We start from the raw sequence: 264,313 nt of genomic DNA on the forward strand, positions 1-264,313 counted from the left end.
GACAAGCGAACGCTTAACCACTTGGCTACCCTATGCCTTATACATATGAAGTGCTAAAACGGACATCTGACATAAGTATTTGTAAGAAAATCCTCTTTTCGTCGCCGTACTATGTACTGACATTAACTTCAATTTTGATTTAATTGTGAACATGTGTGTTTGTTCAGTGGCTTCGTGAAGCTAAAAATATTTTCTAAGGGAGACAACTCTTGCACACATACTGTACAGTAATATGTTTGAACCCGGAAGTTCTTGAGAAGCAACCCCGTGGGTCACGAGACTATTATTTTGGTGGTGTTGTCAATATTTTAACGCTGTTCGTGCGATTCGTTTCTGTTAAATCGTTTCCTTATCCTTCACCAAACCAGAGTTACCGATCGTAACAAACAAGACCGATCTTTTGCAGGTTAGTGTGAATATATGCGGTGTAAACAAAATGACAAAGTCATGCTCCATCATTCATTGAAACAGAGATGTGAGCACTAGGCTTAGTTCTGTCATGTACTGTGGTCTGTTTTTTTAACTATTGCCTGTCGTAATTAATCCAAATGAAATATATACTCCAGAAATACCACGTATCTAACAAAAAGTAGCTCAAGACGTGTATTAAATTTCATAAATACTCTCATAATATGCCGGCCGAGTCATCGTTGAACAGGATGAACGATAGAAACATGCCTGTGGTTGTTCCTCCAGGTGTTTCTTATGACTTATTCTGTAATTATAATGTAACTCAGTCGTTGGTAATTTGGTAACAACGATTAGCATCTTTGTATCCCTGTATTTTGGGTTTTCGAACGCTTAAGAAACATTTGTAATTTTCACTTTAATCACTAAAACAACTGTAAAACATCTCATCCGCTTATAAAAGACGACTTTATCTTAAAAACAGGTTATCATCTGACTATTAATAATGTATGTGTGATCCCGCACCCCTTGTTGTGGTGCTAGTAATCGTGATAACCATGGCCGTCCAAAAACCTATGATACGACGACATATGACTGCTGAGTCATACTGTGTTTATGTTTACCCCAAAACAATTTGTGTGTAGGCCTGAACGCCAAGGGGTACCTGTATATTTGTAGGGCCGGCCTACAGGCTGATTTGACTGAATGACTGACTGAGTATGGTTTTACGCCGCTTTTAGCAATATTCCAGCAATATCACGGCGGGGGACACCAGAAATGGGTTTCACACATTGTACCCATGTCGGGAATCGAACCCGGGTCTTCGGCGTGACGAGCGAACGCTTTAACCACTAGGCTACCCGACCGCCCCAGGCTGATTTGAATAAACTACTGAATTCTATCCCCAATATGTTTCCTTTAGATAATAAATTAGATCTAAAAGATGTTTTATAATATCAAAAATAAAAAACAAGTGGGAAACTGAAACTGTGTATGAACGATAATAACCTTATGTGGTTTCAGATTTGTTTAGACTGTGTGTGTCTTTGAAGTTCTATCAAACCGTTTCAGTGTTGTAAAATGTGTCATTTTATAAAAATGTTCTCGAGCAAGCTGCATTCTTTTGTCACATTAACATAGCATAACAAGATGTAAATATATTTGAAACACTTTGCAACATATGGTGGCTAGTATTTATAGAAATGTTGAATATAGCATTTGCTGGAACACTAGACAAGGTTAGTTTTTATGCAAAAATGCATCATCCGGTTCCAGTATCCTGATCAATGAATATACTATAAAGATACAGTCTACACCAGGTAAGCTACAGGGACCTAGCTCTGTTTCATTAACGTCATCTCTGACTGCCTCTGTGGGCTAGGACTGGGCATGGATTGGTCATCGCAGAGCAGTATATTGTGTCTGAGTTGGGTGTCCATGTTAACAATAACATGTTAAACTGCAGCATGGTATCTCAGTGGGCAGGCACTAAAAAAACAGGTATTAGGTGCGTTGTCATCACAAGCAGTTATCATCCATACACATTTTCATTTCTGCTTCTTTTATGTTGATGAATTAAGCTAAATGTGTATGTAATCTTTGGTTGGTACGGGGTCACCAGTATCTATACTTTTCCCAAGTATCAGTTAATATCAATATCATGAATATGAGGATCCCATTGTTATCAGGGTTACCTACAACATGTGCATTGTGTGATATCGCTTATTCTGTGTCACCATGCCCCGAGGAATGTTTGCTCATGCTATCAATCGCTGGTTTGTCTGTCATGTTTTGACAGTGATGTAACATTTACATATACTCATTGAAGTTGCTCGTCTGGCTCCTTGTGTCCTGTATATGGCACACATAACACATTCGGGGCAGTGGGGTAGCCTAATGGTTAAAGTGTTCGCTCGCCACGCTGAAGGCCCGGGTTTGATTCACCACATGGGTACATTGTGCGAAGCCATTTCTGGTGTCCTCCGCCGTGATATTGCTGGAATATTGCTTAAAGGGGTGTAAAACCATACATACTCACTCACTCACTCTCCTAACACATTGGGCAGCACAAGTGGCCCAGTAGTCTAAGGAATTGGATTCGCTGTGCAGAGCTGCATCCCTTGGGCACGCCAGAAACCTAGGATTATGGGTTTGAATCCCGGTTCTCCCCGATTATGTTTCTAGGTTTGTCAGCACCATACCCATCCTTTTGGGTTTCACCGAAGTGGTAAACGTCTGAGACCTGCTTCACTTCGGGCTTTCCTCCCACATTAACCCGTGATTAAGCTGACACGCTGCGATATGACTGGAATACTGTTAAAAGCAGCGTTTAACCCAACTAACTCACTCATAACACATTGGTTCAAAGGATTGCGGATTATTGAAGTTTTCTCAAATTTCAGCAAATTACACAACAGAAATAATGTTCACATAACACACACACACACATAACACACACACGTACATGCACGTCGTTATGTAAGTGCAATAATCTTGGACGCAATGTTGAACCCCATTTCACCTCACCTGAAAGAATCATCTAGTCCTGGCATGACAGATTAGCTATAGTAATATGAAAGAATCAGTGGTCCTTAACTTGTTTTGAGTAGTATATTACACGACAAAACAACTGTCAATTGTATTTATATGAATGAGCCTTTTGTGTATAAATATTGACAATTAGATGATTATTATTGTATATAACATATATTATTTTGGTGTGTTGCATTGTCTTGGAGCCATTCCCAAGTTATAAGGTATGTAACACAAGGCTATGTGTTGTGGTACTGCTGCCCTACTGACTAGTCTCAATACATGTCCCCTCACACCCCCACCCACCTGTTATCACTCAGTGTTCAGCAACCAGCGCATGAGTTCCTGCAACTCTTTGCACATTTGTGGTAGATGTGTTGTACTCTTCTAGAAGATTGTTGTATTCTTGTATCAGACGTTGTATTCCTGCATAAGATTTGTTGTATTCTTGTGTAGTGTATTTAAGTTCACTCCAAATCAGTTGTCCTTGTCTGTTTATCATGGCCCTCTTTGTGATTAACTGTTGTCTGTGTTCATGTTTGTAGTGATTACTCAATCATGAATAACATATTTAACTAGAATTACTAGAATTAACTAGAAAAACAAACCCCCAAAACATATATTTGTTGAAAATTGTAATTAATTTAGTAGCATTAAAAAATTGTAACGATCAGTAATTTTCTTAATTTTCAATGAATATCCCTGTTGATGTATTTTTGAAACTTTCAACACAAGAATTAATATCTCATTGAACTTTTCCCCTCTGTTTTCTTGGTATATCATGCACCATTCCTTTGAGGGGGAATTAAGGGAGACAACTCTGTCTTACTTGATCAGCATTCGTCATCACTCGCCCCTTTCCGTAACCTGTAAGAAGACTCGTCTCCCTATAGATGAATGTTATGTGCAAAAATGTGACAAACCAATCAGAATGTGCATATGACTTCAATTACTTTGGTCAAAGAATCCCTCAGGAATAATGTTTGATTTTCCATATGTCTTGTTTTTTTAATATATACCCAAGATAAATGTGTTCATCCATATTGTATAAAAATGTCCTGATGTGTTTTCAATAGCATCTGGAATATAAATGATATATAGGGGAAATGTACGTGAATCATTACGCAATGAGTTGACAATTCTGTTAGCTATGCAGGTTCGCTCATAGACGGAACCCGGTCACAAAAATGGCCATGAGAGGGACACAAGTCCCTATTCGGCTTGTCCCAGAATAACACGAGTGGGTGACAAATGACTTGATCAGCACATTTGATGATCTTTCTGTATTCTGTACAGGGTTACAGGGTTACAGTTACATTGTTCTCTAGGGATGGCGGGGTAGCCTAGTGGTTAAAGTTTGGCACCCCGAAACCCGGGTTCGATTCCCCACATGGGTACAATGTGTGAAGCCAAATTGTCGTGTCCAACATCGTGATATTGCTGAAATATTGGTAAAAGTGATGTAAAACCACTTACACACTTACTCTTGACTATAATAAAATATGGGAAAACTATAGATGATAAGTTCCCTTAGCATGCTTAGTTGAAGCATGTTGAGGATACATGTACCATCAAATACATCACACAAGTTTAATGCACCTTTAATCTCCCAAACTATTCCACTAAACTGATAAATGTACAAATTGATGAAGAAAAGAAAAACTAATTATTCACAAATTAAGAATTTTGATTTTGATATCGACCTAACAATGTCAAGTATGACTTTGAAGGAAACCATGATCTGACAGATGTGACAATACTTGATTCAGTTGATGTCTAATTCATGATGTTATTGGTTAAAATCGATGAGTTGGTACTTTCACTGAATAACAGATTCACCAATGCCAACCTCATAAGAAAGAAAATTGAAAAAGAAACACTTTTATTCCACTTCCAAAACATATATGTACAAAACATTCAGTAGATTGAACTGCAATACCATCAAGGACATCGTCATGGAAACTGCATGTATGGCAATAATTTCAGACAGCCTTTTCAATATCAAATAAGTAATTGAAATACTGTTTTATTTTATTGCTTTTCTGAACAAAAATGTTTGTCCTGAATGGGTTGATTGATGTTAGATAGACTCTTCTGGATCACGAGGACAGACAATCACCAGGGCAGTCAGCCATTAGCTGTCATAGCTGCACATGCTGAATGTCAGGTCTCAGCTATGCATTAACTGCTGTTGCGCATTTCCATCATTGCATAACAATGACAGTTTAATATATATATTATCATAGGACATAGATAGTGGCAAACTAATCACAACATGAGGTAACTGATAGTGACATCACGAAGCCACAGGTCGAATGTTGGGTGGGAGAAAATTTCATCATTCTCATTCCATTGTAATAAGATCATATCTACCATGTAGAAAGGACAGACACACTGTGTTTTGTCGAAAATATTGACCATTGTAAGCATGATACTGTATTCAACGTAATAACATGCTCTCAAAATTAGAAATAGGGGGCTCTTATTAGAATATTATTTTTTGTGGAAAAAAACAGAGTTGAAAGATAAATTTCGTTGTTTATGCTGACAGCCTGAAATGTTTATTTACGACATATATTTTTCCATAATTTAATTGCCCATAATTAATATGATTACGGGTGCATACACGAGTGCGTATTTTATGCGAATAAATAAGTCTTGTGTACATTGATCAATCGGAAGGGGTGCTAATTGGGATTGTTCTCTAGCCAATATATTAGCAATTATCGCCGTGGGCGTTTATTAGAGCGGCGCGCTTATTACGTTGAATACAGTAAGAGTAAAGACAAACAGTGTTATTTTTAAAAGATGACCATAAAAGAATAGACACTCAGTGTTTTCTAAAAAATATTGAGCATACTAAGTATTTTTATTAAGTGTTTGTAATTAGGAAAAGCATCAAAAGGTTCAAGAATGTCGACGAATGATTTCTTCCCTGATCACAAACACATGCCCTAGCCTGTCTCAGTTTACTTTCATATCTCAGTGTATTTGTAATATTTAATTTAAACGTTACCTGAGCAACTACTTTCATATTCCCCTGAACCAGGAATATGGAACTTGTTCTCAGACTAAGAGGATATTGCCTTTATTGAAGCTGATATGCTTATAGTTTTGTGTTGCTAAGCAACACTTTTTAGGTTTATGATTTGGATTAGATTGAGTATCATGTTGTGTACCTATAGGTCAAAATATAAGTAAGAAATTTTAATAATAATAAGTAAATCTAAATCATTTGTCCTGTATTTCTAATATCCAGATTTTCAGATGGCTGTCGGAAGACAAATAGAATTTCAATTTGACAGATGGTTTGTTTAAAAAAAATTACACAAGGCCTCACACGTATCATTATTTCATAAATTTCGAGTAAACAGTAGGGTATAGTCCTACTTACAGTATCGATTTAATAAGACAAAGCACAGCCATAAAAAATCATAATTAAAATTCTAAGCAGCACGTGTCCTTGCATCATACTTTCTGTATCATAAGGACACACTGTCAGGAGCTATAGTGACTTAGTCAAGCCCTTTTTTGTCGTGAAGTTCAATGGCCAGATTGTATATATTCACCCAATAACTAACGGTATTGCATTGATTTGATGTTATGGTTTGTCTTTTTGAAACTTTCCGACTTATTGACTTTTGCCATTGACTTATTACATTTCTCAGGGTCCAAGTGAATGGCCTATACAGATTTTTGTGTCAAGATCACTTATATCTGGCTGTGATATTTTTATTGGCAGTTGGCCATTGGACCTCTGAGTTAATCAGATATTCACATCAGTCATATATCAGTTGACAATCTATGACTGTGGGTGTGAATTCCTGATGTTTCTGGGTTTGTCAGCACCATACCGTGCTTGTGGGTTTCACTAGAGAGGATGGACATGCTAATTGGTCAACGACATCTCTAAGATCAGGTGACAACCACAGAAGTGAGAACGTGTTGTTGTGGGAAACAAGAACACCTTGTCCGTCCGGACCTGGTTATTCCAGAAATCTTGTTGAGAACACTCCTTCAAGGTGTGAGATTAACACGAGTCCACTTGTCCCAGACTTTTCAAATTCAAGAAGGACTGGCAACATTTTCTTTTAGACTACCATTGTTACCATTATGTAGATGGCAACTCTGTAGTTGACCTGCGAAGATCCGGGGTAGAATAGGTCCTTGGCAACCCATGCTTGCCGAAGAGGCAACTATGCTTGTCGTAAAAGGCGACTAACGGGATCGGGTGGTCAGGCTCGCTGACTCGGTTGATGCATGTCATCGTATCCCAATTATGTGGATTGATGCTCATGATGTCAATCACTGGATTGTCTGATCCAGGTTTGATTATTTACAGATCACCGTCATATAGCTGGAATATTGATGTGTGCAGCATTATACAAAAAAAATAATCTGTAGTTGTATTTGTTGACTAGTGAAAACATTTATTTTTAATCCAGCCATATGGATTGAAAGGAATATTATTCTGAACCTATGACTGGTTAATCCAGAAACATAATGCAGTCATCCGAATTATCAAACTTTCATGGTTACGAAGGTACGTGTGTCTTGCCTTGGAAATGTGAGGACTCTAATTAAATGAATTTCAAAGTGAGTATGGGGCGGTCGGGTAGCCTTGTGGTAACGCGTTCGCTCGTCACGCCGGGTTCGATTCCCAACATGGGTACAATATGTGAAGCCCATTTTCCGGTATCCCCCGCAGTGATATAGCTGGAATATTCTAAAAGCGGCATAAAACCACACTCACTCACTCACTCAAAGTGAGTGTTACTTTGCAGGAACTTGTTTCTCTTCGATGTATCTTTAAAATAATTTCCAGCTGCAAAACAGATTGAGAAGTCAGACCAGTATACAAAAATAGACTCTTAGTTGCTTTTTATCCCCAATCTGGAACGTTGATTGATGATGGCTGCATAGATTTCTTTGCTCAGCTTCTTCCCGAAAGGGACTTCTCTGTATCTCCAGTTTCTGTGTTGTATCCATCGCACATGTGTTAATATTGTTGGGGCATGTATCAAACCTTCGACCATGCCCTAGTTGTGCATCTCGGCATGTATGTTCTTTACACACACACACTTGAACATGTTGAAACTTCCAAAAATGACAGACTAAATACATAGCTACCAGTAAAAGAAAACATATATAGGTATTTCTGTAAAACAAGGAAATAATATGTTCTAGGCTGATATCACGATTCCTGTCCTACTTTTAACAATACGACAGAATTATTTTGTGGAGTGCATTGAGTATAGCCAAAGGTGATGACGATGAGGTACAGTGACAGGGTTATGTCCCTGGATAGGCCAGACATTTGGGGGGGTAGGGAGTAATACTGGATAACTGGTCCAAAAATTCATTTTGAGGGGTCGGGAACAAAATTCAAATATTAGTTCCAATTTCAAATACAATTTTCCTGTTTCATGATGATTCCAAGGAGAAAACAATCCGAAAGCAGGGGTTGATTTAACTGCTGGCCTGTTGGCCTGTGGCCAGTTAAAATTACAAAGGGCTTGCTGAAACATAAAGTAGATGGCCCATCTGGCTAGTCAAAATTTCACCCCTTCTCCATGTTTGATATCTGTCTGCCATGTTGTTATATTGTGTATAACAGCTTCTTTATTTGCTCATAAATCAACATGAAATGAGGCAAATGGAAGCCAAGATTAGAGTTCAGGAATAAACGTTTTAGGGTTGAGGAGTTAAAAAAAATTCAGACCCCTGCTGGGTGGCTACACGACCAAAGGTACAGCCACTTTGTATGCTCTTTACACACACACACTTGAAACCAGTGGAAGCTGGAAAAATAAATACAATTGGTTCTCACGCCGCTGTTGAATTAGCCATCTCAATCTCTTAGTGTTAAGAGTGTTTAATAATGCTGGTTGTCAAAATTGTCATGATTTGTCTTGAAGCAGAAATAATATTCTGATGAATGGAAATAAGGATATTGAGGAAAGCATTATTTTGGCACACTGCTTTATACGCTACTCAACTTTTGATTTGGATAATCAGATATGTTGAATTTATATATACACATGACATGTTAAGAGAATCGGTTTTGTGAATCATGAAAAGAAGAAATATCCCCATCAAAAGTGGTGTAGTATATGTAATATGTAGCAGTATCCATAGAAACCAGAGAATATTCGGAACACACCTGATACCAGCGTCGCAGTCATTAAGTTAGGGTACATAATGTGCTGACGCAAGAACAGTTCAGAATAATAAGGAGCCTAGGGCTTTATACTCTTGACAAAAAACCTCCATTACCGAGTAATATGAGTCCCCTAGCCTGTCTCACGGTCCCCGAACCATATTATTTTCCCTTTTGCTAGCCCTTAGTGTAATGCTACAACCCTAAATAAAGCAAGTCTAGATTTCCCTCAGGTTCTTAATCTCCCATCACACTGAGGCTCCTTTTGAATTCAAATAGAGTTGCTAGTTTCTATCAAAATTTAAAATATTTAAGAGACTTAATGATAGTCTGTGAGTAATCTAGCCTTTTGTCCAAATACCTGGCACATTTTCATAGGTTATAAGGAATTTGACCCTTTTGTATTCACATCAAGTTCTGCACATGATTGAGCATTAAGGGACCAGTTCAAAACTTTGATGTCAGATCTTAATTAAGGTGTGTGTGTCAGTGGTGTGTGTGTGGTGTGTGTGTGTGTGTGGTGTGTGTGTGTGGTGTGTGTGTGTGTGTGTGTGTGTGTGTGTGTGTGTGTGTGTGTGTGTGTGTGTGTGTGTGTGTGTGTGTGTGTGAGTGAGTGAGTGAGTGAGTGAGTGAGTGAGTGATAGAGAGAGAGAGTTTTCTATCCGAAGGGCTCTATTTTGCTGGCACTAGTGGTAAGTGTCCCTCTAGTGCAGTGCGTAATAAAGAATGATAGGTTTGAGGTATAAAAACACAACAAATGATTTTCAACACCTTGTTCAAAATTCAGTCAGTAAACTTCCTGAAAAAGCAGAGGAGCAAAGCACGAGAATGCAAAAGTGACTAATGAGGCCACGTTTTCAGAATTGTGTTTTGGGAGAACTGGTAGTTGGAGTATGTCTCAAAACTTAAGGAATTTCTTTTTTTATCCGACATTTAACTTTAGAACTGGTTCCTTAGTTTCTACATTTTTGTGTTCCCTGATTTCTATCTGTGAGTATATGTCGTCATGCTGGTGCACAGGTTGTCCGAGAGTCAAGATAATTTCTTGGGCGAATGTTTCAAGCATGCTGTCACTAGGGTATGTCCCCACTGCCTGCATGAAGTGACACCCCCTAATCATCCCCATCTAACTGTTTTGTGAATGATCTATTGTGTTACTGTTGTCATATTACATGCGACCCGTGAAAATCCAGGGTAAAATAGGTCTTCAGCAACCCATGCTTGTTGTAAAAGGCGACTATGCTTGTCATAAGAGGCGACTAACGGGATCGGGTGGTCAGGCTCGCTGACTTTGTTGATGCATGTCATCGTATCCAAATTGCGTTGATTGATGCTCATGATGCAATCACTGGATTGTTTGGTCCGGACTTGATTATTTACAGACTGCCGTCATATAGCTGAAATATTGCTGAGTGTGGCATTAAACTACAAACAAACAAACAAACAAACAAACAATCTATCATATGTTACATGTGAACTGCTGAAAGGGGACTAATGAGGTCCACCCCCAAGGGCTGTGTCGGGACTTTCTTCATTAATGTCCTAAAACCAGGAAGAAAATATCCACAGTAACAGACATCTTTTAGAGCAGATTTGGAGTTAATTTCCAAAAATGATACACTACTGGTAAAAGGAAACATATTGTACTGGCATTTCTGTAAAACAAGGAAATAATACGTTCTAGGCTGATATTATGATTCCTGTTCTACTTTTAACAATATGACAGAATTATTTTTTGGAGTACATTGAGTATAGCCAAAGGTAATGACGGTGAGGTACAGTGACAGGGTTATGTCCCTGGATAGGCCAGACATTTGGGGGGGGGGGGGATACTGGATAACTGGTCCAAAAATTCATTTTGAGGGGTCGGGAAAAGAAATTCAAATATTAGTTCCAATTTCAAATACAATTTTCCTGTTTCATGATAATTCAAAGCAGAAAATGATCAGAAAGCAGGGGTTGATTTAACTGCTGGCCTGTGGCCAGTTAAAATTACAAAGGGCTTGCTGAAACATGAGGTAGATGGCCCATCTGGCTAGTAAAAATTTTACCCCTTCTCCATGTATGTTTGATGTATGTAATTGGATCTTCTCAATAGAATGATATCTGTTTGCAATGTTGTTATATTGTGTATAACAGCTTCTTTGGAAGCCAAGATTAGAGTTCAAGGAGGAAATGTTTTAGGGTTGAGGAGTTAAAAAAAATTCAGACCCCTGCTAGGTGGCCACACGACCAAAGGTACGGCCACTTTGCGGCTCCGCCATTTTGTTTTTGGCCAGTTTGGAGAAGGGCCTGTAACTATTAAAAGGAGCAAGCCCTGTTGGCTACACACAAATTTGTTGTTAAATCTACCCCTGAGAAATTTCTCCACACTAATTACTAATGCTACATAATTTGAAAAAAACCATTAGCTTTTTAATATGACAATAACATTGTAGAATCATGGTTATATTAGTATTTATTTTTATTTAATTTTGTTTGTTTTAATTTTAATTCTGTTTGATCTTATTTGCAGTGCTATCCCCGATGCCCTGTTGGTTGATGTCAGTGTGTGCTGTATAGTATGGAGACTGCCCCTTTGCTTGTAGAGTATATGGATCCTAATGCTGTGACATACAGCGGTGTTAGTACAGTGAGCGGCGGCAACTCCAACGGTGCTGTTGGTCGTCGTCGCCACTCACCGCACCCCAGCAGCGAAGACGAGGAAATGCTTGACATCGCCATGGATGGCAGAGACGACCAAGGCATTGCCACCGATGGAGTTGACCGGTCACAAGGTAAGCTATCACGTTTGTTTCAATTCTGACAAACTGGTACTGTTAGTAAAGTTTATTAGGCTATGTTTTGTTTAGTAACAGATTATTTTCAGCCTTAGTCAGGAGTTGGAGGTGACACATACCTCACTAAAGTTACCCATGATGTTTGAACTCAGTAAGCAGTTTAATTGGATGAAATTTCATATTTTCTTGAAAGAGAAAACGTGTTAATTTTGGCCAAATCTGTATTTCAAGGATTTGTTTTGTTTGATTGTTGTTTAACGCCGCACTCAGCAATATTCCAGCTATATGACGATGGTCTGTAAATAATCGAGACTGGACCAGGCAATCCAGTGATGGATATCATGAGCATCGATCCATGCCATTGGGATACGATGACATGCACAACCAGGTAGCGAAGCTGACCACCCGATCCCGTTAGTCGCCTCGTACGACAAGCATGGTCGCTTTTATGGCAAGCATGGCGTGCTGAAGACCTATTCTGCCCCGGATCTTCATGGGTAAAGGACAAGGGACATAACTCAGCTATGACTTTAAATGGTGCAAACTATGAATGATAAATAGAGCATTGTGTTGAGGATTTTTTTAAAACACTAAGTAATCACAAGGTAATTGTGTGTTTCCGATGCTTTGGCAGAACAAGATAAGTGTACATTTGTGGAGATTGAGGAGCAAGAGAGTTTTGTACTTGTAATATGTCATTTTTCAATACTGAATATATTTCCCAGTGACGTTAGTATGGATATATTGTAAATGTTCCCATTATTACAAATATTATTGGGGGCGGTCGGGCAGCCTAGTGTTTTGCCAAGGTTCGATTCCCAAATGGCCACAGTGTGTGAAGCCAACAAAATTTGGTGACCGGCATCATTGTTATTGCTGGAATATTTCTAAAAGAGGAGTACAACTATAATCACTCACTCATTCAAATCAGAGCCGAAGATTCAAGGGAGACAACTCCTGTTAGCATACAGAAAGACCAAGGATAAACCTAACAGTAAAATATAAACATTTGGATGATCCCGCCCCATCATATGGAATCATGTGGAAATGACACAGTATAGAGCACTAGAGAAACATGAGGAGTATATGGAGTACAGAATGGAGTAAGCAATACATTTCAAGCCATCAAATTAGTCTTGTGATGTCACAAATGATAAGGGTCAGCTGACTAAAAGATATTTATAGTGTGATGACAGCCCAAATACAGGATTATGGCAAAAATATAATAGAGATATGGTATTTGCAGGAATTTTACTGGTTATGATGAAAAATGTCTAAATTTGTGTAATTTCTACAAGAATGATAAAATTCCTAGTTTTGAAGAATTTCCCGAAACATGATGTTTCACAAACTAACACTTTGACCCAATTGGTTGTAAATTTGTCGTTATTTTACCTGATTGAGTGAGCACCTGGTTGTGAGATAGAACATGATAATTGAAATGCCTGAATTAAAATTGTCAGTGGTTATAGATGTATAGTTGTATAGGTGTATAGTTGGCTTATCATCAAATCTCATTGAAGTCAAATCTTTTATTCCGGTTTGATACCACTCATCATTAGCATCTGACTAACCCTAAGTAGAAGTCATGTCACATGAACTTCCTAGCATGTCCTGTCTGCCAATCAAAATTTTCGGAGTAGCATACCTGATTTCTGTATCTATAAAGTGAATGTAATCAGGCAGTTCTGAATGGAAAACGGGGACACGGGTGTCGTTTAAGGTGCTGTGCTTCGCTTTGCAGAGTTGCGTCCCTTTGGCACGCCGGAAACCTTTGATCGTGGGTTCGAATCCCGGTTCACCCTGATTATGTTTCTAGGTTTGTCAGCACCAACCCATGCTCATGGGTTTCACCGAAATGGTAAACGTCTGAGACCTGCATCACTTCGGGCTTTCCTTCCACATTAAGCTGACATGCCACGATATAACTGTAATACTGTTAAAAGCAGCGTTAAACCCAACTCACTCACTCACTGAATGGAAAACAGTAAAGGCTGTGCTTGATATGTTGTCATTTGTGGCTGCCATGACATCTTTTCCAAAAAGGGTATGCTGTATACATGGTATAGGGAGTCTTTGTATTACTTTTCTTCAGATCAAAATTTATGAATCAATCTGGGAAGATATGGGGCCAAATGGAATCATTTTAGAAAGCTGACAACTGATTGGCTCAAGAAAAGATGCATCCTTCAATTAAGACATGTTAGATTGGGCTGTCAAGGTTCCCTCTGGACTCACCTGATGTGACAGATGGTTTACCAAATCTTAATTGAGAGAGGAATCAAATCAGTGTAAAATAGATCTGATTTTAATGAAACTGCTAATTTTGAGTCATCTTGCTTCATAGTTGTGATTAGCTCTAAAATGTATCACTATTCATTATTTAAAATGTTCTTTTGTGTTGAACCATATATATCTGCTGTAACTATTTGTAAATTTAGATCGTCAATCGCTCGTTTTCGTTGCAGTTCGCATTCCTTACATATTGAAACGGGAAGATATAACAATGTACCTAGAAACTCAAGGATTTGTAAATTATGCAATATTGGTTATGTGGAAAATGAATACCACTTTTTGTTAATTTGCAAAGCCGATGATAGTTTAAGACAACAATATATCCATGAAATGTTTTATGTCCATCCTACCCTGGATACATTTAATATGTTAATGTCTGACTGTAACCAAACTACAATTCCAAATACCGCAATGTATTTGTATTATGCCGTTATCTACCCGAGTCAATAATTAATACTGTGGACCAGTATATGTACCATGGGCGTTGGCCTAAACATGTACGAAATAAAGAAACTTGATTAGCTTTTCTATCATGCCCATGGTCCCTGTATACATTTATTGCATAAACATTATTTTGATTGTACATTCAGAAGTAGTCACTCACTGTATCATGTGATTTCATATCAAATTGTATATTGACATCCCCTGTCCTGTGGGGGCACGGTTGGCCCAGTGGTCTAAGGCGCCGCGATTTGCTGTGCAGAGTTGCGTCCCTTGGGCAGCCAGAAACCTATGATTGTGGGTTCGAATCCGGGTTCGCCCCAATTATGTTTCTAGGTTTGTCAGCACCATACCCGTGCTTGTCGGTTTCACCAAAGTGGTAAACGTCTTAGACCTGCATCACTTCGGGTTTTCCTCCCACATTAAGCTGACACGCCGTGAATATAACTGGAATAATGTTAAAAGAGGCGTTAAACCCAACTCACTCACTCACTCCCCTGTCCTGTGTCTGTATCAGCAGAGAATAAGTAGTGGAGAATCTGTACCAGCATGTAGCCATGCTTCAGGTTGTACCTGTAATTATCTCACCTGCATATTACCTGTTTGTTGATTACACAGGTGAATATATGGACATGGATCATCTGTCTTCAGGTAACGGTTGGTTTAAGTTGACAAAGCTTGGTTGAAATTGCTGTGTAAATAACATGTTTGGAGTGATGATGATTGTTATCAGTGACTTGGTAATGTATTTTGTGGTTGTGCTCATGTTTAATGCTTGTTTGCAGTGTGTTTAACAATTGTTCATAGAAAGTTCATAATTGTTTATTGTGAACTAACCAATTTAAGAATATTTTATGATTTTCCTTCATGTTAATTTTGACTGACCGTCTAGTGTAAGAGCATCCGCCCAGAGAGAGGAAGGTCCGGGGTTCGATCCCTGGCTGTGTCATACCAAAAGATAATAAATGATGGTACTTGTTATTACCCTGTCCGGGGCTTGGCATCAACGGGCTAAAACAAGGAACAGAGTCAGTATGCTGTGTCTGATTGGGGTATTCATGTTAAACTGCGGCATGGTATCTCAGTGGGCTAGCATTATAAATCGGCATCAGTCTGGACTAGTACAAACAGATTCACACAGTCACGCATGCATGCATGTTGCTATATAAGTGCAATAATATTGGATGCAATGTTAAAACCCATTTCGACTCACCTGATTCACTATGAGTGTATTTAAATACCGTATTCGACGTAATAAGCTCCCAGGGCACTTTCAAAATTAGAAATAGGGGGCTTTTATTCTGATTAGAATATTATTTTGTCGAAAAAAACAGAGTTGAAAGATAAATTTTGTGGATTATGCTGACAGCCTGAAATGTTTATATACGAGAGATATATTTTTCCAGAATTTAATTGCCCATAATTAAGGGTGCATATAACACACGAGTGCGTATTATACGCGAATAAGTAAGTATTGTGTACATTGATCAATCGGAAAGGGAGCTAATTGGGATTGTTCACGAGCCAATATATTAGCAAATATGGCCGTGGGTGCTTATTAGAGCAGGGCGCTTATTACGTCAAATACGGTATGAGAAATATAAGCCGAGTTTTAGTTAGTTGGTATTTTATGAGGCAAATACCATGAATACTGATCGACAATATTTCCCATATTAAGAACACAAGTGGTGAATTCTATCTAGGATTCCACCTTAAAGTTTCTCCCGTGTTGTTGAGAATTTTCTTCAATATGTTTTTGTGTTTGTGTAAAAAACTGGTGAGCACCCCAATTTTCATATGCAAAACATATTGTAGCCGTGGTCCTGTGCACAGCGCACAGATCACTAATCAGGTGAAGTTAAGCAACGTCGGTCTCGGAGAGTAGATGGATGGGTGACCACGTTCGGCAGCTTGACTCCTGAGAGTTTCTAGGGCTTCGGTGCTGCCCCACACTGAAGCACATGTACCACATGTGGTGTCTCCTTAGGCAAGTGACTTTGTTCGAAATGTGCCTCTGTTCACCCAGCAGTGAGTGGGTACCCGGTAGGATGAGATGGTAATGTGGCTGTTAACCTTCTAGCGCCTCACAGTCAATTCTTATAAATATATACGTCCACAATAATAACTTCAAAGGCTGCTAGCTTAATCATTAACACTAAAAAAATCTGTAGACAATACAAAATCAGTGGCATCGTTCAGCGCACTAATGCCACGCAAGCCTGCCCATTCTATTGTCAGACCCGTGAAGATGCCAGGTAGAATAGGTCTTCAGCATGTTCAGCAACCCATGCTTCCATAAAAGGCGACTACGCTTGTCGTAAGAGGCGACTAACGGGTTCGGCTCGCTCGGAGTGGTCCGGCTCGCTGACTTGGTTGATGTATGTCACTGTATCCCAATTGCGTGGATTGATGCTCATGATGTCAATCACTGGATTGTCTGGGCCAGACTCGAGTGTTTACAGACCGCCGTCATATAGCTGGAATATTGCTGAGTGTGGCGTTAAACAACAAACAAACAAACAAACAAACAAACAAACAAACAAACTTTCTATTATCAGCCAATCAGGAAACACCATCCAATATGGAAGGCATGTCTGATTTTGGTAGGGGCTTCATGGACACATCAACACAAATACATTGCTTAGAAATGAATGCATGAACTGCTTATATGCAACACAGGAGTGTCAGAATAAATCAAAATGTACTGGCACTATGTTCAATGTGTTTGATGGAATTCTTCCTGAAATTATTTTGGATATTTTTTTTCTGTCTAATCAGCAGATCAGTATTTCTGGGACAGTGATGATTCACAGAATGGTTGATTCTGTCCCAGCGTGATCTGTGTTGGGACGGAATATACTCCAAGTATTGTTTATGTGAAGATACTACATTGTGAATACATGTGGTTTTGGAGCTGTGTTGGGTCGTTCCTTCCTGATAAATACACAGTATACATATAGCCGTGACCTTTCAATGTAATGGAGTTGTGTCACTGATGTGTGATACTGATGCCTTCCAACACTGGTGGCATGGACCCGTGAAGATTTCGGGGTAGAATAGGTCTTCAGCAGCCCATGCTTGCCGTAAAAGGCGACTATGCTTGTCGTAAAAGGCGACTTATGGGATCGGGTGGTCAGGCTCGCTGACTTGGTTGATACATGCCATCGATCCCAATTGTGTGGATTGATGCTCATTATATTAATCACTGGATTGTCTGGTCCAGACTCGATTATTTATAGACCGCCGTCATATAGCTGGAATATTGCTGAGTGCGGCGTTAAACAAGAAACCAACCAACCAATCCAACACTGTTGGCATGAATCGGGGACAGACACTTTCAGTTAGTCCTAGAATACCAATATCGGCACACTGTGCCACGGAAACATGTGATTTGATTTTATTGCTTGGTGTATAGATCTTCCTACCAACATGTTCACAAATGTGACATTAAATTGCTTTCAGTCCGATAATTTAACAAACTTCTGTAGAATCTTATAAATCGAAGATCAGTATAAGAAGTGAGGCAACTCTTTGACTTGTAATTGAAGATTAATGAATGCGTCACCCCAATTAGCATTACATTTTCTTTGTTTTGTCCCTTTAATTATTGGCCATATTCTTAGCTTATGTATGAGATCACTAGAAAAATGGTTTTGCAATATCAGACTCTTGTTAGCAAAGTATTAAGAAAAGACCTCATGGTTATTTGATTTGGTAGTTTATTTGTTGTTTAATGTTGCACTTAGCAATATTCCAGCTATAATGACTGTGGGTCAGACAATCCAGTGATCAATATTGTGAGCCTGACCACCCTATCCATTTGGTTGCTTCTAACGACCAGCATCAGTTGACTGACATTTAGTCCCCAAAGTAAAGTTATCTTACTTCAAAATACATATCTTTTAAAAAAAAAAAAAATCCAATTGGAGCACAGAACAATGCTTAATTTCTAGACTTGCCATGTCATTCTAGACTTGAGATAGATGACTTTTTTTTACTTTATTCTCAATTGTCTTGGAGACAGACTAGGGGAACTATCTGACCAGGAATCCCTGGTAAAAAATAAAAAATAGTTATTTGAAGAAGAAGAAGGATGTTGAGAAGTGTGATTGAGTTCATCCTCAGTTACTCAGTGTATTATATCTCGATTCTGTTATGATAAATAGTCTGGACCTATTCTTCACCAGAGCTTCGTTCCGTGTCTGAATTGTTTGGCATGAGGCTAAATATCACTGTTTTGTCAAAATATTCACATGAGTGCGAGGAATTCTGGGCTAAGATATGTATAGGAGTGATTAATCTCATAAAAATCAGATTTTAGTTTTCGCTATCGCTAAACAAATATCTGAGGACATCCCATTACGGGTCACGTCAGAACGACCTTTCATCCAACCAATCAGAGCGTCGCTTACCAGATCATGAAAGTGACAGTCGGAATGTGTTTTCTGATCATGCAACCACGATATATTTAACACGGGGTATTCCGAACGACAGTTACGGGTTTTATGATTATATCCATACAATCTAGGCCATCTATGAGTCATTCCAGAATGTTCTTCTTATCAGTTTTAAAATATTTAATCGAGAATACGTCAAAATATGTTTCGAAGCGTAGTCGCCATTTGGAAACTAGTGTCGTAAAGCTTGAGAAAGCTGCCTTCTGATTGGCCAATGTCGATTTCTTGTCAGTCATTTCATTGGTCAGTCAAATTTCGCGCAAGGTCGTTCTCACGTGACCCGTAATGGGATACCCGTAGCGGTAGCGAGAACTAAGATCAGATTTTAATGAGATTGCAGTGATTGAAATGGTGATGCCACTTTGGAAACAAAGCTGTGATGGGTGAATGAATCCAGTACTGATAATAGAATTTATTACTCTGGATAATTGAGGATGGATGGAATTTTGATAAATTTTCTTTGTTCTGTAGGAAGTATGAAGTCATAAGTGCTGAGGTTATTTTCAATGGTAGCAATGTCTTATGCAGAAAATATGCATTCTTACAAGAATTTTTTTGATGATTTAAAGACACTTTTTTCTCCGGTGTTATGCCTGGTAAGCTCTCATAATTTCTCTTTATCTATGTATCATAAGTTGTCTCCCTTTATCCCATGATCTGTTCAAATGACACTTTGATGACCAGAGAGGTTCTTGCTGTAATTGAAACAGACCTGCCTACCATTGATAAGCAAGACGTCTAAATCCTTCTGAAGGCTAATGCTGTGTGAGGTCTTAAATACAAAGCAGGCTATGGGGCATCAGCGCTTGTGAAAAATCATTTTAGTGACGGCAAAACGCAACCGTATGATTATTCAAGGCTACAGAGTAAACATGGTGCCATCTAAGTTGTTTTGTGAGAAAGAATAGTATGTTTTCTTTAGACAACAGAATGATAATTTATTTATTGTTTGGTTAGAATGAAGATTTTTTTTACATATTATTAACCATTTCAGGGTTAGAAATTGGCACTAGTCCTGTAGTCCTTGCCAAACTACCCAATAGTTAAGCTATCATAAGGACTAGTGGAAATTTGCCATTTTTAAGGGTTTTGCTATATGTTATCATTATAAGGACTAGTGGTTTAAAACTGTTAGTTTCTAATGCTGCATTTCTTACAAACAGCAGTGATAAAATGTTTTTTTCTCCATTTCAACTAATTGTAAAACAGATTTGGCCAAATTCCTTTTGTCAAAAGTCTCTTTTACCCCATCGTTTTAGATTTTTATTGTCAGTCGGTCTCTTAACCAGCTTTACAACAATTACAAGAAAATGTTTGATGTGTTGCTCAACATAGCGGCAATCTCTGTTCATCAGATTAAATTTACAATGAACTAATTTCCCCAAAATATTTTGGGGCAGTCGGGTAGCCTAGTGGTTAAAGCGTTTGCTCGTCACGCCGAAGACCAGGGTTTGATTCGACCGTTACCATGTGTGAAGCCCATTTCTGGTGTCCCCCGCCGTGATATTGCTGGAATATTGCTAAAAGCGGCGTTAAACCATACTTACTCATTACTCCCAAAAATATTTGGGGGGTGCTTATTGGAGCAGGGCACTTAGTACAGCACTACTTTGGAATGCTGTGGATCAAGTCATTCTGCTACCCCTCTGCCCCAACTGTGAACTGAATTTTATATATAAGTCAATCAAAAGACCCATGAAGATTCGGGTTAGAATTGGTCTTCAGTGACCCCTGATCGTTGTAAGAGGCTACTAACGGGTGTGGGTGGTCAGACTCGCTGACTTAATGCATGTCATCGTACCCAAATTGCTTAGATCCATGCTCATAATGTCAATCAATGGATTGTCTTGTCCATATTTGATTACATGTATTTACAGATGGCCATCATATCAGTGCAATACTGCTAAGTGAGGCATTAAACAACAAAGAAAGTTTATAAAAAACTTGGACATAAAATTTGAATGATGTCTGCAAAAATATTTCATTTTGATATTAACTCCGACCACGATTTCATTTTGATATTAATTCAGAGCACAATTTCATTTTGTAATGAATTCACAGCACAAATGATCAATAAATATTGTAAACTGCCCTTTAAAATGTTATTGGAAAACAGGAATAGCTGTCATAATCTCTTCTTGTAACACATGATGAAGAATAACGATGAAACTTTAGTTCAAATCAGTGGAATTAATTGCCCATGGATTGTATTTCGCAAGTCCTGCCTTTAGTTCTGTATTAAGGTTAATGCTAGTCACCCCATAGACTGGCTCAGTATCGTCTGTATTCCTGACAGACAGGGCTAATTTCCTTGGACATAAAGCACATTATGTATTTATTGATTGTCAAAATATCGGGGATTCCTCCGTTCCTGCACTTGTTGATGGTGTAGCCAGCAAGCCCGTCTATTTTCCTTCACCTGCGGCTCACGATTGGGGAAACAGATTGAATGATAACTAAAACTGACCAATTATACAACATGTTCTGATTGGTTGAGACGGTTGCCTGGTATTGTGGGAAGAATGACTTGAGCGCGGCTGTCATTTCGACAGATTATGCAATGACATTAGTGGCATACGGGAACGGGGAATTGCTCGTATCTGCTTCGTTGACGCACTTGTTCCGATTCGTCTGATGAAGATATTCATAGTTTTTTACTTTCCTTAGTCTCGGGGTTAAATAGAGAATGAATTGCCCCAAGGTATCTGTTGAGAAATGCATCTCTTCCTCCAGGAATTACTGTGTTCCTGTGCTGGAATAATACAACTTTCATTGGTTTCTGTGGCTGTGCGAGGAGTCGCATTTTGCCTAGTAGAAGTTACAATGATTGACCAGAAAACTTTGACTAGATTTAGTGTGATGTGGTGATGTGAGACGTGTGATGTGATAATAGTCATTGTGTATAGTGTGATTATTTTATATGGAAAAATATAAGCTACTTGAGATTTGAGCATGTTTGATTTTGAACTTTCTTTGAGTTTGGCTGATAATTTCTCGAAATGCTTTTGTATTTGATAACAATAATGAATTCAGGATCTCAACACTGACATGGAATAGGCCAGAAGATTTAGTTTCCTCAGTATCCACTTCGCATCTATAGCAGCCATGTTTCCCACCTCATCCACTTTTAGAGTTCTCAACAAAATATGCTGGGGATTCCAACCCGACCTACCTGACCCCACCTTTCTCTCTCACCCTGCCATCCCACCCTACCTGACTCCACCTTTCTATGTCACCCTGCCATCCCACCCTACCTGACTCCACCTTTCTATGTCACCCTGCCATCCTACCCTACCTGACTCCACCTTTCTATGTCACCCTACCATCCTACCCTACCTGACCCCACCTTTCTCTCTCACCCTGCCATCCTACCCTACCTGACTCCACCTTTCTATGTCACCCTGCCATCCTACCCTACCTGACTCCACCTTTCTATGTCACCCTGCCATCCTACCCTACCTGACTCCACCTTTCTATGTCACCCTGCCATCCTACCCTACCTGACTCCACCTTTCTATGTCACCCTACCATCCTACCCTACCTGACCCCACCTTTCTCTCTCACCCTGCCATCCTACCCTACCTGACTCCACCTTTCTATGTCACCCTGCCATCCTACCCTACCTGACTCCACCTTTCTATGTCACCCTGCCATCCCACCCTACCTGACTCCACCTTTCTCTCGCACCCTGCCATCCTACCCTACCTGACCCTACCTTTCTGTCTCACCCTACCTGACCCAACCTTTCTATCTCACCCTACCATCCAACCCTACCTGACCCCACCTTTCTCTCTCACCCTGCCATCCCACCCTACCTGACTCCACCTTTCTATGTCACCCTGCCATCCTACCCTACCTGACCCCACCTTTTTGTCTCACCCTACCTGACCCAACCTTTCTATCTCACCCTACCATCCAACCCTACCTGACCTCACCTTTCTGTCTCACCCTACCTGACCCAACCTTTCTATCTCACACTACCATCTCACCCTACCTGACCCCACCTTTTTGTCTCACCCTACCATCTCACCCTACCTGACCCAACCTTTCTATCTCACCCTACCATCCCACCCTACCTGACCCAACCTTTCTATCTCACCCTACATCCCACCCTACCTGACCCCATCTATCTATCTCACCTACCTTCTCACCCTACCTGACCCAACCTTTCTGTCTCACCCTACCTTCTCAACCTAACTGACCCCACCTTTCTATCTCACCCTACCATCCCACCCTATCTGACCATAACTGTCTATCTCACCCTACCTGACCCCACCTTTCTTCTATCTCACCCTACCACCTCTCCCTATCTGACCCCACCTTCCTATCCCACCATACCTGACCCACCTTTCTGTCTCACCCTACCTGACCCCACCTTTCTATCTCACCCTACCATCCCACTATACCTAACCCCACCTTTCTGTCTCACCCTACCTAACCCCACCTTTCTATCTCACCCTACCATCCCACCCTATCTGACCCCACCTTTCTATCTCACCCTACCATCCCACCCTATCTGACCCCAACTGTCTATCTCACCCTACCTGACCCCACCTTTCTATCTCACCCTACCACCTCTCCCTATCTGACCCCACCTTCCTATCCCACCATACCTGACCCAACTTTCTGTCTCACCCTACCTTCCCACCCTACCTAACCCCACCTTTCTATCTCACCCTACCTTCTCAACCTAACTGAGCCCACTATTCTATCTCACCCTACCTTCCCACCCTACCTGACCCAACCTTTCTATCTCACCCTACCTTCTCAACCTAACTGACCCCACCTTTCTATCTCACCCTACCTTCCCACCCCACCTGACCCAACCTTTCTATCTCACCCTTCCTTCCCACCCTACCTTACCCCACCTTTCTATCTCACCCTACCTTCTCAACCTAACTGACCCCATCTTTCTATCTCACCCTACCATCCCACCCTACCTGACCCAACCTTTCTATCTCACCCTACCTTCTCAACCTACCTGACCCAACCTTTCTATCTCACCCTACCTTCTCAACCTAATTGACCCCACCTTTCTATCACACCCTACCATCCCACCCTACCTGACCCCAACTGTCTATCTCACCCTGCCATACCACCCTGCCTGACCCCACCTTTCTATCACACCCTACCATCTTATCCTACCTGACCCCACCTTTCTGTCTCACCCTGCCATCCCACCTTTCCTGACCCCACCTTTCTATCTCACCCTACCATCCCACCCCACCTGGCCCCTCCCTACCTGGCCCCACCATCTCACCCTACCATTCCACCCTTCCTGGCCCCACCTTTCTATCTCACCCTACCATCCCACCCTACCTGGCCCTTCCCTACCTGGCCCCACCATCTCACCCTACCATCCCACCCTACCTGGCCCCACCTTTCTACCATCTTACCTCATCCTGCCCTCTGTACTCCACCATACCCCACCAGACCATATCTGACCCCACCATGTTCACTCTCGCCATTGTACAACATACGTTTAACCTGTTCTGTTCTACCAAGCAGTGATGTCATGATGTAAAATGGTGTCACATTAAGTGAGGATCTGTGATATTTGTGGTAGGTAAAGTGCAGTACCATGACCTATTGGGTAAGTGCTTTCTGTGTCTGAAGACTGAATGTGTAGATTGGTTCTTAGTGGGCAGTGCAGTCAGGGGGCGACATGACAAGATGCTGTTGTCAGGGAATCTAAAACAATGTCCTCTATTGATCTGAAGGGGTGAAGGGGCCAGCCTCATGAAATTCATATTTGATGTCAGATATGCCGTTGAATAATACAATGGAGGTGATTAGTAGTCAGTGTTGTCCCTGATATTGTGCATTTGTTAGTGAAGTCAGAAGAAATGAAAAAGAAGACATTTTGAAATGAATCCTAGTCACAACTGTATAATGATACTCATAGTGCATGTATAGATTAAACAGGACAAACAAAAATTATAGAGGGTGGGAGGGGAGGGTAGCCAAATTCTAGTCTAGAAGGAGAAGATAGTAAATTATGGTATGCAGGATAGGGTTAGGGTAGGGAGAGATGGCGTGAGGTTGGTTGTAGGGTGGTAGTAGAGAGGTGGGGTCAAGTATGGTTAGTTGTAGGTTGAAAGTAGAGAGGTGGGGTCAAGTTTGGTTAGTTGTGGGGTGGAAGTAGAGAGGTGGGATCAAGTATGGTTGGTTGTTGGATGGAAGTAGAGAGGTGGGGTCAAGTATGGTTGGTTGTAGGGTGAAAGTAGAGAGGTGGGGTTAAGTATGGTTGGTTGTAGGGTGAAAGTAGAGAGGTGGGGTCAAGTATGGTTGGTTGTTGGATGGAAGTAGAGAGGTGGGGTCAAGTATGGTTGGTTGTAGGGTGAAAGTAGAGAGGTGGGGTCAAGTATGGTTGGTTGTTGGATGGAAGTAGAGAGGTGGGGTCAAGTATGGTTGGTTGTTGGATGGAAGTAGAGAGGTGGGGTCAAGTATGGTTGGTTGAAGGGTGAAAGTAGAGAGGTGGGGTCAAGTATGGTTGGTTGTTGGATGGAAGTAGAGAGGTGGGGTCAAGTATGGTTGGTTGTAGGGTGAAAGTAGAGAGGTGGGGTCAAGTATGGTTGGTTGTTGGATGGAAGTAGAGAGGTGGGGTCAAGTATGGTTGGTTGTAGGGTGAAAGTAGAGAGGTGGGATCAAGTATAGTTGGTTGTAGGGTGGAAGTAGAGAGGTGGGGTCAAGTATGGTTGGTTGTTGGATGGAAGTAGAGAGGTAGGGTCAAGTATGGTTGGTTGTTGGATGGAAGTAGAGAGAAGGGGTCAAGTATGGTTGGTTGTAGGGTGAAAGTAGAGAGGTGGGGTCAAGTATGGTTGGCTGTTGGATGGAAGTAGAGAGGTGGGGTCAAGTATGGTTGGTTGTTGGATGGAAGTAGAGAGGTAGGGTCAAGTATGGTTGGTTGTTGGATGGAAGTAGAGAGGTGGGGTCAAGTATGGTTGGTTGTAGGGTGAAAGTAGAGAGGTGGGGTCAAGTATGGTTGGTTGAAGGGTGAAAGTAGAGAGGTGGGGTCAAGTATGGTTGGTTGTAGGGTGAAAGTAGAGAGGTGGGGTCAAGTATGGTTGGTTGTTGGATGGAAGTAGAGAGGTGGGGTCAAGTATGGTTGGTTGTAGGGTGAAAGTAGAGAGGTGGGGTCAAGTATGGTTGGTTGTTGGATGGAAGTAGAGAGGTTGGGTCAAGTATGGTTGGTTGTTGGATGGAAGTAGAGAGGTGGGGTCAAGTATGGTTGGTTGAAGGGTGAAAGTAGAGAGGTGGGGTCAAGTATGGTTGGTTGTTGGATGGAAGTAGAGAGGTGGGGTCAAGTATGGTTGGTTGTAGGGTGAAAGTAGAGAGGTGGGGTCAAGTATGGTTGGTTGTAGGGTGAAAGTAGAGAGGTGGGGTCAAGTATGGTTGGTTGTTGGATGGAAGTAGAGAGGTGGGGTCAAGTATGGTTGGTTGGAGGGTGGAAGTAGAGAGGTGGGGTCAAGTATGGTTGGCTGTTGGATGGAAGTAGAGAGGTGGGGTCAAGTATGGTTGGTTGTTGGATGGAAGTAGAGAGGTGGGGTCAAGTATGGTTGGTTGTTGGATGGAAGTAGAGAGGTGGGGTCAAGTATGGTTGGTTGTTGGATGGAAGCAGAGAGGTGGGGTCAAGTATGGTTGGTTGTAGGGTGAAAGTAGAGAGGTGGGGTCAAGTATGGTTGGTTGAAGGGTGAAAGTAGAGAGGTGGGGTCAAGTATGGTTGGTTGTAGGGTGAAAGTAGAGAGGTGGGGTCAAGTATGGTTGGTTGTAGGGTGAAAGTAGAGAGGTCGGGTCAAGTAAGGTTGGTTGTTGGATGGAAAAAGAGAGGTGGGGTCAAGTATGGTTGGTTGTAGGGTGAAAGTAGAGAGGTGGGGTCAAGTATGGTTGGTTGTAGAGGAAAGTAGAGAGGTGGGGTCAAGTATGGTTGGTTGTTGGATGGAAGTAGAGAGGTGGGGTCAAGTATGGTTGGTTGGAGGGTGAAAGTAGAGAGGTGGGGTCAAGTATGGTTGGTTGGAGGGTGGAAGTAGAGAGGTAGGGTCAAGTATGCTTGGTTGTTGGATGGAAGTAGATAGGTGGGGTCAAGTATGGTTGGATGGAAGTAGAGAGGTAGGGTCAAGTATGGTTGGTTGTTGGATGGAACTAGAGAGGTGGGGTCAAGTATGGTTGGTTGTAGGGTGAAAGTAGAGAGGTGGGGTCAAGTATGGTTGGTTGTTGGATGGAAGTAGAGAGGTGGGGTCAAGTATGGTTGGTTGTAGGGTGAAACTAGAGAGGTGGGGTCAAGTATGGTTTGTTGGAGGGTGGAAGTAGAGAGGTGGGGTCAAGTATGGTTGGTGGGGGGTGGCATAGGAGGAGATCAGGTATGTTAGTCAGGTAGTTCTGAACTGGTAAGTCAGGTAGTTGGTGTGAGATGGCAAGTCAAGCAGGTAGGTGGGTGAGATATGTTAAGGCGGGTAAGTGGTTGGGATGAGATATGGTAAGTCAGGTGGGTGGGTTAAGGTATGGTAAGTCAGGTGGGTGAGATATGGTAAGTCAGGTGGGTGAAATTTGTAAGACAGGTGGGTTAGGGTATGGTAAGTCAGGTAGGTGGGTGAGATATGGTAAGTCAGGGAGGTGGGTGAGATATGGTAAGTCAGGTAGGTGGGTGAGATATGTAAGGCAGGTAGGTGGGTTGGGGTATGGTAAGTCAGGTAGGTGGGTGAGATGTTAAGTCAGGGAGGTGGGTGAGATATGGTAAGACAGGTAGGTGGATGAGATATGGTAAATCAGGTAGGTGAGGTGAGATATGGTAAGTCAGGTGGGTTGGTGAGATATGGTAAGTCACGTAGGTGGGTGAGATATGGCAAATCAGGAAGATAAGTGAGATATGTAAGACAGGTAGGTGGGTGAGATATGGTAAGTCAGGGAGGTGGGTGAGATATGGTAAGTCAGGTAGGTGGGTGAGATATGATACATCAGGTGGGTGGGTGAGATATGGTAAATCAGGTAGGTGAGGTGAGATATGGCAAGTCAGGTAGGTGGATGAAATATGGTAAGTCAGGTAGGTAAGGTGAGATATGGCAAGTCAGGTAGGTGGGTGAGATATGGCAAGTCAGTTGGGTGGGTGAGATATGGCAAGTCAGGTAGGTGGGTGAGATATGGCAAGTCAGGTAGGTGGATGAGATATGGCAAGTCAGGTAGGTGGGAGATGTATGGTAAGTCAGGTAGGTGGGTGAGATATGATAAGTCAGGTATGTGGGTGAGATATGATAAGTCAGGTAGGTGGGTGAGATATGGCAAGTCAGGTAGGTGGGTGAGATATGTAAGACAGGTAGGTGGGTGAGATATGGCAAGTCAGGTAGGTATGGTGAGATATGGCAAGTCAGGTAGGTGGGTGAGATATGATAAGACAGGTAGATGGATGAAATATGGTAAGTCAGGTAGGTAAGGTGAGATATGGCAAGTCAGGTAGGTGGGTGAGATATGGCTTGTCAGTTGGATGGGTGAGATATGGCAAGTCTGGTAGGTGGGTGATATATGGCAAATCAGGTGGGTGGGTGAGATATTGTTAGTCAGGTAGGTTGTGAGATGTGGTAAGTCAGGTAAGTAAGGTGAGATATAGTAAGTCAGGTAGGTTGGTGAGATATGGTAAGTCAGGTAAGTAGGTGAGATATGGTAAGTCAGGTAGGTGGGTGAGATATGGTAAATCAGGTAGGTGAGGTGAGATATGGCAAATCAGGTGGGTGGGTGAGATATGGTAAGTCAGGTGGGTGGGTGAGATATTGTTAGTCAGGTAGGTTGTGAGATGTGGTACGTCAGGTAGGTTGGTGAGATATGGTAAATCAGGTAGGTGAGGTGAGATATGATAAGTCAGGTAGGTAAGGCGAGATATGGCAAGTCAGGTAGGTGGGTGAGATATGTAAGACAGGTAGGTGGGTGAGATATGGCAAGTCAGGTAGGTGGGTGAGATATGGCAAGTCAGGTAGGTGGGGGAGATACGGAAAGTCAGGTAGGTGGGGGAGATATGTAAGACAGGTAGGTGGGTGAGATATGGCAAGTCAGGTAGGTGGATGAGATATGGCAAGTCAGGTAGGTGGGTGAGATATGTAAGACAGGTAGATGGATGAAATATGGTAAGTCAGGTAGGTAAGGTGAGATATGGCAAGCCAGGTTGGTGGGTGAGATATGGCAAGTCAGGTAGGTGGGTGAGATATGGCAAATCAGGTGGGTGGGTGAGATATTGTTAGTCAGGTAGGTTGTGAGATGTGGTAAGTCAGGTAAGTAAGGTGAGATATGGTAAGTCAGGTAGGTTGGTGAGATATGGTAAGTCAGGTAAGTAGGTGAGATATGGTAAGTCAGGTAGGTGGGGGAGATATGGTAGGTCTGGTAGGTGGGTGAGATAAGTGAGGTAGGTGGTTGAGATATGTAAGACAAGTAGGTGGGTGTGATATGGTAAGTCAGGTAGGTGGGTGAGATATGGTAAGTCAGGTAAGTAGGTGAGATATGGTAGTTGAGATATGGTAGGTCTGGTAGGTGGGTGAGATAAGTCAGGTAGGTGGGTTGAGGAATGGTAAGACAGGTAGGTGGGTGAGATATGATAAGTCAGGTAGGTAAGGTGAGATATGGTAAGTCAGGTAGGTGGGTTGAGGAATGGTAAGACAGGTAGGTGGGTTGAGGAATTGTAAGACAGGTATGTGGGAGATGTATGATAAGTCAGGTAGGTGGGTGAGATATGATAAGTCAGGTAGGTGGGTGAGATATGATAAGTCAGGTAGGTGGGAGATGTATGGTAAGTCAGGTAGGTGGGTGAGATATGATAAGTCAGGTATGTGGGTGAGATATGATAAGTCAGGTAGGTGGATGAGATATGGTAAGTCAGGTAGGTGGGAGAGGTATGGTAAGTCAGGTAGGTGGGTGAGATATGGCAAGTCAGGTAGGTAAGGCGAGATGTGGCAAGTCAGGTAGGTGGGTGAGATATGTAAGACAGGTGAGTAGGTGAGATATGGTAAGTCAGGTAGGTGGGTTGAGGAATGGTAAGTCAGGTAGGTGGGTGAGTGATGGTCAGTGAAAAGAGTATTTTATGCTTCAACCAATTTCTTCAGATGAGGTTTTTTTAATATTCAACGTGAAAAGAATTCATTAGATAATACCAGCTGAAAGTTTCTTTGGTTTAAGTTTTAAATACATGTTTTAAAATATCCTTATTGTCAACTTATTAATACAGTTGATAATTTGCATCATAAGATCATCAAAGGCAAAAACATATTTTGAAATGTGAAAATATAAAGATGCATAAAGCCATTGAAGACATTTTACGAAAAAGAAAGATCAAAGGCTCCCCACAATACATGGCCACAAGATGCTGGCAGAGAAGCTCATTAGTGGACTATGTAGGCTATTCCAAGACATTCTGCTGCACACTAGCAGAACGTCGTTCCTCCTTTCTGATTTGCTGAGATTTGATCAATATTACTGCAACATGGAATCTCACGCCATAGTGTCAAATGTTGGTGACAGAGTGAAGGTAGCAGTGTGGTCTGTCCTACCTTTACAGAAGGTGGTTTTGTAGTGTGGCATCTCCTGAAAATGTTACCATTTTGTTACTTTATATATGGCTGAAACAGGATGGATATTGTTTTTTATGTTATTTTGATATCCTTGGAATAATTTGTTTGTGTGGTAATTCGTTTGGGGTAATTTTGTTTGTATTCAATTATTTTAGACAAATTGATATGGAAGTGTCACTTTGAAGAGGATTTGCAGTTTTTGTGTCTCCATAGTAACGGTTTTCTGTACTTTTATAGATTTATTGATTTCAACAAGTGTTTTGTAAGAAATCTGTTTTCAGGCTATTTTTAAGTGTCATTATGTGATGTAAAGATTTTTCATATAGAAAAATAATAAAATTGATTATCAAATCTTTGTCAATTGTCGTAGGAAGCTTCAGGGAAAATAGTCTAATTTGCTAAATAATTTGGAATAGATGATTTTAGGTGAACTTGCTGATGCATAATTCTTTTCTGGCAAGAACACATTTATTGAATCGGATTAGAGTCCTTTGTAAAGCAGAGTACTGGTCGACGGGAATACTCCAGCTTTTTACATAACCTTGATGGTTGATGTGAGCTACATTCATTGGTTCAGACTTAGGTTCTTTGATAGGGTGCATGCATCACTTCGCACAGGAAGTGGCTTCTGCTCGTGTCAAATCCTGACACAGGTTACTATGGCGATCCCAGGAAGCTGTCTAAGTGGACGAAGAAATAATGCAAAGTGATTAGGGAAAGTTCTCGAGTGGAAATATTCAAGTGGGCAAGAATACCTTCTCAGACAGGAATCTGAGACTGGTGCATGTAATCACGGGCTTCCTGGTTCATAATTTCAAAACAGATACGAACACTGGATGACTTTATATGGATGTCAGGTTTTTTAATTCCTGTCTTGGGAGATCTTGAGTTATGAAAAGTTGTGATATCTTTAAAAAAGTTGGATCTTGATGTAAGATAGTATTCCATGTCAAGTGTAAATATCGGCCTTTGAACAATGGAGTTGAGTTATGTCCTATTACATCAAGGTCACAAAGGAATCTCTCAGTCCTGCTGCCTCCCTGCGGCACTGTGTCGGGTACGTTTACAAAGGACGAGTACACTTAGGGTTGAGTCCAAAAGTGTCACCTTGATAAAACTGGAAGAAGAATAGGAAATATGTTCTTTCAAGAAATGAAGAATTGTTAAATTGTTGCAAGAACCAACAGAGGACTACTGTTTCTGAAGTGAATTTTGAAACTCAGGTGACATCCATGCCATTAGGCTCTGTTGTTTATGGTGGAGAGTTGTGGATGTTTGAAGAAGATTATTGGTCACCAGACACTGTTTGAGCAGCCCCCATCAGCTACTAGCTGGCTGCCGCTCTGAGTTTGACGACAGTTAGAACCAGGCTCAAGGGATCTGAGGGCTGTCATTTACGCGACACTCTCAATCCCACCACAATGGATAAGATTACAGAAATATACCACAATATGGTGGAGAAGTATGAGGACTTGGAAAAGGACTACGATTCCGACGGTAGGTAATTAGCTGTTGATGAAGAAATCCTTGCTGAGATTAATTCACTTTTATGCTGAGGGTGTTGTTGGGGAAATGTGACCATATTTGATGGGATTTATGCTGGCTCAGTGTGCATGATATACAGACTCTGAAATACTATACAATGCTCAGTCACAGTTGATAAAGCGTTGCAAGTAAATTGGAATCATATTTGATTTGATTTACATCTTGTATAAAGGTTAATGTTTCCAAAATTATGACCCAAAAGCCATGACAGTATTCAAGGCTTCTAACAGTGAAAAAGCTGTTGTCAGTTAATAAGACCATATTTGATCGGATATTTTTAATTGATATGTTATCAGATTCTGAAATGCCATTCAATGTCTGTCATAGTTGTTAAAGCATTGCCAGTAATGTTAAGGCCATGTGCGATCTGATTTATAACCTTGTGAATATGTTCAGTTCTCAAAAAAACCCTGATTCCACAGAGTGGAACAGTGTCGCAAGTAAAATAGTACCAAATTTGATCTGATATTTTAAAGTTTACTTCCATATCATTTATATAATGTACAGATTCTGAAAAGGAATTCAGTGATTAATCACAGATTTACCAGCAACACAAGACCATATTTCTGAAATACTATTGATAATGTATTGCCAGTAACAATGGTAACATTAAACAATATTTGATGTAGATAATGTTGTTTATAGGTTCATTCCACCTTATATGGAAACTCTAGAAATAATCTCATTCGTATGACACTTGACAAGAGTGGATTCATAGAAAAGGCACACTATTTGACAGAATACATGGATTTATCTGGAAGTCCTCGGAGGCTGATATTCGACCCCACGTCGCCAGCAAATGGGAATTAAAAATCATAATTCATATAAATATAGTTATGACTAATGTGATGGCTGTATGGAGATGACTTGTATTTCGATGATAACAGGAATAAGAAAGAGGAATATGCTTCAATTCTTAATTCTATTTTTTGTGTTGAATGCATTGTTAAAATGCAATGTTAAAATAACCCTGAACATAACAAAATAAGAACTTAAAAAAAATCCCAATTTTTAACAAATTAACATTTTTTCCCAATTTGCTTGCTGAGGGCACTTGGAATCCTAGAAAAATCCTTTGATCTTTTGATGTATAGACATTCTTTTGGCATGGTGGTGTTCTTGGGTCATATAACAAGGACTACAATTATAAACTTTGTTGTGATACAACACACAAAGAGATACATTGCCATAAGCTCTTGAGTGTCATGCAGACACGTTCCATCATCGTCACAGAGAATAAATTATAGCAAAACCAAAGCATGTTTTGTAGATATAAGGAGATTAATAAAATAGAGATTTGGTACTTCTTGTACATACTGGGAGAAACCTTTTACGTGTCTCCTTGGTAACATGTATGATTATGTGTATCTTTTTGTAACAACAACAACTGACCAACAAGATGCAAGTATCAATAGCCAGAATATCACGATGCACAAGTTGAATTGTTACATCGCTAAGTATTGACAGAATCACGATGGACAGTATGAACTAGGCCTAAAGAAGTCTTGTGTACACGATACCTTGAAAAAGCTTAGTCCACATAATATCTAAGACAGGGTCTCAATTGCTTCAACTTTGGGTGGCCTCTAGATAAGGTCAAGGTCACTAGAGGTCAAACTTTCAAGTTTGAAATATTTTATGTAAAGTATTTTCAATTAGTTAAGATGAATTCAACATTAAGTTACTATTAAGCAACTAATTCAACACCTATTGTATGTCCTGATCGTGTTTCATGTCAAAGTCACTTTGAAGGTCATTCTCTCAGGTAATGACTTGTAAATAGTTGTATTTAGAAAGAATTGTTACTATGGGATGGGGGGGCACGGGCGGGCCCAGTCGTCTAAAGCGCCGTGATTCGCTGTGCAGAGTTGCGTCCCTTGGGGACGCCAGAAACCTATGATTGTGGGTTCGAATCCCGGTTCGCCCCAATTATGTTTCTAGGTTTGTCAGCACCATACCTGTGCTCGTGGGTTTCACCGAAGTGGTAAACGTCTGAGTCCTGCATCACTTTGGGCTTTCCTCCAACATTAAGCTGACACGCCGTGATATAACTGGAATACTGTTAAAAGCGGCGTTAAACCCAACTCACTCACTCACTACTATGGGATGGCAATTTTATGTTTGTAACGCTGCAATAGGTGATGTTCTTGCATGTGATTGGATGAAGCTGAAGGTCACAACCACTCAGTGTCAAGTAGACATCCCCAAAATCATGTGTACACATATCTTGAGCATTAATAATTGAAGCATTGATTGAACTGTATATACATGATCTTGGGAGATCATGGCTGAGAAACCCCTGAAGATCCAGGCTAGAATAGGTCTTCAGCAACACATACTTATCGTTTGAGGCGACCAACGGGATCGGGTGGTCAGGCTCACTGACTTAGTTGATGCATGTCATCGTATCCCAAATGAGTATATCGATGCTCATGATGTCAATCACTGGATTTTCTGTTCCAGACTTGATTATATACAGATCGCTGTCGTACAGCTGGAATATTTCTAAGTGTGGCGTTAAATAACAAACAAACAGACATGGCGGAGATTGAAGGTCAAGGTCATTAAACAGAAGTACTTTAAGCTTTGTTATTAAGGTTACACAGGCATTGGACTTTCTGTTTCAATGTTGTATTGCACTGGACATGTGTTTTCCAGATGCTTATGGTTTTGTTATTAAGGTAGCTACAGGTGTAGGACTTTCTGTTTCATAGGGTAGAATAGGTCTTCAGCAACCCATGCTTGCCGTAAATGGCGACTATGCTTGTCGTAAAAGGCGACTAACGGGATCGGGTGGTCAGGCTCGCTTACTTGGTTGATGCATGTCATCGATCCCGATTGCTTGGATCGATGCTCATAATGTCAATCACTGGATTGTCTGGTCCAGGCTCGATTATTTACAGACCGCCGTCATATAGCTGGAATATTGCTGAGTGTGGCGTTAAACAACTAACCAACCAACCAATTCATAGTTGTAGGGGAGCATATGGGAGGAAAACTGTCACCTAATATGTTAAAGTTAAGTGTTCATGACATAAGTTTTTTTATTAGAAAGTTTGGGGCGTTCAGGAGTGAGTGAGTGAGTGAGTGAGTGAGTGAGTGAGTGAGTGAGTGAGTGAGTTGGTTTTAACGCCGCTTTTAACAGTATTCCAGTTATATCGCGGTGTGTCAGCTTAATGTGGGAGGAAAGCCCGAAGTGATGCAGGTCTCAGACGTTTACCACTTCGCTGAAACCCACGAGCACAGGTATGGTGCTGACAAACCTAGAAACATAATCGGGGCGAACCGGGATTCGAACCCACAATCATAGGTTTCTGGCGTGCCCAAGGGATGCAACTCTGCACAGAGAATCGCGGCGCCTTAGACGATGGGGCCACCTGTGCCCCCGAATAAACCATGAGAGCAATATAAAATTTAAAAGAATTAATAAAAAAGTTTTTATTTTTGTTACTTCCTTTAAAAATAAATGAGCAAATAATAATTAAAATATGGATGACATTGAAATCATTAGTTAAAGAAGCTGAATGTGTGCTTGCACTGATACATGTTAAGCGTGTGAGTGATTTGCTACATCGTAACCAAACTGGCGTGAAATTGACCCAATCTGGGGCAATTTTCCCAAGGGGCCAATCGTAAGTGGCATTCACTCTCATGTTTAATGGCTCTTAAGATCACAGAAGTGACTATGACAAGGTTGGAAAAGAGTGTCCCCATATGCCTCACCACAGCAGATGTCATTGATCTTCAGCATGCTGCAGTCTGCCCCAAATGCCTTTAATGGAATAATCGTGTTTGAAACACAGAACTGTTGCAATGAGACCCTAACTGTTTTTCGATGACATTCCTTAACTTTTGAGCAGGCTTCGGCAGCTATTAGTCCCAGTTTGTCACATGATTTGTTAAAAAGGCTCTGAGTTATTGCTAGGTGATGCAGCCATTGGAAACATCAATGGAGGCTAAGTGGGCATAATGACAGAAAGCATTTGGTCGCACTTTTGTTTGGAACTTGTTTTTGAAATCTGCCATATTTGTGTTTAAGAGTTCAGTATTGCTGAAACAAATAAAATAGATTTTTGTTGTCGTTTTTTTGTGTTTCCATTTGTATTCCGAGTTCACTTTGAAGAGACATTGGTTACAGTTTGTTTCATGAGTAGTTTCATGTTCATAGTTTCATGGGCTTTGCTTGTGAAAAGTGAACATGGCAGACACAAGTGACAGACGTATTGGTCTATGGAGAGTAATTTACTGATGGGGCTCTGGCAGATCCTGTGTGTGTGTGTGTGTGTATCTGCCTGTGTGTGTGTGTGTCTCTGTGTGTGTATCTGTGTCTGTCTGTGTCTCTTTGTGTGTGGATGTCAGATGTCCTTTTTTAAGTGTTAACTGTCAGTGTCCTGCCATGTGTTTTTGTTTCCTTCATAAGAACGCCCTGTGGTGTAGTTCATAGCTGTTAAAAATGTCACTTGTTGTTACCCTGCCTGGTGTGCAGCATTAAGGGGATAAAACAAGGACTGGCCAGCAATATCGTATCACTACATTGATAACAATTTACTTAAAATATCAATGGTCAGCACTGATGCAACACTACACTCTCTGGACGTCTAATGAAATTATTATCCCCCTGGTTTGAACAATGAGGGGATATAGAGATTCTGTCTGTCTGTCCGTCCATCCGTCCGTCCATCTGTCTGCCTGCCTGTCTGTCCGTACGTTTGTCCTCCATCTGTTTCTGGAGCAGAACTCCAAAAGCATTGAAAATATCTTGTCGAAACTTGCTATTCAGATCAGTCTAATGGTGAACTGGTGATTTGGCCTTTTGATGGTTTGGGATTTGTGGGTTTTTTTATTCTTTATGTTGTCATGACAGCATTCTAGAAACTGTCTCATCCTGAAGCTTCTCGAATGATCACGTCTGTCATGTGTTTGTCAACAACTATGGGAGGTAACTCTAAATCACACTCCTATTACAATGTAGCCCTACATCACTCAACATTTTATGAACGTTTTAGTTATTAGCTGCAACTGCCAATCACTACAAATAAACTTCCAACAATCTCTACTGCCATATAACATTATGAAGAAAATGCTGTTAAAGTTTGTTTATTTCATTATTTCAGGTCATAGTGGTGTGTTAAAGTCAAACAAGTTACATAGTGTGTCACCATCATGTTTCTGGTCTGTCTGTCTCATAAGGTCGATGGTTTGATCCCCTGTCTGTGTCATACAAAAGAAATTACTCTATCGGCATTAAAGGGATAAAACAAAGACTGGCTGACTTGGAGTCATTACCCTGTATCGGAGTGGGGTATCCATGTTAATACTGTACCGTGGTATCTCCAAAGTGATAATTGAAAAAACAACATATATATATTCTGTTGATTATATATGAGAAGATTTTTGTCATTCCAAACTGTGGGCACGGGTGGCCCAGTTGCCGTGATATAACTGGAATAATGTTAAAAGCCGTGTTAAACCCAACTCACTCACTCATTCCAAACTGTTTTGAATGTTGACACTGTCAGCGAGATGTCTGCATTAACTTACAGCCACATCCTTATATCTAGGTGACACTCAATGTCAGCCTCCATCTGGAGTTCAATGATAAGCCTCAGGGGACATGTCAAAAGTTTCAAGGTAAAAAATTGCAACACCATCCCAACTCTGATACCACATATAAGATTCCAGGCAAACCCTGTACATGTATCAGCACAAACCACGAACGCCTCAGTTCATGTAATATGCAACCCAAAAGGTATAGTACTGTAATGTGATGCAAGAGTTTTTATACGGCCCCTGATGAAAGTGTCATGGTGTGGAGAGAGTTTAGAGGGGGGCGTGTGGTGCATGAAGCTCTGATTGTACATCCAGATTGTCAACTGGCCATGTGTGTGTAGTGTGGGCAGCAATACTGTGACCTGTTGTCTATAGTATTATCATAGGGACATGTTTCTCCCTTACAGAAGTCTTACTAACAAGGATAACAGTTGTACTATCTGGACTAATCGTGATATATATGTGATCAGCTGTGTTTTCGCGTCGGATATCGCAAGAAGAAGTGTTTCACAAATGGATATACGTCTCCATGGCTAGAATGAATTGATATATATATTTATAAATTTACTTAATGCATTCCAAAGTATATTTGTAACAAGATACATTACACGGATAAATACATGTAACCTGTGTTTTGAATTATTTATATTTCACAAAATAAATCTTTTAAACCTTATTGTAGAGATAGCATAATACAATGTTAGATTGAAGTAGTTGTTGAATATGGTTAAATAGTCCCATGATGGTTGTGAGATGTGTCAATATACTCCCAGAGGTTACAGGTCAAGCCTCCAAGTACCTCTTAGGTCAGTATTCATATAACACCCTCTCCTCTATTTTTATGAGTATTTGAAGTAGTGTTTCTGGCAATGTTGGGTTTGTGGAATAGATTTCATTAATAACAAGACTAAGGTTTTTCAAGGATATGCGCAAAGAAATGCTTGTTCATAAAAAGTGAAATATGTATTTATAGTTTGGTGAAAGGCAGAATTACAGACAAGTGTTCATACACTGGTGAATTTTTTATCAAAATGTTTTGTTAAACTTCCAATAACCATAATATCTTTTCTGGATTTGGATGAAGTGTGAAATGTTTTCATTCAGTAAGTGATTGAGCTTGAGCTAAACTTCAGTTTGAATAGTGCACTAATAATAGCCATCTGGTTAATGAAAACAACTGTCTTGTCAATGGAGCTAACGATTCATGTTCTACAAAGGTGTCGAAGAAGCTGTCCGTGGCTGTGATTGTTTTGACCTGACAGTCGTCTAGCCGGTGCAATGTTGTGGACATGTCACTCAGGATGTTAAGCTGATGATTGTTGGTGTGCAGTCAGGCTTGTATCAGTAAATTCATCAACAAGCAGTCTGTGCCAAATACTTTGAGTCTACTGTCCCTAAACTTGGTCCTCAGAATAATCTTTCATAGATTTTAGTGTTCTCATATGGTCTGTTAATACCTGAGCTTACAAGACTGATATGAATTTTACTAGACACGGGCTTCAGACATGGCTAAAGTCGCAGGCTGAAAAAGAAATAACACATCTTGCTGTTGGGGATATTTTGTGTTTGAATATGAATGAACGTGTTCTGTGGACAGAATATAGCTTGTGTTAGTTAATTCCAATGGACCCTACAGATTTGGAGGTCATGAATATTGGTGAAAACAAAACATTTTACCCGTGTTTGTGAGTGATCTATGAAACGTGTGTCAACATCCAGTATGCCTGGTCCGGACGTAGACCAGGACTATCTCAGTGTGGTACCTAACTTCCACGACAAGGAGAATCCTGATGGTGAGTACTCTCCCCAGGGAGTTGAGAGTGAGTGAGTTGGGTTTAACACCGCTTTTAACACTATTCCAGTTATATCGCGGCGTGTCAGCTAAATGTGGGAGGAAAGGAAATATAGTGCTGACAAACCTAGAAACATAGGGAGTTGAGAAGGAGATGAGTATTTCAGGATTTTGTTTTGAAATAAATGTTATTAAAATCAGATCATAGTTCTCGATAACACTGAACAAATATCTGAGGACATCCTATCACGGGCCACGTCAGAACGACCTTTCGTATGACAAATCAGAGTGTCGCTTACAAGATCAGGAAAGTGAGAGTCAGAATATGTTTTCTAATCATTCAACCATGAAAAGGTTAACACAGGGTATTCTGAATGACAGTTACGAACTGTACGACTGATTCCGTCATCGTCTATTTCTCGTTTCCATGGTATAAACATTTGAACGGAAAGGACATTGCAGAGCCTGTGGGAAATACTGCCATGCCATCACGACCATATATATATAGACATTCCAGAATGTTCTTTTTTCAGTTTTTTAAATTTAGAATAGAAAACTTTGTCAACATGTTTTCAAGCGCACCCCGGTAGTCTGGAATGGAAGTCACCAGTTTGAAACTAGACCTGTATATCTTGTGAAAGCTGTTTTCTGATTGGCTAATGTTGACTTCTTGTAAGTCATTTTATTGGTTGGCCAAAGTTTGCGAAAAGGTCATTCTGACATGACCTGTAATGGGATGTCCTCAGATCCTTGTTTTGTGATAGTGAGAATTAAGATCTGATTTTAATCAGATTGTTTGGAAATATATATACAGAAATGAATGGAATGATATTAATCCTCGTAAACTGATAAGGTATTTGTTTGTTAAATGCTTTTTAATGCCGCACTCAGAAATAGTTCAGTTATATGATGTCAGTCTGTAAATAATCGAGTCTGGACCGGACAACCCAGTGATTGACATCATTAGCATTGATTTACGCAATTTGGATATGATAACATAGTCAGCAAATCTGACCACCTGATCCAGTTTGAGTCACCTCTCACCACTAGCTCGCTGAAGACCAATTCCAACCAAGGTTTTCACATTGTTCTTGTTACAGAGAACACAAGTATGTTCTACAGGGAAAAATGCTTATCTCAACATTAGCCAGAATAGACTTACTGAATATATAGTAATTCTAATTGCCTGGATTGTAACTTTAAGGTGTAGCTGATTGCTGTGTATGAGAGCTTGACATGTTCAATATTTCATCATGTTTATCACCTTTTTCCTGCCTCATCCATCATGCCCATCCAACCTGAATTATGTTTTTTTCAGAAATCAAATTACATTCTTATATTCATTAAATTCCTCCTCTTAATCCCCAACAGGTAGGAAGATGCAAATTTGCATGAACAAACACGACAATGGTCTAATACATCTCACATAATTCTGATCTTGATTAAAACATGCCTGTCCATTATAATCATGACATTCCTAAAATATGTGAATTTGGTTCCCGCTCGCATCCTTTGAAGTGCCCACATTTTGTGAAACACCATGCCTAATTGGTAGTGACGAGAGCACCTTTAATGGCCACTCTGCCATTGTGTACCTTAATGTGAACACGAACCTGCTGTTAGTACATCTCGGCTTTTGTCGTGTCTGATGACACAACTTATTTCTGAGTCCATTAACATGAGAGCCAGCCCAGGTCAAGTAGCCTGCCTGCCTGCCATAGTGGCAGACACACACACATTGACATACTTTACAAATGTCAGGCAAGTCACTCAGGTTGATTGTGACTAAATATTTTGTGTGGCATATGACATATTCATTTGAAAACTGTTTATGTGTTGGGCTTAACAATTATTATTGATGATGATGGGAGTGGTATATTGTCCTGGTGAGAGTATGCAGGAGGGTCATGCTGTGATTGTGAAGTTGTAGTGCGAGTGGTGAGGATCTTACGGCAGAATACAACCCTTGTACCCCATGCTTGTCTACCTGTCTGTATTCCGGGTAGAATAGGCCCCTGTACCCTGTGCTTGTCTACCTGTCTGTAATCCCGTCAGAATAGGCCCCTTTACCCCATGCTTGTCTACCTGTGTATTCCGGGCAGAATAGGCCCCTTTGCCCTGTTCTTGTCTACCTGTCTGTATTCCCGGCAGAATAGGCCCCTGTGTCCAGTGCTTGTCTACCTGTCTGTATTCCGGGCAGAATAGGCCCCTGTACCCCATGCTTGTCTACCTGTCTGTATTCCGGGTAGAATAGGCCCCTGTACCCCATGTTTGTCTACCTGTCTGTATTCCGGGTAGAATAGGCCCCTGTACCCCATGCTTGTCTACCTGTCTGTATTCCGGGTAGAATAGGCCCCTGTACCCTGTGCTTGTTTACCTGTCTGTATTCCGGGCAGAATAGGCCCCTGTGTCCTGTGCTTGTTTACCTGTCTGTATTCCGGGCAGAATAGGCCCCTGTACCCCATGCTTGTCTACCTGTCTGTATTCCGGGTAGAATAGGCCCCTGTACCCCATGCTTGTCTACCTGTCTGTATTCCGGGTAGAATAGGCCCCTGTGTCCTGTGCTTGTTTACCTGTCTGTATTCCGGGTAGAATAGGCCCCTGTGTCCTGTGCTTGTTTACCTGTCTGTATTCCCGTCAGAATAGGCCCCTGTACCCTGTGCTTGTCTACCTGTCTGTATTCCGGGTAGAATAGGCCCCTGTACCCTGTGCTTGTCTACCTGTCTGTATTCCGGGTAGAATAGGCCCCTGTGTCCTGTGCTTGTTTACCTGTCTGTATTCCCGTCAGAATAGGCCCCTGTACCCTGTGCTTGTCTACCTGTCTGTATTCCCGTCAGAATAGGCCCCTGTACCCTGTGCTTGTCTACCTGTCTGCATTCCGGGTAGAATAGGCCCCTGTACCCTGTGCTTGTCTACCTGTCTGTATTCCCGGCAGAATAGGCCCCTGTACCCCATGCTTGTCTACCTGTGGGTATTCCAGATCAGAAAAGGCCCCTGTACCCCATGCTTGTCTACCTGTCTGTATTCCGGGTAGAATAGGCCCCTGTACCCTGTGCTTGCCTACCTGTCTGTATTCCGGGCAGAATAGGCCCCTGTACCCCATGCTTGTCTACCTGTGTATTCCGGGTAGAATAGGCCCCTGTACCCTGTGCTTGCCTACCTGTCTGTATTCCGGGCAGAATAGGCCCCTGTACCCCATGCTTGTCTACCTGTCTGTATTCCGGGTAGAATAGGCCCCTGTACCCCATGCTTGTCTACCTGTCTGTATTCCGGGTAGAAAAGGTCCCTGTACCCTGTGCTTGTCTACCTGTCTGTATTCCGGGCAGAATAGGCCCCTGTACCACATGCTTGTTGTATCGCTAGACCAATGGTTATCATATCCAGTCTTCATGTTGTCAACCAATGGTTTGGCTGACCCAGTCTCAGTTATTTACAGAGCGCCCCAGACTACAGTTTTCTGATGGGCTGTTAATAAGATGGGTGGGGTTTGTGAAGCATTCTTGTGCTGACCAATGATTTTGTATCATTGACAGTTTTTTTTATGTTAATGACTAAAAAGCAGCCTGTGAAATTATTATTGTTGACTGATGGTGTGTGCACCAGGTTTTTAAGCTTATTCCTCCATAAACGATGAAACACTGAAGTCAAACTTAATTATATGATGATATGACATGATATCATATTACAACCTCTTTTGTACAGACCCTGTTATTCCAGAAACCCAGCAATCTGGACAAAAAGTGTTCGGAATGTCTTTATAAAGGGACATTACTCCATACTTCTGCTTCATTCAACAGGAAATTGGTTTATCCAGACGATTTTACTCAGACTGGATGTACAGGGTTTCACTGTCGTGTGATATGGCATGATGTTAAAATGATATCATTTGACATTGCCTAACAATGTGATATTACTTGATATTGCATGGGGTGTTAATGTGTCACAGTGACTCAAGTTTGGAAGTGAAAAGCTGCTTCCAACACATTTCCTGCATACACAGACATAACATAGACTTATTCTGAAGTTTGTGGTTCATATTTTGAGGATTCTCGCCTTACTAGTTGACAGGTTTTGTCATTTTGCCCCAAAGCATTTTCTGAGTGTTTGTATGTGGCAGTACATCCCCTGAAAGTAACTGTATACAGTGATGTATCTGGACCTGCTTGGAGCTGATATTTGGCCCCAAGCCTCCAGCAAATGTCTGTAAAAATCTCATTAAAAAGTTCCAATTTTATGTCTATACATATACAGTATAGGAACTAATGTGATGGCTTTGTGCAAGTGACTTTTATTTCACTGATAACAGGGTCAATATGGAAGCAGAAGCTTAGATGTTTTAGTGCTGAGTTCTACATTGTTGCATTCAAAATAATGTTAATATACAATGTCAAAAAAAATTATTTAAGAAATTTAGAACTTAAAAAATCCCATTTGTAAACAAATAACAGTAGTTTCCCAATTACATGTACTTTCCAAGGGCACTTAGTTTGGAATCTTAGATAAAGCTATGTTAAACAAGAAACAAACAAACAATATGTTTGTGGTAGTTTACCTGTTGAAATATATGAAGTCAATTACAGAGAATAATCAATGTTGATTATTAGCTGATGCTGAAACAGTGTCATTTGGCGTAAAAGGTGAAATATTGCTGAATGTTCTTTGAATTTGACAGCTGAAAATCGGTGATGATACCGGTTGTTCGTGAAAAGGGTAAGCATGTCCTGCCTTACGGGAAGCACCCGCCATTCACACAATTTGCATCAAAGTATTTGTGTCTGTTTTGTAGGATCAGCGAACCTCATGGACACGTTGGATGACCTTCCTGTGGGGATTGGTCAGTATGACGACTTCCACACCATTGACTGGTTGCGGGACATTGCCCGCGACCGCATGCGCCATAGACATATTATCAAGAAGAAGCAGGAAGGATGCTGGGAGAAAGTGAAGGGTGCTCACGACGCATGGTCGGGATGGGTCTGTGTACTTCTCGTCGGGGTCTCAGCAGGTATGTGCATCTTTTTGAAAAGTTTCTAATAAATAAAAAAAACAATTAGCTTGTTCTCTGTTCTTGTAAATGTACAAATGCATTGTTCTGAAGACATGTTTGTTCATTAAAAATGTGCTCCAAAACGCACCTGGTGCCTATAGATCGCGCTTCACGTGCAGTCATGTTAGTTTTAAATAAAGAATCTGTTCTCCAAAACGCACCCGATGCATAACGATCGCATCGCCTGAACACACCAACGTATGGCTGTGACTGCACATGAAATGTGAGGGTTGTGAACAAATATAAGGCGGTAGCGCGCATCAATTTGATTAGTTGATGAGAGTTCATTAGAGAGTTCGTTAGTTAGATGGTTAGAGAGATGGTGTTAGACAGCTGGTGTTAGACAGCTGGCGTTAGACAGCGTTAGACAGTGTTAAGACTCCCGTAGGAGTAACCAACACATTTCAATACAGTAACTGTTAGAATTAGCATTAGTTCTAGATATTTAGTTTCTTTCATTTGAGGTTTATTCATCTTTCCTTCACATAATAACAGGTAATCACGTTTAGTTCCTTATAGATATTCATGTTTTTTTAATAGGTCATCACGTTTAGTTCCTTGTTTCATACAAATTTAAGATTAGTTTTCATTTAAGTTAAACCACGCTCAAATATTCAGTTCCACTGCGCAACATGCATGTATTGTAGTTTTTAATATGTTTGTTGATCAATATTGGTTATTAGAATTGTAAATTGCATTTGTAAGTTTTTACCCTCTAAAACTAAACCCGAACCAGTATCCAGGTTAAACTCATGAAGGTAATCAAGTTATCATTTGTGTAAAATATAGTAACATGAAAGAATCGGGTGGTCCGTTCCTTTTTTAGACTGGTACCTTATTCGACTTGATAAGTACCCGGGGCGCTCTCGAAATAAGAAATAGGGGGCTCTTATTTGAATATAATTTTGGTGAGAAAATTTCGTAGTTTATGCTGACAGCCTAAAATGATACAAAAGTAAAGTATGTGCGTATCATACACGACAGATATATTTTCCAGAATTTAATTGCCCATAATTAAGGGTGCATATTATACACGAATAAATAAGTCTTGTCAACATTGATCAATCAGAAGGGTTGCTAATTGGAATTGTTCACTAGCCAATATATTAGCAAATATTGCCATGGGTGCTTATTAGAGTGGGGCACACAGTTTATTACATTGACTACGGTATATCTAAACAGTTCTCTGCTTGAATTTGGACGAAAGTCTGAAATCATGCAGGGTTTAGACATGGACCACTTTGATGGGACCCAAGAGCATGGGTATGGTGCTGACAAACCTAGAAACATAATGAGCTGGATTTGAACACAGAACCATAGGTTTCTGGCACACCTCAGGAATGCTACACTGTACACCACAGTCTTGTATGGGTTAATACATGTTTATCTGCCATGTCATGACAGATTTACTGTGGTAATATGACAGAGTTGGGTGGTCCTTAATTTTGTTTTTAGTAGTACAACTGGATTGCTGTTCAACATCTTCCCGAGGCAAGAGAGTTAACTGACTATAAAAGTCCAGTTTCCACCCTTGCCAAACTAGGCTGGTATTATGGAGTTACATTTTGGCTGGACTAACAAGTCTATGCATAGTCCAATCAAAATCCTGCAACGAAATCGAAAGCCAGTTCGTAAACTGTTGTGCAGATTGCGGTTGATTGCAGGATTTGCAAAGCATGTGCACCGCCAACTTGTTGTCAACAGATATTTTCCAGATCTTTTCATATTTTTGATGAAGGTGCTCGCGTGATTTGATGTACTGTAAGATCCGTTTTATCGCAATATAAATCTTGATTATCGATCAGATTGTCTTGACTGGGCGCCGTCATTTTGTTTGAACCAAATGCAAGTGATACGAGATAGAATCTGATTGGTCCATAGGAGAGGCTCAAAAGGGACATAACTTGTAATAACCACTGGTGGCGCTCTGATGGAGCCCAGGAATTCCAGCCTAGTTCGGCAAGAGGGAAACTGGACTTTTAAAGCCAGTTAACTCTCTTGCCTCAGGAATCTGTTCAAATTCACTCACTAACTCTGTTTATTGACTGTCTGTTGAGAATCAGTCAAATCTTGCATTGTGCATAAAACATGAACATAACAATGAAGCATTATTGAAATCATCATTGAAATGTTACTTGATTAATTACATGCCACTGTGATATTTCTGGAATAGACTGCCTCCATGGTCTAGTGGTAGAGCTTCTGCCCAGAGAGCGGAAGGTCCAGGGTTGATCCCTGGCTGCGTCATACCAAAAGTCGTTAAAAGATGGTACTTGTTGTTACCCTGTCTGAAGTTTCTGTGCAGGACAATTTAAAATAAAAAACAGCAATGTCTTGCAGTATATATGTTTTGGGATCTGTGCACAGTTGCCTCCCTTAGGTGTGTCAGGATTAAGCTGCCACGCCGTGATAAAACTGGTATACTGTTCGGCATTAAACCCAGCTCACTCACTCACTTTAAGCTTTCCTCCCACATTACATGTTGTGCGCTAAGCAATAGTGGAAAAAGCAGCAGTAAATCCCAGTTCACTTACTTGCTGACATAGAACTGAGAAGAACCAGCAGGGACACATCCTACTGAAAAAATAGTTGGCTTAAAATTAGATTATTCTAAGCTTGATAAATGTGCCCGAACTTTGTCTCATGCAGAGCTTGTACAATTTAAGGGTTTCCAGCATGAAACCTTTACATCCATCAGTCGTCGCTATATGGCTGAAATAATGCTGATGCGACATAAAATTTAAACTCGCTAACATCCGTCAGAATATCTAGTTGATATGTCAGAGGTTTAGAATGAGATGTTCAAAATAAGGTCTGATTTGACACACAGTCTTTTGTCCATCGTGTTGTGTTGTATTGTCATAATGGTTTCTGTGTATTCTGAAAGAAATGCACCCGTTAAGCAACCCATGCTTGCCGTAAAAGGCGACTTTGCTTGTCGTAAGATGCAACTTATGGGATCGGGTGTGGTCAGGCTTGCTGACTTGGTTGATGCATGTCGTCGTATCATGTTCATGTTGTCAATCACTGGATTGTCTTGTCCAGACTTGATTATTTACAGATGGCCATCATTATACTTATATATTATTGCTGAGGGTGGCATTAAACAACAAACAAACAAACTGAAAGAAATGATATTTATTTTTAAGTTATTTTTTTAATTTGTGCAATGTCACATGGGGTTAAGAAGTGTATTTTTGAATACTGACAACTATTTATGAAACATTCAAGATCTTGAATATCCTCCCAAAATGTCAAGAATGAATTTTATGGATTTTTTATAACTGACATTAACTGATTTAACAGAGGAATCCATGATCTTCAGTTGTAGTTAAAACATAACAAAAATTCTGTGTTTTTTCCACGTTTAAATAACAGTGAACTATGTGCCCTTCATCCTGGAGACGTTACCTCCACAAATGCCTGATGACGCGAGAGATAGGTCATATGCAGCAAGTCATGATCAGAGGCGAGCCATGCTTCCGTCAGTGATGCTTGTGCCAAGTTAAGCCAGGAGTAATTATGTCATAAATATTTTATATCATATGATTTGTGTAACCCGTTATCATGGCCATGCCGATTGTATCAGGGACCTCTGGGAAGAAAGTACTTGTTTTGATGTATTTGGTTCAATTGGAGATGCAGTTTTTTTGACAACATTTGGCAGTGGGCATGGATTTATCTGGGTGAAATTAGCATATAAACTGGATGAGGTTTGGAATGGGCTGGGGCTGCTGCTGTGGTGATTCTCAACAGTGTGACGCCACAGTGTGAATTAGTTTGGGGGCGACAATCACATGCTGTTTCTTGTTGCTGAGGTTCAAAGATGTAACCCCTCAGTTTGACCCCCCTGCCAGCTGTCTGTGTAGTGTGACCCTCCCAGCTGTCTGTGTAGTGTGACCCCCCTCCCAGCTGTTTGTGTAGTTTGACCCTCCCAAGTGTCTGTGTAGTGTGACCCTCCCATCTGTCTGTGTAGTGTGACCCTCCCATCTGTCTGTGTAGTGTGACCCCCCTCCCAGCTGTTTGTGTAGTTTGACCCTCCCAAGTGTCTGTGTAGTTTGACCCTCCCATCTGTCTGTGTAGTGTGACCCTCCCATCTGTCTGTGTAGTGTGACCCTCCCAGCTGTCTGTGTGGTGTAGTGTGACCCTCCCAGCTGTCTGTGTGGTGTAGTGTGACCCTCCCAGCTGTCTGTGTAGTGTGACCCTCCCAGCTGTCTGTGTGGTGTAGTGTGACCCTCCCAGCTGTCTGTGTTGTGTGACCCTCCCAGCTGTCTGTGTGGTGTAGTGTGACCCTCCCAGCTGTCTGTGTAGTGTGACCCTCCCAGCTGTCTGTGTAGTGTGACCCTCCCAGCTGTCTGTGTTGTGTGACCCTCCCAGCTGTCTGTGTTGTGTGACCCTCCCAGCTGTCTGTGTTGTGTGACCCTCCCAGCTGTCTGTGTAGTGTGACCCTCCCAGCTGTCTGTGTAGTGTGACCCTCCCAGCTGTCTGTGTTGTGTGACCCTCCCAGCTGTCTGTGTTGTGTGACCCTCCCAGCTGTCTGTGTAGTGTGACCCTCCCAGCTGTCTGTGTAGTGTGACCCTCCCAGCTGTCTGTGTTGTGTGACCCTCCCAGCTGTCTGTGTGGTGTAGTGTGACCCTCCCAGCTGTCTGTGTAGTGTGACCCTCCCAGCTGTCTGTGTTGTGTGACCCTCCCAGCTGTCTGTGTTGTGTGACCCTCCCAGCTGTCTGTGTGGTATAGTGTGACCCTCCCAGCTGTCTGTAGTGTGACCCTCCCAGCTGTCTGTGTGGTGTAGTGTGACCCTCCCAGCTGTCTGTGTTGTGTGACCCTCCCAGCTGTCTGTGTGGTGTAGTGTGACCCTCCCAGCTGTCTGTGTGGTGTAGTGTGACCCTCCCAGCTGTCTGTGTAGTGTGACCCTCCCAGCTGTCTGTGTTGTGTGACCCTCCCAGCTGTCTGTGTGGTGTAGTGTGACCCTCCCAGCTGTCTGTGTTGTGTGACCCTCCCAGCTGTCTGTGTGGTGTAGTGTGACCCTCCCAGCTGTCTGTGTATTGTGACCCTCCCAGCTGTCTGTGTGGTGTAGTGTGACCCTCCCAGCTGTCTGTGTGGTGTAGTGTGACCCTCCCAGCTGTCTGTGTGGTGTAGTGTGACCCTCCCAGCTGTCTGTGTAGTGTGACCCTCCCAGCTGTCTGTGTGGTGTAGTGTGACCCTCCCAGCTGTCTGTGTAGTGTGACCCTCCCAGCTGTCTGTGTGGTGTAGTGTGACCCTCCCAGCTGTCTGTGTGGTGTGACCCTCCCAGCTGTCTGTGTGGTGTAGTGTGACCCTCCCAGCTGTATGTGTGGTGTAGTGTGACCCTCCCTTACTGTCTGTGTGGTGTAGTGTGACCCTCCCAGCTGTCTGTGTGGTGTAGTGTGACCCTCCCAGCTGTATGTGTGGTGTAGTGTGACCCTCCCAGCTGTATGTGTGGTGAAGTGTGACCCTCCCAGCTGTCTGTGTGGTCTAGTGTGACCCTCCCAGCTGTCTGTGTGGTGTAGTGTGACCCTCCCAGCTGTCTGTGTGGTGTGACCCTCCCAGCTGTCTGTGTGGTGTAGTGTGACCCTCCCAGCTGTCTGTGTAGTGTGACCCTCCCAGCTGTCTGTGTAGTGTGACCCTCCCAGCTGTCTGTGTGGTGTAGTGTGACCCTCCCAGCTGTCTGTGTGGTGTAGTGTGACCCTCCCAGCTGTCTGTGTGGTGTAGTGTGACCCTCCCAGCTGCCTGCGTGGTGTGACCCTCCAAGCTGTCTTTGTGGTGAAGTGACCCTCCCAGCTGTTTGTGTAGTGTGACCCTCCCAGCTGTCTGTGTGGTTTGTCCCTTCCAGCTGTCTGTGTGATGAGTGTGAACCTCCCTTACTGTCTGTGTATGTCACCCTCTCTCTCCCTCATTTCATATCCAGTGACTTAATTAGAACCAAGTCAGACAGCAGAGCCATCAAAGGTTGGGTAACTGAGCCACAATCAATTCTAACAAAGCATCGAATTGCAGAAATCGCAGTCTGGGAATTTGAATTTGACAGTTTGGCAAATATCAAAGGTCTTGATGTAAGAAAAAGGGAATTTGGTTGAAGACTTTGAAATGGTACACATGTAGATCCTCACCAAAGTGAAAGGTCATAAATGCCAGTGTTTCATTGTTCGTAGCTCACCTGGTCCTTTTGCCAAATTGTGTTGTAACAAAGTAATGCATATGGTTTTAGCTCACCTTCTGTCATTAACCTTTTACATTTTTGGGGGAACACAAGGCCTATGAAGCTGAAACTTTGTATGAATGATTCCAGCTGGGTTGTCTCTAATACACGCTCACAGAATTTTTATCTGATTTTAAACATGGCCGCTATGGTGGCCATATTGAAAATGTCACTTTTAGCCATAATTAAGACATTATTTCACGTATCATTATGAAACTGATGTGTGTTAAGTATTTGGTGTTTGGAATAATGCATACCTTTTGGGGCATTTTATTATTTTTGTAATTAGTTATGATGTTTCACTGTCACATACTTCCGTTTTACTGCATTTTTAACATCTCTTCTGAAACTACAAGGCCAATGGAACTTAAAGTTTTTTATAAATGATCCCAGGAATTTGTGTTGCTAAAATATGCTCACAGAATTCTGATGTGATTTTAGACATGCCAGCTATATTTGGAAACTCTATCAATTGCTATTAATCGGCCACCTTGTTTCCAAATGTATAGAGACCGCCTCCGTGGTCTTGTGGTAGAGCTTCCGACCGGAGAGTGGAAGGTCCGGGCTTTTATTCCCGGCCACGTCATACCAAAAGATGGTACTGGTTGTTACCCTGTCTGGCGATCGGCATTAAGGAGTTAAAACAAGGACTTGTCGGCTCTGAGTCAGTATACTGTGTCTGAGTGGGATATTCATGTTAAACTGCGGCATGGTATCTCAGTGAGCTAGCACTATAAATCGGCATCAGTCCGGACAAGTAGCTACACACACACACACGTGCATGCACGTCGCTATATAAGTGCAATAATCTTGGACGCGACGTTAAACCCAATTTCACCTCACCTCTTAAGTGTATAGAAATTTGGTATTGGTGTAGTTATTAGTGGGACCTAAGATGTATGTTTAATTTTTTGCGATATTATGAATTTTGACCTTATTCAACCTTTACAGCATCCTGGCTGGTTTCTTTGAAATGCAAATGGTGTCATGGGCAATGGGCAATAAAAATTCATACCGGTGCATCATTTCAAAACTATACTCACACGCAAAAGAAATGCAAGTGGTTTTAAGCAAATAGGTGACAAACACGGAACCATAAATTGATACGAGTTTTTGCATATAGTGAAGCCTGATGGTGTTATCAATATTTTTGGTTGCATTTTGGAAGCCCCGAGTAAAAATGCAACATAAAAAACGAATCGCCAAAACGCACCATTTCAATGAATATGTGCGTACCATGCACCCATTTCTCGCGAAATCGAAAATTCACGAACTGTCACGAACTGTAGTGGGTATAAAACTGTGGCCAATTCTTGGACCTACCACTCCTTGGTCAACAATGCCACGCCTAACTCAAATTCAGAGAAACCAGGCTATCTGACGTTTGGAAGCTGGAGAGTCTGTCCAAGATGTCTGACCACAGATGACCTTCCTCGGAGCGGTCGTCCTAGGGTCACCACTCCTCAACAAGATCGGCAGATTACCCGTCAACACCACTGACATTCGTTCTTAACTGCAAGTGAAAGTGCTCAACAGACCATAGGAACACATAATCGACACATTAGCCGGGACACTGTGATCCGACGTCTCCGTTCCAACCTCAGATGTCGCCGACGAGCACGTCGTCCTGTTCTCCAACCACGGCATCGACAAGCACGACTTCAGTGGGCACAGGGTCATTGCAATTGGCGTCATCGTGAGTGGAGGCGTGTCATCTTCTCTGATGAAAGTCACTTTTGTGTCTCCCATGCAGACGGAAGAGTCAGAACCCATGTGCTTTCTGAATGTTGGTCAAGGTCGGGGACACGGCGTCACTGCTCAGCGGTATATCGACCAAGTGATCAGACCCCACGTTGTTCCATTTTTTGCACAAGATCAACAACACATTTTCCAGCAGGACAACGCTCGTCCCCATGTTGCAAGAGCTACCATGGCCTTTCTGCAACAACATAACATCCGTGTTCTACTGTGGCCAGCCCTCAGCCCTGATCTGAACCCCATGAAAATTGGAATGATTGACTGAGTATGGTTGTAGGCCACTTTTAGCAACATTCCGGCAATAACACGGCAAGTGGTCCTGTGCACAGCGCACAGATCACAAATCAGGTGAAGTTAAGCAACGTCGGTCTCGGAAAGTAGTTGGATGGGTGACCACATTTAGCAGCTTGACTCCTTCGAGTTTCTAGGGCTTCGGTCCTGTCCCACACTGATGCACATGTACCACATGTGGTGTCTCCTTAGGCAAGTGACTTTGTTTGAAATGTGCCTCAGTTCACCAGCAGTGAGTGGGTACCCGGTAGGATGAGGTGGTAATGTGGCTGTTAACCTTCTAGCGCCTCACAGGCAGCTTGGGTTGTATACTCCCCAGGGAGTTGAGAATGAAAATCGAGTGCTCACTGATCCAATGACCGGAGTAATAATAGTGTAGCGCTATGAGCATCCACTTGGTGAATGGAATCTGGCACATTATAAATGCACTTCTTCTTCTTCTTATTATTATTATTATCATTATTAAGGGACACCAGAAATGGACTTCACACATTGAAAATCGAACCCAGATTAAAGGCGTGACGATGAACAATTAAATCGTTAGACTACTGCACCACCCTTATTAACAATGGAAAAAATAGGCTTTTGCATATGGTTGCCATGGAAACCAAACTTTTAAAGAAAGAAATTGTTCATGGGAGAGGCTGTCAGCAGGTTGGTCCAGGCAAAGTTTCACACCATCCTACACCTTTTGATACAGGAGAAGTTCAAGCAGGCCCACACTGTCCACAGATGACAGGCCAACAGATTTGCCAATTAGACTACTGTCAGTTACACCATGCCTGGTCAGAGCTAAAATAGCCATTGCTTCATCAGGGATCTACATTCAGTCAGGGGTCACTTTCGTCTGACAGACTACTTAAAAGGGTACATGACCCTGTTACCCCTGGCAACCCTGACCTTTGCAGTCCAACAGGGATCCAGAAACCGGCCTGTATGCAGGACTTGTGAATGCAAAATGTCTGATTTGAAAACGTGCAAACCTGACATTTTAAAGTTTGCCAACCGGATATTTTTGAGAAATTTTGGCAGGACATTACAACCTGAGACTGGATATTATAACAAAGGATATAAAACAAAGAGGTGCAGCCAGACTGATGCATGTTTTTGTTGTTGATGAGTGTACACGCAACTTGTAGAAGTGACCAAGCGCTATTGGTCAACATCCTATTATGCGCAGTAAGAAACTACATTGTATTCCCTCAGGGAATTAAGACAACCTTTAATTGGTCAATAATATGTGAGATTTGAGATAAAACATCAGTAGACATGATGATTTAGTAGTTTTCCAGTTCTGCTAAGCATTGTTTTATATGCAGAAATTAAGATTACTGTGTATCTTTTCTCAAACAGGGATGACAATCTTCCGCGGATCTGCAAATTTGAGTGAAAGCAAATTTGATAAGTTCTGATGAACCCCCTATAAACACCCCCAAATTATGGACCACTCTCCATTTAAAAGACATTTCAGCTGAAAGGGAAAATATCCATTCTCATCCCTGCATAAACTAAGCCGGAAATAGCAATCATGTGTACACACTTCCTACCAATCTGCCGGTAATTCAGTTAAAAAATACACAATAATATGACTTCCCCAAAATTTGATGCCACATTGTATTTAAAAATATTGTTTTATTAGAAAATATATTCCAATATCATGTTATTTTAGTTGCAGCGTTTACCATATGTATTTAAAATAAAAATATCCATAAGAGTAGCACTTTGGAACAGCTGATTTCTATTGCCGTATATTGTTACGTTGGGAACAATTTGATCCGTCACTGCCGAGACTTTTTGTGGACTTGAAAACATTTTGTTGACATATAGCCAAACAGTCGAACTACAATGAATATGACTTTTATTGAGTCAAAGTGTGGCATCTATGACATATGTATCCATTCTCTGTCAACTAAAGTTAATTTCAAGGCGTCAATATTGGTAATCTGACCATGGCTGCTGTAAATAACAGTGAGTCACTTCACACACTATTTCGCCGAAATTAATGCAAACAATATTGAATGGAATTTTCAATCAATTTAATAAAATAGATTACAAACATAAGTCCCTACATAAAATTAACACTTTTTACAACCAGAAAGTGAAATTACAGGATTAATTTGTGTAATTCAGTACAGATTTGAGGACATGCTATTTCCAGTATTTACTCACAATAATGTCTTTAGTCTGTGTTGGGGATATAACATCAAGACTCATTGTGGTGTGTTTTATAGAAAAAAAGTGTGAACTATACTCAAGAAAATATGGTAAATGTTATGAAAGTGACCCTGGATTTTATTCATACATGAACATTCACCAGTAACTGTCAAATATAAGGTGGGCTTGACCAAAATAAAAACATCCGATTGGCTAAGAAAGATTTCCGGATCCTTGCAGTTGAAAAAGCTTTGCCCTTAAAGCATGCTTTTAAATATCTTCTCTAATACTGGTTGATTGATGAAACTGAAATTTGGTATGTGAGTACCTTCTGAAGAGGACATCTTATCTTGTTCAAATCAATGAAATTTTTGTTTATTCTTTTTTAAATAGTTTTAAATAGTTAAAAAATCAATTTTTAAAAAAAACTCTGGGCACATGGCTTATCTGAATGTTATGACCCTACGAAGACCCAAGTGTGTTCTAGGCATCAGACTGCTAAATCTTGCAAAATATTTTCCTGTCTTTTTCACAAAAACTTGCACCAATTTTTCTCCAACTCACTTTTGATATTTGTACCAAAATAAGTTTGAAGTGTCATCAAACTATTGCTTCATAAGTCAGGTGAGCTACAGAGCCTTGTGGCGCTAATGTACACATTTTAGTAACAGTTAACAATTCTCCTGCATGGTGACTCGCATCTTCCTGAGGAAAGGGTGATAACTGACTATGAAAGTCCATATTATTCTTGATTATCGATGAGATTGTCTTCACTGGGTGCCGCCATTTGTTTGAAGTAAATGCATGTGATATCAGAGGTGGAATCTGATTGGTCAGTAGGAGGGACGTAGAAGGGACATAACTTGTAATAACCACTGGCGGAGCTATGATCAAACCAAGAAATTCCAGCCTAGTTCGGCAAGAGTGGAAACTGGACTCAGTTAACTCCCTTGCCTCTAGAAGATAGGTGACTCATTGTACCAGATTGGTGCTCATAATATCAGCCACTGGGTGTAGCTGGAATAAATCTGTCAAGCAATAGCCAAACAGTAAAATGAGAGGTGAACGCTTTAGATGATAATGAGTGAGTGAGTTAATATCCCCTCATATGGCATCATCAACCATTTGCAGAGATTCATACTTTAGGAAGGGTAACCATGGTAACATACTGCCTTGACAAATTCAAGATAATTCCAGAAAGAACTACTTTTTAGTCTTGAAAACTTCAATATTTTTTTAAGAAGTTGCATTTGTCAAATGCAGAGAAAAGAGCTGAATATTTACCGAGATCCTAGTTGAGCTAATGAAGTTGAAAGGAATGCAGTAATTGTCTCTCCCCAGACAAGACGGCAGGTGTGCTTTTGTGTGGGCAGGGAGTGAATGGAATGATTCGGATATTAAGACAAAATCAATAGACCCAGCTTGCCATCTGATGGCACTTGATGTGTTTTGTCTTAAACCAAATACAAGCAATTTGATGTTGTTAGGAATTATTCCAATTTTCAGAATATTCAGCCCTTACTTTGAGCATCTTTAATGATAAATTATGTATTTGGCTTGTGGTCCATTAGACAGAATATTGCTTGAGTGAGTGAGTGAGTTGAGTTTAATGCTACTTTGAATTATATCATGTGAGACATGGCAGCTTAATGTTGGAGGAAAGCCCTGAGTGATGAGTTATTTGACGTGTACCACTTTGGTGAAACCCATGAGCAAGGTATTGTGCTGACAGCTGTGCTGGCTCGTATAGGAATATGATCTCAAAACAATCAAATTGTGATGGTAATGGTCAGATGCCATAATTAACATAATGTGTATATGAAGCTAGATTCTCATTCGGACTTGTCCCCCTTTAGCTGCCAGGATCCACAACTTGGTAGTTTGAATCCGAGATTTACCCTGGTTATGATTGCTTCGTATGTTAGCACTTTACCCATAACAATGCAAGTTTTATGATTTGTTTCTTTGTTTCTTGTTTAACACCGCACTCAGCAAAATTCCAGCTATATGACAGTTGTCTGTAAATAATCCAGTGATTGATATCATGAGCATCAATCCACACAATCAGTATACGGTGACATATATCAACCAAGGCAGTGAGCCTGACCACCCTATCCCATTAGTTGCCTCTAATGACAAGCAAAGTCGTCTCTCTTGGCAAGCATGGGTTGCTGAAGACCTATTCTACCCGCAAGTTTTATGAAAGTGATAAACATACAGGACCTGAATCACTTGGGGTTTCTTCCCACAATATGTTGATACACTGTTGTATGACTGATACTGTTCATCGAACTAGCTAACTCGCTCACTTTTCAGTCCCCCATGGAGGTGACCAAATTGACCGGGTGGTCAGGCTCGGTGACTTGGCTTGTTGCGTTTCATTTTACCCCGATGGCGTGGATCATTGCTCACAATATCATCATTTGACTTGATTATTTACAGACCCCATCATATAGCTGGAATATTGCTGAGTGCATTTAACAAACAACAACATTGTCATATCTCTAATGCATGCATAAGTAAGGCACCTCAAGCTCAGTCGTCTGATGAGTGGCAGTGTGCTGTTCAAAGTTGTGTCCCTTTGGTGCGCAATAATCTTATATTTGATATCACCCGCTCATGTGCTTGAGGTTTGAAGTTGACTTGTCTGTGATGAATTCGTGCGGTTTAATTACAGGTGTGTGTGCAGGTGTCATTGACATTGGCGCCTCATGGATGTCAGATTTGAAAGAAGGAATCTGTTTCGAGGCTTTCTGGTTCAACAAAGAACAGTGTTGCTGGTCGGACAAGAATGCCAGCTATATCGAGGATGGGGACTGTGGACAGGTGAGAATATCATATTAACAGGTGAGAATATCATATTAACAGGTGAGAATATCATATTCACACCGGTAGTACAAATATTGAGTGAGAACAAGGGAAGGTGATGGGGAGGTGAAATGGGGTTCAACGTCGCTCGATCCACAAAATCACGGAGTGAGTGAGTGAGTATTGTTTTACGCAGCTTTTACCAATATTCCAGAAATATCACGACTGGGGACACCACAAATGGGCTTTACACATTGTACTCATGTGGGAAATCGAACTTCGGTGTGAAGAGCGAACACTTTAACCATTAGGTTACCCCTTTCACTAAATCACAGAAGGGGTTGTAGTAAGAACAAGCCTTTGGGATGGCAATGGATAGGCATTTAATGCCATCATATAGAAATTAGGCTTCAGTAAATAAGAATGCTCTGAAGAAAGTGTTACTCTTATAATACCAACATTCAGCTTGTGTCCAGCTGTGGATAACTCAATATATCAGTGTTCCAGATAGCGGTTTTACCCATTAAGTATTGGCTCTTGTGTATTCATTCATATGGGTATTTATAGTTTTCTTTGGGTATTCAATATTGTTTTATCTCCCTTGTGTCCAGTCTTTACACCATGGAGTATACAATTTAGAAAAGAAAATTCTGACTGTAATGCTGTTTCATGACTTCTAATATGTATCTTTTTGTGTGCTGCCCCAAGTGTCTAACATGTCTCATGGACTCACAACAGTGATAAGGGGTGGTCGGGTAGCCTAGTGGTTAAAGTGTTCGCTCGTCACACCAAAGACCCGGGTTCGATTCCCGACATGGGTACAATGTGTGAAGCCCATTTGTGGTGTTCCCTGCCTTGATATTGCTGGAATATATATATATTTTCTTTTTCTTTTTTTTCTTTTTTTTTATTTCACCTTTTCCCTGTTACATGAGGAGGATGGCCATCCAGGGCAATGGTCACCCTCACATTCTGAAGACAATGTATGTCTACATTTGGGGAAAATTAAATACAAGTATTGGAAATGGTGCCAAGGTGATTTTTAAGAAATATAACAAAACATACACACAGTCAAGCATTCAAAATATTATTCAAACACTGATCATATTGCTGGAATATTGCTAAAAGCGGCATAAAACCATACTCACTCACTCAGTCAGTGATATACATGTCAACAGTAAGAAAAATGTAGCACCTTTTTAATGCATTATTCACTGTAGAAGAGTTCATGTTTGTGTGATACATCCATTCAACCAGTAAATAAAGATATTTTAAGAAATACATGTACTCTAGTGTTCTTATAGCATTGGGTTTTTTATGTATGCAAGCATCTCAAAATTAATTGGGTAATGGTGATCTATTGTGCGTACACAGACACAAGTTATCAGGAGCTGTGATATGTCCCCAAGGTTTTACCAGTAAGAATAATACACGTGGAGCAGTTATATAATTGTGTTGAGTCAGTGAGAATGATGAGAGAATTGCTTGGTTAAATACAAATATAGCTTTAATGGTGTAATATAATTACCACAATGTTGTAGAGAGAGTTGCCAAGTGCCCTGTATGAGATGCTGGAGGTGATTGTGACTGGTGTGATGAATGACACATGGTATTGATTGATGCTAAGTATGACAGGCCAGTCTGGAACTAGTGGCAAATCATTCCTGTTACCCCACACCCACGTTGTCTACACTATCTGCAACAGTGTTTGACATTTGAACCACGGTTATGGTGATATGGGATATGGTTATGGGATATATGACATGTGACCTACTTTCCCACCCACCCACTCATTCTCCCTCCCACCCATCCACCCATTCACTCTCCCTCCAATCCACCCACCAACCCACTCACTCTCCCTCCCACCACCTTCTTACTCTCACCCACCCACCCACTTACTCTAAACCCACTTATTCTCACTCCCATCCACCCACTCACTCTAAGACCACCCTGCCAGACCACCCACCCAAAAATCTACTCACTCACTCACTCACTCTCTCACTCACTCACTCACTCACTCACTCACTCAGAATTGGGGTTCAGAGTAAGTCTCCATCCACCTATGCTGGTCATAAGAGGTGCCTTAATGGTTCTGGTGCTCTGTCTTGGTGACTTGCTTGAAGCGTGTCATTGTACCTCAACAGTGTGAATCGTTGCTCATAATATCAATCACTGGATTGACTTGTCCAAACTCAGGTATTTACAGGCCATCGTCAAATTGCTGGAATATTGATCCATGCTGCGTTAAACAAGCAACACACACGTACAATGGACCTTGTACGGCCTCCCTCCTATTTCCGATACACTGTAGGTCAGATTGACATCATGGCAGATCACCATTGTTTTAAGACGTTGGAAGACATGATTGATTATTGACAATCTGTCAAGACTTGGATGTGATATTTTCTTCTGCAAATAGACCCTAATAAGTTGACTATTGCAGGATGTGGTTGTGTTTTCTCATCAAAGGCGATCCATCTTGATGTGCAAATAGTTTGAAGCATCTTGTATTGACAAAGCAAGATGACCCTGCGCAATCATCCCTTTCTTTATGATTAAACCATGGTTGTTTTTGTGTCAGCATGTCAAAATAATAAGAATCCCTATTTATCTGCTTTCTTGAATTTCATTTTAACATGCCAAGAAACAAATGCTAAATATGTTTGAAAAGGGGATGTACTTTATCAACATTCCCTTCTGCCACATTAGAGATTTATCTTATGTTATGAGTACAGTTTTCAATTTAATCCGTTACCTCATTGTGAAATGTGTTACTGACTGGTTACATGCTCGCTCACTCACTCACTCACTCACTCACTCACTCACTCACTCACTCACTCACTCACTTACTCACTCACTCACTAATCTATGTATTAAAGGGACCTTATTAGGGGTCATATTTCAGATTTTTAAAATAATGAACACTCTTATTTTACTCATTTTTATTTCAAAGACTCAAAATACTCCTTCAACAAATTAATCATTTGTACTATGTAAGAATGAAAGAAAACTAATTTAAATGCATGAATCAGTGAAAAACCTCAAAAAGTGTCTCTTTAATGAATTATTTCTAAATGTCTGATCTCTGTTTACAACAATGGATTATAAGCATGATAAGGGTACACACAGAATGATTAAAAATATCTATGAATGCTTTCTTTTAGGCATAATCGTTTATTTGGAGAAGCAGGGTTTAGTCGATACTTTGATATCAATAAGGAAAGCCACATTTCAGGAAGCTATGTTTCTTTCTCCATATTAACTTCTCTGTTCTTAAGTTGCCTCCCCTAGCATGACCAGGATCCACTGGTCATGTGTACAAATCCCATAGTTGATGTCTCTTGGTCTATGATGTGCACCACTTAGAACTTACCCTAACATTAAACAATGAGATGTGATACAACAAAAATATTAACTTTTAATAAGGGCATTGAGGTTATCCCACCCACTCACTCAGACAGACAGACATCATCTGCAGTTTGAAATGTGTCATGGCTAAATTATCCAACGGCTTGACAGTCATCTTGTATTTTGTCATTACAGTGCACCATTTTTCTAAATGCTCAGGGTTGGACAGTACTTGTCAGTCATAATGGTTTAATGTGTTTTGAATCTGTCTAAATCAGATCTGATTAATTGGGATGTCTGTTTTTGAAGTCTTCCGACATACCTGTGTGCAGGTGTTTACTTGCATTATTCATTTGTGTCCAGGGTGTCCAGGGTTAGGCCTTTAATTGTAGGGTCCCAGGGTATACAATTGGGGCCGTAAATTTAAAATGGGGGCTCTGACAAATGTCAAAATGTAAATACTGTACTCCACCACTAGTGATGTAAGATTGCACATGCTTGGAAGCCATTATTTGAAAAATAGATATGGAGTTCCCCAACTGAGACAAGTACTAGCACTAGAAAAATGGGAAATAGCAGCATTTATCTTGATAATACAATAATGTAAAAATGGGACAGTAAATTTTGTCTGGTAATAGTGGTATTGACAGATATGATTAGTCACGACTCCTGTTTTAGCAGATTCCAATGTAGCCTATTGTCATGCTGCTTACATATCACACTTCATCGAATCAACCAACTGAAGTCATGCATTATAATTCACCAGTGTCAACATGCAAGTTTTTTTTGCTTTTTGCGATCTCAAGTTTTTTGCTTCTTCTCCAGTGGTACTCGTGGAGTCGTCTGTTCGGCATCAGTGACGGCAATGCAGGGTCCTACATCATCAAGTACCTGCTGTACATACTGTGGGCGTTGGCCTTTGCTGGCATGGCAGCCATGTTGGTCCGGGTATTTGCCCCTTATGCTTGCGGATCGGGTATTCCTGAGGTAAGACTTCATCAGAGAAACACTGTGGTTAGAATTAGACCCTATGCTGGTCATAACAGGTGACCAAATAGGTTTGATCAGGTTGTTGACGTTGTAAGCAAGGATTATATCCTACCTAAATATTATCCCGGGGGAAGTTTCACTCTAGAGTATAGTATCCTAACTTAGTGCCACACTGGTATGGGTTCAAATTCACTTGGGAGAATCATCCTGACATTAGAGAATTTCATCTCTGGGATAAAAAATAGGGTAGGGTAATATTCACTCTTACAACTTGGTTGATTGCATGTAATTGCGCCTCAGCAGCATTGAGCATTGCTCACAATATCACTGGATTGTCTAGTCCAGACTTGATTATTTACAAGCCGCTGTCTCACGCCGAAGACCCGGGTTCGATTCCCGACGTGTGAGGCCCATTTCTGGTGTCCCCCGCCGGGATATTGCTGGAATATTGCTAAAAGAGGCGTAAAACCAAACTCACTCACTCACGCACTACAAGCCGCTGTCATATAGGTGGAATATTTCTGAGTACGGCATTAAACAAAAAACAAACAAGATCATTATGAAACTCTTATTAGACCATTAAACTTTTATACCAGAGGATCACAGAACAAGTTGAACTTAAAAGGTCACTTTGTCAAGAGTGCAAATGCACTGTTCGTACAAAAAATACCATAAATTGGTTCTGCAGGGATGCTTCCCTTAGTTAGATACCAGGACCGGGTGATGTTGGGTTCGAATCCCAGATTATGATCAGATGATCCATGGCCTGGCCTGTCTGCACTGTACGTGGGCTAGTTGGTTCCACCAATGGTAAACGGCTACCACTTACATCACAATTAGCCCTAATTTACAAACCCAGTACTAATGTAATACTGCTACTGTCAGTTCACTGACTCACTCACCCTGCCCCCAGATCAAGACTATCCTGAGCGGGTTCATCATCCGAGGCTACCTGGGAAAGTGGACGCTGTTGATCAAGTCAGTAGGGATGATGTTGGCCGTGTCTGCTGGACTGTCGCTTGGGAAGGAAGGCCCCTTCGTCCACGTTGCCAGTTGCTGTGGCAACATATTTTCTTACCTTTTCCCCAAATATGGTAGAAATGAGGCCAAGAAAAGGGAGGTAAGTGTGGCACAAATGAAATTCATAAAACTGAAAGGATTGTTTGAATTACTATATTGCAAGCTGGTTGCCATGGAAACCTTAGTAGTTAAGCGTAATGAGCAAGAATTACAAAAGAACTTCAATAATTTCAGCCCCTGTATTGATGAAGATCTATATTCCCTACGGTAAACTTTTAAGACCAATTTTCATGATTGCAAACTGCACTGAACACAATCAATAACATTTAGTGGTGCTGCAGACTTGCTTCCCTTAGTTAGATAGGACCTGCTGATTTCTTTCCCCAAGGGGCTCAATATTGTACTATTAATAGCCTTTACTGATTTTCAAATTTAAGTTGCTCAAAGAAGAATAAATAAATATTATTCTAAGGTCAATGATGCTGAACTATACAAAAGATGAGCATTGTCAGGCACAATATGCTTAGGGAACAATTTTGGTCCATTAGCTTTCATTGAAATAGTGGCTTATAAATCATGGACCCCAGTTTGATTCAGAGTAATGTCATGACTAAATTGTCTTGCGTCTATTGTTGATGTTAATGTCACCCCGCTGTGATTGTCTGCAGGTGCTGTCAGCGGCATCGGCAGCAGGTGTGAGTGTCGCCTTTGGCGCCCCGATCGGAGGGGTACTCTTCAGTTTGGAGGAGGTAATATCTGCTTGGACAATATAGGACATTCTGCATACTACATGATTACTGCATAAATATATTCATAAATATACACGCAGAAATGGATGAATAAGTAATAAATCATAATTGGTATTTTAAATTAGATGGGACCTGCAATCACTTTTGTGACATTTTGCATGGAAATTTTCTACCTCATTGGTTGCCAAGGTGATTTTGGAAATGTGTAAGTTTATCGTAAGTAATTGCCCATTACACATGCTGATGATATGTTTACGTTTCTAAATGTTGATTAACCTGGACAGACATGTCTCCTCAACCAGACCTCCAGACACATTAAGTATCTCAACAGCTGCAGTGTATGGGAGCTACATTTGACAGGACACATGAGGTTTACATGTCGGTATATTGTTTCCATTATGAATGCAGTGAAACTAGCAAACATGTCAGAACTATTTGTATTTAATAACTTAAACTATATATATATGTGGTTATTGAACAATGGAACACTTGCTTATACATTGTCAGTTGAGAAATCAAAAAATACTTATTGTGCAATTATCCTGTTCATGAGGCCAGACTTTTTTTTCTTTTTTGTTTACCGAATTTGATTGTGAAAAATGTGGTCGTTAGGTCGAGAGAAAAATTCTTGGTACAGGACTTTTGTAATCATCTTTAACATGTTAAGGTTTGATTTGGATCAATAGGATTTAACTGTAATATAAATGTTGGCTTGGTTTGGATGCTTATAATATATATATCTCAGATCTGTCAGTGGAATTTAATTGTTATGTTTAATGTCAAAAGCAATCTTTACCTTCGACGGTATGAAAAAAAGACTTAATCTGATTTTATTCTTTTTGAATTTTTTCGTTTTTAAGATCGGTGGAACCATGATCCAAAACATGTAAAGCCTAATGAACATCTATGTACCTTCATTATAATCACAAGCTGTGAGATCATGATGTCTCCAAAATATCATTACTTTTCTTGGTTTGTCAGCACCATACCAATAACTGAAATACTGTTCAAAATGGCAGTAGCCATATTCACTTACTCACTCTAAGGTGGCGGTCGGGTAGCCTGGTGGTTAAAGCGTTCGCTCGTCACGCCAAAGACCCGGGTTCGATTCCCGACATGGGTACAATGTGTGAAGCCCATTTGTGGTGTCCCCCGCCATGATATTGCTAGAATATTGCTAAAAGCGGCGTAAAACGATATTCACTCACTCTCTACTCACTCTAAGAAGGTATTATCTAAGGATAATGCATATGTTCTTTGTATTTTGGAAGCAAGGGTGGCCAGTACTTTGAGGTACCACAATTTGTGTGCAGAGTTGCAGCCCTTGTTACGCCAGGATCTGGCTTCAGATCACAGATTCACACTTATTATTATTTTGTCTTTGTGGATTTCACCAAAGTGATAAACATCTATGACCGGGGCCCTGCTCCATAAGGTGATCTTAACATTACGATTGTCTTAAGTCTAAGTTAAAGTATGGGGATTATGATCGCCTTGGCACTAATAGCACCTTGTGGAACAGCACCCTGTATCACTTTAGGCTTAATCCTACATCAATTTGATTATAGACAATTACCTTGAGAACATCTTTCCTCAATGCGACCCTGTACTTCCAGGTCAGCTATTACTTCCCTCTCAAGACCCTGTGGAGGTCCTTCTTCTGTGCCCTAATGGCAGCCTTCGTGCTGCGGTCTATCAACCCCTTCGGCAACGACCATCTGGTCATGTTTTATGTGGAGTATCATGAACCCTGGTACATCCAGGAGCTGGTGGCGTTCATCATCATTGGGGCACTCGGGGTAAGCCATCATCTGCAGTGAATAGCAGGGATTGTTCTGATTGGTCAAAACAAGATCCTCAGTGTTCAGATTTGTTCTGATTGGTCAAAATAAGATCCTCAGTGTTCAGATTTGTTCTGATTGGCCAAAATAAGATTATCAGAGTTTTTTCAGATTTGTTCTGATTGGTCAAAATAAAATTTGTTCTGGTTGAAGGTATTATTGTTGACATATTTATCTATTAAAGAATTGGCTTCAATAGACATAAAAATGGTATGCACTTTTCACATTTGTCAGGTCAGTAGAACAAATTTGGAAGAATATCTGAAAATTGTAGTAAATTGGTAAGGATTTTTTTATGATTGTCCTTAAATGACACTCAAATTTCATCTGATTTTAAATAAATTCATTCAAAGCCTCTCTGTCTGAACAGGGCCTCTATGGAAGCTTTTTCATCAAGTTCAACATTATGTGGTGCCGGTATAGAAAAACTTCATCCCTGGGAACCTACCCTATTATTGAGGTGAGTTACACAGTACCCATGCCTGTGATGGATATATATGGAGGTACTGTCAATTAGCATACATGGCCTAGAGTAGACATTTGATTCACTAGGGGTTTAGGGGAACAATATGTCCCCTGCTTGACAGACCGCCTCCAGGGTCTAGTGGATAGAGTGCTCCCCTGGAGAGAGCAGATCAGTAGTTCAATCCCTGTATGCATACCAAAAGACGTTAAAGATGGTACTTGTTGTTACCCTGTCTGGCGGAAGGACTGTTGGCTCGTAGTCAGTATACTGAGTGGGGTATTCATGTAGCATGGTAGGGGCTAGCTCTATAAAATTGACATTAGTTTGGACTAATTCAAGCGTGTACACGCACGGACACACACACACACATGCATAGCTCTATAAAACTGACATTAGTTCAGACTAGTTCAAGCATGTACACACACACACGCAAGCATGCACGCTCGCGCACGCACGCACGCACACACACACACACACACGCATAGCTCTATAAAACTGACATTAGTTCAGACTAGTTCAAGCATGTACACACACATGCATGCATGCACGCAAACGCACGCGCGCACGCACGCACGCACGCACGCACGCACGCACGCACGCACACACACACACACACACACACACACACACACACACACATGCATAGCTCTAAATAATTGACATGAGTTCAGACTAGTTCAAGTGTGTGCAGGCATGCACACATGTGTCACCATATGAGTGCAATAATCTAGAGCCCCATTTCACCTCAACCCATAAGGGTTACTGAACTGTTGATCAGATGGTCACAATGACTTCAAGCTGTGACAGCCTACAGTGGTATACTATTGATCACTGTTTTTGTGTGATAACAAAATAGCCTGCTTTGTTTCACTTGACAACTGCAGCTGTGGTAACTAAATAATCATTGTTCATAGTAACATGGAAGTCACATGATTATCATTATTGTTATTCACAGGTTCTCATAGTGACATTCATCACTGCCTTGCTCAGCTACCCCAACTCCTATACCAGGTAAGTGACTCTTTGTATCCATCTCATAAGAATCAGGACCTGCCATGGTTTCGTAGATAGTGCGTCTGCCTTGCTCAGCTACCCCAACTCCTATACCAGGTGAGTGACTCTTTGTATCCATCTCATAAGAATCAGGACCTGCCATGGTTTCGTAGATAGTGCGTGTGCCCGGAGAGCCGAAGGTCAGTGGTTTGATCCCCAGCCACGTCATATCCAAATATATGGTGGAACTTGTTACCCTGCCTGGTGCTCAGACTTTTGAAAACGACATGAAACCCCATTTCTCCTCACCTCACCTTTGTACGCTTTTCCTCTGATACCTCACTGCATCAAGATCTGTGGATAGATCCTTGTTTGTGCCATGACCCACTGGTTTGTATGGCCCGAACTCTGTTATGCTCTCTGCAGTGTAAAGAGACATTCAGTCACAACTTCAATACTTGGTTGAGAAATATTAGGGGGCGGTCGGGTAGCCTAGCTGTTAAGGCGATCGCTCGTCACGCCGAAGACCCGGGTTCGATTGCCGACATCGGTACAATGTGTGAAGCCCATTTCTGGTGTCCCCTGCCGTGATATTGCTGGAATATTGCTAAAACCATACTCACTCACTCACTCACTGACTGAGAAATATTGAACATGATTATATACATAGTGTATACAGCCTTCGTAATTCACGCTAGTCCGCTAACCCGAGACTACTAAATTGTGCTGAGGACAAGTAAACATCCAATGATGGTAGTCCTCATTGACTAGTAGTACTTGAGGGCTATAATTCTCAACCAGTTTGCTACAAATTGAAATTTATGAAACCGACAGAATATGTAAGCATAGTAAACATGTTTGGTCTTGTTCATGCAGGACTAGCTACGAACTCTGAGCTCTACTGAAATAAAGGTCACACTAGTCCTCTGGATCAGTTTTGAAAAAATACTTTCAAAGGTGTGTGTATGAGTCTTTTTCTGTTGCAGAATGAACACAAGTGAGCTGATCAAGTTGTTAGTCAGCAGCTGTGGGCCAGAGGACAGTCTGGAGTTATGGTGAGTGTCTGCTTAAGAATACTTTGTGACTCATGGTGTTTCTCAGCAAATATTGTGTCTTAGAATTTGTGAAGATGCGGGTTAGAATTGGTCTTCAGCAACCCATGCTTGCTTGAGAATAATCAAAACCCAAGCCTTATTACTACCAGCACTGAGAGAATGTTGTACAGTTTGAACGTTATAGTCATAATACTAATGGAAGCCTGTTCCCCATGAAGATCTGGGTTAGAGATTTTGCTTGAGAACAATAAAACTCTGAACAATAATATGACTAGTCGTAATATTCCAATTAAGTCATGGCAGCCTGTACCCTGTTGGGATTGGTCTTCACCAAACTCATGCTTGTCATCAGGGGCGACTAATGGGATCAGGTGGTCCGGCTTGCAGACTTGGTTGATGCATGTCATCATATCCCAATTGTGTAGATCGATGCTTATGATGACAATCACTGGATTGTTTGGTCCAGACTTGATTATCCATAGACTGCAATCATATAGCTGTAATATAGCTGAGTGTGGTGTTAAACAACAGACAAACAAACAAATCTTAGAATTTGTAACCATGCCTGTCAAAGGGAGATAACTTTGGAGAACTCCATTATAACCATCCTACCTCTTCAGGTTTAACTGTGGAGGTCAAAATGTCCTTTATTGTAATGTTCATGTAGGATTCAAACCTGTTCAGAGAAATATTTCTGTAATCAAGAAATAATGCTATTTTAAATAAATTAAACAGATTGTACTATATATAAGTCACTAATCCAACTAACTTGTACAATGTTTTGTTCGTTATTGAAGAACTAGTTTGCATCCGTCATACATCTTGTACAATACTTTCTTGTGTATAAAGATCCAGGTTAGAATTGGTTTTCTTTAGCTTGTCTTGAGAGACGATTAACAGGATCAGGTGGTTCAACTCCCTGACTTGGCTGATGCATGTCATCGTTTCCCAAATGCGTAGATTGATACTCAATGTGTCAATCACTGGATTGTTTGGTCCAGACTAGATTATTTACAGACCACCGTTACATAGCTGGAACATTTCCTAGTACAACGTTAAAGAACATACAAACAAACAAAACATCGTGTGTATAATGTAACATGCGGTCATTATGCTCTAACTTACATGTTCCCTGAATCCTAATTTCAGTGACTACCACCGTAACTTCACCCAGTCGAAGCCGTTCATCGGCAGCGCTGTAGCTGGAGAGGGTGTCATGACAGCATTATGGAAGTTGTCACTAGCACTCATTTTTAAATCCCTCATCACAATATGGACTTTTGGTCTCAAGGTGAGTTGTAGTGTTCTCCAGGGGGCCATTATTATTAACAGCAGGTATCCAGGTACTAGTATCTGCTCAAATGTGCTTATATATGTTGCCCGACCAGTGGATCCGTTTGCATTCCAGTTATTCTCAACTCCCTGGGGACTATACGCAAGCTGCCTCGGGGCACTAGAAGGTTTAACATTCACCTCGGATATCGGGTACGCTCTTGTGTGAGTGCACAGGGTGTATGTACTGTACACTGGGGGTAGTGACAACACTGTAAAGACCTGTAAACATCGTTGATCCCAAGGCTGAATAACAACCCGGTCACTAGCGGGATGTGATCTCAACAACCCAGTCACTAGCGGGATGTGATCTCAACAACCCGGTCACTAGCGGGATGCGATCTCAACAACCCGGTCACTAGCGGGATGCGATCTCAACAACCCGGTCACTAGCCGAATGCGATCGCAACAACCAGGTCACTAGCGGGATGCGATATCAACAACCCAGTCACTAGCGGAATGCGATCTCAACAACCCAGTCACTAGCGGAATGCGATCTCAACAACCCGGTCACTAGCGGGATGCGATCTCAACAACCCGGTCACTAGCGGGATGCGATCTCAACAACCCGGTCACTAGCGGGATGCGATCTCAACAACCCGGTCACTTGCGGGATGTGATCTCAACAACCCAGTCACTAGCGGGATGCGATCTCAACAACCCAGTCACTAGCGGAATTTGATCTCAACAACCCGGTCACTAGCGGGATGCGATCTTAACAACCCAGTCACTAGCGGGATGTGATCTCAACAACCCGATCACTAGCGGGATGTGATCTCAACAACCCAGTCACTAGCGGGATGCGATCTCAACAACCCGGTAACTAGCAGGATGCAATCTCAACAACCCAGTCACTAGCGGGATGCGATCTCAACAACCCGATCACTAGCGGGATGTGATCTCAACAACCCAGTCACTAGCGGGATGCGATCTCAACAACCCGGTCACTAGCGGGATGCGATCTCAACAACCCGGTCACTAGCGGGATGCAATCTCAACAACCCAGTCACTAGGGGGATGTGATCGCAGCACCTGGCACTTGCTAGCCTGGCAATTTTGACTGCTTGCCCACTCCACTCCACAATGCCGAATACAATAATATTATAATCAGACCTGTGTGCCTGTTACTGCTACCCACAGGTCTGAGGACATCCCACGACAGTGTTACCTTGGATTTTACAGTAGCTTCTTTAGGGTGTAATGATAAATAGTTCTACATTGTTGACACATTCTACTTCCAGGTTCCGTGTGGTCTCTTCATCCCCAGCATGGCGGTTGGTGCAATCATGGGGCGTCTTATCGGCATTGGTGTCGAACAGCTGGTCCTGTAAGTCAGCTAGATTTGCTTACACTTATAGGAAACAGCCTACCTTCAGAATATTTGTAAAATAAGCGTCAATTACATTGTAAACTTAAGAAAATGACATGGGCCCCTTTCCACAAAGCGAGGGTGGTGGGGTAGCTTAGTAGTTAAGGCTACCAAAAAAAAATAATCTTGGTTCTCAGACACTGCCCGCTTCATCACAAAGTCCGCCGAACGTTTCGTTTTTATTTCCATTTAAAAAAACCCTAAAAATCCTTAAATATTCCAAATCCAACGGTAGTCAAATACTGTATTCCACTAATTTACTCATCAAAGAATACATATATGTAGGGAGCCCGCCCGCGCTATATTTTCAAAAACCATTGCCTGAGAACCAATGTGTGGAGCCCATTTTCTGGTGTTCCCCGCCATGATGTTGCTGGAATATTGCTGAAAACGGTGTAAAACCATACTCACTTACTCACAAAGTGATTTGGAACAGGCCCCTTGTCAATGAAAATTTCCATACTATTTGGTGTATGTGTTTCTTATCACCAAAATATTTTGCCATTAGTGATGCTTCTCTTAGCCAGATCTTTAGTCAGATCATGCTGTCGTAGTTGATGTTGAATATGAAAGGTTCTTGCATGGTTTAGGCTCAGAATAGTACAACTCTCTGCTATGACTTGGCTTATCCTATTGCCACCTGTCGGGATATCAAGGTCTGTGGCATCCCATGTTTGTCTCCCCATGGGGATCTTCGGGAAGAGACAGCCTCTGTGGTCTAGTGGTAGAGCGTCTGCTCTGAGAGCAGAAGGTCCCGGCTGCGTCATACCAAAAGACGTTAAAAGATGGTACTTGTTGTTACCCTGTCTGGCGCTTGTCATTAAAGCTCTCAACACTCAGTTAAAATTAAGATATCGGAGATCTGATTATTGAAATCAATTTGCACAAATTTAACGATTTAAAAAGGTTCCTAACATGAAACGTAAACCACTTTCAACAACGTAATTCAGGCAAGATCACGAAAATTTACAAATTTTGTGTTCGTTTTGGTCTTAACCTTGGTATGATTGAAAAATTAGGATTTTTTTACACAGTAATGTGTATATATCTATCAGGAATAAATGTGCAAAATATTTCTTCAATTGGCCCTTGTATAATGAAGCACCGACTGTTTGAAATCACCCTACCTCTTTAGAGCAACTTATGCTAAAATTAATCCAGCAGGCAGGGCTAAGAAGTGTGAAACCAATTCAGCAGGCTAAAGGTTAAGGGGCTAAAACAAGGACTGGTCGGCTTGGGGTCAGTATACTGTGTCTGAGTGGGGTATCCATGTTAAACTGGGGGATGGTATCTCAGTGGGCTAGCACTATAAATTGGCATCAGTCCGGAATAGTACAAGCAGCCACACACACACACACACAAACTCGGGCATGCATGTTGCGACATAATTGCAATAAGCCCGGGCATGACAATAAACCCCATTTCACCTCACCTTTGGGAAGATCAGGCCCCATGCTTATCTCACAGTGTGGTGCAGAGTAGGTCCATTGTAGCCCTTATCAGCCAACTAAGGATTGTGTGGTTACAATCTTTCTCCAGTGCATGAATCTGGGCTCATGTCTTCAGTCACTGCTTTTCCTGGTCCAGACTTGATTATTTACAGGCTGCCAGCATATAGCTTGAACATGGCTGACATTGGAGTAACACCATTTCTGGTGTCCCCTGCCGTGATGTTGCTGGAATATTGCTAAAAGCGGCGTAAAACCATACCCACTCACTCACTCTTTCACTAATAACCAGTATCTGTAATATGTGTAACAGTATATGCTCAGAGCTAACCAAGACTTGCAGAGAATTGCAGTGATTTTCAGAGTTGTGTCCCTTATGTATGCTGGGGCGGTCAGGTAGCCTAGTGGTTAAAGCGTTCGCTCGTTACGTCGAAGACCCGTTTTCGATTTCTAACAGGGTACAATGTGTGAAGCCCATTTCCGGTGTCCCCCGTTGTGATATTGTTGGAATATTGCTAAGAGCGGCGTTAAACCATACTCACTCACTCACTCACCTTATGTATGCTAGAAACGACCATGAGTTTGAATCTTGATTTCTAGGTTTGTCAGCACCAATCCAATTCTTGTCTGTTTCCCCTAAGTGGTAGATGTCTAAGACCTGCATCACGTCAGGCTTTCCTTCCACATCAAGCTGAAACGCTGTGATGTAACTGAAATAGTTTTAAAAGTGGCGTGAAACCAAACACACTCATCGACTTGGTCACTGAACCCTTGTGTGAATTCTGGGTCAGAAAAGACATCAAGTACCTCAGACTTGGACTCTATGGGCTGGCTGATTGTGTAGCATCATACCCCAATGCCATGGATTGTTGCCCATGTTTTCAGTGACCAGTTTGACTGACAAAGACTGAGACGATCAATGATTTGAATTAATCACCACTCATATTTGTAACTCTTGTCTCATCAGAACTAACCAGGACAGCCCGATTTTTGCCAATATGTGTGACTCGGAGCAGACGTGCACTGTGACGCCCGGACTGTACGCCATGGTGGGTGCTGCCGCAGCCCTGGGGGGAGTCACCAGGATGACAGGTCAGTTGTCTCCCCTTTGTGAGGATGCCTTCAACTGGGTGCAAAATCACCATTAACTGGAACAGCTTGTAGACTGTAGAAGGGGTTTTGCCTTTATTGATTTGTATTGAATGGCCTCAAGTTACAGAAGTATTTGAGTTACTTTTAAATTTGTCTAAATGTTGCATGTTGACTGGATTGAAATGATCTGATGTATACAGGAAATGGAAAAAATACATTAAGCTGCCAAGATTCATGATGAAACAATTCAGCCAAAACAATGTTTTAGACTGTTTTAAGGAATCCTTAAACTATGATGAACACTCAGCAGCATACATGTTGCCCAGATAATGTGTTGTTAAGTTTGTGTGACACCTGACTGTTGACATGCACCTGAATTCATGCAAAGCGATCACTAAGACTGTATTACATTTCTAAAATTCATTGGACCGCCTCCGTGGTCTAGTGGTAGAGCGTCCGCCCGGAGTTCGATCCCCAGCCGCGTCATACCAAAAGACGTTAAAAGATGGCACTTGTTGTTACCCTGTCTGGCGCTCGGCATTAAGGGGCTAAAACAAGGACTGGGCGGCTCAGAGTCAGTATACTGTGTCTGAGTGGGATACTCATGTTAAACTGCGGCATGGTATCTCAGTGAGCTAACATATGTTATATTTGGGATAACACTTTCTTAGTAAAGTACAGATTCTCGTATACACAACAAATGGCCGGGACTAAAAAATAAGTTCATTATATCAGTCAGTTTGTTATAAGCATGTTCGTTATAAACGTAGTTTACTGTGTTAATTTAAGCATCATTAAACCCAACGCCCTCCTCATAGATCCTGTTTATGTTCCAGTGTCCCTGGTGGTCATCATGTTTGAGTTGACCGGTGGTCTGCAGTACATTGTGCCCATCATGGCCGCTGCCATCACCAGCAAGTGGGTCGGAGATGCTCTCGGCAAAGAGGGGATGTATCCTTGCCTCACAATAGAAAAGTGCAAGTGATTCCACGGCATTTGATTGGCTAACCAAGCTATTATGTTTGGTGTTTGTTTCATTACACCGAAAAACATCTCGGCCACACCCACTAAAACAACTACTGTTTCCTGATTGGCTTATTTCTAGAATGGGTGGGACTGCAGTGTTTCTGTGTTAATGATTAAATGAGCAGCCTGGGAAGCCACTGTTGTTTACATATTTATGTATAAGAATTGACTTCAATATGTTTTTGCATTTATGGAGTACACAATAAGCATTTACATAGTGTGCACACAGTTTTTTTTACATTAATAACTCATAAACGCAAAAACTGTTGAAGTCAATTGTTAATTAACCCACAAATCCAGCGTCGATAGTATGTTGTCTGATTTGTTTGAAAAAAGAATAATATAAAATGAAGGTTATTCCATTCCCAGTGTAAAAATAATGGTTTACCAGTTTCCGGAATCACAATTCTTTGTTAGGGAATAATGGCCTTTTATTTCTATGAACCTTAACTTGCAAGTTATGATGCTCATATTCGGCTGAACGGCTACCCGTACTTGGACAGTAAAGAGGAATTCACACATACAACAATAGCAGCTGATGTCATGAGACCCAGGTAGGTACAACTGTGCATTGTGGGTAGCGTGTCACAGACGTGGCCGGAATCAGCTGCCTTGTACAGGGGCTAGCCGGGGCCACATGGCCATGTCAGAAATTAAAATAACCACTAGAATTCTAGTTCTTTTATACCATGTGTATACATGTGATCGTTTTTCCAAATTTGTTTTCATCAGTGGAGACGTACATTTATCTGTAATCAATTTTCATGGTGCTTTTACCTGGAATCACTGTTGATGATGTACTTTGTATTTACCTGTAATTAATTTTGATAGTTTTATATTGTTGATGACGTATTTACCTGGAGTTAATGTTCATGGAATTTTACCTGGAAACGCTGTTGATATATATACCTGTAATCAACTTTGATAGTATTTTACCTTGGATAATTGTTGATGATTTATTTTCCTGTAATAACAAATGATGGTATTTTTCACTTTAATAAATGTAGATGGCATTTGTTTCAGTTTAAATTAATCATCATATTTTTGCCTCTATTCAGTGTAGATGGTTTATTTTACTTTAAGCAATGTAGATATTAACTTTACCTCCAGTAAATGTAGACGGTAAATCTACCTGTAGTGAAAGGAGATAGTAAATTCACCTGTAATCAATGTAGATGTCAAATTTAGAAGTCTAACATTCAAGTGATTGTTTTCGAGACAGGAATGTGTAGTGTGAGTATTATAAGGAAATGCAACTAACACCTGCTACTTTTCTCCATGCCGCAGATACTGGCGCTATGGGTTGGGAGTGTGAGTGACACACACTTTGTTTGAATAGTGGAGTGTTGTGTTATACATCTGTTTGTTTGTTGTGTGTCACCCTTGATTTCCTAGCATATTACCAGTCTGTGAAGTGTTGTGTGTGACGATACTTTGTGCCACGACTCCCTGACCAGTAGAACTGTTATAATCTGTGAAGTGTTGTGTATGATGATACTTTGTGCCACGACTCCCTGACCAGTAGAACTGTTACAATCTCTGAAGTGTTGTGTATGATGATACTTTGTGCCACGACTCCCTGACCAGTAGAACTGTTACAATCTCTGAAGTGTCGGTGTATGACGATACTTTGTGCCATGGCTCCCTGACCAGTAGAACTGTACGTTACAGTCTGTGAAGTTTTGTGTATGACGATACTTTATGCCATGACTATCTGACCAGTAGAACTGATACAATCTGTGAAGTGTTGGTGTATGACAATACTTTGTGCCATGACTATCTGACCAGTAGAACTGTTACAATCTGTCAAGTATTGGTGTATGACGATACTTTGTACCTGACTCCCTGACCAGTAGAACTGTTACAGTCTGTGAAGTATTGGTGTATGACGATACTTTGAGCCACAGCTACCTGACCAATAGAGATGTTATGATCCGTAAAGTATTGGTACTGTATGCCGTGACAATACTAGCATCAAATTGTGTGGTCTCGGAATGACATGGTGTGGCTTGGCAGAGTGAGTACCATGGTACCCAGACAGAGGGACGTGGGCTGTGACATTGTTGACTGAAACATTAATAACCTTCCACTCTGGCCTGAAGAGTTTGATCCGAGTACGAATCATTTCTTGATGACATGGATTGATACTGTCACCCTTTACCACCACTCCTGTAGGAGTCCTGTCTGACAATAGTCGGCCATCTTGATGCAACAGTAAAACCGCTGAATCATCATCTCCCAAGTGATAACATGTATTAGCAGACATCTTTACTATCCAGTTTGCAGTGTCAGCTAAAACCATTAAACCTAAAATGTATTGGCATGTTATGGTGAGAAATTGATAACATCATCCTTTTGGTGATTTCTCTAAGACTACAGAGTCATTACACGGCATGTGCTGTCTTTATGAGTATGGGTTGGTTGGGTAGCCTAGTGGTTAAAGCGTTTGCTCGTCACGCCGAAGACCCGGGTTCGATTCCCGACATGGGTACAATATGTGAAGCCCATTTTTGGTGTCCCCCGCAGTGATATTGTTGGAACATTGCGAAAAGCGGCATAAAATCAAACTCACTCACTTTATGAGTATCATTATTCTGTAGTCGATGTGTGGATAATTATTTCAGGGTTAGGAATAGCCAATTGTCTGATGGCTTGTCCAAGAGTGGAAGGAGTACTTGAGTTTTCCTACAAAATCTTATCATATATGCAACTAATCAGAAACAAGCTATAGTTGGATATAATTCATGGTGTCTGCCCTCACATGTCACATGACTACCTCACTGAAATAATTTAAGTCCCAGTCTCCAGATTTGTGGTGAAAGTTGCAGGCTGATGTCTCAATAGTGATCACAAACTTGACCAGTTTGCAAATCTATGTTTTTATTCAAATGCTTTTGGTTTGTTTGTTGTTTCACACCACACTCAACAATATTCCAGCTACAGTAACGTACGTTTATAATGAACACGCTTATAACGAACTGACGGATATAACGAACTGATTTTTTGGTCCCGACTGTTTGCTATTGTTATGCTGTTTATATGCTTATAACGAACTACGGTTATAACGAGCTAAGGTTAGTGGTCCCTTCGAGTTCGTGATAACCGTAGTTTACTGTATATAACAGTGGTCTGTCAATAAAGTTTGGACCAGACATTTTTGTGATCATGAGCATCATTTTATGCATTTGGGATACGATGACATGCATTAACCAAGTCAAGGATTCAGCCACCCGATCCCGTTAGTCGCCTCTTATGACAAGTGTGGGTTGCTGAAGCCTAGTACTAACACAGATCTTCACAGGTATGGGACAATGCTGACAGATGCGTGAAGCTATATTAACCCACTTGGACTTTTCTCAGTGGAGGTCATACAGTTTGTGTGTGTGCACCATGGACCTCCTTATTCAAAACAATCTTAGCTCTACCACTGTGTAAGTCTATTTTGTTAGAGAATGGGAGTTATTATGATCTTAGCTCAAAGGTCACTTTAGTAGGCCCTGGACCTCATTTCACAAGGCAATCTTTGCACTAAGACAATAACGCCCATACTTTAGACTTATGAAAGTTGTAGAATTAAGATGAGCGTAACTCCCATACTTTCACATAGACTTACGACAGTCGTATTGCTAAGATGATTGTGACTCCCATACTGTAACACAGACTTACGACGACAGTCGTAGCTCTAAGATGATCGTAACTCCCATACTTTCACATAGACTTACGACAGTTGTAGCGCTAAGATGATCGTAACTCCCATACTTTCACATAGACTTACGACAGTTGTAGCGCTAAGATGATCGTAACTCCCATACTTTAACATAGACTTACGACAGATGAGCGCTACATTCGCTTAGTGAAAAGGGGACCTAGACCTATTTGCCAGATGTGCAAAGGCTTGGTGTCCCTTGCCTTGATATGGCAGGAATAGGGCTAAACCCATACACCTCACTCACTCACTCAATCCACATCAGTCCCTGTCACTCGTACATTTCGGTGTTGTCTCCCTTGATGCTTGTGTCTGCACATTAGTGTCAAGTAGTCAGTACTTATCATTTCAGGATTGTTGCTCGTAGTATTTTCAATCTTTTATCAGCATTTGCTATTTTGATTCTTTAGACTGTGTGGATGTTGTGGCGTTTGATACAAGGTTGTATTATATGTATGTTCAACACAAATGACCGTTTTGACCTAGAATTGCTCAACTTACAGTAAAACCTGATGTGATGTGCAGGTCTTTTCCTAAAGATGTCCGTCCTTAATTACTAGTCAGCAGTGTCATGTATAAAATATGTGTATAAGGGCTCTGATCCATAGTGGGTTCTCAGATCTATGGCAGACTCCACAAATAGGGCAGATATTGGAGTATACTCGGATCTATGGCAGCTTATCATATAATAGCAATAATTGGCAAATTCTATAGCTATGCTATGGTGTCCTGCTCCATCGTTTTCGACTGATCGCTGTGTCTATCGGTAATACACATTAAACTTGCATGGCATCATCTCAAGCATGACGTCATAACTATTGAACTAAATTGTCCATTCACGGATAGAGATCATTGCAAGATCAAAGAGAGATCAAATGGCGTCATATAACAATGAGAATCTGCGACGGATCTGAGAATCTGCGACGGATCTGAGAATCCGCCACGGTGTCCCCCCATTGATTCGAGTCCTACATATATGACGGAGGTCACTCAGGTCAGGTATGCTAATGTAGCAAAACCTTGTGTGGAAGATGTGATTGGCTTAACATTGTTTCTTACTAAAGACAAATAATATTGCAGCATGCTTGAGTGCGTGCTCTAAGTTTGAGACATATTACCTTGTCCGTGTGCAGACAAATTACATTCTCAGCTTCTTTGGAAGTATACAACTTAATATTAGTGTTCAAAATTAAGAGTATCCTACAGTCTCTGTTGTTATAGTCTTTGAATTTAGCGTCCCCTAATGTGACATTTATCATAAGGTTTAATATTGATATATATACTTAAAAGTATCACTATATATCAATTAATAACAATAAAGTTATTCTACATGTGTATAGATAAGATATACCTATGAAGACCTGCAATTAATCAATTTAATGCTATTGTAAACATGGCTGATCCATTATGTTAATAATAGAATTTTCATGGTCCGTCCTATGCATGGTAATCTTATAAATGTTATGTGGCAGTGAATTATTTATAAAGTATCGATATTCATAAATTAGTATCGATACAGCATCAACATTTACAGATTGCATAGATATCGCAATATGTGATGACATCCGCTGTATGTTACCATGATTACCCATTGTCAGATTGTGAAAGAGAAAATACTTTTGTACTATTGGCCTATGGCTTTGCAGTATTGAACTAATCATCATCAAGAAAGAAAACGTAGTAAATGTCGATTCTCGAAAGACACTTTACTTTTGTTTGTGTTGTTGTGATGACGTAATAAGGAACATTATCTGTTTGTGATGTCATGAACAATGGAAGACATATTGATTTGTTCTAAACAATTCTGTATTATGATGCCATTGTTCTGTGACCAATCAGCTTTAGGAATCTGTAAAATGAACCTGTTCCAATATCAGAATATCATTTCCCTTTGATCATAAAAACCTTTTATGATTTATAACCCTCATGATCCTTTTAGATAAAATATTCTAATTTGGAAATATGTCGTTTCTGATTAGTCAATAAGAGGTATCAAATCACAATAACCACCTCTGATTGAAACCTCTTGTTAAAACATTTGAAATCGCTCACTGAATCACTTGGTTCCAAATTAAAATAAGATGTATCTAATCTACAGTGAGACTATCTCAAATTTCAAAACACAGTAGGTATATCTCCTACTTGTTTCTGTGGAAAGATGGTTTTACAATATTAGAATGTGAAATTGTATGTTCTCCAACCACATCTTCAATTCGTCTGACATGTGAAAGTTTTCCTCCAAAGAAGAATGTATCACTGCCATGTGTATTATAGTATGGTGGGATGAAAGCATGTGTATTTATGTTTTGCCATTCTTGCAGAAGGAATGATCCCCCGTTGTGCGCCATTACACAAGACACCATGACGGTGGATGAAGTTGGTGAGTTGTGTTCTTCTTTGTTTTTCCATCTTGTGGAGATCCCGGGGCTGGTCCATCCAACCCCCAAAATATGATATGATGATGATGGTGGTGGTGGTGGTAACGACGATATGATCCAACCCCCAAAGATGATGATGATGATGATGATGATGATGAGGGTGGTGGTCGAAGAAGGCGAAGGCGATGAATAAAGTCGACGATTATGATGATGTCATTGACGACGATGATGATGGTGTTGATGATGTCGACGATGAATATGATGAATATGATGAATATGATGATGATGATTGGTGATGATTGATGACGGGAACAGTGTATTGTTATATATACTGTCTTATCTTTCAGAGCATGTTTTGCGGAATACAGAACACAACGGTTTCCCTGTGGTGGTGTCCAGGGAATCACAGTACCTGGTAGGCTTCGTCCTCCGTCGAGATCTCAACCTGGCCATCAGTAAGTCCAACATACAACTGCCAGATGTGTTTGATGCACTATAGGGACACAGCTTAGAAACCACTCAGGCTCTACCTCGCCCCTTTTTGGTCTAGTGGATAAAGTGTTGCTCAGAGAACTGAAGGTCGATGGGTCGAACCTCGTCCACATCATACAAGCTGTTGAAAGATATTTCTTGTTGTTTCCCTGCCTGGTGCTCAGCATTAAGGGAAAAAAACAGGGAATGGTAGGCTCAGAGTCTTTATGCTGTGTCTGAATGGGGTATTCATGTTAAAACTGCAGCATGGTATCTCAGTGTGCAAGCACTATAGAATCCTGACAACTACGAGCAGACAGACAGACAGACAGATGGATGGACAGATGCACACAAACATGCGCACCTCGCTATATATGTTCATTAATCTTGAACTTGACATTAAACACCATTTCACCTCACCTCACAAACATTATGAATTTTGTGTGATCTCCTTTTCATGTGTGTTCTCTTATATCTAGAAAGCAGTAACCTTACTGTATTGTCACATTTGGGACGACTGTTTTGTTGCCATGTCGAACTCATTACAGTAGGTCATGTTCACCTGTGATGTTTCAGCGAACGCCAGGAAAAACACGGAGGGGGTCGTGAGTAACTCCATGGTGTACTTCACCGGCCATGTCCCTGCCAACCCCCACGGCCCTGCGCCGCTCAAACTGAGGAAAATACTGGATATGGTAAAAATTGTTCACACCCTTGACATTAGGGACCGGCCATCTGTTACAGGGAGGGATGGAAGAGGTTTTTGGTGCAGTAACATACTGAAAACAATGACCCTCCCCTAGTGCTTGTTATATTTTTGGATGACCCTCCCTATGTCCTTGTACATTTTTTTCATGACCTCCCTGAAAACACAAAATGCAAAAGTTCTAAGTATTTGATTGTGAAATGTCCATTTTTCATGACCCTCCCCAAATATGTGTGTATTTTTTTATGACCCTCCCCATATTATTTGATGACCCTCCCCTGAATCCTTCTGACAAACCCACCTTATAATAAATGACCGGTCCCTTAGTTTCCCCTTGCTGTGCATTCTGGGCTGTAAAATAAATATTCTTTTTTGTCATGTCTGTTTTCAAAACTGACTTGATAGGGAGGGGGAATGTTATTTTTATAATTTCTTTTATATCTTTTGAAGCTTAATTCTTATATAAAAAAATATGACAGGTAAAAATCTAGGTCCCCAGCAACCTATTCATGTTGTAAGAATCGACTCAATGGATCGGATGGTAGGATTCTGCAACCTGTGTGATGACATGTCTTCACATCTTAATTGTGTGGATCATGATGTCAACGGATTGTCTGGTCCGGACTTGATGTTTACAGTCTGCCCTTATAGAGCTTGAATATTGCCGAGATCGTTGTTCGGCAGCGAGAAACAAATCAAGGAAACTTAATGTATCGTGTAACTTTTGGTGGGTGATTTCCCATTTGGTTCAAAGTATGAAGAGATAAACCCAAAGCCATGGTGACCACGTTCGGGTCCATTCCCTGAAAATGTGACACAATGACATGGTGTTTGCAAAAAGTTAAAATCTGGTACAGAAGTGAAATGTGAATGAAAATGTCATTACTTAACTTATTATTTGCTTAAAATGAAAAAGAGGCATTGGGACAATTTTTATGGGCAGGTAGATCATGAGAACAAGAAATTGATTTTCATGGAAGAGGCCTGTGAAGCGAGATACTATTACTTGCACAACTTATTATGGTTAGTTGACAATGAAGAGGATTTTTGTTGAAAATCTGGAGATTTTTACAGTATAATGACAACCAAAATACAGGATTTATGGGAATGATGTAAAATAGGTAGTATGCTTAGAATTATTAACAATGAAAAGTATTATTTGATTTTGCATTTTCTTTTTCAAATGAAGGCTTTTGATGTAATTTGCTCCTTCAGGCTCCAGTGACTATTACAGACCAGACTCCGATGGAGACAGTTGTTGAGATGTTCCGGAAGCTGGGTCTCCGACAAACACTCGTTACACATAATGGGTAGGATTATCTAACTTAATTTAACTTTGAAATATTGAATTGCTCTTATTCATGTTGTGTTTACCTTTTTAGACTACTGTGATATAGCTTGAATATTGCTGGAATTTAGTTGGAATATAGCTGGAATATGGCTAAAGTATAGCTGGAATATGGCTGAAATATTGCTGGAATACTGTTGGAATTCAGCTGGAATATTGTTGGAATATTGCTGGAATATAGCTGGAATATGGCTGGAGTATTACTGGAATATTGCTAGAGTATAGCTGGAATATTGCTGGAATTGCAAGTAGCATTTGTTTCCTGCCAATTTCTACAGCTGATGCATATTTCTGCATGAAACCATTATCTTTCCAGACTATAATTGCTGTTGTTGTTTTGGGGATTTGCAAACACATTTACAGCAACAACTTGAGCTAATGAATCAAACAAAAGGAGTGGGGAGACCTATGTATGTGAGGTAAACATATTCTAGTTAACATGCCATTCACTGAGTCACCTTGGCACGCATGTAAACATTTGTTGTTATGTATAATGATAATATTGTCTGTTTTTCTTTGCAGTCGTTTATTGGGAATAATAACTAAGAAGGATGTGCTTCGTCATATCGCTCAGCTGGAGAACCAAGACCCAGAATCTATTCTCTTCAACTAAGTTTGACAGAGTCTCCCCTTCATATCAAACTGTGAATGCATTATATGACAACCACAAGTGGCTGTTTTGGTTTTTGTGTTGCTTGTTAAGATGATGTGACCATAACCTCTCTGAAACGGTTCACTGTGACCTTTATGATGAAATGAGGAGGAATTTATTAATGGAAGTCAGATCTGATTCACTTGTCAACATCACAAGGAGTGTCATATTGCTGAAACAAAAATGTTCATCCCTTGAGAAAGTGCTAACAAGATGTGGGTGAGATCTTCATCATTTTTGTTTGCAAAGCCAAGTCATAATTTACATTGAAATCTTCCTGAGTTTTGTCAAGGTCTGCTCTTGTGGCAAACGTTGCATATTAAGACGTGCTTGCAGGAATTTGCGTGTGTTGCAAGTCTTTTACACAAGTATATTCTGTTGTTCGATGCTCAGATGCATGGGTGGAGTTCCTATTGCTTTTCACAGGATATCAGATGTTCATTTTCTTCACAGATTTCCGAGTGTACATGTGATATGTATGTATGGTGTTTTCTAGAGTGTGTTTGGTGTTATAGTCAACAGTCAACAGGAACATAGGGATATGATTTCCTATTTCTGGTAAGGACAGTAACAACCTGGCTTCAGTTTGAAGAAATACTTTTCCTAACTGCAAAGAATTCACATCAAGATTAACATACCTAAGAAGGCTCTTCAAAAGTACAGAACAGGAAGTTGTCTGCTCAACAGGAAGTCGTCTGCTCAACAGGAAGCTGCCTGCTTCACAGCAAACCTGATTGATCAGGGATCTCAAACTAACCCATTCAGTTGGACGTTTGTCAGCAATCATCAGTGACAGCACTTACTGCAGTTTATGGTTCATTTGATGACCTTGGATGTCAGATCCTGACCTTGTCATGGAAAACTTATAATCTCTAACTGTTGATCCTTGACAGTAGTTGTTCAAATTAACCTGATTTTGTTTGTATATGACGGAAGACCTATATCAAACCCTCAAATTGATGAATATGTTGAATGAATTCTGAACATTTCCTTAACCATGTTAATATATACATCAGTACTGATGGATGATATGACTGATGTTGTAGTGTTTGTTGTTTAACAATTAGCCAATCATGTTTGTTCTTACACCATTAACAATGAGTCTTAGGTATCATATTCACCAGTTATGTATTTATTATTGACAGAACCAACCTTGAGACAACTAAGAGATAACTCCATGAGCACAGCCACCTACAGACAATGTGATTTCTTCAGGAGTTTGTTTTTTGTTGCATGTCTCATGAAAAGATTTGAAATATTTATTTTGCTGGAAAGGATAGGATGCATCTGTATAGTCATTAGCATCATCAAATGATCAAACTTGTCTGTCATCAAAGAATATCAAAGTTAGTACAGGTTTGATGAGACAGTTCTTCAGATTTGGACAATTGTTTAAGCGTTTCTCGTCATGCCAAGGCCCGAGTGGGATTCCTCATTTCATTTCTGGGATCTCCCCGTTGCTGGAATATTGCTAGGAGTTTTGTAAAGCCATACTCACTCACTCTTTAGATGTCTTTTGGTATCATCAGGTTGGTTTTGGGCAGTCATGTTAAACGATGACAACAGCAATTCTATTGTTTCAGTAGGGTTAGGGTAGCTAAGTGGTCAGGGTTGCCACAACTTCATCCTGGGTTTGCTTCCAAAAGAGGTACATTGTGATGCCCTTTTAGAAATATACTGTTGGCAGCTGTGAACATGCACAGCAGAAAACAAACAAAAAGCCTTAATCAAATCAAAGGATAATATGTTTTTAGGCATAAGAGGGCATTAATCATTTATAACCATTGACATGCTTCAATATGATGACTTGTAAGGTCATCTGAACCACAGGCGATGGCTTAGGCTACGTGAAAAAGGGAAATGTTTCACAGGCATCGGTGTGTCGGATTTTTCATTTCTATTTTTTAAAGTTAATGTTTCGTTCCAGGATCATACATTCAATATGTTCAGTAAGACTTCACTTTCCTTGTTCTATTTCTATTCTAAATAATATTTTGACTTTGTTCTAATCAACTTAGGAATAGGATACATTCCCCAGTTGACAAAAACTACATGCCCAAGAAACACATGAAACTATTTCCATGCAGTCTAACCTACTACTAATCATAAATATATATCAAAATATACAGACTCAGATCTTATAATACTCAGACTTTTTCAACTACAGACACCAAGGCAAGAAAGATGAAATATGGTATTGAGTTTTTCAGGGTTTGGTTTTTATGGAGATTCCTAGTATAGTTATTTTGCCATTTTAAGTGTACATTTTCTTTCTGTGAACATCCAAAACTCTCCTGAGTCAGTTTGTAACAGTGTTAATCACTCAGTATCTATAGATGTAAGCCTGGCTAGGTGAATACGACATGTATTCACTGTGAAGAATGTACCATGATGTTAATATTCAGTATTACATGTTGTGTTTTGAACATATATATATATATTTACAACTAGGATTGCACTGGTCCCTGCGTCATCCTGGTATGTTTTTCCCTGGATACCATGCTTGAATGGCTGAAAGTGTTAATATATTAACTAGATTAGATTATGTTGAGATTGTTTGTATATGGCGTGGAGACTTATTTTATGTTTTCATGTGGTAGACAGTTTTGTTTTGTTGGTGATATTATCCGAATCCTTAACAGATTCACATCAGAATGAACCCAAAATGGTAAAAGCTAAACTGAGACAATATTTGTTAAATAACCAGAAAACTGAATTATTATCTGTATATAATGCGTATATGTATGAAATGAAATTGTATAATTTGAAACAAATACAGGCTGCTCAATCGACTGAGCACCTCAGCTAAGCAACAGTCACAGATTATATTGACATATGATATGGAGAAATATTCTGGATAATAAAACTAACAAGCAATCTGCTGTGCTCAAATTTGAAACAGTGCAAAAATACTTCTGAGTTATTCTCAAAGGGGAGATAACGGTGGTAATGTGTGTTAATTTTCCCTGAAAGAATATGGCAACACAGTTATTCACAACACTGTTGATAAGATTTATTATAGCTCGATCTTCAGCACAAAACCATCAGGGATTTATCTTGACCAGCTCAGAGGCCAATATTTCAGGCCAATTTAACTGCAGATTTCCAAATTTCACTATTTCACTGATAACCAATAAAGATGGCGTTAATGTTAAAATACCTCTGAATTTTAGAAAATAAAACTGAAAAATGTCTGTTTTGAACAAAATAACGACATTTCTTCCGAATTGCCATGGCACTTAGTTTGGAAGTCTTGATAAATCCCTGGCCAAAGCTCTCATACCTCAAACACATGCACACACAAAAATACACACACACACACACACATTCACACTCGACTATCAAATTATTAGTCTCTAATGATAATCAAATATATAGTAATATATAATCTCATATAGACCTGCCTACCTATCTCAGTGTACAGGGTTATTGTGTCAAGTTCAAGCTGATGAATTGCACTTGTTCCAAAGAGCTTTTACCGTATGTAATTTCCATGGTTGCCATGGATACAGGTAGCGGTTTCCATGTGTAATTAACATTGTACAGATGGCACCTTGTTTGTGTATATGGTATTGTATTTATTGGTCATGAGTTCTGAAGATATGTATCTCTGGCATTATCTTCAAAAAGCTTTTTTCGCTACTTCCCACCACAACTAGTTTGGCACCGTTCTACAAAAACAGATTAAGCCAAGCATCTAGATTTTCCCTCAGCAGAAGTTTGTCTGCCTTTGACTTCTGTAAACTATATGCCTGAATGCTCATGGGTTTCATCACAGTTGTAAACGTCTGAGAATTGCATCACTTCGGGCTTTCCTCCCACATTAAACGGACATGCCGTGATATAACTGGAATACTGTTCAAGCGGCGTTTAAACCCAACTCTCTCACTGTATATACCTCGCGTGCTCTTGTGTTGCATACAGTCAGTGACCACACAGGGATTTATCTAGACCTGCTCAAAGACTTGCCACTTGATGTTAATAGAGTTATGACTAATGTGATGGGTTGGTCGAGGTGACTGACATTTCAATGATAACATCCCATCAAGAGGAAGACGATTGAATTAATTTAACATTATCACATTGAATTTTACAATGTTAAACTACAATTTTAAACTATAATGTTAAAATACCTCTGAAATTAAGAAAATAAGAACTTACGGAAAATACTAATTTTGAACAATAAAACATTTTGGCCCCAAAACTCCCTGAGATAAATCCCTGGCCAAGTAGATATTTATTTGAATGTTTACACTTTATTGAATGTCTGCTGTGCTGTTTTATCATCTGTGTGTTTGTGAGATATTTATTCATTCTCATACATCAGTTTGGGCTCTGCTTGTTTATTTGTAAATGGTACTGAATCAGATGGCATGTTTCCTGTTGAGGAGGTAATGATTGGTCTTCAATGTTTTGAAACCATTGTATTGAATTTCTTAATTTCTAATGAACACTGAGTACCACTAGTCATTCTATTGCCAATCTAATCCCAGATAATACTCCTTTTGTAGCATTTATGAACACTGAAAGTTAAAAGACTTATATTCCCTGCTTGATGTAGTTAAGTTGCTGTGATTGGTTGATTCTACAAGATCATGAGGTCCTAAATAGATTATTCCACATTGCTGTATCCAAGAGTTACAAAGATGAACTGGATCTATCTGTATAATTTAGAAAAACAAACTTTTAATAGATTTTAAGACTGGAAGTGTGTTTTTGTGATTGCAGGAGCCCCTTTAAGATGCTTGTTCAGTAGCATTGGAGTAGGGAATCCGGGGATATTTTTACTTAGCCTAGGAGAACTGGGAGTTCGTCATGAGTTCGGCTTAGAGGGTGATGCATGAACTGAAGAAGTCCAAGATATCGATAACAATATAGTATCAGGCACATTTTGTTGACTGAAACGTGTTAACAACTGCTGTTTCAGTCCCATAGATGTATTAATATGTAGGAACTGGAACAGACTGATAAATGTTCTGCGTCAATATGACTCACCATTTTTTTTAGGAGCATTTTGGATATTGCACCAGTTAATCCTGCATCATGAAAAGCCCCGAGTCAGCATAAAGGATTCCCACCAAACAATCTTGTTTGACGACCAATACAGGAAGTCCACATCCCTTGAGGGTTCTAACATATACACAGCTGACATGTTATGTTCACAGTTTGTTCTCCTAGAATGCTGTTCATACTTGGTATGTGTGTGTCTGCCATACTGCATGGACTGTCAGCATGACAATTTTACTGTGATATCTCATTATTTATGTTCGAGAGTGTGTCTTGCTGTCATTTTCTTTTTACTTTGAGTCTAGAACTATTTTTTTGTTAGTTGCATGTCATGGTACTCCAACGGTGTGGATCACAATCTTGCTTACAATATCAATCACTGGATTGTCTGGTCCGGATTTACAGGCCCCTGTCATAACAGGACTATTGCTGAGTGTGGTGTTAAACAACAAACAAAAGATAACGTGAGCATCAATGCCTTTTATGGGTAGCTATGGTCATAAGACTATTCAGTATTGGTTTGATTCTTTCATGGATGGGGGCATGGGTGGTCCATTTGTCTAATAATGTCATATAAACCACAATTTGCTGTGAAGAGTTATGTCCGTTTAGATGTGCCAGAATCCTGTTATTATGGGTTTGAAGCCCAGATTTGCCCTGACAATGTATAGTCAATATTTATATGTCCACCTTGCACGCAGTATCCTTATCACTCCTGCGGCAGATTGTTTCACGATAGAAATAATATACTGTTAGCCTGACAACATATTGTTTCTAGAAACCGTTTTAATTGTTTCTAATCAAAGATATGTATTTCCAAACCCCGCATTTAATTTTGTAGTGCTTGCAATGAGCTTATATGTTTCAGTTTGATTCTGCAATTGTGAAAAGATGCTGTATACATGTTGAAATACAACTACAACTGATACAAGAGCGTTAGAGCCCAGTTGGTAGTGCACTTGCCCCACCTATATATGTCCCAGATCTCATTCCCACAAAATACAACAAACATAATGGTTGCTCCCTGCCAGATAGGTAAATGCAGCATGAAATCCTTTCTCCTCTAACATGTCTAACAAGAGCTAATTTGAAAGGAAATGTAAAAGAGAAATTGATACGGTTTTATGCATGTTGGTCCACTGAGGGAGCTACAAACCTCATCTACAACCAAGCTAAGGCGAGATTTTACTCTTTCATGATGGGACAGATGTCCACATTATATGATACTTTGTGCCAGAGTGTGTATAGCAAGTTTATATATGTAGATCCACAAAATCACGGTTGCTTGGGTCTTTAAATAAGAAAAGGCCAAGCCAATTTGTTTTCTAGTTTGATTTTGTTTCAAATTTGACACGATCAGGCCTGCTGATGAAAAAAGTAATTGAATTCACTCATGAAGTACTACTTGTGTCTGTTAGGGGATGACGAAGCAGTATAAAAACAACTCGCATGTTATTTGAGTGTTTGGCCATCTCCTGACGGACATGGATAAATGTATGATGTGCGAACTGGCTGCTTATTTCAACTAATTATTGTATAGATGTGCAGATTCGACAGATTTGCTTCTATCTTTTGGGACACAGCTTAGACGTTTGTCTTTGCCAGAGGTGGTGAGGCAGCAAGTATTAAAAATGTTATGGTTGATTTGAAATTAAAGAAACATAATACCTTCTTTTAAAATGGGAACCGTAGGCTTCCCATAGTCACTGTAGTAAGCACCATGGACAGTCTATAATTACTTGTGTATATAGTGCAGGTGTCTTATAACTGCCTTGCAACTATCATTGAAAAGGGTTTCGTCTTGACTTTTGATCAGTTTTTTCACAACCATTCGATCTGTGAAAACGGACTTAACATGTTGTATATGGTTTTAAGCACCCCTTTGTCATTTCCCGAGTGCCCAAGGTGCTTATTAGGGTGAATATGGTATTTGAAAACAAGAACACCAGTTGGTCTGGATTAATGGGAGGCAGGGTTAACCTTGCTGCTTGATTCCCCAAAGAAGATGTGAACTGTGTTTGTCATACGTACTATCATCATTCCTGTGTATATTTGTGTTGTGGTTATACGTGTACAGGTTAACGAATGACAATAGCATTGTTACTTTGTTCGTACAATACATACTTCAATGAAGTACACAGTTGATGTCGAAGAGATAAAACATTATTTAAAGTCACCTGTTGTTGTTTTTTGTTGCACAAGCAGGAATTCATTTTAAATGTGACTTGGTCCAGTTTGAATTGTGGCACCAGGAAGAGGGGGAGGTGAAATTGGATTAATGTCACATTCAACATTATTGCACTTATATTGCAATGTGCATTTACAAGTTGAAAAGTAACACTAGCCCTTTAACTGCAGTTTGACATGGATACCAAAAAGGATGCAGTATGTCAGCAAGCCAAGAAGATTAGGATTTCATCTGTGGGTTGACTCAACGCCCTGTTACATTAAAGCCAAGCGCCAGGCAGACTTCAGGAAGAACAGGAATATAGTATTGTCTCTGGATTAAACAACCATCATGATCAAAAGCGCTGATTTTAAGATGTACATGCCGAACCCTGAGAATGTATCTTGAGAGCCTGCAGCCTTTATTATCCATACTATTATGAAGATCCTGAAAAAGCTTCATTTTGAGCCACATTCAAATCAAAAGATGCTCAAAATTGCCATCCTACCAGATTACATTCATGATAGAGACATTCTAAACTAAGTTAGTGATCAGACAGCTTGAGAAGAAACCAAGACGTTTATATATTGTATATACGTCTTTGAAAGAGACTGCCTCTGTGGGCTAGTGGTAGAGCGTCCCCCTGGAGAGCAGAAGGTCCAGGGTTCGATCCCCGGCCGTGTCATACCAAAAGATGTTAAATGATGGTACTTGTTGTTACCCTGTCTGGCGCTCAGCATTAAGGGGCTAAAACAAGGACTGGTCGGCTCGGAGTCAGTATGCTGTGTCTGAGTGGGATATTCATGTTAAACTGCGGCATGGTATCAGTGAGCTAGCACTATAAATCGGCATCAGTCGGGACTAGTACAAGCAGCCACACAATCACACACAAGTACATGCACGTCGCTATATAAGTGCAATAATCTTGGACGCGACGTTAAACCCCATTTCACCTCACCACCTCATCTTTGGAAGAAACAAAACTCAAGGGACGCAACTCTGCACAGCAAATCGCCTTGAAGCACAGTTCAGGAATGAAAACAGGACACATAAAGAAAACAATGACTGTCATTTAATGATCTCTATTTACAATCTTATTGTACAAGAGGTGTGGATTATCAGTGCAGCAGACAGCAGTAGGTGCAGGAGCAATAATAAACCAGTTGGTAATCACCAGTAAGAGAAGCCCAGTTCCATGAAAATAAGTACATGCATTTCTACATCAACAAAATAGGCCAGGTAATTTCTGGAGTTTGGAAGTACCATAATTCCTGGACATGTAACAAAATTATTTTGTAATGATATGAGTAATCAACTGTAACACTATGTGGACTTCTGAAGATCAAACACTATGTGCTGAATAGGTCTCTGACAGGTAGAAATGAATGAACTCGTGTGCCCAGTTTGCAACAGACAGACCTGGACACGAGTATCCCATTAATATGACATTTTATCTCTTTCTCGGCATAATTCATGTCAAAATGCGAACTTTTCTCTTCCATGTCTGTCACACCCATGTTTGAGAAGCGAAGATGTGAGTTATCTCCCCTGGTCAGTACTGGAATCCATACGTAGGATTGGAGACCATCTTAGCCCGACCTGCGTGTGAGTATCCGCCAGGGCCGTTATAGAGTGTTTGATTGTAAAAGGGCATAAATTTCATTATTTTCATCCAAATATTCAGATTTCTGTAGCTGTCCCAGCTCATTCATTCAAATGAAAAACATCTTGTTTCACAAATTTGTTAATTTGTATCTCTAAAATTTTAATTTGACAACCAATGATATGCCATTCATTTTCCACACAACAAATAATGCAAATTCTCCTGTGATAGGTGAACATTTCAATATGGTATTCTTTTGATAGTCCTCCATGAACACATTTACCCACACAGTTCAAATTAGATGCTCATTTCATGAGAACTGTTTAAGATATATTTTAAGGTTTTGTAAATAGTGGTTGACATTCCTGAGTCTGGCCAAGCCAGATTTCTAAACAATTTTCTTGATTCATGGCATTTATTGAAGACAATGTCATGATTCACAAACAGTTGATATGAAAGAACTAAATAAAACAGTCTAATCAGTTTGATACCTTTGCATCAATACCCAGCAGTGCATATAACATGATTTTTTTACCAAGAGATGATTTCTGAGTCCTTTCCCCTCTAAACAATGCTAAATAAAATTAAAGATGGAGCCTATATAATTGCTTCTGACATTAATGCAATAATTTGCCTTTAAGAGCTGATGAGGAAATACAGCAATTCAATATTAGTTCACAAAACTATTGCTGGAAACATTTGGCGCCAAATTGTGAATGGCTCGCATCTCTAAAATTATATACTACTTTCTACACCACTAATCATCTCTGATTGATGTCATAGCTTTTGGCACTTCTGAAAAAAGTACTCTCCACACGACCAATAACAAGAAACTAAAGTGGAAGCTTCATAAAAGCAAGCACTGCACAGAAGTGCCCCCACGTGACCCTGCATTGTAATGAATACCCTTCAAGTATTCTACTCAAAACATGTTAAAGAGCAGCCAATTCTTTCACGTTACTATAGTTAATCTATCATGGCATGACAAATCAAATATAGTATCATGAAAGAATAGAGTGGACCTTAACTTCTTTTGAGCAGTATATGATGAAATAATGCTTGAAAACAACAGATCTCAAATGGATATAAACTAAAAGCGAGAAAACATACATCCAAGGAGATCTGTGAGACAAATGGGAGATGAGACACATCATTGGGAGATCTATGAGATAAATGGGAGATCACACCTATTTATAACCAAGATGATGCTAGCAGTGTGTTGGGGCAAAAAAAAAAAAATTCATCAACCAGTATTTTACAAATATTAAAAATTTCAAGTGAGCTACAGTGAATAAGAGAATAACCAATGAGCTTTGAGAAATTACTGAATATCTATCCTGAATGAAGGAACGGCGTTATCCCCGAGCCCTTGGCAAGGGAGTTACAGCACTTGTTCACAGCACTAATTCAGGAACAGATATTCTGTAAGTCTGAATTGTTATTTTAAGAGAATATAAAGAAAAACACGACCCTACAAAGAAATGTCTCTTCAGACAACCTAAATGTTCAAATGACGTAATGTTATCAGTTTTTGACATCATGAACGATGGATGACATCATATGATGTTATACAACTGTAGACACATGCAAGTATTGGAAAGTTATTACCTTCTATCTCTCTACTCTGATAGGTAACAAAGAAGTACATATTTCTGAGGAATTAACAATGCTACAACTTGAGAGAGAGTGAGTGAGTGAGTTAGACTGTACACTGCTTTTAGCATATTCCAACAATATCATGACACGAGGAATAAGCATTACACATCATAACCATCTGCAGAATTGAACCCTGGTTTGCAATGTGACAAGCAAACACCGTAACCACAGGGCTACCCCACCCAATGATGCCACTACGAGATGACACATCTGAAATTCCAACAGAAAATGGGAGAGTGTATTTATTCCCTGATGAGTGAGCGAGTGAGTGAGTTGGGTTTAACGCTTTGAACAATATTCCAGTTATATCACGGCGTGTCAGCTTAATGTGGGAGGAATGTCTGAAGTGATGCAGGTCTCAGACGTTTACCACTTCGGTGAAACCCACGAGCACGGGTATGGTGCTGACAAACCTAGAAACATAATCGGGGCGAACCGGGATTCGAACCCACAATCATAGGTTTCTGGCGTGCCCAAGGGATGCAACTCTGCACATTGAAACGCGGCGCCTTGGACGACTGGGCCACCCGTGGAGTGAGTGAGTGGGTTTTATAATGCTTCTAGCAATATTCCAGCCATATTATGGTGGGGTACACCAAGTATGGTCTTCACAGACTGTACCAATGATGGGAATTGAAATGATCTTCAGCAGGTTCGTTTTAGAAACATCAATCACTTGTATGGCACCAGCATTATGAATACACAAAGACATACACCCAAGAGTAACTTGACAACATCGAGATGTTCCACTGCAACCAGGAAATGTAAGAAATAGAAAATTCAGTATTCATAAAATATCTTGTGAACTTTTATGATGAAATGTGTGCAGAGTTTCTGGGAATGTGAATCAAGGCGACGTAGAGGTAACGATACGAACATGTATAAAAAGCCTTGTCAGCCATCCTGTATCCGGAATAAACACTATGTATTAAGCTTGCCAAGGCTCGCTAAATACAACGGTTATTCCTAATACAGGATATTTACCATCCCCAAACACACTCGCGTGACAACCTCTATGACCATGCATTCTTAGTACAAACTTTTGTTTTGTTCCTTATTTAGTTTTCCAGCATTATGGTAGGGGAGAGTGCATATGGTTTCAGCAATATCATGGCAGGGACACCAGAAATGTGCCTCAAACATTGTACCCATGTCGGGTATTGAACCTGTGCCTCCAGTAGGATGATGAGACTATCCCACGGCCACGGAGTTAGGTTACAATGGCCATCAGGGAGCTAAGCAAGGCTGATGAGCCAACATTTACAATTCCTTATCAGGAAACAAGAATCTTTTTAATAAGCTATACGGTTCATTTGATACATATTCAGTTGTAAGGCAAGCGTCATGGAAAAAGTGTGAGTGATTGAAGGAAGGCCGGATGCTGATATTTTGGGATGTAAATTTTCACATATGTTTCTGAAATGTATGGAGAACATATGACAGAGAAAAATAACTCTTGAGTACAGAGGCTGCCTGGGACATATAACTTAGTAGAGAGAGACATCAACCAGGACAAAATACGATATCTGATAGCTAGTATATATAACTGAAGCAACACAGGGATTAAATTGTATATCGATTATCCCACACCTGGAAGTTAAATATGAACATCAGAATTCACAAGGTGAGACAACATTTCTGATTGGTTGTAAGTTTGTGTCAAGCAATTTGATTGGATAAGGAAACTATACTACATGCTACTCTTGTGGATGGTTTGAAGTGACATCAACTATGTTATGTATTTGTAACAATGTTGTTTGATTTAGGTATTCTACACAGGTTGAGGTAGAGGTCATGGGAGGAAGGAGGCCGGTATCCAAAATACTGCTAGAAAGAATATATTACAAATTGCTTCAACATTAATATTCCCTCAGGAAAGGACGTAGGCATCAGGAGGACCTTGGAAGTTCTGTAAACATGGTCATGAAAATATGGTTGCTTTGATATGGAAACGAAAGCAAGAAGGCATTATTGTCTTTTATGTTTGAGTGAGTGAGTATGGTTTTACGCCGCTTTTAGCAATATTCCAGCAATATCACGGCGGGGGACACCAGAAATGGGCTTCACACATCTTTTATTTGAAATAACTAATGTTAGCGACAAGAAAGGTCAACAGTGTAGATTTAAGTGAGTTGGTGTTGCGCTATTTGAACATATTCCAGCAATATCTAGTGGGGACACCAGAAATGGGCTTCACACATCGTATCCATGTGAGGAATCGAACTTGGGCCTTTGGCATGACAAGCGAATGACTTAATAACCATGCTACACCACCGCCCCACTGTCTAGAAGGAATTATAGTGACTGGCAAAAACATTTGCTCTACCACAGCTTTACTACCGTAACAATCCTGGCATTGCCATTTTCTTCCCTGTCCTTGACGTACAACCAGTACCGGTCGTCCAAATACACATATCAGGCCAACAGTTTAACAAGAAGCTTCACAGGTCCTAATAACTACTCATAGATGCTAAGTGTACAAAATTCTTCTGAAATAGTTCATCAAGAATGTGGATGCCATCTTAATAGTGACTAGTGCCCGAGTACCCAGTGTTGAATCAACCATCTTTGATAATACATGTACCCACAAAGCTATATCCCAGTGATATCAGCTGTGTTATTGACATTACTATGAAAACCAGGAATTTTATGCTTCAATACCCATAAAGCGGTCCTAATCTAAAAAATATCACATAAAATATGTTGCTAAGCAACTAACCCATATTTTGTAGAAGTAACGACAAAACCTTATTACCCCGGGTAGGCCCTATAATGTCTAAAGCAACATCAGTTCTGAAACAACAGGGAATAGATATTCAACAACAATACTAACATCAAAATTTAAAAAAAAACAAATATGAAAACTTGAGTGTCTGGTTACCATGGTTACATGTAAGAAGAGAAGATGAACCTACCCAGAATAATGCACGATGAACAAGGGGACAGTCTAAAGGTACTAGGGTCTGTTTGTCACATAATATTAAAGAGAGTTTATGTCTGGACCACATTGCATATTCACTGTACTTAGCAGCCTGCTCCAATAACCGACCTCTGACCTACTTCTAGACCAATCAGTAAGTAGTCTTTATAGCGCCTCCTACTAAGACCAAACATTTACATGGCAGTCCCTATTTACCTGTGTATATATTTACAGAAAACAACAGTGTAGAAGAGGAAAATGATTGCCTGGTAACTGTTATTGCAACCATTTAGATTCATTGACATTTTAACTAAGTTTGTGAACTAACGCTCACAGTGACAACTAATTAAACTCTTTGGGAACGGTATTAATAAGAATCCCCTTTTATCAAAGCATCCAAAGAACTGATTACGCAGAATGAATCAGAGTAGAATATACACTGTGTCCTGTCACTCGGGAAACACGAAAGCTGAAATATTATGCATAATAAGACAAAGTAACGTTACATGTCAACAGTGTAAACATATAAATTGCACATAAATACCGAAGCTTGCAACAACTATACATACCCACATAGACCAAGGAAGGCACTAAACCAAGTAAATTCTCTACATGCCCATGCAGCTAGTCCAGGACCCACTTGAACGTAGAGATCTTAGCGTTAAGACTATGTAAACTCTCATACTTTAACATAAGCTTACATCAGTCTTAGCACTAAGATTGCTTTGAGGAAATGGGCCCAGGACTCCTACTGTTGTGATTCAGGAAGTTAACAGACCACATGATGAGTTTTCGTTTTAATCACCTGGTTTACGGATTTGTCTCAAATCAGGGGTCGAAAATAAAATAAATATTTATTTTGAAAACAATATTTATCCCAAAGTGGGCACTGACTGGTAAAGCCTTCAGAGTAAACAAACAATATATGACCAGTTTTAAAATTTTAAAGCAAACATATTCAGGAGCCAATTAACAGTGCTAACGATTTATTTACAGGCATATGCTCTGTCATAACATTTACGTTACGGACCCCATATTTTTAAAATTATTTTTGTGTAATGAGTGAGTGAGTATGGTTTAAGCATATTCCAGCAATATCATGGCGGGGGTACTAGAAATGGCTTCACACATTGTGGGAAATCGAACCCGGGCCTTCGGTATGACAGGTGTATGCTTTAACCACTTGGCCACCCCACTGACCCTTATATTTAGTGAACTATAACTGTCCTCATAATTGTATTCCACATTTGTGAAATTGAGGGTCACGGATCCAACTAATAAAAAAACCAAATATCTAATACAATCCCAACAAAACTAAGGGTACAGTGTTCACTCAACAGATGATAACAGATGACTTTCAAAAATATAATTGAATATATATATGTACTATTGAGACATAGGATTTGTGTATACTGATCATGTAAAACATTGAAAAAACTGATAACTTGAGAAGGTGGAATATATCAAGCATATTTTAAAACACTCTTTCTCAGACAGTCTCAAAGTGTCCTGTGATAACTCAAAAGTGTATGTGATCAAGGTGTCAGTAGCTGTACAGGACTCACACTGTACACACCACTACAGCTGGTCATTGAATCCTGTACACTGTAACAGGTGCCCTTCCTGAAGAGCATGTTGAACTGCCATTAACGTTTCATTGATCAATTGCACGTAATGGCCCACAGTGGAGCCTTCACTCAACAAAACAAAAATGGAAATTGAGTTGGCACCAATGAGAGTATGTGAAGGTTAGTCTGCATACACACCTGTAAGGGGCCAACAAATTAATATTCTGAGGGCTCCTGTGATTTAAAAAAAAATTGGTTCCAGAACAAACAAAAAATGTTTTTAAGATTTTTCACCAGCATTAATTGTTTCTCGATCATGCTGGATGTAAAAAATTATGCCCAAAATAATTATGTTGTTTGGCTCCTTCTTTCACAGAAAAGAAGGTGCGAGTTTTGAAGCAGTGACCGAAAAAACATCTTGTCTCAAACAAAATTACCAGGCCATCCTCAAGAATATTGAATGGTAGGTCACTGCTACATAGCAGACATTCAGTGCATGGGTACACAAGGGATAATCTCAACTTACTGGGGAACAACATACCACCCAGTGGTTTCAGGGGCCTGACATTAACTCTACATAACAATGGTGTAAACAGCAGATCACATCATTCTCATGAAGGTCATCATCAAGCACTACCTTCAGCTGACAAGTCACTTCAAAGATGAGGCTCTCATTATCTGTTCTCTTTTTAGCCCTAGGTTAGTAATTCATTTATTTCATGGCATCACCACTTTAAATGACGTTATCTTACCTCCATGTCAGAATACTGACATCTGACTTTGGTTCATCTGATTTCGTGATCTTAATAAATTTTTGAGTGGGACAAATAATCCCTTGCATGTTCACGAGTCAATGAAAGTCATGTGACAGTGTAAAAGTCAACCCCAGCTCAATATAACAATTTGTTTTTATTCTTTTATAAGATTGAAACATGTTGGCAAGATAAATGTGTTAGGACACATGGCATTCTATTTATGCAAAAATAATTGGATGTCAAGCTGCTTTTGAAATTTACTAGAAGATCTCTGTGCACTTACAAAATTATAAAAAAAGCTTGTATAATAATTTAGTTTAGTTTGCCAATTTCTTCAACAAAAATGTCACTTAGAAGTTATTACACTTGGGTACCCTGAGCAAGCAGAGAATTTCATAGAGAGGCATTCATGTCACATGATAATTTAGTCTGGTAGCCTTTCAGTGGTGCTCAATGATGACCTTTAAATGTTTTAAGGTCACAGCCAAATGTAATACACAACAGGGCATCACTGATGTTAGTAATGAACTAAAAAGGAAAAATAAATACACACATATCTACAATACATTCCTTGTAGGTGCTGAGAAAAAAAATTGTTCTCTGACAAAGTATGAAAGCAACCCAATCCCATAACCTTCCAATGCTGTACAAGCTACTACCCCTATATTTTCTACATGGTTTCTTCTTCCTTTTAGGAGGTAGAGTCCAAGATCAACATTAGGGTTACAGTATTATCACAGGTACAATCAAAATACAGAAGTTTATCAAAGCAACAATAAATATTATATAGGTAGATCCTTTAAAAAGAAAATGCTATTCTTGTTAAAGGAAACACTATTTACAAAGGGGGAATCTGTTTTCAATCTACAAACTTACTATATCAGCTTCCAATTAATGCCAACAGATTGTGTAGCCAGATTAAGAAGCACAATCAGGTTTTAAAGGCATTATTTTAGTATAATTTGAGTCTTGCTTGACAACGGATAAGGAAAACATTGCTATTACAGTATGATAAAGAAGTTGTTATCCATAAGACTTTGTCCACATTACCTTAACCTGTAGTGAGAGAGAAATATCAATCGCAATAATTTCAACAAAAGAAAAATATCTCCACAAACAACCACTTTCTGAAAGTCATATACTCTAAATTACTCCCTTGGGAAATACAGAAATATTCACCAACGAAGAATCTCATTGAATACTCAAAGTATTCAACTTGCTTACTTGTCGGATTTCAGCACTCCCCATTGTGTTGATACCTGGTTTTAGTATTGAAGACGACCCTTAAGCTTGGCATTCAGGACATTCGTTGTGATGACTGAGCAGTTAATGGCAAGATCTACTGCAGTCTCTGCACAGTTTGTATCAAGTCTCGACAGCAATAAGGTGGCTTCATATTCCTCACTGGCAGTTCAACTGTCCCTGATGTCCACAGATGAGTTGGTTTATCGACAAGAATTCAGCGTCTTGTCCAGATGCAATAATGACTGCTTTTCTGTGTCCTGGGTTTTACTTCAACCTTGAAATCCCAAAACTTGATGTAAATGTAAATAACTCCAGTAACGAACTGTGACTGTTAGGAATAACTATATGATGTTAGAGTCTCCAGTATGACAACTTGAGGGAAATCATGTGCTACAAGCTTTGGTGGTGTGAAGCTGTTAGCCAAGGCATGGATGGTGTCTGATGCTAGAAAGTTAGCTGTTCGACATGGTGTTGAGGGTGTCTGACTCTAGAAACCTGAATCTGTTTGCCAAGACATGGATAGTGTCTGATGCTAGAAAGTTAGCTGTTCGACATGGTGTTGATGGTGTCTGACTCTAGAAACTTGAATCTGTTTGCCAAGACATGGATGGTGTCTGATGCTAGAAAGTTAGCTGTACGACATGGTGTTGATGGTGTCTGACTCTAGAAACTTGAATCTGTTTGCGAAGACATGGATGATGGCTGATGTTGAAGTTGTTTGCCACAGCAAAAGTAATGTCTGATACTAGAAACTTGAAGTTTTAATAAACAACATTGGCGATGTCTCTTGCTTCAAACTTGAAGCTATTGACACTGCATGCCTAGACACTTAATTCAGACGAACACGACCTTAAACTACCTCAGTGTCAACCTCAGTCAGTCATGGATTCTGACAATCTAACCACACGCATAGGCGAGAGTAACAAAAATATATATTTCCAAAATGCCCTTATGAAAACAATATAGTTACAATGTCCTGTGGGTAATGGTTGCTATAACTAAACAAACACTTCTCATGATGAAACCTATTGGCCATTAAACCACCACCTTTCCACTCTCCCGGCAGACGCTCTTAGCTCCTAATCGGTCATCTTCCATAGTTTAGATGACTCTTTGTGTCAGTTTTGTAAACAACATTGATATTTTATCATCAAATAAATCATCTTATGTTCAGATACAAAAATACACACAAAAATCAATTCAGCCGTAGACAGGTCTTCGACAAGGTTGCTGACAGAGTTCCCATGGCAATCACAACAGCCTTGTCATGAATACACAGAAATGTTTACACTAATACTGTGCTATATATAACCCCAGCATAAAATGGCTCCACTATATCCTGTGTATATATGTAAAGACATAATAACCAATACATAAAATAAATAAAAAAACAAAATGGTCCCTTTGAATATGATTATCTATGCATGAATCTAAAGTATTAATATGTAATTAGTTTTACACAAATACTGTAAAAATAAAACGTAAGTGTTCAACAAGGTAAACAACACATGCCAGAATCATGGTAATGATTTTGAATACTGACAAAATATTTATAATTTTCACCAGATATCCTATAACTTCATCTTGACTAGATGCTATGATTGATAAGCGATGTTCCTTTGAAAATACATTCCCATGCTATAAAATATGCCAGCACTAAAATATGTTGTTTACCTAGGAACTAACAGCCTCTAATATATCATGCATATCTTGGAACTACAAAGTCCTACAACATAACGCTTACCTAGACACAATAACCTTCTTATATATGACCCTTTCCTAGTAACTTATAACCTCCACTATATCATGCATACCTTGGACCTACAAGTCCCATTATATGACGCTAACCTTGACAATATAACCTTCTTATATATGACACTCATCTAGTAACGTATAACATATCATGCATACCTTAGACCTATACAGTTCTACTATATAATGCTAACCTAGGCACTATAACCATGTTATGCGGGAAACTTACCTAGGAGCTTATAACCTTTAATATATCATGCATACCTTGGACCTATACAGTTCTAATATATAACGCTTACCAAGGCACTATAAACTTTTAATATATAACACTTACCTAGTAACTTATAACCTCTAATATATCATGCATACCTTGGATCTATACAGCTCTACTCTATAAAGCTAATCGAGGCTTAATAAACTTCTAATATACCGGTAACAAAACTTACTTGGGAACTTATCATATATGTGATGCTCATTTAGGATGTAAAAAGACATCAATTTATAATGCTTGCCTAAGAACCATAAACCTCTCATATATCTAGCTTACTGAGGTGTATAAATGACTAGTACAAGATGCTTACTTAGAGCATTCAACCTCATATATATGATGCCAACTGAGAATCTTTAAAGCTCTAATGTATTCATGATCACCTAGGACTCAAAATGCCCTCCTATGTGATGTCTTCCTAGAACACAGAAAGACCTTAACTATGATGCAATCCCAGGACATTAAAACCACTATTGGGTATTCAGCAATAGCATTTGATGGTCAACATTGCATCAAGCATTCTCAGCATACTTGTGTACCACCAAGATGTCAGTACATATATTCTATATCACATTACTAATAAAGTTTATCCTAAAGAACCTTTCTGCATGGTTTTGAAAAAGAATGTACTAATTATTAAGTGTACTAATTATATATCTCAATAATGTTCTTCCAAACAGGTTTATGCATAATATTTTAAACCAGCTACTTCTAATACCAACAGTAGCAGTTTTCACATCCATAATGCATTAAGAATGCCTTAACCCTAAGTGCCAATATATGTTTTAAATACCCCTTAGAAGTCATCCCCAGAAGATTAAATGGTTGGATCCTTGATGGATTTCTTCACTCCAGTACATAAGGTTACTGAAGGACTGCCAGAACTCATAAATCATACACTAAACTACGTATATAAAGAATAGTTATAACAAACTGTTTTTTGGTCCTGGCCATTTGCTGTATATATGCTGTATATATGCTTATAACGAACTACGGTTACAACAAACTAAAATTAGTGGTCCCTTTGAGTTCGTTATAACCATTGTTTTCTGTACTTGTAAATTGCTATTTGCATCTGGGCCAATGGCCTTCATACTGAATAAAGTATTGATTGATTAAACTCGATACTGCCAAGATTGAATCACATTCGTGAACAATACTGTCTCCATTATTAGTGTAGATGTAAGATGAGAATGAAAAAACATGAACAACAAATGGTAATGTATTGTTTTTGGGATAGTTAAATACATGTATAGACTGCAGTGGTTTTCAGGAAAATAAATAGACCAATACAATACAAAATTGGATTTCACATGACTAGACACTGGTTTTAGTTTAAAGCAAACTTAAAAGGTTATATGTTGTTAGTACAACATGATGGATATTTTATAGATACACACATTAAATATGTTAAAAAAAACATAAATTAGTCTTCCATTTGTCACATGTATATGGCAAGTTACCAAAAAGGTGCAAGTATAAATCCACAGAGAAAAGAATATTGGTATTAATCCAATCTCAGTAAAAACAGATCTTTTCTTACACCTCTGTGTGTGAAGATCTGAGGACACCTCCATAGCCAATCAGGGTCAAGGCTTCTAATTTCTTGGTGAGCGAGCATAGCTTTCAGACCAGTATATCTGACTTCTGTATCTCGAAAATGATTAATTCAGGGAGTTCCAAATGCAAGCAAATAAAGCTGCACTATGACCTATAGTGTTGTAGACAGTTTCTGAGTGCCACGACATCTACATGCAAACGGTGTACTACTGACGGTATGTTTGTGTTCTGGTGGTTTTCTTTTGCTAATATTGAAATTATGTAATCAACATTGAAAAAAAATGAAGCCAAACCATTTTAAAAAGCCAACATCTGATTGACTAAAGAAAACACACACACACACACATCCTTCAACTACATTGGGCGGTCAGAGTTCACTCAGTGTTCATTTGATGTGACTTTCCATGGAAGTGTCGTCATATCTTGATGCAGGGAGGTATAGTATTGGAGTGAAAGGTTAGATTTTTTTAAGATTGGGCATTTATCAGAGATGAAATACTTAGTGTCATGGTCAAACAGATATAAATAATAATGTGTGTTAGTATGTACAAGATATATGTTCAGGAAATATATTCTAATCACAAAAATGTTTCCATATTACGTAACAATAACCAGTCTAAATATGTACCAAAATAGGTTGGAAATGGAAACATTGCTTTTCTGAGTCTGAAATTGATATGTGTAGAAGGCATAACTACCGACAGAAAAGTCTATAATAAGAGAGTATTGATGGCAATGAACATGATCACAATCAACCATTCCAACACTCTGTTGAGGACCAGGAACCATTCTTCAGCCATAAATACTCCTGGGCCCACTTGCACAAAGCAATCTTAGCGCTAAGATGATCGTAACTCCCATACTTTAACATAGGCTTACAATAGTCTTAGCGCTAAGATCGCTTTGTGCAAGTGGGCCCTGTACAAGCCGCAATGTTTCTCATTTTTAAGACAAAGTTATATTTCTTTGCAAATCAGCCTTTGGGAGATTTCTTAAAATCAGGGCAATATATGAATACCATTTCTGTTGTCATAGCAACAAGATTAATATGGAAGGAAGGTGACACTTTGGTTAAACCGACAACAGTGGGTATAGTGATGACAACTGATGATCAAGTGATGATCAAGGAACGTAGTGTAGGGAACAAAATGTGGATTTGAACCCAGGAAAGAGGTGTACCAGGATAGCTAACAGGTGCAAACTCTGCACAGCCAATTGCTGAACCCTAGACAACTGGGACATTTGTGCACTACATATTTTTCTAGAAGGTTAAACCACCTACTTCAGTGAAGCATTCAGGCCAAACTTAACACTGGGTTCTTTTTGCGGTGAGGATTTACGGCATGCAAATTACACATAGCAACACATAGTAACAGCAGTAATTATCTCTGTCAAACCCAACATCCCACACAACCATGACGTCCCAAGTCAGTGACCAATAAAGGTAGTATAAACAATGGAATCCATCATAACAACAACACAACAAGGTTCACCTGAACTTTAAACCCAGAGTCCCAAAAGGTAAATCGGGAAGAAAGTAGTATTTTGTCCACAACTGAGATGTTTTGTTTAGGTTCTTATTTTCTTAAAGTCAGTATTATTTGAACCATGTTAACATAATAATTGTGTTAAACTAGAAGTTAAAGATTTTTCTCTTTCTTGTTCCTGTCATTGGTAAAATACAACTTGCTATTGCAAACCTAAAACAGAGTAATAATTATAACAATCTGAAACTTTTAATATTACTTTGGAATTATTACCAGTATTTTCTTTAGACCTGGACCGAGTATCAGCCTCTGGGAACAACCAGATAAATCCCTGTACCATCAATGCTAACAAAATATCTTCAAGAATGAAAATAAGAGAACTATTTATAACACTGAAGGCAGACTTTACTTACGGATTTCAACTTCTTTATTATTTCAATGCAACATTTTGGTACAGATGCTAGTACCTTAATAAGGAAACCTCGCATTGACAGAATATAGAAGTTGGAATCTACAAGAAAACTACATCTTCACCAATCTCATTAAAATCAGATCTTAGTTCTCGCTACCGCCAAACAAAGATCTGAGGACATCCCATTAAGGGTCACGTCAGGACGACCTTTCATCCAACCAATCAGAGCGTCGCTTACCAGATCATGAAAGTGACAGTCGGAATGTGTTTTCTAATCATGCAACCACGAAATATTTAACACGGTGTATCCCGAATGACAGTTACAGGTTTTATGATTATATCCATACAATCTAGGCCATCTATAAGCCATTCCAGAATATTCTTCTTATCAGTTTTAATTTTTTTAATCAAGAATATGTCAAAATATGTTTCGAAGCGTAGACGCCAGTTTGAAACTGGTGTCGTAAAGCTCAAGAAAGCTGCCTTCTGATCGGCTAAGGTTGATTTCTTGTCAGTCATTTCATTGGTTGGTCAAAATTTGCGAAAGGTTGTTCTGAAGTGACCCGTAATGAGATGTCCTCAAATCTTTGTTTAGCGGTAGCGAAAACTAAGATCTGAATTTAATGAGATTGCATCTTCACTGATACTACAGCTTCTTAAATGCCACTTAAAGATATTATTCATAACACTATACACTGTCAACCCATGCACACAATAGACACCTCCAGTTTGTATTCATTCCAAGGAAACAATTGTGATCTGAAATGTTAATGCAAAACGCATCAAAAGTTGAGTCATAATAGACACCAACTCACATACATGTAAACAAATGTTGATTTTTAAAGCTGCATAAAAGGCAGCAAAATACACAATATGAAACGTCCTTACACGTATAACCTCACATACAAAAATATGTATACCTTCAGTCAGGGGCTTTCTACAACAGAATAATTCCTGGGACTCAAGTAGGCTCAAATAGGCCTAAATAGGCTCTAACAGATAAATATTAATTGGTATACATTTACAAGAGGCAGGTGTAAAGTCTTGATAAATACTATCTGTCTAGGACAGTTGAAAGAAACGCTGTACTGAGACAGTTGAAAGAAACAATGGACTGAGACAGTAGATAGGTTAATACAACATACATAGTCTAAAGTAATCTGCTAAGAACATTAATATATAGTTGTTTTGTATGGCGAAAGAAATTCTCTTTCTCTATGACTTAGTGAGTGAATTGGGTTTAAATTCTCTTCAAACATACAGCATGTCATCGTAATTCGCGAGGAAGCCTAAAGTGGTGCAGGTCATTGACGTTTACCACTTCGGTGTAACCCACACGCCTAAGTATACTGCTGACATTTATCTGTAAATAACAATGAAAAGGCAAGTACACTATCATGACAAAGCCTTTTTTGTGCTGACACAGCACTTATTTTCTGATGACATGGCATTTTTTAGATGATAAACAGCTATAATAAACTTTGTCCAACCCAATATGACCTGGGCCTTGTCCATAAAGTGATCTTAGCACTACGACCGAAGCTACTCCCAAAGTTAAACTTACGCTGATCGTAGCGTTAAGATCACGTCACGAGGCGTATCCCTGGTGGATACATGTACATTGTAGAGAAGACAGAGAATACTCCTAACAAGCAACTGGGAGGTTATAACAAAACTCTTTCACCAAAGCTGGCATTGAATTCAAAACAGAAGTCCATTTATAACCCATTTCATGACCTTCTGTCATGCACGTAAACAACTATTTTTGTTTACATCAATATATGTAATATTACATTTTCCATAGATTCACATCTAAATGAAAACATGATTTAATACTTGTGGATGAGGAAAATATTTTCTCTAGTGGTCTCAAAGGGACCAACCATTTCATATTCTGGAGGAGCCTCTGAATTCTTATCAAATAATAATTTGTTCCAGACAATAATTTGTCCCCAGGCTTTACCACCCAAAATAGATCCATGCTGATGTCCTGAAAAAAAAGAATTAACTTTTTCAGCTCCCCTTTTCAAAGAAAATAATTGAGTCTTCCGAAGCAGTGACCACACAAATAGCTTGTTGCTAACAAAGGCAGCGCTCCCAAAATATTAAATGGTGTGTCCCTATTAAAAATCCCTATGAAAATTTGACAAATAAAATTTGAATTTTCACTTAATTTAAGTGCATGGTATATAATCTATTATACATTTGAATTAAAAAAAAATGATTCTCAGGCAATGACTAAAGAATGATTAGTGTTTACAGTAAGGTGACCTAATTAGCAAATGTGTGTTAATTAGAGTAAAAAGGTTTATTTATGTGGGTGCTTTTGCCACTGCCTGAGAACCAAAATAATGTTTAGTAGCTAGATGTTCAGCATCTTCTTGTAGCTTTCCTTGAGAAAACCAACCTTTTGGATAATATTAAAGAAACCCAAGGATTATCAATTTCTGAACTATGGTATGTCATGTGATAACTCTTTAAAACATATTCTACAACCCAAACCTTTCCCCCTTATTGCTATGAAAGTAGGAGAACTATAGAGAGAGAAGAAAACAGACAGCATGTTGAACCTACCCTGGTCTACACAGACAATGACAGGTGCCAATAATGATGACAGGTGCCATTGTCACTCAGGATCTTCACATACAATGACAGATGCCAATAATGATGACAGGTACCATTGTCACTCAGGATCTTCATGGACAATGACAGGTGCCATTGTCACCTAGGATCTTCATGGACAATGACAGGTGCCAATAATGATGACAGGTGCCATTGTCACTTAGGATCTTCACAGACAATGACAGGTGCCAGTATTGATGACAGGTACCATTGTCACTCAGGATCTTCATGGACAATGACAGGTGCCAATAATGATGACAGGTGCCATTGTCACTCAGGATCTTCATGGACAATGACAGGTGCCAATAATGACGACAGGTGCCATTGTCACTTAGGATCTTCATGGACAATGACAGGTGCCAATAATGATGACAGGTGCCATTGTCACTCAGGATCTCCATGGACAATGACAGGTGCCAGTATTGATGACAGGTGCCATTGTCACTCAGGATCTTCATGGACAATGACAGGTGCCAATAATGATGACAGGTGCCATTGTCACTCAGGATCTTCATGGACAATGACAGGTGCCAATAATGATGACAGGTGCCATTGTCACTTAGGATCTTCACAGACAATGACAGGTGCCAATAATGATGACAGGTGTCATTGTCACTTAGGATCTTCAGACAACAGCATATGCCAACAAAAGCAGATCAGATCAGATCTTGATCAGTAAAATGTAAAACATCACTATTGAAATCAAGACCCGCCAAGAAGTGAGTATTCAACCTTTAACATGCCCTAAATATTAGGTTCTGCTAAAATTTGCTTCATATTTTCTCTTCTTGGAATTGGTCATTGATCTTATATGTCATCAGCAGATGCCTGTTGTCTGTGGTTTAGACCAGGCCAGTGTCTGTAAACAGTAAACAAGGCAACTGTCCATATTTTATAGACAACGCATACCAGTTTACAAGATGTTGGTGATATTGTCCCTCAGATTTACCCTTGGTCCCAGTCATTGATATAATACAACACTCTGACTACAACTAAAGCTAAAAATCTTCCATTCGTATATCTTCCTCGTTTATGTCTTCTTCCTCATCAAGAGACTCCTGGGAAATACCGGCATTGATGGGCTTGATGGCGGCAGGGTCAAGACGGGGCAAATTACTCATCATCTGCTCAGCGTTGAGCCAAGGTTTGAAGTGAGGGTTGTTCTTGCTCTTCCAGTCTTTATATTTCTTACAAGCTTTGTAGATCCGGCTCACAACCTGGGAAAGAAAAAGGCAATGCTGCTTGGTTAGGGAATGTCATTTATTACAGGATGGGGGTTGGGGTAGGGGTAGGGGTGGTGTCAGAGGAAATCAGGGGAGGGTCACCATAAAATATGACAGTTGCTAGGGGAGGGTTGTGAAAAGTAATGCACATATTTTGGGAGGGTTATGAAAATTAGTACAAAGGCATGTTTGGGGGGGGGGTTCTTCCAAAATGTGACAAGTTGACAAGAAGGTCATTATTTTCAGTACATTAGGGAATCACAAACCTTGGCCACCCCCTAGACCATATTAATTGACCAGTCTGTTGGCCATTCATATTCCATTTATTTATTTCGAATATAATTTCTTTTCTAGAAGTGAGTGAGTGAGTGAGTGAAGGAGTATCGTTTTATCCCGCTTTTAGCAATATTCCAGCAATATTCAAGCGGGGGACACCAGAAATGGGCTTCACTCATTGTACCCATGTCGGGAATCGAACCCTGGTCTTCGGTGTGATGAGCGATCGCTTTTCTTCTCTAGGAAGTTTATGAAAATGTTAAATGACATAAAGAATAACATCATGCAAACAAACAAATAACAAACATGTTGTTTCCATTCTCATTCTACATCCATGCATAAAACTACTAAAACATGTAACAGGAATAAGTTTACAGCAGCACAAATAAATTATGATGCATCACACCAACCATGACCAATAGGTGTTTACAGAACTGAACATTATTGTCCATAACAATGTAGTAACTAAAAACAGAAATATTTCAAATTTGAAAGCACAGAAAATATCAATAATGTACCAATTTTGATGGCTATGATGTTCATTAAATGCTTTGTTTTCATATAACATATATTATGCTTCAGTTGAAATGATTCCAACTGCCTCCGACGACCTCGCCCTAAAGGCATTGAATTACCTATAAATGGCTGTGTACGGTTAATGGGAACAATAGACACCACCCACCTTTGGGGCCAGCATGTGTGTCAGCTTGTTCACAGCCCAGGATGGCAGCTTGCCTGAAACAGAAGCAGCACTGTGCAGATGGAGGGGAAATGGGGTTTAACATCGCATATATTATGTTGTGTGTGGCGTGGTGTGGCGTGGTGTGGCGTGGTGTGGTGTGGCGTGGCGTGGTGTGGCGTGGCGTGGCGTGGCGTGGCGTGGCATGGTGTGGCCTGGTTTGGCGTGGCGTGGCGTGGTGCGGCCTGGTGCGTCATGGTGTGTGTAGGTGTGTATCTCATAAATCTGAACTACTTCCGACTTTCTAAGACTGCAGGTATTCTGCATATTTGTTGTTTGTTTGTTGCAACATCTGCTCATGCACAGATGTTTGAAACAACCCAGCATTTGACAGTTTTAAGATAGGTCGGGTCACCAACTAAGACTGAACAAGTTAAAGTGTTGTTACAAGAGTTAGCAGAACCCAATGAGCGTAAAAAAGTAGTGTTATGAGCACCACGACTGCTTTTGCTGTACTGGACATTTTCATCCTGTGGGTGAGCAGTGTTTTTTGGAAATTCCAAGATTACCCTAACGTAAGATATCGTCATACACAGGTCATGACTGCCACAACAGCTTGATCAACTTGTGTAAACAAACTGACCACATCTGACGAGGTACTTGGTAAGAAGCACTCATATTTTTCACATCAATTACATGATTTACAGTTTTCAACACTGTTCTGTAGCAACTACATAACAGGGATTTTTCTTCCTAGTTTGGTTCGGCATGAATATTCACTGGAGCATCGTTCAATGCTAGTGATGACATTAATGGTTACTGCACTTGAGATCAGGTGATGGGAGTTTTCAACTGATACAACTGGTATCTATTTCCCTGTGATAACATTATTGTCTGTCTATCTACAACAACTGTCTGACCTAGCAACAATGTCTGGCCTGAATGCTGATACCTTTAGTCCTGTGACTTTGACATGAGCATGTTGAGGTCAAGGGTTAAAGGGTGACTATAGACATGATCCACCTACACAATGTTTATTCACTATCAGATGGCCATATAAACCAGAGTGAGTGAGTGAGTGAGTGAGTGAGTGAGTGAGTGAGTGAGTGAGTGAGTGAGTGAGTGAGTGAGTGAGTGAGTGAGTGGTTCTACAGTCTACACCGCTTTGAAAAGTGTATCAGCTAGATAGGGAAGAAGTCTGAAATGACACATGTGTTATATCGTTACCATACCCCAGTATATGTCAGTGAAACCCATGATCACTGGCATGGTGCTGACAAACCCAGAAACATAATCAGGATGGGCCGGGATTTGAACCCACAATGATAGGATTTGTCACACAGCTTTTCAGTCAACTGGACCACCTGTGCCTCTACCTTAAATATGACCATCTGATCCATCAATTGTAATCCCCACTAGGGCACAGAGAATGACTGATTATGGAGAGTTAGTTGAGCTCAACACAGCTTCGATCTTAAGATTTCCTAAATGTGTGAGCAAAGCCTAACGGATGCCTGTCGATGACATTGATGAAACCCAACAAGAACAATATGGTGACTAAGAGCCCGATTAGAGACTAACGCCACACCTAAGGGACACAAGTCTGCAATGACAAAACAGACAAAATCGGTCAGACAAAATGGACGATGGGTCACAAATTGTTTTTTAATACAATCGAACCTTGTTACCTCGAACATACCAATAACTCGAACCTATTCTCCAGTCCCAACTTCCTTACTATATTATGTTCATGCCTCTTTATCTCCAATGTCGGGATATGTCGAAGTTACAACATGGTCCTGCTTGGTTCGAGATAACAGGGTTTCACTGTATAACCTTAAATTAGTAAAAAGGGTGAAAGAATTGGTGAAAAGTGCTAGTGAATATAACATGGATCAGATTAAGAAATTACCGGTAAGCATAGTAAGGTATCATCCATTTAGACGACTAGTTTCTTCAGAAATATGCCACAAAATGAATAGTTTGTTAGCAGAGGTGAAAATACCTAAACGTTAATTTTTTGTGTGTTATTAGTGAAAATGAATAGATTGTTTGATGGTGCTCAGTAAATAAATATTTTGTTGGATACAGCTGGGCAAAAATTAGATGGTTCTCAAAAGTAATCCCCTCACACTCCCCCAATACAAATCAAAAGGACACTCCCTTATACATTATTGATTCATTTGGCCTTGGCCTTTGACCTTTGACTCACCTTTAGGATCTGACTGGGAGATGTAGGTCAGCTGACATCTGTCGTTATCCAGCTTACGAATCATGTAACCCGTGAAATATGAAATACCTCGGATGAAACCTTTTCTTGGTGGGCATTTCTGTAATGGAATTGTGAAATATATTAATAAGCATGATTGATAAGTCATAAGTTATTTCCAAATTACAAAAAATATGGAAACATGAGCGCATGTTTTGAAAGCACAATTGTCATGTTTCTATATGTTTATCATGAATTCTGTATTATTTGACTAAAAGTTTACGTGTGAAGCAAGAAATAATGAGGACTAGTTGCTGTTGGTAATAACTCTGCACTTGTTGTATCAAAGTATCAATGCCTATAGAACATTTGGCCTGAAATTAGCCACATCATAGTTTGTGCCAGAAAAATGAAGAAGATTAAACACATGTTAAAATCACAATTATATCTATAAAATAAATCAGGATAGTTTCTACAGTGATTTTTCATAAAAGTATTATTTGGAAAACCAAATCACAGACATGATAGATCAGCGCTTACACTGGGAAACAGTACTACAACGACATATTTTCTATATGGAAAATCGAAATATCAATATATATTACCGGTATTCATCTAGCCATCATAATACCCAAGGCAACCTTGCCAGATGGATCAGCTAGGTTTATAATGTACCATTCATAAATTACTTTAATATGAAAACAGTCCAATATGAAAGGATATGAAATAAGAGTTCACTCCATAGAGATGATAAAAAAGCCATTTCATCAATAAAATGTCTGGCAACCGATACTGCACGTCATGCATGACAGTCCCGGGACTGGTTTTATAGACAGCTGGTGATGTAGCTGGTGATAAACATGATATAGCTCGTAACTCCCTTCTATGCATTAACATACTCATAGTCACCTTTCCTATATTAACCTGACTGTTGTAGTTACTACCTGTCTGTATCTTTCCTCTCACAAGCGTTTATTGACAAATGCTCATGTTTGTCTATCAATTAGGGCTTTTATGTTTTTAGCAGTTGGTTGACAAGACTGATCGACATAAAAAACGGAAAAGAGGACAAAAAGGTTTGGTGTCTGCTGTTTCACAGTTAGATGACCCAGAAAGTGTCAGTGAAAAAATCAAAGCCGTTTGGAGAATAAAACTACTTTCAATAACAGACTAATCATTGCTGATAGATCCTGAAACTACTTTAGAACATTCAAACAAAAGCTGATTAAAGCATCAGTTTATGTTCATCTTGACGTTTGCTTCAAGTATTTGTGCGTGTATACCGGAATCTGACCACCAACACTGAACATGCTGAACACAACATTCTGTCAAGTAAGAGCTTGATTGTTTATTATTCACAATATGTGAATACAAATGGTTTTTTCCCCTTGTTTTAGACCATGTATGCTAACTTAGGGAAACACAAGTTGTGAACAAACTAGTACTAAGTACTTATGTTCCCTCTCCAGATCATTGCCCCAACATTGTTTTTAGTTACATTATGTGGTATATCTTAACTGAATCAGGACATTGAATAGAAAATGTGTGTACAGCTGATTGGAATTTCTGGCTTACGAGACAAATACACACAGTACCTTATCTTATCATCTGCATATAAAACAATGCCTCGCATACAGTAAATACAACTAAAATGGTAATATCACATTTTCATCGACCAAGTTTGTTAACACATTGTTGTGTTTGGCCGCGCACATATCAATTTTCCTGAAACTTGTACCCAAGACTAGGGAGATACGCATTATACTCAGTTGTGCATTCCACACAAGAAAGGACAGAATCTACTACATTGTACATTCTGCTAATGATCAATAAATCAATAATCACCTTGACATAATTAAAAAACAAACAACAGAAGTATCAGAAGAAGAATGTTTCATTCATCAGGGCTCGAAAAATTCACTTGTCCTTTCGTATTGATGAGTGGCAGCACGTGCAGGGCGAGAAGAAGTGAATCCCATCCTACCGTGTGATTCTACATTTCAATCGTTTCTATTCATCTCTAATCAAATTCAATAAAAGACCATATTTTATTGAGTATAGTACGCACCCAAGTATAATGCGCAAATCCCTCTGGGAGATTCAGTATTTAGGAAATTAAGAATGATTGTCAACATTAAGACACCTTCTCCGCATACCAATCAGTGAACTGTTTTTGGTTCAACTACTTTATTGTCTTTAAACTACCTTAATGCAAGTCGACAGAAAAAAAATATAAACTGTGTGTTGTTTTTAGGAAAACACCGTGTATTGTTTTTACGGAAGTGCTCTACTCAGCGCTAATAAACGGTGCTATTTATGTTTCATTGGATAATTTCAGGTAAGATTAAGGTAAGGATATACCACTGTTGATGGGGTGGGGGCAGTCGCATTGATATTGAGTCGCATTTTTGGCAAGGGGGTCAGCAGTTGCATTAATTTGGAGATGCATTAATTTCAAGGTTTACAGTGTATTAAAATTATAATAATCATAAGCATGACTTCTGTACAGGTGGTAGCTATTGCCGGAATGTTTTTACGTATGGAACAACGAGACAAGTCACTGTAGACGCTCCCGTGCTCTTTATCGCGAAAAGTGTATGTTGACATATTATATTCAAACTACAACAAATGAGTCAAAAGACTTTTAATGAGTCAAAGTATGACATTTATGATATATATATCCACTCTCTGTCAAATAAAGTTTGTTTCAAGATGTCAATGGCTGTAATCTGACCATGATTACTGTAAATAATGTTGAGTTGTGCAGTCTACCAATCACTTCACAAATGATTTCGCCAAAATAAATGTAAACAATATTGAATGAGTGAGTGAGTTATGATTTAACGTCACATCGGCAATATTTCAGGAATATCGTGACCAATATTGAATGAAATTTTGGTACACATGCATTATACCGGGCACATCCACCATGTTTGATGCTACTCATAAAGCCGACGTGACAGCTCATGTACTTTATACCTGAAACCATGGTAACATTCCAGTTCATATTATCACAAATGAATTTAAAAAATCAAGTTATCAAGTGACTGAGTGAGTGGTTTTGGTTTGAACAATATATCAGATCTGTTATGGAGTGTCAGCTTGATGTGGGAGGTATGGTGCTGACAAACCTAGAATCATAATCAGAGGGAACCAGGATTAGAACCAACGATCACAAGTTTCTGGCATGCCTAAGGGATGCAACTCTGCAAATTGCAAAAACAAGTTATCAAGACAAACAGACAATCCAGTCATTGATATTGTGAGCAACAATCCATGTCGTCTGGGTACAATGGCACACAATCAACAAAGTCACCTATCCATCTTATGATAGGTTGGTGGGGATCTATTCTAACCTATTCAAACCCCACGGTTGTATGGGTTCTGAATGACACAAGTCCAACATGCAAGGACTGCCTCTCATCCGAGCCTAGCACCTCTCTAAGATGTTTACCTCATGGTTGACGGAATGGTTGAAGATATACAGCTCTGCACCAGTGTCCAGCCACGACCGTTGGGTTACAAAGTCTCGGTTCCTCACTGGAGGGGGGCACCGAACTGAAAAATTAAACATAGGCATTTAGAAGTGATGAGAATTGATGGGTGTCAACTTTTTTATTAGGAGGAACATAACGTTTCGGAGTATATGCTTACTCCTTCATCATAATAGGATGCTGAGAGCATATATATGTACATATACATGATATATAGACAAAAAGAGTAATAAGTGGAAATATTAACAAGCAAAGCCAATAGTTACTTAGTGCTTACTGGTAATAAGCAATGGACACATAGACATGATAGAAGGCAGGGGGTTAGTTAGCACTGATCAGTTCTATTAAAACACATCTGTGACGTCATCCTATTGTTTGAACGCTCCATTATTTTTCAGGAATGGAGAGTTGTTTGTCAACTATACTATACATTATCTTGAACCAACATTTGAATTAATTTCCACTTGGAATAGGCGGAACTATTTTTTACATTTATTGACAAGTGAATAATTTCATATTTTTTCCGAAAACATGTGTTGCAAGCAGGGTACAAACCCGCATCATTTGATTTGAGAACCTGTAATTGTCAACCTCAGCTACGGCGGCACATGAAGGTATGTTGTGAAATTAACTATTAAATATTTTCATAATTTTGCATAGTGCTCTGAAGCTCAAAATAATATGCATATAGCTTGTGTTAGAGCAGGTTACCTACAACAATGTTCATATTTATAGCAATAAGATAAACCTTTGACGAGAAAAAAAATATCAGGTAATATATATATCTTTGTTCGGGGCTCTATAGTTCCTATTATTCCTGTCAGCATGTATTGACAATGTGAAAGCGATTGATAAATACTAGTTTAGGACCCAACGAAATTATGAAGAGCCGTGAACTATGCATTGTAAATGTCAGCTCGCGATGGAGCTTGGGGCACGTGCAACAGCGGCAGAGAACGCATTCCTTGTGCATCGCGCAAGGTCGACTCACGCAGTAAAAATACAACAAAGAGTTCTGGTTTATTTTTAAAATATTTTCCACAACATAATATTTTGTCAAAGTGTAAAAGTAGGGATGAGTTTTAAGTAGCCTCTTTTAAGCCTTTTTAAGGAATGGAGAGTTACTCGGACATTCCCGTCTACATCTACTCCAGGCTTTCTTAGTTATCTTAATACTTTTGTTGTTCTTACATGTACATATATACATATCTCAGCAACCTAGCATTTATGGACCTGATGAAGAAGTAAGCATTGAAACGTTGAAGCGTTGTTCCTCATAATAAAGAAGCTGACATCCATAAATTCTCTTTCAATACACTTTCAAGGCATTTAGATGTTGGATATCCATTGAAATATCATAATATAACCAAAGTTCAAAATTCTTAAAATTCAAAAGGCACCACTAGAACTTGATCAACATGTACGCAAAGACATCTTGCTCAAACAAGTGTCAAGAGAGGAAGAGTTGGGTTCAACGCCACTTTGAACTTATTTCATGAATATCATAGCATTGTCAGCTTGATGTTGACAGGAAGTCCAAAGTTCTTCAGGCCTTGCATATTTACAATGACATGATCTAGTTCTCATGATTAATCAACTGTTCACCTTTGAGTTTTTTAGAGGCACCATCTGCTCATGTAGGAATGTTTGAAAACCCCACCATTTGACAGTTTGGATCATGATGCAGATATGGAAAGGCGTCATTGAAAAGGGAACCAATATAAATGTTTGTTGTGGTTTAAAACAAATTTGAGACTGGTTATTCTCTGGCATTGATGTTTTATATTATGTTTAGGGTAAGGTGCATAAACAAATAATCTTTTTATTTGAAGTTTACTCGATATATTGCTTTTCCATTGGAAGAGAAGCATGTCACATGACTGTAAAACTGATGTTCATAAGGGTACGAACGGCACAATTCGACATTCATACATTTTTCACAATATTGTACTCGATCGTCTTGAAATGACGTAAACACTGACGGACTACTTCCACATTCCTGGGGAAACCACTGGAAATTCCCTTGCACGAATACATACAACAGCGTTGATTCTTGATCATTTAGACCCTTTAATCTTGGACTCAGCATTTTAGCATACATTGAGAGATGTCAGACACTTTGACTGCATGATCGTTCACGAATATCCTCGCCATGATCCATCCCAGCTGACCGACATCTTTTTTGTTATTTCTGACAACTCAGCAGACAAACAATCCTTAAACAATTCCAATCTTCTAGGAATTGTAGCAATAGTGTCTCTCCATTAGTATCCAACTATCAGCACATGCTACATAAATTATTCATTGAATGACTGAACATGCTGAGAGGAGTATATATTGTTAGCATTGGTATACATTTTATTTATACCCCACTTTCAGTCATGTTGCCATGGTTTCTTATGTTTATATAGTACTTAAGTAATAGTAGATGTATTGAACAATACATCTCTCCTTTTCAGTGTAGGTTCACAATAATACCCCTACTATTATCTTATGGTGACATGCCAGGATTATTTACTAGAATGCCTTCCTACCATTCCACATATGATCCAAAAGTGATGATGAAACAGGTAAACATTGAAACTGATGTTTGTAGTTGTTTGTTGTTTAATGCCGCACTCCGCAATATTCCAGCTATATGATGGCGGTCTGTAAATAAACTAGCCTGGACCAGACAATCCAATGATTGATATCATGAGCATCAATCCTCGCAATTGGGATCGATGACATGCATCAACCAAGTTAGCAAGCCTGACCACCTAATCCCGTTAGTGGCCTCTAATGACAAGCATAGTCGTCTTTTACGGCAAGCATGGGTTGCTGAAGACCTATTCTATCCCAGATCTTCACAGAAACTGATGTATGATTATAACATTTGATTGTCAAGACACTGACATCACCACTTTGCTCTCTGAGCTGAGCTTGTTTGCTTCTTGTTTAATGCCATAATCAGCAATATTCCATCTATATGACATTGGTCTGTAAATAATCAAGTCTGGACCAGAGCGATATTGTGAGCACCAATTCATGCCGTTGAGGTACAATGACCATGATGACACATAAGTGTTTTCAATCGGTTTCATTTTGGACGAGTCTACACCCTTAGATAAACATAACTTTCATTGTGAAAATATCCGAAAACGTGAAAAACTATTTCCATTTGTGTATCCTCCACATGTTGTCATCTAAGCCTCAGTGAGCTAGTGATATGGTCACTTTGATGTGTTAAGCCATATTGTCATACACCTCACTGTCGCAGTTGTAGTAGTATGTCAAAATAATTATGCAAAACGATATGTAAAGCACACTGAAAGGCTTTCATTAGGCCCATCTGTTCTTATTTCAGAAGGAGAGAAAAGTCGGGTCATGTGATAAGCCTACACACCGGGGTGTGGTCACTGGAGCAGAAAATTCTGTCGAGGAATAAGGCAAGCAGAGCCGTGTAAGCTCGCGGGGGGGTCGGGGGGGGGGTATTGTTTACAAAGTTTCAGAACGGTTGATGTCCTGTCCATTTAAGAGGGGTAAGTGGTAAGTTCTAAGCCTCACATAGAAAGACTTGACCTAAAGACATCAAAATATGCAGGGTTAGAAATTGGCACTAGTCCTATAGTCCTTGCCAAACTGCCCAATGGTAAAGGTATCATAAGGACTAGTAGAAAATTGCCATTTTTAAGGGTTTTGCTATATGTTATCATTATAAGGACTAGTGGACGAAAACTGTCAGTTTCTAACGCTGATATGTTTTTCAACATAACCACCTTCCACATTGATACACACACCTTCTCTTGGCTGTCCAAAAACGTTCTACACAGCTGCTATGACATCATCTTTCAAGTCTAAATGGGTTTCTGTTTGAGCTTTGTTTATGTTTGGTGACTGATAGATGTCTGACGGAGTCAGATCAGGAGAATAAGATGGGTGCTGAAAGAGCTCATTGTCCTGATGAGGAGCACACCTTTTCTCAGCTTCCCACGTCTCAAAGTCTCAATTTCATCCTGTAAATGCAGCATAATATGCTCTGTTTATTGTCTGGGCTTTTTGGAAGATGACAGCTCCAGCATCTCAGAACATGAAGGCAATTTCCAGCTAATGTGACAGTCTTTACCTTCTTTGATGCTGGTGATGTCAAATACTTCCACTGTTTCGCTTTCTGTATCAGCTTCAAATAGAGCCACATTATCTCAAGATATGTGCCTGGTGGTTTTTTTATCAGATGTCAAAAGCTTTGGAACCAGGCAACTGAACTCGTAATATAACACTCGCCATTTGCCGGCTGGTCATCGCCGTATCATCTAATCTCCAAAGCCAAAGATTTCACTACTAAGTAATTCCTTCTGTGTGAAACTGAGAACGTACATGCTAATCAATCAACCCTTGTACCATGGATACCACTGCTAACACTGCATCTGTGACTTGCACATACTGTACAGATGCATGCAGCTAGTGTCAGCAGTGTGTTATTTGATCTTCAATGCACCTGGCGTCATCAACAGTCACAGTAACTGGGACAGTTCACAGTCTGGCACATGCTCTGGACACAGACATCTACACACGTCTACTCTTTCATCTTTTATTATTAAATTTATTCATATATATCTAATTTATCTTTTGTAGTCTTAACCTGGTAATTCCATCAAATGTTATAACCATCAGTAATTCAGGCATAACACTTACAAGTATTCGAATGTTCCTGGAACCATAAGCTGAGGATTTTTATCAAGTTGATAAGAAAGATATAAAGGTAACAACCTCTACTACCCCATGGGGATACCGGGTTAGAATATGTCCCCAGCAATCTGTGCTGGTCGTAACCCCATGGGGATACACGGTTAGAATATGTCCCCAGCAATCTGTGCTGGTCGTAACCCCATGGGGATACACGGTTAGAATATGTCCCCAGCAATCTGTGCTGGTCGTAACCCCATGGGGATACCGGGTTAGAATATGTCCCCAGCAATCTGTGCTGGTCGTAACCCCATGGGGATACACGGTTAGAATATGTCCCCAGCAATCTGTGCTGGTCGTAACCCCATGGGGATAGCAGTTTAGAATATGTCCCCAGCAATCTGTGCTGGTCGTAACCTCATGGGGATACCCGGTTAGAATATGTCCCAAGCACTCTGTGTTGATCGTAACCCCATGGGGATACCCGGTTACAATATGTCCCCAGCACTCTGTGTTGATCGTAACCCCATGGGGATACCCGGTTACAATATGTCCCCAGCAATCTGTGCTGGTCGTAACCCCATGGGGATACCCGGTTAGAATATGTCCCCAGCAATCTGTGCTGGTCGTACACCCATGGGGATACCCGGTTAGAATATGTCCCCAGCAATCTGTGCTGGTCGTAACCCCATGGGGATACCCGGTTAGAATATGTCCCCAGCAATCTGTGCTGGTCATAACCCCATGGGGATACCCGGTTAGAATATGTCCCCAGCAATCTGTGCTGGTCATAACCCCATGGGGATACCCGGTTAGAATATGTCCCCAGCAATCTGTGCTGGTCGTACACCCATGGGGATACCCGGTTAGAATATGTCCCCAGCAATCTGTGCTGGTCGTAACCCCATGGGGATACCGGGTTAGAATATGTCCCCAGCAATCTGTGCTGGTCATAACCCCATGGGGATACCCGGTTAGAATATGTCCCCAGCACTCTGTGCTGGTCGTAACCCCATGGGGATACCAGGTTAGAATATGTCCCCAGCACTCTGTGCTGGTCGTAACCCCATGGGGATACCCGGTTAGAATATGTCCCCAGCACTCTGTGCTGGTCGTAACCCCATGGGGATACCCAGTTAGAATATGTCCCCAGCACTCTGTGCTGGTCGTAACCCCATGGGGATACCGGGTTAGAATATGTCCCCAGCAATCTGTGCTGGTCGTAACCCCATGGGGATACCCGGTTAGAATATGTCCCCAGCAATCTGTGCTGGTCGTAACCCCATGGGGATACCGGGTTAGAATATGTCCCCAGCAATCTGTGCTGGTCGTAACCCCATGGGGATACCAGGTTAGAATATGTCCCCAGCAATCTGTGCTGGTCGTAACCCCATGGGGATACCGGGTTAGAATATGTCCCCAGCAATCTGTGCTGGTCGTAACCCCATGGGGATACCCGGTTAGAATATGTCCCCAGCAATCTGTGCTGGTCGTAACCCCATGGGGATACCGGGTTAGAATATGTCCCCAGCAATCTGTGCTGGTCGTAACCCCATGGGGATACCAGGTTAGAATATGTCCCCAGCAATCTGTGCTGGTCGTAACCCCATGGGGATACCCGGTTAGAATATGTCCCCAGCAATCTGTGCTGGTCGTAACCCCATGGGGATACCCGGTTAGAATATGTCCCCAGCAATCTGTGCTGGTCGTACACCCATGGGGATACACGGTTAGAATATGTCCCCAGCAATCTGTGCTGGTCGTAACCCCATGGGGATACCCGGTTAGAATATGTCCCCAGCAATCTGTGCTGGTCATAACCCCATGGGGATACCCGGTTAGAATATGTCCCCAGCAATCTGTGCTGGTCGTAACCCCATGGGGATACCCGGTTAGAATATGTCCCCAGCAATCTGTGCTGGTCGTAACCCCATGGGGATACCGGGTTAGAATATGTCCCCAGCAATCTGTGCTGGTCGTAACCCCATGGGGATACCAGGTTAGAATATGTCCCCAGCAATCTGTGCTGGTCGTAACCCCATGGGGATACCGGGTTAGAATATGTCCCCAGCAATCTGTGCTGGTCGTAACCCCATGGGGATACCAGGTTAGAATATGTGCTGTGCTGGTCGTAACCAGAGCCAAGATCACTTTGAACGGGACCGGGACCCCAGGGACCTATTCCAAACCAGGGCCCTAGGAGTCCAAAGACTGATTAACATGGTAGAACCCAAAATAAAATGTTCAAGCAGTGTTATGTTGGCAGAATACTTAATATGGAGTTATGTCGTCTCATCACTGCTCATAGAGGGTCGGTCCATAGAGTTTATGGACTATCATTACCTGAGCTTACAAGGCAACACAGAATTTCACTAGACTTGTGCTTCTGACTAGTGGCTAAAGACACAGACTTTTATTTTAGTAGGGACAAAATGTCAAGTAGAATGTTGTTCTTAAATTCACCCTGGTCATATGCATCAAACCAGTTGACACTGTGCCAAACACTAGTTAGTCAACTAGCCCAAGTTTGGCTCTTAGTATCATATTTAGCATGTAGATTTTAGTGTTATTATACATGTTACATGGACTATTAGCATTGATTACTAGGCCAAACTGCACTTTATTAAACTGGCATCAGACTAGTGGCCAAAGTTGCAGTGAGTGAGTATGGATTTACTCTGCTTTTAGCAATATTCCAGCAACATCACGACGGGGGACACCAGAAATGGGCTTCTCCGATTGTACCCGTGTCGGGAATTGAACCCCGGCCTTTGATGTGACAAGTGAACACTTTACCTACCAGGCTACCCCACTGCCCTGCTAAAGTTGCAGACTGAAAAGGCCTAATATAACAACCAGGGAAATGGGTCCAGTTCTCTGTTTGGTTAAGGAAAAAGCTGAATCTGGAGAGAGAAATCTATAGAAAACCATGGTAACCATGGCAACAGATCCAATCTGTTCAGGGAGGGTTTAGAAGTGACAAGTCCTTGGATTTACTACATATTTAGTAAACACATTCAAACTCTCTTTTTAACATCAGCAAACATGGTGTAGCTTTCAAAATATTTTGTGTTTGTTTGTTTATTTATTTCAGTGGTAAGTGCTTGCTTGAATTATGAAAAAAAGTGATAAATTCATAAAGTCAGAGGAACACTAAGTATTTTAATCATCTTACTTGCATAGTAGCCAATGTCATTGAAAGGGTTAATGACGCAGATCTCGTAGCCTTCCAGCATTGTTTGATCCCAAGTCTTCCTGTACAGTGGATCGTGAAGGACATCATACAATGTTGAGGCATCAATGTCGTCAAATATTGTGCGAACCTACAAAAGTCATAACATGCTATAATCATATTGATATAATACTTGGCTTTTTTAGATAATAATAGACATTCTTTGTGATGCTGTTCAGCAATAAATATTTCCATGACACTGTAGCTCACCTGGATATGTTGCCAACAGTGTAAAATGTCAACAAAGACAGACACTTAACATGCTTAACAAAAGTTGCTGTCAGCGTTGACATACAAATATTTTCTACATAAATTATAACTGACTAAAAATCAAATAATTTGTACAAAATATGTCACCATAAACATAATAAAGAGTTCAGCTCCCTCAGTGTGGCAATTTCAGAGAAGATGTTACAATGCAAGTATGCATTATGTGAGAATTCAAGAGCCAATATAAGGTTGCAGACATACAGAAAATCAGATTTGAACCTCTTGAAGAAATTCACATGTTATCACTGGTGGGTATATGCATGTGATGTCTTGGCTTCATTGGTTCAATGATTTTGGAGAAGATGATCTTTTCAGAAGGAGGAATTGCATTTTGAGAGACTTTAAGAGCTGTGCAAAAGTCAAAGCAGGGTAAACAAATTTTTGTTAATACAAAACACGGAATACAGAAGTTGAGCACCACTAGTGACTACACATGTACCCAATTTTCATTACAATTTGATCAAAAACGGAAGAGTGATGGCCATAAGTATGTTTTTTCAATATGGTTGAACATGTGGAATAAATTAGGGTGTCATCATTGGTGGGAACCAGTGTGTGAAGTTTCAGCTTCACTGGTCCAGTGCTTTCTGATGACAAGGTGTTCATGACACATGACGGACGACAGATGTCAGACAAGGCACACGCTCACTTGACTCTCACTTGAGATAATAAGTATAAAGCTGCACAGACAATTACAGACATTGTAAATATTTTAACATTTTCATCATTAACATCATTCATTTTAGCATTTAACATTTTCATCAGTATTTGTAATAGTAACAAATACAAAATAAGCGCTATATATATAGATATAAAAATAAAGAAACTTGAAAATTGTGCGTCAACATGTGTCAGTATAATATAAGATGTTGAAGAATAAATTTATCTCAAACAACTTTTGTAACAATGGTAACCATGGAAACTAACTCATCAACCTGTAGAACATTTCCAATAAAACCTTTGTGTCAATATGGTCAAGTGTCATGGCAATTTAAATACTAATAATTGTTATATAAACATGATGGAAAAACTAAGAAATGAAATTTATATTCGAAAATTATTATGTATATCCACAACTAGGAAAATACCTGCCCATGGACTACCATTATTAATCAGGATAAATAATCCTGTCTACATGTAGTACACAATGTAAACATTTTCACGAATATGTATACCCCTGGTATATATCAAATTTATCCTAACTAGGATAAAAGGAAGGATGGGAACAATCCAGTTTCTCTCGGGAATATCATCTATTATTGTCCGGGAATATTATCTATTATTTTGTTTTCAAATTTATACAAGCACTGGTATGTGAAATTAAATTCATTAAAACGATGATAAATATCCTATTTATAACCCAAGCAGCTGGTGCTTGTGGAGTCGTAGTGACATTCATCAAAACATGATTCGAATGATCCAAACAGTTCTATGTCATGGGGCTGAGTAGGCAAACTGTGGCAGGGGATCTCAGCAGGCCCTCACTATAAAACCAGCATTAGTCTGAACAGCACAAGTGGCCACATACACACACATGTCCCCTTATAAATGCGATAATCTTAAATGGGACATTAAACCTCATTTTACTTTAGGTTATGAATGTGACATTTGCATGTTGCCAAAATCAGTCATAACTGATGGTAACTTTCAACATGTTCACTGTACAACATTACAGTAATTCTACCATATCTATCATTTCATTGTTTTCAATGCAGAGCATGTGATTCCTATCAGTAGGAATGATTTCAAATCCAATAATAGCTGACAAGCCCCAACCTTGTCACCAGAAGTTACACCTTTTAATAACCAAAATATTTTGAAAAGGGTGAATAAGGGGTGAGCGAATGTTGTTACCATGGTTACCTGTGGTAAGATAATGTAACTGCCAAATTTGATTGGTTTATGAAAGTTTGAAACAATACCTGTTTGGGGAATTGGTCAAACATAGAAAAATCTATTAATGATAATGATTGAGGTTAATGTTGGTTAATGTCTAAAATGTCTGTGCTCAAATTGAGCTCCAATGCTTTTGCAAAGTGTTGTTAATTTCAGATTTAAAGGTGTAATGAGAAATTGTGCATAGTAATTTCTTACATCTCACCCCATTTGCATGTGTTATGTGAAATACAATAATTTTCAAATTTATTCACTGTGGATTTACAAGTTAACCACATCATTTTCGAGTTACCACAGTTATATTTTACATTATTACTAGCTTCCTCAAACTCACCATGCTCGGAGTATACATTATATCATAGCATGCAAGAGTGAGTGAGTGAGTATGGTTTTACACTGATTTTAGCAAAATTCCAGCAATGTCATGGCGGGGGACACCAGAAGTAGGCTTCACAGATTGTACCCATGTCGGGGATCGAACCTGGGTCTTCGGCACAACGAGCGAACGCTTTAACCACAAAGCTACCCGACCGCCCCTCATAGCATGTAAGAACAAACATTATCACAACACAACACATCTGCAAGGAAATAAATTGCACCAGGCCTTGAACCATGTCCGATATCCAATTCTTGATGCTTAATAAAATATTCTTTATCCCTTTCATCATGTGAATTGGAAAATAAATCAATAATGCCTTTGTTGTTGGATGCACAGAGCCATAATCATGATAATAGCAAGTCAAATACATACTATGGGCAGCTGTTTCAACATGTGCTCACATCAAATCAGTATTTATTAGCTGGCATGCAGATTTGAATCAACATTAAGCCTAGGAAATACAATTTTGTAATTTTAAGCAGTGTAAATAAGGGAAAGAGTTGTTATATTGTTGTCAAAGGCACAGTGTTGGAAATAAGCCTGGGACGGGTAACTTGGGTCGGGTGGGTCCTGACTAGGACCCGGGTACCCACAGGACTACCTGAACACGTGGTTAGTCATGTGATATATTGTTTAATGACAAAAATTATCTACAACTCTATAGTTACACTATAAGTCACTAATGTTCCCATTTCTTTCTGACAATGCACCAATTCCTTCTGACTTTCATATGTTTGAATAAAGATAAAACTTCAGTGTATGCATGACTAGATCATTTTACATGTGTATCTAAATACATTTTGCCAGGGCTAAGGTCAAACTTTTCCATATCGGACAGTTTGTACCTATCTCTTAATATCTACAACGGGTACCCGGGTAGGGTCAGGTAATAGGGTGGTGGGTACCCGGGTCGTAAATTTGGACTCGTCCCAGCCCTAGTTGGAAACTATATTCATGATAATGTGGTGAGGTCAAATGAGCATTGATCAGTTGATGGGGTTTAACGTTGCATTTAAGTTTATTGCATACACTGCATGTTGAGCCCATCAGTATATGGGTACCATTTTGGTAGGTCACGTATCAATAGAAGACATATATTCATTTGATATTAGTATCAACATTAGCAGTGTTCATTATAACCGGAATACCGCTATATCGCAATACAACCCTTGTGTATTGATCATGTTGATATTTTCTGATAGTCCAAAAAAAGTAATATATAATTATATAAATAATATCTACTAACATGAGGCATTTGGATGGACTGGGTTCCTATATAAACCATTTAAACAGCACATGCTTGATGCTGTTTACATTAAGATTCCATATTGATGACTAAAGAGGTAGTCTTGTTTATCCATACTACCCATCTTCCAATTTGAAGTCTGGATTATTGAATGAAGAAGTACCATTTGAACATGTTGAACAGTACAAATATATTTATCATGCCTTCATGTCAGAATGATGAGATCTGATTGGTCCACGTGATCTTGATAAAATACTATGTATCGATCCTTGAAGGGGAATACTTTTCTCAGTGGGGAAATAAATCTCTTATACCCCAACCTATGGCAGGTCAGGGGAGAGACAGAATAAATCCCTATACCCCACCTCAAAGCAAAAGGCGGCACGCTTTTTCTGAGTTACCGGTAATGAAAGTCATGTGGCATAGTGCAAGCTTACTCCAGCTCAATTAAACAGCTGTTTTCTATCAATATTTAATTTGTTTAAATTCTTTAACAATGTCATATTAAAACATGTTGGTTACATAAATTCATTGTAGCAGGATCACTCAGCGTACAATGGTTTTTATACGAGCCAGATACAAGAGGTATAAAACCTAACGTGGGATGCATAAAACCCCATATTCCCCTCATGATCCTGCTACAAATTATAATAATTTGTGCCCAAATATGTATTGAAAAATGTATCACAATACCGAGAGCTGTATTGCGATATATTGCAATATGATTTATGTGCCAATACACTCACCCTAACAAACATGATGATAAACAATAAACATGCTGTCCTAGACACTGTCTTATGGACTCAAATCAAGTAAACCTGTTTCAGTTGGGTTCATTTTCTTTGATAATGGAAACGTTTCCTCAACATGTCACATGTTGAATTTCACATTGTATAGTATCATGTTATTAGTGAGAATAGTATTCTATCGCAACAAAGTGTATTGTTGCCATGGTTACAGCCCGACATGGAGGAGTTCCATATATCTTTTGTAAATAGGAGCGAGGTACTGCTCCCATAATGCAGCTGCAGAGTGGAATTCACTTCTTGTAGATTTAAGGTCCCTTTGAACAATTCCAGAATCAGCTAAAGACACACCTGTTTCCTTTGACTTTTAAATATTAATACATATTGACATTTATGTGCTTTGAGCACATTTAAGTGTAGAGGTTAGCACCATATAAGAGGCCATAATTATCATCATAACATGGATTATTACATCACTGGAGATTTGATGCTTTGGTTGTCAGGTTCACTCAAAATGACTACAATTGTCTGTGTGTCCAGGGGGCACTGGTGACCTAGTCATCTAAGGCACTGCAATTAACTTTGTAGAATTACACTCCAGCAGCATCTGATCTGCATGCCAGAAACTTACCACTGCTGGTCTGCATCCTGGTCCGCCCTGACTATGCTCCAAGTTTTTTACAGACCCATACCTGTGCTGGTGGGTTTTAAAAAAGTGGTAACATCTACAAGATCGAACGCCTTCATCACTTTTAACTTCCCCCCACAAGCTGATATGTTGTGATAAAACTGAAATACTGTTCAAAGCAGTATCAAACCAAACTCACTCAGCCTTTGTGTGTCCTGATTGTCACATCTGACTTCCTCCACTATGAAGCCAGACCATTGTTCATTGTTCGCACACATCCTCTTAAAAACCAGTCATTTATCAAACATGATAAGTCAATTAACAACAATGCACTTCCTTATTCGTGTTATACATGCAATACACTAGATCAGACGATACAAGCTATATATCCCTTATACACTAGATCAGACGATACAAGCTATATATCCCTTATACACTAGATCAGACGATACAACTTTCAAGCTGTATATCCCTTATACACTAGATCAGATGATACAAGCTATATATCCCTTACACACTAGATCAGACGATACAAGCTATATATCCCTCATACACTAGATCAGACGATACAAGCTATATATCCCTCATACACTAGATCAGACGATACAAGCTATATATCCCTTATACACTAGATCAGATGATACAAGCTTTACATCCCTCATACACCAGATAGGATGATACAACCTATATATCACTTATACACTAGATCAGATGATACAACCTATATATTCCTTATACACCAGATCAGGCGATACAACCTATATATCCCTTATACACTAGATCAGACGATACAAGCTATACATCCCTCATATACTAGATCAGATGATACAACCTATATATCCCTTATACACCAGATCAGACGATACAAGCTATACATCCCTCATATACTAGATCAGATGATACAACCTATATATCCCTTATACACCAGATCAGACGATACAAGCTATAGATCCCTCATACACTAGATCAGACGATACAAGCTATATATCCCTTATACACTAGATCAGACGATACAAGCTATATATTCCTCATACACTAGATCAGACGATACAACCTATATGTATCCTTGCTAGTGGCACACACCTGTAGACATATTGTGATCAGACGATACAACCTATTGTAGATCAGATGATACAACCTATATGTATCCTTGCTAGTGGTACACACCTGTGGACATATTGCGTTGTATAAACATCTGTCAAACTGATGGACAGTTTTACAACAGGAACAAAACATGAAGGATTTTACTCCTCACCACAAAGGATTGGATGTACATGTAATTTCTTCTGGTGCATGTGTTTAGTTACAGCACTGTAATGTCATTCAAGAGCATTCCTTCTCCATGTCCTTCATCAATGTAAAATGGATCACTGGGAAACATCACAACAGCAACAGGTACTAAAATTCTGTCTGTTCTCAGACATTGTACTTTTCATCATGAAATTGATAATGTTCATATTCTAGTTAAATAATCCACAAATTCATTAAAATGACATTCTATTGAAAGATGATCCATCACAAACTTCATTATCGAGTCATGGGTGGAAATTATTGGTCCCAATGCTGATATCTTACTGAGTTTGGTTTGTGAATCAGGTTCGAAAGTAGAATGGAATAAACTAATGAATTGCCTGCCAGGTGAGGTGTAGAATGTATGGTAATGCAATGTCTTGGGTATATAATAAATGCTCTAGGTCAAAACAATAACCAGTTTGTTTTCCTGGGGACTGACATATTGTTTTAGAAAATTTGTTCCAGTTTTGTTTTCAATCTCATGTACATGATGTAAATCTGTAATGCTTACTAAAAATCGCTTTCAATGAAATAAAGAATACATATTTGGGGGTAAGTGATTAAAAATGATTTAGAAATAGAAGTATGATTATTAGTGAATCAGAGATGTAGGAGGTGCACTGTAATTTATCTTTCACCGCATATTGGCAGTCTAGACTTTTCTTCCAGGATAATTCATAGTCCCAAGTAGTAACATATATTGCTGTATACCCTGTACTGGTACTGCTATATTAATTAATATTGTTGTAACAACTAACAGGTGTAACTGTAATTTACAAGGCGCTATTAAGAAATAGTAATGTTACCCTGTTGACTGATTGCTGATAGATGACAATGGTAACTATAATAGAAATAAAGAATAAATGAATATCACCAATGAATAAAGCATATATACTACTACATAAATAATTCTTATTGTTAATAAACATATGAGGTGCCGTTTTCCCACGACAATCAGTTCCTGTTTTCACACGTGAGGTGTCGTTTCCACCAGAGGAAATTGGAGCTGTTTTGCTGAGGTGCCGTTTTAGCCCGCACCAACCATGCCTACCGATATGAATAGGCATATATGTTTTGAATCACCCATCCCTTGAAATGCCAGCAATGTCGTCATAAGAATTAAAATAGGACATGGGCACATGAAGATAGAAAAACTGATATTAAACAATGAACAGAAAAGGGGTTACGGTAACCATAGCTACGGGACAGGGATGTACATTGATGGTAGGTAAGTACAGAAATGTACCACAACAGGCATAACTATGGCCATATGTAGAATTAACTTTCCTAATGATGAGCAATGGGAAACAATTCCTCTACCCTTACGAAAGTACATAACAACTCTCATATCTATATAAACACCGGTTATCATGTAGACTGGTCTGAGTCAAAACAGTATTATAATTTCCAGTAAACGCACACATGTCACGGAGTCCAAATCAAAGGAGTGATTGTCAGGTTAATCACTATACATAAAAATGACTCACCTTAACCATTTTGAAATTTGACACATCGTTTGTTTTCGTCCACACCGTCGTGCTCTGTTTATTGATTTCTAGTTTCCAGTCAGAATGATCGTCACACATCGTTTGAAGTTTTCTGAAATCGGCATCTTCCGCCACCCTCACCTCGCCGATTTCCATTTTGAGGTATCTTGAGGTTACCTATTTGATATATTCTTGCTTTGCCAAATGCTAACCCTAACTTCGGTGTCGTCGACGAGCGAGTACCTGTCAGGTGTGTTGACTCGACAGTCGCTACCGTAAACTGGTATGTATTGTCGTGTGTCAATCTGGTGTCGTAAACTACACGTCGTTTGAACTTACATTACCACATCCTTTATATTTAACTAAACCATTTCGGCAAAAGTGGACATACATAATAAATAGTTAATCAGTACAATTCTCAAAAGAACAATTTTAAGGATTGACAGTGTAAATCTGTAAATGTATAGAATCGGCCTTGACCTTGACACTCGTAGGCGACCTTCATTTTTTTCTCTGGCCCGGTTTAGGCTTGTTTCTGATGAAAGTTAGCGCTACAGCATGTACAATTAAATCAGCCATACAGTTCGAGATGGATGATCTGGAAACTGGAAATGCTGACATTGACGCAAAAGTTGACGAATGGATGCGATGGGATAGGGTAAGTGAAGTATGATCGCGAATATCTGACGTTTTGCGACATTCATTGTTGACAGTGCACAATTCTTCTCCCAGGGCCATCCATTCGTTTGTTTGGGGCGATGTAATCATTCAACAGAACATGATCGTTATTTTGCGGGTTCTATCTATACAATTCCGTCTTTCGCATAATATATCCAGATTTGACCTTTGGTGACCTGGAAAGAGTCGGAAATGACACTGCCGGAAGTTGACTAGACAAGGGAAACTGACATTTTCAGCAGAAAACACACAGATTTCTGTAGCTCCATCAACGATTCTTCAAGCAATGTTTCCAGTACATGTTTTGGATTTACTGACACAGGCTGCATGTATATATACAAACTATAGATTTAAATTACACAAACTGATTGAATTTGAAATATAAAATACTGAAAATTGGCTTGGTTTCCACAATAACCAATTGGTGAGAAAAACATGGAGCAATTCTATGATCCATGTTCTAAAAATATTATTGATCAGCCTATGAAAGGTTTTGAAATATAGAGAAATAAGGTGAAAAAACAGGCAATGGAAATTTCCCGTGGAGGTAACGAGCGCATTGCAGAGACAAGATCTGTTATATATAGCTACAAGGATAAACCGTTCAAGTTGCCTGAAGATCTACTGGATATAGTTGGTATGTATATATTTGTTTTCTACATGTTATAAAATGTTCTATTTGTTCTTGTTAAATTTTTAACATAATTGTTATCATTGTTGAGACAAGGACTTCTTGACATTCATTTTAATTTAATACATCAAAAGATGTTAATACATGTATGTGACATTTGTTGAAATTTTCTATTGTGACATAACATGCATGATACATGTTGTATATCATATGTGGTACTAATTTAGTGTTTGAAATAAATACAATTGTCAGGCTGCCATCAAGACCCACTCGACTTTAGAAGCTGCAGGCTCTTTCTAAACTCTTTAGGCCCTCATTTAAAAAACTGCAGCTTGTTATACATGTATTGTGACAAATAAATGAACACTTAAATTTACTGCAGGTCATAAGGACTTATACAACTTGAAGACTACGGGCCCACAATGACATCTGCTTGCCACTGGCCTACAGGCAGGCACTTATTTTCGAACACTGTACTGATCATGCCAGTATTAGTTAAGCACTGAATCTAAGATATGATACAATTACTGTTAATTAGACATTAACTTGATTCCAGATAGTCATAATGTTAATAATTTTCATAGTGAAACATTTGACTAATTTACAAAGAAAATAATTCAATTTTATTTCAGCAAATCCAGATATCCAGAGTGTGAGCACAAAGGCTCCCTACAGACCTAAAGCAGGAGAGGTATATATCTACCACCATGACCAGGATGAGCAGAGATACATAGATAAAAGTAAGTTATCACTTCAAATACAAAGTTTTGTTTGTTTGTGGTTTAACTGTGACTCATAATACTCCCATGTACTGTCCAATGCTCCCTTGCCCTCCTGTGGGTTGGGGTATTTCACTATGGGGAACTCAGGATCGACTCCCCCTAGAGTCATATCTTAGTTCTCGTTATCGCTAAACAAAGATCTGAGGACCTCCCTTTACGGGTCACGTCAGAACGACCTTTCATCCGACCAATCAAAGCCTCGCTTACCAGATCATGAAAGTGACAGTCGAAATGTGTTTTCTAATCATGCACCTTGAAAACGCTAACACAGGATATTCAGAACGACAGTTACGTCCCGTACGTCTGATTCCGTCAAAATTATCGTCTATCTCTTGTTTGCGTGGGATAAACATTTGAACAGAGGAGGCGTTGCACAGTACGTGGGAAGCATTGCCATACAATCGCAACGATATAAAAGACATTCCGGAATGTTCGTTCGTTCAGTTTTCAAAATTTTAATCAGGAACCGTGTCAACATATTTTTCAAACGTAGTCTGAAATGGAAGTCACCAGGTTGAAATGAGTGCCGTAAAGCTCAAGAAATGAATGATGTCGACTTCTTGTTAGTCGTTTCAGTGGGAGGCCAATGTTCGCGAAATGTCGTTCTGACGTGACCCGTAATGGGATGTCCTCAGATCTTTGTTTAGCAATAGCGAGAACTTAGATCTGATTTGAGTGAGATTGGACTTTCTCCCACCCCCACTGAAGAACCCTACCCCTTTTTTTAAAAATCCTACATCTGTCCCTGATTGTCATATTTTTGGATGACTCTCCCCATGTCCCTGTACATTTTTTTCACAACCCTCCCTGAGAAGAAAAAAGGTAAAAGCAGCTTATATTTTATTATTAAGTGTCCATTTTTATAACCCTCCTCGAGAGAGAGACCCTCTCCTTATTCCCTCTGACCAACCCAATAATAAATGACAGGTTCCAAATACGTCTGTCTGTAAATATTTGAGTCTGGACCAGACAGTCCAGCAACTGACCATCCATGAGCATCAATCCACGTAATTGGGATATGATGACATGCCATCAACCACGTCACAGAGCCTGACCATCTAATACCATTAGTCACCTTACAACAAGCATTGGTTGCTGGGGACCTATATCAAATCTGCCCTTTGCTAAAAACAACCCTTGCAATAATCTAGAGCAGTAGCTTGGTGACAAGTTCAAATAGGAATATTTGACATAGATACCATGCCACACTGTCAACAGATTCACTGGGTTGGACTTAATTTGTTTTTGTCCAACAAGGAGGCACAGGTGGCCCAGTCGTCTAAGGCGCCGCGATTCGTTGTGCAGAGTTGCGTCCCTTGGGCACGCCAGAAACCTGTGATTGTGGGTTCGAATCCCGGTTCGCCCCGATTACGTTTCTAGGTTTGTCACCACCCTACCCATGCTCGTGGGTTTCCCCGAAGTGGCAAACGTCTGAGACCTGCATCATTTTGGGCTTTCCTTCCACATTAAGCTGACGCCGCAATATAACTGGAATACTGTTAAAAACGGTGTTAAACCCGACTCACTCACTCATTTTGTCCAACGAATTCATTGTTTGATGACCGCCTTGGGTATCTGTTTACTGGGTAAATATCATGATACATGTTACGGCTGGGATAGGTAACTGGGGTACTTGGGTGGGTACTGAGTAAGACCTAGGTACCCAGAGGAATACCCGAACCCATGGTTTGTCACGTGATATAATATTGTTTAATGACAAAAATTCACTATAACTCAATAATTACCCAAGTTGCTAATGTTCGCTTTTCTTTTGGAATATGCAGACTTCCCTGACTTTTATATATTTGAATAAAGATAAAGCTTCAGTCAACTACTATTGATGACCAGATCATTTTATAAGTGTATCTGAATACTTTTTGCCAGGGCTCTGGTAAAACAATTACCAAGCAGACATTTTGTACCCAACTCTTGAGACCTACACTGGGTACCCGGGTAGGGTCGGGTAATAGGGGTCAGGTACCTGGGTAGTACATTTGGACTCTTCCCAGGCCTAATACATGTGTATAACTATAAACCAAGCTGCCTCCCTTGACATCGTAACAAGTTCTTTACTGTGCAACAATATGATAATGTCAAATATTTCGTTGAATATTTATAAAATAGTCAAAAGCATTACTATTCTCACTGTATCACTGTCAGCTTGAAGTCATTGTAGGCGTAGGGTCATTGGTTTCTAAATGCCCAATAATCTTGTCCCAAGGGAGTAAAAATATTTTAAGCAAAATTGAAATACCCAATGAGAAAGATGAGAAAGGTACTCAGTGTCTTTAAGAATTATCAGGAGCAATAATATATCCAGAAATATACCATTGTGTATCAGGGGTGAGAATTGTCCTCAGATCCGCGAATTTCCGTGAATGTTAGAGACATTAAATTTGTTAAAATCTGATAGCTTCAGTGGGGCCAAGCCACCAGGCGCCCAATAAACACCCATAAATTATGGTTCATGCTCCAGCTGAAAAGAAAAAATATCCATTCTCATCCCTGCTGTATAGTGGACAGCTGTTCCCCCCAAAATGCAGCTGTGTAGAGAGGGGTGCACACAATACATGCATAGTTCCATACAATGACTTTGATAGGTTTTTCTCAATGTAAAGACATTCCCGTAAGGGTACCATCGTGGAGGGCAAAAACCTGTAAACAACTGTCGCAGAATTATTGCCCAAACTTTTGCAGTATCATGATTGTGTTGTTGGTTATTGCAATAAAATATATAGAGGTATGACTCTATGATGGTATCTGGAAATGTGTTCGTTACAACAGTTTGACAGGGAATGGTACCAACCCAATAAGCTTTTGTTAACTGATAATGCTGGACAGAAAATGTAGTGCAAAACAAAGGTCACATTTTCATCAAAATACTAAAAAGCATTCTTCTATTTACAGAAATTTGGTTCTATGATGGCTATCGGTGGAGGAACAAAGGCAAGCATATGTACCCCCAGCATTCACCCTTGTTTGAGAAAATCTATTTCACAACTGCCAGTCACGACACAGATATTGTTGGCTTCCGTCGCTGTGTCTATATCCCGATCAACAAGGAACTGAAATACATGGTTGTGCATTACTTTGGAACTGCATCTTCCCCGGAGCTGGTTGCTTTTGTTAAAAGCATTAAACTATCAACTGGCCCCGATACAGCTAGGTTAGACAGCAACAACTCTCTAATTAGTGACAAGATGAACATTTCTGCTTTCACAGCTAGAGATGAGGGAAATTTGATGTCTCAGATAGGAGACATGTCTCTCCCATCCACATCAGGAATGGTTAAGAAATCATCATTATTGGTAAGCCTCATTCCACATAACATCCGTTCTATTGTTGACGACTCAGATGGTGCTGAAGTGGACACATGGGTAGAGAAAGAGGGTGAAAACAATTTCAAATTTAGCCAGAAAACATTTACAGATCTAATGAAAATATGTTTTGAAATGAGGAATAATGATTATTTTTGGTCCTTCAGCTCAGCTCCGGAAGTTATTCTTCTATTTGGGAGCTGTGACCTGTGTTCCGACCTCAATGACTTCCTGTTAACACGGAATGACACCATACAGTGTCTGTCTTATAGCACATCACCGTGCCTTGATGGATTCTTCATATCAGTCTTGTCGCTTCATCATCCAAAGTTTATTCTCGTGGAGTCAAGCAGGAGTCCACCTGTTATTCCTCTAGTGTTCATGATCCACCAGGATAAGACCCCTCTTAGTCATACAAGTCTCTTCAATCTGATCGTGGAACATCTTCCAGCTTTGAGGGTTGAAGCCAATGAGCCATCCCTTGCAATAATTCTTGACAAAGATCCAAATGTTATGACTGTAGTTAAAAAGTGCCTTCCAAGCTGCATCACCCTTCTTTCTCCTTCTTTCATCAGACGAGAAGCTCAGTGCTGGCTGACTAAGAACATGCACTCTAAGCGAACTGACCACTACCTGACCGATTTAGAGGATCTGATGAGGGTAAGCTCCAAGTCAGAATTTGAATCACTCCTTAACAGTCATAAACACAACTGCAGTAGGTCTTGGCTGAATTTCTTTGATAGTCAGCTAAAGGATGACATGATCAGCCACTGCAACAACTGGATGAGGATAAGAGACAAGGTCATTCACAAGGAGGTCCTTGAGGAAAACCAGTGCCCTCCCTTGGAACAGGTGTTATATGACCTTGAACTTTGCCATGAGGCAACCATGGATGTCCTGATCCAGGCCTTGTATTTCCTTCACCAGTTTCTCATGACAGAGCTGCAGAGAGGGAAAAGTGGATTTGGCTTGTACAGGCTTCATGAAAATTATATTTCAGAGTTTGGACATCCAGTTATGGTGAATTGTCAGTTTGTGGGGCAACCTTCTGAAATAGTTCAGTTGGTAATGAGTAGGAAGAAGAGTGCTTATAGTAAGACCAAGGAAAGTGGCGCCACCTATGAGGGTGATCAAGGGGAGATAATGCCAATCAAGCAAGAGCCAGCAGGGGAAGAGGATAAAAGTTATCTTGTTTTCCGTGAAGGGAATATGGTCATTGGAGATGAAAATGTAGAAAAAAATGATGACTCTTGTCTGAGGGAAACCGTTGGTGGTCACCGAAAAAGGAAGTATTCATCTGACCATGTAGGAGAATCATGTACTGACTTCAAGAATCATGTCGTGGATGTTATGTTTAAGAATGTGTTCTAAATAATACCTCACCTTGTACATACAGGGGAAGTAGTGGGGCCTGGGTTCTGCTAAAAGTTGCGTAAAACAATACTCACTCACTCACATGGTCAAGGTGTGAACAAAAGTTTCCATAACATATATAAGTGATAAGTTGAACTGAAATTGTGAAGTCTAGACATTAACTGATTGCTGTGATTGAAAAAGCAAAAATATTCATGACCAGCTTCTTGTATATAAGGTGTCTGTTACACATACGTTGTCACCATAGCAACATCGGACAAAATGGCGGACAACTACAAAGTTGTCTGAATGTGCGGGGGAAAGAATGCATGTTATATACTGTGATACGTATTGCAATACGAAAACCATTATTGCAATAATTTTCAATAAACATGATAAACCCATCACTATCATTAAAATAATTTATACCTTGACTATCAAGGCACACTGGTCAACTTCTATCAGTGAGGTTCTGTCATGTTAGTATTGTGCAAAATGTGACATCCTTGATTATCCAGGGTAGTATATCTCCAGACTACTAGGATAAATACCCTGGATCCATTCACCTCCATAGCCTTGTTCTGAGTCCATTTCCAGTGACAAAAATAGCCTTCAAAATTAACTAGCACTCATGTTCAAGAGAAATTCTGGACTAGTAAAATGGAGATGCTGATGTCGCTTCCGAAACAAGGTTTTGTTGGTGAATGGGTCCAGGATATTTTGCCTTATGGAATGGCGATAATAAACGCTGGATTTCAGCAACCCATGCTTGCCATAAAAGGCGACTATGCTTGTCGTAAGAGGCGACTCACAGGATCGGGTGGTCAGGTTCTCTGACTTGGTTGGTGCATGTTATTGTATCCTGATTGCGTGGATTGATGCTCATGATATCAATCACTGGATTGTCTGGTCCAGACTTGTTTATTTACAGACATACCAGGAATATTGCATTAAACAACAAACAAACAAACAAAACTCTGGATAATCGAGGATGTCATAATATTGTATTACCATGGACTGTACAGCTAGTCAAGATTTATAATGTGTTACACAATGTCATTTTCTTTAGCTTTCCTTTTAATGTTAACTTTGAAATTTGTGTGTTACATTCCTTTGACAGAATGAAAAAATATTAACACTAAGTTGTGAATAAATAATATTTTTATCATGGTGAATGTTTTTTCTTTGTCTGATGTGTGCTGATTACAAACGTTGTTGTTTTTTTTATGCCTAACTCTGCAGTTATCCAGCTGGATCATTTGTATGTGACAAGGGCCTGTTCATAATGAGCCTGGACAAGACAATCCAGTGATTGATACCGTTGAGCTACGATAACAACAATGTCACAGAACCTGACCACCCATTCGATTGCATCTACTCTTTTGACCAGCATGGCTTGCCAGGGACCTAGTCTAACCTGGAATCCCCACAGAAAGGCATATTAAAACTGCACAATATTACCTACTCACTGGTAAACCATGATACGAACCTTCAACAATACACAATGTGATACGATCTGAATGGGTCGGTATATTGAATTTTTTTATATATAAGTGTATTTCTTTGGGTTTTATCAATAATGAAGTAAATTGAAATCATCCTGGTACAGCTAATCTCAGATGAATAAAATTTGTAGTAGACAGGAAACGTGCAGGATGAACATGCAAGCTCACAACATGACTTTGCCAACACAGTTATTGTGACTGGGGGATATAGCCATCAGGATGTCCGTCTGTCCGTCCATCCTTCCGTCTGTCCGTCTGTGATCATTGTTTGTCCGGAGCATATTTCCTAAACCGTACAACCTAGCTTCAGAAAACTTGGTACACTTACCAATCAGGCTCAGTAGTAGTGCCTTTTGCTATTTAGAGATTTTTAGAATTTTTTATTTTTGTCGTTTCCATGGAAATATGATGAACTTAGGAAATTTGAGGGTAGTGCTCTTGTCCGGACCATATTTCCTAAACCGTACAACCTAGCTTCCCAAAACTTGGTACACTTAACAATCAGGCTCAGTAGAAGTGCCTTTTGCTTTAGAGATTTTTAGCATTTTATATTTTTGTCATTTTGTCGTTTCCATGAAAATATGATGAACTTAGGAAATTTGAGGGTAGTGCTCTTGTCCGGACCATATCTCCCGAACCATACAACCTAGCTTCTCAAAAGTTTTCACACCTATCAAGCAGGTTATGTAATATGTAGTGGTGCCTTTGCTATTAACATATCTACACCGATCTGCCAGATGGAAGCTTCCAGACAGGCACACTGGACACATACTGGTCGCGAATCTGCGAAGTTATTGTTAATTACAATTGCATGAGATCATCAGAAAGTGAGCTACATGAACCAATATTTAATAACCTTCATTATATTTCTGGTTTTGGCATCAAGGAAAAAGATTTCCTTGCCAATCTAAATACATTTGAAGGTACACACAGTTTACCGACATGCCACGTCGGGGGGATATGTCATCTTCGGATGACTCTTGTTTTTATTTATGTTGCTTTTCTGATCACCAAAAAAAGTGAAATCAGCTCAGTCAAGGATATCCTGTAAAATATTCTATGACATCATGTAGACAAGAAAGGATTTTATCAGACCTCCATGTCAGAATGATGAGATCTAATTGGTTCACATGATCTTGATAAAATACTATGCATCCCGCCTTGGAGGGAAACAAATTTCTCAGCAGGAGAATAAATCTCTTATACCCAGCCACGAACAAGTCAGGCTGCACATGGACTTCTGAGAGGCAGAATAAATCCCTATACATGCTTTTTCCAAATAAATGACCGTCACCAGATATTGATGTCAGGTTGCTTGGAGATGTTATGGTGGTTATGCAAACAATGAAAATAGGCAGAAAACCAGCCAATCAATGTTTAGCTAAAGTATTATTCTCAATGAGATTTATGCGGGCTGATTGATAGGTTCTTAGCCTTGATATTCCTCAAGTTTGTCCATGAACAAAGGTCACAGACTCCTGCTATTTTTACTGACTTCTATGACGTCATCATGTAATGTCCACGACAATAGATTTCACTCTTATGCAATTCCTTCTATGTGGTGCTTAGCACTTATCAATCAACCCTAATACCAAAAATAGTTCCTGTGATGATGAAGTGAAATTAACTTTTATCTACACAAGTCCGCAACAATGATCTGCAACAATGAGTTGCCATCTTCCTAATGGTAAAGGTGGTAGAACATGAAGAAATGTCACGAGACCTCCTTGAGATTTACTAGTGTCAGCCTAGCAGTCTCAAACACTGCAAATATTTGTGCCTCTATACTCAATGCTTCTGTAGGTCATATCATGCCAGAGAAATGTTTTCACTCTCACCAGCCACTTAGTGGCTTACTTTTTCCCTCCAAAACTGATCAACAACTGTTCATCATATCCCTCCAATACTGATCGACCCGTGAATATCAGAGGTAGAATAGGTCTTCAGCAACCCATGCTTGCCGTAAATGGCGACTAAGCTTGTCGTAAGAGGTGACTTGGTTGATGCATGTCATCGTATCCTAATTGCGTGGATCGATGCTGATGATGTCAATGACTGGATTGTCTGGTCAAGGCTCGATTATTTACAGACTACCGTCATATACCGGTAGCTGGAATATTGCTGAGTGCGGCGTTAAACAAAAAATCAAACAATACTGATCAACAACTGTTCATATTTTCCCTCCAATATTGATCAAAAACTGTTCATATTTTCCCTCCAATATTGATGAATAACTGTTCATGTTTTCCCTCCAATACTGATCAACAATTGTTCATATTTTCCCTCCAATATTCATGAACAACTGTTCATATATTCCCTCCAATATTGATAAATATCTGTTCATATTTTCCCTCTAATACTGATCAACAACTGTTCATATTTTCTCTCCAATATTGATGAATAACTTCATATTTTCCCTTTAATACTGATCAACAACTGTTCATATTGTCCCTCCAATATTGATGAATAGTTCATATTTTCCTTCCCATATTGATTAATAACTGTTCATGTTTTCCCTCTAATACTGATCAACAACTGTTCATATTTTCCCTCCAATATTGATGAATAACTGTTCTTATTTTCCCTCCATTACTGATTAACAACTGTTCATATTTTCCCTCCAACATTCATAAATAACTGTTCTTATTTTCCCTCCAATATTGATGAATAACTGTTCATATTTTCCATCTAATACTGATCAACAATTGTTCTTATTATCCCTCCAATACTGATCAACAACTGTTCATATTTCCCTCCAATATTCATAAATAACTGTTCATATTTTCCCCCAATATTGATGAATAACTGTTCATATTTTCCCTCCAATACTGATCAATAACTGTTCATATTTTCCATCCAATACTGATCAACAATTGTTCTTATTTTCCCTCCAATACTGATCAATAACTGTTCATATTTTCCCTCCAATACTGATCAACAACTATTCATATTTTCCCTCCAATATTCATGAATAACTGTTCACATTTTCCCTCCAATACCGCTCAACAACTGTTCATATTTTCCCTCCCAATACCGATCAATAACTATTCATATTTTCCCTCCAATACTGATCAACAACTGTTCATACTTTCCTTCCAATATCGTAACTCCATGAAATATGTGTAATGAACTTTTTGCAACCCTAAAAGGACCTGCCCTTGTCCCATAGTTGTGGAGAAGTGCGAGGTGAGCTTTCTGCAACTTTAACATCCCCATGGGCTGGCCAGAGGACATCAGAGTTGCTTCCCTTAAACATGGCCGAAACCTATGATCGTGAGTTCAAATCCAGATTTGCCCTGATTATGTTTCTAGGTTTCTCAGCACTATGGGTTTCACCAAATGCTGAACATCTAAGACTTGCAACACTGTGGTCTTCCTCCGACACACTGACATGCCATTCGAATTCCCTTGCAAAATATGTGGTTAACGTTTAATATTAAATTCTCTCCGGATCCAAGTTTTGGCTGGATATATGCAGACTTTAGCATATTGCTGTGGTTGAATTTATTTTCAATATTTTGTTGTGAACACATTGGTGGTCTTTAGGTTTTGAACATGACCTGTTAGTGTGCCCTGGTGTTTTCTTTTCGTAAATAACAGTAATTTCAATCTATATCTTGGTGATAAATAAACCTCACTCACTCACTCAGTCACTCACTCACTCACTCACTCACTCTACTGAGGACAGATATGTGGATATTTCTTCCCCTTAAAATCCATCTGAAAATAGGTATTTTGGGGTCTGTATTAGAGTGTCACCAGGCATTCCTGGTGGGCAAGATAAATAGTAGGCAGAATCATGATTCAATGGGCGATCTTTTTCAATTTATCTTCCCTTCACTAACCCGCTAGGTGCGCTGACCCGGACGGTCCAACCTTAAACTGACGGCGCATGTGGTATGCGCGATACGAGCACTACACGTTACTATGACGCCTAATAGACGGTTAACTAGTATAACCTTCACCTCTGTCGGCAACAGTCACGCTTGTGTGTGGACAGCATATCTTTTCGCCTAAACAATGATTTATCTATTGCCATGTCCGGAAATAAATGTTCCTTGATTTAATGATACATCAGGGAAGACCACGACTGATTGTATTGTATAGTTACCCACTATATGGCGTTCGAAGCGATGCAGCGAGATCAGCTGATCGTTCATCCCAGGTCGCTTTGTTGACGTTTTGCAATCGGTACTGAAAGTGTTGGCCTTGATGTATGAATATGAAAATTAAGTAGATTTTGTATACGTTCCTATATCTATGTTGTAGCTTCGTCGTGCAGGCTACATCATATGCATGCATTTCAGTATGTACAACGGTGAGGCGATACGGTACGCGAAATGTGAAGGTCTCATGCGACGTTGCCCGTAGCCTCAATGTTGTGAATATTGACAGCAACACATGTACGAGCGTAAGTATTTGTCAGATATATAACAGAGAGCAATGAGAAATGTTCTCAAGAAATTGTAAGAGTAACAGGCACTGTAAAATTACGTCATCAACTAGATTTCATGATACAATGTTCAAAATAAAAGAAATGGAAGTTGCCAAATACTACCATGATTATATTTCAATATGATCAATGAAATATATATATATTATTTTGGCCTTTTTTTAATTTTACAAAGTAGAAAAAAAAATTCAGACACAGAGGACCCTATATATTAGTTAAAATACATATTCAAGAGTATTTGTACCAACTACAATTTTCATAAAATAAAACAATATATTCATACTAATTGCCAATCTCTATAATGTTGATTGTATTAACAATGCAGTGTCTACATCCAGTTTGCATTGACAATAATCATATGATTGTGACACAGATAAAGCTGATTCTTAACTTCATTAGGCCTTCCTTTTTATGTTTCCTTGTTCTAAAGCTTTTTATGTTTCCTTGTTCTAAACTGATGTTCCAAATTCCAACATAAACAAATTATTAATGTTTTTTCTTTTTTCTCTTCACACCAAAAGATATCTGCATCGCACAATAACTCTTATTATTATCCCCCGCCGCGCGAAAGCGCGAAGCGGGGGATATAGTATTCACTACCGTCCGTACGTCCATCCGTACGTCCCACCTGTTTGTTGCCGCGATATCTCAAGAACTAAACACTGGATTGTCTTCATATTTGGAACTATGGTGTATATACAGACTCCGCAGACACCAGTCGGTTTTGGTGACCTTGATCCCATTTTCAAGGTCACAGCAGACAAATCTGCTTTTAGAGTTGGAAAACGGTGTTGCCGCGATATCTCAAGAACTAAACACTGGATTGTCTTCATATTTGGAACTATGGTGTATATACAGACTCCGCAGACACCAGTCGGTTTTGGTGACCTTGATCCCATTTTAAAGGTCACAGCAGGCAAATCTGCTTTTGGAGTTGGAAAACGGTGTTGCCGCGATATCTCAAGAACTAAACACTGGATTGTCTTCATATTTGGAACTATGGTGTATATACAGACACCACAGACACCAGTCGGTTTTGGTGACCTTGACCCCATTGTCAAGGTCACAGCAGGCAAATCTGCTTTTGGAGTTAGAAAACGGTGTTGCCGCGATATCTCAAGAACTAATCGCTGGATTGTCTTCATATTTGGAACTATAGTGTATATACAGACACCGCATACACCTGTCAGATTTGGTGACCTTGACCCCATTTTCAAGGTCACAGCAGGCAAATCTGTTTTTGGAGTTGGAAAACGGTGTTGCCACAATATCTCAAGAACTAATCGCTGGATTGTCTTCATATTTGGTACTATGGTGTACAGACGGGGGATATTTCGTCACTCTGTGACAAATACTTGTTTTATTTAATATCATGGCACACGTGTGCATGTGTACTAGTATTTGATTACACATGCATGACTTTTTAGCTGTCATCTGTTTCTGAACTGAATATTATGCTAATAAAGATAAGTAACATTAAAAATGGACTCTGGTATTCTTTCAGGTTTGGAGAATCAATCAATTCATTGTGAAAACATTTTTAATTTCTTACATAATTTAAGTTACTTTGATCTTGATAAGATGAAAATAGATCCAAATTAAATTTGTCAGCCAGTCTGTCTAAAATCCGGTCCTATTTTTCAGGCAATAATAAATGAATGAAAATTTAAGAAAAAATATGCCTTACCTGAGTGAATCAGTCAATATGCATATTGACTGAAAGTTTCAGTCAAAATACATATTGGGCCTGATTATAGACACTGACTGTAACATATGTAAGTATAATCTGTTATATGCAAATACAAATAACATAAATAAATCCATTTATCTACATGGAATGACTGTGGGGTTCAATTTGCATTTATTTAACCATCAGAAGATTTGATGATAAACTTTCATATTCATATTTTCATATAAATATACTTTATACTACAGGTGTCTTGAAGTACTGTTGAATGAAAATCAGGATACTTAGATACAGCAGGATAGTGTGTGGGTTTGTATGGGAAATAATTTGTCAACATTAAAATAAATATTATGTTACTAAAACAAGAAGATAAAACTATGATTTAGATCTATTTATGCATCATACACATTTTGTGGGGTAGTCAGTATGATTTGTTGTTTGTTGGGACACATCTCTGTAATTAACTACTATTTTAAGAGCATGAGTATCAGAATTCTGTAAGAAATAATAGATCAATGAATTAACACTTGTGATGACTCAGAGCACTTAATGGTGGGACACATGTTATAAGGGGCAGAATGATATGGGTAAATCTCTTATTTCAAAGAATGATGGCTGGTATGTATATTGCAAATGAGTAACTGAGTGCTTTATAGATGCATGGTAGATGTTCATTTGGCCTATTTCTTAAAAAAATAATGTAAATTTAAATATTCAGATGCAACTTTAATTTTGATATAAAAAGATACATTTAAAATCGGTTGTTTTATTATTGTGAACGTTATTTCTTCTTAAAATATTTGTAAAGGCACGGATGTATACTTACTATATAGATCATTGGTAAAGGCCTGTCAAAGATGTCTGTGTGCCGCAAATGTTGGCGTATCACTAATTTTATTACATTGAAGTCCATGGTAGTATTTGTTGAGATTTGAATGCTTGAATTGTTGTGGGAAATAACACAAAGGCTGATAAATAAAATGAGTTTGCATTATTTCATCGATGCAATATGTTAGCCCAGACTGACTAATGTCTCGCTGTTTTCTGACGTAGAAAATACCGTGGCAATATACCATTTTTCATGACGTTTTTCACGCTATATTCCAAAGTGACAATTCGTCTTGTAGTTGAAGACTCAACAAATGTTGATATTATAAACTAATAATCACTACAAAATATGTGCTAGTTAAAAATATTCAGTTGTAAACGACCATTTTTGAACGCAGGTGCAACAGGATAACTCTTTAGCTTGGCTCCGTCTCTACATGTCAGTCGTTGTCGCAGCGCGCATTGATCCGGGAACCAGACCGGAAGCGACAGTTTGGACCGTCGCTTATATCATTTCAAAAGGAGAGTTATTGCCCTTTGGAACAAAAAGATCGCCCATTGAAAAGTCTCAAGCCCTACTCTGAAAATAAGGGCTATCAAATAATTTGTAGGCCTGTTAGTGAAATTAATGGCTACTATTTCAAACCCTGGTATTTTGAACTGTCAATCAAGAAGACAAAATAACCAGAGTAATATCTGTGTTAAACAGCCAAAATTTCAGACAGTACATCATATTCGCAGTATTACACACCTCACTCCAATAAGTGCCCCCTGACTTACCTACTTACTTATATTGGAGATTTATCGTGCGCTTTCCGACTGCAAGCGTATGTCGCACATGGGCCCCTGACCATCTTATACTTCAATTGACTAATCTTTTGTAGCACCCCTTTATAAGACTGAAAATTTACATGACAGTCCGTATTGTCTTGTGCATATTACACATTTGAACAAAGTTTGTTCACTTCCAATCAATCTCTGAAAACAAATTTAACTTGTTGTGTATGGTTTTAATAAGTGCTCTCCTTTGTAAATTTTCTAAGTACCCTATGCACTCATTACAGTGAATACGGTATTCAGAACACAGCTGTCAGTACAGTCATGGACAAACTATTATGTTTACGTTATTTATACAATTGCCAGTATAATAATTGTAAAAGATGTGAGGGCCTTCAGCTCTCTTGGTTTTCTGAAAACGGACTCTCTAAACTGGAAATTATATATTGTATCTTGGTATTCAGATTTAATATGTTATGTACTGACAGCAAAATTTCTTTTGAAAAATTGTTTACTATGTACATGGACTGTAACTGAATAACAAACTGTCTGTTTGACTGGCAAACATTATTCTGCTAACCATTATAATTTTCCTTATGCTAATACCTGATGATTACACTGGTTGCAGCTATTCTCTGTATTTTGCTTGAATATCTCTATAGATATTTGGGTTAAAGTCGTGATAGTGGTACAGCAGTTTGAGTCACACACAGCAGAGTTGTGCTTTTTCTCATGCCAGGATCCACAAATTGTAGTTTGGATTTTTTCTTGATAATGATTTTTGGTCAGTCAACACAGTACCTGTTTACCAAATTGCAAAAATCTATCACCTGTGTCATTTTCTCCTACATTAAGCTGACATGCCGAAATATTCAAAGCAACATTAAAGTTTGATTCACTTATTCACTTATAAATAACAAAAGAGTGCTAAAAGTCGAGCAATACTACATCCAGAACTATTTTCTTTGCAACTATTTCTATTGTAGAATGATAAGAATCGTGCCGAGATCCGACAACTGGCTTTGGAGAAGAATGTTGCCGAATTGGAGAAACGCCTGCTTCAGAGGATGGAGTTTGGCACAGCAGGTTGGTAAACTTGTCAGAGTGCAGATCTATGCGAGTAGTTACATCTGAAACCGTTACAGAGTAGATGTAGAAGTGGGTAAACACCATCTACTGAAGAAGAGCTGGAGTCTTGGAATCCAATTTAAAAACTCTTGTGTCATATCAGTATACACAGCTAGTGTAAATAAAAATGAAATAAAAAAATTCTAATACGATTTTATTTTGGAAAACAATTTGTGTTTGTTAGCTTGATAAACAGTCAATTAATTGTTATTTTTGTTGAAAACATGTCTTCAAATGATTTAGTTATATGTTTTTTATACAGGACATGAACCCAATTTCACAAACCTCTAATTTGGGACACAGTTTCATATATCATGAGAAACACTGGGAAATTTGCAGAGATAACTTTTAATCGTAAAGGATGCACTTGTGGTGCTGTGATGACTGTGTGTCTTCTGTGGCTCAGGTCTTCGGGCGAGGATGGGAGCTGGCTACTCCATGATGAATGACCTCACGATCATCCAAGCAACACAGGTAAGTCTTGTCAAACAAATACTCCAGCCAAGAAACAACTTGAATTATGTCTACCAGTAGTATTGCTCAAATGTCACTTTCTATTCAACTTGACGAGTTGTTGACATCAAACAGGAGCTTATGTCATATGTGTTTTCACCTTCTGTCTGCTTTCACTGCACTTGTCAACTTGTATCATGTTGTTCTCCAAACATCCTGACCCCCATCCCACAAAGCTATCTTAGTGCTAAGATGATAACAAATCCCAAACTTTAACATAGACTGAAGACAACTGTAGCGCTAAAATCACTTTGTGGAATGGGTCCCTGGACTTATCAATAGTGAATTTTGACATCATATTAATATTTCAAAACGTACATGTCCCTGGCTACATCGAAATAAGATTTTGATTGTCACAAATTCAAAATGGCCACTTCACTACCAAATATTATTTCAAATACAGACTTCAGGTACTTCACTGATTGTCTGTAACTAATGGGCATATTGTTTTGTAATTACTCGATGATGTTTATGAAAATCTTATTCATGGTGAATTAAATTTGTCAATTACAAAATTTGTAATTCAAACTTCAGTGTCATAATTTGTTTAATCACCTTGATCAGGGTCTGGTGAAATACCTTATAGCGACGGTTCCGAATGCCAAGAAGAACGGTGTTGTGGTGGGATACGATGCCAGACACAACAGTCAGAAGTAAGTAAAGACAACTCTAAATATATCACTGATACCTTAACAATCCACTGTAGACAAGGTTGAGGCCAGTGTTCCCTGGTTTGGTGCTTAAGTCCCAGATTTGCGTGACAATAATTTGTTTGGTTGGAATGTTTGATTAGCGTAGTAGAAGTTTGGTAAAGTGTTTGTTGTAAATTCATAGCTGTGGCAATAAAGATCAATAGTGCGGTAATCTAAAGCTATATTCTAAATTTTATCAACACAGTTCATTTGTCAATCACAGTGTCTGTTCCCAAATCTGAAGTTAATTCCGTCCAGAACTGAAGTGACAACACAAATGTTCCCTCGATAGAGCATCTTTTGGGTGTGATGCCATGGAACTGAGGAAAACTTTTTGTTCTAGTCTCCACTCGGAACTGCCTGTTTACATTTGTTTTTGAGATATAGAAATGAGATGTTCAGCTCCGAATGCCCATGCTCACTCCGATCGGGAATTTAGAAGCCTCCACTCAGATTGGCTGATTAGAAAGTTCACCTGACATGATAACCTATTGAGAGTTTATCTCATCTTCACATGGTGACGTATCAAAACAGAAGTAAAAGCACAGCAACAACATTCACTCAACTCACTCCAGAAACAATCGTCATGTGATCACCAACTGAATTATTGCTAGCTTGATGTAAATCCCAATTCACACACTCTTCGTTGTTTAGATGGAGTGAGCTGGTTGCAACCATATGTATCAACGAAGGTGTGCCAGTCTACAAGTACTCTAAGATCTGCCCTACTCCATATGTGGTGAGTCTCCTGTGATCATGTACCTACCTAGCAGAACATTTACCTACCCCTGTCATGATCTTATGATGGAAATACAGGCACAATAAAGAGACAAACATACTGTGTTTTCAATGTGGAACTAGGTCACGACCAGTGGGAGGTTTCAAATGTGTAGCATGGTTAAATCAGCAGGTAACCTAGCTCCACATTGTAGACAATATTTGTATCTGCATTCTACTGTGACAAAATTGAACACAAATGGATTGAGTAAGTGGGCAGTCAAACCTCAATTATAGCCATTAGTGAAAGTTAGTATACAGAAGAAAGCGCCAAATTTCAAGTTCTCTGTGGTCCCTAAAAATTGAAATTCACTCTCTTAGTCGATATCTATCGTGTTTGTAACAGCAACTCTGCATTTTGTCATACCGGGTAAACCTATTTTAAAAATGCCTACTGATAATGACTGATAAGGAAGTATTTTTCCATGAATATTAACTTCAGTGATTGTCAAATTGCCTGTTTCAATCAGAGGTGGTTATTGTTATTTGAGGACTCTGATTGACCACGCAGAATTGAGTAATTTCCAAATTCAGGGTGGAAGAAGTCGTGGTTACTCTTGCTGGCTTGAGTCGCGATGTCCATCAGTGAATGTGGTGAACCTTTGCACACATCCTGGTATTAATGACGACTTGCTAACTGTATATTCTGTACCTATACTTCAAGCCGTATGCTGTGGTGCACTATGGAGCTTCATGTGGGATCATGATCACTGCCTCTCACAACCCAAAGGAAGACAATGGCTATAAAATATACTGGACAAATGGAGCTCAGGTAGCTGACTTCGTTATAAGAATTAATTTTCACATTGTGTGTGATCATTGGAGTACGAACCTTTATACAGTTGGTCAAGATCTGACGTTCATACACTTTGGCCATCACTCTATGAAGGTTCATACTCCAATGAACTCTCACAAAGTGAATGTTAGTTTTAATAATTTTTCATATCCCAATGGTGTACCTTGAAATACAGGACACAGACAATATTTACAGGTAACAGACACGGTTTACAGGTAACAGACACTGTTTACAGGTAACAGACTGGGTTTACAGGTAACATTCCAGATTAACAGGCTCTAGTTAAACAGTTTGCTTATCATGCAAAAGAATCATTTTCTGACATGGGTAAATGTCATGACATCTGTGAAGTTCATACTTTGAGTCCCCCTTCAGTAAATGGCTGGAACATTAATGTGTTGATACTCCATGCTTAGCTCGCATCCATCAACTTGTATTTAGTTCAACCTATGAATGGTAATCTGTTTGTCGAAAATACACAATAAGAAACAAAAACATTTATGAAGTAGGCTTAAGGAAGAAGACACAGCTGGGAATCTACAAATATTGTTTCACTCAGGCCAGACAATCAGTTTAATTGTTGTCTTCATCATGTTCTTTAACATAAGGGGGCACATGTGGCCGGCAATTAGCATCCATTTGTCATGCCAAAACCTATGATTGTGGGTTCAAATCCCTGATTCAACCTGATTGCGTTTCTAGGTTCATCTGCACCATACCCTTGCTCATGGGTTTCACCAAATATGTAAACGTCTTAGACCTTTATCACTTGGGCCTTGATATAATGATATGCTTGAAACACTGTTCAAAGCAGCATCATATCCAAACCACTCACTCTTGAATATAAATTTCTTATAGATCATTCCTCCGATCGACAAGGGTATTGCGACGTCCATCAGAGAACATCTTGAGCCTTTCCCCACGTCCTGGGATACATCCTGTGTCGCTGACAGCAAGCTGTTGAGGGATCCCTACGATGAGATATTTGATCTGTACAACAAAGATCTCCATCATCTCTGTCACTTCAGGTATCTTGTGTCAGGCACTGGGGGAGTCCTGGGCCCCGTTCCACAAAGCGATCTTAGCGATACGACTATCGTAAGCCAGTGTTAAAATATAGGAGCTACGATCACCTTAGTGCTAAGATGGCTTTGTGGAATGGGGCCTTGGGCAGAGTACGTCACCAGTACACAATCTTACTGTAATGGGATTGGGTGGCCACAATATGACCTGGACAATGGTTCCATTATTGACAATATGTATCATTGCAAATGCTATCATTAACCAGTTCAGCTCATCCAGATTGAAGGCTTCCCTCATGACGTCCACGTCATACCAAAAGACATTAAAAGACGATACTTGTTGATGATACTTGATCGCAACGTTAAACCCAATTTCACCTCACCTTAAATTGAATATCTTCTGTGCAGAGATCAGAATCTGTCCTCCAAAGTGACCTTCACCTATACTGCCATGCATGGTGTGGGGTACAAGTTTACGTGCGAGTCTTTGCAGAGGTTCGGCTTTCCTCTTCCTGTACCAGTCAAAGAACAGGTCAGGGAAAGAAGTAACAAATACATTGTATATATAAATGCAGGATCAGTGTGGTGTTTCCTTTCTCGTTGTTTGTTATATTTAGTATTTGGACATCTTGATGACTATTGATGATTTTGTAGTTGTGATGTTATCAATATAAAGTAGATATTACAATGTTTTGATGTGATAGCATGTCTTGTTTGTTATTGTTGTGAGAGACATATTTGGACCAATGTGCTTGTGTTCCTGTAGGTGGTGCCAGATCCTGAGTTCCCCACAGTGAAATACCCCAACCCAGAGGAGGGCAAGGGAGCACTGGTCAGTACTGGGAGTTTTCTGAGAGTTTATTTTCACATTAAATGCATGACCTTTAGGGCTGGGAGGGTGCCGGTACTCGGGTCAGGTGGGTCCTGAATGTTTGCATTTCTTTCTGACTCTGCTCGTTTCCTTCTGACTGTTATATGTTTGAGTGAAGATAAAATTTCTGACAACTACAGTGTATGCATGATCAGATCGTTTTATGCGTGTATCTTAGTAGTTTTTGCTGAGGCTCCGGTAAAACAATTCTCAGGCGGACATTTAGTACCCAGCTTGAGACCTACAGCGAGTACCCAGGTAGGGCCAGGTAATAGGGGATTGGGTACCTGGATAATAAATTTTGACTTGCCCCATCCTTAATGACCTTGCATGCTCATAAGATAAAGGCTAAATATATTTTGATTTGTCACTCTTTGCAAGAAAATAAGGCATAAAAACATTTCCACATTTCTGGCATCCAGCATACTGCACTGCATCATCCAGCAAATCACAAGGAGGTTGACACCCTATTTTATATCATCTTCCCGAGGCAAGGGAGTTAACTGATTATAAAAGTCTAGTTTCCACCCTTGTTGAACTAGGCTGGTATTATGGAGTTACATTTTGGCTGGAGTAACGAGTCTGTGCATAGTCCAAACAAAATCGCATAACGAAATCGATGAAATTTGATTGGTCAGTAGGAGGGACATAGAAGGGATGTAACTCGTAATAGTAACTTGTGGCGTTATGATTGAGCCATAGAATTCCAGCCTAGTTCAGCAAGGGAGGAAACTGGACTTTAATAGTCAGTTAACTCCCTTGACTCGGAAAGATGATTATATGCACCCACAGATGTCCAGCAAATATTAACCATGGGGATTGAACAAGTGTTAGAACTTTCCAATATTTGCACATGCATTTTAATGATGCTCGATGCTGATTGGGCAGTTGGAGAGATATGACATCACATTGCTCCATTGTTCAGAACAATTCGTTATTAAGTCATCTCTTGTCATCAAAACAAATGTTTTGCAATTTCTGTGTTTCTATGTAAATAGGGCAATGAAGATCAAAACAGGCAGAAAAATTTCCTCGCTAGCATTTGTATGGTTTGATATGCTTAAACCTCAACATATATATCAAAACAGTTGATAAACATCGACAACAGGACATCAACATTGAAATATTAGTGACATTCATCAGGGTTACATTTCAACATTTTTGAACTAAACAAAATAACACTACCCTCAAAGACAGGTTTATCATGTTCATAGATATTTAGCAATTATATTCACCATTCAGTCATTGTTCGGGTTAATGCTTCACAGCTTTGTTTCCCTATGTTACTCCATCCACCATGAATACATATGGCCAACATGAGGTGTAGTAATGACGCATGTCTATTTTCGCTGACTTTTTGTACGATGTAAGTTCACTCGCTGGCTTCCCACCACACTCTGGAATCAGGCCTGGCTTGATTCGTTGGTCAAAAATAAAGTCTGTATATATTCACAGGCGATTGCGGAACAAGTGTATACAAACCCGTGAAGTATCAATGATGGTAAACCATTTTCTGTGGTATTACGATGTGTTCCCTTATTTTTATGCATCAGTATACATGGCAGCCGTCTGCTCTACCAAAGCAAATATATTGTACTGAGGAGAAGTAAAAATCCAATTATGGTAGTCCTTTTGACTATAATTCTAAATAGCTTCAATTTTAGCCACAAATTGGAACTGAATAAAATTGACAGAAAATGTAAACATAGTAAACATTATTGTGTCGTTCGAGCAGGACTAGCTACAAACTCTGAGGACAAATGAAACAAAGTTTCCACTTGTCTTCTGGTTAAGTCTTAAAAAAATGAATTTCTAAGTCTGCAGTATTCTTTCACAAACAAACTCTGCTGTTTCAGAAATTGTCAATGCAGACGGCAGATGCTAATGGAAGCGTGGTAATCCTGGCCAATGACCCTGACGCAGACAGACTGGCAGTAGCTGAGAAACAGCCCAGGTTAGTGCTACCAAACGTCCTTGAATTACATTGAGGTGTGATATAACCGGAATACTGTTGACTGCAGTGTTTTGAACAGATTTCACTAACTTATTGATGTGTTGGTCTCTGTGGTATAACTGGAATACTGCTGACTGTGGTGTTATAGATAATATTCATTCACTCACTGACTCGCTCTTTGATGTGTCAAAGGTCATGACATAAAGTCTACTCTTTATCATCTTTATTATGTCGAGAAAATTCATTAAATATATAGACATGCTCAATTCTGTTCATTGAATAGAGAGTTATTAAAATAATTATCTTCTATGAGGTACTGGTCATTTATTATAGCGGTAGGTCGGATGACCGTTTCATATTTGACCGGTCCCTTCCATCTATGACATTTTTTTGTGACACCCCCTCCCTATACTAAATTACCAGTCCCAAAATGATGTTCAAATTTATGAAAAATTTATTTGTGTTTCAGTGGTGAGTGGAGGATCTTCACTGGGAATGAGATAGGGGCCCTGTTGGGGTGGTGGAGTCTCTTCACCTTCAGAAAAAGTCGCCCAGATGTCAAAGGTAAGTCCGTGACTTCTGAGAGATGATGTTATGTTTATTGCAGAAATAATCCCCACAATAATGCTACTGGTATTTAACAAAGACAACTGCATGTTTAAGTACAATGCTTCCAAACACACTAATTTTCTTTGTGAAAGGATGAGCCGATCAATAACAATTTCACTACTCATTCTTTTAAAATGATTCAACAGACTCATCAGGAATGGTTTTATATATGAGTGATTTATCTTTTCAGACAGTGATATTTGTATGGTGGCCAGCACAGTTTCCTCCAAGATCCTGCAGACCATTGCCAAGAAGGAAGGGTGTATCTTTGATGTAGGTTAACTCACTTTCTCACTGATATAGGTTAACTCGCTCTCTCACTGATAAAGGTTTAACTCACTCTCTCTCTAGGTAACTCACTGATATAGATTCAAATTCACTCACTCACTCACCCAACTTACTTCATATAAGTCACATGATATCACAGTTGGATATCCTTGTGGTTAAAGACTCTCTCTCTCTCTCTCTCAATTAATTGTAGTTGATTACTATGTCTGCAGGAGACTTCGACGGGCTTCAAGTGGATTGCTAACAAGGCTTGTGATAGACAGAATGATGGGAAACATGTCATCTTTGCATTTGAAGAGGCTATTGGTAGGTCACATTTGGTAACATCTCTTGTTTTTTGTTCATGTGTGTTTGTTGAACAGGGTTTATATGTGTGTTGTACAGGGTTCATGTATGTGTGTTGTACAGGGTTCATGTGTGTGTGTGTTGTACAGGGTTCATGTGTGTGTGTTGTACAGGGTTCATGTATGTGTGTTGTACAGGGTTTATATGTGTGTTGTATAGGGTTCATGTATGTGTGTTGTACAGGGTTCATGTCTGTGTGTTGTACAGGGTTCATGTGTGTGTGTTGTACAGGGTTCATGTATGTGTGTTGTACAGGGTCCATGTGTGTGTGTTGTACAGGGTTCATGTATGTGTGTTGTACAGGGTTCATGTATGTGTGTTGTACAGGGTTCATGTGTGTGTGTTGTACAGGGTTCATGTCTGTGTGTTGTACAGGGTTCATGTGTGTGTGTTGTACAGGGTTCATGTATGTGTGTTGTACAGGGTTTATATGTGTGTTGTATAGGGTTCATGTATGTGTGTTGTACAGGGTTCATGTCTGTGTGTTGTACAGGGTTCATGTATGTGTGTTGTACAGGGTTCATGTATGTGTGTTGTACAGGGTTCATGTGTGTGTGTTGTACAGGGTTCATGTCTGTGTGTTGTACAGGGTTCATGTGTGTGTGTGTTGTACAGAGTTCATGTATGTGTGTTGTACAGGGTTCATGTGTGTGTGTTGTACAGGGTTCATGTATGTGTGTTGTACAGGGTTCATGTATGTGTGTTGTACAGGGTTCATGTCTGTGTGTTGTACAGGGTTCATGTCTGTGTGTTGTACAGGGTTCATGTATGTGTGTATTGTACAGGGTTCATGTGTGTGTGTTGTACAGGGTTTATATGTGTGTTGTACAGGGTTCATGTCTGTGTGTTGTACAGGGTTCATGTCTGTGTGTTGTACAGGGTTCATGTGTGTGTGTATTGTACAGGGTTCACGTGTGTGTGTTGTACAGGGTTCATGTGTGTGTGTTGTACAATGTTCATGTGTGTGTGTTGTACAGGGTTCATGTCTGTGTGTTGTACAGGGTTCATGACTGTGTGTTGTACAGGGTTCATGTGTGTGTGTATTGTACAGGGTTCATGTGTGTGTGTTGTACAATGTTCATGTGTGTGTTGTACAATGTTCATGTATGTGTGTTGTACAGGGTTCATGTGTGTGTGTTGTACAGGGTTCATGTCTTCGTGTTGTACAGGGTTCATGTATGTGTGTTGTACAGGGTTCATGTGTGTGTGTTGTACAGGGTTCATGTGTGTGTGTGTTGTACAATGTTCATGCGTGTGTGTTGTACAGGGTTCATGTATGTGTGTTGTACAGGGTTCATGTGTGTGTGTTGTACAGGGTTTATGTGTGTGTGTTGTACAATGTTCATGTGTGTGTGTTGTACAGGGTTTATATGTGTGTTGTATAGGGTTCATGTATGTGTGTTGTACAGGGTTCATGTCTGTGTGTTGTACAGGGTTCATGTATGTGTGTTGTACAGGGTTCATGTGTGTGTGTTGTACAGGGTTCATGTGTGTGTGTTGTACAATGTTCATGTGTGTGTGTTGTACAGGGTTCATGTGTGTGTGTTGTACAATGTTCATGTGTGCATGTGTGTGTTGTACAGGGTTCATGTGTGTGTGTTGTACAATGTTCATGTGTATTTGTTGTACAGGGTTCATGTGTGTGTGTTGTACAGGGTTCATATGTGTGTGTTGTACAGGGTTCATGTGTGTGTGTGTGTTGTACAGGGTTCATGTGCGGCACCAAGGTTCTGGACAAAGATGGAGTGAGTGCAGCAGCAGTGATGGCAGAGATGGCAACATTCCTGTACAACGACAACTCAACTCTGGCTAAACAGCTGGAAGAGATTTTCAACAAGTAGGTTATAGATGTTGTATCGAGATAATAATTGATAGTATATGCTCGTTAGTTGTCCAATCAAAGTGCCCAGATTTAATCACCTCCTGTTTGTTGGCATTCTTTAACAAATTTCTCATGATGGTTGAAATAGTGTAATTATATGTCGTTATTTGTAATTATACTCCAAAGATTTACCCTGCCTCTGATGTTTGTGTTTCAGATACGGTTATCACTTGTCACGAAATTCCTACTTCCGGTGTGATGACCCAGCTATTACTGCCAAGATGTTTCAGAATCTCCGTAACTTCGATGGTCCAGGAAAGGTAACTCTTCCCTCCTCACAGAGGGTTCATGGGAAGAATAACATGTGATCTTTGCACATGCTTTCAACTGCCCAAACATCAGTGTGAAAATAACTCTGAAAGATAATGACCATATTTGGAGATTCTCTGAAATTTCAAACAGTCAAAATGGCGACTATTTACATGGTGTTGGATCTAACACATCATAAAAGAAAAATCTGTGTTTTACCAATGATAGGGGAATTCTCAAACCTTTCTTTCAAAGCAAAATATTTTCTGTGCTTATATTCATAATTTCCCTGCCATACTGTTGGAGAGCCACATTTGTGTCACAGTTACATATTCAAGTTGTTTCGAATACCATTTAATTCAAACTTTTTGTTTCAGTATCCATCAAGTTGTGGCCCTTACAAGATCAAATATGTTCGAGATCTGACAGGCAAAGGCTACGACAACAGTCAGCCAGATAATGTTCCAGTGAGTTGAACTCAGAAATATGACAGGAAGTTCTTGTTCTTGTAAGACCTACTCAAGGCATGCTTCCCAAGTGAGTGAGTGAGTGAGTGAGTGAGTGAGTTTGGTTTGACACCACTTTCTGTTACCCAGAACAATAATCAGGGCAAATATGGGATGTGAACCCACAATCATAGGTTTGAGTACAGCAACTTGTGCAGCATTAGCTACTACTCATGTCGACCCCTCTCCACATCCTCTCGATGAGAGAAGGGGGAACAGGTCATGTGGTCCAAGGTACCTCAGTTCACTTTGCAGAATTGCAGTCCAAGCCAAGTCCGACTCGAATCACTTGGGTCTTCCTCCGACATTAAACTGCCATGCCACAAATAGATGAAATACTGATCTAATTGGTTTTAAGCCCAACATAATCCCACCTTCTTGAGCAGAACACTGGAAACTTTTATTTGAAAGATATCAAAGCATTAAACCCATAAATGTCCTATCTCTAATACCTGCAAATTGTACAGATTTGTCTGCTTCATTAAAAAATATCAATGACTTACAGATTCTACCTACAAGCAAGTCCTCAGAGATGATCACATTCACATTTGAAAATGGCTGTGTGGCTACCCTGCGGACAAGCGGCACCGAACCCAAAATCAAGTACTACACTGAACACAAGCCAGAACCCACTAAAGGGTAAGTTATTGAGGGGACATGGGTGGCCCAGTGGTGTAGGGTGCCACGAGAAGGAACAACTTAGCTCTATTTTCATCATGATATCAGCAAAATAAAAGCCTTTACATTAGTTATAACTATAACAACTTGAATTGGGATATTTTTAATTCCAATAAGGGAATTTGCCCTCAGACTTTGGGCTGAATATCGTCTTTTAACCGCGCTCTAAGGTCAGTTTACAGTTTGCATACATTTGGCACAGATTTAAGCAGTATGTGCAGACTTTGGGCTTAATACCAGCCTCTGAACAGGTCTGGATAAATCCCTGCTTTAGCTATGCTCGAAGGTCAGTTTAGATTTGGCTTACATTTGGCACAGATTTAATCAGTGGCTCTCCATGATGTGAACAAAATAATTTAATTCAATGTTTGTCAAATGTGATCTTGACCTTCAGAATGGACCGAGAAGAAACAGAAAAGGAGTTGAACGACATGGTCCACTGTATCGAGACTCATTTCTTGCAGCCAGAGACGTTCGGACTTATTCCACGACCTACCAGCTGAATGATGTGAGTGTCACATCCATCCAACTGTCTCCTACTACTAAACCACAGGCGCACATAGCTTCAAGCACCCGTGCAATGGCCCCAGAATACTCCCAGCTACTAGTAGCTAGCTTTTGTTACATGTAGTGTCAAACCTTTTATATGTTATACTCTTTTACTCACTCACTCAGCATGGAAGCTTTTTTGAGCTTACCTACAAGATATTTTGAGCTTGTTTGAGAATAATTTAATTAATTGTTTAGATGTTAAATCGTTATTTGGTATAAATGTAAATGAACAGGATAAGTTGGAAGGCTAATATGGATTAAGGGTATTTATCTTGTGAGAATAGTGGTACAATTCCCCTTTATAATCGAGGATGCACCGAGAGAAGTTGATCTGTGACTACAGTATCTACTTCTAGAGGGAGATTTGCGTTAGAAATTGGCACTAGTCCTGTAGTCCTTGCTAAACTTCCCAATAGTTAAGGTATCATAAAGACTAGTAACAATTTGCCATTACTAAGGGTTTTGTTATATGTTATCATTATAAGGACTAGTGGACTAAAACAGTTAGCTTCTATTGCTGGTCCGATATGGATGTATTAAATCTGAGTAGAGATGAAAAAGAAAATCATTCTCCATATATATTCCAATACCTCAATGCCAAAAAGTCCTGTGTTACCTATTTGTCCTTAACCTGTTTGTTTAGAGTCCCATGTTGATTCACATCTGCAATAATCATTACCCTTGTCTCATGCTATAGAAGCATATAATACCTAATCATGATAATGGCAACATCTTTTGTTAAAGGAGTGTGACAAGGGACCTGTCATTATATACACATGACATAATGGGAAGTTTTGGTTTTATATCTGACATGTACCAGGCAAAACATGCCTTTAATTCTGTTTGAAGCTGATCCAGAAAGGTTTTAACAACGATCTCTGACTATGGATGAAACCTCGATTCATCACTTCCAGCCTGAGTGCAAACAAAAATCCAACCAATAGAACCATTTGACATAACCACCACAAAAGAAGGCAAAGTCTGTCCACTCATCTGGAGCTTATGGCCTCCATGTTCTGTGATGCTGAGGGTGTCATCATGGTGGATTATCTTCCAAAAGGCCAGACAAAACTTCTGAGGTTGTTATTGTTACTGGTGTTTTAGTGTCATTTTGTTATAGTTATTAGTATTGTAAAGGGTGTTCATGATATTGGTTGGTTGGTTATTTGCTCCAGTGCAAGTTGCAGAAAATTTTCCTACCTAGAAGGATCTTGTTTTTGTAATAAAACTGACAGCAGGTCAGTAACGTGTGGTCAGCATCACTGAACTGATTTTTGAAGAATCATACCAACCAATAGAAGATGTTACCATGGTTACCATGCAAGCAATATTTACAATATGTTGTTCTTCTGTTGATCTTGTATTGTTTGATGCTGCTGTCAGTATTTAACCCAGAGAAACAAGTCATGGTCCAACTCCACGTGTGGTTAATGCCTTTGTTCAAAACCTTGAAGAACAAGAACTACACTTGAAAACATGGCCCAGACCAGGACATGCTTTGTCAATAGTGGAAGAAATTGTTCAGAATTCTACAAACAGGTTGACATCTCTAATTTGAATTCTAATACTGAACTTGAAGTATGGATTGATTCCCTAAAATTGGAAAGTTTGGACAAAGTCGAAAGTGCTACTGAACATGTGGTGTCATAACACAAAGAGAACACACCATTGCTTAAAAATGAAGTTGCTAAACTCAAAAAGAACCACAGTTACACAGAGAGAACCCTGAGACACTTTATTGTCAAATCAATCAATTTTAGTGAAGACCATCTTCCCGAGGCAAGGGAGTTGCTACATTTATTCACATGTCCAACAGAGATGCGGTGTTTTGAGCCAGAAGGTCCTTGAAAGGTATGTCATGTGGCATTCACACAGTTTTTTCCGCCTCTTATGGGGAAGCACAGACAAGCTCACCTCGCTCTTGAAGATAAGTAACTTTGGGCTAGGGTGTGAGTGATTGGGACAGAGGTCATCTTGGAAAGAAGGGATCCGCTATTCCTCATCAACATGGAAAAATATGACTTATCTGGTAGCCATTTTTATTGATGTGGACGTGTTTACATTCATAAGCCACCGTATCATGCTTTCCAACAACTGTAACTGGACATCGTAACACACCAAAGACATTTTGTATTATCACCTATCTTTCCGTGCCCAAAACATTTTCCTGCCGAAAGCATCTTCCATCTTCCCAAGGCATGAGAGTTAACTGACTATAAAAGTCCAGTTTCCACCCTTGCCGAACTAGGCTGGAATTCCTGGGCTTGATCGTAGCGCCACCAGTGGTTATTATGAGTTATGTCCCTTCTGAGCCTCTCCTATGGACCAATCCGATTTCATCACTTCCATTTGTTTCAAACAAAATGGTGCCACCCAGACAAGACGATCTGATCGATAATCAAGATCTTTCATATGATAAAACGGGTCTTACATCGCGAAGTGCATCAAATCACGCGAGCACCTTGATGAAAAACATGAAAAGGTTTGGAAAATATCTGTTGACAACGAGTTGGCGGTGCACATGCTTTGCAAATCTTTTAAAGTCAGTTAACTCTCTCTGGCCTCGGGAAGATGGCATCTTCATGCCAAATGGAGTTTGTCGGAAGAACTATAATGTGATACTCATTTTTACTACTTTTTTATTCTGCAAGCAAATATTTTGCTTCAAACATTACCATGATTACAGTCTAACTGTGTCTAAATATACCTTAATCATACCTTACTTATCAGTGGGGAAACATGTATGTGATGTGATTTTTCATGCAATCCACACATTTTTATTGTTTGGAATAGGGGTGAGGGCAGCTGGTGTTTCATTATCCAAACAGGCTGTTAGTAATAAAACGTGAGTTACCGATTGTTAAATGTCATTTTAATTATTCACAATGTCAAGATCAAAGGACGTTTCACACATTCACCAATGCTGTTATTTTAGTAGGAGTAACAGAAACAGCAGAAACAGTATATGTATAACGGCTAAGAATTACAAGATAGATAATCGCGGCAAACAAATCAGCCAATGAAAACAGTTGACACCGCTGTGCTGGTCACTTTAGAGCACACACCCAAATAGATTTGTTTTGGAAGCTGATTGCAGAGTTGGTGATTTCAGCACTTTCTCTTGGACATTTAAATACTTTCTATGAATATTGTTAATTTTCTCTCTCAGAAATTGACTAAATGTATTTTGGAAAATTGATGCTCGCAACAAAAGAGACACATAAGAAATTCTTAGTATTTCCCAGTTGCATTAATCTGGATTGTTAGATGTTTGTTTCTTCAGTTCTTTTATGTTTGTTTTATTAGTGAATTTATGATGTTGCTGCGGACTACAGTACAGGACTGTTTTAGGGACCCACCCTTTATAACATTCTGGAGGGCCCAGGGAGTTTTGATCAGTCACTAACCACCAGAAGATGTTACCATGGTTACCATGCAAGCAAAATGTGACTCTGTTAATCATATATGCTTGTTTTGCTTCAGTTGTTTATTTGTTTGTTTTATTTGTTGATTTATGATGTTGCAGTTGACAACAGGACTGTTTTGAGGACCCACCCTTTATCACATTCTGTTGGGGCCAGGGACATTTGTTCAGCCACTGGCAGCCACTGTCTTCAAAACATGCTATTTATTATTGTAGAGCCAAAACTGTTTTTTAAAAATCACATTGACACAATTTATTTTTAGGGGTAAAACCTGAGGACAAATCATGTTTTGAATTTTTTTTCTGGTTGTCCCCAGGGGGCACGGGTGGCCCAATCATCTAAGGCACCGCGATTCGCTGTGCAGAGTTGCATCCCTTGGGCACGACAGAAACCAATGATTGTGAGTTTGAATCCTGGTTCGCCCCGATTATGTTTCTAGGTTTGTTAGCACCATACCTGTGCTCGTGGGTTTCACTGAAGTGGTAAATGTCTGAGACCTGCATCACTTCGGGTTTTCCTCCCACATTAAGCTGACACACCCTGATATAACTGGAATAATGTTAAAAGCGGTGTTAAACCCAACTCACTCACTCACTGGTTGTCCCCTCAGCACATTATGCTGGTCAGCCATGTTTTATCACCATTGCTGAAATATTTTTGATGTTAGTGATTTGGCTGAATCTTGCTTAATATATTTTTCTTTTATTAGCTTAATGATGTTAGTGAGTGAGTGAGTGAGTGAGTATGGTGTAACGCCGCTTTTAGCAATATTCCAGCAATATCACGGCGGGGGACACCAGAAATGGGCTTCACACATTGTACCCATGTCTGAAATCGAACCCGGGTCTTCGGCGTGACGAGCAAACTAATGATGTTGGCATATTCGGTCGAACAGATGATAAATCAAAGTCATTCCTCAGCCACTTTAAAACCTTCTTCAAACATTGCCATTTGTGAAAAAACATTCACGAGCATGATGAATGCTCATATTATTTTCATAGATTGTACAATATCTTCCAGTGTCCCCGACATCTGACCATCTTTGTGTATCCAGGGTATTATATATATCTCCATTCTGTTGTGATTAATATCCTGGACCCATTCACCACTATAGCTTCATTTCAGGCACAGGAACTTGATGATATATCATGAATATATCATAATATATCCATATAAAAAAAAATTACCTGTGTTTTCAGGTGGTTTATGTAACACTCTTGAGCTCTCTTATCACCACAACTCTTTCACCTGAATGTTTCACCTCGATTTCTCGCCTCTTATGACTTGATATATTTAACAGACTGTTTTTATATAACTTTTATCTGGAAAATATGTTGTCAAGAGCAGTAAAAGATTATATATCGTAATGGAATGGAGATATGATACACTGAATAATCAAGGATGACATGACTTGCATCAATTTATCTCCTCACTATGTTTGCTTCATTGCCACTTGTTTGGTTATGGGGAGTTTTTGTTTGTGTTTGATGTTTTTTGTCAAATGTTTTTAAAAGGTAAAGCAGGAGTTATATTTTGATATTTATGTAATTAGCATGTTTAACTTGCTTTCGTTTCGTTTAGTTAAATTATTTCCACTTTTAATGAAAATGCGAAATTGATAATTTATCAAAATTTATCATAATCCAGTAACTATGGGTTTAACTGGTATATATATATTCTTTTGAAATAAATGTTATAAGCACCAGCAAGTATTAAACAATGTTATCTAGTTACTAGACTTGCAATGGTTAGTGACACCATGTAAAACTGCTGTAAAACAGTATTGTTATGGGGGTTTTTTCCATTTATTTATTGGTTGTTATTTACTTGTTGGCTATGCAAAATAAATAGTTTAAAAAACATCAATGTCTATTTTGTTTAACTGCCATTTCTTTGCAATATCAAGATGAAAGTGAGTGAACAGGTCTCTGCTACATGGAGCAACGTTGGCAAGGGAGTGACAATTGCTTTTTGAAACTACAAAGGGGCAACGCAACCTCAAAGGAGCCGCTTACATTTAACCCAGAGTGGGAATAAAACCTGGGCCTTCAGCATGGCTATCAACGTTTTAACCACTAGGTCACCCACTGACCTACCAAGAATAAGTTTTAAACATTGTGTCTGTGTAATAGCTAGTTACCATTAACGATATACTCTACTTATATGTGCTGTATTCGGTATAATAAAAGCTCAGGTGCTTAGAAAATTGACAAAGGGAGGCACTTATTAAAATCATACAAACAACTGCATTGTAACCTGGCTTTGTGTGGCAACAGCACTGTATGACATCATTGTCAGAGATCAAGTGGTAGTGAACAAAGTTAGCTTAAACATGGATGAAACTAAAATTTATTCAATAATTATAGTCAGGCAATAATATTATTCCCTTTCTGTTCTGCTGTCATCTGTAAACAAACCTGCAATATACACAAGAAAATATGGACTGTCATGGAAACTTTCAGTCTTAGTAGGGGGAGCTTATAAAGATTACTTATAGATTGTCAAGAAGTTGGTCGGTGGAATAGAAGAGTTTATTGGTGCAAGGTGCTTAATATGGCTTATACGGTACTTGTGTTCACTGCAACTCGGGACCGTCGTTTTACTAGAATCCTTTTGCGATATATTTCCAAAATTGTAAGATTCAAGTAATCGTTGTATGATAATAATGAACCAACTGGGAACGCATTATAACCGGTATGACAGTATATGTTATGACCGCCAACGATCTTGAAGGACGATACGGGTAAGGTCCGCGTGACACTTGACAATATTCACATTTCAAATTTTATTTTTGAAAGATGAAAAGCTTGAAAGCTCTAGATCGCTTCCAACTTCTCACTTCCGAAATTATTTGTTTTAGAAGGAAACTTGAAAGCTCAACGCCGCATCCAACTTTATTTTTACTTCGTACACCGTTTTGGAAAGATGGAAAGCTCGAAAGCTCTACGTCGCGTCTCGATGACTTCCCACTTCCTTAAAAATGTTTCAGGGAACAGAAACCTTAAAAGCTTGAATTTGCTGCTAACTTTATACTTTCTATTTATGGTTTGGGAAGCTAACGTTACGGTGGCCATTTTACGTTAATGAACTATCTCCTATGGAAAAATGAGATTGGTTGGTTTGTTGTTTAACGCCCCACTCAGCATTATTCCAGCTATATGACGGTGGTCTGTAAACAATCATGTCTGGGCCAGACAATCCAGTGATTAATATCATGAGCATCGATCCACGCAATTGCGATCGATGACATGCATCAACCAAGTCAGCGAGCCTGACCACCCGATCCCGTTAGTCACCTCCTACGACAAGCATAGTCGCTGTTTACGGCAAGCATGGGTTGCTGAAGACCTATTCTACACCGGATTTTCACGGGTCTCCGAAAAATGAGAGAGATGAGATATTTACAACACTCGATGAATATGCTTTAATATATTAATGCACTTGCAGTATTGGTAATAAATTTATTTCCCGCTATTACATAACATAAATGAAAATTTCCGAACAAACTTAACTATGTTCTAACTGACATAAACAGTTTATACTGCAATAAAGACCGACCAGATACTTTGTCTCCACTTTTTGCAATGTGATTTTCACTTTAGTACGATTTGGGGGAGGTTTGAGATATGGTCAAAGTGAATCGAGATGTTGAAAATGCTGCCTGTTCTATATATATACTTTAAAAAGATAACTCCAAACACTTCAAGATGAAATAAGTATAAAATTACTTGAAAGCCGCAAAACGTTTATAAATGACATTCACTAAAGTCAACACATATGCTAATGGCTAAAATGTGGGTAACTGGCCTATTATCTATCGTACAAATGCCCAATGTGACTCGTGTCCTTTGAATTTATGTTTCTATTGTAAGCTGCGGTACATAAGGGTCATGAATACTGAATTTTTTGCCAGCTTAAAGACATGTATAAGTGTTATCATCGTTTAATAATATGCCATGTTAACATTTTTTTAAAACGCCGGAAAACGCAAAACTTTGGATGTTGTAACCATGTGGTAACCATATACCCAAGTGTTGAAGTATTACTTCACTATCATAACTTCCAAAATAAAATGATATTCAAACTTTTACATCAGTATAAAAATATACATTATATAAGATATAATCGACTCTTGGTCGTTGTTTATCGTACAATACCTGGGGGTAGTGCAAACGTTTTTACTTTTCTAAGATGCCGAATATAAGAATAACCTTGTGTTTTATTAAAGGTGGGTTTAAAAGGAAAACTGTAACGAGCGGTGCCTTAAATTTAAAATCCACAAACAGGGCTAACTGACGGGCTGTTCCACCAAATTGTCGGTTGCACTACGTTAAAGAGACATATTTACGTTTTAAAGATAACACAAAGTACGCAACTAAAATGGATAGTTTGTTATTCAAATAGGTCATACTTCATTATCCGTTCAGTTTGTGGTTATCAATCAACCCATGCAGCTATAAGTAGGATTTTTAAAAGTAAATGTTTAATAATTTGCTTCAAATTAATCACGTATAACTCGAAAATTATGTAAACATAACCGAAATTCGATGTAGCTTCTGTTGCAAGTTCAAGTTGCAGCTCTGTTTCCAACACTTATGTTAGCAGACTGCAGCAACTGGTCGGTTGCACTACATGATCCCGTCCCCGACGTTAATCGACGGCACAGGGCATGGCGTGGCGTCGACGTGGGGACGAACATCGCGGAGGAAGAGCAGCAGCGGCCATTTTGTTTGATTGCTGTATATTGTTAAATGCCGTACGCTGAGCAACAGGTGCACATGTGGTTATGAAATTTTTTGAAGGATGGCTCATTCCTTTGTCAAGAGAGACATACATCATTCCTCGGACACAAACGTCCGCCTCGGACATTGCCGTTGCCCGGACACAGTAGTTTGCAAATGTTTGGGGAAACCCCGCGGCATGAGGTAATAATTTTCAAATTTTCGACAACTTATTAAGAAACTGTTTCACCGATAAATGATGTGGATGCGCCATCTTGTTTGACAATAATGAAAGAACGATGTACCCCACATGGTTTATTCTCCCTGCAGTGTTTTATTGTACGATAAACACGACCACGAGTCGTTTATTTCTTAAATATAAGATAGCTATGAATAAATCCCAAGAACAATGAAGAAATTGTTTATCGTACATTCTACCATGGCATTGAAGGATGCTTGATTCTGATTGGTTAAAAAAAGGTTTCCTCTTTGCTATGAAAACCCTAGCCTAACATTTAGTCTCTGAAATCTTATATTACACAATATCCTTCTTGACTCTAAAAATAAAAAAAATTCCCTATGCTGATTTCAGTGGAATAGAGCTAGCTTGAGCTGGCTAGACTTGCTTTTGTATGCATTTCTAGATTATTATTTTTTCATAAAATAAATATATTCCACGTTCATGGTGCAGGACTATGAAAACCCCTTTTATATATTTTACGCCTTTTCACACACACAAAAAAACGTGCGCATGAATACATCGATAGCCTACACATCGATTCATAAAAAAACTAAAGTTTGAAAGATGAATTGTCAAGTGTTACCCGGACCGGGTAAGATTGGAAATTTCAAAGTCGTTCCCACTCCTCTTGCAGCCCTGGCCAAGTTCAACCAACATGTCGGCGGCCTAGGGCGTGAGCACTGATGATTTGTGCATGGTGAGCACGGGCGTTGTATAATTACATACAAAACGATATGTACCGTCCAGTGACCCTTGCATGTACAATACTAGTATAGAGTGGGGTTCGCGCTGTCATTTTTAGTGATACGTGAGCAGCGACGATTACCTCAGTTTCAACGTTGTGTATATACACCACTGACGTTTTTTGGTTATAAGACGATTTGTAAATATAAAGGGGCGGCACAATGCGTGGCCGTTGAGATGGGGATGAGGTGCATGAAGACGATTTCTAAACGTCTGACTAGCATCTCGTACTCCAGTGTAGCCTGATGAAAGTTTGCAGCAATTTGATTCGCCGTTTGAGCTTGATTTCATATAGAGTCTGGTTTCGGATCAATCGATCCTGTCTGTACTCCTTTAGCTCGGACGCCCTGAACGGGGTCAATCGTCAACATTTTGGGTTTGTTGGTTCCTATAGTCTGCTAAAATGGAAAGACTGTGAAACTCTGAACGTATTGGCCACTGCACGCTGACCTCTGTCAGTTTCCAGCATGCCAATAGCCCGCGTAGACGTTCTGCGCGATGCAGACGCCGCATCTACCCCTGAAGATTCGGGTTAGACTAGGTCTTCAGCAACCCATGCTTGCCGTGAAAGGCGACTATGCTTGTCGTAAGAAGCGACAAATGGGATCGTGTGGTCAGGCTCGTTGACTTGGTTGATGCATGTTATCGTATCCCAAATGCGTTGATCGATGTTCATGATGTCAATCACTGAACTGTTTGGTTCAGACTCGATTTTTTGCAGACTACCGTCATACAGCTGGTATATATGGCTGAGTGCGGCGTTAAACAACAAACAAACACACAGACGTCGAATTGCTAGTTCATACACAAACAATATATGAATCAAGTAAATCACAACTGTATGATAAGGAGAATGAATATTATTGACACAAAAAATGGTCCAGAGAGATATATCGACCTTCCTTGAAAGTGTCAAAATCAGGAAAGACAACCCGCGCACTTTTGTGGCGCTACTGTGTGCGGCACGTGCAAAATATAGGATGTGTTTACAGACACATTTAAACTCCCATGCATACTGAAAAAAGGGGTTATTCTTGTCGTAAGAGGCGACTAACGGGATCTGGTGGTCAGGCTTGCTGACTTGGTTGATGCATGTCATCGTATCGGTTGTGTGCAAGGCATTAGCCCTCCGGAAACGAGCACTACTGCCATTTTTCAGTCGATGTCAAAGTCGTTGCTATGGAAGCTCCAAAAATTATTTTTTTTAAATCCAAACTTTCAAAAAGCACCAGTTTACCTCTACATCTATCTATGTGCCAAGTTTGGCGAAATCTGCTCCGGAAGGCAGGACGGACAGCAACCATTCCTATATCCTCCTTCCACTTCGTGGCGGGAGATAATAATTTCCTCACCACTGCTTACATTAAATAGTTCTACATTCGTTACAACTAGATCTAATCATTGTCCAAACACAATACAATGAGTTTTTACTGAAGCAACAGAAACAAAGTAATACATGAACACACAATGCCATTAAGAAAGTGGTAAAATGCAAAAAACAGATTCTCGTACCTTTTTGGGTCGAGTCCCGTCGGGGGTTCGAAACCACACCGCCAGAGAGGCACCTGTTATATAATCGCCAGCACATAAGTCAGCGATCTAACCCACTCATCCACCGTTTATAGAAAACAGTTTTATTTGAATCATGAAAATACAAGTTTGGGACAAGTGATACTTGTAAAAATATTTGCCCCCCCCCCCCCCCCCCCCGTCCAAAAATGTGGCTCCGTTCAGATTACGTTTACGAATTTTTGCTCAGTTAATTTAATATACCTGCATCATTCTCTGTTTATTTCCAGTCAGAATGATTTTCATACACGTCGTTTGAAGTTTTCTGGAAATTGCATCTTCCGCCACATCACCTCGCCGATTTCCATTTTGAGATATCTGCATGGAGGCTATCTTTTCGTTATATAAATATTCCTTCTTTGCCAAAAGCGTACACTAAAATCGGTGTATTCAATGCGCGAGTACCTGTCAAATAAATGTACTGCTTTAAGCTTGGCCCGGTTTCATATCGCGAGTAGACGCAAGCTCCTTCCCAGCGCTCGACACATTCGTTACACTCTCATTATAGATGTGTAGAGAGCTCCGCGAACGGGATATCGCTGTGAGAAGCTTGACGATGCGCCCAGACAACCGGGAACCCAATCCGATAGTCGCTACCGTAAACTGGCATGTCGTAAACTACACGTCTTTAGAACTTACATTACTGTATCCCATCATATAACAAAACGATATCGACAAAAGTGGAATCCCAAGGCTATAATTAAAATATAAACAGTGCGATTCTTAAAAAGAACAACTTTATTGATCGACAGTGGAAATTGGAATCGACCTTGACCTTGACATTCGTAGGCGACCTTCATCATAGTTCAAGTGTTCACCCTTCCTGCTCTTGTTCGGTTCAGTTTCAGCTTCTGATGCAAGTTGACTCTACAATTGAATCATTCATACACTGTTGCCTGCGTGGCAGTCGGTAGAATCAGCTCGAAATGGAGGATATGAAAACTGGAAACGCTGACATTGACGCAAAAGTTGAGGAATGGATGCGTTGGGATCAGGTAAGTCTCATAACGACTACTATACCTAGTGAGTATAGTGTGATATATTATTGAATATGCCTTACGTTTTGAGACAGTTCAGAATGAATTTGTCCCTTCGTTTGTTTGCGGAGATATGTGCATTCAGCAGACCATGCACGTTATTTCGGTCGTGCAATCCATGCAATTCCGCCTTTCGCATAATATATCCAGATTTGACCTTTGGTGACCTGGAAAGAGTTGGAATTGACACTGCCGGAAGTACACGAAACAACGGAAACGGACATTTTCAGCAGAAAACACAGATTTCTGTAGCTTTAGGTATTCTACCAGGATCCGTTGTTATATTTCCAGTGCATGTTTTTTACTTGATGACACAAAATGTATAAGTTCAAACTGTATCATAGATGTAAATTATACTAACTATACATTTTAATAATAAAATACTGAAAATTGGTTGTGTTTCCTCTGTAGCCTGCATGGTATAATTGCCAAGAAACACAAGGAACTATTCTAAGATCACTGTGCTATGAATATTATGATGCTTGTATAGTAGTTGTCAGAGATTGAAAGTCTTCACTGACGTAATTGGAAATCAGTTTAGGAAAGGCTTTGAAATATAGATGAAAAAAACAGACAATGGAAATTTCCCTTGGAAGTAATGAGAGCATTGCAGAGAGGAGAACTGTTATCTACAGCTTCAAAGATCAACCGTTCAAGTCACCGGAAGATCTACTGGAAATAGTTGGTATGTATATTTACATTCTTAAGGTTATTAAATATTCTAGTTGTATGGTCAACGTTTTTAACATTCTGTGATTCTCTTGCTTAACATGCTTAAAGGGACAGGAGGCCAACCGTCCTGAAGCTTTGTTTGTAAACAACAAAAGCCCTGCTGGCCTTTTTCTGCAAGAGAATTATTTCTGCTCCAGTAACTACACCGTGGATGTTGGCTTATCACATGACCCGACTTTTATCTTGTTTGTAAACAAGCACACTTATTCTCAAATAAGAACAGATGGGCCTAATTGCAAGCCTTTCGGTGTGCTTTACATTTGTTTTGCATAATTATTTTGACATACTACTATAACTGCGACAGTGAGGTACGTGACAATATAGGTTTATACATCAAAGTGACGGTATCACTAGCTGTACATAGGGCTTCGAAGGCAGCATGTGGTTTTAAAATACCCAAATAGAAATAGTTTTTCACATTTCAGGATCTTTTCTCAATGATAGCTATGTTTATATAAATGTGTATGACTTGTCCAAAATCAAACAGATGTAAAAGACATGAATGGACTGCCTAAGATGTGATGATGTGACAGAGGTACAAGGCTGGGTGGGACAGTAATTGGCTTCCTCCGTCTGAGGCATATTTATGTTGTCATCTTGGCTTTGATGAACACTAGGGCTGCAATGAATACACTATGAGGCGAATACGATTTGTATCATGAATATAGTGTAATGAATATGAATATTTATTCATAAATACAATAACAAGTCAGCAGTTGATGGATTATTTGTTCTATTCAATGAAACAAAAGCAGCACAAATTATTTGACATGGTTTGTTAATTATTAACATATTATACATTTATATACTTCACTTATCCAGGTACTAGTATCTGCTCAAATGCGACAATGACCAGTGACCACACTACTGTCAAATTAAATATTATAAAAGTGTTGTCTTTGAAGAAATCTATGCATATCATATGTTCTTATGGATGTTTTTAGACACAGGGTATGTAAATGAACATGACTGCATATTCATAGATATTCGCTTCTATTGGTCACGAATAACGAATACAATTCATGAATGGATACGGTTCGATTCACCAAATACGCGAGTGAATTGTAACAGCTCTAATGAACACTGCATGGCTTCTAATCCAATGAAGATGGAAATTAGTATTTTGTACCATATGAAAAACACACAAGCTTTTTTTCGATTTGCCTCTAATAAAAAGCATGACTGAAGCCAATTTTATCTGCACATCGCTTACGTTGTCGACTTTGCTGTCCGGAACGCTATTGTTTTGGTTTGAGAATTGAATTGGGTATGTGACGTCACACTTTGAAAGTAGTTCATGCATGATTTATTAACACAAACAGAACCGTCAACATACTGTCCCTTTAATCAGTATTATATATACAATAATGAAGGATGGTCCTGGGATCCTTGAACATGTTAAATTTTTTCTGCTACTGTGTTGTGATCTGAAGACCCCATAAAATATGTAATTGTTAATGCTACAGTTATGACAAGGACCTTTGACTTTCATACTTACTTAATTTTGAACACTGATGTTTCAAAAGATCTTGAAATGTGAATTTTGTTAAAATTCTGTCTTGCAACATTATTCATGTGCATGACAGAATTTTAACAAAATTCATGATGAGATATATGAGCTATATTGTATATTTGGTACTGATCATGCTGGTATATTAGATAAGCACTAAATATGATACAATTAGCCATTAACTTGATACCAGATATTCATGATACTAATCATGTTCATAGTGAAAAATTTGACTAATTTACAAAGATTACAAAGAAATTTTTATTTCAGCAAATCCTGATCTTCAGAGAGTGAGCACAAAGCCACCTTACCGACCTAAAGCAGGAGAGGTATATGTCTACCACCATGAACAGACTTACATGGATAAAAGTAAGCCATCACTGTTGATACCAAGTTTTGTGTGATTGTCTAATGCCACACTCAGCAATATTCCAACAATATGACGGCTGTCTGGAAATAATTGGGTCTGGACCAAACAATCCAGTGATTGACATCATGAACATCAAATTCAGTCCACACAATTGGGATTCAATGATATGCAACTAATCAATTCCATTTAGTGGCCTCTTACAACATAGGTTGCTGGGGATCTATATTCTTATCCAGAATCCCCACAATTGGTTAATACAAAGCCTGTTTATTAATGCTCCAAAGCATTGCAATTGTCCCTTGAGCGATCACAGCTTGGATGACAAATTAAAATGATAATATTTGACATTGATACCATGCCACACTAATGACATTTTCAATGGATTAGACATAATAATTTTTTTCCCCAACAAATTCATTGTTTGATGAGACCACTGGGTATCCATTTACAGGTTAATGGATATTATGCTACATGTACATGATTGTAAACCAAGCTGCCTCATTTGACAATGTAACAAGTTCTATTACTGTCTAAAATAATTATTGCGATTGTGATTATGTTGAATATAACAGCAGTCTTTGCAAAATGTTTGAGTCTACTATATCGAACCTGTCAACTGACATCATTTTCAGTAGATCTTGGTATTAATGTATGGACTTTTATTAGTAAAGCTTTATACTAGACACAACTACATTTTAATAGACTCGGGCTACGGATTAATGGCTTAAGTCAAAGCCTGTATCAATGAATATTCATAGTATCATCAGAACCACTACCTTTCTCTTAACTTCGACAAATGTCACTGTTGTGAGCTGGGAGTGATGGTTCGGGGTGGGATAACCTTGTGGTTAAAGCATTTGTTCTGAATGGTAAAGGGAAAAGTTTGATCCCCACATTGGTACAATGTGTGAAGCCTATTCTGGTGTTTCACAGTCATGCTGGTTTTTTAAAAAATACATTCATATTTTGGCCTGTATGGTAATCAAATCATGTTTTTTCTCATCAACCTCACCATGCCTGATTAAAAAGAGACATTACCCTCACAAAATCATTCACTTTCGCTTTGACATTTGAGAATCAGTAACGTGTCACTTACAACAAAAATAATAAATATATTTGTCTTCCTTTAAAAAATAGTTAAGACACCTGCTGCATAAACACACCTTTTGTATATTTCTTCAACAGAAAGTTGCCATGTTTTCCATATATTTATGATATGAGCGACATGTAGTTCGTAATTATTAATAAAAAATAAAAACATATTTTATCTTCAAAAATTATCCTGCATATTTTATTGAAACGATTTGAGATGAATTAATACAATTGGAATTTCTTGCCCTGCACTTGCCACCAACCGTCAATATGAGCAGACGACTCGATTTTTCAAGCCATGGTCATGAATCTGTTGTTTGTGATTGCAATACAATATTTAAAGATATTACTCTTTATCAATGATGGTATCTGGAAATGTGTTTGTTACAACAATTTGACTGGGAATGGTACTGATCCAATAAGCTTTTATTAATTGATAATGCTTTACAGAAACGTAGTGCTAAACAAAGGTCACACATTCATCAAAATAGTAATAAGCTTTGTCTTTCATTTACAGAAACTTGGGTCTATGATGGCTATCGGTGGAGAAACAATGGCAAGAAAAAGTACCCCAAGCCTTCACCCTTGTTCGAGAAAGTGTATTTCACTATTGACTGTGCAGATGCAGATAGTGTTGACTTCCGTCGCTGTGTCTATATCCCGATCAACAAAGAACTGAAGTACATGGTTGTGCAGTACTTTGGCGCTGCATCTACTCCTGGCCTGTTTTCTTCTGTTGAAAGAAATAAACTGTCAACTCGACCAAACACATCTAGGTTCGAGTATTTGGAATCTGCGGACAGTGATAACTCTTTAATTAGTGACCAGATGAACATTTCTGCTTTCACAGCTAGAGATGAGGGAAATTTGATGTCTCAGATAGGAGACATGTCTCTCCCATCCACATCAGGATTGGTTAAGAAATCAACAGTATCGGTAAGCCTCATTCCAAATAACAACCGTTCTAGTGTTGACGACTCAAATGGTGCTGAAGTGGACACATGGGTAGAGAAAGAGGGTGAAAACAATTTCAAATTTAGCCAGAAAACATTTACAGATCTAATGAAAATATGTTTTGAAATGAGGAATAATGATTATTTTTGGTCCTTCAGCTCAGCTCCGGAAGTGATTCTTCTATTTGGGAGCTGTGACCTGTGTTCCGACCTCAATGACTTCCTGTCAACACGGAATGACACCATACAGTGTCTGTCTTATAGCACATCACCGTGCCTTGATGGATTCTTCATATCAGTCTTGTCGCTTCATCATCCAAAGTTTATTCTCGTGGAGTCAAGCAGGAGTCCACCTGTTATTCCTCTAGTGTTCATGATCCACCAGGATAAGACCCCTCTTAGTCATACAAGTCTCTTCAATCTGATCGTGGAACATCTTCCAGCTTTGAGGGTTGAAGCCAGTGAGCCATCCCTTGCAATTATTCTTGACAAAGATCCAAATGTTATGACTGCAGTTAAAAAGTGCCTTCCAAGCTGCATCACCCTTCTTTCTCCTTCTTTCATCAGACGAGAAGCTCAGTGCTGGCTGACTAAGAACATGCACTCTAAGCGAACTGACCGCTACCTGACCGATTTAGAGGATCTGATGAGGGTAAGCTCCAAGTCAGAATTTGAATCACTCCTTCACAGTCATAAACACAGCTGCAGTAGGTCTTGGCTGAATTTCTTTGATAGTCAGCTAAAGGATGACATGATCAGCCACTGCAACAACTGGATGAGGATAAGAGACAAGGTCATTCACAAGGAGGTCCTTGAGGAAAACCAGTGCCCTCCCTTGGAACAGGTGTTATATGACCTTGAACTTTGCCATGAGGCAACCATGGATGTCCTGATCCAGGCCTTGTATTTCCTTCACCAGTTTCTCATGACAGAGCTGCAGAGAGGGAAAAGTGGATTTGGCTTGTACAGGCTTCATGAAAATTATATTTCAGAGTTTGGACATCCAGTTATGGTGAATTGTCAGTTTGTGGGGCAACCTTCTGAAATAGTTCAGTTGGTAATGAGTAGGAAGAAGAGTGCTTGTAGTAAGACCAAGGAAAGTGGCGCCACCTATGAGGGTGATCAAGGGGAGATAATGCCAATCAAGCAAGAGCCAGCAGGGGAAGAGGATACAAGTTATCTTGTTTTCCGTGAAGGAAATATGGTCATTGGAAATGAAAATGAAGAAGACAATGGAGACCGTTGTCTGTGGGAAACAGTTGGTGCTCAACGTAAAAGGAAGTTCTCATCTGACGATGTTGGAGACTCATGTACTGACATCAAGAAACAGTCTATTTCACAATAGTGGATGTTATGTTAAGACTGTGTTCTAAATAATACCTAACCTTGTATATATATACAAGGACAGGGGTATACAAGATAATAGATGTTCACTGTGAGTTGCATTCCTTAGCCATGCGAGGATCCACGGATCTCTGCTTCAGATACAAGATTGTCCCTGATTTAGAGACTTAGTTTGTCAGCATCACATCTGTTGTTTGAGGAATTAATCTATGACCTGCATTACTTTTGCCTTTAATCTCACAACACACAGTGATGTGACTATACGATGCTGAAATAGTGTTAAACTTGGTACATTTCAGACTGTATTATATTCAGTAGATTTAGGTGTAAATATGTGGGCTTTCAAGTGCTTGCTAAGTTAACAAACTGAAAGGTAATTTTACTGGACTTGGGTTTTGGACTAAACATGCTGAGGTGCAGACTGCAACTCACAATCTCATGAGTGTTTAAATATTGCTGTAATTGTTTGTACCTTAGAAGGGTTTCACGAACTAGGGATGTAGTGTTACCAGTTTCTTAGTGTACTTATCACTGCTTATCAAGTCATATGCCTGGTTCCATTTCTCTCATGAATAAGATGTGAGAATCCTTTCTTGATAGTTATCGTTACTATAATTTATACATTGACTAACAAGGCAAAATGGGTCACTCATATCTAGTGAGGCTCTGTCATATTGGTTTTGTGCAAAATGTGTGATGATGATACAAGACACAGCATACATGATGACAACCTCGATTATCAAGGGTAGTATATCCCCATTCGCTACCATAGCTTTGTTTTGAGTGATTATGGTTTTAAAACGCTTTCAGCAATATTCAAGCTATATCACAGCAGGGGACACTAGAAATGGTCTTCACATATTGTGCCCGTGTGGGGAGTTGAACCCAGGGTCTCTGGCATGACAAGTGAAAGCTTTAACCACTAGGCTACCCCACTGCTCATGGACTGTTACCGCCTCCGTGGTCTAGTGGCAGAGCGTCCGCCCGGAGAGTGGAAGGTCCGGGGTTCGATCCCCGGCCTCGTCATACCAAAAGATGTTAAAAGATGGTACTTGTTGTTACCCTGTCTGGCGCTCGGCATTAAGGGGCTAAAGCAAGGACTGGTTGGCTCAGAGTCAGTATACTATGTCTGAGTGGGGTATTCATGTTAAACTGCGGCATGGTATCTCAGTGAGCTAGCACTATAAATCGGCATCAGTCCGGACTAGTACAAGCAGCCACACACACACACATACACACACGTGCATGCACGTCGCTACATAAGTGCAATAATCTTGGACGCGACGTTAAACCCAATTTCACCTTACCTCACCTCATGGACTGTTCTAAGAGAAATGGAGATGATGACGAATGGGTCCAGGGTATTTATCATAATAGAATGGACATATGATACACTGGATAATCGAGGGTTCATAATGGAACATATGCTATTTGTGTCACCAAAGTCTGTACAGTTAATCAAGATTTATGTGTCACACTATGTAATATTCCCTATCATTCCTCTCAACTTACTTTGAAGTTTCTGTATTACATTCCTTTGACAGAATAAAAAAGTACTTGGAATTGTTTGTGAATAAAAAATGTCTTTATGTTGGTGAGTGTTCTTTCTTCCATCTGATTTGTGTTGATGGCATTATGTGAGTCAAGATGGCCATTACTAATGTTTTTGTTTTTTAAAGCCCGACTCTTCAATGTTCCAGCTATATGATGCGGGCCAGTAAATAATTGAGTCATGACTAGACACCAAGTCTGACCACCCATTCCATTAAGTCGCCTGTTTACAAAATAAATTAATAATTTTGGAAGAGTAATATTTTTAGTACACAGGAAATATGCAGAAGGAACCAGCAATCTCACAACACATATGTCTCAGCACCCCTGAGAGTACTTAGTTATTGTCTCTAGTATTAACATGATTCAAATGTTGTTACTGTCTGCACATCAACACAGCCAACAAGAAGTCATTTGTTTACATCACTGTACATCTTCCAGCTACATAACTCATAAACATGTCAATGGCAATATATCACAATACAGACCTTAATAAATCATGAGGCCGACCCATAAGAACCAAGGCTGAGAACTCAAGGAGCTCTTTTTGTAGGCCAGTGACATTTGTTCCACGTATTGTATATACCCTTATGGTGAAATGGGGTTTAACGTCGCACTAAAGATTATTGCACTGATATCGACCTCTGTGTGGTGTCTGTGTCTGTCTGCCTGGCTGCTTTCACTTGGCGTTTTAGATGCTTTAAAAATAGGTATGTTTTTTGGTGTATATAAATGCAAAATATTATTTGGTCACTAATGATGGGTAGGATAAATGCTTGGAAAGAAAACCATGTCTTATTATAAACATTTCAAGCCCCTCTCTGAAAATAAGGGCCAGAGAATAAATGGAAATTAATTGGTACTATTTCAAGCCCTCAAGCATTTTGAACTGTCAAAAAAGACAAAGGAAGAAGAACAAAATCTGCATGATACAGTACATCATATTCACAGAGTTAAACACCTTGCTCCATTAAGCACCCCTGACAACTTATAGTTCAATCTGTAAGTTATCTTTATAAGGGCTCCTTATAAGACTGACAATTTACAAGACAGTCTGTCCATATTTACTTGTGTATATTATACATTTATTAGAGAAAACAACAGTGCAGAAGGGGTATGTAATTGCCAAGTGATTATTATTGAAATTATTATTTAATCAACATATGAACTAAGGTTGTGTTCTCAACCACTCTATCTCTGAAAACAATTTTGTCTCATGTGTGGTTTAGTAAGCACCCTTCCTTTGTCAATTTTCTAAGGACTCAAGGTGCTTTAATATTATGGCAAATTACCTGTACTGTATTCAGACCACAGCTGTCAGTTCAGTCAGTGTGGTATTAGTGCCAGGATAGGGATACTTCAGATGAATGAATTGCCTGGATAGCCTTGACTGAAATACATAACTGTATGGCATGAGAGATATCCACAATAAATTGGCGATTATTTGATCATGGACAGGCTGTTATGTTTTTCATGTTAATTATACCTTTGCCAATTATATATAATGATTGCGAAAAATGTTAACAAGTTTTACAGGTTGTACAATGTTGTACTTCGTTATCCTGTGATGATTGTGTGACTTCTGTCTGGAGGCTAAGATGGGAGCTGGGTAGCTATGGGGCTCTGAAATAGCAAGTCCCTACACTGGAAGTTATATACAGTATGACGTTGAACCTCAATCATTGTGTCAAACTTAGATGTAACAAATTCCTGGTTGTTTCGAATTCAGCTTCTGTCCCCTGGGAATTCCTTCTATATGTTGATCTGTCAAATGGAACGGTTGTCTTGAACTCATTTGGGAGTCCCAAGTATCCAAATTAAGCATTAAATTCCCCCGATGTCTCAAACAGTTCAAAATCGAAAATAAAGTCCACACCCACCTAATTTTCAACTCACCTGAAACACAAATGACTGTTCTCACTGCAGGATGCTTTCTGATAACATGCCAATATCCAGTCACATCAAAGGTGCAAGCTGACTGCTTTATACACACTGGCAGCAAATGACAAAAGTGTTCTCACGCCTTTGACAAATGAACATTGAGAAATGAGTAAAGCAGATTAAGATTATGTTAGTGAATCTTAATTGAGTTATGAGTGAGTGAGTCAGTCAGTTGACTTTAACTCCGCTTTGAACAATATTCCAGTTCTATCAAGGTGTTCAAGCTATGAAGTATACTACGCTGATCCAGACGGCGATAGTGAGATCAATGATATGCCCGAGTAGCCCCCCCCCTTCACTACCAGGAACCTCGGCACTGACATTTATGCATGCCTTGAAAACTAGTGTTGCATCAGGACCTGGTAATAATCTCTAATAACATGATGTTTGCTTTTTGTAAATTCCTTTTGTTGGTTGTCTCAAACCCAGGATAATTCAAACTACAGGTACAAACAAGGTTCAACTTAAACTTTTTTTTGGCATTTCAGAATCTAATCTGTTATTATATATAGTGTTAACATTTCATTCAAAAAATTGTCTTCTGTATAAATACACTCAAATTGAAGAGTTTATAAGTTTGACTGGCAAACTTATTCATTTTCTAACTGTTACAATTTTGAGATCATCCTTAACCATTGTCTGTATTTTGCTTGAATATCTCTATAGATATTTGGGTTAAAGTCGTGATAGTGGTACAGCAGTTTGAGTCACACACAGCAGAGTTGTGCTTTTTCTCATGCCAGGATCCACAAATTGTAGTTTGGATTTTTTCTTGATAATGATTTTTGGTCAATCAACACAATACCTGTTTACCAAATTGCAAAAATCTATCACCTGTGTCATTTTTGGCTTTCCTCCTACATTAAGCTGACATGCTGAAATATTCAAAGCAGCATTAAAGTTAGATTCACTTACCCTCTCATTGTAAGGCATATATGAAGAGGAACTAAACAGGTAGCACAAATAACAAAAGAGTGCTAAAAGTTGTGCAATACTACATCCAGAACTATTTTCTTTGCAACTATTTCTATTGTAGAATGATAAGAATCGTGCTGAGATCCGACAACTGGCTTTGGAGAAGAATGTTGATGAGTTAAAGAAACGCCTGCTTCAGAGGATGGAGTTTGGCACAGCAGGTTGGTAAAATCGTCAGAGTGCAGATCTATGCGAGTAGTTACATCTGAAACCTTTACAGAGTAGATGTAGAAGTGGGTGAACACCATCCACTGAAGAAGAGCTGGAGTCATGGAAAAGGCAGAGCAGATATGAACATGGGCAGAGCAGACATGAACATGGGCGGAGCAGAAATGAATATGAGCTGACCAGACTTAAACATGGGGAGAATAAACATTAACATGGGAAGAGCAGACGTAAATATGAGCTGACCAGACTTAAACATGGGCAGAATAAACATTAACATGGGCGGAGCAGAAATGAATATGAGCTGACCAGACTTAAACATGGGGAGAATAAACATTAACATGGGCAGAGCAGACGTGAATATGAGCTGACCAGACTTAAACATGGGGAGAGCAGACACAAACATGGGCGGAGCAGACGTGAATATGAGCTGACCAGACTTAAACATGGGGAGAATAAACATTAACATGGGCGGAGCAGAAATGAATATGAGCTGACCAGACTTAAACATGGGGAGAGCAGACACAAACATGGGCGGAGCAGACGTGAATATGAGCTGACCAGACTTAAACATGGGGAGAATAAACATTAACATGGGCGGAGCAGAAATGAATATGAGCTGACCAGACTTAAACATGGGCAGAGCAGACACAAACATGGGCGGAGCAGACGTGAATATGAGCTGACCAGACTTAAACATGGGGAGAATAAACATTAACATGGGCAGAGCAGACGTGAATATGAGCTGACCAGACTTAAACATAGGGAGAGCAGACACAAACATGGGCGGAGCAGACGTGAATATGAGCTGACCAGACTTAAACATGGGGAGAATAAACATTAACATGGGCGGAGCAGAAATGAATATGAGCTGACCAGACTTAAACATGGGCAGAGCAGACACAAACATGGGCGGAGCAGACGTGAATATGAGCTGACCAGACTTAAACATGGGGAGAATAAACATTAACATGGGCGGAGCAGACGTGAATATGAGCTGACCAGACTTAAACATGGGCAGAATAAACATTAACATGGGCGGAGCAGACGTGCATATGAGCTGACCAGACTTAAACATGGGGAGAATAAACATTAACATGGGCGGAGCAGACGTGAATATGAGCTGACCAGACTTAAACATGGGCAGAGCAGACATGAATATGAGCTGACCAGACTTAAACATAGGCAGAATAAACATTAACATGGGCAGAACAAACTCAGACGTCAAATGAAAAAGGTTGCTGTCATCAGTGCATTTCTGTGCTATCGGGACAGATGGAGCCTGGGTTTCACATCATGCTGATGCCTAGGGTTTGACTTCACACATTGGTACATGTGGAGCCTATTCTCCGTGGACCTGCTTTGATATTGTTGGAGTGTCGTACAAAGCAAAATTACTTAACCACTTTGTGTCTGACAAGAATAGTGTCTTGTTGATATTTAGTTTGTTAATCAGATTATCACTGCAGCCACAGATAAGCTTTTTTACTTCAAATGCAAACATTTTAGCACATACTTTGGAAAACAATTTATGTCAATTGATTGTTTATTTTGTTGAACAAATTGATTTAGTTATATATGTTTTTCAAGATGATTAGTATGCTCGAATGGGAGTGTAAAGACATTGGAAACACTGGGAAATTTGCAGAGATAACTTTTAATCGTAAAGGATGCACTTGTGGTGCTGTGATGACTGTGTGTCTTCTGTGCCTCAGGTCTTCGGGCGAGGATGGGAGCTGGCTACTCCATGATGAATGACCTCACGATCATCCAAGCAACACAGGTAAGTCTTGTCAAACAAATACCCCATCCAAGAAACAACTTGAATTATGTCTACCAGTAGTATTGCTCAAATATCACTTTTTCTATTCAACTTGACGAGTTGTTGACATCAACAGGAGCTTATGTCATATGGGTTACCCGGTTTTCACTTTGTCTGCTTTCACTGCACTAGTATCATGTTTTTCTACAAACACCCTTGGCTTATACATAGGTAAGTTTTTACACTATGTTGAGATTTCAAACATATGTCCCTAGCTATAGCAAAATTCGAGTTTGATTTTGAAAAATTCAAAATGGCCACTACACCAGCAAAAGTTATTTTAAATACAGCCCTCAGGTAATTCACTGCTTGTCTTTAGCCAGTTGTTTTGCAATTATTAGAGGATGTTTATGTAATTGTTATCCACAAGGAATCATGTCATAATTGTGAATTATCTTCATCAGTTGCTATTCATAAATAAGTGTCATATATTCATCTTGATCAGGGTCTGGTGAAGTACCTTATAGCGTCGGTTCCAGATGCCAAGAAGAATGGTCTGGTGGTGGGATACGATGCCAGACACAACAGCCAGAAGTAAGTATACATGGTATAGACAAGAACTATAAATATATCACCGATTCCTTTGGTTTGATTGTTTGATTGGAGTAGTAGAAGTTTGGTAAGGTGTTTTCTTTAAAAATAATGCATAACTATATTCTATATTTTATCAACACAGATCATTGTAAATCGCATTGTCTGTTCCCAAATCTGAAATAATTTTGGTCTGAACAGAACAAACAACACAAAACACCAATGTCCCCTTGATTGAGCATCTTTTTGATGTGATGATATGAGCTCATGATAACATTTTGGTTATGTTCTCGACATGGAAGTGACTATAACATTTGTATAGAAATCAGATGTTCAGCTCCAAATCCCATTCTCACTCATATCGTGAGGGGCGGTCAGGTTCGCTTGTTACGCTGAAGACCCGGGTTTGATTCCTGACATGGTTACAATGTGTGAAGCCCATTTCTGGTGTTCCCCACCGTGATATTGCTGGAATATTGCTAAAAGTTGCGTAAAACCATACTCACTCACTCACTCACTCACTCATAACGTGAATTTAGAAGCCTCCACTCAGATTGGCTGAATAAAAAGTTCACCTGACGTGACATCACATGGAGGGTTTATCACGTCTTCACATGGAGACGTATCAAAACAGAAGTAAAAGCACAGCAACAACATTCACTCAACTCACTTCGGAAACAATTATCATGTGATCACCAACTGAATTATTGCTAGCTTGATGTAAATCCCAATTCACTCACACTTCGTTGTTAGATGGAGTGAGCTGGTTGCAACCATATGTATCAACGAAGGTGTGCCAGTCTACAAGTACTCTAAGATCTGCCCTACTCCATATGTGGTGAGTCTCCTGTGATCCTGTGAGGAGTACATTTACCTACCCCTGTCATGATCTTATGATGGAAATACAGGCACAATAAAAAGATGAACATACTGTGTTTTCAATGTAGACCTAGGTCATGTCCAGTGGGAGGTTTAAAATGTTAATCATGGTTAAATCTGCAGGTAACCTAGCTCTACATTGTAGACAATATTTGTATCTGAAATTCTACTGTGACAAAACTGAAAAAAAATGGATTGAGTAAGTGGGTTGTCAAACCTCAATTATAGCCATTAGTGAAAGTTAGTATACAGAAGAAAGCGCCAACTTTCAAGTTCTCTGTGGTCCCTAAAAATTGAAATTCACTCTCTTAGTCGATATCTATCGTGTTTGTAACAGCAACTCTGCATTTTGTAATACCGGGTAAACCTATTTTAAAAATGCCTACCGATAATGACTGATAAGGAAGTATTTTTCCATGAATATTAGCTTCAGTGGTTTTCAAATTGCCTGTTTCAATCAGAGGTGGTTATTGTTATTTGAGGACTCTGATTGACCACGCAGAATTGAGTAATTTCCACATTCAGGGTGGAAGAAGTCGTGGTTACTCTTGCTGGCTTGAGTCGCGATGTCCATCAGTGAATGTGGTGAACCTTTGCACACATCCTGGTATTAACATGATTAATGACGACTTGCTAACTGCCTATTCTGTTCCTATACTTCAAGCCGTATGCTGTGGTGCACTATGGAGCTTCAGGTGGGGTCATGATCACTGCCTCTCACAACCCAAAGGAAGACAATGGCTATAAAGTATACTGGACAAATGGAGCTCAGGTAACTAACTTGGTTAACACATAGTAAACTGGCATACAGGTAGTGGTCAGATAATGTGAGGTAACAGATTAAGTTTACCATGTTTACAGGTAAAAGACTGAGTTATCTGGTAATAAACTAGGTTTGTAGGTAACATATTATGTTTACAGGCAACGGAATGGGTTCGGATACCTGATTCAAACTGATTATGTTTATAAGTTTGTCAGCACCATACCCATGTTCATGGATTTCAACAAAGTGCTAAATGTCTAAGACATGCAAAACTTGGGGCTTTCTTCCCACATCAAACTGGCATGCTGTGGTCAGTAATTGAAATACTGTTCAAAGCAGTGTTCTATCCAACTCTCTCACTGTTGAATATTAATAAATCCATTTCTTATAGATCATTCCTCCGATCGACAAGGGTATTGCGACGTCCATCAGAGAACATCTTGAGCCTTTCCCCACGTCCTGGAATACATCCTGTGTCGCTGACAGCAAGCTGTTGAGGGATCCCTACGATGAGATATTTGATCTGTACAACAAAGATCTCCATCATCTCTGTCACTTCAGGTATCTTGTGTCAGGCACTGGGGGAGTCCTGGGCCCCGTTCCACAAAGCGATCTTAGCGATATGACTATCGTAAGCCAGTGTTAAAATATAGGAGCTACGATCACCTTAGTGCTAAGATGGCTTTGTGGAATGGGGCCTTGGGCAGAGTACGTCACCAGTACACAATCTTACTGTAATGGGATTGGGTGGCCACAATATGACCTGGACAATGGTTCCATTATTGACAATATGTATCATTGCAAATGCTATCACTAACTGGTTTAGCTCATCCAGATTGAAGGATGCTCTCACGAAGCTGGAATATTGCTGACTTCTGTATGACCCCCTCCATGGTCTAATGGATACAGCATCTTTCACGAAGAGTGGAAGGTCGATTTTTTTTATTCCCCAGCCATATCATGCCGAAAAATGTTATATATGGTACTTGTTACCCTGCTTGGCCCTTGGTGGTAACTCTGAATAAGGGGCTAAAACAAGGTGTTTCAGCATGTCAGTGTACTGTGTCTGAGAGGGGTATCCATGTTACACTGCAACACAGCATCTCAGTGAACAAGCACCATAAATCTGGACTAGTACAAGCAGACACACAGACACACGCACAGATGCACATTGCTATGTAAGTGCAATAATACTGAACACAGTGTTACACCCCATTTCACCTCACCTTAAATTGAATATCTTCTGTGCAGAGATCAGAATCTGTCCTCCAAAGTGACCTTCACCTATACTGCCATGCATGGTGTGGGGTACAAGTTTACGTGCGAGTCTTTGCAGAGGTTCGGCTTTCCTCTTCCTGTACCAGTCAAAGAACAGGTACAGTAAAAAATAATTACCCAACAGTTAAAGGATTGCAGTCAGCAGGAATGGTATTATAATAATATAAGGTGTGTAATATGAGGGTTATAATGGTTATATATCACTTTTATACCTTGAATGTTATATATTTACTTGGTTTGACATGCCTACAGACATGTCACGTGTTTACGAAGATTTGGAGAATTACAATTAATGCTAAATGTTGTTACCCAAAAACACCTAGCATTCAAAAAGGTTAAGTACATTATGTAACCTCAATACAATTGAAGATGAATATCATTTTATGTAAATCTGTCTGCATTTTACCGCTCTTAGAAACATGTTTGCCATTCTTTTACACTTATTGACAAAAAAAGTTTTAATTTAATCAGCTACTACTGTGTAATAAAAATACCTTATCTCAGTGTGCTGTTTATTCCAGAAAAACACTTGCTAAGAAAAGACTTATAATAACAATTAAATGTATTTCTAAATTATTATGTATATGGGGCTATGGCCTTATTACTGAAATATACTTGTAAAGTTCTCTCCAAAGAACACACGTCTAGTCTAATATCAATACAGTGAAAGAAGAGACAAATAAATTGTGTGTGTGTGGATACAGGATATCAATGATCGTAATATTTAGTATTCCAGTATTTTGACATATTAAGACCAATGTGCTTGTGTTCCTGTAGGTGGTGCCAGATCCTGAGTTCCCAACAGTGAAATACCCCAACCCAGAGGAGGGCAAGGGAGCATTGGTCAGTATACAGGAGTTTTATGAGGGTGCAAATCCCCTTTCGGCATCTGGCATACCACCAATCTCATTAAAATCAGATCTTAGTTCTCGCTACCACTAAACAAAGATCTGAGCACATCCCATTAGGGGGTGCTTAAGAACGACCTTTCATCCGACCAATCAGAGCGTCGCTTACCAGATCATGAAAGTGACAGTCCGAATGTGATTTCTAATCTTGCAACCTCGAACGATAGTTACAGGCTCAACGACTGAGTCCATACAATCTAGACCATCTCTTAGCCATTCCAGAATGTTTTTTTGTTCAGGTTTAAATTTTTTTATTGAGAATTTGTCAAAATGTGTTTCGAAGTGTAGTCGCCAATTTGAAATTAGTGCCGAAAGCCACGAGAAAGCTGCCTTCTGTTTGGCTAATGTGGAATTCTTGTCAGTCATTTCATTGGTCGGTCAAAGTTCGCGCAAGGTCTATCCTGAGATCTTTGTTTAGCGGTAGCGAGAACTAAGATCTGATTTTAATGAGATTGGGCATACCACTTTTAATTTGTCTTGGCATCCAGTTTAAGAACTCTTTGAGTCCTACCAGTGTACACAGCTGGTACAGTTAATTAAGACAGGGAGGACTAGTGCAGTAAGTTGTCCACTAGTCGTCTGAACTAGTCTGAATAAATGAATTTTTTAAGTCTGCACAGTATACTTTCACTAATTAACTCTGCCTGTTTCAGACATTGTCAATGCAGACGGCAGATGCTAATGGAAGCGTGGTAATCCTGGCCAATGACCCTGACGCAGACAGACTGGCAGTAGCTGAGAAACAGCCCAGGTAAGTGGAACCAAACGTCCTTGGATGACATTTTTACCCCCCCCGGCATATAATGCAAGAAGATATAGTTGACACCTCGTCTGTCCATCTGTCCGTCCGTCCATAATCATTTCACTTCCGAAGCTTAACTCAAAAATTGGCAGATATATCAAACAGATCTTGAAGTGGTGCCTCTTACTGTTTACAGATTTTTGGCTTTTTTTATTTTTCATGATTTCCATGGAAACAATTTGGACTGAGTCTCATAAGGGGGTATATGTACAGACAGATTAGATAGAAATTCTCTCATTAAGTTGGAGTTGAAAGTAACAGTAATAATATTTGTTTTTTCGAATTTGTGGGGGCTGGGGGGATTTGTCATCTTTTGATGAATCTTGTCTTGTATTGATGATAATACGGTCAACTCAAGATCTTGTAAAATTAGTCCAGGAGACTTTACAAAGGGGGATTGCTTTATCTGCATAATGACCTCTGTATAGGGTAGGACTGAGTGATGTAAAGTGGTGCAGACTGATTGTAAGTTGGAGAGTTGTGTTTCAGTGGTGAGTGGAGGATCTTCTCTGGAAATGAGATCGGGGCCCTGCTTGGGTGGTGGAGTCTCTTCGCCTTCAGGAAAAGTCACCCAGATGTCAAAAGTAAGTCGGGATGTGGGGTATCCTAGTTGTTAAAGCTTTCGCTTGTCTTGCTGAAGGACTCACCTCACCTCACCTCACCTCACCCTTAACCTCACCTCACAGCTTCAAAATTCAAAACACACTTTTGTCCCTGCCACTTGAAGAAGTATCATTTACTATCACGATTATCGACTAGAATGTGTTTTTAGTAATAAAAACATATGTCTCCCCCTTCATTTTTCTCATCAGTTCAATTTGTTTCTAAAAATGTGTCTGCAAATCCGAAAAAACAATAATAACAAAAAATACCAGTACAGATACTGATTAATGCATCTATGAAGCAGCATTACAGTTGTGATATTTTCATTTCAGACAATGATATTTGTATGGTGGCCAGCACAGTTTCCTCCAAGATCCTGCAGACCATTGCCAAGCAGGAAGGGTGTATTTTTGATGTAGGTGAACTCACTCTCTCACTGATTTAGGTTAACTCGCTCTCTCACTGTGATGCAGGTTAACTCACTCTCTCACTGTGATGCAGATTAACTCACTCTCTCACTGATGTAGGTTAACTCTCTCTGTCACTGATGTAGGTTAACTCTCTGTCAATGATGTAGGTTAACACACTCTCTCACTGTGATGCAGATTAACTCACTCTCTCACTGATGCAGGTTAACTCACTCTCTCACTGTGATGCAGATTAACTCACTCTCTCACTGTGATGCAGGTTAACTCACTCTCTCACTGATTTAGGTTAACTCGCTCTCTCACTGTGATGCAGGTTAACTCACTCTCTCACTGTGATGCAGATTAACTCACTCTCTCACTGATGTAGGTTAACTCTCTCTGTCACTGATGTAGGTTAACTCTCTGTCACTGATGTAGGTTAACACACTCTCTCACTGTGATGCAGATTAACTCACTCTCTCACTGATGCAGGTTAACTCACTCTCTCACTGTGATGCAGATTAACTCACTCTCTCACTGTGATGCAGGTTAACTCACTCTCTCACTGATGTAGGTTATCTCACTCTCTCACTGTGATGCAGGTTAGCTCACTCTCTCACTGATGCAGGTTAACTCACTCTCTCACTGATGCAGGTTAACTCACTCTCTCACTGTGATGCAGGTTAACTCACTCTCTCACTGATTTAGGTTAACTCGCTCTCTCAGTGTGATGCAGGTTAACTCACTCTCTCACTGTGATGCAGATTAACTCACTCTCTCACTGATGTAAGTTAACTCTCTCTGTCACTGATGTAGGTTAACTCTCTGTCACTGATGTAGGTTAACACACTCTCTCACTGTGATGCAGATTAACTCACTCTCTCACTGATGCAGGTTAACTCACTCTCTCACTGTGATGCAGATTAACTCACTCTCTCACTGTGATGCAGGTTAACTCACTCTCTCACTGATGTAGGTTATCTCACTCTCTCACTGTGATGCAGGTTAACTCACTCTCTCACTGATGCAGGTTAACTCACTCTCTCACTGATGCAGGTTAACTCACTCTCTTACTGTGATGCAGGTTAACACACTCTCTCACTGTGATGCAGATTAACTCACTCTCTCACTGTGATGCAGATTAACTCACTCTCTCACTGATGCAGGTTAACTCACTCTCTCACTGTGATGCAGATTAACCCACTCTCTCACTGTGATGCAGATTAACTCACTCTCTCACTGATGCAGGTTAACACACTCTCTCACTGTGATGCAGATTAACTCACTCTCTCACTGTGATGCAGATTAACTCACTCTCTCACTGTGATGCAGATTAACTCACTCTCTCACTGATGCAGGTTAACTCACTCTCTCACTGATCCAGGTTAACACACTCTCTCACTGATGTAGGTTAAAACACACTCTCACTGATGCAGGTTAACTCACTCTCTCACTGATGCAGGTTAACTCACTCTCTCACTGATGCAGGTTAACACACACTCTCACTGATGCAGGTTAACTCACTCTCTCACTGATGCAGATTAACTCACTCTCTCACTGATGCAGGTTAACACACACTCTCACTGATGCAGGTTAACACACACTCCCACTGATGCAGGTTAACTCACTCTTTCACTGATGTAGGTTAACACACTCTCTCACTCATGCAGGTTAACTGACTCTCTCACTGATGTAGGTTAACACACTCTCTCACTGATGCAGGTTAACACCCTCTCTCACTGATGCAGATTAACACACTCTCTCACTGATGCAGGTTAACTCACTCTCTCACTGATGCAGGTTAACACACTCTCTCACTGATGCAGGTTAACTCACTCTCTCACTGATGCAGGTTAACTCACTCTCTCACTGATGTAGGTTAACACACTCTCTCACTGATGCAGGTTAACTCACTCTTTCACTGATGCAGATTAACTCACTCTCTCACTGATGCAGGTTAACACACACTCTCACTGATGTAGGTTAACACACTCTCTCACTGATGCAGGTTAACACTCTCTCTCACTGATGCAGATTAACACACTCTCTCACTGATGCAGGTTAACTCACTCTCTCACTGATGCAGGTTAACACACTCTCTCACTGATGCAGGTTAACTCACTCTCTCACTGATGCAGGTTAACACACACTCCCACTGATGCAGGTTAACTCACTCTCTCACTGATGCAGGTTAACTTACTCTTTCAATGATGTAGGTTAACACACTCTCTCACTGATGCAGGTTAACTCACTCTCTCACTGATGTAGGTTATCCCCCTCTCTCACTGATGTAGGTTAACACACTCTCTCACTGATGCAGGTTAACACACTCTCTCACTGATGTAGGTTAACTCACTCTCTCACTGATGCAGGTTAACTCACTCTCTCACTGATGTAGGTTAACACACTCTCTCACTGATGCAGGTTAACACACTCTCTCACTGATGCAGGTTAACACACTCTCTCACTGATGTAGGTTAACTCACTCTCTCACTGATGTAGGTTATCTCACTCTCTCACTGATGTAGGTTATCTCTCTCTCTCACTGATGTAGGTTATCTCTCTCTCTCACTGTGATGCAGGTTAACTCACTCTCTCACTGATGTAGGTTAACTCTCTCTCACTGATGTAGGTTTACTCCCTCTCTCACTATGATGCAGGTTAACTCACTCTCTCACTGATGTAGGTTATCTCACTCTCTCACTGATGTAGGTTAACACACTCTCTCACTGATGCAGGTTAACACCCTCTCTCACTGATGCAGATTAACACACTCTCTCACTGATGCAGGTTAACTCACTCTCTCACTGATGCAGGTTAACTCACTCTCTCACTGATGCAGATTAACTCACTCTCTCACTGATGTAGGTTAACTCACTCTCTCACTGTGATGCAGGTTAACTCACTCTCTCACTGATGCAGGTTAACTCACTCTCTCACTGATGCAGGTTAACACACTCTCTCACTGATGCAGGTTAACTCACTCTCTCACTGATGCAGGTTAACACACACTCCCACTGATGCAGGTTAACTCACTCTCTCACTGATGCAGGTTAACTCACTCTTTCACTGATGTAGGTTAACACACTCTCTCACTGATGTAAGTTAACTCACTCTCTCATTGATGTAGGTTAACTCACTCTCTCACTGATGTAGGTTAACTCACTCTCTCACTGATGTAGGTTAACACACTCTCTCACTGATGCAGGTTAACTCACTCTTTCACTGATGTAGGTTAACACACTCTCTCACTGATGCAGGTTAACACACTCTCTCACTGATGCAGATTAACTCACTCTCTCACTGATGCAGGTTAACCTCACTCTTTCACTGATGTAGGTTAACACACTCTCTCACTGATGCAGGTTAACTCACTCTCACTGATGTAGGTTATCTCACTCTCTCGCTGATGTAGGTTAACACACTCTCTCACTGATGCAGGTTAACACACTCTCTCACTGATGCAGGTTAACACACTCTCTCACTGATGTAGGTTAACTCACTCTCTCACTGATGCAGGTTAACACACTCTCTCACTGATGCAGGTTAACACACTCTCTCACTGATGTAGGTTAACTCACTCTCTCACTGATGTAGGTTATCTCACTCTCTCACTCATGCAGGTTAACACACTCTCTCACTGTGATGCAGGTTAACTCACTCTCTCACTGATGTAGGTTATCTCACTCTCTCACTGATGTAGGTTATCTCTCTCTCTCACTGTGATGCAGGTTAACTCACTCTCTCACTGATGTAACTTAACTCACTCTCTCATTGATGTAGATTAACACACTCTCTCACTGATGCAGGTTAACACTCTCTCTCACTGATGCAGATTAACACACTCTCTCACTGATGCAGGTTAACTCACTCTCTCACTGATGCAGGTTAACACACTCTCTCACTGATGCAGGTTAACTCACTCTCTCACTGATGCAGGTTAACTCACTCTCTCACTGATGCAGGTTAACTCACTCTCTCACTGATGTAGGTTAACACACTCTCTCACTGATGCAGGTTAACTCACTCTTTCACTGATGCAGATTAACTCACTCTCTCACTGATGCAGGTTAACACACACTCTCCCTGATGTAGGTTAACTCACTCTCTCACTGATGCAGGTTAACACACTCTCTCACTGATGCAGGTTAACTCACTCTCTCACTGATGCAGGTTAACTCACTCTCTCACTGATGTAGGTTAACACACTCTCTCACTGATGCAGGTTAACTCACTCTTTCACTGATGCAGATTAACTCACTCTCTCACTGATGCAGGTTAACACACACTTTCACTGATGTAGGTTAACACACTCTCTCACTGATGCAGGTTAACACTCTCTCTCACTGATGCAGATTAACACACTCTCTCACTGATGCAGGTTAACTCACTCTCTCACTGATGCAGGTTAACACACTCTCTCACTGATGCAGGTTAACTCACTCTCTCACTGATGCAGGTTAACACACACTCCCACTGATGCAGGTTAACTCACTCTCTCACTGATGCAGGTTAACTCACTCTTTCACTGATGTAGGTTAACACACTCTCTCACTGATGCAGGTTAACTCACTCTCTCACTGATGTAGGTTATCCCCCTCTCTCACTGATGTAGGTTAACACACTCTCTCACTGATGTAGGTTAACTCACTCTCTCACTGATGCAGGTTAACTCACTCTCTCACTGATGTAGGTTAACACACTCTCTCACTGATGCAGGTTAACACACTCTCTCACTGATGCAGGTTAACACACTCTCTCACTGATGTAGGTTAACTCACTCTCTCACTGATGTAGGTTATCTCACTCTCTCACTGATGTAGGTTATCTCTCTCTCTCACTGATGTAGGTTATCTCTCTCTCTCACTGTGATGCAGGTTAACTCACTCTCTCACTGATGTAGGTTAACTCTCTCTCACTGATGTAGGTTTACTCCCTCTCTCACTATGATGCAGGTTAACTCACTCTCTCACTGATGTAGGTTATCTCACTCTCTCACTGATGTAGGTTAACACACTCTCTCACTGATGCAGGTTAACACCCTCTCTCACTGATGCAGGTTAACTCACTCTCTCACTGATGCAGGTTAACTCACTCTCTCACTGATGCAGATTAACTCACTCTCTCACTGATGTAGGTTAACTCACTCTCTCACTGTGATGCAGGTTAACTCACTCTCTCACTGATGCAGGTTAACTCACTCTCTCACTGATGCAGGTTAACACACTCTCTCACTGATGCAGGTTAACTCACTCTCTCACTGATGCAGGTTAACACACACTCCCACTGATGCAGGTTAACTCACTCTCTCACTGATGCAGGTTAACTCACTCTTTCACTGATGTAGGTTAACACACTCTCTCACTGATGTAAGTTAACTCACTCTCTCATTGATGTAGGTTAACTCACTCTCTCACTGATGTAGGTTAACTCACTCTCTCACTGATGTAGGTTAACACACTCTCTCACTGATGCAGGTTAACTCACTCTTTCACTGATGTAGGTTAACACACTCTCTCACTGATGCAGGTTAACACACTCTCTCACTGATGCAGATTAACTCACTCTCTCACTGATGCAGGTTAACCTCACTCTTTCACTGATGTAGGTTAACACACTCTCTCACTGATGCAGGTTAACTCACTCTCACTGATGTAGGTTATCTCACTCTCTCGCTGATGTAGGTTAACACACTCTCTCACTGATGCAGGTTAACACACTCTCTCACTGATGCAGGTTAACACACTCTCTCACTGATGTAGGTTAACTCACTCTCTCACTGATGCAGGTTAACACACTCTCTCACTGATGCAGGTTAACACACTCTCTCACTGATGTAGGTTAACTCACTCTCTCACTGATGTAGGTTATCTCACTCTCTCACTCATGCAGGTTAACACACTCTCTCACTGTGATGCAGGTTAACTCACTCTCTCACTGATGTAGGTTATCTCACTCTCTCACTGATGTAGGTTATTTCTCTCTCTCACTGTGATGCAGGTTAACTCACTCTCTCACTGATGTAACTTAACTCACTCTCTCATTGATGTAGATTAACACACTCTCTCACTGATGCAGGTTAACACTCTCTCTCACTGATGCAGATTAACACACTCTCTCACTGATGCAGGTTAACTCACTCTCTCACTGATGCAGGTTAACACACTCTCTCACTGATGCAGGTTAACTCACTCTCTCACTGATGCAGGTTAACTCACTCTCACACTGATGTAGGTTAACACACTCTCTCACTGATGCAGGTTAACTCACTCTTTCACTGATGCAGATTAACTCACTCTCTCACTGATGCAGGTTAACACACACTCTCACTGATGTAGGTTAACACACTCTCTCACTGATGCAGGTTAACACTCTCTCACTGATGCAGATTAACACACTCTCTCACTGATGCAGGTTAACTCACTCTCTCACTGATGCAGGTTAACTCACTCTTTCACTGATGTAGGTTAACACACTCTCTCACTGATGCAGGTTAACACACTCTCTCACTGATGCAGGTTAACTCACTCTTTCACTGATGTAGGTTAACACACTCTCTCACTGATGTAAGTTAACTCACTCTCTCATTGATGTAGGTTAACTCACTCTCTCACTGATGTAGGTTAACTCACTCTCTCACTGATGTAGGTTAACACACTCTCTCACTGATGCAGGTTAACTCACTCTTTCACTGATGTAGGTTAACACACTCTCTCACTGATGCAGGTTAACACACTCTCTCACTGATGCAGGTTAACCTCACTCTTTCACTGATGTAGGTTAACACACTCTCTCACTGATGCAGGTTAACTCACTCTCACTGATGTAGGTTATCTCACTCTCTCGCTGATGTAGGTTAACACACTCTCTCACTGATGCAGGTTAACACACTCTCTCACTGATGCAGGTTAACACACTCTCTCACTGATGTAGGTTAACTCACTCTCTCACTGATGCAGGTTAACACACTCTCTCACTGATGCAGGTTAACACACTCTCTCACTGATGTAGGTTAACTCACTCTCTCACTGATGTAGGTTATCTCACTCTCTCACTCATGCAGGTTAACACACTCTCTCACTGTGATGCAGGTTAACTCACTCTCTCACTGATGTAGGTTATCTCACTCTCTCACTGATGTAGGTTATTTCTCTCTCTCACTGTGATGCAGGTTAACTCACTCTCTCACTGATGTAACTTAACTCACTCTCTCATTGATGTAGATTAACACACTCTCTCACTGATGCAGGTTAACACTCTCTCTCACTGATGCAGATTAACACACTCTCTCACTGATGCAGGTTAACTCACTCTCTCACTGATGCAGGTTAACACACTCTCTCACTGATGCAGGTTAACTCACTCTCTCACTGATGCAGGTTAACTCACTCTCACACTGATGTAGGTTAACACACTCTCTCACTGATGCAGGTTAACTCACTCTTTCACTGATGCAGATTAACTCACTCTCTCACTGATGCAGGTTAACACACACTCTCACTGATGTAGGTTAACACACTCTCTCACTGATGCAGGTTAACACTCTCTCACTGATGCAGATTAACACACTCTCTCACTGATGCAGGTTAACTCACTCTCTCACTGATGCAGGTTAACTCACTCTTTCACTGATGTAGGTTAACACACTCTCTCACTGATGCAGGTTAACACACTCTCTCACTGATGCAGATTAACTCACTCTCTCACTGATGCAGGTTAACTCACTCTTTCACTGATGTAGGTTAACACACTCTCTCACTGATGCAGGTTAACTCACTCTCTCACTGATGTAGGTTATCTCACTCTCTCGCTGATGTAGGTTAACACACTCTCTCACTGATGCAGGTTAACACACTCTCTCACTGATGCAGGTTAACACACTCTCTCACTGATGTAGGTTAACTCTCTCACTGATGCAGGTTAACACACTCTCTCACTGATGCAGGTTAACACACTCTCTCACTGATGTAGGTTAACTCACTCTCTCACTGATGTAGGTTATCTCACTCTCTCACTCATGCAGGTTAACACACTCTCTCACTGTGATGCAGGTTAACTCACTCTCTCACTGATGTAGGTTATCTCACTCTCTCACTGATGTAGGTTATCTCTCTCTCTCACTGTGATGCAGGTTAACTCACTCTCTCACTGATGTAAGTTAACTAACTCTCTCATTGATGTAGATTAACACACTCTCTCACTGATGCAGGTTAACACTCTCTCTCACTGATGCAGATTAACACACTCTCTCACTGATGCAGGTTAACTCACTCTCTCACTGATGCAGGTTAACACACTCTCTCACTGATGCAGGTTAACTCACTCTCTCACTGATGCAGGTTAACTCACTCTCTCACTGATGTAGGTTAACACACTCTCTCACTGATGCAGGTTAACTCACTCTTTCACTGATGCAGATTAACTCACTCTCTCACTGATGCAGGTTAACACACACTCTCACTGATGTAGGTTAACACACTCTCTCACTGATGCAGGTTAACACTCTCTCTCACTGATGCAGATTAACACACTCTCTCACTGATGCAGGTTAACTCACTCTCTCACTGATGCAGGTTAACACACACTCCCACTGATGCAGGTTAACTCACTCTCTCACTGATGCAGGTTAACTCACTCTTTCACTGATGTAGGTTAACACACTCTCTCACTGATGCAGGTTTACTCACTCTCTCACTGATGTAGGTTATCTCACTCTCTCACTGATGTAGGTTATCTCACTCTCTCACTGATGTAGGTTAACACACTCTCTCACTGATGCAGGTTAACACACTCTGTCACTGATGTAGGTTAACACACTCTCTCACTGATGTAGGTTAACTCACTCTCTCACTGATGCAGGTTAACACTCTCTCTCACTGATGCAGATTAACACACTCTCTCACTGATGCAGGTTAACTCACTCTCTCACTGATGCAGGTTAACACACTCTCTCACTGATGCAGGTTAACTCACTCTCTCACTGATGCAGGTTAACTCACTCTCACACTGATGTAGGTTAACACACTCTCTCACTGATGCAGGTTAACTCACTCTTTCACTGATGCAGATTAACTCACTCTCTCACTGATGCAGGTTAACACACACTCTCACTGATGTAGGTTAACACACTCTCTCACTGATGCAGGTTAACACTCTCTCTCACTGATGCAGATTAACACACTCTCTCACTGATGCAGGTTAACTCACTCTTTCACTGATGTAGGTTAACACACTCTCTCACTGATGCAGGTTAACTCACTCTCTCACTGATGTAGGTTATCTCACTCTCTCGCTGATGTAGGTTAACACACTCTCTCACTGATGCAGGTTAACACACTCTCTCACTGATGCAGGTTAACACACTCTCTCACTGATGTAGGTTAACTCTCTCACTGATGCAGGTTAACACACTCTCTCACTCATGCAGGTTAACACACTCTCTCACTGATGTAGGTTAACTCACTCTCTCACTGATGTAGGTTATCTCACTCTCTCACTCATGCAGGTTAACACACTCTCTCACTGTGATGCAGGTTAACTCACTCTCTCACTGATGTAGGTTATCTCACTCTCTCACTGATGTAGGTTATCTCTCTCTCTCACTGTGATGCAGGTTAACTCACTCTCTCACTGATGTAAGTTAACTCACTCTCTCATTGATGTAGATTAACACACTCTCTCACTGATGAAGGTTAACTCACTCTTTCACTGATGCAGATTAACTCACTCTCTCACTGATGCAGGTTAACACACACTCTCACTGATGTAGGTTAACACACTCTCTCACTGATGCAGGTTAACACTCTCTCTCACTGATGCAGATTAACACACTCTCTCACTGATGCAGGTTAACTCACTCTCTCACTGATGCAGGTTAACACACACTCCCACTGATGCAGGTTAACTCACTCTCTCACTGATGCAGGTTAACTCACTCTTTCACTGATGTAGGTTAACACACTCTCTCACTGATGCAGGTTTACTCACTCTCTCACTGATGTAGGTTATCTCACTCTCTCACTGATGTAGGTTAACACACTCTCTCACTGATGCAGGTTAACACACTCTGTCACTGATGCAGGTTAACACACTCTCTCACTGATGTAGGTTAACTCACTCTCTCACTGATGTAGGTTATCTCACTCTCTCACTGATGCAGGTTAACTCACTCTCTCACTGATGCAGGTTAACTCACTCTCTCACTGATGTAGGTTAACACACTCTCTCACTGATGCAGGTTAACTCACTCTCTCACTGATGCAGGTTAACACACACTCCCACTGATGCAGGTTAACTCACTCTCTCACTGATGCAGGTTAACTCACTCTTTCACTGATGTAGGTTAACACACTCTCTCACTGATGCAGGTTAACACACTCTCTCACTGATGTAGGTTAACTCACTCTCTCACTGATGTAGGTTAACACACTCTCTCACTGATGCAGGTTAACTCACTCTTTCACTGATGTAGGTTAACACACTCTCTCACTGATGCAGGTTAACTCACTCTCTCACTGATGTAGGTTAACACACTCTCTCACTGATGCAGGTTAACACACTCTCTCATTGATGCAGGTTAACACACTCTCTCACTGATGTAGGTTAACTCACTCTCTCACTGATGCAGGTTAACACACTCTCTCACTGATGTAGGTTAACTCACTCTCTCACTGATGCAGGTTAACACACTCTCTCACTGATGCAGATTAACTCACTCTCTCACTGATGCAGGTTAACTCACTCTTTCACTGATGTAGGTTAACACACTCTCTCACTGATGCAGGTTAACTCACTCTCTCACTGATGTAGGTTATCTCACTCTCTCGCTGATGTAGGTTAACACACTCTCTCACTGATGCAGGTTAACACACTCTCTCACTGATGCAGGTTAACACACTCTCTCACTGATGTAGGTTAACTCACTCTCTCACTGATGCAGGTTAACACACTCTCTCACTGATGCAGGTTAACACACTCTCTCACTGATGTAGGTTAACTCACTCTCTCACTGATGTAGGTTAACACACTCTCTCACTGATGCAGGTTAACACACTCTCTCACTGATGCAGGTTAACACACTCTCTCACTGATGTAGGTTAACTCACTCTCTCACTGATGCAGGTTAACACACTCTCTCACTGATGCAGGTTAACACACTCTCTCACTGATGTAGGTTAACTCACTCTCTCACTGATGTAGGTTATCTCACTCTCTCACTGATGCAGGTTAACTCACTCTCTCACTGATGTAGGTTATCTCACTCTCTCGCTGATGTAGGTTAACACACTCTCTCACTGATGCAGGTTAACACACTCTCTCACTGATGCAGGTTAACACACTCTCTCACTGATGTAGGTTAACTCACTCTCTCACTGATGCAGGTTAACACACTCTCTCACTGATGCAGGTTAACACACTCTCTCACTGATGTAGGTTAACTCACTCTCTCACTGATGTAGGTTATCTCACTCTCTCACTCATGCAGGTTAACACACTCTCTCATTGTGATGCAGGTTAACTCACTCTCTCACTGATGTAGGTTATCTCACTCTCTCACTGATGTAGGTTATCTCTCTCTCTCACTGTGATGCAGGTTAACTCACTCTCTCACTGATGCAGGTTAACTCACTCTCTCACTGATGCAGGTTAACACACTCTCTCACTGATGCAGGTTAACTCACTCTCTCACTGATGCAGGTTAACTCACTCTTTCACTGATGTAGGTTAACACACTCTCTCACTGATGCAGGTTAACTCACTCTTTCACTGATGCAGATTAACTCACTCTCTCACTGATGCAGGTTAACACACACTCTCACTGATGTAGGTTAACACACTCTCTCACTGATGCAGGTTAACACTCTCTCTCACTGATGCAGATTAACACACTCTCTCACTGATGCAGGTTAACTCACTCTCTCACTGATGCAGGTTAACACACACTCCCACTGATGCAGGTTAACTCACTCTCTCACTGATGCAGGTTAACTCACTCTTTCACTGATGTAGGTTAACACACTCTCTCACTGATGCAGGTTAACTCCCTCTCTCACTGATGTAAGTTATCTCACTCTCTCACTGATGTAGGTTAACACACTCTCTCACTGATGCAGGTTAACTCACTCTGTCACTGATGCAGGTTAACACACTCTCTCACTGATGTAGGTTAACTCACTCTCTCACTGATGTAGGTTATCTCACTCTCTCACTGATGCAGGTTAACTCACTCTCTCACTGATGCAGGTTAACTCACTCTCTCACTGATGTAGGTTAACACACTCTCTCACTGATGCAGGTTAACTCACTCTCTCACTGATGCAGGTTAACACACACTCCCACTGATGCAGGTTAACTCACTCTCTCACTGATGTAGGTTAACTCACTCTTTCACTGATGTAGGTTAACACACTCTCTCACTGATGCAGGTTAACACACTCTCTCACTGATGTAGGTTAACTCACTCTCTCACTGATGTAGGTTAACACACTCTCTCACTGATGCAGGTTCACTCACTCTTTCACTGATGTAGGTTAACACACTCTGTCACTGATGCAGGTTAACTCACTCTCTCACTGATGTAGGTTAACACACTCTCTCACTGATGCAGGTTAACACACTCTCTCATTGATGCAGGTTAACACACTCTCTCACTGATGTAGGTTAACTCACTCTCTCACTGATGTAGGTTATCTCACTCTCTCACTGATGCAGGTTAACACACTCTCTCACTGATGCAGGTTAACTCACTCTCTCACTGATGCAGGTTAACTCACTCTCTCACTCATGCAGGTTAACTCACTCTCTCACTGATGCAGGTTAACTCACTCTCTCACTGATGTAGGTTAACACACTCTCTCACTGATGCAGGTTAACACTCTCACTGATGCAGGTTAACTCACTCTCTCACTGATGCAGATTAACTCACTCTCTCACTGATGTAGGTTAACTCACTCTCTCACTGTGATGCAGGTTAACTCACTCTCCCACTGATGTAGGTTATCTCTCTCTCTCACTGTGATGCAGGTTAACTCACTCTCTCACTGATGTAGGTTATATCTCTCTCTCACTGTGATGCAGGTTAACTCACTCTCTCACTGATGTAGGTTAACTCTCTCTCACTGATGTAGGTTTACTCACTCTCTCACTGTGATGCAGGTTAACTCACTCTCTCACTGATGTAGGTTATCTCACTCTCTCACTGATGTAGGTTATCTCTCTCTCTCACTGTGATGCAGGTTAACTCACTCTCTCACTGATGTAAGTTAACTCACTCTCTCATTGATGTAGGTTAACTCACTTTCTCACTGATGTAGGTTTACTCACTCTCTCACTGTTGTAGGTTAACACACTCTCTCACTGATGCAGGTTAACACACTCTCTCACTGATGCAGATTAACTCACTCTCTCACTGATGCAGGTTAACTCACTCTTTCACTGATGTAGGTTAACACACTCTCTCACTGATGCAGGTTAACTCACTCTCTCACTGATGTAGGTTATCTCACTCTCTCGCTGATGTAGGTTAACACACCCTCTCACTGATGCAGGTTAACACACTCTCTCACTGATGCAGGTTAACACACTCTCTCACTGATGTAGGTTAACTCACTCTCTCACTGATGTAGGTTATCTCACTCTCTCACTGATGCAGGTTAACACACTCTCTCACTGATGCAGGTTAACTCACTCTCTCACTCATGCAGGTTAACACACTCTCTCACTGTGATGCAGGTTAACTCACTCTCTCACTGATGTAGGTTATCTCACTCTCTCACTGATGTAGGTTATCTCTCTCTCTCACTGTGATGCAGGTTAACTCACTCTCTCACTGATGTAAGTTAACTCACTCTCTCATTGATGTAGATTAACTCACTCTTTCACTGATGGAGGTTAACTCTCTCTCACTGATGCAGGTTAACTCACTCTTTCACTGATGTAGGTTAACTCACTCTTTCACTGACGTAGGTTAACTCTCTCTCTCACTGATGCAGGTTGACTCACTCTCTCACTGATGCAGATTAACTCACTCTCTCACTGATGTAAGTTAACTCACTCTCTCATTGATGTAGGTTAACTCACTCTTTCACTGATGTAGGTTAACTCTCTCACTGATGCAGGTTAACTCACTCTCTCACTGATGTAGGTTGACTCTCTCTCACTGTGATGCAGGTTAACTCTCTCTCTCACTGATGCAGGTTAACTCACTCTCTCACTGATGTAAGTTAACTCACTCTCTCATTGATGTAGGTGAACTCACTCTCTCACTGATGTAGGTTGACTCTCTCTCACTGATGCAGGTTAACTCACTCTTTCGCTGATGTAGGTTAACTCACTCTTTCACTGATGTAGGTTAACTCACTCTCTCACTGATGCAGGTTGTCTCTCTCTCTCTCATTGATGTAGGTTAACTCACTCTCTCACTGATTTAGGTTGACTCACTCTCTTACTGATTTAGGTTGACTCTCTCTCTTTCACTGATGTAGGTTAACTCACTCTTTCACTGATGTAGGTTAACTCACTCTCTCACTGATTTAGGTTGTCTCTCTCTCTCTCACTGATGCAGGTTAACTCACTCTCTCACTGATGTAGGTTATCTCACTCTCTCACTGATGCAGGTTAACTCACTCTCTCACTGATGCAGGTTAACTCACTCTCTCACTGATGTAGGTTAACACACTCTCTCACTGATGCAGGTTAACTCACTCTCTCACTGATGCAGGTTAACACACACTCCCACTGATGCAGGTTAACTCACTCTCTCACTGATGCAGGTTAACTCACTCTTTCACTGATGTAGGTTAACACACTCTCTCACTGATGCAGGTTAACACACTCTCTCACTGATGTAGGTTAACTCACTCTCTCACTGATGTAGGTTAACACACTCTCTCACTGATGCAGGTTAACTCACTCTTTCACTGATGTAGGTTAACACACTCTCTCACTGATGCAGGTTAACTCACTCTCTCACTGATGTAGGTTAACACACTCTCTCACTGATGCAGGTTAACACACTCTCTCATTGATGCAGGTTAACACACTCTCTCACTGATGTAGGTTAAGTCACTCTCTCACTGATGTAGGTTATCTCACTCTCTCACTGATGCAGGTTAACACACTCTCTCACTGATGCAGGTTAACTCACTCTCTCACTGATGCAGGTTAACTCACTCTCTCACTCATGCAGGTTAACTCACTCTCTCACTGATGCAGGTTAACTCACTCTCTCACTGATGTAGGTTAACACACTCTCTCACTGATGCAGGTTAACACACTCTCTCACTGATGCAGGTTAACACACTCTCTCACTGATGCAGGTTAACTCACTCTCTCACTGATGCAGATTAACTCACTCTCTCACTGATGTAGGTTAACTCACTCTCTCACTGTGATGCAGGTTAACTCACTCTCCCACTGATGTAGGTTATCTCTCTCTCTCACTGTGATGCAGGTTAACTCACTCTCTCACTGATGTAGGTTATCTCACTCTCTCACTGATGTAGGTTAACACACTCTCTCACTGATGCAGGTTAACACCCTCTCTCACTGATGCAGATTAACACACTCTCTCACTGATGCAGGTTAACTCACTCTCTCACTGATGCAGGTTAACTCACTCTCTCACTGATGCAGATTAACTCACTCTCTCACTGATGTAGGTTAACTCACTCTCTCACTGTGATGCAGGTTAACTCACTCTCTCACTGATGCAGGTTAACTCACTCTCTCACTGATGCAGGTTAACACACTCTCTCACTGATGCAGGTTAACTCACTCTCTCACTGATGCAGGTTAACACACACTCCCACTGATGCAGGTTAACTCACTCTCTCACTGATGCAGGTTAACTCACTCTTTCACTGATGTAGGTTAACACACTCTCTCACTGATGTAAGTTAACTCACTCTCTCATTGATGTAGGTTAACTCACTCTCTCACTGATGTAGGTTAACTCACTCTCTCACTGATGTAGGTTAACACACTCTCTCACTGATGCAGGTTAACTCACTCTTTCACTGATGTAGGTTAACACACTCTCTCACTGATGCAGGTTAACACACTCTCTCACTGATGCAGATTAACTCACTCTCTCACTGATGCAGGTTAACCTCACTCTTTCACTGATGTAGGTTAACACACTCTCTCACTGATGCAGGTTAACTCACTCTCACTGATGTAGGTTATCTCACTCTCTCGCTGATGTAGGTTAACACACTCTCTCACTGATGCAGGTTAACACACTCTCTCACTGATGCAGGTTAACACACTCTCTCACTGATGTAGGTTAACTCACTCTCTCACTGATGCAGGTTAACACACTCTCTCACTGATGCAGGTTAACACACTCTCTCACTGATGTAGGTTAACTCACTCTCTCACTGATGTAGGTTATCTCACTCTCTCACTCATGCAGGTTAACACACTCTCTCACTGTGATGCAGGTTAACTCACTCTCTCACTGATGTAGGTTATCTCACTCTCTCACTGATGTAGGTTATCTCTCTCTCTCACTGTGATGCAGGTTAACTCACTCTCTCACTGATGTAACTTAACTCACTCTCTCATTGATGTAGATTAACACACTCTCTCACTGATGCAGGTTAACACTCTCTCTCACTGATGCAGATTAACACACTCTCTCACTGATGCAGGTTAACTCACTCTCTCACTGATGCAGGTTAACACACTCTCTCACTGATGCAGGTTAACTCACTCTCTCACTGATGCAGGTTAACTCACTCTCTCACTGATGCAGGTTAACTCACTCTCTCACTGATGTAGGTTAACACACTCTCTCACTGATGCAGGTTAACTCACTCTTTCACTGATGCAGATTAACTCACTCTCTCACTGATGCAGGTTAACACACACTCTCACTGATGTAGGTTAACTCACTCTCTCACTGATGCAGGTTAACACACTCTCTCACTGATGCAGGTTAACTCACTCTCTCACTGATGCAGGTTAACTCACTCTCTCACTGATGTAGGTTAACACACTCTCTCACTGATGCAGGTTAACTCACTCTTTCACTGATGCAGATTAACTCACTCTCTCACTGATGCAGGTTAACACACACTTTCACTGATGTAGGTTAACACACTCTCTCACTGATGCAGGTTAACACTCTCTCTCACTGATGCAGATTAACACACTCTCTCACTGATGCAGGTTAACTCACTCTCTCACTGATGCAGGTTAACACACTCTCTCACTGATGCAGGTTAACTCACTCTCTCACTGATGCAGGTTAACACACACTCCCACTGATGCAGGTTAACTCACTCTCTCACTGATGCAGGTTAACTCACTCTTTCACTGATGTAGGTTAACACACTCTCTCACTGATGCAGGTTAACTCACTCTCTCACTGATGTAGGTTATCCCCCTCTCTCACTGATGTAGGTTAACACACTCTCTCACTGATGTAGGTTAACTCACTCTCTCACTGATGCAGGTTAACTCACTCTCTCACTGATGTAGGTTAACACACTCTCTCACTGATGCAGGTTAACACACTCTCTCACTGATGCAGGTTAACACACTCTCTCACTGATGTAGGTTAACTCACTCTCTCACTGATGTAGGTTATCTCACTCTCTCACTGATGTAGGTTATCTCTCTCTCTCACTGATGTAGGTTATCTCTCTCTCTCACTGTGATGCAGGTTAACTCACTCTCTCACTGATGTAGGTTAACTCTCTCTCACTGATGTAGGTTTACTCCCTCTCTCACTATGATGCAGGTTAACTCACTCTCTCACTGATGTAGGTTATCTCACTCTCTCACTGATGTAGGTTAACACACTCTCTCACTGATGCAGGTTAACACCCTCTCTCACTGATGCAGGTTAACTCACTCTCTCACTGATGCAGGTTAACTCACTCTCTCACTGATGCAGATTAACTCACTCTCTCACTGATGTAGGTTAACTCACTCTCTCACTGTGATGCAGGTTAACTCACTCTCTCACTGATGCAGGTTAACTCACTCTCTCACTGATGCAGGTTAACACACTCTCTCACTGATGCAGGTTAACTCACTCTCTCACTGATGCAGGTTAACACACACTCCCACTGATGCAGGTTAACTCACTCTCTCACTGATGCAGGTTAACTCACTCTTTCACTGATGTAGGTTAACACACTCTCTCACTGATGTAAGTTAACTCACTCTCTCATTGATGTAGGTTAACTCACTCTCTCACTGATGTAGGTTAACTCACTCTCTCACTGATGTAGGTTAACACACTCTCTCACTGATGCAGGTTAACTCACTCTTTCACTGATGTAGGTTAACACACTCTCTCACTGATGCAGGTTAACACACTCTCTCACTGATGCAGATTAACTCACTCTCTCACTGATGCAGGTTAACCTCACTCTTTCACTGATGTAGGTTAACACACTCTCTCACTGATGCAGGTTAACTCACTCTCACTGATGTAGGTTATCTCACTCTCTCGCTGATGTAGGTTAACACACTCTCTCACTGATGCAGGTTAACACACTCTCTCACTGATGCAGGTTAACACACTCTCTCACTGATGTAGGTTAACTCACTCTCTCACTGATGCAGGTTAACACACTCTCTCACTGATGCAGGTTAACACACTCTCTCACTGATGTAGGTTAACTCACTCTCTCACTGATGTAGGTTATCTCACTCTCTCACTCATGCAGGTTAACACACTCTCTCACTGTGATGCAGGTTAACTCACTCTCTCACTGATGTAGGTTATCTCACTCTCTCACTGATGTAGGTTATTTCTCTCTCTCACTGTGATGCAGGTTAACTCACTCTCTCACTGATGTAACTTAACTCACTCTCTCATTGATGTAGATTAACACACTCTCTCACTGATGCAGGTTAACACTCTCTCTCACTGATGCAGATTAACACACTCTCTCACTGATGCAGGTTAACTCACTCTCTCACTGATGCAGGTTAACACACTCTCTCACTGATGCAGGTTAACTCACTCTCTCACTGATGCAGGTTAACTCACTCTCACACTGATGTAGGTTAACACACTCTCTCACTGATGCAGGTTAACTCACTCTTTCACTGATGCAGATTAACTCACTCTCTCACTGATGCAGGTTAACACACACTCTCACTGATGTAGGTTAACACACTCTCTCACTGATGCAGGTTAACACTCTCTCACTGATGCAGATTAACACACTCTCTCACTGATGCAGGTTAACTCACTCTCTCACTGATGCAGGTTAACTCACTCTTTCACTGATGTAGGTTAACACACTCTCTCACTGATGCAGGTTAACACACTCTCTCACTGATGCAGATTAACTCACTCTCTCACTGATGCAGGTTAACTCACTCTTTCACTGATGTAGGTTAACACACTCTCTCACTGATGCAGGTTAACTCACTCTCTCACTGATGTAGGTTATCTCACTCTCTCGCTGATGTAGGTTAACACACTCTCTCACTGATGCAGGTTAACACACTCTCTCACTGATGCAGGTTAACACACTCTCTCACTGATGTAGGTTAACTCTCTCACTGATGCAGGTTAACACACTCTCTCACTGATGCAGGTTAACACACTCTCTCACTGATGTAGGTTAACTCACTCTCTCACTGATGTAGGTTATCTCACTCTCTCACTCATGCAGGTTAACACACTCTCTCACTGTGATGCAGGTTAACTCACTCTCTCACTGATGTAGGTTATCTCACTCTCTCACTGATGTAGGTTATCTCTCTCTCTCACTGTGATGCAGGTTAACTCACTCTCTCACTGATGTAAGTTAACTAACTCTCTCATTGATGTAGATTAACACACTCTCTCACTGATGCAGGTTAACACTCTCTCTCACTGATGCAGATTAACACACTCTCTCACTGATGCAGGTTAACTCACTCTCTCACTGATGCAGGTTAACACACTCTCTCACTGATGCAGGTTAACTCACTCTCTCACTGATGCAGGTTAACTCACTCTCTCACTGATGTAGGTTAACACACTCTCTCACTGATGCAGATTAACACACTCTCTCACTGATGCAGGTTAACACACACTCCCACTGATGCAGGTTAACTCACTCTCTCACTGATGCAGGTTAACTCACTCTTTCACTGATGTAGGTTAACACACTCTCTCACTGATGCAGGTTTACTCACTCTCTCACTGATGTAGGTTATCTCACTCTCTCACTGATGTAGGTTATCTCACTCTCTCACTGATGTAGGTTAACACACTCTCTCACTGATGCAGGTTAACACACTCTGTCACTGATGTAGGTTAACACACTCTCTCACTGATGTAGGTTAACTCACTCTCTCACTGATGCAGGTTAACACTCTCTCTCACTGATGCAGATTAACACACTCTCTCACTGATGCAGGTTAACTCACTCTCTCACTGATGCAGGTTAACACACTCTCTCACTGATGCAGGTTAACTCACTCTCTCACTGATGCAGGTTAACTCACTCTCACACTGATGTAGGTTAACACACTCTCTCACTGATGCAGGTTAACTCACTCTTTCACTGATGCAGATTAACTCACTCTCTCACTGATGCAGGTTAACACACACTCTCACTGATGTAGGTTAACACACTCTCTCACTGATGCAGGTTAACACTCTCTCTCACTGATGCAGATTAACACACTCTCTCACTGATGCAGGTTAACTCACTCTCTCACTGATGTAGGTTAACTCACTCTTTCACTGATGTAGGTTAACACACTCTCTCACTGATACAGGTTAACACACTCTCTCACTGATGCAGATTAACTCACTCTCTCACTGATGCAGGTTAACTCACTCTTTCACTGATGTAGGTTAACACACTCTCTCACTGATGCAGGTTAACTCCCTCTCTCACTGATGTAAGTTATCTCACTCTCTCACTGATGTAGGTTAACACACTCTCTCACTGATGCAGGTTAACACACTCTGTCACTGATGCAGGTTAACACACTCTCTCACTGATGTAGGTTAACTCACTCTCTCACTGATGTAGGTTATCTCACTCTCTCACTGATGCAGGTTAACTCACTCTCTCACTGATGCAGGTTAACTCACTCTCTCACTGATGTAGGTTAACACACTCTCTCACTGATGCAGGTTAACTCACTCTCTCACTGATGCAGGTTAACACACACTCCCACTGATGCAGGTTAACTCACTCTCTCACTGATGTAGGTTAACTCACTCTTTCACTGATGTAGGTTAACACACTCTCTCACTGATGCAGGTTAACACACTCTCTCACTGATGTAGGTTAACTCACTCTCTCACTGATGTAGGTTAACACACTCTCTCACTGATGCAGGTTCACTCACTCTTTCACTGATGTAGGTTAACACACTCTGTCACTGATGCAGGTTAACTCACTCTCTCACTGATGTAGGTTAACACACTCTCTCACTGATGCAGGTTAACACACTCTCTCATTGATGCAGGTTAACACACTCTCTCACTGATGTAGGTTAACTCACTCTCTCACTGATGTAGGTTATCTCACTCTCTCACTGATGCAGGTTAACACACTCTCTCACTGATGCAGGTTAACTCACTCTCTCACTGATGCAGGTTAACTCACTCTCTCACTCATGCAGGTTAACTCACTCTCTCACTGATGCAGGTTAACTCACTCTCTCACTGATGTAGGTTAACACACTCTCTCACTGATGCAGGTTAACACTCTCTCACTGATGCAGGTTAACTCACTCTCTCACTGATGCAGATTAACTCACTCTCTCACTGATGTAGGTTAACTCACTCTCTCACTGTGATGCAGGTTAACTCACTCTCCCACTGATGTAGGTTATCTCTCTCTCTCACTGTGATGCAGGTTAACTCACTCTCTCACTGATGTAGGTTATATCTCTCTCTCACTGTGATGCAGGTTAACTCACTCTCTCACTGATGTAGGTTAACTCTCTCTCACTGATGTAGGTTTACTCACTCTCTCACTGTGATGCAGGTTAACTCACTCTCTCACTGATGTAGGTTATCTCACTCTCTCACTGATGTAGGTTATCTCTCTCTCTCACTGTGATGCAGGTTAACTCACTCTCTCACTGATGTAAGTTAACTCACTCTCTCATTGATGTAGGTTAACTCACTTTCTCACTGATGTAGGTTTACTCACTCTCTCACTGTTGTAGGTTAACACACTCTCTCACTGATGCAGGTTAACACACTCTCTCACTGATGCAGATTAACTCACTCTCTCACTGATGCAGTTTAACTCACTCTTTCACTGATGTAGGTTAACACACTCTCTCACTGATGCAGGTTAACTCACTCTCTCACTGATGTAGGTTATCTCACTCTCTCGCTGATGTAGGTTAACACACCCTCTCACTGATGCAGGTTAACACACTCTCTCACTGATGCAGGTTAACACACTCTCTCACTGATGTAGGTTAACTCACTCTCTCACTGATGTAGGTTATCTCACTCTCTCACTGATGCAGGTTAACACACTCTCTCACTGATGCAGGTTAACTCACTCTCTCACTCATGCAGGTTAACACACTCTCTCACTGTGATGCAGGTTAACTCACTCTCTCACTGATGTAGGTTATCTCACTCTCTCACTGATGTAGGTTATCTCTCTCTCTCACTGTGATGCAGGTTAACTCACTCTCTCACTGATGTAAGTTAACTCACTCTCTCATTGATGTAGATTAACTCACTCTTTCACTGATGGAGGTTAACTCTCTCTCACTGATGCAGGTTAACTCACTCTTTCACTGATGTAGGTTAACTCACTCTTTCACTGACGTAGGTTAACTCTCTCTCTCACTGATGCAGGTTGACTCACTCTCTCACTGATGCAGATTAACTCACTCTCTCACTGATGTAAGTTAACTCACTCTCTCATTGATGTAGGTTAACTCACTCTTTCACTGATGTAGGTTAACTCTCTCACTGATGCAGGTTAACTCACTCTCTCACTGATGTAGGTTGACTCTCTCTCACTGTGATGCAGGTTAACTCTCTCTCTCACTGATGCAGGTTAACTCACTCTCTCACTGATGTAAGTTAACTCACTCTCTCATTGATGTAGGTGAACTCACTCTCTCACTGATGTAGGTTGACTCTCTCTCACTGATGCAGGTTAACTCACTCTTTCGCTGATGTAGGTTAACTCACTCTTTCACTGATGTAGGTTAACTCACTCTCTCACTGATGCAGGTTGTCTCTCTCTCTCTCATTGATGTAGGTTAACTCACTCTCTCACTGATTTAGGTTGACTCACTCTCTTACTGATTTAGGTTGACTCTCTCTCTTTCACTGATGTAGGTTAACTCACTCTTTCACTGATGTAGGTTAACTCACTCTCTCACTGATTTAGGTTGTCTCTCTCTCTCTCACTGATGCAGGTTAACTCACTCTCTCACTGATGTAGGTTATCTCACTCTCTCACTGATGCAGGTTAACTCACTCTCTCACTGATGCAGGTTAACTCACTCTCTCACTGATGTAGGTTAACACACTCTCTCACTGATGCAGGTTAACTCACTCTCTCACTGATGCAGGTTAACACACACTCCCACTGATGCAGGTTAACTCACTCTCTCACTGATGCAGGTTAACTCACTCTTTCACTGATGTAGGTTAACACACTCTCTCACTGATGCAGGTTAACACACTCTCTCACTGATGTAGGTTAACTCACTCTCTCACTGATGTAGGTTAACACACTCTCTCACTGATGCAGGTTAACTCACTCTTTCACTGATGTAGGTTAACACACTCTCTCACTGATGCAGGTTAACTCACTCTCTCACTGATGTAGGTTAACACACTCTCTCACTGATGCAGGTTAACACACTCTCTCATTGATGCAGGTTAACACACTCTCTCACTGATGTAGGTTAACTCACTCTCTCACTGATGCAGGTTAACACACTCTCTCACTGATGTAGGTTAACTCACTCTCTCACTGATGCAGGTTAACACACTCTCTCACTGATGCAGATTAACTCACTCTCTCACTGATGCAGGTTAACTCACTCTTTCACTGATGTAGGTTAACACACTCTCTCACTGATGCAGGTTAACTCACTCTCTCACTGATGTAGGTTATCTCACTCTCTCGCTGATGTAGGTTAACACACTCTCTCACTGATGCAGGTTAACACACTCTCTCACTGATGCAGGTTAACACACTCTCTCACTGATGTAGGTTAACTCACTCTCTCACTGATGCAGGTTAACACACTCTCTCACTGATGCAGGTTAACACACTCTCTCACTGATGTAGGTTAACTCACTCTCTCACTGATGTAGGTTAACACACTCTCTCACTGATGCAGGTTAACACACTCTCTCACTGATGCAGGTTAACACACTCTCTCACTGATGTAGGTTAACTCACTCTCTCACTGATGCAGGTTAACACACTCTCTCACTGATGCAGGTTAACACACTCTCTCACTGATGTAGGTTAACTCACTCTCTCACTGATGTAGGTTATCTCACTCTCTCACTGATGCAGGTTAACTCACTCTCTCACTGATGTAGGTTATCTCACTCTCTCGCTGATGTAGGTTAACACACTCTCTCACTGATGCAGGTTAACACACTCTCTCACTGATGCAGGTTAACACACTCTCTCACTGATGTAGGTTAACTCACTCTCTCACTGATGCAGGTTAACACACTCTCTCACTGATGCAGGTTAACACACTCTCTCACTGATGTAGGTTAACTCACTCTCTCACTGATGTAGGTTATCTCACTCTCTCACTCATGCAGGTTAACACACTCTCTCATTGTGATGCAGGTTAACTCACTCTCTCACTGATGTAGGTTATCTCACTCTCTCACTGATGTAGGTTATCTCTCTCTCTCACTGTGATGCAGGTTAACTCACTCTCTCACTGATGCAGGTTAACTCACTCTCTCACTGATGCAGGTTAACACACTCTATCACTGATGCAGGTTAACTCACTCTCTCACTGATGCAGGTTAACTCACTCTTTCACTGATGTAGGTTAACACACTCTCTCACTGATGCAGGTTAACTCACTCTTTCACTGATGCAGATTAACTCACTCTCTCACTGATGCAGGTTAACACACACTCTCACTGATGTAGGTTAACACACTCTCTCACTGATGCAGGTTAACACTCTCTCTCACTGATGCAGATTAACACACTCTCTCACTGATGCAGGTTAACTCACTCTCTCACTGATGCAGGTTAACACACACTCCCACTGATGCAGGTTAACTCACTCTCTCACTGATGCAGGTTAACTCACTCTTTCACTGATGTAGGTTAACACACTCTCTCACTGATGCAGGTTAACTCCCTCTCTCACTGATGTAAGTTATCTCACTCTCTCACTGATGTAGGTTAACACACTCTCTCACTGATGCAGGTTAACACACTCTGTCACTGATGCAGGTTAACACACTCTCTCACTGATGTAGGTTAACTCACTCTCTCACTGATGTAGGTTATCTCACTCTCTCACTGATGCAGGTTAACTCACTCTCTCACTGATGCAGGTTAACTCACTCTCTCACTGATGTAGGTTAACACACTCTCTCACTGATGCAGGTTAAGTCACTCTCTCACTGATGCAGGTTAACACACACTCCCACTGATGCAGGTTAACTCACTCTCTCACTGATGTAGGTTAACTCACTCTTTCACTGATGTAGGTTAACACACTCTCTCACTGATGCAGGTTAACACACTCTCTCACTGATGTAGGTTAACTCACTCTCTCACTGATGTAGGTTAACACACTCTCTCACTGATGCAGGTTAACTCACTCTCTCACTGATGCAGGTTAACACACACTCCCACTGATGCAGGTTAACTCACTCTCTCACTGATGCAGGTTAACTCACTCTTTCACTGATGTAGGTTAACACACTCTCTCACTGATGCAGGTTAACTCCCTCTCTCACTGATGTAAGTTATCTCACTCTCTCACTGATGTAGGTTAACACACTCTCTCACTGATGCAGGTTAACACACTCTGTCACTGATGCAGGTTAACACACTCTCTCACTGATGTAGGTTAACTCACTCTCTCACTGATGTAGGTTATCTCACTCTCTCACTGATGCAGGTTAACTCACTCTCTCACTGATGCAGGTTAACTCACTCTCTCACTGATGTAGGTTAACACACTCTCTCACTGATGCAGGTTAACTCACTCTCTCACTGATGCAGGTTAACACACACTCCCACTGATGCAGGTTAACTCACTCTCTCACTGATGTAGGTTAACTCACTCTTTCACTGATGTAGGTTAACACACTCTCTCACTGATGCAGGTTAACACACTCTCTCACTGATGTAGGTTAACTCACTCTCTCACTGATGTAGGTTAACACACTCTCTCACTGATGCAGGTTCACTCACTCTTTCACTGATGTAGGTTAACACACTCTGTCACTGATGCAGGTTAACTCACTCTCTCACTGATGTAGGTTAACACACTCTCTCACTGATGCAGGTTAACACACTCTCTCATTGATGCAGGTTAACACACTCTCTCACTGATGTAGGTTAACTCACTCTCTCACTGATGTAGGTTATCTCACTCTCTCACTGATGCAGGTTAACACACTCTCTCACTGATGCAGGTTAACTCACTCTCTCACTGATGCAGGTTAACTCACTCTCTCACTCATGCAGGTTAACTCACTCTCTCACTGATGCAGGTTAACTCACTCTCTCACTGATGTAGGTTAACACACTCTCTCACTGATGCAGGTTAACACTCTCTCACTGATGCAGGTTAACTCACTCTCTCACTGATGCAGATTAACTCACTCTCTCACTGATGTAGGTTAACTCACTCTCTCACTGTGATGCAGGTTAACTCACTCTCCCACTGATGTAGGTTATCTCTCTCTCTCACTGTGATGCAGGTTAACTCACTCTCTCACTGATGTAGGTTATATCTCTCTCTCACTGTGATGCAGGTTAACTCACTCTCTCACTGATGTAGGTTAACTCTCTCTCACTGATGTAGGTTTACTCACTCTCTCACTGTGATGCAGGTTAACTCACTCTCTCACTGATGTAGGTTATCTCACTCTCTCACTGATGTAGGTTATCTCTCTCTCTCACTGTGATGCAGGTTAACTCACTCTCTCACTGATGTAAGTTAACTCACTCTCTCATTGATGTAGGTTAACTCACTTTCTCACTGATGTAGGTTTACTCACTCTCTCACTGTTGTAGGTTAACACACTCTCTCACTGATGCAGGTTAACACACTCTCTCACTGATGCAGATTAACTCACTCTCTCACTGATGCAGGTTAACTCACTCTTTCACTGATGTAGGTTAACACACTCTCTCACTGATGCAGGTTAACTCACTCTCTCACTGATGTAGGTTATCTCACTCTCTCGCTGATGTAGGTTAACACACCCTCTCACTGATGCAGGTTAACACACTCTCTCACTGATGCAGGTTAACACACTCTCTCACTGATGTAGGTTAACTCACTCTCTCACTGATGTAGGTTATCTCACTCTCTCACTGATGCAGGTTAACACACTCTCTCACTGATGCAGGTTAACTCACTCTCTCACTCATGCAGGTTAACACACTCTCTCACTGTGATGCAGGTTAACTCACTCTCTCACTGATGTAGGTTATCTCACTCTCTCACTGATGTAGGTTATCTCTCTCTCTCACTGTGATGCAGGTTAACTCACTCTCTCACTGATGTAAGTTAACTCACTCTCTCATTGATGTAGATTAACTCACTCTTTCACTGATGGAGGTTAACTCTCTCTCACTGATGCAGGTTAACTCACTCTTTCACTGATGTAGGTTAACTCACTCTTTCACTGACGTAGGTTAACTCTCTCTCTCACTGATGCAGGTTGACTCACTCTCTCACTGATGCAGATTAACTCACTCTCTCACTGATGTAAGTTAACTCACTCTCTCATTGATGTAGGTTAACTCACTCTTTCACTGATGTAGGTTAACTCTCTCACTGATGCAGGTTAACTCACTCTCTCACTGATGTAGGTTGACTCTCTCTCACTGTGATGCAGGTTAACTCTCTCTCTCACTGATGCAGGTTAACTCACTCTCTCACTGATGTAAGTTAACTCACTCTCTCATTGATGTAGGTGAACTCACTCTCTCACTGATGTAGGTTGACTCTCTCTCACTGATGCAGGTTAACTCACTCTTTCGCTGATGTAGGTTAACTCACTCTTTCACTGATGTAGGTTAACTCACTCTCTCACTGATGCAGGTTGTCTCTCTCTCTCTCATTGATGTAGGTTAACTCACTCTCTCACTGATTTAGGTTGACTCACTCTCTTACTGATTTAGGTTGACTCTCTCTCTTTCACTGATGTAGGTTAACTCACTCTTTCACTGATGTAGGTTAACTCACTCTCTCACTGATTTAGGTTGTCTCTCTCTCTCTCACTGATGCAGGTTAACTCACTCTCTCACTGATGTAGGTTATCTCACTCTCTCACTGATGCAGGTTAACTCACTCTCTCACTGATGCAGGTTAACTCACTCTCTCACTGATGTAGGTTAACACACTCTCTCACTGATGCAGGTTAACTCACTCTCTCACTGATGCAGGTTAACACACACTCCCACTGATGCAGGTTAACTCACTCTCTCACTGATGCAGGTTAACTCACTCTTTCACTGATGTAGGTTAACACACTCTCTCACTGATGCAGGTTAACACACTCTCTCACTGATGTAGGTTAACTCACTCTCTCACTGATGTAGGTTAACACACTCTCTCACTGATGCAGGTTAACTCACTCTTTCACTGATGTAGGTTAACACACTCTCTCACTGATGCAGGTTAACTCACTCTCTCACTGATGTAGGTTAACACACTCTCTCACTGATGCAGGTTAACACACTCTCTCATTGATGCAGGTTAACACACTCTCTCACTGATGTAGGTTAAGTCACTCTCTCACTGATGTAGGTTATCTCACTCTCTCACTGATGCAGGTTAACACACTCTCTCACTGATGCAGGTTAACTCACTCTCTCACTGATGCAGGTTAACTCACTCTCTCACTCATGCAGGTTAACTCACTCTCTCACTGATGCAGGTTAACTCACTCTCTCACTGATGTAGGTTAACACACTCTCTCACTGATGCAGGTTAACACACTCTCTCACTGATGCAGGTTAACACACTCTCTCACTGATGCAGGTTAACTCACTCTCTCACTGATGCAGATTAACTCACTCTCTCACTGATGTAGGTTAACTCACTCTCTCACTGTGATGCAGGTTAACTCACTCTCCCACTGATGTAGGTTATCTCTCTCTCTCACTGTGATGCAGGTTAACTCACTCTCTCACTGATGTAGGTTATCTCTCTCTCTCACTGATGTAGGTTATCTCTCTCTCTCACTGTGATGCAGGTTAACTCACTCTCTCACTGATGTAGGTTAACTCTCTCTCACTGATGTAGGTTTACTCACTCTCTCACTGTGATGCAGGTTAACTCACTCTCTCACTGATGTAGGTTATCTCACTCTCTCACTGATGTAGGTTATCTCTCTCTCTCACTGTGATGCAGGTTAACTCACTCTCTCACTGATGTAAGTTAACTCACTCTCTCATTGATGTAGATTAACTCACTCTTTCACTGATGGAGGTTAACTCTCTCTCACTGATGCAGGTTAACTCACTCTTTCACTGATGTAGGTTAACTCACTCTTTCACTGACGTAGGTTAACTCTCTCTCTCACTGATGCAGGTTGACTCACTCTCTCACTGATGCAGATTAACTCACTCTCTCACTGATGTAAGTTAACTCACTCTCTCATTGATGTAGGTTAACTCACTCTTTCACTGATGTAGGTTAACTCTCTCACTGATGCAGGTTAACTCACTCTCTCACTGATGTAGGTTGACTCTCTCTCACTGTGATGCAGGTTAACTCTCTCTCTCACTGATGCAGGTTAACTCACTCTCTCACTGATGTAAGTTAACTCACTCTCTCATTGATGTAGGTGAACTCACTCTCTCACTGATGTAGGTTGACTCTCTCTCACTGATGCAGGTTAACTCACTCTTTCGCTGATGTAGGTTAACTCACTCTTTCACTGATGTAGGTTAACTCACTCTCTCACTGATGCAGGTTGTCTCTCTCTCTCTCATTGATGTAGGTTAACTCACTCTCTCACTGATTTAGGTTGACTCACTCTCTTACTGATTTAGGTTGACTCTCTCTCTTTCACTGATGTAGGTTAACTCACTATTTCACTGATGTAGGTTAACTCACTCTCTCACTGATTTAGGTTGTCTCTCTCTCTCACTGATGTAGGTTAACTCACTCTTTCACTGATGTAGGTTAACACACTCTCTCACTGATGCAGGTTAACACACTCTCTCACTGATGTAGGTTAACACACTCTCTCACTGATGCAGGTTAACTCACTCTTTCACTGATGTAGGTTAACACACTCTCTCACTGATGCAGGTTAACTCACTCTCTCACTGATGTAGGTTAACACACTCTCTCACTGATGCAGGTTAACACACTCTCTCATTGATGCAGGTTAACACACTCTCTCACTGATGTAGGTTAACTCACTCTCTCACTGATGTAGGTTATCTCACTCTCTCACTGATGCAGGTTAACACACTCTCTCATTGATGCAGGTTAACACACTCTCTCACTGATGTAGGTTAACTCACTCTCTCACTGATGTAGGTTATCTCACTCTCTCACTGATGCAGGTTAACACACTCTCTCACTGATGCAGGTTAACTCACTCTCTCACTCATGCAGGTTAACTCACTCTCTCACTCATGCAGGTTAACTCACTCTCTCACTGATGCAGGTTAACTCACTCTCTCACTGATGTAGGTTAACACACTCTCTCACTGATGCAGGTTAACACACTCTCTCACTCATGCAGGATAACACACTCTCTCACTGATGCAGGTTAACTCACTCTCTCACTGATGCAGATTAACTCACTCTCTCACTGATGTAGGTTAACTCACTCTCTCACTGTGATGCAGGTTAACTCACTCTCCCACTGATGTAGGTTATCTCTCTCTCTCACTGTGATGCAGGTTAACTCACTCTCTCACTGATGTAGGTTATCTCTCTCTCACTGATGTAGGTTATCTCTCTCTCTCACTGTGATGCAGGTTAACTCACTCTCTCACTGATGTAGGTTAACTCTCTCTCACTGATGTAGGTTTACTCACTCTCTCACTGTGATGCAGGTTAACTCACTCTCTCACTGATGTAGGTTATCTCACTCTCTCACTGATGTAGGTTATCTCTCTCTCTCACTGTGATGCAGGTTAACTCACTCTCTCACTGATGTAAGTTAACTCACTCTCTCATTGATGTAGATTAACTCACTCTTTCACTGATGGAGGTTAACTCTCTCTCACTGATGCAGGTTAACTCACTCTTTCACTGACGTAGGTTAACTCTCTCTCTCACTGATGCAGGTTGACTCACTCTCTCACTGATGCAGATTAACTCACTCACTCACTGATGTCAGTTAACTCACTCTCTCATTGATGTAGGTTAACTCACTCTTTCACTGATGTAGGTTAACTCTCTCACTGATGCAGGTTAACTCACTCTCTCACTGATGTAGGTTGACTCTCTCTCACTGTGATGCAGGTTAACTCTCTCTCTCACTGATGCAGGTTAACTCACTCTCTCACTGATGTAAGTTAACTCACTCTCTCATTGATGTAGGTGAACTCACTCTCTCACTGATGTAGGTTGACTCTCTCTCACTGATGCAGGTTAACTCACTCTTTCGCTGATGTAGGTTAACTCACTCTTTCACTGATGTAGGTTAACTCACTCTCTCACTGATGCAGGTTGTCTCTCTCTCTCTAATTGATGTAGGTTAACTCACTCTCTCACTGATTTAGGTTGACTCACTCTCTTACTGATTTAGGTTGACTCTCTCTCTTTCACTGATGTAGGTTAACTCACTCTTTCACTGATGTAGGTTAACTCACTCTCTCACTGATTTAGGTTGTCTCTCTCTCTCTCACTGATGTAGGTTAACTCACTCTTTCACTGATGTAGGTTAACACACTCTCTCACTGATGCAGGTTAACACACTCTCTCACTGATGTAGGTTAACACACTCTCTCACTGATGCAGGTTAACTCACTCTTTCACTGATGTAGGTTAACACACTCTCTCACTGATGCAGGTTAACTCACTCTCTCACTGATGTAGGTTAACACACTCTCTCACTGATGCAGGTTAACACACTCTCTCATTGATGCAGGTTAACACACTCTCTCACTGATGTAGGTTAACTCACTCTCTCACTGATGTAGGTTATCTCACTCTCTCACTGATGCAGGTTAACACACTCTCTCACTGATGCAGGTTAACTCACTCTCTCACTGATGCAGGTTAACTCACTCTCTCACTGATGCAGGTTAACTCACTCTCTCACTGATGCAGGTTAACTCACTCTCTCACTGATGTAGGTTAACACACTCTCTCACTGATGCAGGTTAACACACTCTCTCACTGATGCAGGTTAACTCACTCTCTCACTGATGCAGATTAACTCACTCTCTCACTGATGTAGGTTAACACACTCTCTCACTGATGCAGGTTAACTCACTCTCTCACTGATGCAGGTTAACTCACTCTCTCACTCATGCAGGTTAACTCACTCTCTCACTGATGCAGGTTAACTCACTCTCTCACTGATGTAGGTTAACACACTCTCTCACTGATGCAGGTTAACACACTCTCTCACTGATGCAGGTTAACACACTCTCTCACTGATGCAGGTTAACTCACTCTCTCACTGATGCAGATTAACTCACTCTCTCACTGATGTAGGTTAACTCACTCTCTCACTGTGATGCAGGTTAACTCACTCTCCCACTGATGTAGGTTATCTCTCTCTCTCACTGTGATGCAGGTTAACTCACTCTCTCACTGATGTAGGTTATCTCTCTCTCTCACTGATGTAGGTTATCTCTCTCTCTCACTGTGATGCAGGTTAACTCACTCTCTCACTGATGTAGGTTAACTCTCTCTCACTGATGTAGGTTTACTCACTCTCTCACTGTGATGCAGGTTAACTCACTCTCTCACTGATGTAGGTTATCTCACTCTCTCACTGATGTAGGTTATCTCTCTCTCTCACTGTGATGCAGGTTAACTCACTCTCTCACTGATGTAAGTTAACTCACTCTCTCATTGATGTAGATTAACTCACTCTTTCACTGATGGAGGTTAACTCTCTCTCACTGATGCAGGTTAACTCACTCTTTCACTGATGTAGGTTAACTCACTCTTTCACTGACGTAGGTTAACTCTCTCTCTCACTGATGCAGGTTGACTCACTCTCTCACTGATGCAGATTAACTCACTCTCTCACTGATGTAAGTTAACTCACTCTCTCATTGATGTAGGTTAACTCACTCTTTCACTGATGTAGGTTAACTCTCTCACTGATGCAGGTTAACTCACTCTCTCACTGATGTAGGTTGACTCTCTCTCACTGTGATGCAGGTTAACTCTCTCTCTCACTGATGCAGGTTAACTCACTCTCTCACTGATGTAAGTTAACTCACTCTCTCATTGATGTAGGTGAACTCACTCTCTCACTGATGTAGGTTGACTCTCTCTCACTGATGCAGGTTAACTCACTCTTTCGCTGATGTAGGTTAACTCACTCTTTCACTGATGTAGGTTAACTCACTCTCTCACTGATGCAGGTTGTCTCTCTCTCTCTCATTGATGTAGGTTAACTCACTCTTTCACTGATGTAGGTTAACTCACTCTCTCACTGATTTAGGTTGTCTCTCTCTCTCTCACTGATGCAGGTTAACTCACTCTCTCACTGATGTAGGTTATCTCACTCTCTCACTGATGCAGGTTAACTCACTCTCTCACTGATGCAGGTTAACTCACTCTCTCACTGATGTAGGTTAACACACTCTCTCACTGATGCAGGTTAACTCACTCTCTCACTGATGCAGGTTAACACACACTCCCACTGATGCAGGTTAACTCACTCTCTCACTGATGCAGGTTAACTCACTCTTTCACTGATGTAGGTTAACACACTCTCTCACTGATGCAGGTTAACACACTCTCTCACTGATGTAGGTTAACTCACTCTCTCACTGATGTAGGTTAACACACTCTCTCACTGATGCAGGTTAACTCACTCTTTCACTGATGTAGGTTAACACACTCTCTCACTGATGCAGGTTAACTCACTCTCTCACTGATGTAGGTTAACACACTCTCTCACTGATGCAGGTTAACACACTCTCTCATTGATGCAGGTTAACACACTCTCTCACTGATGTAGGTTAACTCACTCTCTCACTGATGTAGGTTATCTCACTCTCTCACTGATGCAGGTTAACACACTCTCTCACTGATGCAGGTTAACTCACTCTCTCACTGATGCAGGTTAACTCACTCTCTCACTGATGCAGGTTAACTCACTCTCTCACTGATGCAGGTTAACTCACTCTCTCACTGATGTAGGTTAACACACTCTCTTACTGAAGCAGGTTAACACACTCTCTCACTGATGCAGGTTAACTCACTCTCTCACTGATGCAGATTAACTCACTCTCTCACTGATGTAGGTTAACTCACTCTCTCACTGTGATGCAGGTTAACTCACTCTCCCACTGATGTAGGTTATCTCTCTCTCTCACTGTGATGCAGGTTAACTCACTCTCTCACTGATGTAGGTTATCTCTCTCTCTCACTGATGTAGGTTATCTCTCTCTCTCACTGTGATGCAGGTTAACTTACTCTCTCACTGATGTAGGTTAACTCTCTCTCACTGATGTAGGTTTACTCACTCTCTCACTGTGATGCAGGTTAACTCACTCTCTCACTGATGTAGGTTATCTCACTCTCTCACTGATGTAGGTTATCTCTCTCTCTCACTGTGATGCAGGTTAACTCACTCTCTCACTGATGTAAGTTAACTCACTCTCTAATTGATGTAGGTTAACTCACTTTCTCACTGATGTAGGTTTACTCACTCTCTCACTGATGTAGGTTAACACACTCTCTCACTGATGCAGGTTAACACACTCTCTCACTGATGCAGATTAACTCACTCTCTCACTGATGCAGGTTAACTCACTCTTTCACTGATGTAGGTTAACACACTCTCTCACTGATGCAGGTTAACTCACTCTCTCACTGATGTAGGTTATCTCACTCTCTCGCTGATGTAGGTTAACACACTCTCTCACTGATGGAGGTTAACACACTCTCTCACTGATGCAGGTTAACTCACTCTCTCACTGATGCAGGTTAACACACACTCCCACTGATGCAGGTTAACTCACTCTCTCACTGATGCAGGTTAACTCACTCTTTCACTGATGTAGGTTAACACACTCTCTCACTGATGCAGGTTAACACACTCTCTCACTGATGTAGGTTAACTCACTCTCTCACTGATGTAGGTTAACACACTCTCTCACTGATGCAGGTTAACTCACTCTTTCACTGATGTAGGTTAACACACTCTCTCACTGATGCAGGTTAACTCACTCTCTCACTGATGTAGGTTAACACACTCTCTCACTGATGCAGGTTAACACACTCTCTCATTGATGCAGGTTAACACACTCTCTCACTGATGTAGGTTAACTCACTCTCTCACTGATGTAGGTTATCTCACTCTCTCACTGATGCAGGTTAACACACTCTCTCACTGATGCAGGTTAACTCACTCTCTCACTGATGCAGGTTAACTCACTCTCTCACTGATGCAGGTTAACTCACTCTCTCACTGATGCAGGTTAACTCACTCTCTCACTGATGTAGGTTAACACACTCTCTTACTGAAGCAGGTTAACACACTCTCTCACTGATGCAGGTTAACTCACTCTCTCACTGATGCAGATTAACTCACTCTCTCACTGATGTAGGTTAACTCACTCTCTCACTGTGATGCAGGTTAACTCACTCTCCCACTGATGTAGGTTATCTCTCTCTCTCACTGTGATGCAGGTTAACTCACTCTCTCACTGATGTAGGTTATCTCTCTCTCTCACTGATGTAGGTTATCTCTCTCTCTCACTGTGATGCAGGTTAACTTACTCTCTCACTGATGTAGGTTAACTCTCTCTCACTGATGTAGGTTTACTCACTCTCTCACTGTGATGCAGGTTAACTCACTCTCTCACTGATGTAGGTTATCTCACTCTCTCACTGATGTAGGTTATCTCTCTCTCTCACTGTGATGCAGGTTAACTCACTCTCTCACTGATGTAAGTTAACTCACTCTCTAATTGATGTAGGTTAACTCACTTTCTCACTGATGTAGGTTTACTCACTCTCTCACTGATGTAGGTTAACACACTCTCTCACTGATGCAGGTTAACACACTCTCTCACTGATGCAGATTAACTCACTCTCTCACTGATGCAGGTTAACTCACTCTTTCACTGATGTAGGTTAACACACTCTCTCACTGATGCAGGTTAACTCACTCTCTCACTGATGTAGGTTATCTCACTCTCTCGCTGATGTAGGTTAACACACTCTCTCACTGATGGAGGTTAACACACTCTCTCACTGATGCAGGTTAACACACTCTCTCACTGATGTAGGTTAACTCACTCTCTCACTGATGTAGGTTATCTCACTCTCTCACTGATGCAGGTTAACACACTCTCTCACTGATGCAGGTTAACTCACTCTCTCACTCATGCAGGTTAACACACTCTCTCACTGTGATGCAGGTTAACTCACTCTCTCACTGATGTAGGTTATCTCACTCTCTCACTGATGTAGGTTATCTCTCTCTCTCACTGTGATGCAGGTTAACTCACTCTCTCACTGATGTAAGTTAACTCACTCTCTCATTGATGTAGATTAACTCACTCTTTCACTGATGGAGGTTAACTCTCTCTCACTGATGCAGGTTAACTCACTCTTTCACTGATGTAGGTTAACTCACTCTTTCACTGACGTAGGTTAACTCTCTCTCTCACTGATGCAGGTTGACTCACTCTCTCACTGATGCAGATTAACTCACTCTCTCACTGATGTAAGTTAACTCACTCTCTCATTGATGTAGGTTAACTCACTCTTTCACTGATGTAGGTTAACTCTCTCACTGATGCAGGTTAACTCACTCTCTCACTGATGTAGGTTGACTCTCTCTCACTGTGATGCAGGTTAACTCTCTCTCTCACTGATGCAGGTTAACTCACTCTCTCACTGATGTAAGTTAACTCACTCTCTCATTGATGTAGGTGAACTCACTCTCTCACTGATGTAGGTTGACTCTCTCTCACTGATGCAGGTTAACTCACTCTTTCGCTGATGTAGGTTAACTCACTCTTTCACTGATGTAGGTTAACTCACTCTCTCACTGATGCAGGTTGTCTCTCTCTCTCTCATTGATGTAGGTTAACTCACTCTCTCACTGATTTAGGTTGACTCACTCTCTTACTGATTTAGGTTGACTCTCTCTCTTTCACTGATGTAGGTTAACTCACTCTTTCACTGATGTAGGTTAACTCACTCTCTCACTGATTTAGGTTGTCTCTCTCTCTCTCACGGATGCAGGTTAACTCACTCTTTCACTGATGTAGGTTAACTCACTCTTTCACTGATGTAGGTTAACTCACTCTCTCACTGATTTAGGTTGTCTCTCTCTCTCACTGATGCAGGTTAACTCACTCTTTCACTGATGTAGGTTAACTCACTCTTTCACCGATGTAGGTTAACTCACTCTTTCACTGATGTAGGTTAACTCACTCTTTCACTGATGTAGGTTAACTCACTCTCTCACTGATGTAGGTTAACTCACTCTCTCACTGATGCAGGTTGTCTCTCTCTCTCTCATTGATGTAGGTTAACTCACTCTCTCACTGATTTAGGTTGACTCACTCTCTTACTGATTTAGGTTGACTCTCTCTCTTTCACTGATGTAGGTTAACTCACTCTTTCACTGATGTAGGTTAACTCACTCTCTCACTGATGCAGGTTGTCTCTCTCTCTCTCATTGATGTAGGTTAACTCACTCTCTCACTGATTTAGGTTGACTCACTCTCTTACTGATTTAGGTTGACTCTCTCTCTTTCACTGATGTAGGTTAACTCACTCTTTCACTGATGTAGGTTAACTCACTCTCTCACTGATTTAGGTTGTCTCTCTCTCTCTCACTGATGCAGGTTAACTCACTCTTTCACTGATGTAGGTTAACTCACTCTTTCACTGATGTAGGTTAACTCACTCTCTCACTGATTTAGGTTGTCTCTCTCTCTCTCACTGATGCAGGTTAACTCACTCTTTCACTGATGTAGGTTAACTCACTCTTTCACCGATGTAGGTTAACTCACTCTTTCACTGATGCAGGTTGTCTCTCTCTCTCTCATTGATGTAGGTTAACTCACTCTCTCACTGATTTAGGTTGACTCACTCTCTTACTGATTTAGGTTGACTCTCTCTCTTTCACTGATGTAGGTTAACTCACTCTTTCACTGATGTAGGTTCACTCACTCTCTCACTGATTTAGGTTGACTCCCTCTCTCACTATGATGCAGGTTAACTCACTCTCTCACTGATGTAGGTTATCTCACTCTCTCACTGATGTAGGTTAACACACTCTCTCACTGATGCAGGTTAACACCCTCTCTCACTGATGCAGATTAACACACTCTCTCACTGATGCAGGTTAACTCACTCTCTCACTGATGCAGGTTGACTCACTCTCTCACTGATGTAACTACAAGACTGATGACCTGTATAAATTGAAGTTGACACAATCTGACTTATGTCTGCAGGAAACCTTGACAGGCTTCAAGTGGATTGCTAACAAGGCTTGTGATAGAGAGAATGATGGCAAACATGTCATCTTTGCATTTGAAGAGGCTATTGGTAGGTCACACTTGATAACATCCCTTGTTTTTTGTTCATGTGTGTTTGTTGAACAGGGTTTATATGTGTGTTGTACAGGGTTCATGTGTGTGTGTTGTACAGGGTTCATGTGTGTGTGTTGTACAGGGTTCATATGTGTGTTGTACAGGGTTCATGTGTGTGTTGTACAGGGTTCATGTGTGTGTGTGTGTGTTGTACAGGGTTCATGTGTGTGTTTTACTGGGTTCATGTGTGTGTGTGTTGTACAGGGTTCATATGTGTGTGTTGTACAGGGTTCATGTGTGTGTTGTACAGGGTTCATGTGTGTGTTGTACAGGGTTCATGTGTGTATGTGTGTTGTACAGGATTCCTGTGTGTGTGTGTTGTACAGGGTTCTTGTATGTGTGTGTTGTACAGGGTTCTTGTATGTGTGTGTTGTATAGGGTTCATATGTGTGTGTGTTGTACAGGATTCATGTGTGTGTGTTGTACAGGGTTCATGTGTGTTTATTGTACAGGGTTCATGTTTGTTGTACAGGGTTCATGTCTGTGTGTTGTACAGGGTTAATGTTTGTGTGTTGTACAGGGTTCATGTGTGTGTGTTGTACAGGGTTCATGTGTGTGTGTTGTACAATGTTCATGTGTGTGTGTTGTACAGGGTTCATGTGTGCGTGTTGTACAGGGTTCATGTGTGTGTGTTGTACAGGGTTCATGTGTGTGTGTTGTACAATGTTCATGTGTGTGTGTTGTACAGGGTTCATGTGTGCGTGTCTGTTGTACAGGGTTCATGTGTGTGTGTGTGTGTTGTACAGGGTTCATGTGTGTGTGTTGTACAGGGTTCATGTGTGCGTGTCTGTTGTACAGGGTTCATGTGTGTGCGTGTGTGTTGTACAGGGTTCCTGTGTGTGTGTTGTACAGGGTTCATGTGTGTGTGTTGTACAGGGTTCATGTGTGTGTGTTGTACAATGTTCATGTGTGTGTGTTGTACAGGGTTCATGTGTGCGTGTCTGTTGTACAGGGTTCATGTGTGTGTGTGTTGTACAGGGTTCATGTGTGTGTGTGTGTGTGTGTGTGTGTGTGTGTGTGTGTGTTGTACAGGGTTCATGTGTGTGTGTTGTACAATGTTCATGTGTGTGTGTTGTACAGGGTTCATGTGTGTGTTGTACAGGGTTCATGTGTGTGTGTGTGTGTATGTGTGTTGTACAGGGTTAGTGTGTGTGTGTGTGTGTGTTGTACAGGGTTCATGTGTGTGTGTTGTACAATGTTCATGTGTGTGTGTTGTACAATGTTCATGTGTGTGTGTTGTACAGGGTTCATGTGTGTGTGTGTTGTACAGGGTTCATGTGTGTGTGTGTGTGTGTGTTTGTGTTGTACAGGGTTCATGTGTGTGTGTTGTACAATGTTCATATGTGTGTGTTGTACAGGGTTCATGTGTGTGTTGTACAGGGTTCATGTGTGTGTGTGTGTGTATGTGTGTTGTACAGGGTTAGTGTGTGTGTGTTGTACAGGGTTCATGTGTGTGTGTATTGTACAGGGTTCACGTGTGTGTGTTGTACAGGGTTCATGTGTGTGTGTTGTACAATGTTCATGTGTGTGTGTTGTACAGGGTTCATGTGTGTGTGTTGTACAGAGTTCATGTGTGTGTGTGTGTGTGTGTGTGTGTGTGTGTGTGTGTGTGTGTGTGTGTGTGTGTTGTACAGGGTTCGTGTGTGTGTGTGTGTGTGTGTGTGTGTGTGTGTGTGTGTGTGTGTGTGTGTTGTACAGGGTTCATGTGTGTGTGTGTTGTACAATGTTCATGTGTGTGTGTTGTACAGGGTTCATGTGTGTGTGTTGTACAGGGTTCATGTGTGTGTGTGTTACACAGAGTTCATGTGTGTGTGTGTTGTACAGGGTTCATGTGTGTGTTGTACAGGGTTCATGTGTGTGTGTTGTACAGGGTTCATGTGTGTGTGTGTGTTGTACAGGGTTCATGTGTGTGTGTATGTGTTGTACAGGGTTCATGTGCGGCACCAAGGTTCTGGACAAAGATGGAGTGAGTGCAGCAGCAGTGATGGCAGAGATGGCAACATTCCTGTACAACGACAACTCAACTCTGGCTAAACAGCTGGAAGAGATATTCAATAAGTAGGTTATAGATGTTGTATGGAGATAAATATTGATAATATGTGCTTGTTAGTTGTCCAATCAAAGTGCCCAGATTTAATCACCTCCTGTTTGTTGGCATTCTTTAACAAATTTCTCATGATGGTTGGAATAGTGTAATTATATGTCATTATTTGTAATTATACTCCAAAGATTTACCCTGCCTCTGATGCTTGTGTTTCAGATACGGTTATCATTTGTCACGAAACTCCTACTTCCTGTGCTACGACCCAGCCATTACTGCCAAGATGTTTCAGAATATCCGTAACTTCGATGGTCCAGGAAAGGTAGATGTTAACTCTTTCTTCCTCAGATGGGGTTCATGGGAAGAATAACCCCCAGAGCCCCTTACTTGTCTTTCGAGTCAATTAGTATCGGAATCATGTAATTACAGTGTGTGACCTGGTTAATATTGAACCATTGTACCCAGATGGCATTGACCATTGCACATGCATTTAACTGTGTGTTTGCATGACTGAGTAAAGGGCTAAATGAATTATGTTATGACCTGCTAGAAATGCTGTAAGAGGTTTAGAATAACCATGCAGCCTTTCAATTTCTCAATACATGTACTTTTTATGGAGGTCAGTTCTTTTGCATTTCATAAGAGTATTGAACAGCATAGGCCATATAATATTGATTTATATAGTCTTTATTATTTCCTCATCAGGGTTAGAAGTTAGAACTAAACTCAAAAGCTTTACTAGCCCAGCTAATGATAAAATGCCCTTGTTAAAACAATAGGGAACTTTGTACTTGCCTGCAGGAATAAGTACTAGCCCCTGGCTAGCAGGCTAGTGTTAAGTTCCAACCAGCCCTGCTCATCACTTTTTCATTATTTTGGGAGCAATGATTGTCCTCGCAGAAGTTATCATAACTAGGTATCTGTCTGTAATTTTTTACCTTCCCAAATATCAATGTTAGAATAGTTCTCAAAGACAAAGACCATATTTGGGAATTCTCTGAAATTTCATATTTTCATAACGGCATTTATTTCCCTTGTGTTTAATCTGACACATTATCAGGGAAAAATCAGTTCAAAAGTCCCAATCATTAATGATAGTGAAAATCTTAAGCAAAATGTACACTGTGCTTATATTGATCTATACTGCTGGACAGGAAATTGGAGAGCTACCGTTACATATTCAAGTTACTTAGAATACAGAACATGATAGAAGAAGTTTTAATTTGCCAGATAATTAATTCACCGTTACATATTCAAGTTACTTAGAATACAGAACATGATAGAAGTTTTAATTTGCCATATAATTAATTCAAACTTTTTGTTTCAGTATCCATCAAGTTGTGGCCCTTACAAGATCAAATATGTTCGAGATCTGACAGGCAAAGGCTACGACAACAGTCAGCCAGATAATGTTCCAGTGAGTTGAGGTTCTTGTTCTTGTTATTGTAAGGCCTACTCAAGGGATCCTTCCCTAGTGAGTGAGTGAGTTTAGTTTAACTACTTTGAAGAAACCACAGTTCACTGTGCAAAATTGCATCCCGAGCTTACTCGAATCACTTGGGTTTCCTCCCACATTTGACTATCATGCCACAAATATGCAATTCTGTTCATTTGGTGTTCAGCCCAACATACTCTGATCCTAATGTGCAGACTACAAGAAAATTTGACTGGAAAGATATCAAATCTTTTATTTTAACCCATAAATGTCCCACCTTTAATACCTGCAAATTGTACAGATTTGTCTGCTTCATATAAAAAATATCAATGTCTTCAGATTCTACCCACAAGCAAGTCCTCAGAGATGATCACATTCACATTTGAAAATGGCTGTGTGGCTACCCTGCGGACAAGCGGCACCGAACCCAAAATCAAGTACTACACTGAGCACAAGCCAGACCCCACTAAAGGGTAAGTTATTGAGGGGACATGGGTGGCCCAGTGGTGTAGGGTGCCACAAGAAGGAATGAATAGGGTTGTAGTACATTCTTAACAATATTACTATAACGAGAGACGCCAGAATGGGATCTTTCTGAGACAAGAGAGTTAACTGGCTTTAAAAGTCCAGTTTCCACCCTTGCCGAACTAGGCTGGAATTCCTAGGCTCGATGGGAGCGCCACCAGTGGTTATTACGAGTTATGTCCCTTCTATGACTCTCCTATGGAGCAATCAGATTCCACCTCTCGTATCACTTGCATTTGCTTCAAACAAAATGGCAGCGGCCAGTCAAGACAATCTGATTGATAATTAAGATATATATTGTGAAAAAACATGAAATGATTTGGAAAATATCTGTTGACATTGAGTTGGCGGTGAACATGCTTTGCAAATCCTGCAATCAACCGAAATCTGCATGACAGTTTACAAAGCGGATTTTGATTTCATTGCGCGATTTTGATTGGACTGTGTATAGATTCGTTAGTCAAGCCAAAATCTAATGCCATAATACCAGCCTAGTTCGGCAAGGGTGGTAACTGGACTTTTATAGTCAGTTAACTCTCTTGCCTCAGGAAAATGGAATGGGGTTTACACTAAGGTGACCGTGTCATGTCTGGCATGTTTGTTTGTTGTTTAATGCCGCACTCAGCAATATTTCTGTTATAAGACGGCGGTCTGTAAATACACTCCAGTGAGCTACAATCCACACAATTGGGATACGGTGACATGCATCAACCAGGTCATCGAGCATGACCATCCGATCCCGTTAGTAGCCTGGTACGTTAGTACGACAAGCATAGTCGCCTTTAACTGTTTTTGCAATGGTTATTTTTATCCTGTTAAAGTTAAAGCACTGCCACAAGTCCTCTCCCTTCTGTCTTCGAGCAAAGACAAATACTCAAGTTCCATTAATAGTTATCAGTGAATATATTGAAAAGCTAGGACAAACGTCACTTCCCACTTTCCTTTAAAGGCTCACAGAATCCACAGCCCAGGCGTGTGGCTTGAAGTGCACTATTACTATTAGCAGGACATGATTTTGCTACATGTAACCCAAATGATGAAATGCCATTTGATCAGAGCCTTTACAGGGATTTATCTAGTATTCTAAACAGAGTGCCTTTGGCAGGCAAATAGGGGAGAAAAAGTGCCATTGATTTTTTAATTTATTATTTTTCTAAATTAAGGGGTATTTTAACATTAATGTTTAATATTGCATTCAACGCAGATATGTTAACCTAAGCATTGAAGCATTTTTCTCAATATGGAGAGATGTTTATTTCCAATTTGAGAATTTTTACTGACATTTGCTGCAGACTTCATGGACATGGAATCTGAACAGGTTTAAATAAATCCCTGCTTTAGCTATGCTGCAAGGTCAGTTGAAAGTTTGCATATATTTGGCACAGATTTAAGCAGTGGCTCTCCATGATGTGAAAAGTATAATTCAATTCAATGTTTGTCACTTGTGACCTTGACTTTCAGAATGGACCGAGAAGCAGCAGAAAGGGAGTTGAACGACATGGTCCACTGTATCGAGACTCATTTCTTCCAGCCGGAGGCTTTCGGACTTACTCCACGACCTACCAGCTAAAGAATGTCAACCACTAGTCAACCATCCAACAAGTAGTTTGCTACTCCTATACTACAGGCACATATAGCTTAAAGTAACCAATTCCATTGCCCCAGAGTACTCCTACTGCTACATGTAATGCCATACCTTATATTTTATAGTTAAGATTTATTAAATAAGAATAGACATAAATTTGTGTTGATAGATATTTCTTATTTCTGGGCACAAATTTTGTTTGGGTTGTTTTCGATCTAGTTGGAATAAACAGATGCTAATTCTGTCTCTGTGCATTTACTGTTGACAGTGACGGCTTTGCTCTAGTGATCAGAGACTTTCAACATTATCTATAAGGCATTTGATCAATTATCATTTAAAAGGTAAAGTTATTTTCTTGTTAGATTTTTTGGTAGCTGTATCCTCTATTTTCATAGAGTTATCAGGGTCGTGGAGTCGGTTATCAAGGTAGGGGAGATGGTTAATGGGGAAGTCTGCACAAGGGGTACCTGTAGCACGCTTCTTGGGGGAGGAATCATATTTCTGTTTAACTCAAGGCAGTTTGGATTTATATGGCAAGCTAGTGTTAGCTGAAGCCATGTTTTCCTGATATTTCATGTGTATTTTCAAAAGCTATATTTGAGTCATGATGGAAACTTGGATGATAACCTTTTGTAGTAACACAAGATTTTGAAATACAAATATGTTTAATCAGATAGAAGTTAGTCGCAGATAGCTAGGCCTATCACATGCTTTTGAATATAGAGATATACCATAATTAATTTAATTTAAAATATCTCCTTTGATATATGTAGAGAGTAATGATAGGATTACATTCATAATTTATTGTAGAATGAATATATAATCATTAATGTGATGAACATTTTACACTTTAACAAAAGACAAGATGTGAATTGTTTGTATACTCCTCAGGGAGGTGAGAATGAGACTAATCCATTGACCAGGGTAGTACGAGTAATAATGTCATAGTGCCATGAGCATACCGACAGGCATGGAAGTTTGCACTGTCGAAATGTACTCATTATTATTATTATTGTTGTTGTTGTTATTATTAATATTAATAATTGTATTGTTAAATTTTATTTAAGCAAAAATGAAGTATAAACAAATACCATGCATTGAAAAGTTGCTGCATGTTTATGAGTACAGTTCTCTATCACTCATCTCTCTGTGATGGGGATGAGTGACAACATCATTTACTCACTCACTCACTCACCATGGAAGTACTGGTACATTGTCAAGAAACAGTGTCTGAGCTTACAAGGTATTTTGAGCTTGTTTGAGAACGTATCAATAAATACCATTGCTTAACTGTTAATTCCTTATTTCATATAAATGTAAATAAACAGGTTAAGTTGGATGGCTAAGATCATATACATTTTTCTTGTGAAATGCTTAAGCCTCGCTGAGAGCATCTTCGATTATTCAGGCTAACATAATCTCCTTTCTATTATGACAACAACCCTGGACCCATTTGCCATCAATGCTTTGTATACAAGTGATGCGGTGGTGGTGAATGTGTCTAGGGTATTTATAGAATGGTGATTTTATACCTTGGATAGTCGGAAGATGCATTGAGAGAAGTTCCACCATGTTGATCTGTGACTACAGTGTGTGACCTTTAGAGGTTTTGGTTTGGTTTGTTGTTTAACGCCGCCCTCTGCAATATTACGGCGGTCTGTAAATAATCGAGTCTGGACCAGACAATCCAGTGATTGACATCATGAGCATCGATCCACGCAATTGGGATCAATGACATGCATCAACCAACTCAGCGAGCCTGACCACCCGATCCTGTTAGTCGCCTTTAACGACAAGCATAGTCGCCTTTTATGGCAAGCATGGGTTGCTGAAAACCTATTCTACCCCGGATCTTCACAGGTCGCCTTTAGAGGGAGATGACTGTATCAGAGTATAGAAATGAAAACAAAATCATTCTCCACATATATTCCAATACCTCAATACCAAAATTGCCTGTTTTACATACATGTATTTGTCACTGACCTGTTTGTTTTGAGTCCAATGCTGATTCAACACTTGCAATAACAAACCAAATTGCTTGATAAGCCTTGTCTCATGCTTTGAAACCATTTAAAATGAATTTTTGAAACCAGACAAGTGTCATTTCTTGTTTTTGTATAATTTTCTTGGCCAGGTATGATGGCAACATACAGAAATAATAAAAATGATGTAAGGGTTGATTTTTCTATAACAACCTCTTGAAACAACGGTTTTGACAAAATTATAGACAAAAATATGCCCAGATAATGTATATTCATAATCAGTCACAGCATTTGAATTTATTTATCATTTCATGTTTTATTTTGTTACGGATAGGTTTTTCTATTAGAAAATAAAGCAAAATGCCAAAATAAACTCGTCTGGTCAAAGAGTTGTTTGTTTTGTTTGTGATCTCCCTGATAGCCACAAATAGGCAGATTTGCCTCATGAGAAAATAAAAAAAAGCATTTCAGGGGGTTACCATCAAATTCATTACCGGTACTTGTAAATAAGAGAAGGGTTATTATTAAATTAATTAAGTGTCTAGTCCTTTTTGTCAGTGTGTGCCAATTATTTTCTGTCATCAATAATTGTTATCACTACTTTTAATGTTATTTTGTTATTAGTGTTGTAAAGCAATTTTATTAAATTGTATTGTCAAAGATGGTCATTTACTCCAGGGCAGTTTTGTTTTGCTGTGCATCACTGAACTGTTTTCTGAAGGAATCATACTCGGCAAAAATGTTACCATGGTTACCATGCAAGCAAAATTTACCATATGTGACTCTTCTGTTAATCATATGTGCTTGTGTTGCTTGTGTTGTATTATTTGTTTGTTTTATTAGTGGATTTATCATGTTGCTGCTGACAACAGGACTATTTTAAAGCCCGACTATTAAACATTTTGGTGAGACCAGGGATTTTTGTCACTTTTTCAAAACATGCAGTTTACCACTGTGGACAGCCAAAATTTTCAGTGAACCGTGTGCGTGCATGCGTGCGAGAGAAAGAAGAACTAATTCCCACACCCATTAGAATGTAAAATGGTTGTCCTCTTAGCACATCATGCTGTTCATCCATGACATTATTTGTCACTATTGCTAAATTATTGCTGTTGTTACTGTTTTTGCGTGTTAGTATATTCAGTCGAATGGATGATAAATCAAAGTCATTCCTCAGCAATATTAAAACCTTCTACAAACATTTCCATTTGTGAAAAAAACATTCACGAGCATGATGACCTTGCTCTTATTATTTTCATAGATTGTACAAAACGTTCCAGTGTCTCCGATATCCGACCATCTTTGTGTAGCCAGGGTATTATATATCTCCATTCTGTTGTGATAAATATCCTGGACCCATTCACCACTATAGCTTCATTTCAGGTGGTTTAGATCACAATCTTCAGTTCTTTCATCACTTACTCTTTCACCTGATATGTTTACATGGATTTCTTTCACCTGAAATCAAATCAAGTGGCTTCTTCTGAACACGAGTCTCGCATACAAATAATTTGAAAATCCTGGCGTGTTACAAGCCCTTGATGAATTTAAGGAATTTAAGAAGACTTTTTGGTGTGAATTTCTAGTTGGAAAATATGTTGTCAAGAGCAAGATGGGAATAGGTTAATCATTTGCTGCAAGACATTCCCAGTTCAAGTTGAATATGAGATGGCATGCAACAAAATGGTGATATCATTGCTTGTTTTTTAAAAGAACAGTCAAATTTTAGCATTGTGTTATTCAACTGAATTCAGTATGATTTGGTTTGTTGTTTTATGCTATACTTAGCAATTTTCCAGCGGTGAATTCAGTATGACGTTATGATAGTTATGAGGTCCAGGGAATACATCATAATAGAACAGAGATATGATACACTGGATAATCGAGGCTGACATCTGACTTGCATCATTTTATCTCCACATTATTATTGCTTTGTTGCCGATTTGTTATGGTATGTTTTTGATTTGTGTAATATTTAGTTGTTTTTTTTACAGTTACTTTTTGAAAAAATGTAAATCAGTCGTATTTTAATGTTTATGTCTTTAATTTGCCATTGATAAAAAAGAAGTTAGGAAAAAAGGCCTTAGGGCCTTCAGATTTCTTTCATTTAGCATTTAGTAAAAAGAAATTCACTTTAATAATAAATTTGAATTTGATGATTTATCATAATTCATTTCATAATCCAGTAACCATGATTATAACTGGTGTACTTTTATTCTTTGGAAAACAATATCCTTATCTACACTAGAAAGTATTAAACAGGAACAGGTTATTAGGTTAACTAGACTTGAAACGGTCAGTAGCAGAATGTAAAACTATGTCTTAAATGTATCAGTATTGTGCATGTTTTTTTCTCATTTACATGTTGGTTGTTATTTATCTGTTGGCTATCAAAATAAATATTTCAAAAATCAGTTTGTTTTGTTAAACTGTAATTTCTTTTTGTCCATTTGTGGTTAAAATATTTTAACCCTGGTCAGAATGCTGAATTAATTTGAATATCAACAGGAAGTGAAGTACAACAGTCACTTAAATAGAGTTCTATCCTCATTAATTAAAGTTTTACTGATTATTATTTTAATTCCTAAGTGAGACGCATCTATACACACCTGTATATTTCTATTTCTGAATTTTACAAATTTGAATTATATCTATGGAATTTACCTATTTTTACAATTTTTTTAACTTATCCTGCATTACTCCTTAAAGCATTTACTACTTATTCTTGACAGAGAGAAAGAGCTGTGTGAGGTCTTAATGAAGAAGAAGTTGTTCCAACTTGTTGAGTGGCTAAGCCTATCACACAGCTCCCATGAGACCACAGGAGGTAACGTCACTGATAAAAAAATATCTAGGATTTTACTAGATTTTTTAACTTATCCTGCTTTACTTAATGCATCTTTATCCAACAGTACCTTCAGATGTGATCTTCAATAAAATTCTCAAAACTCCAACCAATCAGCAATAACGATGTCTGGCATCGAGTGACCATTCCTGTTGACAGAGAAGGAGAAAGTTAGGTATGTGTGATTTCCAGGTATTGATGCAAACATAGAAGTTAAATAAAATTAAAGTCTAGAACTGTCATACCGAGCCTAATGCGTGCAGCATGTAGCCTTCTAATAAGGGGTGACACACACCGGAGAGGTTGCAAGGCCGGTTCTGGACGTATGGAAACGTCAATGGCGGTATGTTGCTTGGCAACCACCAAAGGGCCAACGCTGTGTACACCTTCCACTTCTTCTAAGACGACTTTGCGCAAGTAGTGGCTGGTGAAGGCGGTATCTGATCGCCAGAAGCAACCTTCCATTTTTGGCACATATAGATGACCTCTCACTCTGTCCAGTTCAAGACTTGAGGATCTACCCGAAGGCCTCTTAGACCTTACGTCGTTCATGCAAGCGTTTATTCATTCCATTATTGATGGCTGCAAATTCAGAGGTATCTCTTTTTGGCTACGTTCCATCAACCTCAGAGCTTACCAGTTTCGGGTATTACCACCTCCAGTTGCTGCCAACCCTTAGGAAACATGGGCATCGGCTTCCACCTTGGCATTGCACAGCAACTGAACACTCTCAGCCATCACGGAGGGATGCTTCTTGAGGTATGACGCGGTTTTTGCTTCCCATTACCTTTGTGATGTCTCAGTCGCCCATGTCCATGGTTTTTATCACTTTGGTCCTCTTGTTTGGGTGGTGAGGTGGCCTAGTGGTTAAAGGTTAGCTCTTTTGATTCCCCACATGGGCGCAATGTGTGAAGCCCATTTTCAGGTGTCCCCAGCCATGATATTGCTAGAATTTTGCTAAAAGTGGCGTAAAAAAACATACTCACTCTTGTTTGGCCCAAAAGCTTACAGCTGGTCCCAGTTGCACAAAGCGATCTTAGTGCTACGACTATTGTAGGCCTATGTTAATATATGGGAGTTACAGTCATCTTAGCAATAAGATCGATTGTGCAACTGGTCCCATCGATTCCCGGATTTTATTTCGTTTTAGGAATTTTGACATTGTAGATCCGTTTACCCAACATTGTTTTTGCAATTTCTGTGCCACTAACTTCATTATTTGTCAAGGTGATAAGTAGATCTAATTGTTTCTCTGTTTGCTTAATTTCTTTCAAATCGGTGTCATGATTAAGCAGACGACATGTCAAGCTCCTCACAGCGATAGTCCGTTCGCGGAGCTCTATGTTACCGAGAGTGTAACGAAGGTGTCACGCGCTGGGAAGGAGCTTGACGACATATAAACCAAGGGGGATAATTTAACCAATTTCGTGTGCATGACCCATGTCAAACGTACCGGTAAAAACTGTCATTTATCATGAATTAGGACTTCGAAAAAGTGAAGGGTAAAACTGCAACCGTCTTGTTGAATTAACTTTTTGCACTTGGGTGGACATACCTGCGTATTAATTATTGTCGGATTAGATACTAGACCATCCGTGCCAACTGAAAATAGACGATCCATACCTAATATACTCGACAGACATTAACTGATTGCTGTGATTGAAAAAGCAAAAATATTCATGACCAGCTTCTTGTATATAAGGTGTCTGTTACACATGCGTTGTCACCATAGCAACATCGGACAAAATGGCGGACAACTACAAAGTGGTCTGAATGTGCGGGGGAAAGAATGCATGTTATATACTGTGATACGTAGTGCAATACAAAAACCATTATTGCAATAATTTTCAATAAATATGATTAACCCATCACTATCATTAATATAATTTATACCTTGACTATCAAGGCACACTGGTCAACTTCTATCAATGAGGTTCTGTCATTAGTATTGTGCAAAATGTGTCCCGATAATGCACAACATGATGACATCCTTGATTATCCAGGGTAGTATATCTCCAGACTACTAGGATAAATACCCTGGATCCATTGACCTCCATAGCCTTGTTCGGAGTCCAATTCCAGTGACAAAAATAGCCTTCAAAATTAACTGGCACTCATGTTCAGGAGCAATTCTGGACTAGTAAAATGGAGATGCTGATGTCACTTCCGAAAAAAGGTTTTGTTGGTGAATGGGTCCAGGATATTTTGCATAATGGAATGGCGATAATAAACGCTGGATTTCAGCAACCCATGCTTGCCGTAAAAGGCGACTATGCTTGTCGTAAGAGGCGACTCACAGGATCGAGTGGTCAGGTTCTCTGACTTGGTTGGTGCATATTATTGTATCCTGATTGCGTGGATTGATGCTCATGATATCAATCACTGGATTGTCTGGTCCAGACTTGATTATTTACAGACATGGCAGGAATATTGCATTAAACAACAAACAAACAAACAAAACTCTGGATAATCGAGGATGTCATAATATTGTATTACCATGGACTGTACAGTTAGTCAAGATTTATAATGTGTTACACAATGTCATTTTCTTTAGCTTTCCTTTTGATGTTAACTTTGAAATTTGTGTGTTACATTCCTTTGACAGAATGAAAAAATATTAACACTAAGTTGTGAATAAATAATATTTTTATCATGGTGAATGTTTTTTCTTTGTCTGATGTGTGCTGATTACAAACGTTGTTGGGTTTTTTATGCCTAACTCTGCAATATTCCAGCTGGATCATTTGTATGTGACAAGGGCCTGTTCATAATGAGCCTGGACAAGACAATCCAGTGATTGATGCCGTTGAGCTACGATAACAACAATGTCACAGAACCTGACCACCCATTCGATTACATCTCCTCTTTTGACTGGCCTGGCTTGCAAGGGACCTAGTCTAACCTGGAATCCCCACAGAAGGGCATATTAAAACTGCACAATATTACCTACTCACTGGTAAACCATGATACGAACCTTCAACAATACACAATGTGATACGATCTGAATGGGTCAGTATATTGAAATTTGTTTTATATATAAGTGTATTTCTTTGGGTTTATCAATAATGAAGTAAATTGAAATCATCCTGGTACAGCTAATCTCAGATGAATAAACTTTGTAGTAGACAGGAAACTTGCAGGATGAACATGCAAGCTCACAACATTACTTTGCCAACGCAGTTATTGTGACGGGGGGATATAGCCATCAGGATGTCCGTCTGTCCGTCCGTCCTTCCGTCTGTCCGTCCGTGATCATTGTTTGTCTGGAGCATATTTCCTAAACCATACAACCTAGCTTCAGAAAACTTGGTACACTTACCAATCAGGCTCAGTAGTAGTGCCTTTTGCTATTTAGAGATTTTTAGAATTTTTTATTTTTGTCGTTTCCATGGAAATATGATGAACTTAGGAAATTTGAGGGTAGTGCTCTTGTCCGAACCATATTTCCTAAACCGTTCAACCTAGCTTCCCAAAACTTGGTACACTTAACAATCAGGCTCAGTAGAAGTGCCTTTTGCTTTAGAGATTTTTAGAATTTTATATTTTTGTCGTTTTGTTGTTTTCATGAAAATATGATGAACTTATGAAATTTGAGGGTAGTGCTCTTGTCCGGACCATATCTCCCGAACCATACAACCTAGCTTCTCAAAAGTTTTTACACCTATCAAGCAGGTTATGTAGTGGTGCCTTTGCTATTAACATATCTACACCTATCTGCCAGATGGAGGCTTCCAGACAGGCACACTGGACAGATCACAAGATCACCTGGATAGCCATTCATAAATGATGGTAGGGTTACATAAATACTATTGTCTTATACATGCAATAACATTTTTTTCTGAGGTGAACTATTTACCGATATCATATACTATATATGATGTGAGCTACATAACCTAGTACATTCTCTTTATGCCTTTGTGTCATGAGGCTACTACAGAGCTATTCATATGCGAATCTGCGAAGTTATTGTTATTACAATTTCATGAGATCATCAGAAAGTGAGCTACATGAACCAATATTTAATAATTTTCATTATATTTCTGGTTTTGGCATCAAGGAAAAAGATTTCCTTGCCAATCTAAATACATTTGAAGGTACACACAGTTTACCGACATGCCATGTTGGGGGGATATGTCATCTTTGGATGACTCTTGTTTTTATTTATGTTGCTTTTCTGATCACCAAAAAAGTGAAATCAGCTCAGTCAAGGATATCCTGTAAAATATTCTATGACATCATGTAGACAAGAAACGATTTTATCAGACCTCCATGTCAGAATGATGAGATCTAATTGGTTCACATGATCTTGATAAAATACTATGCATCCCGCCTTGGAGGGAAACAAATTTCTCAGGAGGAGAATAAATCTCTTATACCCAGCCACGAAGTCAGGCTGCACATGGACTTCTGAGAGGCAGAATAAATCCCTATACATGCTTTTTTCAAATAAATGAACGTCACCAGATATGATGTCAAGTTGCTGGGAGATGTTATGGTGGTTATGCAAACAATGAAAATAGGCAGAGAACCAGCCAATCAATGTTTAGCTAAAGTATTATTCTCAATGAGATTTATGCGGGCTGATTGATAGGTTCTTAGCCTTGATATTCCTCAAGTTTGTCCATGTACAAAGTTCACAGACTCCTGCTATTTTTACTGACTTCTATGACGTCATCATGTAATGTCCACGACAATAGATTTCACTCTTATGCAATTCCTTCTATGTGGTGCTTAGCACTTATCAATCAACCCTCATACCAAAAATAGTTCCTGTGATGATTAAGTGAAATTAACTTTTATCTACACGTGTCCGCAACAATGATCTGCAACAATGAGTAGCCATCTTCCTAATGGTAAAGGTGGTAGAACATGAAGAAATGTCACGAGACCTCCTTGAGATTTACTAGTGTCAGCCTAGCAGTCTCAAACCCTGCAAATATTCGTGCCTCTTTACTCAACGCTCCTGTAGGTCATATCGTTCATGCCAGAGAAATGTTTTCACTCTCACCAGCCGCTTATTGGCTTACTTTTTCCCTCCAAAACTGATCAACAACTGTTCATCATATCCCTCCAATACTCATCGACCCGTGAATATCAGAGGTAGAATAGGTCTTCAGCAACCCATGCTTGCCGTAAATGGCGACTATGCTTGTCGTAAGAGGTGACTTGGTTGATGCATGTCATCGTATCCCAATTGCGTGGATCGATGCTTATGATGTCAATGACTGGATTGTCTGGTCAAGGCTCGATTATTTACAGACTACCGTCATATACCGGTAGCTGGAATATTGCTGAGTGCGGCGTTAAACAAAAAACCAAACAATACTTATCAACAACTGTTCATATTTTACCCCCAATACTGATCAACAACTGTTCATATTTTCCCTCCAATATTCATGAACAACTGTTCTTATTTTCCCTCCAATATCCGATCAACAACTGTTCATATTTTCCCTCCAATACTGATCAACAACTGTTCATATTTTCCCTCCAATATTGATAAATATCTGTTCATATTTTCCCTCTAATACTGATCAACAACTGTTCATATTTTCCCTCCAATATTGATGAATAACTTCATATTTCCCTTTAATAATGATCAACAACTGTTTATATTTTCCCTCCAATATTGATGAATAACTGTTCATGTTTTCCGTCCAATACTGATCAACAACTGTTCATATTTTCCCTCCAATACTGATCAATAACTGTTCATATTTTCCATCCAATACTGATCAACAACTGTTCATATTTTCCCTCCAATATTGATGAATAACTGTTCATATTTTCCCTCCAATACTGATCAACAACTGTTCATATTTTCCCTCCAATACTGATCAATAACTGTTAATATTTTCCCTCCAATACTGATCAACAATTGTTCTTATTTTCCCTCCAATACTGATCAATAACTGTTCATATTTTCCCTCCAATACTGATCAACAACTGTAAATATTTTCCCTCCAATATTGATGAATAACTGTTCATATTTTCCCTCTAATACTGATCAACAACTGTTCATATTTTCCCTCCAATATCTGATCAGTACCTGTTCATACTTTCCCTCCAATATCGTAACTCCATGAAATATGTGTAATAAACTTTTTGCAACCCTAAAAGGACCTGCCCTTGTCCCATAGTTGTGGAGAAGTGTGAGATGAACTTTCTGCAACTTTAACATCCCCATGGGCTGGCCAGAGGACATCAGAGTTGCTTCCCTTAAACATGGCCGAAACCTATGATCGTGAGTTCAAATCCAGATTTGCCCTGATTATGTTTCTAGGTTTCTCAGCACTATGGGTTTCACCAAATGCTGAACATCTAAGACTTGCAACACTGTGGCCTTCCTCCGACACACTGACATGCCATTCGAATTCCCTTGCCAAATATGTGGTTAACGTTTGATATTAAATTCTCTCCGAATCCAAGTTTTGGCTGGATATATGCAGACTTTAGCATATTGCCGTGGTTGAATTTATTTTCAATATTTTGTTGTGAACACATTGTCAGTCTTTAGGTTTTGAACATGACCTGTTAGTGTGCCCTGGTGTAAAGAATGGCGTAATTAAAAATACATTTTTTTCATAAATAACAGTTATTTCAATCTATATCTTGGTGATAAATAAACCTCACTCACTCACTCACTCACTCACTCACTCACTGGACAAAGATTTTTCTTCCTCTTGAAATCCACATGAAAGTACTGTCAATCAAGAAGACAAAATAACGAGAGTAATATCTGTATTAAACACCCCAAATTTCAGACAGTACATCATATTCACAGTGTTATTTATACCATTGCCAGTATAATAATTGTGAAAGATGTGATGGCCTTCAGCTCCCTTGGTTTTTCTGAAAACGAACTCTCTAAACTGGAAATTATATATGGTATCTTGGTATACAGATTTAATATGTTATCATGTACTGACAGCAAAATTTCTTTTGAAAAATTGTTTACTATGTACATTGGCTGTAACTGAATAACAAACTGTCTGTTTGACTGGCAAACATATTATTCTGCTAACCATTATAATTTTCCTTATGCTAATACCTGATGATTACACTGATTGCAGCTATTCTCTGTATTTTGCTTGAATATCTCTACAGATATTTGGGTTAAAGTCGTGATAGTGGTACAGCAGTTTGAGTCACACACAGCAGAGTTGTGCTTTTTGTCATGCCAGGATCCACAAATTGTAGTTTGGATTTTTTCTTGATAATGATTTTTGGTCAATCAACACAGTACCTGTTTACCAAATTGCAAAAATCTATCACCTGTGTCATTTTTGGCTTTCCTCCTACCTTAAGCTGACATGCTGAAATATTCAAAGCAGCATTAAAGTTGAATTCACTTACCCTCTCTTTGTGAAGCATTTATGAAAAGGAACTAAACAGGTGGCACAAATAACAAGAGAGTGCTAAAAGTTGTGCAATACTACATCCAGAACTATTTTCTTTGCAACTGTTTCTATTGTAGAATGATAAGAATCGTGCCGAGATCCGACAACTGGCTTTGGAGAAGAATGTTGATGAGTTAAAGACACGCCTGCTTCAGAGGATGGAGTTTGGCACAGCAGGTTGGTAAAATCGTCAGAGTGCAGATCTATGCGAGTAGTTACATCTGAAACCGTTATAGAGTAGATGTAGAAGTGTGTGAACACCATCCACTGAAGAAGAGCTGGAGTCTTGGAATCCAATTTAAAAACTCTTGTGTCATATCAGTATACACAGCTAGTGTAAATAAAAATGAAATACAAAAATTCTAATACAATTTTATTTTGGAAAACAATTTGTGTTTGTTAGCTTGATAAACAGTCAATTAATTGTTATTTTTGTTGAAAACATGTCTTCAAATGATTTAGTTATACTTTTTTTTATACATCATGTTTTATACATGAACCCAATTTCACAAACCTCTGATTTGGGACACAGTTTCATATATATCATGAGAAACACTGGGAAATTTGAGGAATATGATTTTTAATCCTGTGCTGTGATGACTGTGTGTCTTCTGTGGCTCAGGTCTTCGGGCAAGGATGGGAGCTGGCTACTCCATGATGAATGACCTCACGATCATGCAAGCAACACAGGTAAGTCTTGTCAAACAAACACTGCATCCAAGAAACAACTTGAATTATGTCTACCAGTAGTATTGCTCAAATGTCACTTTCTATTCAACTTGACCAGTTGTTGACATCAACAGGAGCTTATGTCATGTGGGTTTTCACTTTCTGTCTATTTTCACTGCACTTGTCAACTTGTATCATGTTGTTCTCCAAACATCCTGACCCCCATTCCACAAAGCTATCTTAGTGCCAAGATAACAAATTCCCATACTTTAACATAGACTGAAGACAACTGTAGTGCTAAAATCACTTTGTGGAATGGGTCCCTGGACTTATCAATAGTGAATTTTGACATCATATTAATATTTCATAATGTACATGTCCCTGGCTACATCAAAATAAGATTTTGATTGTCACAAATTCAAAATGGCCACTTCACTACCAAATATTATTTCAAATACAGACTTCAGGTACTTCACTGATTGTCTGTAACTAATGGGCATATTGTTTTGTAATTACTGGATGAAGTTAATGAAATTCTTATTCATGGTGAATTAAAATTGTCAATTACAAAATTTGTAATTCAAACTTCAATGTCATAATTTGTTTAATCATCTTGATCAGGGTCTGGTGAAGTACCTTATAGCGACGGTTCCGAATGTCAAGAAGAACGGTGTTGTGGTGGGATACGATGCCAGACACAACAGCCAGAAGTAAGTAAAGACAACTCTAAATATATCACTGATACCTTAACAATCCACTGTAGACAAGGTTGAGGCCAGGGTTCCCTTGTTTGGTGCTTTAGTCCCAGATTTGCATGATAATGATTTGTTTGGTTGGAATGTTTGATTAGCGTAGCAGAAGTTCTGTAAAGTGTTTCTTGTAAATTCATAGCTGTGGCTATCAAGATCAATAGTGCGGTAATCTAAAGCTATATTCTTAATTTTGTCAACACAGTTCATTGTCAATCACAGTGTCTGTTCCCAAATCTGAAGTTAAAACTTTTTGTTCTAGTCTCCACTCGGAACTGCCTGTTTTCATTTGTTTTTGAGATATAGAAATCAGATGTTAAGCTCTGAATGCCCATGCTCACTCCGATCGTGAATTTAGAAGCCTCCACTCAGATTGGCTGATTAGAAAGTTCACCTGACATGATAACCTATTGAGAGTTTATCTCATCTCCACATGGTGACTGGTAAAAGCACTGCCACAACATTCACTCAGCTCGTTCCTGAAACAACCGTCATGTGATCACCAACTGAATTATTGCTAGCTTGATGTAAATCCCAATTCACTCACTCTTCGTTGTTTAGATGGAGTGAGCTGGTAGCAACCATATGTATCAACGAAGGTGTGCCAGTCTACAAGTACTCTAAGATCTGTCCTACACCATATGTGGTGAGTCTCCTGTGATCATGTACCTATAGCAGTACATTTACCCACCCCTGTCATGATCTTATGGTGGAGATTCAGGCACTATTAGTATACAGAAGAAAGCCCCAAATTTCAAGTTCTCTGTGGTCCCTAAAAATTGAAATTCACTCTCTTAGTCGATTTCTATCGTGTTTTCTGCCAACATGCATTACCATACATACTTTGATTATTTTAGTAACAGCAACTATGCTTTTTGTTATAAACCTATTTTACATATAATTATTTAAAATATGCCTACCAATAATGACTGATAAAGAAGTACTTTTCCATGAATATTAGCTTCAGTGATTGTCAAATTGCCTGTTTCAATCAGAGGAGGTTATTGTTATTTGAGGACTCTGATTGACCACGCAGAATTGAGTAATTTCCACATTCATGGTGGAAGAAGTCATGGTTACTCTTGCTGGCTTGAGTCGCGATGTCCATCATAAATGTGGTGAACCTTTGCACACATCCTGGTATTAACATGATTAATGACGACTTGCTAACTGCCTATTCTGTTCCTATACTTCAAGCCGTATGCTGTGGTGCACTATGGAGCTTCATGTGGGATCATGATCACTGCCTCTCACAACCCAAAGGAAGACAATGGCTATAAAATATACTGGACAAATGGAGCTCAGGTAGCTGACTTCGTTATAAGAATTAATTTTCACATTGTGTGGGATCATTGGTGTACGAACCTTCATACAGTTGGTAAAGATCTGACTTCATACACTTTGGCCATCACTCTATGAAGTTTCATACTCCAATGAACTCGCACAAAGTGAATGTTTTTCATATCCCAATGCTGTACCTTGAAATACAGGACACAGACAATATTTACAGGTAACAGACACGTTTTACAGGTAACAGACATCGTTTACAGGTAACAGACTGGGTTTACAGGTAACATTCCAGATTAACAGGCTCTAGTTAAACAGTTTGCTTATCATGCTAAAGATTCAATTTCTGACATGGGTAAATGTCATGACATCTGTGAAGTTCATACTTTGAGGCCCCCTTCAGTAAATGGCTGGAACATTAATGTGTTGATACTCCATGCTTAGCTCGCATCCATCAACTTGTATTTAGTTCAACCTATGAATGGTAATCTGTTTGTCGAAAATACACAATAAGAAACAAAAACCATTTGTGAAGTAGGCTTAAGGAAGAAGACACAGCTGGGAATCTAAAATATTGTTTCACTCAGGCCAGACAATCAGTTTAATTGTTGTCTTCATCATGTTCTTTAACATAAGGGGGCACATGTGGCCGGCAATTAGCATCCATTTGTCATGCCAAAACCTATGATTGTGGGTTCAAATCCCTGATTCAGCCTGATTGCGTTTCTAGGTTCATCTGCACCATACCCTTGCTCATGGGTTTCACCAAATATGTTAACGTCTTAGACCTGTATCACTTGGGCCTTGATATAATGATATGCTTGAAACACTGTTCAAAGCAGCATCATATCCAAACCACTCACTCTTGAATATAAATTTCTTATAGATCATTCCTCCGATCGACAAAGGTATTGCGACGTCCATCAGAGAACATCTTGAGCCTTTCCCCACGACCTGGAATACATCCTGTGTCGCTGACAGCAAGCTGTTGAGGGATCCCTACGATAAGATATTTGATCTGTACAACAAAGATCTCCATCATCTCTGTCACTTCAGGTATCTTGTGTCAGGCACTGGGGGAGTCCTGGGCAGAGTACGTCACCAGTACACAATCTTACTGTAAGAGCTGACAAATGAGTTGGGTGGTCACAATGTGTTTTATTTGATGGTTCCGTCATTGTGACAATATGTATCATTGCAAATGCTATCACTAACCAGTTCAGCTCATCCAGATTGAAGGCTTCCCTCATGACGTCCACATCATACCAAAAGACATTAAAAGACGATACTTGTTAAACGTTAAACCCAATTTCACCTCACCTTAAATTGAATATCATCTGTGCAGAGATCAGAATCTGTCCTCCAAAGTGACCTTCACCTATACTGCCATGCATGGTGTGGGGTACAAGTTCACGTGCGAGTTTTTGCAGAGGTTCGGCTTTCCTCTTCCTGTACCAGTCAAAGAACAGGTCAGGGAAAGAAGTAACAAATACATTGTATATATAAATGCAGGATATCAGTGTGGTGTTTCCTTTCTCGTTGTTTGTTATATTTAGTATTTGGACATCTTGATGACTATTGATGATTTTGTAGTTGTGATGTTATCAATATAAAGTAGATATTACAATGTTTTGATATGATAGCATGTCTTGTTTGTTATTGTTGTGAGAGACATATTTGGACCAATGTGCTTGTGTTCCTGTAGGTGGTGCCAGATCCTGAGTTCCCCACAGTGAAATACCCCAACCCAGAGGAGGGCAAGGGAGCACTGGTCAGTACTGGGAGTTTTCTGAGAGTTTATTTTCACATTAAATGCATGACCTTTAGGGCTGGGAGGGGCAACTCAGGTGCTGGTACTCGGGCCAGGTGGGTCCTGAATGTTTGCATTTCTTTCTGACTATGCTCGTTTCCTTCTGTCTGTTATATGTTTGAGTGAAAATAAAATTTCTGACAACTACATTGTATGCATGATCAGATTGTTTTATGCGTGTATCTAAGTAGTTTTTGCCAAGGCTCCGGTAAAACAATTCTCAGGCGGACATTTAGTACCCAGCTTGAGACCTACAGCAGGTACCCAGGTAGGGCCAGGTAATAGGGGATTGGGTACCTGGGTAATAATTTTTGACTTGCCCCATCCTTAATGACCTTGCATGCTCATAACATAAAGGCTAAATATATTTTGATTTGTCACTCTTTGCAAGAAAATAAGGCGTAAAAACATTTCCACATTTCAGGCATCCAGCATACTGCACTGCATCATCCAGCAAATCACAAGGAGGTTGACACCCTATTTTATATCATCTTCCCGAGGCAAGGGAGTTAACTGATTATAAAAGTCTAGTTTTCCCCCTTATTGAACTAGGCTGGTATTATTGAGTTACATTTTGGCTGGAGTAACGAGTCTGTGCATAGTCCAAACAAAATCGCATAACGAAATCGATGAAATTTGATTGGTCAGTAGGAGGGACATAGAAGGGATGTAACTCGTAATAGTAACTTGTGGCGTTATGATTGAGCCATAGAATTCCAGCCTAGTTCAGCAAGGGAGGAAACTGGATTTTAATAGTCAGTTAACTCCCTTGACTCGGAAAGATGATTATATGCACCCACAGATGTCCAGCAAATTTTAACCATAGGGGATTGAACAAGTGTTCGAACCTTCCAATATTTGCACATGCATTTTAATGATGCTCGATGCTGATTGGGCAGTTGGAGAGATATGACATCACATTGCTCCATTGTTCAGAACAATTCGTTATGAAGTCATCTCTTGTCATCAAAACAAATGTTTTGCAATTTCTGTGTTTCTATGTAAATAGGGCAATGAAGATCAAAACAGGCAGAAAAATGTCCTCGCTAGCATTTGTATGGTTTGATATGCTTAAACCTCAACATATTTATCAAAAAAGTTCATAAACATCGACAACAGGACATCAACATTGAAATATTAGTGACTTTCATCAGGGTTACATTTCAACATTTTTGAACTAAACAAAATAACATTACCCTCAAAGACAGGTTTATCATGTTCATAGATATTTAGCAATTATATTCACCATTCAGTCATTGTTCGGGTTAATGCTTCACAGCTTTGTTTCCCTATGTTACTCCATCAACCATGAATACATATGGCCAACATGAGGTGTAGTAATGACGCATGTCTATTTTCCATGACTTTTTGTACGATGTAAGTTCACTCGCTGGCTTCCCACCACACTCTGGAATCAGGCCTGGCTTGATTCGTTGGTCAAAAATAAAGTCTGTATATATTCACAGGCGATTGCGGAACAAGTGTATACAAACCCGTGAAGTATCAATGATGGTAAACCATTTTCTGTGGTATTACGATGTGTTCCCTTATTTTTATGCATCAGTATACATGGCAGCGGTCGAAATTCATGCAAGTCTGCTCTACCAAAGCAAATATATTGTACTGAGGAGAAGTAAAAATCCAATTATGGTAGTCCTTTTGACTATAATTCTAAATAGCTTCAATTTTAGCCACAAATTGGAACTGAATAAAATTGACAGAAAATGTAAACATAGTAAACATTATTGTGTCGTTCGAGCAGGACTAGCTACAAACTCTGAGGACAAATGAAACAAAGTTTCCACTTGTCTTCTGGTTAAGTCTTAAAAAAATGAATTTCTAAGTCTGCAGTATTCTTTCACAAACAAACTCTGCTGTTTCAGAAATTGTCAATGCAGACGGCAGATGCTAATGGAAGCGTGGTAATCCTGGCCAATGACCCTGACGCAGACAGACTGGCAGTAGCTGAGAAACAGCCGAGGTTAGTGCTACCAAACGTCCTTGAATTACATTGAGGTGTAATATAACCGGAATACTGTTGACTGCAGTGTTTTGAACAGATTTCACTCACTTATTGATGTGTTGGTCTCTGTGGTATAACTGGAATACTGCTGACTGTGGTGTTATAGATAATATTCATTCACTCACTGACTCGCTCTTTGATGTGTCAAAGGTCATGACATAAACAGTCTACTCTTTATCATCTTTATTATGTCGAGAAAATTCATTAAATATATAGACGTGCTCAATTCTGTTAATTGAATAGAGAGTTATTAAAATAATTATCTTCTATGAGGTACTGGTCATTTATTATAGCGGTAGGTCGGGCGACCGTTTCATATTTGACCGGTCCCTCCCATCTATGACATTTTTTTGTGACACCCCCTCCCTATAATAAATTACCAGTCCCAAAATGATGTTCAAATTTAGGAAAAATTTATTTGTGTTTCAGTGGTGAGTGGAGGATCTTCACTGGGAATGAGATTGGGGCCCTGTTGGGGTGGTGGAGTCTCTTCACCTTCAGAAAAAGTCGCCCAGATGTCAAAGGTAAGTCCGTGACTTCTGAGAGATGATGTTATGTTTATCGCAGAAATAATCCCCACAATAATGCTACTGGTATTGAACAAAGACAACTGCATGTTTAAGTACAATGCTTCCAAACGCACTAATTTTCTTTGTGAAAGGATGAGCCAATCAATAACAATTTCACTTCTCATTCTTTTAAAATGATTCAACAGACTCATCGGGAATGGTTTTATATATGAGTGATTTATCTTTTCAGACAGTGATATTTGTATGGTGGCCAGCACAGTTTCCTCCAAGATCCTGCAGACCATTGCCAAGAAGGAAGGGTGTATCTTTGATGTAGGTTAACTCACTTTCTCACTGATATAGGTTAACTCACACTCGTACTGATATAGGTTAACTCGCTCTCTCACTGATAAAGGTTTAACTCACTCTCTCTCTAGGTAACTCACTGATAAGGTTCAAATTCACTCACCCACTCACCCAACTTACTTCATATAAGTCACATGATATCACAGTGGGATATCCTTGTGGTTAAAGACTCTCTTTCGCTCTCACGCTCTCTCTCAAATTAATTGTAGTTGATTACTATGTCTGCAGGAGACTTCGACGGGCTTCAAGTGGATTGCTAACAAGGCTTGTGATAGACAGAATGATGGGAAACATGTCATCTTTGCATTTGAAGAGGCCATTGGTAGGTCACACTTGATAACATCCCTTGTTTTTTGTTCATGTGTGTTTGTTGAACAGGGTTTATATGTCTGTTGTACAGGGTTCATGTATGTGTGTTGTACAGGGTTCATGTGTGTGTCTGTTGTACAGGGTTCATGTGTGTGTGTTGTACAGGGTTCATGTGTGTGTGTTGTACAGGGTTCATGTGTTTGTTGTACAGGGTTCATGTGTGTGTGTGTTGTACAGGGTTCATGTGTGTGTGTTGTTCAGGGTTCATGTATGTGTGTTGTACAGGGTTCGTGTGTGTGTGTTGTACAGGGTTCATGTATGTGTGTGTGTGTGTGTGTGTGTGTGTGGGTGTTGTACAGGGTTCATGTGTGTGTGTAGTTCAGGGTTCATGTATGTGTGTTGTACAGGGTTCATGTGTGTGTGTTGTACAGGGTTCATGTGTGTGTGTTGTACAGGGTTCATGTGTATGTGTTGTACAGGGTTGGTGTGTGTGTGTTGTACAGGGTTCATGTGTGTGTGTTGTACAGGGTTCATGTGTGTGTGTTGTACAGGGTTCATGTGTGTGTGTAGTTCAGGGTTCATGTATGTGTGTTGTACAGGGTTCATGTGTGTGTGTTGTACAGGGTTCATGTATGTGTGTTGTACAGGGTTGGTGTGTGTGTGTTGTACAGGATTCATGTGTGTGTGTTGTACAGGGTTCATGTGTGTGTGTTGTACAGGGTTCATGTGTGTGTGTAGTTCAGGGTTCATGTATGTGTGTTGTACAGGGTTCATGTGTGTGTGTTGTACAGGGTTCATGTATGTGTGTTGTACAGGGTTCATGTGTGTGTTGTACAGGGTTCATGTGTGTGTTGTACAGGGTTCATGTGTGTGTTGTACAGGGTTCATGTGTGTGTGTTGTACAGGGTTCATGTGTGTGTGTTGTACAGGGTTCATGTGTGTGTGTGTGTGTGTGTGTTGTACAGGGTTCATGTGTGTGTGTGTGTGTGTGTTGTACAGGGTTCATGTGTGTGTGTGTGTGTGTTGTACAGGGTTCATGTGTGTGTGTTGTACAGGGTTCATGTGTGTGTGTGTGTGTGTTGTACAGGGTTCATGTGCGGCACCAAGGTTCTGGACAAAGATGGAGTGAGTGCAGCAGCAGTGATGGCAGAGATGGCAACATTCCTGTACAACGGCAACTCAACTCTGGCTAAACAGCTGGAAGAGATATTCAACAAGTAGGTTATAGATGTTGTATGGAGATAAATATTGATAGTATGTGCTCGTTAGTTGTCCAATCAAAGTGCCCAGATTTAATCACCTCCTGTTTGTTGGCATTCTTTAACAAATTTCTCATGATGGTTGGAATAGTGTAATTATATGTCATTATTTGTAATTATACTCCAAAGATTTACCCTGCCTCTGATGTTTGTGTTTCAGATACGGTTATCACTTGTCACGAAACTCCTACTTCCGGTGTGATGACCCAGCCATTACTGCCAAGATGTTTCAGAATCTCCGTAACTTCGATGGTCCAGGAAAGGTAACTCTTCCCTCCTCAAAGTGGGTTCATAGGAAGAATAACATGTGATCTTTGCACATGCTTTCAACTGCCCAAACATCAGTGTGAAAATAACTCTGCAAGATAATGACCATATTTGGAGATTCTCTGAAATTTCAAACAGTCATAATGGCAACTATTTACATGGTGTTGGATCTAACACATCATAAAAGAAAAATCTGTGTTTTACCAATGATAGGGGAATTCTCAAACCTTTCTTTCAAAGCAAAATATTTTCTGTGCTTATATTCATAATTTCCATGCTATACTGTTGGAGAGCCACATTTGTGTCACAGTTACATATTCAAGTTGTTTGGAATACCATTTAATTCAAACTTTTTGTTTCAGTATCCATCAAGTTGTGGCCCTTACAAGATCAAATATGTTCGAGATCTGACAGGCAAAGGCTACGACAACAGCCAGCCAGATAATGTTCCAGTGAGTTGAACTCAGAAATATGACAGGAAGTTCTTGTTCTTGTAAGACCTACTCAAGGCATGCTTCCCAAGTGAGTGAGTGAGTGAGTTTGGTTTGACACCACTTTCTGTTACCCAGAACAATAATCAGGGCAAATATGGGATGTGAACCCACAATCATAGGTTTGAGTACAGCAACTTGTGCAGCATTAGCTACCACTCATGTCGACCCCTCTCCACATCCTCTCGATGAGAGAAGGGGGAACAGGTCATGTGGTCCAAGGTACCTCAGTTCACTGAGAAGAATTGCAGTCAGAGCCAAGTCTGACTTGAATCACTTGGGTCTTCCTCCCACATTAAACTGCCATGCCACAAATAGATGAAATACTGATCCAATTGGTTTTAAGCCCAACATAATCCCACCTTCTTGAGCAGAACACAAGAAACCTTTATTTGAAAGATATCAAAGCATTAAACCCATAAATGTCCTACCTCTAATACCTGCAAATTGTACAGATATGTCTGCTTCATTTAAAAAATATCACTGACTTACAGATTCTACCTACAAGCAAGTCCTCAGAGATGATCACATTCACATTTGAAAATGGCTGTGTGGCTACCCTGCGGACAAGCGGCACCGAACCCAAAATCAAGTACTACACTGAACACAAGCCAGACCCCACTAAAGGGTAAGTTATTGAGGGGACATGGGTGGCCCAGTGGTGTAGGGTGCCACAAGAAGGAACAACTTAGCTCTATTTTCATCATGATATCAGCAAAATAAAAGCCTTTACATTAGTTATAACTATAACAACTTGAATTGGGATATTTTGAATTCCAATTAGGGAATTTGCCCTCAGACTTTGGGCTGAATATCGTCTTTTAACCGCGCTCTAAGGTCAGTTAACAGTTTGCATACATTTGGCACAGATTTAAGCAGTATGTGCAGACTTTGGGCTTAATACCTGCCTCTGAACAGGTCTGGATAAATCCCTGCTTTAGCTATGCTCCAAGGTCAGTTTAAATATGGCTTACATTTGTCACAGATTTAATCAGTGGCTCTCCATGATGTGAACAAAATAATTTAATTCAATGTTTGTCAAATGTGATCTTGACCTTCAGAATGGACCGAGAAGAAACAGAAAAGGAGTTGAACGACATGGTCCACTGTATCGAGACTCATTTCTTGCAGCCAGAGACGTTCGGACTTATTCCACGACCTACCAGCTGAATGATGTGAGTGTCACATCCATCCAACTGTCTCCTACTACTAAACCACAGGCGCACATAGCTTCAAGCACCCGTGCAATGGCCCCAGAATACTCCCAGCTACTAGTAGCTAGCTTTTGTTACATGTAGTGTCAAACCTTTTATATGTTATACTCTTTTACTCACTCACTCAGCATGGAAGCTTTTTTGAGCTTACCTACAAGATATTTTGAGCTTGTTTGAGAATAATTTAATTAATTGTTTAGATGTTAATTCCTTATTTGGTATAAATGTAAATGAACAGGATAAGTTGGAAGGCTAATATGGATTAAGGGTATTTATCTTGTGAGAATAGTGGTACAATCCCCCTTTATAATCGAGCATGCACTGAGAGAAGTTGATCTGTGACTACAGTATCTACTTCTAGAGGGAGATTTGCGTTAGAAATTGGCACTAGTCCTGTAGTCCTTGCTAAACTTCCCAATAGTTAAGGTATCATAAAGACTAGTAACAATTTGCCATTACTAAGGGTTTTGTTATATGTTATCATTATAAGGACTAGTGGACTAAAACAGTTAGTTTCTATATGATATGGATGGATCAAATCTGAGTAGAGATGAAAAAGAAAATCATTCTCCATATATATTCAAATACCTCAATGCCAAAAAGTCCTGTGTTACCTATTTGTCCTTAACCTGTTTGTTTAGAGTCCCATGTTGATTCACATCTGCAATAATCATTACCCTTGTCTCATGCTATAGAAGCATATAATACCTAATCATGATAATGGCAACATCTTTTGTTAAAGGAGTGTGACAAGGAACCTGTGATTATATACACATGACATAATGGGAAGTTTTGGTTTTATATCTGACATGTACCAGGCAAAACATGCCTTTAACTCTGTTTGAAGCTGATCCAGACAGGTTTTAGCAACGACCTCTGACTATGGATGAAACCTCGGTTCATTACTTCCAGCCTGAGTGCAAACAAAAATCCAACCAATAGAACCATTTGACATAACCACCACAAAAGAAGGCAAAGTCTGTCCCATCATCTGGAGCTTATGGCCTCCATGTTCTGTGATGCTGAGGGGGTCATCATGATGGATTATCTTCCAAAAGGCCAGACAAAACTTCTGAGGTTGTTATTGTTACTGGTGTTTTAGTGTCATTTTGTTATGTTGACATCTCATATTTGAATTCTAAAACTGAACTTGAAGTATGGATTGATTCCCTAAAATTGGAAATTTTTGACAAAGTCGAAAGTGCTACTGAACATGTGGTGTCATAACACAAAGAGAACACACCATTGCTTAAAAATGAAGTTGCTAAACTCAAAAAGAACCACAGGAAAACACAGAGAGAACCCTAAGACACTTTATTGTCAAATCAATCAATTTTAGTGAAGACCATCTTCCCAAGGCAAGGGAGTTAACTGACTATTAAAGTTGACGACCTTGCCTTGCCTTGAAGACGGACTACAGGCTACCCAATTTGGAATACCAATGTCAACACAAACCTACAGCCCCACCAAGTAGTATTGCTACATTTATTCACATGTCCAACAGAGATGCGGTGTTTTGAGCCAAAAGGTCCTTGAAAGGTATGTCATGTGGCATTCACACAGTTGTTTCCGCCTCGTATGAGGAAGCACAGGTTGAACCTCACAGACAAGCTCACCTCGCTCTTGAAGATAAGTAACTTTGGGCTAGGGTGTGAGTGATTGGGACAGAGGTCATCTTGGAAAGAAGGGATCCGCTATTCCTCATCAACATGGAAAAATATGACTTATCTGGTAGCCATTTTTATTGATGTGGACGTGTTTATATTCATAAGCCACTGTATCATGCTTTCCAACAACTGTAACTGGACATCGTAACACACCAAAGACATTTTGTATTATCACCTATCTTTCCGTGCCAAAAACTTTTTCCTGCCGAAAGCATCTTCCATCTTCCCAAGGCATGAGAGTTAACTGACTATAAAAGTCCAGTTTCCACCCTTGCTGAACTAGGCTGGAATTCCTGGGCTTGATCGTAGCGCCACCAGTGGTTATTATGAGTTATGTCCCTTCTGAGCCTATCCTATGGACCAATCCGATTCAATTACTTCCATTTGTTTCAAACAAAATGGCGCCGCCCAGACAAGACGATCTGATTGATAATCAAGATCTTTCATATGATAAAACGGGTCTAACATCGCGAAGTGCATCAAATCACGCGAGCACCTTGATGAAAAACATGAAAAGGTTTGGAAAATATCTGTTGACAACGAGTTGGCGGTGCACATACTTTGCAAATCTTTTAAAGTCAGTTAACTCTCTCTGGCCTCGGGAAGATGGCATCTTCATGCCAAATGGTGTTTGTCGGAAGAACTATAATGTGATACTCATTTTTACTACTTTTTTATTCTGCAAGCAAATATTTTGCTTCAAACATTACCATGATTACAGTCTCACTGTGTCTAAATATACCTTAATCATACCTTACTTATCAGTGGGGAAACATCATGTATTTAATCTCAGTGCATGTGATTTTCATGCAATCCACACATTTTTATTGTTTGGAATAGGGGTGAGGGCAGCTGGTGTTTCATTATCCAAACAGGCTGTTAGTAATAAAACGTGAGTTACCGATTGTTAAATGTTATTTTAATTATTCACAATGTCAAGATCAAAGGACGTTTCACACATTCACCAATGCTGTTATTTTAGTAGGAATAACAGAAACAGCAGAAACAGTATATGTATAACGGCTAAGAATTACAAGATAGATAATCGCGGCAAACAAATCAGCCAATGAAAACAGTTGACACCGCTTTGCTGGTCACTTTAGAGCACACACCCAAATAGATTTGTTTTGGAAGCTGATTGCAGAGTTGAGTTCTCTTTCTCTTCGACATTTAAATACCTTCTTTGAATATTGTTAATTTTCTCTCTCAGAAATTGACTAAATGTATTTTGTAAAATTGATGTTTGCAACAAAAGAGACACATAAGACATTCTTTGTATTTCCCAGTCTCATTAATCTGGATTGTTAGATGTTTGTTTCTTCAGTTGTTTTATGTTCGTTTTATTACTGAATTTATGATGTTGCTGCGGACTACAGTACAGGACTGTTTTAGGGACCCACCCTTTATAACATTCTGGAGGGCCCAGGGAGTTTTGATCAGTCACTAACCACCAGAAGATGTTACCATGGTTACCATGCAAACAGAATGTGACTCTGTTAATCATATATGCTTGTTTTACTTCAGTTGTTTATTTGTTTGTTTTATTTGTTGAATAATGATGTTGCTGTTGACAACAGGACTGTTTTGAGGACCCACCCTTTATCACATTCTGTTGGGGCCAGGGACGTTTGTTCAGCCACTGGCAGCCACTGGCTTCAAAACATGCTATTTATTGTTGTAGAGCCGAAACCGTTTTTTTTAAATCACATTGACACAATTTATTTTTAGGGGTAAAATGTTTTGAATTTTTTTTCTGAAAAAAATAGTTAGCATATTTTTAAATCCCATGTCCCACAAGAATATCAACTGGTTGTCCCCAGGGGGCGCTGGTGGCCCAGTCGACTAAGGCACAGCGATTCGCTGTGCAGAGTTGCGTCCCCTTGGGCACGACAGAAACCAATGATTGTGAGTTTGAATCCTGGTTCGCCCCGATTATGTTTCTAGGTTTGTTAGCACCAACCTGTGCTCGTGGGTTTCACTGAAGTGCTACATGTCTGAGACCTGCATCACTTCGGGTTTTCCTCCCACATTAAGCTGACACACCCTGATATAACTGGAATAATGTTAAAAGCGGTGTTAAACCCAACTCACTCACTGGTTGTCCCCTCAGCACATTATGCTGGTCAGCCATGTTTTATCACCATTGCTGAAACATTTTTTATGTTAGTGTTTTAGCTGAATCTTGCTTAATATATTTTTCTTTTATTAGCTTAATGATGTTAGTGAGTGAGTGAGTGAGTATGGTGTTACGCCGCTTTTAGAAATATTCCAGCAATATCACGGCGGGGGACACCAGAAATGGGCTTCACACATTGTACCCATGTCTGAAATCGAACCCGGGTCTTCGGCGTGACGAGCAAACTAATGATGTTAGCATATTCGGTCGAACAGATGATAAATCAAAGTCATTCCTCAGCCACTTTAAAACCTTCTTCAAACATTGCCATTTGTGAAAAAACATTCACGAGCATGATGAATGCTCATATTATTTTCATAGATTGTACAATATCTTCCAGTGTCCCCGACATCTGACCATCTTTGTGTATCCAGGGTATTATATATATCTCCATTTTGTTGTGATTAATATCCTGGACCCATTCACCACTATAGCTTCATTTCAGGCACAGGAACTTGATGATATATCATGAATATCATAATATATCCATGTAAAAGAAAAATTACCTGTGTTTTCAGGTGGTTTATGTAACACGCTTGAGTTCTCTTATCACCACAACTCTTTCACCTGAATGTTTCACCTCGATTTCTTGCCTCTTATGACTTGATATATTTAACAGACTGTTTTTTTGTAACTTTTATCTGGAAAATATGTTGTCAAGAGCAGTAAAAGATTATATATCGTAATGGAATGGAGATATGATACACTGAATAATCAAGGATGACATGACTTGCATCAATTTATCTCCACACTATGATTGCTTCATTGCCACTTGTTTGGTTATGGGGAGTTTTTGTTTGTGTTTGATGTTTTTTGTCAAATGTTTTTAAAAGGTAAAGCAGGAGTAATATTTTGATATTTATGTAATTAGCATGTTTAACTTGCTTTCGTTTCATTTAGTTAAATTATTTCCACTTTTATTGAAAATGCGAAATTGATAATTTATCAAAATTTATCATAATCTAGTAACTATGGGTTTAACTGGTATATATATATTCTTTTGAAATAAATGTTATAAGCACCAGCAAGTATTAA

At 40.0% G+C, this 264,313-nt stretch overlaps 6 protein-coding genes across 15 annotated transcripts; 5 read left to right on the forward strand and 1 right to left on the reverse strand.

Moving 5' to 3' along the window:
* Positions 1 to 249: 249 nt before the first annotated feature.
* LOC124144189 (H(+)/Cl(-) exchange transporter 4-like) lies at positions 250 to 90,954 on the forward strand. 7 transcript variants are annotated; one of them, XM_048388245.1, is made up of 23 exons: positions 250 to 406; positions 11,616 to 11,877; positions 15,235 to 15,267; positions 44,293 to 44,511; positions 57,651 to 57,799; positions 61,955 to 62,116; positions 63,033 to 63,239; positions 63,808 to 63,888; positions 65,505 to 65,687; positions 66,100 to 66,189; positions 67,151 to 67,206; positions 68,175 to 68,243; positions 69,393 to 69,534; positions 70,817 to 70,902; positions 73,360 to 73,484; positions 74,321 to 74,435; positions 74,969 to 75,064; positions 75,798 to 75,821; positions 80,538 to 80,596; positions 80,942 to 81,049; positions 81,642 to 81,760; positions 82,987 to 83,081; positions 83,642 to 90,954. In XM_048388245.1, the coding sequence occupies exons 2-23, from the start codon at positions 11,664 to 11,666 to the stop codon at positions 83,730 to 83,732; spliced, it is 2,523 nt and encodes an 840-aa protein (XP_048244202.1). In that variant the 5' UTR covers positions 250 to 406; positions 11,616 to 11,663; the 3' UTR covers positions 83,733 to 90,954. The 7 variants fall into 7 exon arrangements, with proteins under 7 accessions (XP_048244202.1, XP_048244203.1, XP_048244205.1 ...); XM_048388246.1 differs by having other exon boundaries at positions 80,541 to 80,596; XM_048388248.1 differs by having other exon boundaries at positions 11,689 to 11,877.
* A 15,749-nt stretch (positions 90,955 to 106,703) lies between these two features.
* LOC124144197 (START domain-containing protein 10-like) lies at positions 106,704 to 132,785 on the reverse strand. The gene is made up of 6 exons (XM_046513487.2): positions 132,517 to 132,785; positions 124,515 to 124,662; positions 116,635 to 116,738; positions 113,184 to 113,301; positions 110,975 to 111,027; positions 106,704 to 110,010 (listed from the first exon to the last, which is right to left on the reverse strand). Exons 1-6 carry the CDS (start codon positions 132,670 to 132,672, stop codon positions 109,792 to 109,794), a joined length of 798 nt encoding a protein of 265 aa, XP_046369443.1. The 5' UTR covers positions 132,673 to 132,785; the 3' UTR covers positions 106,704 to 109,791.
* On the forward strand, positions 132,765 to 163,695 carry LOC124144194 (phosphoglucomutase-2-like). 4 transcript variants are annotated; one of them, XM_046513482.2, is made up of 18 exons: positions 133,011 to 133,174; positions 149,514 to 149,613; positions 150,062 to 150,129; positions 150,733 to 150,821; positions 151,515 to 151,599; positions 152,302 to 152,409; positions 153,292 to 153,461; positions 153,864 to 153,987; positions 154,222 to 154,287; positions 156,183 to 156,280; positions 156,750 to 156,844; positions 157,080 to 157,162; positions 157,390 to 157,483; positions 159,230 to 159,359; positions 159,562 to 159,664; positions 160,031 to 160,120; positions 160,665 to 160,798; positions 161,232 to 163,695. In XM_046513482.2, exons 1-18 carry the CDS (start codon positions 133,055 to 133,057, stop codon positions 161,338 to 161,340), a joined length of 1,866 nt encoding a protein of 621 aa, XP_046369438.2. In that variant the 5' UTR covers positions 133,011 to 133,054; the 3' UTR covers positions 161,341 to 163,695. The 4 variants fall into 4 exon arrangements, 3 of the variants coding, with proteins under 3 accessions (XP_048244063.1, XP_046369438.2, XP_046369437.2); XR_007219100.1 differs by lacking the exon at positions 161,232 to 163,695 and having other exon boundaries at positions 160,031 to 160,190; positions 160,665 to 160,782; XM_048388106.1 differs by lacking the exons at positions 149,514 to 149,613; positions 150,062 to 150,129; positions 150,733 to 150,821; ... (12 more) ...; positions 160,665 to 160,798; positions 161,232 to 163,695 and adding exons at positions 134,458 to 134,565; positions 137,515 to 140,457 and having other exon boundaries at positions 132,765 to 133,174.
* Positions 163,696 to 172,862: 9,167 nt separating this feature from the next.
* LOC124144195 (phosphoglucomutase-2-like) lies at positions 172,863 to 237,985 on the forward strand. Its single transcript, XM_048388110.1, has 18 exons — positions 172,863 to 173,084; positions 183,656 to 183,755; positions 185,475 to 185,542; positions 186,027 to 186,115; positions 186,866 to 186,950; positions 187,656 to 187,763; positions 188,146 to 188,315; positions 189,006 to 189,129; positions 189,810 to 189,875; positions 190,594 to 190,691; positions 191,232 to 191,326; positions 191,678 to 191,760; positions 230,532 to 230,625; positions 232,598 to 232,727; positions 232,930 to 233,032; positions 234,038 to 234,127; positions 234,485 to 234,618; positions 236,132 to 237,985. Exons 1-18 carry the CDS (start codon positions 173,016 to 173,018, stop codon positions 236,238 to 236,240), a joined length of 1,815 nt encoding a protein of 604 aa, XP_048244067.1. The 5' UTR covers positions 172,863 to 173,015; the 3' UTR covers positions 236,241 to 237,985.
* Positions 173,103 to 180,155, forward strand: LOC124144190. Its single transcript, XM_046513479.2, has 3 exons — positions 173,103 to 173,811; positions 175,639 to 175,737; positions 177,348 to 180,155. The coding sequence occupies exons 1-3, from the start codon at positions 173,703 to 173,705 to the stop codon at positions 179,126 to 179,128; spliced, it is 1,989 nt and encodes a 662-aa protein (XP_046369435.2). The 5' UTR covers positions 173,103 to 173,702; the 3' UTR covers positions 179,129 to 180,155.
* An 11,133-nt stretch (positions 237,986 to 249,118) lies between the features above and the next one.
* On the forward strand, positions 249,119 to 261,136 carry LOC125376214 (phosphoglucomutase-2-like). Its single transcript, XM_048388168.1, has 16 exons — positions 249,119 to 249,172; positions 249,773 to 249,861; positions 250,462 to 250,546; positions 251,098 to 251,205; positions 252,074 to 252,243; positions 252,533 to 252,656; positions 252,893 to 252,958; positions 254,881 to 254,978; positions 255,450 to 255,544; positions 255,780 to 255,862; positions 256,124 to 256,217; positions 257,292 to 257,421; positions 257,624 to 257,726; positions 258,093 to 258,182; positions 258,716 to 258,849; positions 259,283 to 261,136. The coding sequence occupies exons 1-16, from the start codon at positions 249,119 to 249,121 to the stop codon at positions 259,389 to 259,391; spliced, it is 1,632 nt and encodes a 543-aa protein (XP_048244125.1). The 3' UTR covers positions 259,392 to 261,136.
* The last annotated feature ends 3,177 nt before the right edge of the window (positions 261,137 to 264,313 follow it).

The sequence above is a fragment of the Haliotis rufescens genome, unplaced genomic scaffold, assembly GCF_023055435.1.
Source record: "Haliotis rufescens isolate VD_foot unplaced genomic scaffold, xgHalRufe1.0.p SCAF_7, whole genome shotgun sequence".
Lineage (NCBI taxonomy): Eukaryota > Metazoa > Mollusca > Gastropoda > Lepetellida > Haliotidae > Haliotis > Haliotis rufescens.

What these genes read in the sequence shown, in the direction of transcription:
- LOC124144189 (XM_048388245.1), top strand. Translation starts at nt 11,664, where the DNA reads ATGGAGACTGCCCCTTTGCTTGTAGAGTATATGGATCCTAATGCTGTG. An exon ending in GGTGTCGAACAGCTGGTCCT is followed by an intron (nt 70,903 to 73,359) that starts GTAAGTCAGCTA and finishes TTGTCTCATCAG; the next exon opens with AACTAACCAGGACAGCCCGA. An exon ending in GGGAGTCACCAGGATGACAG is followed by an intron (nt 73,485 to 74,320) that starts GTCAGTTGTCTC and finishes TTTATGTTCCAG; the next exon opens with TGTCCCTGGTGGTCATCATG.
- LOC124144197 (XM_046513487.2), bottom strand. Translation starts at nt 132,672, where the DNA reads ATGGAAATCGGCGAGGTGAGGGTGGCGGAAGATGCCGATTTCAGAAAA. An exon ending in CAAATTTCAAAATGGTTAAG is followed by an intron (nt 124,663 to 132,516) that starts GTGAGTCATTTT and finishes TGACTTTTGTAG; the next exon opens with GTTCGCACAATATTTGACGA. An exon ending in CTCCCAGTCAGATCCTAAAG is followed by an intron (nt 111,028 to 113,183) that starts GTGAGTCAAAGG and finishes CTTCTGTTTCAG; the next exon opens with GCAAGCTGCCATCCTGGGCT.
- LOC124144194 (XM_046513481.2), top strand. Translation starts at nt 133,723, where the DNA reads ATGGAAATTTCCCGTGGAGGTAACGAGCGCATTGCAGAGACAAGATCT. An exon ending in AGATCTACTGGATATAGTTG is followed by an intron (nt 133,832 to 134,457) that starts GTATGTATATAT and finishes ATTTTATTTCAG; the next exon opens with CAAATCCAGATATCCAGAGT. An exon ending in GCAGAGATACATAGATAAAA is followed by an intron (nt 134,566 to 137,514) that starts GTAAGTTATCAC and finishes TTCTATTTACAG; the next exon opens with AAATTTGGTTCTATGATGGC.
- LOC124144195 (XM_048388110.1), top strand. Translation starts at nt 173,016, where the DNA reads ATGGAGGATATGAAAACTGGAAACGCTGACATTGACGCAAAAGTTGAG. An exon ending in AGGAGGGCAAGGGAGCATTG is followed by an intron (nt 189,876 to 190,593) that starts GTCAGTATACAG and finishes TGCCTGTTTCAG; the next exon opens with ACATTGTCAATGCAGACGGC. An exon ending in ACTTCGATGGTCCAGGAAAG is followed by an intron (nt 233,033 to 234,037) that starts GTAGATGTTAAC and finishes TTTTTGTTTCAG; the next exon opens with TATCCATCAAGTTGTGGCCC.
- LOC124144190 (XM_046513479.2), top strand. Translation starts at nt 173,703, where the DNA reads ATGGAAATTTCCCTTGGAAGTAATGAGAGCATTGCAGAGAGGAGAACT. An exon ending in AGATCTACTGGAAATAGTTG is followed by an intron (nt 173,812 to 175,638) that starts GTATGTATATTT and finishes TTTTTATTTCAG; the next exon opens with CAAATCCTGATCTTCAGAGA. An exon ending in ACAGACTTACATGGATAAAA is followed by an intron (nt 175,738 to 177,347) that starts GTAAGCCATCAC and finishes TTTCATTTACAG; the next exon opens with AAACTTGGGTCTATGATGGC.
- LOC125376214 (XM_048388168.1), top strand. Translation starts at nt 249,119, where the DNA reads ATGGGAGCTGGCTACTCCATGATGAATGACCTCACGATCATGCAAGCA. An exon ending in ACTGGACAAATGGAGCTCAG is followed by an intron (nt 251,206 to 252,073) that starts GTAGCTGACTTC and finishes AATTTCTTATAG; the next exon opens with ATCATTCCTCCGATCGACAA. An exon ending in AAGCCAGACCCCACTAAAGG is followed by an intron (nt 258,850 to 259,282) that starts GTAAGTTATTGA and finishes CTTGACCTTCAG; the next exon opens with AATGGACCGAGAAGAAACAG.